Source organism: Pantherophis guttatus, chromosome 1, assembly GCF_059756535.1.
Source record: "Pantherophis guttatus breed Tessera chromosome 1, ASM5975653v1, whole genome shotgun sequence".
Lineage (NCBI taxonomy): Eukaryota > Metazoa > Chordata > Lepidosauria > Squamata > Colubridae > Pantherophis > Pantherophis guttatus.
In genome coordinates, this window is record NC_142063.1 from 277,481,191 (window position 1) to 277,703,103 (window position 221,913).

General features: G+C 37.9%; 4 protein-coding genes across 13 annotated transcripts; 1 reads left to right on the forward strand and 3 right to left on the reverse strand.

Moving 5' to 3' along the window:
* The first annotated feature begins 3,750 nt into the window (after positions 1 to 3,750).
* TBCE (tubulin folding cofactor E) lies at positions 3,751 to 33,888 on the forward strand. Of its 4 annotated transcripts, none has more exons than XM_087882964.1 (17): positions 3,751 to 4,478; positions 5,881 to 6,019; positions 13,674 to 13,758; positions 15,990 to 16,181; positions 16,793 to 16,881; positions 17,832 to 17,931; positions 18,747 to 18,849; positions 19,765 to 19,841; positions 22,765 to 22,860; positions 23,765 to 23,829; positions 23,912 to 23,976; positions 24,510 to 24,662; positions 25,319 to 25,472; positions 30,353 to 30,421; positions 31,471 to 31,540; positions 32,644 to 32,735; positions 32,989 to 33,888. In XM_087882964.1, exons 2-16 carry the CDS (start codon positions 5,920 to 5,922, stop codon positions 32,690 to 32,692), a joined length of 1,467 nt encoding a protein of 488 aa, XP_087739090.1. In that variant the 5' UTR covers positions 3,751 to 4,478; positions 5,881 to 5,919; the 3' UTR covers positions 32,693 to 32,735; positions 32,989 to 33,888. The 4 variants fall into 4 exon arrangements, with proteins under 4 accessions (XP_087739090.1, XP_060548349.2, XP_087739089.1 ...); XM_060692366.2 differs by having other exon boundaries at positions 31,471 to 31,530; positions 32,989 to 33,315; XM_087882963.1 differs by having other exon boundaries at positions 4,117 to 4,601.
* B3GALNT2 (beta-1,3-N-acetylgalactosaminyltransferase 2) lies at positions 31,992 to 63,190 on the reverse strand. Of its 4 annotated transcripts, none has more exons than XM_034428309.2 (12): positions 62,840 to 63,190; positions 57,320 to 57,467; positions 56,886 to 56,986; positions 56,113 to 56,306; positions 53,188 to 53,283; positions 44,429 to 44,539; positions 40,615 to 40,693; positions 39,258 to 39,441; positions 38,557 to 38,682; positions 37,796 to 37,955; positions 36,247 to 36,303; positions 31,992 to 34,364 (listed from the first exon to the last, which is right to left on the reverse strand). In XM_034428309.2, exons 1-12 carry the CDS (start codon positions 62,949 to 62,951, stop codon positions 34,230 to 34,232), a joined length of 1,503 nt encoding a protein of 500 aa, XP_034284200.1. In that variant the 5' UTR covers positions 62,952 to 63,190; the 3' UTR covers positions 31,992 to 34,229. The 4 variants fall into 4 exon arrangements, with proteins under 4 accessions (XP_034284200.1, XP_034284198.1, XP_087739091.1 ...); XM_034428307.3 differs by having other exon boundaries at positions 37,796 to 37,949; positions 62,840 to 63,183; XM_087882965.1 differs by lacking the exon at positions 53,188 to 53,283 and having other exon boundaries at positions 37,796 to 37,949; positions 62,840 to 63,183.
* Positions 63,191 to 73,281: 10,091 nt separating this feature from the next.
* On the reverse strand, positions 73,282 to 92,201 carry GNG4 (G protein subunit gamma 4). 4 transcript variants are annotated; one of them, XM_087882969.1, is made up of 5 exons: positions 91,665 to 91,974; positions 89,531 to 89,600; positions 86,184 to 86,271; positions 78,793 to 78,901; positions 73,282 to 74,748 (listed from the first exon to the last, which is right to left on the reverse strand). In XM_087882969.1, coding segments are annotated over exons 3-5 (240 nt in total). In that variant the 5' UTR covers positions 86,186 to 86,271; positions 89,531 to 89,600; positions 91,665 to 91,974; the 3' UTR covers positions 73,282 to 74,619. The 4 variants fall into 4 exon arrangements, with proteins under 4 accessions (XP_087739095.1, XP_034284195.1, XP_034284196.1 ...); XM_034428304.3 differs by lacking the exon at positions 86,184 to 86,271 and having other exon boundaries at positions 91,665 to 91,949; XM_034428305.2 differs by lacking the exons at positions 86,184 to 86,271; positions 89,531 to 89,600; positions 91,665 to 91,974 and adding an exon at positions 92,080 to 92,201.
* A 4,137-nt stretch (positions 92,202 to 96,338) lies between these two features.
* LYST (lysosomal trafficking regulator) lies at positions 96,339 to 193,659 on the reverse strand. Its single transcript, XM_034428301.3, has 53 exons — positions 193,350 to 193,659; positions 180,616 to 180,696; positions 179,040 to 179,238; positions 177,164 to 177,254; positions 174,342 to 176,412; positions 172,412 to 173,384; positions 171,375 to 171,536; positions 170,274 to 170,430; positions 167,610 to 167,836; positions 164,910 to 164,976; positions 163,223 to 163,332; positions 161,947 to 162,370; positions 160,788 to 160,929; positions 160,133 to 160,306; positions 158,899 to 159,059; positions 156,346 to 156,536; positions 155,622 to 155,867; positions 154,188 to 154,361; positions 153,403 to 153,552; positions 152,120 to 152,257; positions 151,073 to 151,271; positions 149,133 to 149,261; positions 146,795 to 147,422; positions 145,730 to 145,907; positions 143,124 to 143,293; positions 142,035 to 142,265; positions 141,180 to 141,346; positions 140,923 to 141,075; positions 140,348 to 140,539; positions 139,435 to 139,610; positions 138,414 to 138,620; positions 136,321 to 136,497; positions 135,517 to 135,593; positions 134,739 to 134,927; positions 133,803 to 133,948; positions 133,623 to 133,719; positions 132,869 to 132,930; positions 130,915 to 130,970; positions 130,322 to 130,474; positions 128,049 to 128,293; positions 127,829 to 127,895; positions 126,592 to 126,748; positions 126,165 to 126,305; positions 124,182 to 124,399; positions 122,327 to 122,548; positions 120,445 to 120,634; positions 119,628 to 119,764; positions 118,446 to 118,544; positions 112,160 to 112,299; positions 111,785 to 111,882; positions 102,143 to 102,299; positions 98,429 to 98,500; positions 96,339 to 96,885 (listed from the first exon to the last, which is right to left on the reverse strand). Exons 3-53 carry the CDS (start codon positions 179,229 to 179,231, stop codon positions 96,747 to 96,749), a joined length of 11,319 nt encoding a protein of 3,772 aa, XP_034284192.2. The 5' UTR covers positions 179,232 to 179,238; positions 180,616 to 180,696; positions 193,350 to 193,659; the 3' UTR covers positions 96,339 to 96,746.
* Between the last annotated feature and the right edge of the window lie 28,254 nt (positions 193,660 to 221,913).

Consider the following 221,913-nt stretch of genomic DNA (forward strand, 5'->3'; position numbering starts at 1 on the left):
CCAGCTTCCAACAAGCAAATGTGGGGGGGGATCAGAGTTGCTGGTCATGGTCATTTGATATTAACTTATTGATTGTGGGTAATTCATTTAATGACTGCAGCTGGAACCGATGTCATAAGTTGGCACAATCACATGACATTTCATTTTACAACCATGTTTTTTAGTGATGGAGTTGCCAGTCTCAATTGTAGGAGGACTATCTGTAATACCATTGGCAAATGAAATAAGTGGATACTAATTTTCCCTCTGCACTCTGAAAACCCATGTATGTATTATCTTTTAAGGTAGCTATATTCTGATTTCATGTACTGTACATATTAGAAAATGCAGAAAACAAGGTCTAGTAAGGAATCAAATTGGTGCCATCCTTTTATTACCTACTGAAAAAAGGAGTGTTTATAAATGAGGTACTGCTTTTCTTCAAGAAGTACATTCTCAAACTGCTGGAAATTATCTTACTCTGAGTGAATACACTAATTCATTCCCCAAACTCTATTTTCTGCAACTTTATCAATCTGACCTAGAATCACTTCCAGGGGAAAAATAATAACTGCAAAAAAAAAAAGGTAACTAATCAATTATGCCGCCCCAGACAAGATAGTTTCACCTGGTAAATCTGACTTAAGAGGTTCTGTAGGATAGCTTTATAGTATAAATAATGTAGGCAGATAATATGTATTAAAACACATGATTCCATTAGCTGGAGGACTATGCCAAATAATATTTTACTACCATCTTTGGTAATTTTTGTGGGTTTATCAATATAACATATTACATTTATGCTACCTCTATTTGTAGTCCCATTTGCCTCACTTCAGATTAGCTAGGTTTGGATTTTGCTCATTAATACTACAAATTGGCTGATACTGCCACACATATGTAAAAAATATACTTGATACAAATGTTTAAATAAACACTACGTATTTTAAAAATAAAAGCTAATATAAAAGCCAGCTATTTATACAAATCAACAAAAATTGTTAAATAGCAGCTACTTTTGCAGAATGCAACCACTTTTTATAAATTAACACAGCCAGTGATATAATTACAGATTCAGTTCCAAAATTCAGAGCAGAAACAGCATTATTCTATAATTCTTTAAAATAGATGCATTGCCTCCCAATATCATGCTTTTACTATATGATCCTGGGAAAAGATGTAGCCACAGACAGATGTATGTTCACACCCAAAGGACCTTTTGGAAATTCAAAGCATTGCAGAGCCTTCGTAATTAGCATCTATTTCAGGGTGAAAATTGAATAATTTTATACCTCTCTCCCTCTCTCCTCCTTAGGTAGAAATGTTGATGTGGGCAACTTAGAACTATCCTTCCTCTTCAATAACATTGCAGAATTGCAGTAGTTTAGTAATTTATTACCAAATAAAATGTTATTTACCAAAAAGCTTGGGAAAATTTCAAACAAAACCATCCTTCCTACCCAAATATTGACAATAATGAAGTGATTCCTGGCTGGAAAAAATGCCCATTGTCCTTACCATTCTGTGACATTCCTAAACCGATACCAAGATCAAATAGCTAAACATCCATTACTGGAATCCTAAAATTCAAATGGTCTCTATCCCTAAAGATAGTTCCTACATTTAATGGAATGTTGCTCCTTTTCAGCTCATCAATCTTCATAACTCAATTCCAGAAATATAGCTGGCCAATATTCCTGAGAGAGAGAGTCAAAGATAAGCTCAAGAGTGACTGGTTTCTTGAAATTCTCGTCTACTATACTGTGGAAAGAAGAAACAGTATTTCATGAGCTGAGGAGTAACTTAACTCATAAAGACATGTGTTATTTCCATAAATAGATGTCCTCCTTTTTCAATTAACAGAAAAAGTAAAAAACACTTCAAGTGCAAAAGTGTTGGTCCTAATTAAGCCAGCTGAGATCTGCAGTAGGGCAGGTATCAAGTTTTGTTTGTCCCCTTTATTAATTGCATTGAGTTTGGTGGTTTGCCAGTACCTAACTTAAAATAATTCCTCACTGAATGCCTCCCAAATTTGCTCTGAAGGACTGCCATTTGTCAGAAATGGTGTAGGGTCTTTTGCTTGAGGGAGGGGGGGGGGGTTAGATGACCTATAAAGTCCCTTCCAACTCTCTTAATTTTATGGCTTTATGTATCATTTACTGATTCTAGATTTTTTAAAAGAAAGATCTTCTCAACATTTTATTAAGCAGTAAGCACATTAAATATAATAATCAGTGCAGCATGTCATTGGAAAGCATCCAGAATATTTAAATGTAAGCTGTAACATTTGTTGGAAATGATCTTAAGAGCATGATGATTTTACAAATTGTACATTCTCAAAATATTTGGTGGGTGAAGTAACACATACTGTGAAAATCATAAATTGGTAACTATTATATATAAAAGTTACAGCTTTCAAGTGTTCAATATTTATCAGCTTTTAAAAGTTTTTATGTTTTGGAATATGTCCCCCAGGATAATAAAATCTATCTAGAAAAGCCCTTTCTGTTAAGGTCATGCTGATTTTAATTGTTAGCCAAATGAACACTTTTCTGGACAGAAATGCAAAAGCTTGTTTTATGGACACAAGAATTTCCCCATAAAGTACCTTATTATTTAAAACTTCTATTAGTTGTTTTTGTTCAATACATTGCATAACATTCTGGTCTTGATAATTATTTTCTCATCTTGAAATTACTTGAAATTGTAATCATTTTGAAATTAGATCCTAAAGTCTTAGTAAACTGCTACGGTACAGCAGTTTAGTTCTTGACTTACAACCACATTGAGCCCAAAATTTCTGTTGCTGCAGTTGTTAAGTTAGTAACATGGTTGTTAAGTGAATCTGGCTTCCCCATTGACTTTGCTTGTCAGAAGGCAGCAAAAGATGGATTACATGACCCCCAGGCCACTGCATAATGTGAACCAGTTGCCAAGCACCTGAATTTTAATCACTTGATCACAGAGAGTTTGCAACAGTGGTGTGAAACAGTCATAAATCACTTTTCCAGTGCTGTTGTAACTTCAAATGGTCACTAAATGAATGGTTGTAAGTCAAATATAAAAGAGTTTACCAAAATGATTTTGACTAAATATAAATACATTTTTGGACATAATAAATTCTTGCATACATCTTATGCAGTCATCCTAGGAATCTGTCAGAAATACTGCATATATTTCAAGTCAGTTCTGAATCGTTCGGCACGTACAGAATATTCATTTGCGTACAGGCGAAACCTAATAGTACGGTCACATCAACAAAATAAAGCCCAAAAGGAATCCTATTAGCCGTCGCAGCAGAGATGGGTTTTCAGCTCTTTCCATCCCTGCAAACTGGCCCCTCTTCGCTCTCCCCACAGATTCGCTCCCCTCCCCCCCCCCGGGCTGACTCCGCGGTCGGAGTTTCAGCAACAGCCGCAGCTCCGGGCTCCAGCCGAGAGAAGCGACGCTCGGGGGCGGCGATGGGGAGCGCCTCCCTCCCAAGCCGGCCGCGGGACTCCCCGCTTCCTCCTCCCAGACTCCGAGGTCCCGCTTCCCGGCAAGCTGAAGCGACCAGCGCAGCCGCCGCCGCCGCCTCAACCAGCAGAAAAACAACCATCCCGAAAGCGAGTCGCTCGTTCGCTTCTCCTCCGATCCCCCCGCCGAAGGGCTTCGGCCTTCCCCGGGGAGCTCGGCGAAACGCCCAGGGCCGGGGCCCGCAGCCTCTTCCCCGGGGCAACGTTACCTTTTGTTCCACGGCTGTCGCCCGCTCGCTGGTCCCCCCAAACCTGCCGCGGGAGGGGGGGGAGCGAGGAGGACGGAGCCTCCTCTCGACGCCGGGCCCAATCGCCCGGCCCCCGCTCCCGCCTCCGTCCCTCCAGCGATCGCCGGCCTGGCTCTGGGGCAGGGAGGGCTCGCCAAGAGGACGCTTCTCCCTCCCGTCCGAACCCCGGTGGCGACGGCGACAGCAGCGGCTCAGCTCCAAGCTGTTCCGTCCCCTCCCCCGATCCGATGCCTGATTGACGCATCGACGCCCGCCCTCTGACCGCCTTGCCCGCTTCGCATTGGCGCGTCACCCGAGCGGCCCGCCCACACGCCATCGCCATTAGCCGCTGCCTCAGAAACGCTGATGTAATTCCCACTCCAGTTCTATGGAAACAGAGACTCGGCTTCGTAGCGCCTTCTGGGTAGCATGGTTTTGTCCCGCCCATTTGCCGCAGTCTATGAGGGAATTTTGCTTCGCCGCTACTACAGCTCCCGAGATGCCTCGCGAGGACGAAGAGGAGAATGAGAAAATGGAGGGGGAGAGAGAGAGAGAGAGAGAAACGAAGAGGGCTTTCTCGAAACGGGAGGAGGAGGGGAGGAGCTCGCGCCTGCGCCAACAGGCCCCGGTGGCGCATTTTCCCTCCATCAGGCGGAGGAGCGATCTAGGCGGGAGGGGAGGGGTTTGCGCTTCTCGCTACTAGAGTGAGGCGGGCTGAGGAGTGGCTGAGGCCGGTGAGGAAGCCGAGGAGGCCGCGGTAGGTTGAAGCCGCCGCGCCGCTGAATCTCGCTCTACTTGTTTTCTCCGTTCGCTTCCAGGGGCTCTTCTAGTCGAGCGGCGGGTCTTTTCCGTGCCGCCCTTCAGCCTTCGCCTTGTTGCTGTGAGTCCCGTAGTCTCCTGCTCCCCACTCTGTTGCCTTACAGCCCGACGTGCCTACGAGCTCTGGAAGTTTGGCGCTGTCAGCGGTGTGCAGCTGAGCTCTTTCTCCCGGTGGCCGTAAACTCGGATGGGATGCAAGATCCAATCTGGGTCGGTCACCGGGATCGGAGGTTTTGTCTTGCGATCTTTCGGAGTCGTGCTGGAGCCCATTTCGTTTAAGTGTATTTAAGTACAACACAGAGAACAGCACCTGCTCTGCGAGAGAGAAATTCCCTGAAAATGGTCTCCAGCACGACTCCGAAAGCCTGGAAGAGAAAACCTCTCTGGTCCCGGTAACTGACTCAGATTGGATCCTGCAACGTTATCCTGGGACACCTATATTCGCCTTCAATCGGATGGGAAGCTTGGGTTTTTTCCCTCCTTAAAAGTGTTCGGATTTCTAGAAACGGGATGTGTGATTTTCATGGAAAACAGGCACTCAAACAACATAGACTTTTAGTTCTCTATGTATGAAAAACTTCAGATAATTTCTTTTTTCCACAGAATGCAAGATTCAAAATTGAAGTAGTCGTTCGGAGGGGAGAAAAATTAGCCTTAGACAAGTTATTTTTGGCATTGCACACCCACAAAATCCTTCTTTTTGGCTCTTGGCATCAGAAGTGCTAATACTGTATTTGACAAATTTCTTGCAGTTCAAGACATTGGGGGAGTAAACCTTCAGCAAAATCAGTGCCAGTCTTGCTGTGGTGTTATTCATAGTAAAATTGCATTTTAGCTTAATTTTAGCAAACTCATCTTGGTCCTTATTATAGGGACAGTAAACTGCCTGGGTTGAATAAGTATCCAATAAAGATGCAAATATTGATAGAGGCATTACTACACAGTTTCAAAAAATTACTGCATTGTAAATTACTGTACGATTATTTGATAACTGTACGATTATTTGATCATATTTTTAATATGCTCTTTAGCCACCTTCAGTTTAATTCCTTAAGGTAGATGGTGTAAAGTACCGGTATATGTACTATTGTCTCACTAGGTGGCAGTACATTGATGACCTTTCTTCGGTTTAGAAAAGAAACAGATCTTTTAAATGGAAAACCATAACATCCCAGAATAATGTAATATCACTCCATTTTTATATTGATGCCCTAAAACTGCATGGCTAGTGATTTATATAGTCACTAGGTGTTTTGCTCAGTCTGAACCTAGATATTATGTACTGTATGTGATTAATTTCATGAATGACATATCAAAAGTATTGTTAATTCTTTCCCTAGATCCTTAAAGAAATATCCTGAACTCATCTCTTTTTCTTGATGAGTGATACCATTCCTTCTGATGCAGTTGGTCGAAGAATTCTCTGTAATGGAGAATATGGAACAGTACTTTATGTTGGTAAAGTTCCTCCTACAACAGGTAGAAAAAATATTTTTATATTGTATGTATTTTGTAAAATAAAAGGGTGACATCATTTACTGTTTATTTGTTTTGTAATATTTATCAGTTGCTTCAAGACTCTGAGCCACAAGGAGAAAATGACACTAATAATCAAATTCCACAAGACATAATATAATCAATTTTTTAAAATCATATTGATGTTCATTAACAATCACATTAGTAGCCAAAAGCTTGTTGAAAGCTACTCTAGCTGAGAGCCCAGGAAGACCCTCTGCAAGGACGAGCTGAGGATTTTGCACAATATCTGCACGATAAAATCGCTCAGATTCGGGAAGGTTTGGACTCTAACTGGGTTAATTCGGATGAAATGACGAGGGCAGATCTTGAGTACGTTATTTGGGATGAGTTTGATACTGTGACTCCTGAGGACGTGGACAGGTTACTGGGAAGCTGAATGCAACCACATATTTATTGGACTCGTGCCCTTCCTGGCTAGTGCTGGCTACCCGGGAAGTTACACATAGCTGGCTCCAGAGAATTATTAACACTTCTCTGAGCGAGGGATTCTTACCTCCCGCCTTGAAAGAGGCGGTGGTGAGACCCCTCCTTAAGAAGCCCTCTCTGGATCAGGCTGTTTTAGCAAATTACCGTCCAGTCTCCAACCTTCGCTTTTTAGCGAAGATTGTCGAAAGTGTGGTGGCACAACAGCTCCCACAGTATCTGGATGAAGCTGTCTATCTAGACTCGTTCCAGTCTGGCTTCAGGCCTGGATACAGCACAGAAACAGCATTGGTCGCATTGGTTGATGATCTCTGGAGGGCTCGGGATAAGGGATGTTCCTCTGTCCTGGTCCTATTAGATCTCTCAGCAGCTTTTGATACCATTGATCATGGTATCATGCTGCACCAGTTGGAGGGGCTGGAAGTGGGAGGCACCGTATTATGGTGGTTCTCGTCCTACCTCTCCGACAGGTCGCAGTCAGTGTTGACAGGTGTACAGAGATCGACCTCGAGGCCTCTTACTTGCGAGGTGCCACAGTGGTCGGTCCTCTCGCCTCTCCTGTTCAACTTTTATGTGAAGCCGTTGGGGGAGATCATCCGTGGTTTTGGGGTGCGATGTCATCTGTACGCTGATGACACTCAGCTGTACATCTCCACCACAAGCCACCCCAATGATGCCCTTGAAGTGATGTCCCGGTGCCTTGAGGCCATACAGGTCTGGATGGGGAGAAACAGGCTTCGACAACCCTTCCAAGACTGAGTGGCTGTGACTGCCGGCGTCCCGGTACAGCCAGTTAGTCCCATCACTAACTATTGGGGACGAGTCATTGACCCCCGCAGAGAAAGCTCGCAATTTAGGCATCCTCCTGGATGCACGACTGTCTTTAGAAGATCATATAACAGCCATGGCCAGAGGAGCTTTCTATCAGGTTCGCCTGATTCGCCAATTGCGTCCCTTTCTAGACCGGGACTCATTACACACAGTCACTCAAGCCCTCGTCATTTCCCAACTTGACTACTGCAATGCTCTCTACATGGGGCTCCCCTTGAAGTGCACCCGGAAGCTCCAACTGGTCCAGAATGCGGCCGCGCAAGTAATTATGGGAGCAACATGGCGCTCACATGTAACACTCTTCTACGCGAGCTACACTGGCTTCCGGTGGCCTTCCGAGTACGCTTCAAGGTGTTGGTTCTTACCTTTAAAGTGCTCCATGGCTTAGGACCTGAGTACTTACGAGACCACCTGCTGCAACCGATAACCTCCCACCAACCAATACGCTCTCACAGAGTAGGCCTACTCATAGTACCATCATTAAAACAATGTTGTCTAGTAGTTCCAAGGGAAAGAGCCTTCTCTGTGGGGGCACTTACTCTTTGGAACAAAATACCCCCTGGAATACAAATAATCCCAGATCTTCGCACTTTCCAATGTGCCCTGAAGACCTTTCTGTTTCAACAAGCAGGGCTAGCATAAACATCTAAATTCTATACCAAGGTCTTAGCAGATACACCAAGTTGACTCAATTTATTATATACTGTTTATAAAAAAAAAAAAAAAAATTATATGTATATGAAATCTTAATCTGTTCACCGCCCTGAGTCCTTCGGGAGAAGGGCGGTATAGAAATTCAATAAATAAATAAATAAATAAGATAATGTGGTTTTAGGACTCTCCCAGAATGCAGGGACATGTAAAGCCAGGTGAATGTGTAGAGACAGCATGTTCCGTAGTTTGAGGGCTACTAATAAAATAGTTACTTTGAATTCTTTTTAGGATTTATTATTTAGTAATCAAATTTATATAATCGCCCGTCTCACCAACAGCACCTTTGGGCAACGCACAACAATCAGATGAAAACAACAAATGTTAAAAATAGATATATTAAAATTCATTTTAGTACACATCGCAAAAGCCAAAAATAAACGCTAAGGGAGGATAAAAATAGCCACTTTAACAATGGAGCTATCTAAGCAAGACTTTCTCCCTGGGAAATATAGGCCTAATAACATAGGCAGGTCTTGAGGGCTCTTCAGAATATCAAAAGAGTTGGAGCTGATCTAAATGGAGGGGGGGGAGGTTTGATAAGACAGAAGTCATGGGAGGGAAGACATGTCTCTTGTGACCCACCAAATATAGCTCTCTAGTCAATGAAGCCCTCAGCATGACTACTGTGCCAGAGGTTGACTTACATAAGTGGGAAGAGGTAGTCCCTCAGATAGTCCTCTCTTATGCATGAAGGTCTTTAAAGGTTAAAACCAGCAGCTTGAATTGAACTCGCATGCATACTGGCAACCAATGCAGCTCATGGAGCAGAGGTATAGCGTGCACTGTTCTAGGAGCACACATAACTGCCCGCACTACTGTGTTCTATACTAGCTGAACCTTCCGGATACTCTTCAAGGGCATCCTCATGTGGAGCACATTGCAATCGTCCAGTCTGAAGGTGATCAGGGCATGAGTGGCTGTAAGCAGGACCTGTCCATCCAGGAACAGGTATAACTGGTGCATAAGACAAAGCTGTGCAAAGACCCTCATAGTTTTAATTTCCACCTGTTCATCAAGCAGGAGTTATGACTTTAGAAGGGCTCTCAGATTGTGCACTGGGTCTGTCTGGAGTAGTGTGACTCCATCCAAAGATAGTATAGTCTTGGAATCAGTGGACCCCAAAATACAAATCTATTCATCTTGCCAGGGTTCAGCTAAAGCCTCTTGTTGCCCACCCAGACCCTCACTGCTTCCAGATGCCAGGATAAGATATTCACAGCATTGCATAACTCACCAGGGATGGAGATATATAATCGGGTTATATGGGCGACAGATAAGATCTCCCAGCAACTTCTTGTAGATGTTAAGAGTAGAGAAAGCACGAAACCCTGTAGCACCCCACATAGTAGAGGTCGAAGGCAGAACATCTCCTTGATGCTTATAACCCATCCTTCCCAGGCCAGAGGTCATCTAAACATGCGACCGATGCCATTTCTGTCCCATGCCCAGGTCTGACTCCTGATTGAAAAGGATCAAGATAATCTGCTTCCTCCAAGGTCCTCTAAATCTGTTGCATGACCACCTTCCCTAACAACTTCACCAAGAAGGGGAGGTGAGAATACTGGACAAAAAGTGTCTAGTATAATAGGATTCTGCAATGTCTTTTGGCGGTGGGGGACAAGCCACAACCTCTTTAAGAGATAATGGAACAAAGAAAAATTAACTACTGTCAGAACCCATTCACACAAAACACTCCCCGGGCCACTGTGACAAGCCAGGAGGAACCTGGATCTAAAGAACAGGTAGTTGAGCTCATAGTCCTGATGATTCTATCCATTTCCTCAAGTCCCACAAGTCTGAACCATTCCCAAATAACCAGGCAAGACTCCTCCCTAGGAATCTCCTCTAGACCTGTGACAAGGCCAGTATTCTATTGGGTACAAATTTAAGCAACTTTATCTGACAGGTACTATGCAAGTTCCTGTGCCTGCCCCTGTAAGAGATTTTCTAAGCTCTCTTGTCCAGGAGGGTCCATGCCAGCCAAAACAAAGCTGCAGGTTTGCAATCTCCAGATGCAATAACGGCAGAGAAATACTGGTGCTTCATCATTCTTACCACCACAACATAGACTCTAACCAATGTTCACTTGAGTTCATCCTTTATTGAGCACCCGTAATACTCTAGTCATCTCTCTTTTCATTTCTCTCACCCATCTGTAAACCACAGGGAGCGTTGGGATCCCACACTGGGCAGAGATCACATAGGCGGGATCCAATCCAAGGCCTCAGCCGTTCCCTTATTCTAATTGGCAGCCAAGACTTCAAATGGTCCATGTAGCAGACCAATAGGGATAACCTCCAATTTGTTCTGAAACTGTTCTGGATCCAATAATCTCTAGGACTGGACTAATCTAACGGTCCAACCTCCCTGTGGTACCTGATTGTGCTAGCGAATCACTTAGAAATCAGGGCATGATCCAGCCGTGATAAAGGAGAGACCTCCCAATTTCAGATCACGTTGCCCCTGCTTCAACAGGAACACCAAATCCAGAGAGTGACCACTATCCCGAGTCAGGTTCTGGATGACCTGGGATAGGCCATCGCTGTTTTGGAAGCCAAAGCCATCTCAGTGTATTCCTATAGAAGGAAGATTAAAGTCACCCCGAAGCATAAATCTGGGGAAATCCACTGCCAACCCAGAAACAGAGTCAAGGAACTCAAGCAGGGAGGTTGCCATGCAGCAGGAGATTAGTACAACAGCAGCATTCCCAGATGATCCCTAGAGCCCAACTTAATGATCAGGATTCTACAAGTGGGGATGAGTGGAACAATGTCCCTGAAAACTGTAAGAGATTCCCTGGTGACAATCATCACACAACCCTGTCCCTGCTGTAGAGGCTTGGTTGATGTCACTCAAGTGTGAGTGACAAATTTCAGGAAGGGAAACTCCCTCTTCTGGACCCAGCTAGGTCTTGGTAATAGTGCCATCTAATCCACAGTCAAATCAAGGACAAGTGGGCTTATTATAAACTGACACAGCATTTAGCAGTAGCAACCAGAGAGTAAGGTCATTGAAGGTCCATTGACAGGGCATTGGGGCTGAGATTAAGAAGATGGAACTTGGAGCTGTTAACAAAACAATGGATCCATGGTTTCTGAAAGTGACCCCCTCAATGTCTCCCACCTTATCTCTCCATGCCCATCACCACTATAGTACTTTGGTCTGCCTCCATCCCCCAAATAGTAACTCCATCCCCTTATCCAAGCCCTTTAGATCCCAGACCTGGGAACCCACCTACTGTCCTTGCCAAGTATCCTTGGGAGGCAAAGCCAGGCACCCCGAGGCACTTAACTTCACCAGGTCTCAGTGCAGAGTACCCAGTAGTCACTCCTCCACAAGCTCACAGTGCACACATCGCGCACACACACACACACACACACTTACTTTATGCAAGACACCTTCCCTTGCTACTTCCACCAGAGGACAGGAGCTCACTTCCTCCTTCACCTTTATCAAATCTTCCTCCGACTCTCACCAAGAGGAAGGAATCAACAATCTCATACCCACTAGTATCCAAGGACACCCCTCCCCTTCTGCTTCCATTAGCTGTGAGAGGTTTTCCTCCCATTCACTACCACCAGATCCACTTCTGATTCATAGGAAAGAGAGAAAGGGAGAGTTACTCAGACAACAGTGGGAAACTCCAAGTCCAGCTGTTAAACATTTTTCTATTAACTCTCCCCCAATCCTGGGGCCCTTCAACACCACTATACTCCATAGAAGCAGCCAGGCAGTCCAAAAAATCCCGCCACCGGGCTGCATAATAGACATTTTCCTCCTCTGGGAAATAGCCTGAGTGGTTGTCCAGCCCAAATACATCCCTGCAGTAGTGGATGCCTCAGGAATAGTCAGGCCAGTCTGAGAATGTGAGAAATGCCACGGCCTAATTTTGAAAAGTCACCCAGTTCCCAAGCATGGCAAATGTAGTTGGCATGGCAGGCATGGTTAGTGTTTCAAGACAGCAGGTACTTCTGACCTCTCCCAGTTCTCCCACTGAGAAAATCTAGATTGGGCCAGGTAGTCTAATCCAGCAGTCTAACCTCCCTGCCTCCTTGAGTATCAATCCAACATCCCACATGCACACAGCAAACAGAAAACAAAGCTAGCATAAAATCACAAGGATAGAAGTTCTGATGCTTCTGCTCCGTCTACCATCTTAACTAGAAGCTGCATAAACTAAATCAGTCTTCTTTTGACATGTTTGACTGCCAGCGGTTTCCTTTCCAACTTTTTCCTACTTTGAATTCAGATATAGATGTGTTAGTGTAAATACTTCTTTTGTTTGCTTACAGGTTGGTATATTTGAATTAATAGCTCAAAAATAGAGCCTTCGCCATAAACTGTTCTTTTAAAATGGCTTATCCTTGTGCTCTTCAAAGTAGATGCCAGAATTATGAATCACGCAACCTGTTAACACTTTGAAAAACAGCTTTGAGTCTTCATATCATGTTTTTAATGAAAAGAAGTCCTCAATGAATCTGGAAGTGTATTTCAATTTGATAAATACTATAGAAATGCAGCAATATGACAGCAGATAATAAAGTAATCTGAAGTAAAATAAATGTTAGAGATATTTTCAGTACAGATTACTCAGAAGGAAGACCTCTCTCTCTCTCTCTCCCACTCTCTCTCATATTTTGGCAATTCAAGTGTCAAAAAGAAATTGGTATCTCTTTAAAATGAATATATTACCATCTTTTTTGGAGTATAAGACGCACCAGAGTATAAGACGCATCTACCTTTTTTGGTGAGGAAAAGAAGAAAAAGAAATCTCCCTCTGCCTAATTTTGCCTCCTTACAGCAAACAGCCTACTTTACTTTCATTTTTGTTTTCAGCATAGCTTGATTAGCACAAGGAAAAAAAAATCTGTTCTAGCAATTTACCTCTTTGCAGCGATCAGCAGAGCCCTGCCCAAAACAGCTGAGAGCAAATCAGCTGAGAGTCGGGAGGCTGATCCAATCAACTTGTGCTAATTAGCCTGTGCTGAAGCTGAAAGGAGCTATTTTTTCTTGCTGTTTGCTTGCAAGGAGATAACTGCTGCGAGGCAGAGGCCAAAGGGTGGGGGCCAGTGGGTGGGCGGGGCTACATTTGGTGTATAAGACGCACCTAAATTTTCACCCCCTTTTAGGGGGGAAAAAGGTGTGTTTTATACTCCAAAAAATACGGTAATTCATAGGCCTTATTGTTACAACCTAAACATGCTGAAACTTTGTTAAATTTTATGTACTATTAGGAAATTCAGTTCTTCTGTTAAGTGTGCAGTTGAATTACTAATTCGGGATTGAAGTCCTTGATACAGAGCTTCAGACAAACCCTGCTGCAATACAAGAACTATCTCTGAAGCACTTGCTCTAGAATATTCTTTTTCCAAATCTGGAATATTCTTTTTCCATTGTGAATGTTATGATACGTTTTATACATTTGTGATAGTGTAGCTTTTTAAAAATTAGAAATAGCCCTTCTGTCAATATAAAAGTAATTTCATAAGGAAGAGGCAAGACTAGGCAATTTTGAGCACAGAGAGAACAGATCAGATCACCTGAGTAGCTATTAAGACTTTAAATAGTTTTATTGCTGAACCATTTTGAAAGTTGCATTATAAATCATTGATTTTTATAATATTAGGAATTTGGCTTGGAGTTGAATGGGACAACCATGAAAGAGGAAAACATAATGGTAGCCACGAAGGAATACAGTATTTCAAATGCCGGTGAGTTAATTCTGAAACGCAATTAAGATTAATTGATTTATGATTAATTATGATTCTTATGAACTTATGATTCTTGACGAATGTATCTTTTATGTACACTGAGAGCATATGCACCAAGTCAAATTCCTTGTGTGTCCAATCACACTTGGCCAATAAAGAATTCTGTTCTATTCTATTCTATTCTAATTTCCCTTTTCAACAAATAAATAGCATGTGCAAATTATAAATGAATCAGGCAATAAAATTAATATTTTCCTTTGACTCTTAATAGATTGTAGAAAGGTGGGGGGGGAAGTAAAGTTTGAAGGAAAAATTCCTCAGAGAAATGGAATAACAGTCTCTATAGCCTGACTGAGTGAAAGGAACTGAGCCCAGCCAGTCACTGGAGGTGGAGTCAACAATAATTTAAAAACATATTCACTCAGTATTTGCCTAACTGACTGGAAACTACCCACGCTCTTGGATTTTCCAAGCAGCTCGCTGGAGAAAATATCAATCAACTGCCTGATTTATTTGAATTATTGGGGATCAAACAATGTATTTAAGTAAAGTATCTGTAATTTGTTTTTGATTGCCCCCCCCCGTGCCAAATATTTCAAGCTTAATTTTGCTTTTTGCTTTTTGATTATGGGGCTTTTAGAGTTTTGAAAATTATTTTATAAAATAATGCTGAATATCACCCAAGCACATGCACAGAATACCCAAACACATACTACTACTAAGCAGCAGATTAATTATACAAATAAGTACATATTTACAAATTCTCCTATTCACAAAAAATATTTGTAATCTCAAATCAATATTTATGAAGTGTTCCTCGTTATTTGTGTATATATGGAGAACAGCAAAAATTTTGAGTTACCATTCTGTGCATGTCTTTTTTATATTGGTAATCTTGCTAGTTAAAATGACCCCTGAGTTTAATGTTCTGAAATGCGAGGAGACTGTGGTGAGCCTTAAGAGAAAATATGCATGCTAGATAGGCTTTCTTCAAGTATGACTTACATTGTTATTGGCTGTGAGTTCAGTATTAATGATTTAGCAATGCAGTATATTCAGAAAAAGGAGGAGCAAATTTGGCAATCTGTATATGAAACCACAACAGAAACTGCCCATTCACTTCTGTAGTGTGAGGAAAGGATGGAAAGGTAGTTAAATTTGTAGATTCATGAGAAGATGATCAAATAAAAAAAAAAGCAGGGTAGGCTGCAAAATTGTGAAGCTTAAAGCCAAAGATGTTTACAGCCACATTACACACTTCAAGGACAATGTTCTTACCCTTCTTGGCTAGTGCTAGCTGGTTTGCACATTTCAAAAGGTGATACAGGTAGTCCTCAACTTACAACCACAACTGAGTCCAGAATTTTGGTCATAAGTCTTTGATGTCATTAAAAGGTTAACCATATAATGACTCAGTTTTACAGTTGCATCATGGCTTTCTAAGACATCGTTGTTAAGTAGTCACGTGGGTCATTATGCAGAGAGTGGAGTGCCTCAGGTGGGGGAGTCCCTGGGAGTCCTAGTGCAGGCCAAGTGCAAGTTAGAGAAAAGGGAAAGAAGCTGTAGCTACCCCAGACTGATCCAGTAGTGCAGTGAAAAGGTGTCATACCCAGGAAGCACAAAACTCTTGGGAAAACATAAAACACAGTGGGATAAGAAATCAGCTCCCCCAACCGAGGGCTGAAAACCAGGAAGTCTCCACACAGAGAACAAAGCAGTTGCCGTGCTAGAAGCTCCAAGTGCCAGGGAGGCTCCAAGCCACAAACCCCCACGAAGTCCCAAATGGTTGGGAAGTTCCAACTCATCTGCCCTGCCCTGCACCACACTAGCTGACCTTCACCATTTTCTTCCTCCCATTAAACTGCCCAGCCTGATCCTTTACAAGGAAGAAGATTATTGGTATGCGCTTACTCAGAATTCATGATTTCACAGAACAATACTACTGTAAGCAATATGAATTTATTGTACTAGTGTTTTTGTGTTTAACCACTCTGGCCCAGATTGGAAAATGCAAATATGGCAGCTAAAATAGAACTTTAAAAACATTTGTATTCCTCCCAACTATTTCAAGAGTATATCGGAAACAAAGTAGCCCTGATTTGGTCTATATCTGGAACATCAACTAAAACACATGCATTTTTTATTCAGGAACAGGTCATCTGGAGCCATCTGTTTCTTGAACAAGATGTTTTAAAACTGCTTTTAAACAACTGTTGTCACTTTCCTTCCAGGCATCCTACAGGTGGATCCTTTATCCGCCCAAACAAGGCAAATTTTGGAGTAGATTTCCTTTCCGCTGTTAAGGAGAAGTATGGATTGAATGAAAATGAGCACAATCCGGAGAGTGAAACAGGACTGTCATTAGTAATTGGAAGGAAAACTGTAGAAACAGTTGGATTTGATTCCATTAAGGAAAAACAAAAGCAAGTACAGTTCCTCTGAAAATGAGCAGCATCAGAATGTTGAATGCATTTCTGTACTCTTGGAATGTTATTGATGTATTCATATGTTTATATCACATTCCCTATTACAATTCTTGCCCTTGTGCAACTTTTCTACAATCTTACTGTATTATTTCTTAGATTTATCCTGTAGCTGTTTATTTGTTATATGCATTGTAGCATGTTCTCTCTCAGAATATACTTTGTTATAGTGATGCTGTGTCTTTAGTGCTGCAGAACGTAGCATAAAAGACTCATCTGAGAAGGGCTCCTATTGCTCCTGCTGCTTTGGCAGTATGCAGCATTTCAGCAGGCCTTTGATTAGAACAAACTCAATAATTGATCTTTTAATATTAATATATTTATCTTAAGTAAAGTAAGGCAATGAAGCTTGGAGGGAAAGCATATAACTTTTTCATTGGGTTTCATTTTCTTTTTGCCTAAATATTTTCTACCTCAACAGCATTTTGCGGTGCTTTGTATCACCTTGCCTAGCTTTCTTTTCTGTCTGTCAAAAAAATACCCTGATACTTCACTCTTATTAAGGACAAAAAAAAAGGACAATGCTCTTCTAATGAGACACTTTTTTGTAGGCAATTGAATATCTTAAGTAACATTTCAGTAGATGAGTGTGCCGTGAGTCTTGCAGGTCAAGAAGAAGAAATCAGAAAATCATGCCCTAGTATCCTTTTTATATTGTCAAACTGCTTATACAGTATGTGGTCTGAAGCATAGTGTTGATTTAGAGAATTAGATAAGGTTATAACTACAGATAACGTCCTTAGGCAAAATTATTAGTAGTCTAAAATTAAAGCCTTTTGAGAAACACTGTGAAATATAGTAGCATTTTCCATGACCAGAAACAGTATCCTAAACAGCATATGGAAATTATGTTCCATTAGTGAGAAAATAGATGAGGATGTTTTGGGAAAATACATCACAAATAAATTGTAAAAGTCACAAATTTTAAAACAGCTGATTTTAAATAAAATACATTTCTGGGAATGCGGAATAAAATTAAACTATTCGAAAATAATAAGATGAAAAATGTTTAATATAAAAAGATTATACAAATGGAACCCTATATAAAAATGAATGGAAAGTAATAATCTTAATTTCAATTGAAATAAACATATTAAAAATAATCCTGATTTTCATGGCTGAAATTACAAAAAAATGACAAAACCATAATATCAAAAAGTACAAGTTCTCTGTGGGAATATTAGAATGAATGTATAATCTAAATTCTCTTGAGTTCATGGATATATCCTGGAGTCCTTTATATAGTTCTTCTGACCAGAAATGGATAGTGCAGTTTCCTTGCCATTTTGTACATAAACTGTGCAATAGGAAATTGTCTTTCCTCCCTGTTTTAAATCAATCTCTTCTCAGGAAAAAATGGAAAGAACATTAGGCATGCCTGGTGTTGCCATGTGCATGAAATGGCCTAACCCATAGCTCTGCTTGCCATGAGACCTGTCCCCATATGGTCCCTGGTCAATAAGGTATTGTCTTCTCCCTACTTAAGCTTCAGTATTTCTTGAGTCATGGAGTCCTTAAGCTAGCATATAGTGCAAGGTCATATTTCTTAAACTCAATCTTGCAAAAATTTTCTTAAATATATTTGCTCAGATATTCGACTGATAAACTTATCAAGAAATCTTTTGTCATCTTGGAAAGAAGTATTAGCGATTGCCTGCCAAGTTGAAAAGTTAGAAACACTTAATCTCAGGTATTCACATATAATTTCATAATGTGTAGATGGGCTTAGATTTATGTTTTTGGCAAAAAAAATTCTTAGACTAAATGAGGAAGACATTTTTTGCTGATTCCTCTTTTTCCACTGTGCCCAAAGAAAAGCTGCTCCAGCTTTTCCCTTGATTAGAGTCTCCTTGAACAGTACAAGGTTCTACAAGGGAACCGTGGAAAAATAGCATTTTCCTCTTCCACTCTTCCAATGATAGTCTCTACTGGATTTCTGCCCCTCTGGAAAATGAAAGAGCCTTTTCACTTGTGAAAGAGAACTCTAAACCCAATCCTTTGTTTGTGTTAAATATTGTCGAAGCATTTTAAATGTTTATGTTAATGGTACCAATACTCACTTCACACTGTGGTCCCTGCTAGTTTTTAGTATCCTCCTCAAATTGTTATTTTTTTCTTTAATTCCCTTAAATGCCATCCTTATATGGCAAAGGATGAACTCCTTTTCTGAATATATGTGTACCACTAATGTGTGGCTTTTTCTTTATTTTAGAAACAAGGCTTCTGCCTATAATTTGATTCTGGATTTAGGATCTTACGCCTTAAACTAATACCATAGATTTGATATGACTTGAAAGTTACATTACATCTCTGACATCTCAGTGTCTAACTCTGCAGGTGTTTCTGACATGAAATATGGGAGACCAACGTAAAGCAAAAATGATAAATTAACAGAAATGTAAAAGAAGACCTAATATAACTTTGTCTTAAATTGCAACAGAAAGATTGATGTGCTATATTTGTTCTATTTTCTAATGTGCTATTTTTTCTTCAATTTTGGAATAGTGAAAACAAAATGAAATTTCCATCTGTTCTACCACCTGCTTCACAAACATTTTGTAAACTCAGGGTTTTGGCACTTAATCAGACTGGAGTGACATGGACTGAGGTAATATAATTTAGATCTTTTGAAAGTTTATGGTTAGTTCCTAATCATATCATTTATAATTCTAATAAAACACTCGAAGATATATAAGCCAACATCCTTATAAAATACGCAATCTTTGCAAAAGTTTATACATTAATTTTTTCTTAGTTAAAAAAACAGGTAAGGAATCTGGCTACCGTCACAATTTATTTTTCCTATAGTTCCTGTAGGACATTACTTATTAAAACTGAGGAAAAAATATATCCATATTTTGCCTCATCAATTTTGTTATCAATTGTATTGAAGCTACATAAACTTTGCTTAAATTGCATCCTGGAAAAATCAAAAGAACAGTAGATTTTTCCAATAAAATTCTACTAGCTTTGCATGTCATGATAGCAGATATGCAGCTATGCACATGATTTTTTTTTCAGCTGTTGAAATGTTTTCCAGCTTTTCTAAGTCAGAGCTTTTTAAAAGTTTAATTATTTATTTAATATCTGTAGATGCCCATCTCAAGCCAGTGACTCTAATCGGTGAACACCTGGCTTCAAAGATTTCCCATCTTGCTCATGAAGTGCCCAGTAAAGTTTCCTATTCAATTTTCCTCCCTTCCAACTCTTGAAGCTTCCATTTCAAAATATGGGGAATACCATGAAATGTCATAACTTTTTCTGTTATGACATGAATGGGTTTGATTCCAAGTTCTTTGCATTTATCTCTAGTAAGATGACTCTCCCCATGGCTGAACTCAACATCCCTTCCAAGAATGAAACTCTTGTTTTTTTAAAAAAATGAAAGTAGGTCCCCTAACCATGAAATACATTTCAAGGTAGCTCTATTATTGAAATAAGTTTGTAAAGTTGGTATTATTTGATTTTTCCTACAAAGACAAGTGAAGTTTGCTGTTTGGACTAAATGGTGTTTTCCCATTAGGTTCTTTTATGTGCTACAGGGTGGCCGGCTCTTGAAGAACTGTACCTTGCTTCCAATAGCATTTCTCTTTTAAAAAGGTATGAGAGTAAATATTCATACAGCCATTGGTTTGCAGATATGATTCAGGTAGTTCCCACTTACCAGCCAAATTAGGACTGGCAACTCCGTTGTTAAGTAATGCAGTTATAAAGCGAAAGCTCACATGAACGGGCTAATTTACAACATCAGTTTGTCAGTTCCAGCTGCAATCATTAAATGACAGTTATCAAGCATGACATCACATGACTACGATCTGCAACTTTCTGACTGCTTCCCCATTGGCGTTGCTTGTCAGAGGCCGGCTGTGATGGTCACAAATGGCAATCATTTGACTGTAGGTCACTACAACTCATTAATGTGTTTTGATTGGCAAGTGCCCAAATTGCAATCGTGACCACAGGGACGCTACGATGCCCACAGCCCTAAGGACCCATCATAAATCTCCCTTTTCATCATCATAATTTCAAAGAATTGCTGAACAAGTAGTTAGTAAGCAAGGACTCTATATTGCATATTTTCAGAATGGCCTGAAATTTCTAATTATGAACCATACTGATTGGTGTGACTGTAAGCATTAAACTCCTTGTATGTGTATAGATATAATCCTACGTGTGTGTGTGTGTGTGTGTGTACCTGTTTTTATATATAAAAACAACTTGCAGTAAGAGAATATTTGCTCTGTTTAAAACATTATTACAAACATGACGACTATCCATTAATTAATATGTAAATTAAGGGTAGTTTGATAACATTCAAGATTCAATATCCTTTCATTATGATATCCCCACCTTCCATCCTGATTTGAGAAAAGCCACAAACCAAGATCAGAAGCAGGAAATTGCCTTTGAGTAGAGTAGGGGTAGTAAATGGTGACAAAAGGAATGTGTAGTTCAGGGTAGGTCCACTGCTTTATCTGTCCACCTTGCTGTTAAACTGTGGGTTGTGAGATAACAGCTCTTCCAGGTATAGTAGAGTCTGTAAAAACTATTGTACATATCCGTGACGGCGAAACTATGGCATGCGGGCCACAGGTGGCACGCATAGCCATATCAGTGGGCAAGCGAGCTCAGCTCTGGTGTGCATGTGCGCGCCAACCAGCTGATTTTCGGGCCTTCTGGGGCCACCAGAAGTAGGGAAACAGGTTGTTTCCTGCCTCCGGAGGGCCTCGGGGGTGGTGGGTAAGGCCCGTTTTTCTTTCTCACCTGGCTCTAGAGCCTCACTCAGAGTCTGGGGAGGGTGAAAACAGCTCCCCCCCCCCCCGGAGGCCCTCCAGAGGCCAGAAACAGCCCGTTTGCCAACTTACGTCAAACATTCATTTAAGTTCTTTAATTATCTTCAAATACATCAGTGAGGTTTTATTAGTAGAAACAGTAAAAAATGTATAACACTTTCCTTTAAGGTTGTCTTTTTCACTTGTAATTACTGTTTGGTTTTATATTTGATTTTCTCCTGATGCTCTGTTTATATTAGTAAAGAAAAAAAGAATTGTTGAGATAACTGAAACTTATGGATGAAAAAGCATTTATTTAAATGAAAATTATATTCCACTTCTTTAGAGAGTATATATTATTTAGAGTACTCAACCACAATGCATTTTCAAAATTGCATGAAACAATTACAGAGAAGGGATAAATAAAACAAGCAAACATGCATACTATCTAAACCATTATTTCAGATTAAATTTACAATTCCTGAGATACAGCAACCAGCAGGCCTTATTTTTTCTCTCAACTAAACTTCCATTATGGGATACAAAGAAGGTAATCTCATCAGATGTTAGGCTGAAACAAAGCTGGTATGGCAATTAAAAAATCTTCCAGTAAAAGCTATGTAGGTTATTTAAGCAGGGACTATATATTTTTGGTATGGAACTTTTGTAGTTCAGAAGAATTACCATATTTTTTGGTCTATAAGACCCCAAAGTGTGTGGAAATGTCTATCTTATAGAGTGAATGTTGCTGAAGCCCCGCTCACTCGCTGGTTCCCACACACTGGCCTCTGTCTCCCAGCAATTTGCCTCCTTACAGCAAACAGCCTGGTCAGCTTCAGCACAGCCTTGATTTAGCACGAGCAGCTGATTGACGGTTGGATCGGCCTCCTGGAATACCACTGATCAGCTGTTCCAGGCTGCAGGGATCGCTGCCACCACCACTGCGCACCCCATTTTTGGCCTCTGTGCATCTCATTTTCGGCCTCCATGCGCCCCATTTTTGACCCGTTCCAGGCTGCGGGAATTGCTGCTGCCTCCATTTGGTGGTAATAAGTGGTGGCCGTAATCCCTGCCACCTGGAACGGGCCAAAAATGGGGCACGCGGAGGTCGAAAACGGGGCAAGTAGAGGTCAAAAATGGGACGGGGGAGGCTGAAAATGGGGCATGCAGAGGCCAAAAATGGGGTGCACAGAGGCGGCGATAGGTGGCGGCAATCAGCGGCAGCAATCCCCGCACCCTGGAACAGCTGATTGGCGGTATTGCAGGAGGCCAGTCCAACCACCAAGCAGCTGCTCGTGTTAAATCAGGTTGTGCTGAAGCTGGTTGTGTTTGCTGCAAGGAGGCAAATTATATATGGTTTAACAGAGATAATCTTGGATATATTATGATCTGTGATCATTAAACTCCAGTGTAGAATAACAAGAAAACAATACAAAGTTTGGGAGATGCGAAATTATTGCTATTAAATCTCAGTCATTCTGGACAGCTCTCAACAGTCAGACAAAGAAATTGCAATAAAATTAATAAAGGAGAAAGAGAAAAGATGGCAAGAGGACTCAGTCTCCCTCAGCAAAGCCAAGTCTTCCCAGCTCTTCTAAACAATTGAAATTAAAAAGTAGTCAAGGTGGAAAATGATTTCTATATGATATAGGGTAGCAAACAGGTAAAATAAGAATGGAATTTGTATTTTCTAATTTTTTATTGTAAAGTTATAATATCATAAAGTTTTAAATAAGGAGTTTTCCTTGCAGACCTATTGATGTCCTCCAGAATCTGAAATGGCTAGATCTTTCTAACAATCAGTTAACTGATGAAAATCAACTTCATCTCATTGCAGATCTTCCCAGGTAACTGTTGTACAGCACTATTGTTAATCTCAGCGTCAACGTAACTTTCTTGGTTTTATCCAGCAAAATACATTTTTCTTCAGAGCGGAATATGACCCTGCTGTTTTCCTAATCTCTTACTTATGATACGTTACATACTGTACCTCTGTATTGAACCAAGCCTATATAGTGGTGCAGCTGGTGTTTTAGTTTTCTGCCAAACTATTTTCATCAGAGCTCCAAAAATTGTTACATGGCTATACTTATTAGGAATCCTCAAATACAGTGCCTGCAGACTATGATGACATATTTACCTTAAATTTAGTTTCTGCTTTTATTTATTCAAAAAAAAAAATGATTTTTTTTCATTTATTCTATTTTATTTGATTTATTTTTTATTTCATTATAAAGGTAAAGGTTCCCCTTTGCACATATGTGCTAGTCATTCCCGACTCTAGGGGGCGGTGCTCATCTCCATTTTAAAGCCGAAGAGCCAGCACTGTCCGAAGACATCTCCGTGGTCATGTGGCCGGCATGACTAAACACCAATGGTGCACGGAACGCTATTACCTTCCCACCAAAGATGGTCCCTATTTTTCTACTTGCATTTTTTACGTGCTTTCAAACTGTTAGGTTGGCAGAAGCTGGAACAAGTAATGGGAGCTCATCCCGTTACGCGGCACTAGGGATTCAAACCGCTGAACTGCTGACCTTTTCATTGACAAGCTCAGCATCTTAGCCACTGAGCCACCACATCCCTTCATTTCATTATACCCTTACAATAAAGGATCTTAATTACAACCTGTGTCTTGATTCTAATTTGACTTAACATAACAAAATTCTAATTTCAAATTTACGACAATTTATTGGATATGAAATCCAGATTATTGGCTTGTATTTTAATGGTTTGTCTTCTAAATTTCAGGTTAGAAAGTTTAATACTTTCAAACAATGGAATTTATTCTATGCACTTTCCTGATGCAGCATTTGGTACGTAAATTAAATGCTGTTATATATGCCTGTAATTTAATTTTTCACTATTATTTCACCAATTTATTCTTCTCTTTTACAGGTTACAAGACTAGAATGTTTCCTTCATTAACTCATCTTGTATTAAAAGACAATAGAATAGCAAAAGTAAGATGCCTGTGTCATGATTGTGTTCTGAATTCAATTATTTTCACTTACTACAGCTTTTCACTGTTTAAATATCAGTCATTTGTAAAAATGCACAGTAAGGTGGCATAATTTCATGTCAGACTATTTGGGTTTTATATTTGTCTGGCAATTAGTATACAAAGATATAACCATTGCTATATCCACCATGTAACTTACTACTATTCCCTAAGCCAACTGAAGTGAATGGGAAATTACTGACCAATACAAGCATTGCCAGACTGAAATTGTAATAGATGGCAGTTTTAAATATAATCAAAATATTTAACACATTTTGTTTTTTTTATTTGTACCATGAAGTTAATTTTTTAATTTATAATTTTATCATAATGTCTTAAGTACTATATTATTTTATTAAGTGGGTAAGATTGATATCTCTAAATCATTGCACTAAAGAGATTTGGCTTAACTTTATGTAAGCGGTAGCAAAATGTATTTTGGTTTCAGACTCGGTGTTTCAAAATTGCTGTGTTTTCTTATTCTCTGTGTTTCAGTGGTCTGTTATCAATGAACTTGACAAGCTACAAAAACTTGAATCATTTGATTGTCGGAATAATCCTTTGATGGATTCAGAGAAAAATGCAGAGACTTTGAAACAATTTATTATTGCCAAAATAGGCCAATTAAAGTTTTTGAACAAATCACAGGTATATTTTTGTGTTCCATTAGCAATATTAAGAAAGCACATATAGTAGTGTTTTTTGAAAGCTGGCGACTAGTCATGGATTCTAAAACTTGGTTGGTGCATTAGGAATACGCAACAATAATAAATGAATGTGTGACTTTCTCTTCCTGAATTAAAACTTGGACCCATTCTGACAGGATGTTTCCTGTCAGATAGAATAGGGTGCAATCTGACAATGATCATATTGTCTGCACTACTGCACTATATTTGCAGAAGCCAGCCTGACACACCAAAGATGAATTGTTGCCAGATCTCATATTTCCAAGGCCAGGGCTCTCCTTCAGCAGTGGCAATATGAATGCCACTCAAGATGATCTAACTGCTTGGATCCTTCAACCTGTTTGAATCACTGTATGGCCCTTAGGATTAGAATAGGGCTCCTGCAGATACCATTTCTGTGAACACAAGGACCTTTAGAGTTTAGAGAAAAGCCTTGATACTTGGATCCTGGAGAGGACAGAGAGGGAGAGATTGCCATCTTCTCCCATTTGCTCACAACTGTTTAAGAAGTTCTGGCCCACAGTTTAAGAAACCTTAAACATATGATGATAAATATGAAATGATACTATATACATGGATTTGGCTGTTCTGATATAATACACTCTTGTTTTGACCCAGATCTTTCCTGACATTAGGAGGGGAGCAGAACTTGACTATAGAAAAAAATTTGGAATTGATTGGCTAAAAGCTGGTGGTAATCAAGATCCAGAGAAAAATAAACCAAGTGAGGAATTCCTTGCTGCTCATCCAAGATTTCAACTACTCTGTGACCGTAAGTATAGCAGGAAGTTTTGTTTCTGTCTTCTGGCATCTTCTGTTTAAGTTTCCAGCTGTCTGCCTGCCTTAATTCTATTTTTTTTGACAGATGAATAGGAAGAAGGAAATTTTGGATGCTTGCTATGTTGGTTGAGTGAATCTCTTCGTTGTGGTTCTCACTGGTCTTATTGTCTTTCTCTAGCTTAAAAATTCTTGGAGTAGCCAATCTGCTCCATCCAAGCTACTTGCTATCTTAATTTTCTTAGTTTGAACATCAGCCACTACAATGTGTTGTGGAATGCTGTAGTGAATATTGACTCTTGTGTAGCTGTCATTCCCATGTTTACTTACTTCATTTGAGACCCCTGGATTGCAGATCTTCTAGATATCTGCCCTAAAATTCAGTTCCAAAGGCAGCCATAGTTCTAAGTTTACATTCGCATTCTGAAAGGAAGGACAGGCAGAGAGTTCTCTTCAATCTTAACATTCTCACTTCCGACAGTAAAGTATTTTGCCAAGAAGTAAATGTATCCAGAAATGAGTTTTTGTTTCAGTTTAATAATATGAATTATATCTGATGGGAGAGATCATGATAATTAAAAAACTTTAGAGAAGAATGAGAGGAATTGAATAGATGATTTGAATTTCCCTTCATAAAGGACTGCAGATACCAGTCCCCAAATTTAAAAGATGGTAATAGGCACTCATCAGAATTGATTTTTTGCACTCATGTCAGAAGCACCGAGATGCTTCCAGGTTGAATGAATTAACTGGTGACATCACTATAGACCAGGAGATGCTCAGTTGGGGACTCTTTTCATGTCCCTGGCAGGAGCTGGAGCAAAGGATGAGAATTCATTTCACCCCACGGCAGCATTCGGGTCTTGAACGTTGTCTTGCTAACTTCCAACCCAGCATCCTAACTGTGAGAGCTCCTATCAGAATTGATAACAGAAGATGTTGTTACTGGCAGTTTGAACATTTTTTTAAAAAAGATCATTGATCCAGATGGCATCTATTTTCTACATATTTTTAAACAAACTAAATGTTGTTCTAAAAAAACAGTGTCTCTATGAGATTTACATGCAGTCAATGTACTATTAAGTTTCAAGAAGGGATTCTGAACTGCTGGTTAGTTTTAATTAAGAATGTACAAAATGTTCCATGCCTGAATCTTTCCATACGCTGAGCAGCTGGTCTTGAATAGCTGATGCCGAGTCTGAACGTGTAGACAAAAGTATTTCAGGGGAGTGAAACTGGGCAAAAGCCAAGAATGAGAGTTATCTTTGATGACACCATTGCAAACAAGTAATCATGGCAGTGGAGAGAAAGATGAGAAGGTGCTGATAGGACTACGAAGCTGGATTGCCCAGTGGATATACTGTTCTGGAACGTCAGTGCTGGCTGAGAAAAGAAGTTAAGACCATGTGGAGGAAGAAGGTAGCTGAGCACTAGCCTTGCCCTACTTATGCTGTAAAAATCACTCTGCCATCCCTCCAGATCTAATTTTGGCCGAAAGCTAGAACCATCAAACCATTTCAGGTTTTGTTTCTAATGAAGAAAAATATTTGTAGCTCAGGGTTGAGCTCAGGGGTTGTTGGTGCTCTCGAGCTTAGTTGATTTCTTGCAGATGTTTCAATACCAATTTTAGGGTTACAGAGGACCATTGATTTGAAAGAGGGGTAAAAGAATCCATGTAGGCTAGAATTGAACACCCCTCACTCAACAGAGGGGGATAAGACACCACTTATCTCCAGTTTACAACACAGTCTTTGCAGCAGTTCCAAAGATTCCACAGCCAATTGCACCCTGATTCAGATATCTGACACAGATAAACCCCCAAGTGGCCTCAACAGCTCTCAGAAAGTGCTAAAGACCAGATGACTGCAAATAAATACAGTTCTTCCACCACCACCTATCCTATCATTCCCCCCCCCATCAAATTGATGAAGGTTCTTGGATGAGAAATAAAGCATTTTCTTCTTCCTCAAAGAAAAAACAGACCAGTTGCCTTTTGAAGAAAACAAAAGTGCCTTTAGGACAACTATGACCTGGAAAACAATCCAGACAATCATCAGTGCTAGGTTTTGTTTCTGCCACTCCAAGACCGACCTAAAATGGTTCAAGAGAGCTTTTAGAAAACTATGTTCATTTCTGGTTTGAAACAAAGACCTTTCCATTTTGCATACTGTATAACTTTAGTCTTAACATCTATTCTGGGTGAATTGGAGGAATGTGTTAAATTACTAACCATCTCGAAGGACATGTCTTCTGATTTAAAATCAGTAAGTCTCCTACAAGCAAATATTGAAAAATGTAAATTACAGTATGTAACATCCTTCATTTTCTGAGACATTTGTGCTGGCTGGTTTAATTGAAAAGAAATATGTAGTTGGATTTCCTGAATGTTTCTAACAATTTTTTTTTTATTGAAAAGTTTTTTAAAAAGTTTACACATATTTTCCCCCCCTCTCCTCTTGCCCCAACCCTCCCACCCCACCCCCACCCCCAGACTTCCCAGAGCAAATACAGGGTATAGCATTTAACAAACATAAAAAAAACATAAGCTAACTATCTATAGATTTATCTCCCTCTTGCACTTTAACTCCCCTTGTTCATATCTAAATATAACTATTTAAACCAATTATTGCTTGAAAGTAATCAATCTACCTTCGTTCTTGTCCGTTCTTCAATAATAAGCAAGTCTTCTTTCTTCCAGCATTACACAGTCAAAGCCCAGTTACAGTTAACCATCAGATCTCCAACCCTTACATATATTAACACCTTAACAAAATATTTTAACCAATCGCAAATAAAATATATTGTAAAAACCTTATTTTTACTTTTTACCCCATAAACTTATATTAATTCTTCCTGAAAACATTCCTTGCTTAATAGCTTTACATAACTTATTCATCTTATTCTCTACAAATCCACTACGTATAATCAAATAACATCTTCACTATTTAATATCTATATAAAATATTGTCAAAAACCTTCCCTCAACCCTTGCACCACTTATATTTTCCTTATACCCCACAAGTTTATATTTATTCTTCAACAAAGCATTCTTTAATATAATATTAATGTAATTTAAAACAAAGTATAAAGGTTTAAGTAATATCCTTCTTCTAACCCATAAACTTATATTGAATGATCTACACTGTCCATAATTTTTACATCCACAATATTTTTCTTTTAACCCATAAACTTATATAAATTCTTCACTAATTCATAACAATTCAACCATAACATTATTTAATATAACTTTTCAAAACAAATCATGTCCCTACATATAGGTAAATCATTCATTTTCACTATAATATAACTTTTCAGAACAAATCATATCTCTAAATACAGGTATAATCATTCATTTTCACTATTACTATCCTCCCCAAGAAAGAGGATTGTAATTTTTCCTTCTCCATTTTTTCCTGACTTTTTTGCGAACCTTCTGCTTCAGTCTTTTTCCTCCACCTTCTTTTATTTTTATAAGTTCTTGGATTTTTAACTGAAGTTGCTGAACCTTACAATCCTGTTCTCTTCGCAAAGTAATTCCTTTCAGTAAAAACACCTCTTTAACTGCGATTGGAAATCCATTTTTGTAAAAAAATTGTAAAGTTCCACTTCGAATCTTCCTTCCTATATAAGAAATCCCAATGCCTCCTGACAATTTTCCAGTTGTCTGTATCAAAGCCTCTGAAGAAATGTCTCTCAATATTTCCTGGTTAACACTCCTTCAAGCCTCTCTGCCTTTCCTTCTTAATTTGAAAAGCCTCCATTTCATTTTCCAAAGGCACATTAAACTGGATTGTTTCGTCCGCCTCTTCATTCAGCAACTCATTATTGTTTGGCAACTGAAACGATACAGTATCTTCACTTGTATCTTTGTTTTGAATTTGTGTAAAGTCCTTCTTGAAAAACCCTTCCATTCTTTCCACTAACGCGGAGGTAAATGATTCTAAAATTTCTTCAAAAAAATCCACAGTCAGTATTTGTGTATTTACTGATGTATGTAATGGTGAGCCTTCATCACTTTCAGAAAAACCAGCCATTTTTTTCCCCCAATAAAACTTTCACTTTATACTTTTCCAGCAACTAGATCAACTATTCCAATCCTTAAGTAGTATAAGTCTTTTTTTTTTTTTTAGAAATGATTTTTAAATCCTTCTCCTTTTAAAATAAATCCTCTTTTAAACAGGGGCTTTCAGCACCACATAATACTTTGTATCTAACTTTCACTTCTCCACGCCCCATTAGAATCAAACGCCATCTTACTTTCCGTTTCTCCCATAGAAATTCAGAGGGAAGTGATAGACTTTTCGGAGTTAAAGTTTAGTACTTGCCATTTTAGTTTCTCCTGTATTTGCTCTGCCAGCTTTCAAGTCCCAAATTTTTTTCTTTAAAGTTGAGTTGCTGGGGTGGTCGCGACGTCTAATTCTGCTTAAAGCAGAAATGTCCCAGGTCCGGAGCAATGATGGGCTTCCCGGGGATCTCTCACCCTTTACGCCCCAGATTTAAAAAGAAACCTGGGGCTCTTGGGGAGCTCTACCCACACCCGTCGGCTCTCTTTCCCCCCTTCTCCCAGAGGGAAAGTTTTCAAGCCGCTAAACAGCTGATTTTCGCTGTTCTAGTGGCTCTAATGGAGTCCTGGGGCTGGTGCTCACAAAGGAGCGTCTTTCAGAGTCGGCGGAGCCACCGGAAGTCCTGACAAATTTTTTAAAGCAGAATTCAAAACTAGAAGTAGGTATTTTCTTCTTTGTGACTCTTAAGCAGACATGTACTTGCTCCAATAGGAAAACATTGAAAAATTTGACAACCTATAGGCATTTTGCTCTTTATACTATAAAATTCTGGCTCAGTATATATTTTTGTTATTGTTTTCCCTCTTAACAGTCTATGGTGCCCCAGAAGATGGAGAGCTGGAAAGAGAACAACCTTTTTCTCTAAAGAATCAGTTGTTGAGTAAGATACAAATGTATACTAATTTATCTATATAATACTATGCTGAGAAATCTGCAAACTGTGCTAGTTAAGTTTTCCCACCAATGCAAATTATGACTCCAATGTCTACAATGTATTCCCACAGCTATTATTTGTATCTAGTTTGCATTCTGCATATATACTTGCAATTCCTTCTGAGCAGACATGCCTTAATTAGCAGTGATGTGATTGTATAGACCAGTGGCTCTTAAACTGTTTGACCTAATTATCCCTTTTCCTGGTCTTGAATGTCATTACTCCCCAAACATAAAAAAAAAACTTGTTTTACATAAGTGTTTCAGCAGTGGCAGTCCTAAACTAGAGCCTCACCTCAGGAACAAGCAATTAAAAATTGCTTCATTACACCAGGATATGCCCAAATTATCCCTTGAAGGTAATTACCCAGTTTCACCCCTGTAATTGACAAAGATTAGCCTTTGAAACCACCCCAATTCTTCTGGAAAATGTAATGGTTTCAGTGCTTGATAAAGAATCCTTTGCCAGCTCCCATGCATGTTGCAAAGTATCTTTTTCAGATGTTTTGTACAGTTGTACTCTTTGTAAGCTAGGAATGGCTGGGGGGGAAATGCATTAATTTTGTAACCTAATCAGTATTTTGATTCCTGCTTTTGTATAAAGGTAAGTGTGTTGCAACTATCATGTATGAGTAACTTTAACTGTGAAATGGCCACTTGCATAAGAATTAAGGGTGAGATTCCCTAATACCCTAACATTTGTTGTTTTAAATGTTCTAAATGTTATCAGCCAACCAGTGTGTGAATGTTACCTTAACTTACTCCAGTTTTTGTAGTCAATACAGCAGAATTTGAATGGAAATGGATGTGTGCTTTCCCCGTTAGGTAGGGAGTGGTGTGTGTGTGTATGTGTGTGGTGATAATTGGAATAAATTCATTAAACCGTGAGAAATTTTACTCTTGACTAATTTCTGCAATTGGCTTCACTAAGTATACTTTGACTGTAAGAAATCCTAGATTGAACTCTGTTTATGCAGATTTTTCTTCTTTCTTAAGCTTTAACTTTTAAATGCCCGGACAAAGCTGACCAGAAGCCCATAGAGAAGAAACTTCCAGGTAAGGGAAAGTATGTTTGTATTTCATATTTCCTGCATGTTACAATTATTTTGGTCGTTGTGTGCATATTGCAGTAAGATAGGTAGTAACACTTTTAAAGATATTTTCCCTATCTGAAGTCATTGCAAATGTTGGAGCCTTCAAAAACAATGCAAACCAATATCTGTTTTGAAGCAGAACAAGAGAAATCAATATATCAAAAATAGATTATTGTAATTTAATCCACAGTATTCTAATTAGATTTCTTTTCTACATCAATAAGGATGGTTTCTTTGTACGCCATGTAGATTCTTAGTATAATATAATAGAAAATTAACATCTGCCATGATTGTTTTTTTTTAATGTCAATGGAAATGTGCATCTTGTTTAGAAATGTAAAGGTCATTTCAGTAAAATGCCTAGTAAAAATGTATAATGGATTATTATAACTAAAAGATGAGATACTCATAAACCCTTTGATGTTTGTATTTTGAAAAGTATTTATTCAAAATAAAAATCACATTTATCACAAGTTGCATAAAATGATACAGCTTTTTCAAAAAGTTAATAGAAAAATACTTTAAAGTACATTTTTGACAATAGAGGACTATTGCTGTGCCTTCAGATAAAGCTTTAAATGAAATAAGGGGGAAATTACCCAGCATAGCCAATCTCTAGATGGGTCAAATTTTTAATATTTTTATTCCTTTAAATCTTACTATAAAAATACACTTTCACGTTCACATTGTTAATTTGAAATACAAGTGCATAAGGTTAATGGTAATCTGGACAAATTAGCACATAGATATTTGGGGGCCTCATACCATGCAGTAGAGGAAAAGGCTTCACTCATAGTGTTAAGGTACAAAAGAGCTAATGCCATAAATAGTATTTTGAAGGTCACTTAGGTCAGTCAGTGTGTTGTAGATATAAAGTAGACAGTATAATTTGGTAAACTTTTGCTTAGGAGGAGTACAGTTTTAATGTCAAATTAAATTATTCTAATTGGTTCCTGGGAACTGCAGGAGCTCAACTCCCACAAATCTATTTCAGTATCAACTTTTGCTAGAATTTCAGTTGCTGTGGCGTCAAGTATTATCTATCTAGAGTTAAACAATTCTCTCTTTAATGTAGATTCTATGACTATCCAGAAGGTCAAAGGATTGCTGTATCGTCTACTTAAAATTCCAGGCTCAGAACTGAAACTATCATATGAAAGTTCTAAAGTAAGCTCAAATTCAGTAATGCAACAGTACATGAATTGAGACATTCCAGAATAATACAACTCATTACCCTGGTAAAATCAATACATTGCACTCTATAATGTTGGATGATTGATTTCTTTATAAAAAAAGCAGTACTATTGTTTTGAAATCAATTAGCTTCCTTTCCTTTATATTCCATCTTAGTCTTTTAAGGTATACTAGATTAAAATGTGCAAATCTAATATCTATCTGAATCATTTTCTTTAAATCCTAGATGAAAGGCAAAGAATTTGAATTGGACAATGACCTAAAGCCCTTGCAATTCTACTCTATTGAAAATGAAGATTGCATTCTAGTACGATGGTAAAAGCTGCTTTTGATACATTTTAAGATAACTTGCACACTGCTTACAAACTTTAGGCTGATTTTTAATTGTATTGTGGGGAAAGCTTTTATAAAAATGTATCACTGTTTGGTAGAGCTTTTGTATTCTTGTTTTTTTTAAAAAAAAAAAAAGAAAAGAAAAAAAGAAATATCATGCCTGTAAGAGAAAAATGAAAGCTTTTGCCAGCTTCAAATAAAAAGTAATTCATTTGTGCTACACTAGTAACTTACGGAAATCAGTGGGACTCTCAACAAACCTTCCACTCACTACTATACAAATAACATATTTGAGAGAATTAAAAGCTGAGGTATTTCTTTACCAACCCATCCCAATAGCCACAGAATACCAGAAAGCATAAAAATCACTCAACAGGGGGGACGGGGATGGGGACCCTAGTATTTAATATGCATGTTGGCTGAAAGTACACAGAGGATAAATATATTACTACAGCATCTAACTTCCTTCTTTACAGAAGTTACATGATAATATATCAGTATTCCCAGCAAGAGGCATTGTTTCCCTCATATTTGAAATACAGACTGAAATTAAAACTTCAGTCTGATCCCCAATTCATTAGAAGCCAACACATGTGTGCAGTCTGCCTCGGTTAAGGGTCTTCTCTAGCAAGGCATATGGGCAGAGAAGTGCAAGTTTAATATGTAATATGTACAGTATTGTATCTGCCTTTCTCAGTTTATCCTCAGTCCCTTGCTCTTGTATACATACATAAATGCATGAAAAGTCAATTTATCTACTTCTGTAATATATTAATAAAAGAATTCACATTCATATTTGGCTTCGTAAAAGAGTATGTTCAAAAATGAAATGTATCCATTTATTAAAAAGGGGATATGTGTGCAAATATAGCCCTAAGGGCCATTTCACACTAGACAAATTATCTACACGAAAATACTTCTTTAAAGAATGTGTGAAGCTTGTCTGTAATTTACCGCCATACTGAAATGAACATACACTGTATGTAACCAGTGAAGTAGAAGCATAAATTGGCTAGCGACATACTCTTACATTTGTCACCAGTAACAGACTACATAGGAGACTGATGGAACATCTGTTTTGAGGCTGTCCCTTCCTTTCCTCTCTAAAGTTTTCCTTAGAGTGTTTGCCACCCTTCATTTTTCTCCACATTTGCAGGGGTCTCCACAGCGTTCCTTTATTCTCCAAAGCTCTGCAAGCTCCTGAGCAGAATACTGAGGAGAGGACAGCATACCACTCTCACAAGTCTTCTCACACAACCAGAGATCGTCCTATTTTAAAATAAAGCAATATACTATTAATGTTGCTACACTAATACAGGCATAGCTTCAAAACCAGTTTTAGGGGACTTGGTTTAGATACATGTTCCCTTGGGATATGTAATTTATAGACATTAAGAAAATAACAGGTAGGCAAAAATCCAAATTTATATACGTTGCTCTTTCCTAATTTAGACAAGTACTGACAAGTTGAGCAAACAATTCAAAGAAAGGAAAGAAGGGAAGGGCAGAGGCAATATTTTATTTAAAATTGATTTTTGTGCTGTCCTTCCATAAACTTAAAAAACATATGAATTCCTTAGGATGTGGGCATTACGTTAAAGAATAAATCTAGTTTTATTAGATTATATGATGTTGCCTGAATAAATATAAACTTCTTGAGATACAAGTCCTAATTTGGGTAGTATACGTGAATTTTATGTATGTACTGTATTTAATCATTCAAGAGCTTCAGGCAATAATTTGCTTAGGCTGAAAGAAACTGACTGGCCTAAAGCCACCTAGGGAGCTTCCAAGTTGAAATAGCTGAATATCATAGAGTGGAAGGTCTACCTAATCAATATACATCTTTAAATCCCTTTCTGAAACCAATATATATTACTTTATAGCTTTATTGTCAAATTCAAATTTATTTAATTTATTTAATAAATCAAATAATCTGGAACACGCTTTTTCTTGACAAATTAACAATTTCTGCTAATCACTGCACTGTTTTCAATTAATGTCATTATATTTCTGCAATCTTTTGATGCATAAATTTATACTGTCCCTCAATTGGAGATAACATCTGTAAATTACTTTATCCTTTCTCAAAGATAATACTTAAAAGTTTTGCCACACATCAACTAGTCTCTTCAATATTCTAGGAATATATATTCTTGTTGGAAAAGACCAGGTCAATTAATGAATACTGATATAAAAATTAAGTAGTTTGAAGTATGCCTTCACTGAGCAGCTGTTACACTGATTCTACTAATAATTAATCATTTAAATGTGGAATTATGGACATTGGAAAACTTGGTTCATTTGGTACAAACTTGGTACAGTTTTCCATATTAAGAACAATACTAGGTGTTAAATACTTTTCTTCTCTTTGGTATTTTCATGGAATACCTTTTCTTTTAGCATGCAGGAAGCTGGATCTAGTTCACAGTTAAGACACTGAATTATAACAATTTCTCTCATCTGCATTCTTAATATAAATTTAGCAAACAGAATTTGCCCACATACTGTTAAGGGTATTTCCAACATGGAATATAACTAAATGGACTATTATAAAACATTTGACAGACAAATCTACGCTTATTTCCAACAGCAAATTAACAGAGGTAAGGAAGAAACCAAGTAATTTAATTGTTTAATGGTCTTTAATCATTTTATAATATGAACTTATTTGTATGTTTCTTTATTTTTTAATTGCCTTAAAAAAGCAAAGGAATTAGGCAGATTTCTTTCTTTTGTTTCTTCATTACTGTATTACAAATTGTTGAATCCACTCACATTTCAAAGCAATTTGCCATGAGAGGGGAGGGAAAAACAACTGGTTTGGAAAGAGCTGAATTCTGCCTTAAATCTATATTTTTATTTGATTAATCACTGGGAGTCACTTCTAGGTAGTAAGACAAAATTATCCGAAGTATTTATCAATGCCTAGTTGATAAAACTTACAAATTTTATAAGCATAGGTCAGTAGCTCTGAAAAATCACTTCTTGGGGCTTTTATGATTCCTCCTCATCCTTGAATATATATTTCAGAAGTCCACAAAATTGATTTCAGGATAATTTTTAAATCTTGGAGTGCACTAGGGGCCTGTAAAAGTTACTATTATTCATACAGAATTATTCAGAAATTTCATCTGACAGTAACACATACCTGGTATCTTTTTGGCCCAATGGCTGCCATCCAAATACCCATGCTCACATCTTCACCCTAAGTGTATAAATTAAGTCAGAACCAAAACAAGGAGTGTAGTAAATAACCAAATTCAGAATACTGAAACTTGCTGTAGAAGGCGCATGCCTCACAAAATAAAGTTTGCCTTGTCTTAAACACTTATGTTGGCAATGTTTGTTTAGGTTACAGATGCCTCACAACTTTATACCAAAACAAGCATAATGAAGAACTTAAGCACTTTCATAAAGACATGGGCTTCCACAAGTCATAGCAGGTTTCCAATTTACCTCTGGTTTTTTGTTTTGGCAACAAAATGGAACTGGTTTGCCATTGTCATCTTCTGGGTTTTTTCAATTCTCCAGCCCTTCCTATGATCTCATATCTGTATTAATCAGGCCTGATCTTGCATAGCTTTTTGCAAGGGGGTAAGTCAAGATTGTCTATTGCAATATTTCTCAACCTCAGCAACTTTCATGAAGGGAGGACTTCAACTTCCAGAATCTCTCCAGCCATCCTGCTGCCTGGGGTAATTCTGGAAGTTGAAGTCCAAACATCCAAAAGTTAGTGAGGTTGATAAAACACTGGTCTAATGCAGTATGAAAATTCTGTCCAATCAGAATTCTATGTATAGCAATCATTCATCTATCTACCAATGTGCAAATGTTTCCATTACGTATAGTTTATAAAAGAGAGAAAGTACAGGTAATCCTCGAGTTATGACAGTTCACTTAGTGACTGCTCGAAGCGATGCGATAACCCCAAGTATTTATGACACAGTCCCAAAATTACACATGTTGCAGCACCATGGCAGTTGTTCACCCATACCACAGAAGCACTGCAACATTCACCCTATTCCTCCTGACTCCTCACAACTGCTTCCCCCTCCCACGCTGGACAAGAGTGAAAGGTTCTGGGGGCTGTGATCTTGCGTGCCTTCAGGCACCCATTCTCTGCAAAAGCAGATGAGTGCCTGAAGCCGCATGAGATCACGACCCCCAGAACCTTTCACTGTTGGCATAAAAAGCATTTGCAAGCTGACTGGACGCAGGAAGGGAAATCGTCCTGTTCTCCTCTCCCTTAGAGACAAAGAAACCGCGACAGAAAGGAGAGAGATCTTTGCAAGGCGAGTCCAGTGCAGCAGGATGGGAGGGGGGAAGCATAAGGTATCTCAGTGGGTGGGGGAGGCCTTGGGTAGCCTGTCCCATCACTAGCCCCCCATGGCCTTCCCCACCCTGAGATACCTCATGCAGTTAATGACCCTCGCATTTGATTAGCAAATGAATGGGCAAAAGCAGGGAGTGATCACGTTCAGGTAACGAGATTCACTCCTAGAAATCATCGACTTACAAATGTAATTGGCAGGCTCCATTACATTTGCAACTTGAGAATTACCTGTATATGAATTTGCACAAATAATCTTGAAGGACTATTTATTTTCAGTATCAGTTTTTTATTAGTGATCCAATTTCTTCAAGGTAGAATCCCACTTTGCTCTAATCATGCCCTCCCCTCCTATCAAAAGACTTACCTGATATATTTTGAGTCTTTCAGAATTGCTTGCTAGCCATTCTACAACATCTTTGGAAATAACATAACCAGACCCACAAGCAAAGGCTGGGTATGCAGGACTTGGGTACTCTAATTCTTGCCACTTCCCAGTCCGATCAACTGCCCAATTTAATCTGAAACTTAAGCCAAAATGTTGTAATTTTGATACAAAAATTAATAAATACTTCTCTAACTTATCTGAGCAATTGCTTTCCTAAGCTCTCTCTCTCTCTAGCACTGTCTAACAGACATTTTAATTTTCTTGTCCATTTCCTTAGAAGTAACATGCTTATTCCCCAGCTTGTCTTTTGGTCTCTTATTATAGGGTGGATAAGTAGATCCCTTTAAAAATTCATCAAGAGGCTTAAAGTAACAGAAGAACCCAAACTCATTTCATGGCTTTGAGAGGTTGCATACTTCTTGCTATCTTAAGGACTTGACTCTACAGATGGACACGCAGAACCAATGAAAATAACTCAATTTTGGTCAATGAAGCAAGACATTTTGAAACAAGTTTCTTAGATCCGTTTTAATCATTGTTTGATGTCTTCTCAATAGTGTTTTACAGAAAAGAACATTAACAAAAAACCAGTTTTTAAAATGTTTTTTCTATTAAAAAGATCTTTTCTTCTTTCTTTTAACAGTCAACTCACGTTAACTGCAGCAAATCTATTTTGATTACTATGAAATTATTTACACTAACTGTATAAATAACACAATATATTAGAAAACAATACTCACTTTCCCCACCAGATATTTGGTCTGCCCAGGTTTTTAAGCTTTATTCTGTTAAATATTGCCTCTAAATCTATGTAGCAGTCATCATCTGTCTTCAGCAGGACATCAAAACTTGCAGCTTCTACAGTCCTATATCAAAATTATCAGGGTTATCATCATCTGGAAAAGTATTTGTCAATATGCACCTTTATCTGTCATGAATGGCAAGTACTCTAATCAAGTTTTAATTAAACCATAATAGCAAATAAAACAATAATCTTATTCTAAGAATATATTAAACGGTGACCCAGCACATCGTAGAATATCTCATTCTTACCCTTGAAGGCTACATTAAATAAAGGTGCAAAGAAAAGGAATCTGATTTACAACATTTTTGCCAGAAAATGGCATTTATTAGTTTCCAGCGAAAAAAAGCACCCCATAGTGAACAATGGGTTCATTTAATAGCAGTTGTCTTTGTTGAACAACAACTGCTGTGTTTGCTTTATGACCATCACATTTGCTTAATGACAACTGCAAAAAAGGTGATAAATCAGTCACGGTCATGTGATGACCCATTGAACCATCACAACCTACAATCAAACTTGCAGGCTCAATTATGCTCCTAAGTCAAGGACTATCTGTATTCAGTGTCCTCGTGTTAATTTTATAACAAATCAACAAGCAAAACCCATATGATATCACCATCTCACATTCCAGCTTACCATCGATAGAAATTCAGTAATTTGGCTGGAACGTTTCTGTAAGTATCAATAACATCAACAAAAACTATATCGTCATAAATGTTGCTTTCTTCCTTCAGTAAGACATCCTCCTTTTCTAGTTTGTTCATATGGTTTAGGAATCTTTCAGAGCGACTCTGCAGGGTTTGTAAAAGTATCTCACCTTCTGAAATAGAAGCAAGAAAAGGTTATCTCACATTACAATCTTCTACTGTCCTTACACTGAAGGGTTTTTAATATGCTTACTTTGAGCTACATCCGATGTTACATATATCCTTGTGCAATGAGGTTTCTTATTCTTCTCCCAAACCCAACCAAATGTGGTGCAACAGACTCCCTCAACCCTCCATATCTTATTTGAAATCTGCAAACAGAAAAGGAATTCCTTTTGCTATCAGACTTTGATCAACAAATGCATTCAATAAAAGACAAAACTGTGCAACTATAGTCAATTTATTATTTCAATAAACTTGTGCAGTCTTCTAAAGTAAAAAGCCAGTGAAGAATTAAGCAGCAATAAAATATTAGGCACACTGAAAAATGATTGGGCAAAATACCGAACCACACAAATTGATTTCCATGAGTGCAAAATGCCTTTTCCTATCACTTCTCCCTCTGACTTCCTGAGATAACAATTAACTAGTGGAATGATTTGCTTTCAGAGGTTGTGAGTACTCCTCTTTATAAGAAGAGATTGGACCACCATTTGTCTGAAATGGTATAAGGTTTCCTGCTTGAGTAGCGGGTTGGAATAGAAGACCTCCAAGGTTCCTTCCAACTCTTACTCTGTTATTCTGAATACATGGTCAAAATCTCCAACTAGTAATCAAACAATCCCAAGTACATGTTGAGAGAAAATGGCTACAGCAGAGAGGTGGAATTATCTCTTCCCCATGCCTCCGATGGAAGTCCTTATGTCAGAAGCAAGACTATTTCTTTACATTCATACCATTTTGCATAATAGTAAGAAAAAAACTGCAAGATAAGAAAACTCAAGTTCACGCATATTCGACTGAAGATATATTAAAAACAACTTCCTTCACAAAGTGAACCACAACCCACAGAATATTCTTCCCCTCCAGTGGTGCAAAATGGTAGAAAGACAAAACTTCTACACAAGAGTCAGAGTTTGGACACTTCATATCACAATAGCTCTATATTTTTCACCATCCACATTTTAAGCAGTCAGACAAGTGCAACAATTCTCAGACAGGATGGTCAAAGACTGAGGTAGCTGATCAGAAAAAGCACATCCACTAAGCCACCTGGACTTGAGGTGCATTTCATCTACTTGCTTATCATTAACAGAAGGAAGCATCAGCATTTTTTTGCTGCTTACCTTGAATAGTATAAATAAAGCCACCTGCGATCCCCTCCACACCCTGTGTAAATTCATGTGGTAGTGATCCTTCTCCCGCCTATTGTGGATAATTTAAAAAGATAATTAATTAAAATTTATACCACAATATACTGCACTTATTCTATTTAGCCCAATTAATATGATAGAAATATAAATTTGATTGCACTGTCAGAATTCATTTTTAACAATAATTTCTTCCCCCAGAGAGGAGGTGACCCCCACTCTTCCAGTTTTCCAGAATAGCCTTAAGACCTGGCTTTGCCAATTAGCATGGGTATCTAAAAGTATGAGGTAACCCTGGGGATGGCTAGTGCCCATCTGAGGACAACTTCCTAGCTTTTGAATTTTAACCTTGTTAAATTTTACTTGTAAATTTTAACTTGTTTTTAATCCAGTTTCTAAGCTATGCTTTTATCCATGTACTTATATGGCTTTATTATGGTGGTATAAACCACTTAGATGAGGTACATAGTATAGAAATTTAATAAATCGATAAGCACATTTCTTAGTGTTCTGATCATTTATAATTCACGGTTTCTGCCACTAGTATTCCCAAAATTCCTAAAACTTTTAACGGGAGAGGGACATAGGCCACAAGCCAAGGAAATGTCAGGAAAGTTCTATTCTGCAAACAAAACTTGTCAGCTCCCGAGATCCAACATTTTCTCTCTAAAAATGTATGTACCTGCAAACATGTGCATATGTAGGTATACAATGTCACAAAAGATGCATTCTATGATCCTGAAAGCATCATCAAGTAATATGTCAGACACAAGGTATCGTTAAATACTTACATAATGTGTTCATTATAGATTAGCATTATGTGATTTTTACTCCAGCATTAAGACATCCAGAAGTTTTGTCTTATTTTCAATGCTGCTGAAGCAATTTGCTGGAGCAAACAGCAATAATATTGCAATAATGTACAAAATTTATTGTTTATTTTAAATGTTTTGTAACACCTGACATATTTGTAGGGCTTTTAAGCAAACATAGTTTTCTGTTTTGTTCAGAGTCTATGATTCCAACAGCATTTGTGGGCTCCCTGGTTTCCTTATCCCTTTTCCTTAAAATTAGCAGCTGGTGTCCCAATCCCTGAAACTGGTTGTTTCCATGTTCCACGAGGCTAAAATATCCATGTGGACACAATGGTAAAAAGTGGAAGAAGAGAAAAGTTAGAATGTAACACCAGTTCATCAGTAGTATGTTGAAAATAGCTACTGTCACCAGACAGAAGAGATTATATGGGACAAGATGCAGGACTCAAGAGTACTGAAGTACATGGTACCTTAAGATCATCCTGGAAACTATAAAGTCAATTGTACCTGTAACAAACCTAAATGGTTAATATTTGATTAACAGCCCTTAATAATGGAAAAGAATATAAATGAAGACACTTCCTTTGAGGCAACTCCTTGGGGTGGTAAATGAGTTTTGCCAGAACACCGTATTGTTTGCAAGGTCATCTTAGTTCATTGCAGTTCACATAAAACAGAAGCATAGAGAGAACTGCCACTCCCCTGATGTGAAATAATACGCCATAAATTGCATGAGGAAATAAGCAATGTATATAAAATACCCTGTGCACAAAGCACGCCCATGCAGAAATAATTATTTTCAAGTGCTCCATGTTTGAATCAAAACATGTATGTTTCAGATGTTTTTGTCTGTATGCTGGATTCTTTTTTTTTTCTTGAGACAGACCAAAACACAATTGTTTCAGACAGTAGTGGTGAAAGATAATAGAAGAAAAATCTCAAGACCGCAGGGTTTTCTTGGTGGTAGCATATATACTGACATTGACAACAGAGGAAGGCGCTGGGAAGCTCAGGAAGCAAGTCGGCCAACGGAATAGTTCTCATTGGGACATCAGGGGCAGAAATTGGGGGGGGGAGGTAGGCCAGCTGGTGGAATGTGCCATGTTCGGAATCTGTCCTTTCCTGCTGTGACCACTGCAGTAAGGGGCAAGTGCGCCGTAAATGCACTGATGGCAGCAGCTGAAAAGGGGCAAGGAAGGAAGGTTCTGGGAAGATGGCAGGCTAGCAGTCTGGTGGAATATGTTGAGATGGGGGAGGAAGGAGGAATGTATTGGGAAGATAGGGGATGGCCCATAAGCTGCATGGAATGGATGATGCATAATAGGCTCGGCTTCTCAACCTCATAAAATCATACTGAACCAGTCTGGTTTTTGTTTCAGCCAAAATCTGGGACAACTAAAACACTCCAGCTTTTGTTTCAGTTACACTGTGTCCGAGCCCAAATGGTTTGGCAGATTTTCTAGATTACATTGGCTAGTGTCAGAGTTAGAACAAAAGATGTTTTCTATTTTGTACATAGCCTTCGTGGAATTCAAACTTGCAAAGTCTAAACAAAGTTAACTCTGGGTAAAAGAATGATTTTGGATACATAGTTTATATCTATGATTTGTAAAGTACAACTCAAGAGGATCACTGCCTTCTGGTATACAGTGAATTGCAATCTAACTGAAGATATTTTAGGTGATAACTCATGGGTCAACCCAATTATGTTTGTAATTGAGTAAGCATGAATAACAGCGTTCCAAGAACTCCTGCAAACAAAAAGTTGAGGGGGGTGTAATCCACTTTTTTGGATGACATCCAACACTCCAGTAAAGGAGAAACAGCACATGCAGCTGTTTCTCACAGAAGTCATACATGGAGTTTTGAATGGTTACTTTGGTCTCAAATTAGCTGTAGTTATGTAGGGCATCTACATTTGAAAAATAATTTCTTTGTTATTAGTCTCTGCCTTGGGAATGCTTGCAGTCTTTCAAGCATCATGTTCTGGGTTTATGGGAGAAGTCCAATCCCAATAATGGCATTCACTGAATATTTTCATGTACATTTTAGAAATAAAGAATAAAAGGGAATGCATAAAGTGGTGGATAAATGTGGCAAAAACAAGGAAGCCTTGCAAGTTCAAAAGATTGGAGAAGCCAGTAAATAGGGTTGCTGAAACTAGATCCAGCTAGGTTTCTGTTCATTTACTGTATCTCGTGCCTTTAATTTCTTCGGTTTATTATTTCTTATACCTTTTCTATAGTTGGCATACATTGCTTTCCACAAAAGACAACAGCATAATAGTGTATACTATGTATTTTAACAACCTAAAATCCCTACATTCCCCTATTCTACTACATACATATTTATAGAGAACATCTATGTGGTTGCTAGGAGTCCAAAACAACTTGATAGCACATTATCAATCAATTAAATGCATATTTTATATACCAGTATACTGAAATGCATTCTTGCACTTTTATAATGCACTGAAGATGTTACCTAGTTGGGTAATGAAACATCTGCAAGAAAATAACCAAGCTGAGAGCACCAAGAATTCAAAAATGTTACTTTTTTAATGAACATTAACATTCAAAGTGAATAGTAACATATAAAGGAATTACGGTATTTTATTACTATTTTACACTTCATCAAGTTCTAATTTTCTTAAAACCGTTTTGGTCTAATTGTTCAAAAATAGTTCCTGGCTAAAGTATGTCTTGTCCTTCTTAAATTAAGAAAATTTACGTGATTAGTGGCTTTAAATAAAGTACTTGGAGAAAAGCTACAAGTGTTGGCAACATTAGCATTTAATTTCTGGATATATATGTCAACTGTGAATAATCATAACTAACACTGAAAGAGGAATACACATAAAACAATATGGACAGAAGGGAAAATAAAATATTTAAAAATCTGAAACATTTACAAATTTGTTCATTCGAAGAAAAGTTATTTGTTTGTTTAAAAGAAATGGGAATAAAAAGACAGACCGTAATAATTCTGAAGACACCACCGCCATCATTCACCATCACTTTATGAAGATTTCTAGAAACAAGACCTTGCAGATCCTGGCTTTCCCATACAATGGTGCCTTCAAAACTCTGTCAAAACAGCCATCATATACTATTAACGGTGTATCAATATGTGAACACACAAGATAAATGTATTTCAAAAATCTTTTTAAATGCTTTGAAGACAGAATAAATCTAAAGCATTATAATTTAACTTTGATACAGACACAGATATAGACTTGAGCTGTGCAAAGCATTCAAAAGAAATACTTTGCAATGGGTGGGCAGAGTGTGCCAAGCACCTGTCTTCAAAGCAGTGAAGAATCCATGTGTTTTGGAAGGCTTCCGCAGCTGCTTTCCTGACTGTATGTATGTAGCCCAGCTGCTTAACTAGCAACCCCCAAAGAAAGTCTTCAAAGCAATTGAGCAAGAATTCCAAACAATATGGCTTCTACAGTGCTTTGCCCAGATTAAGACTCTTTGCAAAGCACCTGTTCTGAATGCTTTCAATAGCCCAAAATATATGCCTAACTAAGCTGGCAGCTGCACATTATATTTTGTAATGAAAAATCAGTGATAAGACAAAGCTTATCATTTGTCCATCATGGTGAATAATTCTTAAGTGGTTAAATAGAATCCTTAAAAAAAAAAAGTACTACCAACTAGTAAAACACCAGAGTTCTTTTACATGTCTGTCAAAGATACAGACCACTGATCTCTGTGGTTCCTGAAATATTGCAATCTTCAAAAATCAACAAAGAAATCTAGCCACTTTTAGTATGAAAAGGTGACAAATGTTTTGTAAGTACAGTACAAGGCAAAGGATGTAGGCACTTTGAGATGTCAGCAAGTGCCTAAAACATTTTAAAATTACAGTTAACTAACCAGGATATGGTAGCCTGATTCATTTAATGCTATGCTTGCGTGATCAGCCCATTAGCAATTAGAGTAATTCCTACTGGAAATGCTAAAATTTCCTTTTGACAAAGCATACATAGAATTTTATCTACACTGGTAAATTTTCATCTGAAACCAGGATATCCTTAATCTTGTAAAGTATAGCTATTTTTTATATAGGCACAAGTTGGTAACCTCATCTATTAGTGCAGAAAAACTATATTGCTATTTTTCTTTATAATAGTTTCAATTTACATTATTCTATATGATACTATTCTATGAATTCTAGGCAGATTATTATAATACATAGTCACCATAAATCCATAAACATATTGGTCCATTCATTAACTAAATGCTGACAACTGTATATGAGATTTTCCTCTAAAAAGACTGTGTAGAAAATCAGAGGTTTTTTCCTAAATGACAGAAGGGAATGAACTATTATAACCTCAAAAGCAAGCTAGTCCACAAAGAAGACTATCCTCCAGGCCCTAACTTCTAATCTCCAGTGAGAATGGAAACCAGAGCATTCTCCTTGGCTTGCATATATTGGGCAAAAAAATTCTACCTGGAGTAGACAGTCACAAAGGTAACAAGGACCCAAATCATAAAAGGTTTTGTAAGTAATAACTAATACTTTGAATTAAATTTGGAAGCCAATTAACAACATAGCTCCTATAAAATCAGTGTCATTCTGATGTATCAGATCAACCAGCTGCTGGGAAGGGACTTGCATTCTCCCCAATCTTGGTGTTGAAGCTGATGCAAAATGCAAAACCACTCCATCGTCACTCAATCAGATATTAGTAATGTATGTTATGTCTATTCTCTCTTCCATCACTAAGGGGCAAGATCTAACCACTCAGAGATCTGTAAGTGTTATGCCAAATTGAGGCCATGGCTTCTAGAAATCCAGTATCTTAAGGCCCCAGAAAGAAATTTGAAAAGAACTTGGTAAAGAACTTTGTAAGCTGAGAAGCTCATGGCTTCTGCTATGTTCTTGCTTGGTAATGTGTTCCCAAGGTTTTTTTTTTTTAAAGAGACACAGTATTCCATTATAAAGTACAGTAGCAAAAAGAAAAAAAAAGAGAAACAAACCATCTATCATGTTCCCAAGTGCATGGCACACTAGTCTCATTCATAATATATGCATTCATGGCATGGTTACTTGTACCATGGCTTATACAATTAACTTGATTTTTCCAGGTATTCGCACAACACTGAAAATGCAGCGAGCCAAATTGATTCCATTGTTGCTAGGATTTAAGGCAATTAATGCACATTAAAGAGGAACAGCTGACAGAAATGACCCCAAACTAATTTATAGCTAGATTTAGTTAGATAACTCTCTTTCATTTCATAATAGATACCTCTCTTCTGATCTGCAGCTTGATCAACAAAATAAAATGCTGAGCATTTTCACAGGGGCAACTGCTACTAATTTATGTTTTAACTAGAAGCAGTGAGACTGACACCTTCACATTAATAAATGAATTACATCATAGGCTTTTGCAGAGTTGAACATATTCCACAAGATTCATATATCAATTGTATATACATTACTAGGAAATAGGTACTAAATAGAAAATGCAGAAAGATAATGCAGTAAGCATTAATGATAACAATGTATGACAGTCATAGTTAGAGCCCGAATATATTCAGAATAGTATTCAGACCCCCAGAATAGCAGTAACATTTTACAATAATCAATGTATCAGTATTAGAAATGCTGACTCAGCTCTAGGTTCCAATGAATTAAGTGGATGTACTTTCAGATAAATATGCAGAAAAAGTGCAGCTTTATTTGACTACTATCCAACTAGGATAGTAGTCAAATACTACTGGATAGATAGGTACTATCCAACTAGGCCTGTCTTCTGATAACTGAAAGAACAAATGCCCTTCATTTTGACATGTCTTTAGAAACATATACTTTAAAAGATGGTTCTCACACTAATAATGCAGCTAACATCTATGGTGTAAATTAGAGTTCCCCAACCTTTCCAGCTTTGTGGACTGACGGGGGTGAGGGTGGTGAAGGAGAGGAGATGTTTCCATACGAGCGGCGCACATGCATGTGCAAATGCACATATGCGTGTACATCCTCGCCCGCCACTTCTGGTTCCAAATGGCTCAAGGCTAGGTAGTGGGCCAGGGCCCGGAGTTGGGGACCCCTGATGTAAACAACACCAAGGGGCAAACTACTTTAGTTTATCAAAAAGTGCAGGAGAAATAAAGCCAGAATCTTAAGACTATGAACTGTCTGTATATACCATATTTTCGGAGTATAAGACGCACGGGAGTATAAAACACACTTTAATTTTTGGGGAGGAAAATAAGAAAAAAGCTGGTTGGCGGGTGGATCAGCCTCCCAGAATATCCCCAATCAGCTGTTCCCAGAGGTGAATTTTAGCAACAGGTTGGTTGGTTGTGAACTCTGTGCCTTGCTTTTTTTTTTGCTTTTTTTTCTGCCTTTGAAACTTCTGAAACTTTCAGAAAGAACTTTTGTTTTGGCCTCTGAAAGCCTCCAAAACAGAGCTTCAGAAAAAAAGCCTCTAAAGCTCTGTTTCTGAGGCTTTTTTTCTGAAGCTTTGTTTGGAGGCTTTTTTTCTGAAGCTTCGTTTCTGATGCTTTTTTCAGCCTCTGAAACCTCCATTTGAGAAGCTGGGCAGGCTACATTCGGAGTATAAGATGCACCTAGATTTTCACCCTCTTTTTTGGGGGGGAAAGGTGCATCTCATACTCTGAAAAATATGGTAATTGAATTCAACCTTTTTAAAATGTGAAGATAATTACTTCTTCTCTGATTCTGTATTTAGGGAGATCTGCCAGTCTTTCACTGACTTTCCAATGATAGCTCTGACTATGTATATCCATCCTGCCTGCCCAGCCGCCTACTTCCTCTTTTTCTTTCCTCCACCTGGCTAAGGATATTTTCCCTAGTCCACCTTATACTCGCATCATAATCGTAAAGCATATGAGTTTCTTCTTGATCATCATTTTAAATTAATCAGCCTTATTTTTTGCAGTTCATGACTCTTGCAGTTCAATGGACTCTTTAAGTCCATTAATTCAAAGACATTTATCTTCTTTCTTTCACTTGAGTCCATATTTCTTCACACTCAGCTCTCACATTAGTTTCTAGTTCATTGTAAAGAATCTTGAAAAGACTAATCCAGTGTTCTGGCATACCATTATCTCATTGCTCATTTTGGCATAATTGATACAATCTAAGGCCTTGTTATAGTCAATAAAGCAAAGTTAAACCACCTTATCAAAGGACCAACTTATGTATATACTTCAAAAAGGCATACTTCAATAATATGACTTTTAAAAATGTCCAGCAGCACAATATCTGTTCTTGTTCCATTTATAAACACATTAAAGCCCAAAGAGTCACAAACAAATCAATATGTCTTTAAACTACTCTCTTATGGGATCTATTTCTACAATTATTTCTTTTGGCAGTAATATAAATCAATCTGAAGTTTCCAAACACTGAAGCTTATTAATCTTCCTTTCAGTGACACCTTTAAAAGCATGAAAAAAATCAGTAGATGGACAAACCTCACCTTTATTTTCAACAAACTATTGTTGAAATAGCTGTCCACATTATATACTATTATCATATTATCCAGGAACTAACAGGTTCAAAGGGATAAATCAATATCTAATCCAATACAAATAATATTAATAATGTAAAGTCAATATTTTAGAACATTTTTAGAAAATCCATATTTTGATTCAGGAAAGGGTTCTAATTTATATAATGGAATGGGCCAGTTTTTAGAGGCAGGTGAACCTAGGAGATGGGGGGGGTGGAGAATGTCAGGGATGCTGATGAGAACTCTAGTATGTCTCTTCTTAAGAAGGCCCAGACAATTATTGTATCGACCAGTCTTCAACCTCCACTTTTGTAAGAAATTTATTGAAAAGGTGTTGGGGTTCAACTACACAAAACTATAGAAAAGATTATCTGGATTCTTTTCAATCAGAGTTTAGATCCAGGCAGGGGGTGGAACCAATCACTCTTGTCAATTAATATTGATGAGACTTAGACAGATAATGCAATGTTCCTCATCCTGCTGGTTTTCTCAGTAGCTTTTATTATTGTCAACCATGATATCCTTTTAAACCAGGGGTGTCAAACTCGCGGCGTCACGCTGTCATCACTTGATGTATCGTGATTTTTTTCCCCTTTGCTAAACTGGGGCTGGGCGTGGCCAGCACATGACGCATCTAGCCCGCAGGCCGCAAGTTTGACACCCCTGTTCTAAACCGTCTGCAAGGGTTGGGGTTGCAGGCACCATTCTGCAGAATGTTGTTTGTCCTTTTATGAGAGGGCCATTCCATTCGATGCATGAGGGAGATGAGCGATCAAGCCCTTTGGCACTGTAGTATGAAATGCCCCAGAGCTTTGACCCCACCCCCCACCCCCGTCCCTTTATTTTATTTAATACCTACATGAAAACTCTTGGAGAGTATATTATTTGAATGTTTGATGTATACAATAAATTATCTTCCATAATCAGATGATATCCAACACTGCAACTCTACCCTAGGCTGAATAGCAAATAGTGAAAGTCTTGACCCAGTGTATGGAGGTTATAAGGGTATAGATTGGAAGAACAGGTTAAGATTTAACTCAAATAAGGCAAGGAAGCTATTAATATAGAAACCAAGATGCTGCAGTTCCAACATTAACTCTTAATGGAGCTAGGCTTCCCAAAAAGGATCTGATACATAATCTGAGGATTCTTCTGAGCTCACAACTCCTGCTATGTCAGCAGATAGAAGCTATGAGCAGGAGACTCACTGCCCACCTTTGGCTGGTGTACCAGTTATGTGTGTCCCTGAAACAGGAGGCACTGACAATAAGTCATTCATTTCCTCACCACCTCCCGACCAGACTATTTATAAGTCAATCTACATAAGTCTTCCTTGAAGAGCACCTAGAAGCCACTGTTAGCACAGAATGCACATTAATGCTCCCATACAATACCTATATTGAGATAGCTACAGTAGCTGCCAGTTTGATACTAGGTGCATTTCCAGGTGTGGTAGTAATTTATAAAACTGTGCATGGCTTGGGTATTCATTTGCTTTAAATAGAGTCTGCCTGCCCAAGATCTGCAAGTAGATAGTAGTAGATGTTAAGAGCCCCCAGAGGTGTTATGGGAAGGGGCCTTGGAGGTGAGCAATTTTTTTTTCCTGTGATACCAACTATCCTCTTTGCACAGCATCCTTCTATTAACATCTGGAAAGCTGCTGAAAACCAGGTTGTTTAAGCAGGCATAGAGTGGCTGTTGAGTCCCAAAGGTGCTTTTTTCAAGAGGCAACTAGACTTTTTGGATGACTGAGAACCTCCATAAAGGTAAAGGTTCCCCTTGCACGTATGTACTAGTCGTTTCCGACTCTAGCGGGCGGTGCTCATCTCCGTTTCAAAGCTGAAGAGCCAGCGCTGTCCGAAGACGTCTCCGTGGTCATGTGGCCGGCATGACTAAATGCCAAAGGTGCACAGAACACTGTTACCTTCCCACCAAAGATGTTCCCTATTTTTCTACTTGCATTTTTTTACATGCTTTTGAACTGCTAGGTTGGCAGAAGTTGGGACAAGTAACGGGAGCTTATCCCATTATGCGGCATTAGGGATTTGAACTGCTGAACTGCCGACTGCTGAGAACCTCCATAGACAGCGACTATGAACAAAGTCTTACCTAGAATATGCATGAGTGCTGCTTTTTATAGTTTTGTGTTTTTTATAGTTGTGGTTATATTATGATAGTTATAGTTGTTGTTTTTTTATATTTTTCTCAGTTGTTAGATCATATTATTTGCTTAGACTCACTTGAAGTATAATAGAGGGAGCATCTATAAAATAAGAATAAAATGGGCATTTAAATGTTTTTGCTAAAACTATTAAGTGTCTGAAAATTATGGCAAATGTAACTTTTGTATTATTGTATTTAAAAACAATAATGTCACTAACGTCTAATTAATGGACAAGCATTTAATTAGCATTCATTGTGCCCCTAAATTAACAACTTAGAAATGTCTTAATCCAACAACATTGCTGTCTGAAGCCACAATCCTCTCTTCCATCCCTAATCTCAGAATTTGAATAGCTGCCTGGCAGTAAGTGCTATAGCACAAACTGAACAGAAACATTCTCTTCCAAACAAAGCTCTTTGTGTTTGTAGTTAATGATATTCAGTCGGCAGCATTTTCTCAACATATGAAAACCTAATTTCACTAAAAATAATGTTGCCATTCTCTGAAACCAGGACAAATGTTTTAAAGTTCACTTTTGCTAAAGTAAATACTTCAAATGTCCTGGAGTATAATTCTTACTAAATTCCAAACAGACACGCCTAATCAGAGATTATAGGATTTATAACCTATAATGGAAAACCCTTCATTGCTTATTCTTGTGGCCTGATCTTACTTTTCTCCTCTGGTAAATCTGCAAGGACAACAGAGTTTTTAATTCCACTTTTACATTAACAAAACAAAACCCATTAAGTCTAAGCCCAGTGGCATGTATTTACCTTAAACTATTACTTATTAAAGTAAGCCAGATAAAACAATGGTTCATGCTGGATAATTCTGTCTTGTTCACTGGTCATAGCTTAAATCAGGTGGGGTCAATTTGTCATTTCTAAGTGCTATCTAGCGTCATGCCACTTAAATTTGGAGGGAAAAAGTACTGCCAGCAGCATTTTTGTTCTTTTTTTATTATTTCAACTTTAAAATAAATGTAATCAGTCTCTGGGAGATCTCAGCACCTAGTCAAACTTGTTAGATCTCAGATCAACATACTTTTTCTACACACATTTTTGTTCACTGTTAATGATTTATATACCCCTTAGCAGAATGTTTTTTTTAAAAAAAAAAGAAATCAGCCTCAGAATTAGAGACATGAACTGTTGAAGAGCAACCATCCCAATCGGGAGAAGGGCTGAAGCAGGGAATTGGACTCACTACATAAATGCAAGAGGGAAAGGTATGACCTCTCCGAAATGCCTTTGAGCTTTATCTAGTTTTTCCCAGGTGAAAGCTGCCCGTTTGGGGAGATTCCTGTTTTATGGGCAGGGAACAATAAAGCAGCTAGTTTGAACTCCAAACGTATGGGAATGGTTGTTCATGCCTGAATGAATAAAGTTGGCCAGCTTTACAGAAATCAGGCTTTGAAACAGAATTTTATTCCAGAATTCACAAGTTGTACTCATTGATCTCGATTCCAAATCTAAACCCATCCGGTTATTTTTCCTGATCTAGTCACTATCTACTGCTTTAAACTTTATAATTCCAGAATGCAATATAATACCTTTTGTTTTCACCTCATGACCAAAACTTATGTAATATTATGCTTCTATACAGGGCCGGATTTAGATGAAAAGAAGCCCTAGGCTATTCCACTTATGAGGCCCTTTCACCTATAGTGAAAGTGTAATTTTAATTTTGCTAACAATTTGAATGTAGGCCCCTCTTGATCTTGAGGCCCTAGGCAGAAGGCTAGTTAGCCTATAGGAAAATCCGGCCCTGCTTCTATACTACATGTGGAAACAAATTCAGGAAATCTTGTATTTAATTTCTATGATGTTATTAAGCTCTTAATAAGTTACTCTTCGAGAGAGATGGTTCAGAAATGTGAAAAATAAATGAATAGTATCAAGAACTTTACATTTCAAAACAAAAAGATGACTAGCAGGTCCTATGCGAGTCCTAAATCCATTTTTTTTAAATTAATTACAACAAAATGCTGAGCAAATATGAATAAATGAAAAAAGAATTGAGAAAGAATCAATGTACAGTATGCCCCATAAATACACTGCACATACCTCTGGCAGAATGAACTGTTCTACAGGTTTGTACCAAAGTCTGCTCACTTGTACTCCACAACTAGGTGGACTAAAACGAGCGCTGAAGAGTGCCTCCTATGGAAATAATAAGTAACCCATTTGTGAGCCAGGAAAATCATTCATGAAAAGTCACATCTTCTTGGCCAGTTCATGAAGAAAAAAAAAAACCATAACTGGATCTTAAAACAAAGTAAAACATGTAAATCACTTTTATGTATGATGATGCAATTTTGATAAATTCAAGCTTTTTAGTATCCTACTCTTAACAGATACAAAAACGCTACTATGTTGTTGAAAACAGAGATGTTTGAACAACTTGCTTCCAGAAGTTGTAAATGCTCCAACACTGGAAGTTTTTAAGAGATTGGGCAACCATTTGTCTGAGTAGGGGATTGGACTAGAACAGTGGTTCTCAATCTTCCTAATGCCGTGACCCTTTAATACAGTTTCTCATGTTGTGGTGACCCCCAACCATAAAATTATTCCTAAAACCATTGAAAATATGTGTTTTCCGATGGTCTTAGGCGACCCCTGTGAAAGGGTCATTCGACCCCCAAAGGGGTCGCGACCCACAGGTTGAGAACCACTGGACTAGAAGATCTCCAAGGTCCCTTCCAACTCTGTTATTCTGTTAATACATGCTTTAAGAAGTTTCATATGTTTTGGAGACTGTGGCAAAACTTTATTGTCATAGTCAATTTCTCTCACACTGAAATGAACCACAGTCAAAACAAAAATAATTTTGATATTTTAATCTACCTAACAATCATAAACATAACTTTTGGAGGTTTATATGTCTATATAAAAATGCATTAATCCACCCCTGCATTAAAGTAAATTTTTATTACCAGTAGTAATTCAATGTTATTATTTACCAACCTAAATATTAACTTTATCATAATCCATCTTTAATCTCTTTAAAACTAGCACATTCTAGTATATGCAGAAGATTCCTCTACTATTTGTTCTGGAGAAAAAACTGCTCACGCAGCCCAGAAGACTACCACTTCTTACCATATCCAAGTTACAACATAAATAAAAACTCTCTAGAGCAGAGTTCCCCAACCTTTCCACGTTGATGGCCCAGAGCAGGGCGAGGGGGGATAGTGGGGATGATTTTGTGGGAGGGACAAGCACATGTGCGCATGCATGCATACACAAGCACCTGTGACATTCGTGCAAGTGGAGTCGCAAGCACCGGCAACAACAATCATGAGAGTGGGGCCGCAAGTACCTACGATGGAGCTCACGTGAGTGGGGCCATAAGCGCCTTCAATGAGGCTCGCACGAGTGGGGCCATGTGCACGACCGGCCCTTTACGCAACCCAGTGGTGATTGACCCGCAGCCTAGTAGTGGACCGCAGTTCATAGGTTGAGGACCCCTGCTCTAGAGGGTGATATGCAATGCACTTCTCTGCAAATGCCAGGCATTCACTCCAAGAAAGGAAACATGTTAATCTGTGGACACCTGGTGATAGTGAATTAACATTTCATAGCCATAGAGAAAAAATGTACCAGTGATTAAACCAATTTTCATGTCACACATATCCCTTGGCCATGTTACACAGTAAACATTATTTAGCATTCAAATACAATACTCTTCCCTGTATTAAATCAAAGTTGAATTGCCTCTGAATGCTCAATAATGTTTACTGTGTAACACGGCCAAGGGATAGGTCTGAAATACTTAAAATCTTATCACGCAGTCAGACAGATTACTCATGAACCTCTAAGTATAAACCTACCTATAATGCCCTCTCAAGCTGCTAATTGCAACACTGGTCTATTTTGAAAGCAATTCTGAGATTAAATTCTATGAGAACCTTCCTTAAACCTAAAGTTTCAAATAATTGTGTTAAAAATGTATTATGGTAGCAGAATGCTGACCACAAGATTGAACTTTGATTCACAATGGACTTCTGAAAAGCCATGTAGCAGAATTCATCTGCTACAGCAATGCATTGACAGAACCAGAGCTGAGAAAAAGGTAAAGAATTTCTGCCTTTAATAAGTACTGCAAGGCAAAGGAGTTTATTTAGTATTCATATTGTGGCTGCAATGCTTTACATATCTACTTAGTGGTAAGCCCCACTGAGCTTTGTTGGATTTACTTCTGAAGAAGCTACAAGATCACATTGCTGCTTCATTTAGATTCCATTTTACAATGTGCAAATTTTTGAGATGCAGTTTACAAAAATCCAATAAACAAAGCCATCCATTCAAAAGGACACTCGGAAAATAACAACACTCTTCTATACTTAGTGCAGATGTAAAACAGGGTGACTGAAACCCATGCAGTCTCCAGTTTCCCCTTCACATTGTTTTGGTTAGAAATTGTTGACAAACTGTGGCTCAAGACCTGGAAACTACATTTTATTATTTGCTTTAAAGTTTAAATGTTTTTTTGTTTTTTCAGGTCTGTGTTCTTTCCTTAAAGTGCCATGAGTACTACAGTACAGAATGAAGACTTCAAAAAATTTGGACATAACTACCATATGCTATTTTCAGACTTCTAAATAGCAATAGCACTTAGACTTATATACCGCTTCACAGTGCTTTACAGCCCTCTCTAAGCGGTTTAGAGTCAGCATATCGCCCGACAATCTGGTCCTCAAATGCTCACACACTGTATATAACACACATTACTGATTACTTATCCTTCACTTCACCCCCATTATTCCCACTTATTCTGTTTTAGTAGCTACTTCTGATAGCCCCAATTAAAACAATGATTAAGAAACACACTAGTCAAATGAATTGCAGATAACAGCACCACAAGTCATGTTGCCTGTTCATTCTTCATGAATATCTACTATCTCTTTAATAATCCCTGCTTAGTTCCACACCTAAAGAGACTATGGATTTGGTCTATTCTATTAAAACAATTGCCGGAACATGGCATACCTCTTGTTCTGCTTGGTATAGTTTCACTGTAATGTTTCTCTGGAATCCAACACCCTTAGCATCGTAGAATACCCCAAGACTGGTGATGACAATCGGATAAAGGACTTTGAAATGCACACTGACAACTCTGTCTTCTGAGAGCACCGAAGTATCATCCTCTGGCAAAGTGAAGGCTTCAATTTCTTGATTCAAAACTAATGAAAAAAATTAAGAAAGAGGGCAAACCAAGCTCATCTAAAATAAGAAGAAAGCAATCAAGACTCAGTAACTCTTTCAGACATTCTTATTTTACCATAAAAGGAAACTTTCTATATTTCTATACCATCTAGAGCAGGCACAGTGCATGAACAGCATTTACACCTTAATCCTTAACATAGAACATAGTTTAGAACAGGGGTGTCAAACTTGCAGCCCGCAGGCCAGATGCGTCACACGCTAGCCACACCCACCCATTTTAATGAAGGGGGGAAGTTGCAATACGTCACATGACGATAACGTGTTGTCACGAGTTTGACACCCCTCGTTTAGAACAATATCACATATACTTCAAATATTATTAAAATTAACATGGATAGGTGAGATTGTAGCTTATTTTCTGGCTCATTACAATGAAAAAGTTGTTAATTATCACAACTACTTGAAAATATCAGAGCTCCTATTTAAATGCATTTAACAATACTTCTGTGGATAGGAGCAGCTACAATATTTTCTATGACTGATTATAGGAATGTCATACAATGTATCTTTTTCTCCAAAAAACCTTCAGTTCTTACCTGGATTAGAGATATTTAGAAGTTTGCATGAATAAGGATCTTCTCTATCTTCTACTGGCACATCACATCCATGTATACCGATTATAAACTTCACAAGGACACTAAAATAAGATTAACAACATTTATTTTTTCTTCTATTAGCCCGGTTCTGTTACCTTTTTTTTCAAACAGTAAAACACATGTATGCATGTAAAATTCTAATTATACAGGCTAATTCTGAGAATTTCATCGAAACTATTAAGAAAAACAAGATTTTTCTTGATAAGGCATGTAAGGAAAGGAAAGGAAAGGCCATGTAAGCATTCTGTTTAATATAAGTTTTGGGCTCTTATTCAAATGTGCTAAGAATTTCTTAAAATAATTCATTTAAATGAGAACCTATAAATGTTAGATTTGCATCTTCTTGAATGAAGGCAGTAAGATTGATGAATTACCGATGACTTAAAGTTGGATGCTGCTTCAAATGCCTAAACCAAGTATTCCTTATAGCATTCCGCAATCCATCATTGTGTCGTGCAGAGAGTATCCCTACAATAACATCATAATGTTTTGGTTTCCAGTGAGGAAAGAAAGCCAGTAGACCTAAGAAGTATAAATTAAAAATATTTTAGCAGAGAAATAAGGAAACAAGTATGCAGATCAATGTTATAAAAAAAGACATTTTTCAATTATTTGTAAACATTTTAGCCAAATCCATATAAAATGAGAAAAAAGATTTTAGAAGAAAATATTTACTAAAATTTAGAATAAGATACTGGAAATAGTTTCACATATCCTGATAACTGAAACATTAATACAAAGAATTGAATATAAATATATAAGAATACAGAATATGATTATATTGTGTGTGTGTGTATTTCCTATATTAAAAAATACTATATTCTCTTCCTTAAAAGATTAATATTTATTTGCTGTATTTTAACCCAAATAGATAAAAAAATTAGATCAGGGATGTCAAACTTGGGGATGTGTCACATGCTGGCCACGCCCATGCCCAGTTTAGCGAAGGGGGGAAAAGTTGTGATATGTCACGTGACGCTGCCGTGAGGACACGAGTTTGACACCACTGAATTAGATGGTAAAACAGATACAGCTTAGATATAATGAAATGATTCTAAAAATGAGAAGCTAAGTTGTTAATACAGTCATATGAGCGATATCCATGCATCATAAATATTACAGGAACATAGGAAACAAGGCTTCCCAGATATTACTGAATTACATTTCCCTTACAGTAGCTTTATCTGGCAATAACAATGGTGAGAAATGCTAGGAAATGTACTTCAGAAGCATCTAGTGAGCCACAGGTTCCCAACCTGCAGATACATACTATATTTAGATATACATAACTATACCCGACTATCATTAAGTACAGTGATTTAGTTTTAACTGTTATGGTTTCATAAATCCAATAAACAAGACAAGTAATTTACATTCCATCATGGATGACAGCATGTATTCATGGTTTATTTTTAATAAATTATTGTATAATGGATATATTCAGATTTATATTTAGCCCTGGCAAAAGATCAGTTTCATCTCATTCTGCTTAATTTGAGAATAAAAAGAATTAAGTGTCAAATCAACTAAATGCCAACTCTGTTTAGAAAAATGACTGCACATAATGTACAAGATATAATTTCAGTTTTAATTTTAGTATGAACTCCAAAAAAAAAAAAATCAACAAATTTTGTGTTTCAGATCTAGTATGGATCTTGATGATCTTCCAACTATGTCTTTTAATAGTACATTTATGAAGATTATCAGTGCTGCCCTCTTTTTAATTCAGAAAAATTGGTGGAAAACACAATTGGATTCCTTTCAACTAATATTTTATCATTCGAAGAAAAAGAAATTATTTGCTGATAAGCTGAAAACCAATGTACAATATGAATAAGAAGATATGTAGTCTGAATTAGTGTTATACACATTTATGTGTTTTCCTTGGAAGCAGCTATGTTAATGGAAACTGCCCGCATTTTATAATTTTTCTTTGTTCTTCAGTGAGAATTCCATCATCTCCAGAAAGACTGATCAATTACTTTATCATCATAATACATTTCTATGGGTGTATTTCATAAAAAGAAAGCAAGCATAACAGAGTTCAATAAAATCAGTATGAAGAATATAAAATGCATAAAAATAGCATTTACTTAGGTTTAATTACCTAAGACAAAGGATTTCGTTTTTCTCTAAATCAATTAAATTAAATCAACAACATGTGAAGTGACGGAAATATCTCAATTTTGCATTCAAAACCATGTGGGGGACCAGACAAGCCTTTCTGAACAGAACATTTCATGGACAAAATGAAACGATCACCCATTCTCTTATAGTCACTCATTTAACTTCAGTCAACAGAGGTATCTAAAGAAGAAATCCCCGAGATGGTCAAAGTATACATGGGGAAATAATTCCTCCAGACACTGTACACTGCCCCCTAATTATTTGGGGCTTTAATAGCAAGAGTCATGCTTTGAAATGCACTCAGAAAGAGAATGGAAAGTAGTGTAGCTTATGAAGAGAAAAACTTGGCAGACGAATTTCTCACTAAATGCACATCTAACTTTCTGGACTGAACTTTGGTCTCTGTCCAGTCATTACTCAATTGGACACTGATTCAGGACATTCACTGTCTCCATTTGAATGAGATGAAATTACAAAAATAACTGAACTTCAGCTATATGCTGAGGATCTCTCAGCCTACATCCTCTGATACCATAATCTCTGCAGAAGTTACATGCAGAATAAAACATGTGAGATAAAACAGAGATCTAGAAAACCCTCAAATATTACCTTCTTACAATTGGTAATTCTTCAGCATAATTATATCAAATTAGACACCTGAACAGAAGCAGAATCACCAAAAAATTATATCTGTAACTTAGATGCCCATTTCAGAAATACACTGTGATTGATGATAAGAATGCTACTGAGAGATTCAGGAGAAGCTAAAAGAGTTTTGTTTCTTTATTGGTAAATGCCGTCCCTGGGGAAATCATGGCTGTTTCTGTCTCAAAACTGCACTTAAATCTGGGCTGAAATGGATCCTGAGAATCAACGTCATCCAAAAATGCCTGGAGTTGAATGTTAATTACTTGAGCATCTTGCTTATGCACCTGCTATTGGAAGAAAGGAGACAGATATTGTTGCTGTAGCTTTGAGAACATTAAATGGAAAATCCCTAAATCCCTGAGAAACTCATTACCAAAAGAGGGCTGTTTTCCTCTCCCCATTCCTAGTCTACAATTGGGGAGAAAATCACAGATTTTCATGATTCTATGTGTGGTCAAGAGAAAGGAATAGGATCCAGTAACTTGCCAAAATCCACAGATGGTAATATATAGCTATTTTTATGTAAGAATTTGTCTTTGGTTCTTTTTTATAGAAATTAATCTAAATAATGAAATGGAACTGGATTCAAATATCACACACTATAGTTTATTCACTATGATTTAAAACACTGATCAGATGAATTTGCACAGCTGCCAAACTATAAACCATAGCTAGTTCACACAACTTCTTAAATCAAAATTGAATGAAATGTATTATTGACACATAATGAGCAAGTCTAGCTGCAAATGCTATACCTGTGTTTTAGCACTGAAACACAAGGGGTTGTTTTTTATGAACAATATGTTTTTATTTCATCATCTGGGATATTTGAAAAAATGTCTGAGAAGACTTTAAACAGATGTGGCAAGTAATAGCGCATGATGCTCAATCACAGAAGCTCTGTCTGTAAATCTTAGTTCCTTAGATTATCTATTTTTCTAGAGACACTTTAAAAAAGAGAGAGAACTTAATTATTCATTATATCTGCTTCATAAGTGGTTTGAGGAATTTGATTTCAATTCCCTAATGCTTCTATTTAATAATCTGTAACAGAAAACTTCAACATGTTTGTGGAGGTCTGTATTTTTTATTAGCTTTCTGCCTTCTACCATTACTCTGGAAGGAGAAATAATAATACTTGACTACAACTCAAGATCTTGAAAAGAAAAGTTGTTTGGCCAAAATAAGAGGAAGATGATATAAACAGATGGTATTTACCCAACAGGAAAATGAAGTTTTCTCCCACATAATACCTGTGAATTGGGGGAGGGGGGAATATAATCTTAAAACTGATAAAAATAAAACAACTATTTTCTATTTCCCCTCTTCTTTTACGAATAACCCTTTGTTATTCTTTTTCTTTGGCTGTTTCTCCCAAAGAAGATAATACTTTGAGAAATTTGTGGGTGCAAAAAAGAATGATTGGTATATATTGATAAGGATAGTTTAGTTTTTTAAATGCAGCTTTTCATTTTATAGCTAATTAAAGTTATTAATTTAAACAATTTATTTTTTTTGTTCTGGCCTTGCCCTTTTTTGGGAGTGAAGCTTCTCGCTAATACACACCCACACACAAGAGATTTGCAAACTTCAAAGTGATTTGAAAGGACAGTTAGGGGACTGCAAACCCAACCACTTTTTAAAACTGCTATATCTTTTTTTCAGGCTTGCGTGAGATCCTAACAGTTGAAATTGTTGAGAAACGCTGCTTGGTAGATATTATGCTTTTTAATTTTAAATTATCTTTGATTTTAAAGACAAGGTCATTCATGTATCATTGAAAAAAATTGCAAAAAATTAAATTCAGGCAAAAAGAATGCCCTAACCTTCTCAAAACCTGACTAATTATAACTGCTAGGATTGACAGAAGTCACCCATCACAACACTTAATACATAAGACTCTTAGTGTGACATTTACTAGCTCTTCTTTACCCCAGATAACCACAAGTTTCTCATATATAAGAACACCAGAACTATAGGTTACTCTGGGAAGTGGAAATAATATCCCAGAAAGCAGTAAACATCTCCTTCCCTACAGCTGTCAACAAAACCCTGCCTGAAGGTACCCATGAAATCACCAGAAGTTAAGGTCTGACTTGAAGGAAAGTCTCTATGGAAAGCAATCTAATTTCTTTTCTTTTCTTCTATTTCTCAACTCCTGCTCCATATTTTACTCCACAACAGGAATGAGCAAAAATTATTCATATCTACTGGCAGCTGTATCTAATTTGCAGTAGATTAGCAAGGATTTTTGACCTTAACTGTTTGAAGAATTGCAGCTATGCAAACATATGCCTCCAGCTGGTGGAACTAGTCAAAAAAAGCAACAACAACAAAATTCAAATTTTATCAAGCCCACTCCGTTCTTCAGCATCTGCCATTTCCCCCCCTTACTTTTATCAAGCCTCTCTCCAAACGTTGGGGGACTGCATATCCCAATCCTGCACTTTTTCTCCTACCTGGTGAAAGGGTATCTCCCCCTGATCCAAACCCTCCAAGCTCTTTCCTCCATGAAAGACACCAACATACCCAAAGGTGCTTTTTTTTTTCCCAAGAGGCAACTGGACTTTCTGGTTTTTCTTCGAAGACGTTTCACTTACCATCCAAAAAGCTTCTCCAGCTCTGAAGAAGAAGCTTCTTGGATGAGAAGCGAAACGTCTTCAAAGAAAAACCAAAAAGTCCAGTTGCCTCTTGGGGGAAAAAAAAGCACCTTTGGGACAACCACGACCTGGATGAATGAGAATCTCCCAAGACACGCAACATACCTCGCGCTTATTCCTCCAAAGCAACCTCGGTTCGCCTGAGAAGGGCTGCTGGCCATTCCCTTCTTCTCGACCGAGATTGAGGAGCTGCCCCACCTCTTCTCGGCTTGCCCTCCAGAGCCCGGGCGACCCTGCCCCACCGCTCGGCTGCAAGGAGGAGGAAACAGCGCTGCCCGCCTCCTCCTCTTATCTCCTGCCCGGTCTTTCCGAAACCGTGAGCAGAACGGACGGCACAACGGCGCCGTGCAAAGGAGGCCCTCCCGCAAGATGCCTCTGCCTGACCCCCTCGCCTCCCCTGCGGGAGGACGGCAAACGGGCAGGCTTGGGTGCGATGCCCGCCCTCCCTCCGCCACTTACCTGCCGGGTGTTGCTTCCCGGGGCCGCTGGCCGGGCAGCTGAGGAGGAGAAGCCAAAGGTGCAGCACGACCCCGACCGCACACGGGCAGAGAAGTACCAACCAATTTCGCATTGGCCGCCGGCCGCTGCCCAGCCGTCGCGGCCTCTCTCGGAGCAGAGACGGGACGGACCCGCAGAGACAGGCAAGGTCTCCTTCGCCTTCCCTCGCTCCGGCACCAGAGACCCTCGCCGGCCCCTCCCGCGCCCGGCCCAAAGCCAGAGTCCCGCCCCGGACCAGGAAAGCGTGTGCGCAAAGCCGGGCCTCCGCACTACAATCCCCACAATGCCTCGCCGCTGAGCGGAAGCGGCTTGACCTTGGCGCGATCCGACAGCGCCTCTCTCTCTCTCTCTCTCTCTCTCTCTCTCTCTGTGCCCACCTCGCAAGAGGCGAAGGCTGGAGGTGAGCAAAGGAGATCGCCTTCTAGGTGATTTTTTTTTAAAACTCCTGGTGACTCCGTGGAAAGGAGAGAAGAAAGAGGAGGTAGGAAAAGGCCCGCACGGTGTTTATAAAACTGCAGGTTATTTTTGTACCTTCCCTCCCCCCTCCACCTTAAATAATAAGAGAGAGAATGAGAGTTCTTCGACGTGAAGGTTAAAAATAGGCACCTAATGGGAAAACTTTTATTTCACACATCTGGCCTTTCCATTTTTACAAAAACACCCTCCCACACACACACACACACACTTCAATTGCTGAACAAATCTTTTTAAAACAAAATTTTGCAACTGAGTAGCATTTGATAAACGAGGTGGGATTCGCCCAATCTTTTGGGAAATGTGAAGTTTGTAAAGGGAACTGTCATTTTTGTTGGAACAGGAAGAAATCAAAAACTTGTTCTCAAGTCCCAGTAAACATGCATGAAGATGCCCTGCTTACCATTTTAAAGGAAATATCCTCCGGGTATGGCTTTCATCGTGTAACCAGTCCACTAAAAAGGAAACCTGAATGTGCCTGTAGTTGTTCCAGTGTTAAAATAGCATCTTCCTTCTTCTGATAAGGAGCCAAGCCATAAGAACAATCTATTGTCATTGACAGTGTGGATGATGACAAAATCAGGGATGGGATCTGCTCAGATCCTATCAGTCACTTGAGGCTTCTCCCTTCAGTCCATGGCATGGCTCTCCATGGCCATTTTGGCTTCGATTGTTGGGAAAACTGAACATCCAGCTTTTGCAAGAGGTTTAGTCTAGGTCAGGATTGTCAAACTCAAGTCATGGCGGTGTCCCATGACGTATTGGGATTTTTTTTCCCCTTCACTAAACCGGGCGTGGGCATGGCTAGCACATGATACATCTGGCCCACGGGCTGGGAGTTTGACAGCCCTGGTCTAGGTAATGCCTGACCAACACTTTGCAAATGTTCCTTATGTACATAGACATAGCATTTCTTTTGAAGAACGCAAGACCACTTTTTAAAAAAATGTGTTCAGAAATTGTTTGATAGAGTTTTAGAACTGACTTTTGGGGGAAAAAAACATGGTCAGTTTAAGCTAGGAAAAGTCAAGCTCTGTCATTGTTAATTTTGGCTCAAATTCTAAGTTTTCTGCTGCTTCAGAAATACAAGGAATATTTTTATTACTTTTGTGAGGAGCAGTGCCACCATGTTGTGTACTACTTGACCTACTTCTGAGTACTATTAGCCATGGCATTTCACTGCCAGCGCTGCCATTGAAGTGGAAGGAAGCATACCCATGCTACTTGCAAACCTCAGGCTGTCACATATCAACTTGAAATATGTAAAAGCTGGGATGTGGTTTATTTATTTATTATTTATTATTGCGATTTATATGCCGCCTTTCTCCCTGGGGACTCAAGGCGGCTTACAAAATGACAATTTCCAATACAAATCACAATGAAATAAAAATTAAAATCAGCAACCCTATTAAAACAATTAAAAATTATAACAGTGTACCCCCAAACGGATCAGTTGAGTTGACGGAAGAGCCACGTCTTCAGCTTGCAACGGAAGGAAAGAAGGTCGGGGGCTGCCCTGAGCTCAGTGGGCAATCCATTTCAGAGGGTCGGGGCTCCCACAGAGAACGCTTTCCTCCTGGGGGCCGTCAGCCGACATTGTTTGGCCGATGGTACCCTGAGGAGGCCCACTCTGTGAGAGCGCACAGGACAATGGGAGAGCGGCTGAAGATGGTCCTGCAAGTACCCCGGGCCTAAGCCATGAAGTGCTTTATAGGTAAGCACCAGCACCTTGAAATGAATCCGGAACGCCACCGACAGCCAGTGCAGCTCATGCAGGAGAGGTGTTACACGGGAGTATCTCGACACCCCCATAACTACCCGCGCGGCTGCATTCTGGACTAGCTGGAGCCTCCGGATGCATCCCAAGGGCAGCCCCATGTAGAGGGTATTACAGTAGTCCAACCTAGAGGTAACGAGGGCATGAGTGAGCATGGCGAGGGCATCCCGGTCTAGAAAAGGGCGCAACTGGCGCACAAGACACACCTGTGTGAAGGCCCCCCTAGTTACGGCCGTCAGATGGTCATCCAAGGACAGCTGAGAATCCAGGAGGACACCCAAGTTGCGGACCCTGTTGGAGGAAGCAAGAGTCTCTCCCCCAATCACTAAAGATGGAACCTCCAGATCCCGGGATGCCGGCATCCACAGCCACTCAGTCTTGGAAGGGTTGAGTCTAAGTCTCTTCCTCCCCATCCAAACCCGCACCGCTTCCAGGCAGTGGGACATCACGGAAAGGGCATCCCTAGAGTGGTCAGGGGTGGAGATGTAAAGCTGGGTATCATCAGCATATTGATGATACCTCACCCCAAAACCACGAATGATCTCACCCAGCGGTTTCATGTAGATGTTAAAGAGCAGAGGGGAGAGAACCGATCCCTGAGGCACCCCACAATTGAGAGGCCTCTAGGAGGATCCCTGACCCCCCGCCCAAACAGACTGCAGACGACCAGAGAGATAGGAAGAGAACCACTGTAAAACAGTGCCTCCTAACCGAATCCCCCTGAGCTGTTGCAGCAGGATACCATGGTCTATGGTATCGAAAGCCGCTGAGAGGTCAAGAAGGACCAGAATGGAGGAACAACCCCCATCCCTGGCCCGCCAGAGATCATTTACTAGGGCGACCAATGCCATTTCCGTGCTGTGACCACACCTGAAACCGGATTGGTAAGGATCGAGGTAGTCCGTTTCCTCCAGGAATTGAGGGAATTGTTGCGCCACCACGGACTCAACAACCTTCGCTAAAAAGCGAAGGTTGGAGACTGGACAGTAGTTGTTAAGAACGTCAGGATCCAGGCTGGCTTCTTAAGGAGGGGTCGAACCACCGCCTCTTTGAGTGCAGCGGGGAAGACCCCTTCCTTTAACGAAGTATTGACAACAGCCTGGATCCAGTCTCCAGTCGCCTCTCTGGCTGCCGAAACTAGCCAGGAGGGACAAGTGTCCAATAAACACGTGGAGGACCCCAGCCTACCCATAATCCTGTCCACGTCATCCAACGAAACAGGCTCAAACTCAACCCAGATGTCTCCATCAAGACTAGCCCCTGTCACCTCAACGGACTCTGTCCAATCAGAGTCCAACCCGGTCTGAATCTGAGTGATTTTATCTTGCAGAAACTGTGCAAAATCCTCAGCACGGCCCTACAAGGGGTCCTCCCTCACTCCCTGATTAAGGAGGGAGCGGGTTACTCTAAACAGGGCTGCTGGGCGGTTTTCTGCAGATGCAATGAGAGTGGCGAAATAGTTACGTTTCGCCACTTCCATCGCCACAAGATAAGACCTAATATGGGTTCTTAGTTGTGTTCGGTCGGATCTCCAACCACCCTCCAGGCGTCTTTTCTGATGCTTCATTTCCCTGAGCTCAGCGGTGAACCAAGGAGCCGCCCAGGATCTGCGTCGGATCAGAGGCCGTGAAGGCACGATTTGATCCAGGCCCCCACCGCATCCCGTTCCCAGGCTGCGACAAGGGCCTCGGATGAATCATGGTTAATGACAAGTCTGCATTCTCTTTTAGCCCAAAGGGGGACACAAAGTAAAATGGGAGAGAAATCACCTGTGTTCCTCTCAAACTTTCTATCACAAGTGACCTGTCACTAAAACTATTTCTAGACATAGGTCTAGTTCTCTTCTGGGAGACTGTTAAATTGATGTCATAAATAGCTGATATGTTTGTAGAATAGAGGAGGGCCATGGGACCAGGGGTGGGTTCTATTACCTTTACTACCAGTTCGCAACGGGGCCGCATGTGTTGCATGAACAGAAGCTTCCTGATGGCATGCGGGGTCGGTGGGAGGAGCCTCGCGCCAGTTTTACTACTGTTTCTTGTGAACCGGTCCAAACCGGGGGCAACCCACCACTGCATGGGACCCAATGACCCAACAGTCATTTAAACACAGGTTTAGTAGTCTTCCAAGGGAACATTAACCCCATGTCTGGAAATAGCTTTTAGGTCACCCATGCAAAGAACTGAAAGATTATGGCTCAATAAGAAAATGCATCTGCTCAATGCAAAAGAAAGTAATCCAGATGGACTGATAATAAATCTTTACAGGGGAGGAAGAATTGAAATTATCCTTTTATTTGTCAAATATTTATGAGTAGGTATATTTATTTATTTATTATTGCGATTTATATGCCGCCATTCTCCCGAGGGACTCAGAGTGGCTTACAAAAACAATATCCAATACAAATCACAATGAAATTAAAATCAACAACCCAATTAAAACAGTTTAAAATTATAGCAATGTACACCCATGGCGGATCAGCTAAGTTGACGAAAGAGCCACGTCTTCAATTGACGATGGAAGGAAAGGAGGTCGGGGGCTGTCCTGAGCTCAGTGGGCAAATCATTCCAGAGGGTCGGGGCTCCCACAAAGAACGCTCTCCTCCTGGGGGCCGTCAGCCGACATTGTTTGGCTGAAGGCACCCTGAGGAGGCCCACTCTGTGAGAGCGCACGGGACGGTGGGAGAGCGGTTGGAGGTGGTCCTGCAAGTACCATATGAGGATTTTTGTGCTCGAAAACCGCTGTTTAGAACTTGTTAATTTTTTTGCATGTAAGTGGCATTTATTTTATTGTGATGAATTTGCATTTTATTCTTTTAGAATAATTTCTAAAAGTTTTCCATGATGCGATTAAGAAGAAATAAATTAATCTAAACATTTGAATTAGGGCTGGTACCAGTTGTTTTGATAGCCTGATATTGTTGCTATCTTTCTACCTCTACTACCCTACCAGATGTTATTTCCAACGTCTGCAGAAAATAAACTCTTTTTTCTTGATATCAAACTCATATTCATGGGGATTTATTTACATGAGGTATTCCTCTATAATTTATTATTACGGAATAAAACATAACATCAGAGGTGGGTTTCAGCAGGTTCTGACCAGTTCTGGAGAACCGGTAGTGGAAATTTTGAATAGTTCAGCAAACCGGTAGTAAAAATTCTGACTGGCCCCGCCCCCATCTATTCTCTGCCTCCCAAGTCCCAGCTGATCAGGAGGAAATGGGGATTTTGCAGTAACCTTCCCCTGCATTGGGGAGGGAATGGAGATTTTGCAGCATCCTTCCCCCGGAGTGGGGTGGGAATGGAGATTTTACAGTATCTTTCCCCTGCCATGCCCACCAAGCGACGCCCACCAAGCCACACCCACCGAACCGGTAGTAAAAAAATTTGAAACCCACCACTGCATAACATCTATGGTCAGCTGCATATTGACTTAGTCAATAATGTTCCTCACTATATTCATCCACATCCACATTTAACACATCTGTTGTCCTCATGAGCATACACATTTTCTTCAGTTGATGTATATAAAGAGTAAAATATAACAAGAATAACATTTCACAAGGAGTTATTAGTGACTCCTGAGGTCCTAATGGAATTACCTAATGAAATTTGGAGATCATATGCATGATTATAATTTCTTTATCCAGCAGATGGCAGCAATAGTTCAGTTTGCAAATCATCCAAGAAAGATTTTGATAGCTGTAGAATCCTTATTTTGGATAATATTCCTCACCAAATATTCCTCTACTAATAAATCACCAAATAAGAAGTAAATACATATTATATTATGCAGCAGATATTTTAACTTGCATTTTTATGTAGCTACTGAGGCTAGACAATTATATCATCATCATCATTCCTTTCATATGAAGCACATAGGGCAACAAGCTTCTTCCAATTGTATACTTCAGCCTAAAATAAATTAGCTTTTAAAATGACAATTCCACATATAACTAGACATACTTGATATCCTGTCCCAAATTCTTGCTTTTTATCTGCAAATCGACTGTTACTTTAATACTGGAAACTATTTAAAGCCCAGCCCAGCTTCTCCAGACAGTACATGGCCTTCTCTATCAAAAATCAGACAGCAAAAGTAGATAGCAAAAAAGTCTTAAAAGCTGTTTGCTAAGCTTTTTGAGAATCAAATTTCAGGTCTGCAGAATTTCTGATGCCAATTTAGATACCCTCATGGGGACTGGATTAAGAACACAGCTGAACTAGATTTAGAGGGGAAAATCAGTTGCAGAGAGCCATGGGTGTTAACAAAATGCTTAAAAGTACTACTTGCCAGTTTTCTGCTTTCTGTCCCTTTACAGCGATCAGAATAAAACTGGTTGGTTAAATGCAGGTACTTTTAAATGAATGAGTATGTACTTAATTATCCAGTTGTGTGGCAGGGAGTCAAATACCTTCCTGTAATCAATCCAAGCTACATTCAAGTTGCTCTTTTATAGTTTTCCAAAATCATCTTGTCAATTAGGGGCTGATCTTATGGCCTTCTGCTGTCTCCTTTCAGCTCGGATGGAAAGATCTTGTTTTCAACTAGATGTTGTTGTATTGCATCAAATACAATGCCAGTTAGTACCGTAATTTGAAAGTTCATACTAAACAGATTATTATTATTATCAGTGTTTTTCTTACTTATCTTCTAAAATTATCTCATAACTAAGTCAATATATTGGAATGCTATTAAAAATAAATGCACTTTTAATCTTATAGTTTCTTACTTACATTGGGTAGCAAAGAATAAACACTGTGCTTATAATTTCGAAGGATAAACACTCTGCTTATATTTTCAGTGTTCACTATGCCAGTTAGACTGCTATCATTTGGAAAAGCAGAAGTAAATATGTTGCCATGGGAACTGATGCAGCCTTGTTAAAATTAAATCAGTTATGATGTTGAAAGGGTTCCCTAGTTCCCGAGTGTCATAAGCAACTAATATTTTTTTTGCTTTCCAAAACCATATTTAAGTATTGCCTTTTTCCCTTAAATACAAATATAGATTGAATAAATAGTGGATGTAAAGAGATAGCTCTTCCAAATGCATACAGTTCTAGAAACTAAAGCTACTAGTAAAATAAGATTTTACTGTGGTGCAGAAATTTACATTAAGAAGTAGTGTGGTTTTAGTGTTATGCTAGGATTGATGATGAAAGAATGAATATGATGAAATACTAATAGTATAGTATAGCCCAGTGATGGCTAACCTTTTCTGGACTGAGTGCCCAAAGTGTGCGCTAATCCTAACCTGAACCCCCAAAATGCAATGTGTGCGCCCCCCGCACATGCGCCCCGCCCATGCGCGGCAGAGACCTGACAATCAGCTGGCTGGCAGGAAGCACATGTGCGGCGGAGCTGAACTGGGGTGACCGCTCGCGTGCCCACAGAGAGGGCGCTGCTTGCCACCTGTAGCACGTGTGCCATAAGTTCGCCATCACGGTTATAGCCATTCTGCTTCTCTTTGGAGGTCTTCGTATTTTGTTATTTTCTCCAGTTCTTTCTCTCCTATTCTGCTGTCTCCAAGTTCTGCCATGTCTACTCTCCAGAATCTTTTGTCTTTCTTATCATCAATTGTTAAGTCTGGAATGTTATGTGGCAAGTGCTTGTCTGAATTCTGAAGTTCCAGAGTTCTTTAGCTTCTTCATTTTCATTTGTCAAATTTGTGATCCCACCAAGTTCTTGCTTGCAGATCTTCCAATGCACCATTGTTGCTACATTGTCATGCCATTCTTTGCAATCTGTCGGTGCAATTTTCTTGCAGAATGAATCTTCTTAAAAGATCTCTCTCTTGACATTAACTTCTCCCAGTCTATCACCATTGACCAGCAAGTGTATCTTCCATTGAGTCATTGATCTTTGCACAAACCTTCTGGTGTTTCTATTGACTCTTGTTATTTCTAGGCACTTGATTATCCAATCTTGGCAGGGAGTTAATGCTGTTGTTTGTGGTCAGTCTGTGCAATCTTCTTGCAGTAACTTATAATTCTGCCTTCAAGGCAGTGTTGACTCCTGGAAACTCTCTGGACAAGTCCTTTCAGTTTTCTTGGCAATATTTCGGAAGTCTCCACAATGGCTAGCCAGACCAATAGGAAGCCTAGTAACATGTTTACTTTTAAATGGTTTTCCATTGGTCTGGCTGGCCATTGTGGGAACAAAATAGCAAAAGTAATCCTCTAGATTTGTTTGTTTATTCATAAGCATAACAATTAAAATAAGATATAATCCATGACATAACATTTAAAATATAAAATACAAGATTAAAATATGTACATATTAAACAGATCTTGCCCAGATCTTAATCTCTAAGTGACTTTGCATTATGGCTTGTTTATACACACTCCATACCCATAATTTTGGAACAGCTTTCACTTTGTATCACTCAAATTTAGTTGTCTCCCTCCAACTTAATCTTAATCCAGTTTCTTTCTCACTAAAGGAGCTATCAGTCAACCCCTCTGTTTGTCTCCAACCTTCCTTTTCCTACTGTAAATTGTTGAGGAGGTAGTTGACTCCTGGTTGTCCCTGATCTCTCCATGGCTTTCAGTGCCATTGAACATACTGTTGTTCTGGACATTTTAATTGGGGACAAAACTTTGCTTTGGTTCTCTTCCTTCCTTTGGGATCAGTTCTAATTGATGTTAACAAAGGGGGGGAATTAAGCCCACATCCCCTTTTTCATGAAGATCTTCTGGATTCAACAACACTCTCCCCACTCTTATTTAACCTACGCATGAACCCATTGGATAAGGTCATATGTCAGAATAGGTAGTTCTGCCTTGGGTTGTGGAGATTCTGCTTCTATGTCTGTGTGGGCTCCAACTCAATCAAGCAGGACTGAATGGTTTTGGATTTTAGGGTGTCCAGAGGTCTGGACTGTAGATCTTCTGTGTATAGTTCTGGATGGAGTTGTGTTGCCTCACACAGAACCAATGTACGATTTGGGGGTTCTCCTAGACTCATGGAGTTGGTGGTGGCCACGGCCAGATGGGCTTTTCTACAATTTCATGTTGTGCACTAATTGTCTCCTTTCCTGGATCAAGAGGAACTGTGTATGGTCACTCATTCTTCTTTCATCTCCCAACTAGATTGGAATGCAACATATTCTAAATGGAGCTCTCCTTTCTTCAAAGGAAAGCTACAATTGGCAGCATGAGCTACATTATCTGTATCTGCCTTTTAAACTGCACTAGTTCCCAACAGGTTTTGAGGTGTATTCAGGGTGCTGTTAGTACCTATAAAGCTCTTCATGGCATAGAGTCAGGATATTTCAATGACCACCTTCCTCCAATTGACTCTACCTGCCCCATCACATCTGGCAAAATATGCATACTCTGGGTCTTGTTGATCAGGAAACATGTCTTTTCTATCACAGTGTCAGCCAGGGGTGAAATCCAGCAGGTTCTGATAGGTTCTGGAGAACCAGTAGCGGAAATTTTGAGTAGTTCGGAGAACCGGCAAATACTACCTCTGGCTGGCCCCAGAGTGGGGTGGGAATGGAGATTTTGCAGTATCCTTCCCCTGCCATACCCACCAAGCCACGCCCACAGAACCGGCAGTAAAAAAAATTGGAATTCACCACTGGTGTCAGCCCTTTGGAACACCATTCCTCCTGAGATTAGGTCCCTAAACTTGCTGCACTTCTGGATTGACTTTTCTTTCAGACATAGGATTTCGGAAATGGTGGAGCTTGTGAATTTATGAATTTGTTGTTTGCCCAATTATCTTTGCTGCCCATTTTTTTTTCTTTTTGATATGTTTCTATTTTTTTTGTTTTGGTGTTTTATTGTGTTAGTTGCCCAGAGATGGCAGCCATACAAATCCAATAAATCCAATAAATAAATGAATAAATCCAATCGAGTGCTCAATTTTGAGCTGAGGTTTTAAGCATAAATTTATATGCAAATTAGTTGCCTTTTAAAATGTTTCAAAACAAAAAAAACCCGTGTGCTTAATATACAAATAAGATTGCCCATATTTAGAGTATTAAAATACAGCATACCTACTTGGGATCAGAAACAGATTGAAAAATAACTATTTCACGAAGTCATTTAGTGAATGTATGGCATTAGTGGAATTTTAACCCCAGGTTACAAATAGTTTGTATTACTCCAATAGACAAATAAATTACTAGAAATACAATCCCAAATTAAAAGTAACTTTTATTAAAATATTCAAGTAAGGAGAATGATCAACAGTACATTTTATCATACAACATATATCAAATGAACTATATAATTGATTTTAGACAAAGAAGTTTTTACCAGCATAGACTTGAGATTTTTTTTTAAAGATAAGAGCCAATATAAAGACTATAGAAATCTATGTTACTTAATACACACTCAACTGTACTAGAAATCTGTATTTAGCATATTACAAAGGGTAGAGGTATATAATTTGAAATATTAAGGAACATATCAAGATGACATCCTTTGCTGCAGGCTGCATAGTTTATAGTATGAAATGGGAATCTACCCAGAGGAACGATAATGTGTTAAATTTTAAGAAATGATTTTTTATTTGAACTGGACTCCACACTATGCCAGTTTGACCTATGGAATGAAATCAGTATGGTCTTTATTTGGCCTGCAGGTTTTTCATGTGCTGGTACTATTATTAGAATGATTATTAGTAGTGCTAGTACCTGCTGCAATTAGCATACTGCAGTACAAAAAAGAAGAAGAGTAACATCTTAATGGTAAAGAACACGTTTTAGATTTTAAAAGTGCTAAATTAAATCCTTGGCATCTCAGTTGGGCCTAAGTAGGCTCCTGTTCAAAACCTGAAAGTGCTGCCCATCAGTACAGATAATTCCAAGTAAGTTGACTAATTGTTTGACTTGGTATAAGGCAGCTAATTGGGAAGCTTTGATTTAACTTTAATATTCATAATTCAAACATTCATCAAGCACATTCTCTTCTGAAATTCCACTTTTTACATGGAAATAAAATAGTTAAGAAATTGGTGGTGCGTATTGCTCATCATAGTTTTTCAGTCCCTCTGAAAGACAGCCTGGGTTGGCACACAACACACCAGACTAAAAGACAATTGGCCAATTTGTGACTCAGTGTGTTGTGCAAATCTAACCTGTATGGTTGATTTATGATTCACTGTGTGTTCCGTCAGGCAATTTGGTTAATTCATAAGCCATTATTATATAAGCTATGGCTAGTCTACTGTGCAAACAAGCCAAAGACAGTTCATGAAATTTAACCAACAAAATCTAATTATCACACATTTAACAACAAATAGGATTCTTTTATTACAAAACACAAATAGAGAACAATAGAAATGTTGAACACATACCACTGATAGAAAAATTGACATTAAAAACCTTCACTTAAAATGTATTAACTTAGAATATATTGTGTTCTAGAAAGGATTACTTTTAGACTAAATTACTACATGGGAGAAAACTTGAGGAAAAGCATGCACCATCAGTAATGTATTTTCACAGATAACATTTTTAATTGCAGAGTGAATCATAGGATAGTACATAAGAGCTTCTTCTCCCGGAAGGGATTTTCAGATGCAGGCACCGGTATAATAAGGGGATCTTCTCCCATATGAGCATCACAATATGCCAATAAATCAGCAGCTGCCTTGGATACCTAGGAGCATTTTAAAAAGAAGAAAAAGAACAAAAGAAAAATGGGGGAAGGGTTATCTAAGTATTATTACCATTGCAACAGTGTTAATAGATTGATCCAAGCAGTTAGAATATTTTCTGTGTAGTAGTCCTTTATACCAGGGGTCTCCAACCTTGGCAACTTTAAGACTTGTGGACTTCAATTCCCAGAATTCCTCAGCCAGCAAAATCTTAAAGTTGCCAAGGTTGGAGACCCCTGCTTTATACCATAGCTGGGGAAACAGTTGACCCAGACTTGCACGTGAGTTTTGAAAGCTTTGTGTGTATCGCCCAGCCTTTCAACAAAATTCTCTGTATTATAATTTTGAATAAGGCAGAAACACAAAAGTATTAGGTATATAAGCAGTAATCATATAATTAAACAATTTAATGTTAAATTATTTTAAAGCTTTTGCCTTGCCACATCAGATTTTTTTTGAGGATATGATTTTCACACCATGCATACATATCAGACTATAGTTCAGTATGTAATTTATTAATCTCTCTGAAATTATATTAAATTCCTAAAAATAGTACATATATGTGACAGACCTGCATCATGCAGAAACGTTATCACAAGTTGTATTGTCCAAACAGGGCAGATTGTTCTATCACCAACCATAAGTCATTCCAAAGAACGAAGTCAATGCTATAAGGAAGCCATGTGAAATGTTGCAGCAGAGCTGGCCAGCAAAATGCACCAAAACCAAGCATTTTTTTTAATTATTATTCATATGTAGCTCCTATACATGTTTTGTTTTTAGTCTATGATAATGTACCAAATGGTACATTCTGGCACAAGTACAAACGTGCAGGAAAAAAGGAAAAGCTCAATTAGATTTGTCAGTTATTTTTGTGCTAACGGATTGTAAAATAGTAACAGAAAGGAAAACAAGGAAAAATTAGATTAGAAATTTATGTAAGGAAACTAAATGTTGGAATATGTGTCCTTCCCCAAGCAATGTAACTTGGAATCAACAATTTCTGATAAATTGGTTTCCAGATCACAATCCAAACAAGGTAACTACATTAAACCAATAGTTGATTGAATCTCCTTTTGTTTATTATAGATGAATATTACCACAAATTCTACCTCGGAAGGTTGTTACCAGATATTTATGATTTAAGACAAAGTTAGCAATCTCTGAAAGAACTAGAGAATGTTATCATTACATTTCAGAGTAAAGAAGGTGATTAAAAACAGCCCAAGTTAGAATATAATCCTGTTAGATACCCTATAATTATAAGATTCAGTGACAAGACAAAATGCTGCAATTACTACAGTCACCTTCCATGAAAAGACAGACATAATTACTGTTCATGCAATGACACCCACTCTGCTTTTGCTTTGTATCTAAAATGAGCACATCCACAAACATCTCGCTAATGCCAGTGTTGATTTCACAACACTATTTTAGAAATAATTAACAATTCCATCTTTAAAGGAGAATGGGAAAAGCACAATAGCTGCTGTATGCAATTGTTCACAGTGCTACTTATGTTAAAAAATCAGTGTTTCTTGACTGGACGTCAGCAGCATAGTTTCGTTATTCTAAAAGGTATCTGCAAACTTTAGTTATACCATACAAATTTCTTCTACCAATATTGTCTCTAACTTTTTCAATTTCACTGTTTTATTTTTAAAAAAGGAATTTTCTTTAATTAAAGTCTAATTTTTTAGTATATTTCATTCGCTATTCTGAATATTTTAAGAGTTTAATTTATCAGTTCCTATTTGGATAATCGGGTCTTTGCATATTAATTTCAAATATACACAAGTCTCTTGTTAATATAAATATTGATTACATCAAGAAGCCTCTCACGTTTTTTTTTATTTTTGCTGAATTGAAAAACTATTATCACACGCTGAGAATAAACCAAAATATTAAACTTTACAATATTTTGAAATCATTGTAATAGCTTCTTAAAGTTATTAGCTGTTCAAAACAAAGGATACAATAGTTAAATTAGAGGCATTATGGTTTACTTATTAGTTTGGTATACATATTAGCTATGTAAATAAGCTCTATATACTAAGAAACATCTATATATTTCTCAGCTTAGTAATCAAAATCTTATTATCTGAACATACCATGAGCATGCATATGGTTTCCAGATGTGTGATCATCCAAGTAGTATATAAAATTGAACCTGTTTAGCTTTAAGAATAAAACTAGATTAGATAACGTTCAACTTCTGGAAGAGAAGAAATGGTGGCCAATAAACAGAATTAAAACCCCAATCTCTCTGTTTTCTTTTCCAGTTGTTAGATCTAATCTCTCTGCTCTTTGCATGCATGTTCTTCATATATCTTCACTGAATACAAAGAGCTATGCTTGGCTACTAGCCTAAAATGTAGAAAACTAAGTTTTGTGGTTTTTTATGTCAACAGTAATGGTTTAGAATATTATACAAAGCCAGCCAATGGGGTCTTTTCAGTAAACAATGGTTATATAAACCATAGCTAAATACATGGACTTGAGTATGAACTCAATTTTATAAGGCAGTAACAGTGTTTACCAATGGCATAAAAGATTGTATATAACATCATAAAGCAATATAATTAATTGTCCCTATCCTCAGCATCAGCTTTTTCAAAATGTCAATTTAAATGTATCATTCAGAATGTTTTGTATTTATGGAAATGAGTCCTCTCTGTTTATGCATGTGCAAAAATATATTAATGTTTATGTGGGAATGTTATTTGAGAAAATAATAAAAGTTAATTATTTTACAATGTATGTGTTTCATTTCCAAAGAGAAGTAAATGTGTATAAATTTGTTTTACTTATTCATGAATGTAAAAAATCACAATCTAAAATATTCAAGCCAAAAATTTTCATGTGCAGTAATTTCAAATTTCAAACCAGAGAAAAATCTGCTTAGGCAGTGTTTTCAGAGAATGAGGTCTTTGAGAAACAACTTTAGTACTGTAATTGACAGTGTTGTCAATTACATAGTGTTGTCCTCTGTCCCCAGGTGTTCTGGGGAGAGTTTAAACTTCACAGAATTGTCACTGAGCCAACTTGTAACAACATTTAATTAATTTTATAAGCCAAGATGTTCTCTGTTCTGTATTGTGGACAGAAAATTTAAGAAATGTCAATAGCTTTAAAACACTTCTAAATACTGCTGTGTTCACTCAAGTACAACAAAATTGCACTCTGTTAGGATGTATCACATCTAACATTCCACAAATCTTCAAACTCCAGTTACAATGGATATAATCCACTTTTTCCCTAAGTTAAAATGAGAGAGAGTCTTTTCTCAAGAGAAAAAAAATGTATCAACAAACTAAGTTACAAAGCTGCTCAGGAAATAATTCAAGGTTAATCTGATCCTTCACGTGCAATTAACTTTTAAGCATAAATGCTGTACCCTACAAGTAATAGCAATATGCCCTAATTTCAGCATAACCTAAACATGTATATTTAGGCAACTTGAGTAAATTCCAACATTATCCAAATGAATTTACATTTGAACAGTAGGACTTTTCTCTCTTTAATTCCACAGTACTGACCTTAGCCTCATTCTATCATGAGAATACTCCAAGGTTTCTGCATCAGATTTTGAGAATCCAGTGGGTTCTAGGAGAAAAAATATCTACCCCTTTTTTCTGCAATAGACACTGATCCATAAACAGTTACGGCTTCCTAATAACAAATATCACAGGATAATATCTGTAGGAGTTACACTGAGAACCAGAGAGTACCAAGGAAGGAATAATCCTTGTTGTGTCCATTGCCACCCAACTCCCTGCCTGAGACATGCAAAGCAGTTGTCCCTTAAGCTATGAGAAAACTGGTGATGATGGGAAAGCTACAGATTTAAACTGCGCTGGACAAAAGGGGAAATTGCACTCTCATATTAACAGATGGCAAACAACTAGCTTCAGCCTAATATGGATGCCAGTGTGCCATGAAAATTCTTATCTAGCTACGCTGTGTTGAAAATCTGAGTAGCTTCTGTAGAGTTCTAACCAGTGGGTGGTTAGAATTTGTAAATATGGTTACACGTTCAAATTTACCTTTATCCTATCCAGATATGCTTCCATTTTTAACTGCTCCACTGCTTTTCTTGCTTGAGATATACTTGTTGTACTGTTATTAGGCATTATCTCCTTCATTCTGATTTTCCTAGATCAATAAAAATGAGAGCATTACAAATTGTTTATTTTCAAAAGATAAACCATTCTAAGAATAGATATATTTTTCTAGCTCCAATTTTTTCGTAGATATTTCTTTCATTTCACTGATCAATCCTAATTCAATTGCCAGTATGGAATTTTATCTCTACAATCTTGCCCAAGGCTTTTCAATATATTCAGTATCAAGTTACCTAATAATAACCTGTCATATTTAATACATAATTAAATCATTTATTATAGCAGGAGAGATCAGTTTTGGGCAACTCCCTAAATTGAGAATGAGTAAAGGCTGCATTGGCAGAGCAGAATCATAAGGGACAGGAAAATCAGGGGTTTCCCTCCCTAATTATATGGACAAGGGAGGTTGGGTTTTTTATTTTGCTTTGTTTTCTTTAATTGGCCTATTTCTGCGTTTCCTGCTTAAAAATATCAGGAAACTTCATATCCTCAGTGATAATAATACCACTGATTTTCATCTGTCAGTTTTAGGGCTTCTAGGATTTCAAAAATGCTTATGGGGGGCCACAAGTTACCCATTGCTGCATAATAGCTTTGGAGAGAAAGGAAAAAAGAGAAAAACTAATCGTGTATCTTAGTTACTCAAAACCTGGATTGGTTTTACAAATCAGGGAACTCTGCATTTGTCTGTCAAGTGAAATTTCAGCCTTTGAAAAACACTGATATTTGTTTCTTTATTTTAAAGAATTGCAGGCCAGATTTAAGGGTAAAAGAGTGCCTAAGGTGGCTTCTTTCCTATCAAAATACAAATAAAAATATAAGACATAAATCACACCACAAAATTTCATTTATTCTCTGTTTCATATTTTCAATTCCAAATCCAGTAATGTAATTTTTAGAGCATAAACTAATAATGTTGAGCTAAAACAGTTTAACATCTTGTATATGTTTTTCTTGGTTATTTAGTTTTAGATTCTCTGTACATTTCTTCTTTCATATTAAAACACTGAATGTTTCCTATTCTCCTCTGCTTTATCTGCTAATTTATCTTACCTATTTTATAAAACAACTATAATTTAAAAATCATAGTTTAGAATAGAATACAATAGAATTCTTTATTGGCCAAGTGTGATTGGACACACAAGGAATTTGTCTTTGGTGCATATGCTCTCAGTGTACATAAAAGGACAAGATACATTCATCAAGAATCATAAGGTACAACAGTTAATGATAGTCATAGGGTACAAATAAGCAATCAGGAAACAGTATCAATATAAATCGTAAGGATACAAGCAATAAAGTTACAGTTATGCAATCATAAGTGGGAGGAGATGGGTGATAGGAACGATGAGAAGATTAATAGTAATAGTAATGCAGACTTAGTGAATAGTTTGACAGTGTTGAGGGAATTATTTGTTTAGCAGAATGATGGCGTTTGGGAAAAAACTATTCTTGTGTCTAGTTGTTTTGGTATGCAGTACTCTATAGTGTCATTTTGAGGATAGGAGTTGAAACAATTTATGTCCAGGATGTGAGGGGTTTGTAAATATTTTCACAGCCCTCTTTTTGACTCGTGCAGTATACAGGTCCTCAATGGAAGGCAGGTTGGTAGCAATTATTTTTTCTAATTATCCTCTGAAGTCTGTGTCTGTCTTGTTGGGTTGCAGAACCGAACTAGACAGTTATAGAGGTGCAGATGACAAACTCAATCATTCCTCTGTAGAAATGTATCAGCAGCTCCTTGGGCAGTTTGAGCTTCCTGAGTTGGCACAGAAAGAACATTCTTTGTTGTGCTTTTTTGGTGACGTTTTTGATACTAGCTGTCCATTTTAGATCTTGAGATATGACCTAGAAATGTGAAGGTCTCTACTGTTGATAGTGTGTTGTCTAGTATTGTAAGAGGTGGTAGTATGGGGGGGTTTCTCCTAAAGTCTACCACCAGTTTTGAGTGTGTTCAGTTCCAGGTTGTTCCGGTCAACGATGAGGCTAGCTGTTCAACCTCCCGTCTGTATGCGGATTCATCGTTGTTTTGAATGAGACCAATCACTGTTGTATCATCTGCAAACTTCGGTAGTTTAACAGATGGATCGTCTGAGATACAGTCATTGGTATATAGAGAGAAGTGGAGAGAGCACATAGTCCTGGGGAGCTCCTGTGCTAATTGTACAGGTATCTGATGTGATTTTGCCTAGCTTCACCTGCTGCTTCCTGTCTGTTAGGAAGCTTGTGATCCACTTACAAGTGTGTTCAGGTACCACTAGCTGATTTAGTTTAGTTAGAAGAATGTCCGGTATGATGGTATTGAATGCTGAACTAAAGTCTACAAAGAGGACCCTTGCATAGGTCTTTGGAGATTCAAGATGTTGTAGGATGTAGTGCAGCGTCATATTAACAGCATCATCTGTCGATCTATTTGCTCAGTATGCAAATTGCAGGGGGTCTAAAGCGGATCCGTGATGGTTTTCAGGGGACATCACTAGCCTTTCAAAGGTTTTCATAACTACAGTTGTTAGAGCAACTGGTCTGTAGTCATTCAGTTCCTTGAGGAAGGGCTTCTTCGGCACTGGGATGATAGTGGAGCATTTGAAGCAAGAAGGAACATAGCACATCTCTAGCAATTTATTGAAGATATTGGGTCAGCACAGACTTTTAAGCAAGGAGGAGTTATCTTGTCTGGGCCTGGTGCTTTTCCTGACTTCTGTCTGTGAAATACATCTTGCACTTCCTTTTCTGTGATCACCAGGGGTTGTGAACCCAATGGGATGGGATCAGTTGTAGGGGGTTTGGCTGTTGTTGGTGTGTCTGGGATGGGGGTTGTGGAGATAGGTGTCTGCAGTTTCCTTTCAAACCTGCAGTAAAACACGTTCAGGTCATCTGCCAGTTGTTGATTTCCTTCAGCCTGGGAAGGAGGTTTGCTGTAACTGGTGATATTTTTAACAGTTTTCCACATGTTTGCTGGTTTGTTTGTTGAGAACTGATTTCTTAGCTTTTCAGAGTAGCTTCTTTTTGCTGCTCTGATCTCCCTTGTTAATACGTTTCTGGCCTGATTGTACAGCATTCTATCACCTTTTCTGTAGGCTTCCTCTTTGGTACGACGTGGCTGCTTAAGTTTAGCTGTGAACCAAGGTTTATTGTTATTGCAAATTCGCAAATTCCTGGTCGGTACACATAGGTCTTCACAGAAGCTGACATATGATGTTACAGTATCTGTGAGTTCATCTAAGTCTGCAGAGGTATTTTCGAAAACATTCCAATCACTGCAGTCAAGGCAGGCTTGTAGCTTTAGCTTTGCCTCCTCAGTCCAGGTCCTCACTGATTTAATTGTTGGTTTCGTGGTTTTAAGTCTTTGTCTGTAAGCAGGTACAAGATGAATCATGCAATGATCAGTGTATCCCACAGCTGCTTGTGGTAAAGACCGATTATGGCTTAACATATGCCAATTCATCCTATGGCAATTTATTCAATCAGTAATAGTTAAGCAGAGAGCCAGTTTTGTCCAATGGTTAAGATGATAGGCTAGAAACTGGGAGACTGAATTCTAGTTCTGCTTTAGGCATGAAAGCACGCTGGGTGACTTTGGCCAGTTATTCTCTCTCAGCCCAACCCATCTCACAGAAAACAGAGGACAAAAGGAGTATTAGGTATGTTGGGTTTATAAAGTAATAAAGGCAAGATTTTTTTTAAAAAACCTCCCTTTACACAATATGTGAAGTCCCACTAAAGTAGTACGGAAATACTTATAAATGGTTAAAATGTCTGCATGTGTACATCATTAACATATAAAAGGTTGTATCTAGAGTTAATACAGTACCAGAAACAAAATCACTACAAAGGGAGAACTGAAAATGAGAATCAGTTGATTTATTTGTACCTTAAAAGAACCCATTTATTTGTGTAGTAAAAGAAATCTTATGACCAGATTTTGAAAGAGGTCATCGGTAAAAACCAGGCAATCAGTGAGAAGCAATGGCAACCTGTAATATGAACTTCCCTATAATTTGCCTGTCTATCTCTCCTGCTGTTATTGATAGTTAGAAAGGTTTGGTTTTGATATTAAGATGTTTTATGTATTATTTGTATTCTGTACTATTCTGATGCAGACTTGATTGCAGCATTACAGTTTTACCTGAGATATGCTAATTTGAGGGAGGTGGAAATGTTTTTATTACAATGAATAGCAATGGAATAAATAGCAAATCTAGCTTAGAATCTCAATTTAAATTCCTGGGCTATGTGATCTAAAAATCAAATGGATGGTTGAAGAAAAACTTGATATGAAAGATGTACTGCTCTCCTCTGTCTTTCTAGTTCTACAGAATATGAGAAGGCTAACAGATAAGACAACTGGCTATTGTGCAGACATACAGCCCAGGGGGAAGAGAAGCGCTACAAGAGAGCTGAATATCTGTGAGTGACAGGATTTTTTAAAAAACACAGGGTAAAATCTCTGCATACTCTTTTACTAAATAAGGTACCAGAAGGTTATTTCAGAGTCAGATTAAAACAAATATACGCAAAGGCATACTGCAAATAAAGGAAAATTACTCCTGAACCCTCACATCTAATTTACTATTTTTAAAGAGGAGGGGGAAAACCAACTCTTTTAGTATATTGCAATTAGTTCTGAGAATCAGTGGCTTCTTAAGAGGTTTGGAAAAAAGTAAAACCAAAAGTAAACTTGTGCTTTGCTTGCTTCTACTCAATATGAATATGAAACAGAAACAATAAGAATGTAATCTTTGTCACAAATTTTTATTTCTCTCTCTCTCTCTGTTTTTCAAGCAAGATTTCCTTTCCATAATCTATTTTATTTGATTCATGTTAAAGTTTTGCAAAGAAGCTACATTACGTATCTATATCTCTTGAGAAAGAATTCCAAGGCCATAGTGCCCATCAGGTTTTTTCCCTTTGAGGAAGCTTTTATTTCATTTTATTTATTTAGTTTGTTTCCCACCCATCTCGTTGCAAGGCGACTCTGGGCAACGTACAACATTTAGTTTTAGATTTGCCCTTCTGGACTCTGAGACCAGCAATTCCTGAAGAGAGAAACAGAGATATGAAAAAGAATGAAAATGGATATGGTGTGGCTGAGGCAAAGAGGGACCTTGGATTTGAAAGGATTTTCTAAACCAGTAAAATATTTGGATGAACAAGCCTACTCTGATTAATCAGTTTCTCGTAATTACTCTCAAAGAATAGTTCAAATGCCATTAAAGAACTTCAAGCAGATATGAAAATTGTTGTGTGGATTTTTTGTTCCTTTTTGGCCTCTACTCTCGTTTTAAAAAGGTTTTGCCTGCTGTAGACATAAGTAATTGATGTAATATACTTGCTGTGATTACAGCATGGGTACATACATCTGCAGATATACAGTAGAACCTCTGGTCACGAACATTTCTGACGATGAGCAAATTGGGTTCCGACAAAAAAATTCACAATATTTTTTTTTCATGGCCGATTTCCCCTTCCACGCCATTTTTTTTTTGTAAGCGCCAAATTTCCAAAATTAGGTTCGGGTCACAACCAAATCAGTTTGCGACCAGTTATGGAACAAATTATGGTTGTGACCAGAGATTCTACTGTAGTTATAAACAATGAATCAATAACCTTAACCTATCTGGTGGGAAGAAAGCAAAGGACAGCCAAAACAAGCAGACATAATCTCTGTACTTTCACTTGGGGGACAAAAACAAACCATTTTGCAAAAAATATTAACCCCCTTTTTCCTGCATATTTTTGCCAATGAATATTGTAAAAGTGACATATAAAGTGAGAAAAGTGCATGAGCAAATAGCAATCAAAGTTTGGTGCTTGATTCACTTATTTCATAAACAAAGATATCTACTATCTGATGCCCCAGTGAATTGCCCTCCCCTTCCCTTAGAGGCAGTAACTAGTTACTAGTAACTAACTCCTATCATTGGTGGTCAATCTGTCATACAACTGGATAGAAATTCTGGCCTATTTCTCCATGGCAATCTGCTTCAGCTCAATAATGCTTGAAATGAATTTACTAGCATGAATTGCTCATTTCGGACTCTACCCCCTTTCTCTTAAAGTTGATCTTTCCAAAACATCAAATATGTTCTTCTGCAGTCATTCTCTCCCAGACTTCTTTGTATGTTTGGAATCAGTATCTTTTGATCTAATGCTTGAGAAGTGGCATGAGTCACTCCTGGTGAAATAGGAAGCTATATAAATTAGACAGATGATAGGTAGGTAGGAAGGTAGATAGGTAGGTAGGTAGATGGATGGACGGATGGACGGACAGGCGGATGGATGGACAGACATGAATGGACGGACAAGGGAGGGGGGAGGAAGAGAGAGAGATTTTCATACTATTGAATGCAATGTTTGTTTTCTGCCAAACATAACAATTCCATGTAATTGCAAAATGTTCATATTTGATTCATCTGTCCATAAAATGTTCCTTCAGAAATCTGGAAAGCTGTCCAGGTGCCTTTGGTAAATTTGAGACAAGCATTACTATTCTTAGCAGTGGCTTCTACCTTGCTTACCAAACTCCCAATAATGCCTTTTTAATCAGTTTTTTTTCAGATGGGTAAATTGTGTAGACTGTTTGGTCAAGACAAAAAAAAAATCCTTCAGATCCCTACATGCTGTCCTGGGTTTTAATTTCTTGTATGCTGTGCTCTTAGAATGGTTTTAAGAGGATGGCTGCTGTTTGCAGTGTTTACTGATCTCCAAGCCTTCTCCATTTCAAGAGAGTCTGACCATGGATTAATGGAGAAGTAGTTTTTCACTGTTTTCACACTGAACATGTTTGAACATCTAGAATTGATATGGTAAGATTTTCACATTGATGAGCCAAGGTTTGCAAGATTTACATAGGGTAGGGTTGTTGGCACAGATTAGCCCTGATTGTTTAATGAAGCACTCACATATCTAGCCCTAGTTACATCAGTAATGCACCTGATTGAATTAAGGGGAAACTACAATTTTTCACACTTGCATATCATATGGATGACCTTTGTTTATGGAATGAATAAGACAAAAATGAAACTTTATTTTTTCATTCAAATTCCATATATACAGTATGTATTAGTCGGACCATGTGAAGCTCTGATTGATAGAAAATTATGCAGAAATTCAGAAAATCTTCACACTTTTTCATTGAACTGAAATTATTCTCTTGCCTATTTCACACAATAACATCCTTATTTTCTTACAAGGGAGAGGCAGGGAAAGGACACCTCTACTAGATGAAAAGTCCACTGGTATATTGCTAGATGAATCTAAAGTAAATATAATTAACTGTTCTGAAAGCTGTAATTCCTACTTAAAGGACTTACATTTATATCTGTTTAAAACACAACTACAGCAACAAATAGGCTTCTAATGAAGTTCATCCCAAGCATGGGCCTCTGCATCGGTTAATTTCTGAGCACAACACAGGATTATAAAATGAAGGGTTAGTTCCATGAATATAGATATATGTCTGTTTTTTTGACATCAGTTCACAATAATTACTATATCTTCCCCAGTACAGACTCTCAGATCACGTATTTCCTCAGGTTCTAAATTTCTTATACCTTCAAATCTCCACCTGGCCCAGAAAAATACTCTCTGCTTTTGGTTTAAATCCCATTTTTGCTTTTATCATATTTTCTGCTAAAAAAAAGAATCCAATTTTTATTTTCTATATCCATGTATCACAAGTTAATAGATGTAGTACTAAAAATGACAGAATTCAAAGTGTTCAGTATAAATTTATTTAAATTACAACAAGGCAAAGTGATTTTGTTTGCTTGCTTTCTGCTATTTCCATCCAAATTATACTTGGGATTATAAAACAAAATGGGAAATATGCCAGTTTTGATTTAGAACAGGGGTACCCAACCCCCTGGGCCGTGGCCTTTTTAGAATTGGGCCATGTGAGTGGCTGGCCGGTGTATGTGCATGTGCACGTAGCTCAACATGTGTGAGCAGCGGTCCTGCAGGCACTTGCACGCAGCAACCCATTGGTCACACAAGTCAAGCTGCGCGCCAGCCTGCCACCCATGCAAGGGCTGCATGCGCACATGTGTACCAGCCCACTACTTGTACAGCCCAGTTCCCCTCTCCCCCCAGCCGGGCCGCGAAGCTGCAAAGGTTGGGGACCACTGATTTAGAACACAAACCAAATTTCCCTAATTCTTTGTGGCATTTCATGAGGATGATGATGGTGATATCCATTTGGTTGTGTCTGACAATTGGCGATTGTATGGGCCAGGTCTCTCCATATCTTCTGATCTTGCACTACTTTTCTGAGTTGTTCTATGCTCTGCCTGGTGTCATTTTTGATGGAGTCCTGCCACCATGGGGGCAATTCCTACTAAGTATTTTCCCAAACGTCATTTTTTGATGAATTCTTGTCTAAAAGTTAAGTATCTACACAGCCTTTGATTTCTAAAATGTCTTGCCACTGGATGAAAATTTAAAATTTCAATTTGGTCATGTATTCAAAACATTTCTCCTTTAGGACCTGCTCACAGAACCATATCTCACTAGTTAAACTAAGGTTATTAAACTAAAGTTGTCCTCAGACAGAACCTACAAAGAAAAATACTACCCGATAGCATTAACCCTATAAATAACAATCAGAATTGAAAATTTATTTATTATTTTATTTATTTATTTATTTATTAGTTCAATTTATATGCCGCCCTTCTCCGAAGACTCAGGGCGTCTTACAATGCACTTATAGCAATAGCCTTCATTCTTTTGTATATACCTGCTTATTAGGGCTTTTGGCCCCCCATAAGTGGTGTTTCTACAAAGTCAGCTTATTGCCCCCACAATCCGGGTCCTCAATTTACCTACCTCGGAAGGATGGAAGGCTGAATCAACCTTGAGCCTGGTGAGATTTGAACTCGCACTAATTGCAGGCAGCTGGCAGCAAAGTGCTGCATAACAGCACTTACTCCACTGCACCACCAAGGCTCTTGGTGCACCAAGAAAACTCTGTAATGCTGCTCTGATTTTTTTATTAGATCATGATTTTAGGTTTTAATGGGTATAGAAACAGAAAAATTATAATCAGATGCAGGCCCTATAACTGTTAATAACTGTAAAGCTATTTTTTTAAATTTTAATTATTGACTATCCGGTATTTAATGTAAATCAAATAAATGAACCATTAATATAGACCAACAGCACCATCTAGAGAAAGAACAGCAACATGCAATGGTTTGTGACCCTTTTTAATTGTACCACTAAATTCTGGCATAATGGCCAGAAATTAGATATATGATTTGCCACAGTTCCTCAGTGAAAAGTTATCACATGCACTGCAAATGACATTCCAACCTTTGCTTGAAAACCTCCAGTGATATGGAGTATTTATAACCCAAGGAGGCAGACTGTTCCACTGCTTGACTGCTCTCATAATTAGGAAATTCCTTAAGTTTGACTCTCGTCTATAAAGCTTCCACCCATTGGTTTTTGTCCTCCTAGAATCATTGGATGTCAGGCAGCATATACATTTAATATATAATTATGTTATGGTTGGTCGTACAGCCAGATGCTTAGATTGGATTTGGCATTTTTATCCACCTATCCTTCCCAAGGACCTGGAACAGGCAGATATTGTTGTTGTTCCAGGTAAAGCTGCCTTTTGCCATTGACTGATGGTGATTTTATCAATGCCAATGCTGTTAATGCTCCAACTGTTTGGAGATTGCATCCAAGGTGCTTATTATTATTAGTACTACCACCAGTATCTGTGTTTTCTTTTGCCACAGTTGTTCTATTTCTATTTGCAGATCTTTGTATTTTGTAATTCTATCCAGTTTTCTATTCTGTTGTCACCATGTATTGACATGTTACTATTATTATTACAGTGGCTCTAAAAGAGAATAACCCATAATATGTCAGTTCTTTTAATCGATTTCCATAGGATTTAGCCTCCAAGTCTGTTTCAACCTGCACTTTTCTTCTGTGCTCCTCTCCTATGTCCCTCAAGCAGAGCTTCTGACAGACTGGATCTCTTTCTCATTTTACAAAAATAGAAAATTAAAATAGGAATTAAATATTTCAGCATTCTCCTTTATGTCCATCACCATCTTGCTATCTTCTCTGACTAACAAACTGATCATTTTTCTCTTGTTCTACACATAACTCCAAACCACTTTTTATTTTTGGCATTCACAGCAAGACTCAGCTCATTCTGAGCCTTAGTCTACCTGTTCCTTTCCTTATAAATTCAGGCTATTTCTTGAAATTTTGCTTTTGTTACATGTCCCTCTTTTCATTTTTTAAAATTTGTCTTTATTGTTATTATTTTCAGTTTATTACAGAACTGTATTTTTAATTCCAGAAGCCTCTATTCCTCTATTCCTTCCTCAGGCCTTGATCTTGGAAGTGTGTAAAAAAATACTACTTGTGGTCCAACCATTTTTGCTTTCCTGCCTAAGCCCTGATAGTCCCTTGATAACTCTTCCAGGTGTTTCTGGCAGTGTCTTTGTTCCAGTATGAAATAGGAGAAAAGGACTATGATCAATACAGTAGGATTGATTAATCAGATTAGTGTCTCTCCATCACTCCTGTATATACACACTTGGGAAACAGCATATTTCCCTTGATAAATATATATATATAAGGTCTGTAGACTGCCAACTTGAGTTCTCTCAGGATCAGGTCACCCATCATCACCACATACCTTTGGGACAGTGGTTGGATTTCTCACCTCCATGGAAATTCAAGCTTCTCTTTTCCCTGTCCCTGGAACGCTGAGAGAAAAGTCTTTTCCATAAGTTAAAAAGTCTGTTTCTGCACCAATGAATACTTGCATTTTCAATCTCTTTCTAACTCATACCTTCCCATCATCTCCCTTTATCTCAATGCCCCAAGCAGGGATATCCCAATCAGTCATCTGTTCATCATGCTTACAGTCCCCCTTTCTATGGTTTGGAGTTCAGCTCTTCCCTTTCTATCATCTGGTTTGTTATTTATTTTTGTTCCAGCCAAAAACATTTTTCAAAAATCTGTACTGCAGAGCAAGGGCTATTCTCATTCCATCCATTGAGTGGCACCTGGGGGGGGGGAAGGAAGTGAAAACTGAAAAAATTATGCAGTAGGTAGAAAGGATCCATTTTCTGAGCCTTCTAGCACTTCAATTCCAATCACAGAAAAGGAGTCAATTAACCTCCACTGACTCTTCAGATAACAGATAATCCCAAATAACACAGTTGATCAGGACCACTTACTTTAGTCTAGAACAGATCCAGAAGCGTTTGGGGCAAACAGTTACCTCTCAGAATTATTCGACTAAATCAGAGGGCCAGAGCATGATCTTTTTGTTGTTGTTATTTTGCTTTGTTTTGTTCATCATCTACCCAACAATAAGATATTGTAAACAATAAGATATATGTTTATTTCCAATTTTTAGTATTAGATTATATGGTGAACAGTATTTGTTATTTATATGCTGTGCTCTTATACAAATGGATTTGTGTGTGGATAGATACATTTACGCACACACATAATACGTGAGGATTTTTTTCCTATTCGTTTTGGTGTCTTTGATTGAAGGATTATATGCCCTCAAATCATTTTCAATTCCTGGTGACCGCATAGATAAATTTTCTCCATGACCGATATCTTTAAACAGCTATTTGGTTCTGTATACTTGCCACTAAATTTTGAACATTCTGAAACATGTCCATAATTTTTTAAAGGATATATAACTGCATGTTCCTCATCTCTTGCCTGAAAACAGTTTAAAATCTCTCTGATCTTTTTTTTTTGTATCTAATGCTAGCGCCCTGCTTTCATCACTGTAGTACAACTGGAACGGTCTGTCTGTTTTGCACTAAAATCTGTTCTGGCACTCTTTCATCCGAACAATTGAAATTCCTCAATGTTGCCTATCTATCAGCTCCCAAGTAGAGAAAAAGGAGAAGAGAGAGAAAAGCAACATTTATTAAAATGCTGCTTTGAAGGTTTGAGGCTTGTAACACTTTTCTTTCTTTTTCCTTTCAGGACTACCCTAACCTTCTGCACATTACATTCAGTGGCTAATCATACAGTTAAAATATTCTTCAGAAACAATAATAAACAAGCATCTTCTAACAAGGCTCTTTTATCCCCAAAAGGCACAAACAATGGTGCCAGTTTGTAATCTCTCCCACTTCCTAAGAATATTTGCCTTCTGCCCACAACCTTCATTCTCTGACGGATGCACTGCTACTGCCTCCCTAATATGTGTGTTATGGACACACATACCATCTTCTGCCTTCTCAGATTTTCTAAATCAGGTGCCACATGGCCTGGAATACTGTACCCAGCAGCTCAAGAGACTAAATTCAGACACACATATACACACACACACAACGCATACATAGAGCTTCTGTTCATTAGAAAGAATCACCCATGCCAGTTCTTGCCATACTCTTGATTTTATATGGTTGAAGTCAGATGAAAGGCTTAATAATTATGTGAGAAGTCTGTCTGTGCAGTGCAGAAAGTAGCAAAAATGAAAAGCAGAAAATGGGCCTCTTTACCGAAATACAGCCTTACTGGACTGTTTCTGGCAATCCCAGGGACAACTTCTTTAAACCCATTATTTTCGACTAAGACCAAGAATGCAACACGCACGCTTTGAAAACACTTGTGACACACCCCAACTCTTACTAGCTGAGAATCTGCCACCGGCTCAAAGTCTTCCCCCCCCCCCCCCCACAACCTCTTCTCAACCAAACCATTGGGTTTGAGACCATTGCCAGCAACCGGGAGCGGGGCTTTCCCTATAAATTCCCCATCCGCGCCCGCCTTCGCCCAGTGCTAAGACTTACCTTGCAGCAAGAAATGGAGGCTTTTGGCAGTCGGAGAGATTCGAACAGCGAAGCCACCAACCACACTCACGCCTCGAGTGCAAGCAGGGACGTCTTGAGGTTGCACATGCCCGGGAGAGGGGGGGAGGGGGGGAGGGGGGGGCTCTGACCCGCCTTGAGGCGAAGATATCGACTATACGACTGGCGTGTGGTTTTATTTTGTTTTGGTTTTGAAAAAGAACGCTACCTGTCCGTCACGCCCCCTGCCTAGCGGAGCAGCCGATAGCCGACTCGCTCGCTTGCTGTGGCTGTGGAGTCTCTGGAGGCGCGCGTGCGCGTCTCCGCTTTTGCCGCGAGGAGGAATTCCAGCTAGTGACGTCAATCGGGGCGAGGGAAAGCGCGCGTCCTCGGGGCGGCCCTGGACTTCTTCCCCTACCTCTTGGAAGATGTCGGCTGTCGGCGTGAGCGTCATCTGTTCCGTCCTCGGCTGCCTGAAGAAGGCACGTATGCTTCGTGGCTGGAAACGGCGGCAGAGAGGATGAGTTTAGCGGGAGAGAGGCGCGCGACTACAAGCACGGGAAGAAAAAGAAAGGGGGGGGGGGAGCCGGGAATTCCGAGCCGCAGAGAGCAACGGCTTTTTTTTCCTCCCGATCTCCGGAGAGTCCCTGAAAGGAAAGCGCTGGGGGACGAGTGTTTTATCTCTGCTCGTCAGCGGTACGGCGAAGGCCAGCAGCCAAGGACCTTCAGCCGCAGATTTCGGGGCCAAATGGCCCGGGAGTTTCCAAGGAGCCGCTGGGAGCCTGGCTGTTGATGACGGCCGGGTAAATGGACGGACACAATTAAGACTCGGCTTTATAGCTGGGAGGAGATTTATGCCTCCATTTTTCGTGACAATAACTGCCGTGTAAAACGAAACGAAAGAGTTTGTTTCTAAATAAATGTGTTCGGTGTCAGGGGAAGCAGAAACAAAAGAGTTTAAAATAGTGTAGTTTGTTCGTTATGTTGCCTTCTTAGGGCCGCCTTCAAATGAAGGCAATATAGGAGTGCAGAAACGGGTATAAAGCTCGGAGGAGGACGGAGAGGAATGGAGGCAGAAGGGAATGAGGGCTTGTAAGAGACACAATGCAACAACTATACTAAAAAGAAATCAGCTGTCTCCCATGCCAAAGCAATCTAAAGCTGCAAAAAGAGTGTGACTCCAGTTATTATTTCCCCCATTGAACCTAACTATAAATACAGTTCATACATATCACAGACATCAGATGTTCGTTACACCTTGAAAGACAATTTTGATTTGGAGCTGATGTTATTTTTTTACAAGGAAAATGTGAATGGATTTTAAAAATTTAGTATGTAAAGTTTTCCAATAGATTATCCTGCAGTAAGCAACAGAATCAAATGTGTTTAAAAGTAAAAAGGTCATCCAATTCCCCAGTCTATAATTTAAGAAGACAAGTGAGGGGTGAGTAAGAGCCTGTTTCACACTTTGGGTAGGAATCATGTTCGCAAAAGATATACAGATGGTTCCCATATTAAATACAAAAAAAGTGTGAAGGACAAGTGTTCCTCAACACTTCAAAACGCAGGGCATCCTGGTGCATTTTGAAGTGTGTGTGTGAGTGAGAGAGAGAATATCTACTTTTCACATACCCTACAGAAAACACTAGTTAAATACTAACTTTGCAAGAAACAGACTCCAATTCAAAGCATGCTGAACTGAACGTTATGTGGGCAACCCTTCAGTTATTTCTTGTGAGAAAGACAAATCTAGACAGAATATTAAAATGGAAAGCATTCACATTGACAATAATGACACTATTATCATGGCAATCATCTTCCCAGTTTTAATACGGTTGTGAAAGCCAGACATCAGAAAAGCTGAATTAAGAAAAATTAATGCTTTGAATTGAGGTCCAGGCTGAAAAAAAATGGAGAATATCTTGGGCCACAAGAACAAAATTATCTAAACCTAGATTAAGTAGATGCAAAATGATCATTGAAACATTAATTATAAAGTTAAACTTTATCTATTTTCGATATGATAGGCAGAGAGTCCTTGAAGAAAGCTTGATAGTTGGTGAAATGGAAGCCAACTGGTCCTGGTGGCTCAGCAGACTGATAGCATTGTGATTAACACCAGCTGTCTGCAATTACTGTAAGTTCGAATCTTGCCAGGCTCAAGGTTGACTCAGCCTTCCATCCTTTCTAAAGTAGGTAAATTGAGGACCCAGCTTGTGGGGGCAATAAGCTGACTTTGTATAAGTATACAAAAGTATGAAGGCTATTGCTTAACACATTGTAAGCCACCCTGAGTCTCCGGAGAAGGGCGGCATATAAATCAATTTTTTTTAAAAATTAAAAAAATTGAAAAATAAGCTGGCAGAAAACAAGATGGCTAGATACTATTACTGATACCATGAGTATGAGTTTACAAAAATTGCTTACAGTCCTGGTGAACTGTTGTCTATCATGTCATGAAGAGTCAGAAGTAACAATAATAGAATCCCCCCTCCCCTTGTGTACTTTTCTGCATAACACTACTGAATAAAATTTAGCTTACCACAATTTAAATAGAATTTAATTTTAGTTCTACTTCATTCCAATAAGCCAATAATAGTACACTCTGTTCTAATAGCCCAGCATGATTCCACCCATGGTCACTGTCCTTTTATTTGAAGTCCCTAAGTACCCATGTGTTAGGCGCCCAGCACCTAGTAAGCCAGCCTGCAAGCATTGGTAAGTAGTACCTCATCCAAATTTCACAAGCCCAAGATCCTTGGTGTTTTATGTGCCCAGATAGAGTTTCATTCTCTGTCATGCTCCAGAGTGTTCACAATATTTGTAACACAGGTAGCCTTCTGAAATTGGAAGTCCAAGACAAGGGAAACTCCTGTAGGCATTTTGCTTTATCATAAAGCTATAAACCTGAGCAGCCTCCCATATTGGAAGGAAATCATAAGATAATTCATCACAGTCCTTAAAATTCTTTTGATGTTCAAACACGGAATTTAAGGTGATTCATACAGAATCTTTCATGATTCTGAGACAAGCTTAGTCATTTTTATACATGTATTCCTAAATAAATTTGCAGATACCTACCTCATTAAAACATTCATTCTGAAAAAAGAAGACTCCAGTACTATAGGAGCCTTAGAAAGAAACATGATTTTCTAAGAACAAGAGGAATGCCTGCATGATAGTGTTTGCCATGGCAGGCATTTTAATAAATACTTGTTTTCAAATTTATTTTTAAAAGATCTGGTGCCCATCATGTTTTAATTCATTGAAAGTTTCTACAATATAGTACTTATTTTTAGAAAACATTTCTCTGTTATTTGGGTTCTGCTGCTAACCTGCAGGAATCATTTCTTGAGTTCAAGTCATGGAGAAGAATGTATAATACAGCCCATGGTGAAACCATAGTGCATACTACTTTTATTTTTATTTTTAAAAGTTTATTTTTATTTATTTTTATTTTATTTTATTTTTAAAACGTTTTTAAAAGTGTTATCAGAATTCTAAAAGTTATTCTGATATAACAAATAATATTCCATTTATTCTTGGCATATTTTCTGAGTGCTAATTATGCTAAAGGCAAGTCACTGGTGCATCAGTTAAGGAATAAAAATGCATGATAGAGAAACAATGCATTTTTTCTGTTTTACCTTAAATCCTTGTAAGGGTTTGTGTTATCAAATTTCAGCAACTTCATTTTAAGCCCTTATAGGAGTGATTATCTGCAGAACTTTAGGTTTGAAATTGCTACAAAAGGCTATTTTTATATGTTATAAAAGGCCAAAAAAAAACCTCTTACAAAGCATCTTGTAAACTATTGCTTACATGGAGGTTTGTGCAAGCATTAAAGATCCTTATTTATTTAAAAAAAAGTGGGGGGAGCTAAATAAACAGTTTTTATGAGAACAAGGTCATCTGCAAACTTTCAGATACATTTCAAAAACCATGTCTGGAATTCAGGAGTTGAAATCTGGGGTTACTAAGGCTGTCAAAGTAAAAAGCCATAATTATTTAAATTATATGCAAGGGCAAAAACTAGCAGAATGAAATGCCAGATCTGATTCACAAATAATGTCAGGCAAGACATTTTCAAACAATTGTTTCTTAGACTGTAGATTATGGCCTGACCATATAAATCATTAAATAATAATGGATTGTACATCACACTAATGAACAAATCACCTTTTTGACTGACATCATTTATGAACTAGGCTAGTGTACTAGTTATATCATTTCTCAGTTCCTGCATGATAAATCTAGTAAAAAAGTGAACTAACAATTAATTAAAAGGCACACATGTTCATGAAGTACAGTTTGCTTTATCCAAATTTAATCTATAGCTAATGAAAACTTGTGTCTTTTTTTAAAAAAACTATTGGTCTAGCAAGATGGGTAAAGATAATGTTTATAGTTTTAATAGATATATGCATTATGCTTTTTTATTGCTGTTTTATTGTTAATTGAGTTTGATACAAGATGGGAGGCTATTTAAATTTTTAAATAAATAAAATTAAATGCATAAATTCAAATAATTTTGGTGGAGAGCACCTACTAAATTTATCAAATTCTCCCAAAAAAATTAAGCATTTAAAACTCTAGTTTTAAAAAATTTGAGATGGTTATATGTATAGAAGAACAAGGTGGATTATAATCTAATAATGAATTAAACACAAACACTGGTTTTTATATAAACCTTTGAAATATTTTAATTATATTTTTACATAACAGATGAGCAAAAGTTATCACTAGTGCTTGAAGATTTAGAATATGTATGTCCAGGAAAGTATCCATAAAAATATGTTTATGTTACATAACATATTGCAGCATATATACTTCTGAATTAGCGCCCTTAGTGTCCTTTTGGTACCCAAAAAGGCAAGCCAGAATTTTCTTATCACTGTGATATGGTTCATAAATTTGGTGCATGAGCATACGTAGCAGCCATTCGTTGACGTCATCAAAGGTCTACTTGCTGATGATAAAGTCATACATGTACTTCAAAATCTAGCAAAACCAAAGAGGCTTCACAGTCCACTCTGTACTGAAAGTGCTTCATAATTTACCAAAGCTGAGAAGCCGACAGAGCTGTCAACCAGCTGCATAACTGCTGAGGAATGAGTAGAACATAGGAAGCTTCAAGCGCTGTTGGTCCTTGCGACACCAAGAGATCACCGTTCCTTCGTTATTTGCGGTGTACAAATGATGGCCATCACACGAAAAGGTAAGGCTATAAAGTTTTCAAAAAGACACAAATAAAAACAAGTCTGTCAGATAGCCTATATCCTAAGGTATATATCATTAAATGGGGAGAGGAACAAAAAGAAAAAGAGAAAGATATAGCCTATAAATGGGCTAAAATTTCACTAAGTCTAGCCCGTCCTACTTGGGCCAGCAGGGAGGACTTACTGTGGATCCCTTTGGTCAAAAAATTCTGACTGTCAGGATCTAGAAGAAGAGCCATCTATTACATTGTGTAAGAGCCTGAAGACCTGGCTCTGCAAATTGGCCTGGGGACTCAATGGGGAAGTTCAATTCTGAGGTGATGGCTATACTGATAGCAGAGTCCACTCCCAGCTCCCTGCACTCTACTCCCCACTCATCCATTTTTTTTTTAATTAATCATATTGATGTTTTTTCTTTGTTTTCCTTTCCCTTGGTTTTTTATTGTTCTATTTCACTTTCACTTTGTTTAAACTTCCTTTTTATTTCTTCAGGGTTTTTTTTTGGTTATATGCTGTCTAGAGTAGTCCCATGGTGAGATAGGTGGCAAATTAATTTAATAATAAGGACAATACAAATGCTAATCTTACTCATTTTCTGCATTGAATATATATATTTCTGCTTACATTGAATTTTATTGTTTACAAAAAATATCTCTCTACAGCAAACTGGCATGTAAGCAATCACATATGCACCATCTAGTGTAGCCTGTCAAACCTTACTGATGTGATCTGGAACCCCATGGAATAGATGTGCAAAAATTTACTTGAGGAAATATAAAGCATACAGGTAGTCCTCACTTATTGATTGTCTCATTTAACAGCCTTTTATATTGGGGAGGCCAAAGATAAATTTAATTTCGTTTTAAAGTATTTTAAGATTTGTATTGTGTGTTTTTAATTTTGGCTGTTTACTGCCCCGAGTCCTTCGGGAGAGGGGGCGGTATAAAAATTTTAAAAATAAATAAATAAATACTGTGGTATAAAAAGATAGCTTTGCAACCATTCCTCACTTTCATAACCATTGCAACATGCCACAGTCATGGGATCCCTATTCGGGCATTTGGCAACTGGTTTGTCACAAGCAGAATTAATACAGAAGGTGGGAGTAAAATCATAAGTCACAATCATGCGATGTCTTGCGTAATAACTGCGATAATTCACTTAACAACCAAAGAGGAAATGAGATAAGCCCACCATGGTCATTTGATATTTGGCTTAGCAACCGTGACAGTTAGCGATGGAGTTGCTGATCCTAATTGCCATTACCAAGCAAGGACTTATTAGTGCAAGATGTTATATTAACAATTTTCTAACCTTTCCCCCTTTGATTAATTCTTCATTTTAACAAGGAACACATTATGGGGATAGTTTAATGTCATATTAGGCAGTGGGCACTTTCATTAAAACCAAAAGTTATTAAGTGCTACTTCCGAAAGAGAAACCTTAAGGGGACTCTAAAGATACGCAAAGCACTCCAACAATTATATTAACTTTTTGGAAAAGGCATAAAAATAATTGCTAAATGCTACCAAACGATCATTTTTTTACCTGACAATTGGTTTATTTGATTTAGAAAATGTAATTTCTCGGACAGGTTTCAAATCCCATGTGCTCCACAATCTATAGAAAAAAGACAGAATGAATGCTACTTTGTGCAACTTAAATGACAGAAATTGCTTTTATATCCTGCCATGATTTTGGCTCATGTTGCAGATTTGCATAATCTGTTGAATTAAAATTGAAGAAAACCGAATGTAATATTGAAAAACATGATTCTGATGCACTAATGCATACAATACATACATTTTGTTACGATTTTTACATTTTATTGTGACAGAAATCAATTTGAGAGAAGGCCTGCTGTGCTGGAAGAGATCAAAACCCTTTTATTATATCATCTTATTTCCAAATGTGTCAGTTTTACCATTGGTAAAGGTTTGCCATCACTACCTCCATGATGGCAAACCTATAGCACATGTGCCAGAGGTGGCATGCAGAGCCCTCTCTGTGGGCACGTGCACTGTCGCCAGTTGCTCTTCCGGGTTCCGTCGCATGCATGTGTGCCAGCCAGCTGGCTTTTGCACAAAGACCAGCTGGCCGGCGTACATGCACGCGACAGAACCCGGAAGAGAGCAGCTGGCCAGTACGCATGCGTGCCAGACCAGCTGGCATATGCATGTGACGGAACCCAGACGTGCAGCTGGCAGCCATGCGCATGCGCATGGGCCAGCTGCTCTCTTCTGGGTTCTGGCACTCCAGTGTGCACGTGCACTCCAGTTTCAGCACTCGGTGCCAAAAAGGTTAACCATCACTGGTCTACCCTGAACAAAAACATTTTTCTAGTTGTTTATAGATAGGATCCATCATTATAATCAAGCAAATTCCCTTTCACCAAAGTTCTGTTTTATCTTCTGAAACTTTATTGTAATAAATTATTCCTGGATACAAAGTCTGATTTAAATCTTTTCATTAAGCGAAACAGTCCCCATATTTGATCTCACAAAATTACTACAAGACATCCACAGCATTCAGAAGTTCATTAGGTTGCTCATCTTTCATTACAATATAATGATTCATGATAGACATCATCCCACATTGCACAAACGAACCAGTCACTAAGCATAATCATTTATGGGCATAAATCAATTACGAAAACACCCAAAACTAAAATAGAGAAATTTCAACCATCCAGATATATTTTTAATATTTGGCTGGCTCTATAAATGCTTGCCTTTCCTGCCCTGGAATTATTGATTTAGAAGTCAGGGCTGATACTAGCTGATAGATGTTAGACACAGCTAGCTACTTCACAATTCCTTGACTGGGATGCTAGCTAGTTCACTGGAGCGGACGCTGCCTTGTGCTCTGCCTACGCCTTATTTCTGAAAAAAAGACCACATTCTGAGGTCCATGCTAGCATCTAAAAGGACTGCCTTGGCACAACTTCACAATTCTTTGGAGGCATTGACTATGAGGCTGCTGGGATAATCTCCTGCATCTTCTCCTCTTATTCGTTTGAAGGTCTTATTTTCTTTCCTGCATAAGTACAAGGAGAATCAACAATAGGTGAAGAATGAGGAATAGGAGGATTTATTTGATGGGCTTCTGGTCCACCTCTCTTCTTCAAACAAAAATCTCGGTTATCCATGAGCTAAATTATTACAGTTTATCACTGTCAGGCTTCATACCAGAGTCCATAGCAAATCTGGACCCTACGGATATTTTAACCCCTTAGTTAAGAATAGGCTTACTCAGCAGAAGACTCTCAGACATCATTCAACAAAATTAAAGTTTTTATTATACACAGGAATTAAGTTATGTATGCACATTACATTTTGCCCATTGCAGGGCAATGTATGTATTACGTATGCACATAATTATGTACGCACATTACATTTTGCCCATTGCAGGGCAAAAGAAGTCAAAGACATTATATTCATCTATTCTCCAGAGTTCTTAGGCTCATAGTTTTCCAGGTTAACATATGATGGTTTACTTAGTGATCTTGTATATTCAAACATATTTTCATAGTGTTTCTCTGCTTCATCTGGTTGCTACCTCATCAGATTCACTTACAAATGCCTTAATCCAGGAGTCTCCAATCCCCAGGCTGCGGCCCACTACAGGGCCAAGGGCTATTCAGAACTGAGCTGCGCAAGAAGCATGCCGGCGTGCATGTGTGCAGCTCAACTCGTGCATGCGTAGAGCTCAACTCGCTTGAGCGGTGGGCTGGCGCACACATTCATGGGTATGCAGCTCCACTTTGCAGTCGAGCAGCGTGCACTGGCCCGCCGTTTGCATGAGTTGAGCTGTAGCATGTAATATCACTGTGCTTGCACAGCCCAGTTCCCCTCCCCATCAGCCGGGCCAACAAGCCACAATGGTTGGTGACCACTGCTTTAATCTATGTCAATATAGTGCATATACAAGAAGCCCTTGATTACTAATCACTCAGTTAGCAACCATTCAAAGTTACAACAGTGCTAGAAAAAAAAACAAGTGGTCCTCAAAGTTGCAGCCACGGCAGTCTCCCCTTAGTCATGTAATAGCAATTTTGGTACTTGGCAACTAGCACACATTTGCAACAGTTAGGGCATCCTGCAATCACCATTTGTGATCTTCACAACTGACTTCCAACAAGCAAAGTCAATGGGGAAGGTGGCAAGAAGCGACAAGTCACAGTCATGTAATGTGTTTAATGATCCACTGTGATTTGCTTAACAACCATAGCTGGAACTGACAAACTTACATAAGTTGAGTGACAAACTTACGCAAGTCAAACTTACATATGACATTGCACTTTACGATTGCTTCAGTGAGTTGCCAGTCCCAATTATAGTTAGTAAGTGAGGACTACCTAAACCTCTTGGTGGAATGCAAGCAATATTATGTTTGCCTGTGATGTAGCCTTTAGATTAGAGACCCAACTTTACTTAAAATAGCATGAGCATATTGCTTTAATTATGAATGAAACACTAAAATGTATGTCAGGAGAATTATGTTAATATTTCCTTTTATAAAGAGAAAGATAGTAATATTGAATGTACAAACTAAAGAGATTTATAGTGCTTGGTAAAGCATTTGCCAATATTCTGAATGGAAAGGTCAAGAGGTGAAAATAAGCAAAATTTGGGAAACAAAGTATGGTTTTATGCAAAGATTTTTGCTTTTCAACGAACTACAGAAATGTACAAATGTGAGAAAATAAGTTTAGTGAACATTGTTGCTTTGAAGAAAGTATGGTAAAGTGAATAGATTTGAATTACAAAATCTCTATGTATATGGAATTGAAGGTTGGTTGCTGAATGTAGTAAGAGTGATAAATGATGGAGGTAAAACTTCGACAAGTATAAATGCTATTTTGTGTAAATGAATCAGCTCCAAGCAGGAAGTAAAATAAGAATGTGTAATGTTCCCCAATGTGTTTACAGTCCTCAGGATGCCCATACATCTGAGGAAATGAGCTACAGTGCGTGAAAGTCATGCCATTTAAGGGCCACAATTATTAGCCTTTAAGATTTTCAAAGGTTCTTTGTTCTTTGTACTGAAATTAAACTATAAAAATAGAATCTTTGTAGAACAATGAAGGAAAAAGTTTTCACTACACCATAGAACAAAACCAGAAAGCAGCCACATATACCTTAAAATCAGATACTTTGGGGTGAAAACAATGCACACCTTAAATAGTATCCAAAAATGCATTATAGTTTTATAAGTGACATATATCTCTAAAAACAAAAATACCCTATTAAAATCACTCACCTCACAACTCCATTTTCTAGCCCTCCAGCAATCACATTGATAGAGATTCCTTCAGGCTGGTTGGAGAAAGCAACAGAGCATATGATTTCTCTGCAATGCACATGTCCCACCAGGTCACCATTGACTGTCCAGAGTCTGAGGTCACTACCACCACCAACTGAAATATAGTCAAATTATTGAGTAAGCGAAATAAAATCTACAACACGATTAAACAAAGTAACATATAGGATCCAAATAATTCTACTAAAACAAAGAAAAGTTTATAGTCATATGGAAGCAATGAACTGTATACCACCATCTGATAGTAACTATGTCTACAAGATGCAATGAAAATGGTTATAATTGGTTGATATAAAGGTAAAAGTTTCTCCTGTCCACTCGTTTCTGACTCTAAGGGTGGTGCTCATCTCCATTTTTTAGCTGAGGATGCCAGGGTTGTCTAAGACATTTCCGTGGTCATGTGACCAGCATGACTATATGCCAAGGCACATGGAATGCTGTTATCTTCCCACTGAAGTGGTACCTATTTATCTACTCACATTTGCATTATTTCGAACTGCTATGTGAGCAGAGCTGGGGCAAGTAATAAGAATTCCCCCCATTGCATGGCACTCAGGTCTTGAACACGGGCTGTCAGTTTTCCAGCTGACAAGCTCAGTGTCTTTAACAGCTGAGCCATCACACCCTCAATTGAGTAATATAATCATCACTAAAAGACAAAAGATGTCACTGGATTTTGCGAAGACTTTTTGTCAATGGAAAAATAAAAACTTTCATTTGAGGATATAAGAAACACTTGAGAAATTATACTCATGTGAAAAAATAAATATACCCCATTTAATTTTTTTTACTTTTTCCACATATTTCAACATACAGAAATCTGAACTTCATTTCAACAATACTAATTGATACATGGGATATAATATAACAAATATCATGCACCATTTACATTTTGTAGTCTATTATATAATGGTAAGTAAACATAAATAAAATTTCCCATGTGGAAAAACCTAAGTACATTCCTACATTATCACTTCTTCAGATATCTAAAATTAGAATCCATTGCACCACATCAGGTGCAAATAATTAGAACACTGTTAGAGAGGATCTGGGAGGAACCTGTCTTATTTAAAATTCAAGTATTTAGTCTGATTTGTTCTTTGTTCTTTTAGTGTGTGTTATTATCATGCCTAGATTGAAACAGCTCTTTGTGGTCTTCAGAAAAAAGATTATAAATCTCTAAGAAACTGCAAAAGAATTTTAAAAGATCACAAAACAATAGGATATCAAACATTCCACTGCCTAGAAGATCATCTACAAGTGGAGAACTACCAACTTTTCACATCAGGCCAGGCCAAGTAACTCTCACACCACTGATCTGCATGACTCTACCATTAGAAAGAAACTACACAAATTAGGTCTACATAACAGTATGCCAAGAAGAAACTTCTGTTGCCCAGAAAGAACATCAAAGCAAGGGTAAAGTTTAATCATGAACATCTAAGCCAGGACTTCTGGTGCCAGGACTTCTGGTACAATGTACTCTGACCAGATAAAGCAAACAGATATTTGACCATAGTACCAAAAGACATGTTGGCAAAATCCAAAGATATTTCAGGAAAAGAACCTGATATTAGCAGTAAAGCATGTGGCAGAAATGTTATGATATGTGACTGCTTTGCTGCATCAGGGCCTAGGTAATTAACCATCATAAAATCCATTATGAATTCTTTATTCTACTACAGAGTCTGAGGGTAATATGAGACCATCTATCAAAATATTGATGCTCAATTGAAAGTGGACTATGCAATATGAAAATGACCTTAAACATTCCACTGTATCCACCATGAAATGGCTGAAAGAAAACAAAGAAAAAGAAATTGAAATCTGGAATAACCAAGTAAAAGTATAGATCAAAATTCCATGGGGTGCTTTATAGAGATTTGAAAAGGGCTCTGCTTGCAAGGAGCATCTCAAATATCACACAACTGAAACAAATTCTCCTCTCAGGATGCTGCTATAGAGCACTGCATGCCAAAACAACCAGACATAAAGATATTTTCCCCTGTGCCATCACTCTGCTGAACACTTAATTCCCAGAGCACTGCCTCATATCTCTTATTTTCTCATCTTCTCATCTTTCCTACTATCTTCTATTTGTTTCTTATAATTTATCAATTGTTGTTTGTAATTTATGATTAATGATTATAATTTATGATTATGATTTATGACCTATTACTTGCTGTTTATATTTACACTGTGAGCTTATGCACCGGAGACAAATTCTTTGTGCATCCGATTTCCTTGGTCAATAAAGAATTCTATTCTATTCTATTCTATTCTATTCTATTCTATTCTATTCTATTCTATTCTAATCTAATCTAATCTAATCTAATCTGCTCTACATCTTTAATGTTGTTTCAATGATATATATCCACATATGTTAAAAAGATTAAATAATTACATGGGGTATACTTTCTTTGTCATATTATTGTATTTATATGTGGAAAACCACAGAAATGTTCAGAATGAGTTTCCTCAAAACACTCTGAAAGAAATAGTTATATTGGTGGTGTGCAGACCTTCAACATAATTTACTGGGCTATTATTCTACAGAATTAACACAGCCAATTGAACCTCTTTGTTCAAGCATCACTTGAAGTTCATTTAGCTTCCTGTGTTTTTTAGGAAATAGAGAGATTGGGAATCTCTTACTGCTACTCTAGCAGTGGTTAAGGCTCCAGGCCAGAAAGCAGTCAGTTTCAACTCCTGCCAAAGCCATGAAAGCTGGCTGGATGACCTTGGGTCAGTCACTCTCTCTCCATCCAACTCACCTCACAGGGTTGCTGTTGTGAGGATAATAGGAGGAGGAAGGTGCGTTGGATAGGTTTTTTCAACTTGAGTTATTTGTAAAAATAATAAAGGCAGGATACAAATAAATAAAAATACTACTTTTGGACTAGGACTCAAAAATATCTTTCCAGTTTTGTGCCACCACATGCACAATATGTCACCATTCCCTAAGTTTGTATACTTATTTATTCATCATGTTTTATAATACAATTTTTATTCTCTTTTATTATCTGTACTTTTATTTTTCTTTAGATCTTATTATACTCATTTTTCTGTATATATGTGCACATACGTGTGTGTGTGTGTATACTCAATTTACAACAATTCATTTAATGACCAAAGTTACAACGGCACTGAAAAAAGTGATTTATGACAATTTTTCACACTTACAACCATTGTAGCATCCCCATAGTCATGTGATCAAAATTCAGATGCTTGGCAACTGACTCATATTTATGACAGTTGAAGTGTCCCAGGGTCATGTGATGAATTTTTGTGACCTTCTGACAAACAAATCAATGGGGGACCCAGATTTACCTAACAACTATGTTACTACCATAACAACTGCAGTGATTTACTTAACAACTGTGGCAGAAAGGATGTACTGTAATATGGGGCAAAAATTCACTTAACTGTCTCACTTAGCAACATTCATTTTGGGCTCAATTGTGGCCATAAGTTGAGGACTACATATGTGTGTGTGTGTGTGTAGAGAGAGAGAGAGAGAGAAATAAATAAATAGATATATGTTACAGTTCTATTATTGCATATTTTACTTTATCTGGCTTTATAGCTGTAATAAATGATTTGATCTGATCTGATCTGATCTGATCTGATCTTAATCTTTGAAAATAGTGATGCAACAAAGTTACCATAACAATTTATTATTATGGTAGAGAAAAGATATCCTATACTTGAAAAGTCCTCTACCTTGCTCTGGTAAGAAGGTTGAAGATTTTAACCTTGATTAAGTAGAAAGCAGCTAATGTCCAATTTCAGATTACAGGTGAAGAGAGTGCCAACAAAAATTTAACGGAAAAAGAGAAAGAAAACATATAGCATTGCTGTAAATTGTCTATGGTAGATATCCCCACCATAGATATGAGGTCTTCACATTCCAATCCAAGAAAAGCATTTGAGAAAATCAGATATAATGGTATAAATGATGGCTATTAAGAAAAATTTCAAAAAAATTGGTAAGAGTTGGGAAGCTATAGTAACTTCCAAAACACTCCCCGCAAGAATGAAAAGAATAAATACTTGCCTCTTAAGCATTATTAAGGTTGAGATCACGAAGAACATTAATATCTACCTGGAGCTAACTTGAGCTCAGTCAGCACTGGTTCTGTTAGCATTTAGAAAAATTGCCATGAGTTGGCTATTTAAAAAGCCTTTGGATATGATAAGTGATTTCCTCTCTGAACTATGGGATTGCTATGCTTTCAAGAGTGACATTCCTCAGTACAGTGGAGGTAAGACCTGTTATTATTATTGCGGGATTTTTATTGCATTATTATTATATACTGTTTTAATCCTTCCATTGTATGTACCTAAAAAACCCAAATAAATAAATAAACAAACACCTTCAGATATCTCACAAGCAGAAAATCTCTTCTTCTAACTCTAGCAACACAAGCCTCCTGAATCAACTTGCAAATACATATTATAAATCCACAGCAAAATGGAATAATAGAATTAATATTGCGCAAAAGGCCAAAACCTCTACTTTAATAAACTTCTTCCAGCAAAAGTATGTCAAGAAAAGGCAAGCAGTGCAGCTCAGCTAAAAATTCATTTGCAGTCCAGTGAGCGTTAAAATCCTTATCCATCTTATCAGAGCAAAGAAGAGCAATCAAGTATGAGATTCTCTGCTCTCCGCAATTTGGAAAAAAAAAATCAGAATGTTGTTTACAGCTTTAGGAACCAAAATGAATTGGATGAAATAATTTGACAATTTTGGCCCCAATAAACAGGTCACTGCAGAAGATAAGATTTTAAGAACATAAGCATAAACTTTTTTAAAAAATAAAAACTTTGACTCAATAGAGGAAACCGGTTAAAAATAATATTTACAAGTCTCATATTGCATTCTGTGGGTCCTTCTCCCTTGACTTATGTTTAATTTATGATCAAAACTATCTTGCAAGCAGGATAAATGAATAAGTATCATGGTTCTATTAATATTAATATTCCAATCAAAGGAACAGATTAATAATTTTTGATCTGGCGGTCACATATAGAGTCCTTGAATGAGTCATGTTAAGGACAAGAGTACGGAAGCTTCTCTTTGGCTTCTATACTGTTTGCAACCATGCAGATGGGTGAGATAAAAGGCCGCTGCTGGAATGTGCTTGTATAGGAAAGTATGGGATGACTCTTTTATAATATTAAAAGGTTGCAATAAATATTTTCAGATGCTAGGGACTTTCAGATAAGTCTGGGTAAATTCACACTATCTGCTGGATCCTTCTATTTTTAGAGACATCTATTCTGCTCATTTTGAGAGAGGGAGAGAACACAACATTTATTTGCTTCATTTTTTTCATCCACAGTTAATGAACATTTTAATGTAATCCCTATGCTGCCAATTATTTCGCATCTGGAGGCCAGAAGAAGATATAATTTCAACAAAAGCAATTTGGTTTTTATTTTCCCCATGCTGTATCTTAGTTAACAAATGTAATGTCATAGCCAGAAAAATGAAACTTTTAAAACATAATTTTGAAGCCACAATATCACCTAAATGTGACTCGGTACATCTACAAAACATTCTCATAAGAATGCAGTAATCATCTTGCTAAAATTCAGAAACATTACAGGGTGTTTGGTGAAGATTCCAAATGAAGATTCCAAAATCTCAGATCTAGACAGAATGTCAAAGCCATAGAGTGCCACTACATAAGATATAGCATGCAAACTATGACAAGATGGACGATCAGTCTGAATTAATATAAGATCGTTTCCTATTCTTGCCAGACCTAAAATGGAATTTATTTATTTATTTATTTATTATTCAAATTTCTATACCGCCCTTCTCCTTTCGGACTCAGGGCGGTGAACAGCCAAGATAAAAACATCTATACATAACATCACAGTTAAAAATAAAGTTAAAATAATTTATAAATTTGGCCCATAATTTAAAACTTGTCAATTAAAATCAATATTCTTCAAAATATTTGTTTTATTAATTTATTTACTAGAGATATATTTCTGAATTCAACTGAATTTATTCAATTGAATCACTGAGCAAGCGTTTAGATCATTCTAATTTCAACTACAATAGTGAGATCATTTACTGGATTTCTATCACTGTGGAAAACTCTGTGGATCAATGTCAAACTCAATACTCTTGATTCCAGATGTACAAGTTCTTGAAAAATTCCCTACTCTGCTAAAAAACATAGTGATGGATGAAATAAATTCAAACCAGAGAGCTTGGAAAGCAGCTGTCAGTACTGAATTGATATATGTTTATAGAAAGAATTTGCTGTCTTAATATAATAAAAACAATTTTACATGTTGGTGCAATTACAGGATGGTCTTGGTTTGGGAGCATTAACTCAAAAACTAGACATTTTACAGTTTTAAGGTAAAGGAGAGGAGAGTTCCATAAAACTGAAACTGGAAGGTGTTCTTTTTCTTTCCGATAAAGCACGTTTGCATATTCTTAGAAGTGTGGTTATGCTTCTTCAAATAGCTATGCTATATAGGACGGATGTCAAACTCGCAACGTCACATTGCCTTCAAGTGACATATCGCTACGCGGAGCTGGGGTGAGCATGGACTGCGCATGACGCATCCAGCCTGCGGGCCGCCAATTTGACACCCCTGCATATAGCTTTGAAGCAGCACCAAAGGTATGCAAAAATATAACTCCACTACCATGTAGTGGTAAACTGGATTTTTGCAGCCCAGATATCATATGCTTATCTATAGAAGACTCCTTCATAGAGAATATAGTAAAAGGCGTAATGAATTCAGACTTGATCCATTGAGAGAGTGTCAACCCTGAGTCGAAATCAAACAGAGAATTCAAAACTTTAAGAAGCTCTAGGATCCAGATCCAATAAGTCAGTATATAAATAAAGAACAGGCTTTTTCAGAACAGGAAAGAGTATTTCTAAAGGGAATACCAATAGCAGCTTGATCATGGTAGACTTGCTTTGATTAGCTTTACAGTAATTTATGACCAACTACTGTTGGGAAAAGAGATTAGGTTAACACATTGTGCTAAGCTGTTGTTTATTTTAATAACACTGTACTTCACTGAATAAATCATACAGTTCTGGTTCAGACATAATACTATAAGATGTGGTTTACAAATCGTAACCAAACAAATACCACTCTGGCTTAGCACATTGTTTCCAAAGTGCAAATTATGACCTTCAATGGAATCACTTAGAGGACAGAAGGCCTACCAGTTTGATGCAAATATATGCGAAGCAAGGAAACTGCTTCAGGCCCTTTATGAAGCCCGAATGTTTTTTCATGTTTTTTCAATGCTTTGCTTTTGTCTTTTTAAGGGACAGCAATTATACCTGGAGAGCATGAGGCTTCAGTAAAAACTCTGACCATCTGACCTGATCCTTAGCCTGAAGAGGAAATTACAATGGAGAGGATACTGCCCATTATGCTGCAGGGAGGAGGAAATTATAAAAGGGGACCAGCAGTTTACAAGCACAGATCAGCGAGCTAGAAGTGACAGAGGAGAAAATGGACTGAGGCTGTTATCTCTGGGCAGGATCAACTGGGAGAAAAGAGCAAAAGCGACTTGAAGCTTGCAAGGGATCAACATTTGAAGAAAAGGTATGCAGAAAGAGAAGGTAATGCAGGAAAATACTTTTTGCTCTTCCTTCTCTGGATCTTGGTGAATGAGCTTTGATAGCTGTCTTAATGAAACCCAGATTTCAGGAACTACGCATAAGTAAACATTAAACAGCTTGTCCCCAATAAAAATATATTGGGGCTATGTTTGTTTTCAATAAAAGAATGTTACAAGTTATATGGCTCTATCATTGTTTTATTTAATATGTACATTAAAATTTAAGTATTAAAAGCACCATATATTGTATATGTATTTCTTGCACAAACCTAACTCCAAAAAATGTTTATTTGGAGAGAAATAATTGCATAAATCCATGCATCATTTAAGGAAGTCACAGGTCAGTGACTGAATCCAGACAGCATCTGGTTCTAAGCTCCTATCTTAATCTTGTTACTGATAACCTAAATTGAACTGACATATGATGAATCTAAATTTATCTGTTTGTCAAGGAAGCCCTTAGCTTTTAGTATGAAATGGTGCCTCCTAAAGGTTTGGGTAAATTGATTCTACACTGACATGACTGAATTCAGATTTTGCTTCCCCTCAAAAGTCTGCCCCATATAACCCATTTATATAGTGGCACAATTGGGGAAATTAGATTGTATTTTACAATTTCACCAAGGATCATTAAGAAAGTAGGTTTAGCTCCTGAATCAGTTCTGATTTGCTGGCTAAACCCAGGATATCAAGTATAAAAGCATTTTTATGTTTGGGCATAGCAGCAGACAATCTGCTCAAAGGGACTGGCTTTCCATAATCCCCCTTATTATTTGAAACTGAGGGTTGTGCTTGAGAAAAAGAAATTTCTGAGCAGAAAGCTGAGAGAAACTTCTTCAGTAATCTTTTGTGTAACAAGTGCGGAATGTGCACTGAAAGCCACCAAGTTATTGAAGCAGATAAAATTTAATTTCTTTGGCTAGATTGTTTGTAGTGATTTTAGCTGGAATTTCTTTGTATGTTTATTTCCCTATTGTTTTTCCCTGAATTTTTCTTTTCCCAACAAATCCCATTTTAGAGTTGTGGTTTCATTGGTTTAATAAGTAAGTCTCCTATTAAAACTACACGAGACTGCATGGCTGCACCTTGCATTTAAGGACTCGTACATGGTTTGTTAAGTTATATATTTTTGGGCTTTCGGGTCAAAGCATCTTTCTTTCTATTCTTTTAGGACTGTTAGGAAAGTCCTTGACAGGCTAAGAACTCCCTTGTTTCATCAACTAAGTGGTGCCAGAAAGTTCAGTCTGATATATATTGGCTTTTCATAAGTATTCATTTGTCAAAGCCCAAGAATCTATTACAAGAAGAAGTCCTCCAGTGATATTTAAATATAATTCCCTTCTCAATTTGTAATAATAGCAACCTGCTTGAACAATGTGCTGGACTTTAAACTATTTTCTGATTCTCTTGTATGCCAGTGACTTTCTGATATGTTAACTAGTTAGCCAGTCACCCAGGCCCTACAGCTGGGGTGAGAAACTATGACAACTTTATAACCTATGGACTTCAACTCCAAGAGCACGGTTGACTCAGGAATTCTGTGAGTTGAAGTCTACAGGTTGTAAAGTTGCCATTGTTATTCACCTCTGCCATAGATTGAAGACAAGCACAGCAACCATATTCCCAATTCTAAACCATCTTTCTTGGTGATTTACTCTACACTTTTAAGACAAATGAGGGGCTAACGGGTATGCCAGTTTCATTTATAACACTCATCCACCTGAAGTTAATACTGGAAATTAAGTTATTTAGTTAACTTCGTCTCAGTATAGTTGGAAATCAGTTACATTTAATCTGATCAATGGAGACTTCTGCAAAATTCAGAAGCTTGCATATCTTGACCAAAGTTAAGATAAAGATTTAACTTCTTACTATTTCCTTTGCAATTCTATGAAAAGCTGTATAAAATTAACTTCATAGGCTTAACATTGCTAGTTTGCATTGCTTCCACTTGATAAGACACCTACCTGAATCACAAACAGTTGCAATGTCCCCTGTTGTTTCACTAGCAGACACTGCCGTAACAGGACTTTTGTGCCCAGCAAGACTTTGCACATAGCAGAGCCTGTAACAATGATTTGATTGTTCAAAGAATAACTCTCATCATTAATAGCAGTTGTAACATTTTAAAGTAACGCTTTAAATCCTTATTTATATTGGAATATAATTGTTCTCTAGCATTTAGTGTAGTTTTGCCCCATCTCTAGTGTAGATGGGGCAAAATACACAGGTTAAGCAATCCTACTGTTAATTTTATAAAATGGAGCAAATCAACCTTCATTATAATTCAGAAACTGGGGATATTCGATACAGTAAGGAGTGTGATTTAAAAATGCATATACCTGTTCAAATCCCATATGATACAGGTTCCATCTTTGCTCACACTTATCATGATGCTATAGGGTTTGCAGACGAACAAGCTGGTGATCTCTGCAGTGTGTCCATATAGATGCATCTGAGACTCCATGTCGATTTCAGAAGGCTGCAAAGGAAAACAGACAACCATAAATTTAGCAGATGGCGGGAACAAAAGTAGTATATTACAAGTCAAACTTGAGTCTAAATTACCTGCTTCATTCATTATATTACTGATTAACAAGTGCCATTTTATAATTTTTTTCCCTGAAAGGAAGGTTTCCCCTGTCCAGTTGTTGTTCTGTCCCCATGCACACACACCAACAGACATTCAGGAGTTAAAGACCAAACCAGCCGGCAAAATCCTTTTCCTTATGATAACGGAACTTGACAACAACCTAGTGGCTGCCTGCCAAGAGTTTATTATTTACAAAGAGGAGAGATAACTTCTCCCCTCTTCTGATACATCAAAGGAAAGCAGCTCAATAATTACAATCAAGTCCAGAGATAATCCAGTCTTAAAGCAAAAGTTCGGCAATGCAGAATGGCATGGAAGCTTTCAGCTTTGTTTGTCACAAGGTTTGACTGGCCACCACGCTCCCTTTTATATCCTGTGGGGTGTGGTCCAGTGACTCAGCCTAATCTCGGGCACGTCCTTTCTTCTGTTGTGCGCGCTTATCTCTGCAACACTGGCGTGGGTCCAGCCAAGACTCATTACCCTCATCACTGTCCATCTGTGGCTGCGTGGACGTGCTTGGCCCTGGCCCTATCTCTTGCCCTTCGGCAGACACCGAAGGCATTGCCAGAGAGGAGGGTCCTGGAGAGGGAGGCCTTGCCAACTCCTCCCCTTCACTCTCGGAGTCCTCTCCTGACGATGACACAGGCTCCGGTAACGGAGCCACAACAGTTGTGTCCAATTCTAGGGGCGGTACTCATTTCTGTTTCTTAGCTGAGGGAGCCAGCATTATCTGAATATGTTACCGTGAACATGTGGTCAGCATGACTATGTGCCAAGGTGCACAGAAGGCTGATACCTTCCCACCGAAGGGGTACCTATTTATCTACTTGCATTTGCATGTTTTTGAACTGCTAGGTTTGCAGGAGCTGGGCCAAGGAACAAGAGTTCACTCCGTCACGGGGTGCTTGGGTCCCGAACTGCCAGCCTTCCAGTTGATAAGCCCAATGTCGTAACCATTTTTATCCTATATACCTGTTTTTCTCAATTTCAGTTACAAAAACAGTAAGCCAAGACTGCTTATGTCTTAGTTCAAGCTTTTCTTTAAAACTGAATGCTTGATTGACAAACAATTGCTACTTTGGCATTAACTGTGAAAAGTAGCTCATTTAGATCTTTCACATAGCTATTAGCACAGAGGAAAGCTCTAAATAGCTGCCTATTTTACAGCACATATTGTTGCTAGAGTAATTCATGAGCGGATATATACAATATACTTTTATAGTTGTAACCAAATGGTGTGCAAAATCAGAAACTTTTAGCCCATGCTGTTTTTTTATTTCTGCTGTTTCCTCTCTTAAACGTGAGAGAGCTAATTAAGATGCAGGAATGTAATAAAATAAGCTGATAATGACTGAAAACAGAGGCGATAGACAATAGCTTTGATATGCCAGGTACAGCATTGCCTTGTTGGAATCCCAGAAGGAAGGCTGCTAGACTTCAACAATCCATTAATATACCAAATCCCAAGATTTATTACACTGCAAAATAATTTTGGGCGAATAATGCATATTCAAATTGTACACTGAAAATAGTGTTTCAGCATCTGACCTATCTTTTATAGATAAGAAGGCCACTGAGAGGTATTTAGACCATGTTCACGAGTTAGTGCATGTAACTGACATGCTTTTTCTTATTTATTGCTCTGTGCAAAATCTCATTGTTTCTTAATTAATATTCATTTTAGAAGAAAAACCTAAACAGACCTTAGCGAACATATTGTCATATCATATGGCCTCTTCTCATGCTACTAACTACACTATGTATCAGGGGTCCCCAACCCCAAGTCCATGGCCCAATACCAGACCACAGCCTGTTGGGAACCGGGCCCCACAAATGACAGGCGAGCACGTGAGCACACGAAGCTGCATTTGCACAAGTGGCATATATGTGAAACCATCCCCTCTCCTCCCCTGCCATCCCCATCCTCACCGGTCCACAGAGCCAGAAAAGTTGGGGACCGCTGCTCTATATGTGTTGTGGTCCGCCAGCAGCCTGCAGAGCTGGCAGCAGAGTCGGACAGTGAGGAGGCTGGGGAGGAACATGGGCCAGTCCAGGAGTCTGGGGAAGGCTCAGACGAGGGCTCTGCATCGGAGGCAGAGATGGGGCCAGGGCCATCTGGGAGTTATGTGCAGACTTCGGAGCTTCCAGAGTCGGACATCAGAGAGGCAGAGGAACAGGGGGAGCCTGTTCCTAGTGCACGCATGCCCAGAGCTGCCAGAAGGCAAGAACAGTTAAAACAAAAGGGATGACTCAGGAGTAAGGTTTGGAGGTGATTGGCCCCTCCCATAAGACATAAAGGAAGAGCACAGGCATGTGGGCCTTTGCAGGAAGCAACGTTGTGGATGGTGTCGGTTTGTACTTTGAAGCTCCGTTTTTGACTCTGTGTTTCCGTGTGGCCTTGCCAAGATAATTGCCAATTAGGTCTTTGGCAGCATGTCAAAGAAGATAAACGTGGGTGTTTATCAGCCTTATCCGAAGGACTGTGGCAGACCTCTGTTGGATTATTTATAAACTCTTGCTTCATTCAGCACTTGCTATGAATGAAAGGAATTCACAGCCGTTAAAATAAAAAAAAGGGGGTTTTGGGACTAATTCTGTGCTTTTTACTATATCAGGAAGCCTAGATCAGAACAATATGCTCTCTACATGGGGCTGCCCCTGAAGACCACTCGGAGGCTTCAGCTGGTGCAGAATGCGGCCGCGCGGGTAGTGATGGGAGTGTCCCGACACTCTCATGTTACACCCCTCCTGCGGGACCTGCATTGGCTACCAGTTGCCCTCCGGGTGAGATTCAAGGTGCTGGTAATCACCTATATAGCCCTACATGGCTTAGGCCCGGGGTATTTGGTGGACCATTTGCGGCCAGCGACAGCTCCCCATCGCCCGGTGCGTTCCCATAGGGAGGGCCTCCTTGGGGTGCCGTCGGCCAGACAATGTCGGCTGGCGACCCCTAGGGAGCAGGCCTTCTCTGTGGGTGCACCTACCCTGTGGAATCAGCTCCCCCGGGGCACCGGGTGGCCCCTGACCTTTGTTCTTTCCGCCGTGGCCTTAAAACATGGCTATTTCGCCTGGCCGGCTTGGACTGAAGGGGTTCTAGAGGGGATTTTAATGGTTTTTATAGTTTTATTGGGTATTTTTTAAAAAATTGGACTTTGTGTGTTTTATTGTTGTGAGCCGCTCTGAGTCCTTTCGGAGATAGGGCGGCATATAGGTCAAATAAATAAATAAATAAAGTCCAGAGTGTGAGGATCCTGAGAAAGGCAATCCAAGGTTCTACAACTGAACAGCAGTGACACAAATGTTCTCATTTATCTCACTGACCGACTGAACATGTTTACAAACAAAAGCAAAGTCTGTGTTGCAATAATTTATTTTGAAAAAGTACTGCTGTCACGAACGTACTATTTTCAAATTGCAGAATCACCCAACAAATTGCTTAACCAGAGGAATAAGGAGACTTTTTTAAAAATTAAAACATGGAAAGATTATTTTCCATTTTAAAATCACTTAATAACAGCATATTTTGGGTACAAATTCATATAAGGATCATTCTCTTTTATAAATCAGAGAACAATTACTTAAACTGACAAAATCCCTTTGATATGTGTAACCCAAAACCTGGTTGGAGAATTTCCCCCCAAGATGAAAATCTAAAGTGTGACTTAGAGAATTTTATGGCTTTCAGTGCAATAATCAAAAGTGAAACTGCATTTATTAAAATGGACTTAGATGTACCATAGAAGAGATCTATGTAGCTCAGGACTGAACTGCTTGAGTTTTGGTATCCTCTGAGCTTAGTTGCTTTCTTATAGATGTTTCATTACCAGGCTAGATAACATAATTAGTGCAAGAGAAAGTGGGATTTGCTGGCTGTTTATATATAATACCTTGCTATGCCAGTCTTGACAGGGATTGCGTTTCTTCCTTGATTAGAATATTGTCTCTTCCCTGATGGCTTATCTAGTGTTGGTCCCTGCTTATCGGTGTTATCTGCTACAAAAGATACATTCTAGCTTTTTGTTTCCTTCCTGGAAGCTTGCTATTCGAACAGATCAGCTATCAACAGGCATCAACATAGCGATAAACTCCATTTACGATAAACTCCATTTACGTACCATTTAAAAGATACAATCAAGAGCTCAGAAAGGAAATATACATAAAGTTTCTCCTCCACTGCCTGAATGGAGTGAAAGAGGTCAATCCTGACAAGACTGTGTTGCTATAGGTATTTAGGACTATCCCCTGCCCACCCTCAGCCCTAAGATGAGAATTTACCACCTTTGGCTTTGAATGTGGTAATACTGATGCACAACTCAGGGCTGTTCCTAGATTCCTGGCTCCTGCAGATGGTAGCCATGAGTAGAGGATCTTTGCACAAATGCATCTTGTATGACAATTGAGCCTAGACCAGGAGGCCCTATTCACTGCTTTGATCACACCCTGTTTGGATTACTGCAACATACTCTAGATCAGGAGTGTCAAACTAACGGCGTCATGTGATGTATCGGAACTTTTTTCCCCTTCGCTAAACTGGGCGTAGCCAGCGCATGAAGCATCCAGCCCATAGGCCATGAGTTTGACACCCTGTTCTAGATGGTGCTGCTCTTGAAGATCATCTGAAAATTGCAGCTACCCTGTTTCCCCCAAAATAAGACATCCCCTGATAATAAGCCCAATCATGCTTTTGAGTGCATGGCAATAAGGCCAAGCACTTATTTCAGTTCAAAAAAATATAAGACAGGGTCTTATTTTCGGGGAAACATGGTAGTCTAAAATGCAGTGACATGGATGCCTCAGTTCACCTAGATACTGTAATACCTCTCCTCAAGGAATTTCACTAAATTTCCACTAGACCTCCAGGTACAGTTCAAGGTGTTGATTATCACCTAGTAAGCCTTTCATGTTTTTGTGCACTGCCCGTCTCCAATTACACAGGGTAGTATGCTGCTAGTACCCTCTATTTAAACAGTGCCATCTACTGCAATCCAGAAAGCAGGACTTCTCTGTCATGATACCTGCTCTTTGGAACAACATACCCTTGAGCTTTGGATGGCCTTAATCTTGCCAACCAGCCTTTTTAAGGCAGTAAAAACCAGTCTCTTCAATCTAGCACTGGGTGTCAGCATTGGCATAACCACATTGTGGTGTAATGACTATTTTGCTAAATTTTGCTATGGGCAAAACTTGATTCTAATTGTTTATAATGATTGCTGTGTTTATTTTATTATTGTTAGCCATTCTGGGTCATATACTGATACTACAGCCATATAAATCTAGATAATAAATATAGAAAAATGAACAAACATAATCCTGAAAGATTTTGGGGTCCTGCAAAATGGAACTGAGTGCCATGTAGCCCATAGGCTTGCTTATTTTTAGGGTAATAGATGAATACCAAAATACTTGAAAGTTAAGAGATTCCTAACTAGATTATAAATTATACATTTATATTTCAAGCTAATATTTGAAAGGAGCAAAAATATTTGGTGGTTTTACATATATACTTTATACGGTATGTAGGTAAAATGATAGGTGCAGCATATATATATATATATATATATATATATATATATATATATATATATATATACATATATATATATATATATGTATGTATGTATATGTGTGTGTATATATATATATATATATGTATGTATGTATATGTGTGTGTATATATGTATATGTATATATATGTATATATATATATATATATATATATATATATATATATATATATATATATGTATGTATGTATGTATGAAAACATTTGTTTTTATAACTATTAGCAAAATGGCAGAGGTAAAAGTTAAACATTTCTTTTATAGATGTCCAAACTTTAATCTAGCTGTTCAAATCAAACTGGTATGTTTGGCAAAATAAAAAAGTGAAATCAAGTTATTTAATAATTTAACTGAGGGATGGGCAAGAAAGACACTAGATCTAAGATTAGGAAAGTAGGACTATATTAGCGAAACTAATTCAACTAAACTACAGCCAGATTTTAAGCAGTTATAGCCTCAATTTTTTATACTTACAGTGCTACTAGTAAATCTGTTGATATACGCTGTGATAACTCCACATTTACTTCCAGTAAAAAGTTGGCAGCTGTCTGGCACCCAAGCACAACTTGTTACCTTAGATACAAAAAAAGGTGAGACATTTAAACATTTTTTGCTTTATCTGCTGTTCATCTCAAAGACTGCCAAAGGGGATTATATTAAAAACAGATACATTTGAAGAAAAACACTTGGTTTTGTCTTCAGCTGTTTTGCTCCTGAACTCATTCCACTCCGCCACTGAAAAAAAGCCACAGCTACACTTACAATAATCAGGTTGCAAATCTACAAGCACTGACTCACATATACAACTAAACTTTCTCCTACTGTAGTTACTCTGCATCATATAGCGAACTACACAAGAAAGTTATAAGGGTGCTGGAAATAAGCTTTCTAAGTAACAGACGGAAAACCGCAACTCTAAACTCTGTAGCTGAAGCTTTTGATATAATGTGTGTATCATGTACAATACATGTAACTGGAATCTAGTTTTGCCCAGTTAATTCAGACGAAGAATCATTTTCTGCTGACTACTGAAGTGAGCAATGAAGTCTGATAGTATAATAACCATAAAGTAGCAACTTTATCTATTTGGATAGGATCAAAAGCAAACACAGATTTAAGAAAGTCAGAGAGTAGCATCGATGTAAGAGCAGTTTATTGTGGTATTAATTTGCCTGGACCAGAGGCCATACACACCTACATTCTACAATTGTGTGGACAGGGTAACAAAAACACTTATGAATAGTGTGATCGATGAGAAGCATGAAAAACAGCAGCTGGCTCTTTGTTTGCAACTAGGAACATTTATCCTTTAATGTATTTGATTAAACAAGCTCAAAATCATAAAAGCTCACATCCTACTGATGACTAATTGTAACTGTATGGATTGCCTTCTGTTTTCTGTGTTGTACTACACTAACACTAGAATAGACTTAAATCATTTCCATTATTAAGAAATTAAATTATGGATTATGACATTACAAGTGTTTAGGAGGGAGCTTGTAGCAAAGTTATAAGGTTCATTCTCAGTTTGATAAACAGTGATTTATTAGACTAGGATCAATGCATCTAAAGCCAACTTTATTTGTTAAGGATTCCTCCCCCCACACCCCCAAAATGCTAAGTTAGTTAAGCAGAAAAAGAATTAACAAGTCTTACCTGGTGAAACTGTGAACTCTGTATAAAATTTACTGGAGGTTCACTTTGCTTGCTTTTTAATCTTAAAATATTATCTGCATATCCCCAACTCAGGATGGCTGACCACTGGATATCTGTGCTATGCATGCTTCTAACACCTGCAACAGAACTGGAATTCAGTTGACATTTCAAGATATTCTATCATGTATCTTTTTTTTTATAAACAAACACTGGAATCTCTTCTTTTACTGTTAAAATCACTATTATTTTAACAACGTCTTGTTTTACAAACCTATTAAAGCCTTAAATAATGTGGTCTTCATAAAAAGATAAGCTTTCCATATTCCCTATGTTAAAATCTGAACCAATGAACTTGTCATAACAAGAAAAAATGTTGGAGTCCTTACGTTTCCTCAAAAGGTTTTTTTTTTTTTTGCCTAATGAATCTATAATAAAACAGAATTACATTACTTATACAGTAACTGATTCCTGTGGGATCCAAAACATATGTGAGCCATCTCTACAGGAAGCTACCTAAGGGCAATAATTTCAACATGGAGCAGAGAGAACCTTGTTACATCTGCTGAGCCACTTCATTGTGGATGTTTCTACAGCTGACATCAGAATTGCTATAGCTCATGTGGGAGCCATTTCACAAACTTTCTACCCAATTTAAGATCTCTACAGCAATTACGCCACCCAGTAATATACAGCGTGAGCCTCAATAACTCATTTGTCATCTTTGGATGACTGAACCAAGGGATAAAGAGGATAATTTGACCTTTTTTGAACTCTGGTTTCCAATGTTTCTGTGAGGGCTGCATACTAGAGTCCTTACCTTGCTCTTTGCTATAGATCATCAGAAGGCAGAACTTTCGGGACAAACCACAAATTGCTCTAGTTGGTAAAGCCTGCAAGGAGCCAAATCTTTCTCCATGTGGCTGGCTAAAGCAGACAAGTGGATCAGGGGCACTGGGAGAACCTACGTACTCCCCCCATTTTAAGCCTCTGATCCAAGGTAAAGGACTCTAAAACAAAACAAAACAACAGTCAGTGGCACCATTTTGAAACAATTTTTAAACACCAGGTTTAATGTGTTTTTATTTCTAATGAAATTGTTAGAGAACGTATTTACCCATCCAATTTTTCTCCCAAACACTTACTTGTGAACTAGAGGGGTGGTTATTAGGATTTCTCATTAGAAAGCACAAAATGTGCTCCAGAGCGTATGAGGGGCTAATGCAGCACCTGCGCCTGACTCTTTACCAAACACGCTTTTCCCTGGCACAGAGCCCAAATGCCAATGGCAGCCATGTGATCCCAGAGAAAAGGTTAGAGACAGTTGCGGCAACTGTGTGTGTCCCCATCCATTCCAAAGTCTCTTTTTACCTTTCATTTTGACTAGCTGCACAGACCTAGTAGTCAACTTAAATTGGCCAATTTGCATAAAAGAAGCCATTGACTGACAAAATAATTGGTGCAGATAACTACACCATCATTATTACAAATGATATCAGCCTTTGAAAATAAGCTGTTATTTAGGAAAAGTTGTTTGATGAATTTAAATCTATAGTCTTTTAATAATACTTAAATACAGTTTCTCTCTTTTCTTTGCTGTCCAATTGTCTTTGCCTCTCATTTCTCTCCAGTTTTATTTCTCCACTTTCTCTTTTCTGCCCTTTCCAGTTCAGTTATCTCCTACTCTAACTCCATCCTCCCTCCCCCTCCCATCTCTGCTGGAAAGAAGGAAGGATGTTCATAGGTTTGTGCAAGTCAGAATCAGAATCTAACTCTGCATATGGGTAAAAATGGCTGCCATGTGCAATTGGGGACCCACTGATTACCTGTATATTTTAATTAATTTAGTTGAATTAGTTTAACTTAATTTATCCAATTAATATATTGCTTTTATCTTGATGCTTTTGGTCAGGTATTTATGTCATTTGTTGTGCAGTGGACAGGGAATCTTCTTGACTGGTTCAGAATTGACTGGTTCAGTCTATTAAACCATTATTTAGTGATTTGGGAAAGGTCACCCACATCCAAATGTGAAGAAGCCATGGTATCAGACTGGGACTATTACATCTAACCCAGGTCTAAAGGTTTAATAAAGCTGGATCACAATGCTATCTTTATTTTCTGAGTTTTAAAAATGTGGTTGGGTCTTTTGATTAAACTTATCTCGAAGGAAATTGAGTAACAGTATTTGAAGAACAATGCTACTTTTAAAGCATTATTTTATATGTATATTTTTTTTTTAAAAAATAGCAGCTCTTGACTTCTCCATTGGGAGACACAGACAATTGCTCTTGTGGAAATATATATGAGCATAAAATGAACAAGGAATCTAAAGCAGGAAGAATTACTTCATGCGCTTCCAATCCAGAAAAAAAAAGGCCTATTGAAAGAAAAGAGGTACTTAGGTAACACACAACCTTGACAGACACTTTAACAAAAGCTTTAAAAACAATATCGATTTCTCTACAGATATTCTCCACCCAAGATCCTCCCACCATTAAAAAAAGCAATAAGAGATAAATGGATAGATAAATAGTGTGAGTGTCTCTCTCTCTCTCTCTCTCTCTCTCTCTCTCTCTCTCTCTCTGTGTGTGTGTGTGTGTGTGTGTGTGTGTGTGTGTGTGTGTGTGTGTGTTACATTGCAATATGTTGAAGGAAGAAGTTATGTTATATAATGAACACGGTAGCATTATGAAACATACTGGATAGACAATCTCTTTCGTATGCTCCCTTGTTTCTCTGAACGCAAACTGCACTAATAATCCCATTGCAGCAGGGAGTTCTCCTTCCATAGGTTTCGATCTGCTGACGTGGGCAGTGTGGAACAGCTGTCGAGGAGTCTGTCCATATGTTTTTATCATGGTCTCCAGAGCTCTTCTTTGGACTGGATCTTCAACAGCTGACACGTCCATTCCAAAATATGTCTAAAATGTAAATCAGAAACAAACAAATTATATCTATGTACATGTATAATAAGCATGTGTGTTCATTAAAGGATAAGATAAGAATTCATTCTTAGGGCATGGATATATTCCTGTTATTAGATTTATGTTTTTTCTTATTGTTTTACAAGTCACGGTAGTGTAAGTAATGCCTTCTCTTCCTATTTTCCCCACAACACGCACCCTTTGAAGTGGGTTGGGCTGAGAGAGAATAACTGGAGTAAAGGCACTCCATTTATTTCTCTGCCTAAGGGAGGACTAGAACTCCCTATTTCTAGTCCAAAACTTTAATCATTACATCGAACTGGCAGACATAAAACTTTTTAAATAAAAAAGGTTTATGGCCTTGGAAGCCATATTAGGCTGGAAGCTTCAATGCTGCCATAAACAGCCAAGAAGTATACTATACAGCTGAGGCAAAACAGTAGCACCAAAGTTCCAAGCTAACTAAAGTTCTTCTGACTTCCTCTTGGTTCAGGTATCATCAAAATAAAAAGATCCAGAAAGCAGAAGGAAAGAATGGTAAGTTCCACATATAAAGCATTAACACAAGAGGCACCCTGTATCTCCCAGCTTCTGAACCTCTGCAAATTTACCTTTGATCGTTCTATAATTTAGTCACTCTAAAATGTTTTAATTTTTATCACCACAGAAGCCATCTACACCTTAATGTGAGCCTCTTTCACCTGATTTTAGAACTGATACTGCTATGGATGCTTTAGGGTAGTATTTCTCAACTTTGGCAACTTTTAAGACATGTGGACTTTTGGGATTGAAGTCCACACATCTTAAAACTGCTAAGGTTAAAAAAACACTGCCTTAGAGGATGACATTTATTAGGAACTGGACCAAGATGGTTTCTGTTGATTCTGTCTGACTTCTTCACAATCTTCAATTCTACCATCTTTAGTATCCTGTTGGATTCTGAAACAGAAACTGACACAATAATTCCAATTCTATCTAACACATCATAAAAAGAGATGCTGGAAGATTGCTATTCGTTTTTTTTTTTGTTTTGTTTTGTTTTTAATTTGATTTATATGCCGCCCTTCTCCGGAGACTCAGGGCGGCTTACAATGCGTTAAGCAATAGCCTTCATTCTTTTGTATATTTTATACAAAGTCAGCTTATTGCCCCCACAAACTGGGTCCTCATTTCACCTACCTTAGAAAGGATGGAAGGCTGAGTCAACCTTGAGCCTTGGAGAGATTCGAACCAGCAGAAATTGCAGGCAGCTGTGTTAATAACAGGGTGCACTAAACCACTGTACTATCAAGGCTATTGAGGACCAAGAAACAGCTGAAGAGATCATTCAGAAAATTCAGCGACATATGGCTAACACCCAGTTTTCTTTCTTTTCTTTTTTTTTAATGCAAAGAAAGCAGTGATAGTTTTGAACTAACCACTGCATATAGTAATAGGTTGGTTGCAAGCCTAATAAAGTACCTTAACACATAGAAGACAGATGTGCTGTTCTTTAGTCGGAATGACCAAACAAGAATGGGAATATGCTACATTTTAGATGAGCTTGGATCCCCCGTACATGCTGGGTCTAATACTGTCACTGAATGAAAGGCAAATGTTTTATTATTATTTTTTTAAAAAGGATACTTACAGCAGGATGAAAGACATTAATAGCTTGAACGGAGGCCTTGCCTTTTTGTTTATACCCAAATACTAAATCAATCCAATGGCAGATGGTTTGGGAAACATGGTCAGACTCTAAAGCTTGACGATGGATCAGGATAAATAATCTTGGATCATTTCGAGCCCAGGGTGGGAGGTTCACGTGGTTTACTCTTTCACCATTCTGACGTACCCCAAAATCAAAACCTATAAATAGAAATAATTCATATTAGTTGGCTCAAATCTAAATAGCTAATATAAAAAATCATTTTCATGTTCACACCATATTTCTTAAAAACCAACTTAGAGCTTAGAGTTGCAAAATTCTGTTCTCCAAAATTTTACATTAACAACTGATTAAATTAATTGCATAGTTTGCATATAGCTTTAAATCTGAAAGTGAATTTTGGACTTGTGCACTTCTCCTGTTCCTCTCCTCCTCCAGGAAAGCTTCTTTTTTCAACCAACCTGCAGTTTATTATGAATGAACCATCTGAATGAACCAAACATTTTGAATCTATTACAGACCCATTTTTTAAAACAATGTTTTTCAGTAATAATAATGGTGCTGTTGACCTATGACTAGATGTAAATTTTAACACAACCGTTGAGATCTATGTTTTGTTTGCCAATAGTTGAAGGTCTATTGTTTTATTGTTTTTTTTGATTTCTGGATCACAGCAATTATATGACTCCCAGCAGTATACAGAAAACAAAATAAACAATAATGGCATAATAACAATATTATTTTAAAAAAAGAAAACTTACTATCTAACTGGAGCAATATAAATATTGGCATTTCACCAAAGGAATTTAGTCTTAACTTGTTTCCAGGAGGGGAGCAACACTGGAACCATTTTTATTCAGGGGGGAACTAATATGGGGACCATTTTAGAGAAGCCCCTCCTTCTGGCCTCAACCTCCGATTTCATGGTAGGGGGGAACTATGAGTGAATGTTTCACTTCAGGTAGAACAGTAATAGGTACACTAGTTGGAACTGGGTAAAAGCTTTTTGCGTCATAAACCTCACTTTTCCTTTCAGCAGTAGTTCTAAGTCCAGAAGTACTCCTGAATCATGGAATTGCTTCCCTGGAGGGTAGTACCCGCTTCTTGAGAGATAAGACCAGATCTAGCAGAGAGCCTTGTGAATAAACAACACTTCATCTTGCTTTGATTCAACTTCAGATTGTTACTTCCCAATCATACCCAATAGCCTCCGGGCTCGGAAACAAGATGCTAACTACATTGTGTGGGTGGCAATATACAAGATATAGCACCCTAAACTAATTAATGACTTGTTCCAGTAGCTAAGATTAAAAAGTAGGGTGGAGAGAATCAAGTTCTGCGACACTCTGTATAGTACGCCATTGGGCTAATCTTGTTACCTACAACCACTGATTAGAAACACCTACTGAAGGAATGGAAGGAAGGAAGGAATGGAAGGAAGGAATGGAGCACACTATCCCAATCCCTAGCCCACGCAGATGATCCAAAAGGATAGCATGGTCAACAAAGGGTCTAGTGGTTAAGGCACCAGGCCAGAAAGCAGGAGACCATGAGCTCTAGTCCTGTCTTAGCCATGAAAACCAGCTGGGTGATTTTAGGCTGGTCTCTCTCTCTCTCTGAGACCAACAGAGTTGTTGTTGGGGGGGGGGAGAGAAAAAAAGAGGTGTTCTGGATATGTTTGTCACCTTGAGTTATTTGTAAAAATAACAAGGACGGGAAATAAACAAACAAACTAATGCAACCAGTATAGCTTCCATCCTGTACCCCGACCTGATGCCTGAATGAAATGTGTCCATCTCCACTTTTTCTTTTCACCACCCTCACATGAGTCAAGTATTTTTTTTCTTTCCCATTACATCTTGCAATCTACCAAATGAGCCCAAAAGTTCAACAATTCTGGCATTCAGTGTGTTTGAATGCTGGACGGATTATAAAAAATTATGGCAATGTCTTTTTGAAGCATACCTTCCCTGTTAACTAAAAATTCAGGAAGATAAAAAAATTCTGGGATGAGTTCCTTTACATCAGTCATGGATTCGTATGATGAAAGGCGCCAGGTTGTGTTAGTAGAATGGAAAGTTCTGTCTGGAATATCAAAACTCTGATCTGAAAATGATGAAACCATATTAAATTAATTAGAAATTAATATATCACACTTAAATATTTGGTGATCAACAAGGAATACATTTAATTCTCTGTATATTATCTATGTGTATGCACTTTTACTGGTGCAGACACACGATATATTTCAGCACTTCTATTTCTAAGGATTGTAAAAAAAAGAATTAAAATAAATATTTGTAATGGTTTCTTGGTTCTGTATTGCAACTATCCAAATACTGCCTATTCAAAGCTAGTAAATTAAAATTATTTACATCATAGGAAAATGTACCTTGATAAGCTAAAAACATCTTTGTGAAAGGAGGCATTCTAACCAGAAAGTGAAGAACTGTTCCACTATTTGAATAATGAGAACCATAATGATATGGTTGTACAGGAGGCATTGGATCATCTTCTCTAGCTCCTTTACGATATTCTTCTTCTAGGTACTGCAGCAGAAAAAAACAGAATAAAGAACATGCATTTTTTGGGTATTTTTAAAAAAAATTATTTCCAAAGTTAAAATGCAAAATTAAAAAAAACGACATGCATTTCCGGCTAATACAATTAGTGCTTGATTTACAACTGTAATTCAGCCCAAAATTATGGTTGTAAGTCATGCTAGTTTTTAAGTGGATCACCATAGACCATGCCCGATTTTACAAGCTTTTTTTGTTGCGGTCATTTAGTGAACGTTGTGGTTGTTAAGCGAATCCATTCTCTGTCAGAGGTATTTTTTGCTGCAAACTGAAAGTAGACGGAGATTTCTGGCAAGAAAAACATGGTAAACTGTGGTCATGTGATTGTAGGATGCTGCAAAGTGCCGTAAATGGAGGCCGGTTGCCAAGTGCCCCAAATGCAACCAGGTCAGAGGTGGTATTCAGCTGGTTCAGACCAGTTATTTAAACCTGCTATTTAAATTAGCAATATAGTGAACTGATTACTTAATCTTATCTTCGGACTGATAATTTAAAAGTCAATTTATCAATCACCATGATAAAAATGAAAATTTAAAAATGTAATTGCCTTTGTATAAAAAAGATTAAAACTTCAGATATTAAAATTGGATGTCATCAGGACTAAAGAGACCATCAGCAGTGTCAGTGAAGACATCATGCAATGAACATTTCATTCAAGACAGTCACAAAGAGGAAATCTGAAAAGGTTTTCTTCAGCTGCTAAGTACATAAATCATTTATATTCTCATAGATTACTTAGTAATATTACTACCAAAGCAGCAATTAATTGAAACTAACTCATCAGCCTCAAAATTGGCTGGACTCTAAGCTGTAGCAACAAAGAAAAGTGGCTCCCACAACAAGCTTGTGATCACTTGAGAAGACAATTATCTCTTATCAAAACTAGAATGAGGAGAAATATTGAATATTTTATTTCCTTTTTCTCATTTGAATAATCAGGCAGGCAGTTAGCAGAACACAAGAAAAACTTCAAGATTTAATACTGTTCTCTCTTTCTCTCTCATACCTGTTTGATTCTAAATATGAATATGAACTGAAATATTTCAGTACCTTGTAAGTGTCCACATAACGATCTTCCTTTTCTTTTGACTGTACAGCTATTGGCTTGATCAAATTTCTGAAATTACACCAATATTACAATTTGTCAATTCCAGAATTTAAGGAACACAATAATGCAATCTAATCATTTTTTTTCACTACCATATGTGAATTTTACAGACAGTGATATAGCTAGTAAATCATTTTAAAAGGCAAACCATTATATTTTTACCTATAAACAGATGGGTCATTTAAGTCCAATGTTTCACTAGTATAGTCGGAAAGTATAAAGGGAAATACTGGATACTGCATGAGATCGTTGAAGGAACGGCCAGCATGTTTATTTAAATGAGTGAGGTATTCAAAATTAGTGATCTGTCCAGTATACCACAGATGGGTTAATGCAGTAATGTTGCCATACTCCAAGAGATTAGGAAGATTGTTTGTTAGGATATTGTGGTACACATCATCCCGCACCTAAAAAGAAACAAAGAAAATTTGTACCAAGCCTTAAATCATTTTTTTGAAATATACATTTTCAATATATTTGACCAGTCATGTGTTTATATTTATTTATGTATGTATGTATGTATGTATTTATGTATGTATTTATTGGAATTTGTCAAACAAAAACGAGAATAAGAATAAGAGAATAAAAATACAATGACAGGGACGACAGGCATGTTAGTGCACTTATGCACACCCCCTCTACTGACCATTTAAGTATGAAGTAAGGTCCACGGAAGTCAATTTGTGATTGAAACTGTGAAAATTTGTAGCTGAGACAACTGAATCAGGTAGGGCATTCCAGACTTTGACAACTCTATTACAGAAATCATATTTTTTACAATCAAGTTTAGAACGATTTACATTGAGTTTAAAGCGGTTGTTCACACACGTATTATTGCAATTAAAACAGAAAAAGTCATTTACAGGTAAAACATTACTATGTATAATTTTGTATGCATCACCTAGGTCTGATAGCAAGCGATGCAAACCGTTATCCAAACCAAGAATTTCAAGCCTAGTTTTAGAACTGTAGCCAGAGTAATACATTCATATCTTCATGCTTCATTCACCTCTTGATATGTAGTCTCATGAATAGATACTTGTCTTCTTTCCAAAATAAGTTGCACACAGGTAAGTCCTGTACTTACAATGGCAATTGGGAACAGAATTTCTGTCACTAAGCAATGCAGCTGTAAAAGGGAAGGAAGGTGTGGCACGACTTGAGGACGATGCACAAGACTGCACAATGATGTGTGAGCGACCAGTGTGGCACAAACACAAAGGGGTCAGGGAAGGGTGCGCAGGTGGGGGAGACTGATCTCAGCGACTTGCAACCTTCTCTGTCAGCTTCCCTACTGACGTTCTGGGAAGGCTGCAAATGACAATTCTGATTGTGGAGAACTGCAAACAGTTCTAAGTGTGAGTTGGTTGTCAAGTGCCCAGATCATGATCACATGACTATGGGGTTGCTAGGGTGGCTGGAAGGTTGAGGACGTGTCATAACCACCATCTGTTTAGTCCTGTTGTTATTTATGTACAGTTGCTGAATGAATGGTTATAGGTTGGGGACTACCTATACATGCACACTTGCCCACAAACCTGTTCATGCTATATGTCTATGGAGATTCTCAGTCATCCAGGTCATGGTTGTCCCAAAGGTGCTTTTTCAAAAGGCAACTGAATTTTCTGGTTTTTCTTTGAAGACATTTCACTTCTCATTCAAGAAGTTTCTTCAGCTCTGACTGGAAGGTGGGAAATGGAAGGATTTATAATCCTTGCAGACAGCTGATCATTTGCATTCTTTTAGCGAGGCATTGAGGCATTTAGTGACTCGCTAAAAGAATGCAAATGACCAGCTGTCTGCAAGGAATATAAATCCTTCCACTCCCCACCATCTAGTCAGAGCTGAAGAAGCTTCTTGGATGAGAAGTGAAACGTCTTCGAATAAAAAACAGAAAGTCCAGTTTCCTCTTGAAAAAGCACCTTTGGGATTGTTCATGCTATCAAATAAAATGCCATCACTATGACATCTATGGAACTTTTTCACTCTAATCTCTCAATATACAGAATCTCTCTCAAGAGAGAGAGATTCTGATCAATTATCTGAATTTAACCGTGATTATTTCTTTATACTTCTTTAAATACTTCTTGCTATAATTGGGATGGATAACCTTGGGGGCAGAATATAACCTCCTAACTTTCTGGAGGTAGACAGGGGAGATCTTCTATGATACACAGTATATCTATGATCAAAAATGAAACTTTCCATCTACTGGATTCCAGTACCTCCTTCAGGATGCCTGGGTTTTAGCAAAGAATTGTTCCTTTCCAGACATACATGGAAACCAGCAAAGCTTGGAATTCAGAGATGGCTCTACTGCTCAGTTTTTCTCTGCCTGGACTCCTTTTGATTTCCTTTGTAAATGTTCATGCATATGAAACAAAATTACACAAAGTTCCATCCAACATTCATGTATACTCATCCACCATACCTACCTTTGTGTTGTCAAATGCTAATAGTAACGTTCTGCCATTTGTTAAAAATATTTCTACAGCATTATCTCTTAACTGCCACCAACGCTTGTGCACTTCTTTGATTTCTTCAAATATCCAAGAAAATGATGCCGGCTCAGTTTCTCCCTGAAAACTCTAGAGAAAATTCAGCATGTTAAAGCAATTAGCTTCTTCACAATAATAATAATAGGACCCAGAATGTACTTCTTTGACATGGACATATTTTAATGCTTTTGATATTTTTCTTACAGGATGCATAAATTCTTATTCTTATTGTTTTATTTTGACATTTTATGGCAAATGTCGGTGTTAATAAATATATCTATTCAATGTGTTTTAAATAATAAACACAAACATTTCTAACTAATTTAAATACTTTCAGATGCCAGAGAAAGTCTACTTATGAAATTTACCTAACTAATGTTTTAAATTTTCTTTCAACAAATCACATAAAAATGGATGTCTAAATTCCTAGGATTCTTACATATTATAGATTTTACTTGAATTATAATAACTAAATTTACATAAACATATTTAAAAGTATGATTTAAAAACAATTCAAAACTTTTACTTACTGAATTTTCAATAATTTCAGAAGCATTGTCTTCCACAAAATACATTCCACATTTGCCTGCAAAGTGAAAAGTATTTAAAAAATATTTTTAATTTATACATTGAGGGTTATCATGGTTTATATTTAACCTATGTCTGATATCAAAAGACTTACATAAAAATAAGTTTAATTTAATTTATTAAACTTAGGTATTGCCCATTTCCAAACTGACCCTGGGCTGTGTACAACAATAAAAGCTAATAATATAGAAAATACAATATATAAAAGGGAACAAGAACCAATGGCAAATGGCTAACAACCCAACATGTTTTTAACGTTTTAATTTGTTTAGTTTTATAGTTTCAATATTTTATAGTTTAATTTTTGATTAAGAGCTCCTAGATTTGGTTAGTAGATGGGCAGCAATATAAATATTTTGAATGAATGAATGAATGAATCAATCAATCAATCAATCAATCAATCAATCAATCAATCAATCCAAAAGCTGCTCCAACCACCTTAACCCAAGGCTTGGGAGAAAAGTCATATTTTTAAGGCTCTCTGGAATGCTAGCAGGGTAGGAGTCACACAGATATTTTGGGGGTGGGGGGTGGGGGATCTTATTCAAAGTGGAAGGGGACAAGTCACCACAGCCAACTTGATGCAGCCCACTCACCATGGCCAACTTGCCATGGTCAACATGTCACAGGACAATTTAACAATTTAATTTAATTATTTAAAATAAATAAAAAGTTATTTTAATTTTTGTCATTCACATTTCATTCTGTCCCTCCTTTTGCTTCCTTTCTTTAATGATTCTATTCCACCATTTCTCGTGTAACTCTTGTCCTCTAGCAAGTTGTCCCATCGCGAGCTGGCCACAGCAAGTTGTCCTGCAGCGAGTTGGCTGTGCAAGTTGGCTGTGGCGAGTTGGACATGGTGAGTTGGCTGCGGCAAGTTGGCCACAGCGAATTGTCATAGACCCGTCCTACTTTGTAAGCTGCACTAGTTTACCAAAGCAGGAATGTCACATTGGCATACTCACTACCACTGCATTTTGGACTAATGGATGACAAAACCACTGTTAGCAGTTTTTTAATACTGTGTATATTGTCTTTTCTTTTGTAAGCTGCCAAGAGTTATTAAGGAGTCAGTCAGCCTTGAAGTATGATAAATAAAAATGAAATATAGTGATAACAAGTTTAAAACTGATATTTATAATTGATAAAATATAATTTATAACTGATAAAATATAATTCTGCTATAGCAGAATTCAAAAATGAAAAGAAGGAATTAACTCTACCAGAAATGGAGTTTTATCCTTTAGCTTTTGGACAGAGAATCTAGTTCAGTTACTGTTACCCATAAGCAAAGACACAGGCAACAAACAAGATAAAACAGCCTAGCCTTAGGTAGTAAAAGAGTGGAAAATAAAAAGAAAATGATCACCCAAATCTAATCTAAAAACAAGTCTCACTTAAGCAGTTTGTACTTATTCCTTTGCCAACTATTCTCAGCCTCAATGACAAGTCTGAAGTTTCAAAGTTGCTCATGTATAAGAAAAAGCATTGGTTAGCATCTAGAAATAAAGTTATTCGGTAAGTGCCAAATATGCCCCAACATTAAAAGCATTTTCCCTTCTGATCAACAGCAACCCAATCAGAAGTGAGACTATAGCTCACCTTGAAAAGGTCATCATCATCCCACTTTGATCCTATTAATATTCCTTTCTTCTAAAACTGCTTTTAAGACGTTTTTTGAAAGTATGGAAAAATTCCTACAGGTTAAATTATATCTTTGGACTAAATCACCTTTCCCATGCACTGCAGTATGTATCCCCTGGCTGTTATTCAGAATAAAACAACTAGTTTTGCTATTTTTTGCAGCTATCAAAAGTACTCATCTCAAAATTGCTGCCTGTATATAAGAACCAAATTGCTTAGTCAAATACAGAGTTAAGGGGAAAAAAGATTTACCCAGTAACAATTCACCAGGGGTCTCTCTAGATGGGGCCACATTTATACATCTTCGATTAACTCTGCAAAGAGATACAGTAAAAAATGACAAATTCAAATATTATGGTAATATAAAATCAAGAATGGTAGATCCTAGTTATCACATGGGAAATTTACAGGCAGAATATATGTCTTTCTTCCCCCTTCTTCTACCACCTCCTTTCTTCTGAGATGTAGAGACTGGCTGATGGGAGCCATGTATCCCATAGTTTGGGCTCAAACCTAATAGATTTATTATGGTAAATGGTCTTTTGCATTATAATCTATTCCGTGGATTTTAGCAGGATATTCATACACACACACACACACACACACACACACACACACACACACACACACAGAGGGAGGGAGAAGGAGAGGGAGAGTACACACACAGTGCATACCTACATGAATACAGGTGGAGGGACTTAAATAGTTAAATCCAATGAATTGCATTACTAACACAGGCTAAATACATAAAAAATATTTGTATGTGGTAATAACTGAGCCCTCCTCTTGTTAATTAAGTTAGCCTGACCTCCCCCCTACTTGCTTCTCCATTTACTTGTTCAACATGCACTCATATTTCTATAACTCAGGCCTAATTTGTGAGAAGCTTTCTAGTTAAACAGATGATTCTTAAGCATCCTGTGTATAAATAATGACCCTGCTTTATGTTACTTTTTTCACAACCCCTCTGACCCTTTTAAGCTTTTGACCTTTCCGGAGAACTGACCTTATATGCTCACTGGCAGCTTTGTCTTTCACTGTAGAAGAGTGAGATGAATGTGTTTTGTCTTCAAACAGATAGGCCAGAGGGGGCTTAAGAACCTCTATTAAGAAACAAAAACAAAACTTTACGTTTTAAATTTTTTTAGAGAAAGTAACTGGACTCATAAAGAATACTATAACCTACCTTCCGATTTTTGCCTGTCTTTGAGGAGGTATTTATTTGGAATTGTTAAGTAGCACCTCTGCAAGCGGCGTCTCTCTCTGTTAGGTCCTTCGGTTGGGTCCAGCTGCCAAGATGTTGGGTAGGAGGCAGGGTCATACCAAAGAGCCCTGCAGAAATCAACCCATAAAGTGTGGCTGTAGTATTATTATTTATTAATTATCTTCTTTAATTTTTATTGGTATTATTATTATTTTCTCTTTTATTGGTATTATTATTATTTTCTCTGTTGTCTTGCAAGTACACTTCTGTACCGGAAAGAAATTCCTTCTGTGTCTAATCACATTTGGCCAAATAAAGTATTCAATTCAATCCCACTCAAGTAGAAGCACTGGAGTAAGGCTGCTACCCTATCCTGTGGCAGGTGCAGTATGCAGAGGGTCTGTACCTTCCCAATTTCACTTTAGACATCAACTATTCCATTCTGATGAGCTTCAAAATATTACATATATAATATGCAATTTTGTTAAGCAGAGATAAGAAACAGCCAATCCCTCAGGAGAGAGAAAACTGGAGATTATAATTTTGAAGGCCAAATAAATCAACTTGATCGGCTGCTTCAGTGATACACTAATTTGGAATGTAAATAGATTAGATCCCCCCACCACCACATTTTACATTACTATAACTTGACCAGATTTTTAGGTTGTAACAGAGAAAAGGTTATTTGATTCATAGCAGTCTCACCCTATTCTGATTCTGAAGAATTGCAGTTTGCTTCTTTTAAGGGAAATAAAGGCAGCATTTCAAGGGAATGTTTGCAATTGCCCTTCCAAAATACAAATCTGAATATGAATCAAATTCTATTTCACAAATGGGAACAGCTATCTCAGATTTTTTTCTCATTAAGCAATAACAGCAGCCATTAATTTTTTGAAAAGTAGAAAGGTAGCTGCTTACCTATCATGTGTAAACTGCTGAATGAGCTCCTGCCAGTGTCTGCTGGCACTTAAGTCTGTTTTATACATCCCCCTGATGTGCTGAATCACCTTCTTTCTTTCCATTCCCTGGGACAGAGAGGCAGCCTGAGTGATGTCCCCTGCAATTTTAGAAATCTCCTTTGACTTTGCATCCAAGCGCTGAAATAGACTAAATGGAAATAACCAATTTAAAAGGACAGCATCATTTACATTAAGGAACAAACAAAGCAAGCACTGTATCAATTTGTAGCTGGGATTTTCCATTTATTTTCTGTTCCTCTCTTGTAGTTTAACCAATCCCCTTCCCCCAAAATGTCTCCTCTAAAGTTAAAAGATTTTTTTTCCAAATTAGGATTCAATATGAGTTGTAGGATTCAGAAGAAACTTCTCAAATCACTAACTTCTAAGATAATGCTGGCTATAACCATATTTTAATTCCATAGCATGACACTGAAGCTACCCTACTGTGAAAAGACATGGATAAAAAGAGAAGACCTTTGATGCCAGAAAGAGCAATTTTATGCTGTTTTGACTCTCCCATGCCACATTGTACAATAATGAAGCATATGGCATTTTGTATGCTTTTTTTTCTATTCCATGCTTTTGCCAAGATGCACATAGATAATAATAATAATAGAAAAAAAGCACAGTGCAACAATATCTTCAGAGGGAAGTAAACTAGACTGGTGCCTGTCTAGAAGGCTCAATGGTTGAGACAACATCTATTTTTATTCTTAGTAAAAGCAATAGCAACTTACGTTTGCCAGTTGTTGGCCATTATCTTTTCCCAAGCAGCTTTATTCACCTCTTCTTCGCCCAGGTATTTCTTATGGTCCTGATAAGCAGTTTAAAAAAAGTTATTCACTTTTTCATCTATTTTCTTAATATTACTGCAATATCAAGTACAGTGGTTTGGTACAGCAACCAACTAGGGCAGGTACAGACTTCAACAGATAGTTAAGACTGCTGAAAGAAAAATTGCAGCCAGCCTGCCTTCCTTGGAAGATCTGTATATTGTGTGGGTCAGAAAGGAAGGCTGACCTCTCACATCCTGGACATAAACTGTTCCAACTCCTTTCCGTGGGACACTGCTATAGGGCATTGCATGCCAAAACAACTAAACAGATAGTTTTTTCCCTCAAGAAATATATTTACTGAGACAAAGAAGCTCCAAATTACAGTGACGACATTACACACATATACATTTATCTTCATTTTTGCATATCTGCATATACAGTAGTATATGTACTTTTTGCAAACAATTTTCTTCAATTAATTTCCCTCCCTTATTTTTCCAAAACTATGGGGTTTTCTTCAAATCTTTTCCTAGTATGTTCATTTTTACAAATATTTCTTTTTGAGACAACTGTACCACATAATTTGGAGAAAAGCGTGTCTTTGAATGAAACGTGTCTCGCTGTTCATATTGATTTGAAAATGCAGAATTGTTTAACTTTCCATTGAAATGGGAATTTCAATAGATGCCCCATATCTAATTTTGCAAGTATGTTAATGGTATAAATGTAATAAAGTGATACGGTATACTTTATAGATTTACATACCTCTTCCATTGCTTTTATGAGGTCAGGTTTCGGTGGAGCATTGAGAGGAATGTATTTGTACCCACAAAGCTTTAATGTGTTCATGAATGCTCCGACCGATAGCTGTTCTTCTTTGGTTAATTCATCTTTATGATCATGCATTAATTCAAATAAATACAGTGACAACTTAGGCCCATGCTGCAATAATAATAATAATAATATATAATAATAGAACAGTTACAAATTAAGGACTATAGAAAAAAAATCAGATAAAAATACTCATTTACATATTTTATAATTATTCAAAGCATATTCAACATGTTTATGCACACAAATAGATTTTAGAGTTTGTGCCGTTTGAATAACAGTTCCTTGTGTAATATGGTTAAAGCCTTTTAAAGTTGAAGGAACATAGATGGCTGATTTATTATATACTGTACCTTAATACAGGTAGTCCTCGATTTACGACCACACTTGAACCTAACATTTCTGTTGCTCAGGGAGACAGTTAAGTGAGTTTTGCCCCATTTTATGACCTTTCTTGCCACAATTAAGTGAATCACTGCAGTTGTTAACAACATGGTGGTTGAGTGAATCTGGTTTCCTCATTGACTTTGCTTGTCAGAAGGTCACAAAAGGTGATCACATCCCTGTCCCTTTTGTGTCGGAGGCACCATTTAAGGCACTTCCGGGTTGAAAGGATTGGCCAGGAACATCACTCTTGCCTGGGGAACGCCCATGGGGCCTCTTTTCATGTCCCCATCAAGGAACTGAAGTGACACACCCTGCCACGCTGCAGCACTCGGGTCTTGAACCCGAGCTTGCTAACCTCTGATCCAGCATCCTACCCACCTGAGTCACTGTGCTCTGGGTGATCACATGATCCTGTCATCAATCTGAGTCACTTGACAAGTGTTTGAATTTTGATCATGTGACCATGGAGATGCTGCAATTATTGTGTGGAAAGTGGTCATAAGTCACTTTTTAGAGTACCATTGTAACTTTGGACGGTCACTAAACAAACTGTTGTAAATCAAGGATTACCTGTATCTACTATTCATAAAACCAGTATCAAAAATTCCATTGAGAATGCATAACTCTTTGGCATACCTAAATGTCTTTACAAGCTATTATATAAAGATACTTTCAAGAGGTCCATATCACCATTGATGCAAGATGACAAAAAAACATGGGCCAGGGCCTTTTCTTAACATGAATTGGTTCCTTTACCAAATGTAACTACTAAAACACTTACTAAACAAAAGACCAAAGCTCAATAGCACAGCACTGCTTTACAACCAACTTCAGATACAGAAAAAGAGCTTCCAGTGCACTTCAGGGTCAACAAAAATGAGCTAAATGGATCTGCAGTCTAACAGAGTGACGCTCTCTATTTCTATTGAAAGCTGAAGTGCTCTCAATTTACCTTGATTTTCCATATCATATTCCCATTGACAATCCTGTTAAGAACGACTTAAAGGCATGTCATGGAGACTTGGTAGGGGGGGAAATGCCATAATTAGTTGTAAGAGGGGAAAAGCCCTCATAGGTGCCTCAGCTATACCACATTTTGATCTGAAAAATAAGTAGCTGATATAGAACACTGTTACTTATTTACTGATAACACAGTATAGATCAAAAAGAATACTTTTTGATTTTTGTTTGCCTCCAGGTACAATCCAAGGCACAATCCAAGGCAATAATTTCAACCACAAATGAACTTCATATTTTAAACCCTATTTTCTCAGGCAATAATTTATCCCATGTGACTTCCTACTTCTCCCAAATTTTGACAATGTGGCTTTGGTTCAAAGTCTGTCTGTTCACAGGATAAAACTATCATCTATTAAGACCACATTTTTTCCATATAAATTCCTCTTATCATGTTGAATAAATAAAAACCTAAAGAAAGGTAGGACTAGAAATCTAAAATATCATGTCTCATACATACAACAGGCTATTAACAAATGGTACCTCTCTCTATGGAGCTTGGACATTTTAACCATTTTAACCTCTCTATGGAGCTTGGACATTTTAGAGCTTAAATATCTGAATTCTTCAAAAAGCATTAGAACAATCTCCCTTCAAGCTTTTAAAGGCACTACAATTCTTACCTGCAAAGTTGTGCTTAAACACTCTCGCAAAATCTCCTGGTGGTTAATTTCATGTAAGAATTCCAAAGTGTGCTTTCGTTCTTGCAAAGAGCGTGTTGGAGACAAAGCATGCACAAGCAGTCGCCCAAGCTGCACTCGAAAAGTATCCTTACAAGACAAGAGAATTTTCTTCCACTGTTGCTTGGGGGTGCTTAATCTGGAAGTGCCCTAGGCATGAGAAAAGTCAAGTTATCTCCCAATATTCTTCTTTCTCATCTAAGAACAAAACACATGACTAATACAATATAAGCATTTGACTAAAATGAAGTACTCTTAAAGGTTTTTTTTTTTTTTACAAAGATACATATCACACCTTTGTTGGTAGACATAAACCATAAACTTTACTAAAACATCCAGAAGGACTCCAATCAACAAAACATTGATTCTAGTTAGATTGAAAACTTAGAAAGTTGTAATTCTGTACAGTCTGTACTGAAATAATGTGCAACATGTAAACTGTTATTTACCTGCTTATTCCCATTCAAAGTCTACTGCACTTTAGGCAGATATACTGACACATTCTAACAGGTACTCTGTAGCAGAGGTCCCCAATGCCAAGATCATGAACCAGTACCGGTCCATGGCCTGTTGGGAACGGGGTGCACAAGCAGCAGGCGAGCATGCAAAGCTTTATTTGCACATGTGCGGGATTAGGTTGCACGCATGAAACCATCCCCCCCCCCCCCCCCGCTGCCAGTCCATGGAGCCTAAAAGGATGGGTACCATTGTTTGGTTAAAAGTGATGTGGGGAAATCAAAAAGGAAGAAATGTCTGTCTACAAAGGGGATGAGGAATTAATTTTCCCAAGTAACTTGGACTTTTGTGGAGAGGTGCTGTCACCCTCTCAACCACCATTTCCTGCCACCGTGGACCAGACAAGGATAGTCAAAGGGTTGAATGTGGCCTGGGCTACAATAAGCAGTAAGATTGGATCAGAGGCATTGATGAACTTTAAGAGGTAATACATAGCACAACCACTTACAATAGATAATCCGATTCCTTCAATCATTATTTTAAACATTTCTCTCAAGAAAGTGTTTCTTGGGATAAGTTCTTTCTGTTCATCCTCCTTTTCAGTCTTGTCCTGTTGGGAAACTATTCTGGAAGATCTATTCTGGAATGGGATCTCAATCATTTCAGGACAATTTTCAGAAAGGTCTGCAAATGTGAAAAAGGATTATATGGTCAATGTTAACCCAGATTGTCTTGATCCAAGGCCATAGTCATTCCACTGTCCAAGCTGCAAGACCAAGGTGTAATTGGGATCCCCAAAACCATTTCTTCTAGACCTCTCCCATATAAATGCTCATTCTCCCTCCCTCCCTTCCTCAAGCAAGACATGGCATAGTCTACCACATTTTGCCATTGATCTTTCCAATTGAGTCTTAATGTTTCTAGTTTCCTCCTACTCTGAGGCCTGTATTCTCCACCATTATCCAAATATCTCCTTCATTCATTCTCAGTCTTTCCTTAGTTGCTCCAAATCTTACTAAATTATAAAAGTGGAATTTGATCTACCTTTTATTCCCTAAGAATGAATCCATATGGGATGTGGAGATATGCTGAAAAATTTAATGATAGGCAATTCAAAAGCCGACACTTTAAATCACTTTTGCCTCTATTATTATTTTTTTAATTAAAAGCAATAGCCAGGACATGCAAAATACTCTGTCACACAACTTCCAACATTATAGGGGACCATAATCTGCATAATCCTTCTTTAGGGCTACTTTTAATATATTATTTAGTAGATAATTACAATATATAATTCTTTCTGCTGTAGTTTGACATATTGCTCAAGTGATGTGCCTTAATGGATTCTAAAAATTTCTTAAGAAAGCTGATATTAGCACTGTGGATTAATTTTCATAAAAATGTTGGAAAAATATTATTACCTTGATACATGAATCTATTGGTGGTTAGTACAGTAATCCTCTGTAACCTCTGTATAAGCTCTGCTTCAGTGGCACAAAGAGAACTGTCTTGATTCATTCTACGCAGCATCATAAAATCCAGTGCCTCGTTTGCAATTGTATGCATTTTCATTAGGAATGTCTCAGGCTGAGCAATAGAAAATTTTCTTGGTGCTTCAAAAATGAAAAGGAAATGCCAATAAAACTTCACTGATAAAATTCCTTGATGAAATTTTAAATTGTAAATAACAAGTGTCCACAGTATTAATGGTGATAGCAGGGGGAAAAGTTTTTTTTTTCTTTTGACAAGGATCTTTATATAAGGCAGAATGATATAGCAAAATGAATTAAAGGTTAAAAACAGGTAATGAAATTCTGCTCATAAACCTAACTAACATAATAACAAACATTTTGATAATACTTTGTTATAGAGATATATCTTCTTTTAATGTCTACTCATTTTCAATAAGTAAAACTTTAAAAAAACACTGTACACTTTACCACAGAACAGTGAGTAACCAAATTATAGTTGAAGATTGTTCAGTTAAAAATCTTACCAGCGATGCTTTTATGTTTTTGAAATATAGCATGATGATCTTCAAATGATAAAGGGAGTGAATGGCTTAAATGCTCTGAATCTGGATTTCCTACAGTTTTTATATACTTTACAGCTGATTGCAAGACTGTGAATTGCAAATTAACTGCCATTTCTGAAAGCAATAGAGATTAAATGAACAAGCAGTCATTTCTTCTGATTATTTCAAAGATTAAATAATTCAAACAGGTTATTCACACAAAGGAATCTGGAGCTTACTCTGTGTTCTGTCATTCTTGCTCATTTGCAGATGTCCAAGTAACACCATAAGATCTTCAATAATCCGAAAATATTGTGTTCCTGAACAGCTGCAAGCATGGATTGTCACTGCTGCAAGTAACTGCTGAATATCATACACAAGTAATCTGGAGTCATTTGAGAGAATGCTATGGAAAAGATGAAATCAGTTAATTAAATCCCATATTTTAGTCCCACATCCAAGTTTAACTGATCCAGCTCCACTTCATTCCAATGGCTTACTGGGCAATTCTGAATATTTTGTTTAAAACTACATATGTCGTCAAAGTTGTAAATTTTCTGAAAAGGGTGCATGAACCTGCCTAACTTCAAGCTATTTTTAGTGACCGCATTCAAAATCACATAATATGTAACATGGTAATCAATGCCCCCATGTTCATACTTGTGATTCAAAGTCGAAAGTTATTTCTTTATATATTTATATAAAATATATAAGAAATGTATATATTTCTTTTTCCTTTACTATATTTTTTTCCTCTTTTTCTTTTCTATTTTTTTCTTTATATTCTTTTATTTTTTTGGTTTCTATAAGTTTTTATTGTTGTAATTGTAATATCTAATTTACAATTAGAATTAACTCTAAGTTTCTATTAAAAAGATGACATTTAATTGATGGGACTTGGAGTACACCTATTCTGCCTGGACATACCTAAGACAGACAGCCCCTCAAATAACCAGAGTCTATGACATAAATGTCTTTATGTCTTCTTCCAATTCATGCTATTCCATGCAAGCCTGTATCTTACATGAATATCTCAAAAGTAATCTAAATCATCTCATGTTCTACAACAGAAGAAAAGTAACACTGCCACTTACTTGGCTTCAAGTCCATTAAGTGTTGCTAAAGTATTACAGAGCACATACAACAAGCCATTATCCAACAGCATGTCTGCCATTTTAGGACAAGAATTTATGATTTGCAGCAGGAAACAAAAGGAGTTATGTAACAGGATGCAATCATGGAGGGAATTCTCAATAAGGCCCAGAACAGGAATGACACACCACTTTTGAAAATGCCCAGCATTTTTCACATCTTCTAGATCAAAGCTATAAAAACAATAATAATGCAATCTTAAACTCAAAGCAGCAAGAAGGCTTACATTTTTAAAAAATAGAAATATTACGTATTGCTATTGGCAGTAAGAAATAGAAATATAATATGAATTTAACAATTTACATGTAACAACTTTAATTCAGTGATAAATTGTATGGATAAGCGGAACTTTTAGCGGTGAATAACTACACAACAAGAGTCACTACATTACCTTTAATTACTTATTTAGCTACCACAGCAAATGTTAGGATTTAATTCAGCTTCCATATTATTATAAGCAATACAATGACTACTAGCCTGACATGGCTAATGAAAGTGCTATTAGCATAATAATGAAATAAAGCTTTGCTATCAATAAAATGTATTGGCCATGAACAAAGGTTACATTGAACAAAACTGAAATAATACAATTATGAATGATAAACTTCCTTCCTTCCTTCCTTCCTTTCAGTGCTTTAAAAGCCATGATAGTCTAATGACATTCTGTGAGTTTAATCTGGAATATGTCCTAATTTTCCTGGATTCTTCCTTTAGAGTACAAAACCAAGAATGTTACATATTTTCATATTATTTGCAAGATCTCAAAGATTACTTCTCTGTCTCTTAATATGAAAGCCACTAAGGAAAAGTATCACCTCTCAATCACCTTCAAAAAGGAATTTGAAGAAGAGTAAGGGTAGCACACTAAGTCTTTATAATAACTGTACTAATTAGTTTAACTAATCATTAAATTACTCAGAATCTCTAGAAATAGAGTGGCATAAACATAATATGCCCACAACAATTTACCAAATCTTTATTTTTCCTGAAAATGCATTATTGATCAAAAGAGGGGAAAAGGCTATAGTTACTCTTCATCCAGGCCAACCGATTGACCAAAAAGCATTTCTAGAAAGCATTCCATAACTTCCTGTGTTCCTTGGTGAAGATACAGCTGATTAGCTAACAAGGAGAAACCTCGGTTCTTCAAAAACTTCTCTTTTTGTTCTCTAGTTGCTCTGCTGAAATAGGTGTTCAAAAGCTAGAGAGAAAAAAATAAATAAGTACATTGTTACTATACATTATTTGTAAAGCTCTCAAGCATTACTTAGCTTTCATAAAATAAATTAATAAAATGAAATGCTCGAATGGGGGGGGGGGGAAATCCCATCCTAAACTGTTTTATATTTCATTAGTAATAGGAGAGCTTATCATGGACCCTATCTTGTTAGATTAACTTGCAGTCTGATCTTTTAAAATATTGTACATTGTCTTCCCCAGATACGAAATGGATACAACACTGTGAAAACTGTAACTTTATAAAAGAAAAATTTCTCTCAAGTATTTTTAAACAATAGTAGGTAATTGTGGAGAAGTAATTAGTAGAATAGTTTCAGGAAATTAAGTTTAATTTGTTCTTAGCAAACAAGTACCTACTTTCAATTAGAGTAACATACATGGGTTTTTTCAGTCTATGTCAAATTAAGGCTAGTCCAGTGTGACAATATCCCATTTCCACATAACAAATACAACTTTTTTTGCTTATTAACTTTCCCCAATGAAAAATAATATAGTAATTCCAAAGCACAAGATGGTTATTTAAGATTATGAAGAATTAAATCTAAAATCAAAAAACTGAAAAGGTTCACAAAGCAGATCATTGCTGTAAGAGAAACAAATTAACAGTAGTATTCACTCGTATTCACTCTCACCAAAAGGAATGTTCTACTAATTAAAGGAATATAAACGCCACAGAAAGAGATGTTTGGAAAGATACATAATTCAGTTCATGTCGGATGCTATTTTGATATTTCAAAATACAGGCAGTCCTTGTTTACCAATGGTAATTGTGACTGAAATTTTCATTGCTAAGCTATGTAGTTCTAAAGCACAATGTCATATGACTTAGGGCTGCTTAGGGATGGCAGTTTCAGCAGTCCCCAATTACTGTTAAGCAAGGACTATGCAAGTCATTAAACGAGAACTTCACATGATTGCAAATTCTGACGTCCTGCTAGCTTCCCCATTCACTTTGCTAGGTGGGAAGCAGCAGTGAAATCCACTTACCTTCGCTACCAGTTCGGAAACAGGAGCACACGAGAGGGTGCGCATGTGCTACGCTCACATGCACTTCTTCTGCATATGCACAGAGGATAAAAAACGGGATGTAATGACGTCCCAGCAGGTGGGCGGAGCCAGTTCGTGTGAGCCAGATAGATCTGGCTGGATTTCACCACTGGTGGGAAGCTGACAGGGAAGGTTGCAAATTGTGATCTTGTGACCATGGGATGCTGCAATGGTTGGAAAACAGGGCCAGGTGCCAAGCACATGAATCACATGTGCTACAATGGACACAACTTCAAAGACTGATCTTAACTACCACTTATTCAAACAGTTGCTGAATAATAGTTGTTAAAGAAGTGTGACTTGTAATCTAATTCAAATAAAGTTGTTTTATTGAATGAAACATATAACATATTTCAGGCTCTGCTTATTGTAAACAGTTTTGGTGAAGCAGACAATCCCTGCTGTAAAGATCCTGTCCTCTCATTTCGAGGCTGTAAGGATCAGACAAACAGATTCTGGCTCCACCCTACCAAGATTCAGTGGTTGTGGATATTTAGCTACCCGATCCCAAGGAATCTTCACCTTTAGTTCTGGATGAGATAGCACTCAGAACTGGTGTACAATCTGGACATAGCTCCTAATTGAAGAGAAAGTGGCAGTTGTGGCTCAAAAGGTCATTGCACAACACAAAAACTTCAGCTGATCCAATTTGTGATTCCAGTTACACCTATAAAGACTTTCATGATTTAGGAACTGGATATCTGAGGTAGCTTCTGCCTATCTTATTCAATCAGACATAGTTGGCATTCTGTACGTTCCATCAAACAAACATTATTATTTGATAGGACTCAAAAAGCAGGCCTTCTCTATCACTGTGTCTGCCCTCTGAAAGAGCACTTTACCCAGAGATTCATATGTCTCTTACCCCGTTTTCCTTTAAAAAGTTTATAGAAATATGGCTTTTCCCCAGATCCTGCTTAATGTGGATAGTGAGGCTCTCATAGGATTTTCTCTGTTGTGTTGGATGGCTATCTCTTATGGATCTTTCGTATGTTTTCTGCTTCATTTATGGTTTTTGCATTATTTTTATTGTTGTTGGACACCCAGATTCATCATGGTGGTCTTCTCAATCTTAGAAAGGGGGGAAGAGGGGAAGGACATATTTTCTGGACCAAGGCATTTTATAAATATTTCTCTCTCTCTATATATATATATATATATGATTAACTTCAGTGGATATATATATATATATATATATATATATGATTAACTTCAGTGGATGTTTTTAATTTCTATTTCAGTGGGATATCCTTGCTTCTTAATTATTTTAACACATAATTTTTTCTCTCTAGCCATTTCTCTCATTCATACGCTCACTCACACACACACACACACACACACAGGTCCTTACTTTAATGACTCCTTGCTGAATGAGAGTAGATGGATGGTTCACAAGAACTATGAGAATGTCTGGCTGAATCAGCTTGTCCAATACATCTGGGAGCATCACATCTGGCAAAATTAAAAGAATTCTTCGCAGAAGATGATAAAGACCATGGCATATGAGTACGAGACAATCTTCTGTTGATCTGATGAAAATAAAACCCTGTATTTTTATGATATCCTATACTGGTATATAATGAAAGGAGATTGCATCTACCAGACAGATTTGGGAAAGGGGAGAATGCTACAGTCTGAACCAGGCCATTTCCTCCATATTTTTACCATAACACAAGTTTTTAATAACACATGGCATGCCAATGATTACATTATAGTCCATCAGTCAGCCTTTATTACCATCAACAATTAGCAAAAATTAAATAACAGATGTACAGTAAAACACTAAACACTGATGCCATTTTAAAGAAGAGTTATTGTACTGCTTAATCAAATTAAATAGTTACTGAACAAAAGTAAGAATTCAATTTGAAGTATATTCTAACACTGTCTCACAATATACAGTAATTGCACAGTATGATACATTACAATCCTAATTGTAACTAGGCAAGATACTAGAAATATTCTTACTAGGTAAATATTTTTTTTTACTGGCTTATGTAGAGAAGAATAATTCAGGCTCCATTTGCTTTAACATAGGTAGCATTTGTTATTAATATATAATTTATATTTCTGTACCACTCCCAATAGGAACCAGTTTGGTGCAGTAGTTATGGCATTAGGCTAGAAACCAGGAGATAGAGTTTTATTCCTGCCTAATGCACAAAAACAGCTCAGTGACCTAGTCATTCTCTTTCAGCCCTAGGATGCAGGTAATGGCATATCACTTCCAAAATCTTGCCAAGAAAACTGCAGGGACTTGTTCAGGCAGTTGCCAAGAGTCAAGACTGACTCCAAGACACATAACACACACACACCCAAAAAAACCACTGTGCTCCCAATGCAATTTTCACCAGGTAGCTAAAATTAAATAGCATGAACGAACAGATTATTCCAAAACATACCAGTCACCACTTACCTATTAGACATGCTTTCAAATTTTTGTGGAACCCATTCGTTAGCTGAAGACAAGGTGAGATGTTCCCAATCTTCTGAAGGAACATTCTTATAGCTTGGCCAGCGATGTACAGTAGCTCCAGTGTGAATGGAGAAGGCTAACCCCAAGCCTGCAAAATTGCCATGGCTTTTCTGTATAGGAGACAACCCCTTCAGATTATCAGGCCGCTTCAGAGATAACTCAGGAATAACATTATATTCACTGGGTTTCACTCCTGGGACTGTTTCATGATTCTCAGAGGTTTTATCTAATGATTCTATCTCTTCTCTTGAAATACCCAGTGTTTCCGCAGGGGTTACTTCTCCCAATCCTACAATTGTTTTTGCAGATTCACAACTACTAATGAAATGTTCTTCCTCATTCCTTTTGAAGGCTTCTGTATGCTTTATCAAATTGTTTTTCTGGAGTGGCTCAACTCTTTTAAGCTGTGTAACTGCATGAAGATTCTCAACACTCCAGCCTATATTCCTAAAAAAACCCCGATGCATTCCTGGGGACGATATAGGAGATGATGGTAAGCTTTTGCAGAGCCTTTCGGGTGCTTGATGAACTGTGTTTTGAGAGTTGCTTGCTTCGGAATAATCATTTCCTGAGAAAACAGATATGCCTAATATCATTCATATGTCTTCCAATGGTCCATAACAAAAATTATTGTAATGAAACCAGTACATTTAATAATTCTGTTCTTGCATTTAATCTGTAAAGCAGTCCTGGGGAAACTTTATTTATTTATTTATTTATTTATTATAATTTTTTTTATTTGAAAATACAAACTAAACTAAACAAATCACGACAAAACATACAAAACATGTAAACATATAAACAAAACTTCAAATATATATCAAGTTTATCATAACTGTACTGTATGTTCATATTTGTGCTTTTGACTCCTTAATATTATTAGTCTATCTCTTATGTCTATTTTGGTGGTTCATTGTTAACCTATATTTGTCCTAATTTTCCTTTCTCTGCCTTCCAACCAGGTGTACTACTTTTCCCATACTAAATAGTAATCATGCTCTTCTCTATTTTGTAATTCCTTTGTGAGTCTGTCCATTTCTGCACATTCCATGATTTTATTGATTACTTTTCCTTCAATTGGTATGTCGCTGCTTTTCCATTGTTGTGCAAAAACTATTCGCACTGCTGTCGTTATGTGAATAATTAAGTATTTGATTTCCTTTTCATATTGTCCATTGATTATACCTAATAGAAAGGTTTTTGGCCTCTTCTCTATTCTTTGCTGGGTTATTTCTTCTATTTGTTTTCTGATCATTAGCCAATATTGTTTTCCCATTGGGCAGGTCCACCACATATGATAATACATCCCTTTGTGGAGTTTACATTTCCAGCATGTTGAGGGAGTGTTGGGGAACATTCTTGCCAATCTAGCAGGTGGGAGGTCCCACCTATAAAACATTTTGTATAAATTTTCTTTATAGGGACTCCTGGGGAAACTTTAAACACACTTTGATAGTCTTCTTTGTCAAGAAATATTTCCAAATGGTTCATTCATCACCTTGCTTTCAATTTATTAAAAGCAGAGTGATGAATCCAGCCCTTACAAGGGCAAAATACCACAAGACAATAAAAAACAATGCCCTAATCTAGTTATTTATTAGGAGCTTCATGTCACCATGTTCCCAAGTGAAGCCAGTTCTGACCCTACGTAATTTACGCTCCAATTATGACCCTGTTTCTCTCCTCCTCCCAGGGTGTGTCATCAATCACATTCCCAACGGAGCAATTTCAGGGGTTGTAGAGGTCACTCCCCTCCGGCTGCTGTAGGTAACCCTTAGATACAGCCTTGAGAGAGACAAACGTAGAATGTGCATCTGTCTTTGGCTGCTGTGCCATTTTGCTGGTTTCCCATCCCCCTTGGCCTATGGCAACTCAAGAGCAGGCTAGGGATGCTTTGCGAGTTGACACAATGTACATCTCTGATTTGATGACAAGAGTTCCTATGACTCCTGAAGTCTACTTCCCGTTTTTTCTGCTGCCAGTTTCCACAAAGAGCCTAGATACTATTTTTGACAACAGTAGAGCTATATCCTGTAAAGAGCTAAGATGTACTGTCAACTACAGCCCTTGATAGATGCTTTCTGCTCTATACTTGCTTCATAACATACAGTAAATCAGGAGGGTAAATGTATTGATTTCACCAATACAAACTGGATCAATGTGCATGTCACCTTTCAAATCTGTATTTAGTTTTAACAACTCTAATACAAATAATGTTCCAACAATTAATATATCTGCAGCCTTTTTAGGAATGCATATTATTATTTTGATTACTTACCTTGCTGGGCAGCAGAAAATCTAGCTGGGCTCATCATAGCTAAAACTGGACTGTCAACAGATTTTCCACCACTACTGGAATTTCTCATATACATGATGGATTGAACCTTCTCTTGAAAAATATTGCCATCTAGAAAAAGTACACACAGTGAGTTAACACCTCAAGATGATTTCACTCTTAAAGATAAAATTAAAAACTTAGAAGCTTAGACTATGAACTACACTGTACATCTACTATGATCTTAAGTCAACATTGTTATCCATCAAAGCCCTCCTGAACAAACATTCAATATTTCTTTACTTCTGTTGACACTAATCCTAAAAAGGAACAAAACATATGTGTCCTTTGCTCTAAGAGATGGGAAGAAGCCAGAAATGTGCAAGGCAACCATATGCATATTTGCTCAGAAGTACGAGTTCAGCGATGCATATTAGCTATGGAAAGAATTGCATCACAATATCTGTTTGCATAGTAAAGAGCTTTAATTTTCAAAATTGAATTTTCAAAATTCAAAAGATGAACGCTACAAATAAACTACTGGTCTCACTGAGCTTTTTAATAAATATGTTTAGCTATTTAAGGCTGTAAAAAAGAGGAGCTATGTGCAGTGGTTCGTTATTTTTCCACTTGAAATTAAAGGTAAAACACTGAGGATAGAAAAAGACACCCATTGGCATTTTACTATTTATTTCAAGAGCAAAAACAAGTTGCCACCTGCAATATATAATATAAATGTACATGGGGGCTATGATGTTTCTGTTTAATCAGAAAGCTTTGCAAATTCCTTCTATACACTGAAGACCTAACAAGACTCTTTTGAGTTAATGGTTAAGTAAACGTTTTTGAGAAGATGAAAATGAGCAACTTTCTAGCAGAATTTCACATGAACATAAGTGCTCTCACACAATAATCTATCAAAAAGCTTTATGGTCATATTAAGGCTACAAGAAGGTCATTCTTTATAGAAAATTGCAGCTCATATCAGCTAGGTGTGACATTAACACAAACTTTTACTGAAAAGATTCTTGGTGATAAAATGTCATGTCACAGCTACTCTTCACATTTACACTGCAATGTTGCATTTTCACTAAATCACTCCTTTTAGCTTTTTCAAATTAAGTACCTTTTTTCCTAATACAATGAATTCAATATTGTAAGATAGAGACCACTAACATTTAACATAACAGAACTAATTATAGATACAATGAAGTTTGGGAGGAATAAATCAAATCAGAGGTTATAGAATGACTGAGATGGGGGAGTGGAATAAAATATTATTGGTAATAGTTCTACTACTTAGAATGGGAACGTACTAGTGTCTTCCTCAATGGAACGGCATGCTTTTATACAATAGATTCTCGCAGACCTTTCTATTTCAAAAATGCCTTGCAGCAGTGGTGACATGTAAAATTTGTTACTACCGGTTCTGTGGGCATGGCTTGCTGGGGGGGTAATGTGACCGGGTGGGCATAGCCAACTTTTTTTTTTCTTTTTTTACTTTTAAAAGCATTTTTTTTCTACAACCTCTTCGGTAGAAAAAATGCTTTTAAAAGGCTCTGACAATCCCAGCTGAGCCACGCGATCATCAGAGGCTTTTTTTTTTACTTTTAAAAGCATTTTTTCGGCCGAAGAGGTTGCAGAAAAAATGCTTTTAAAAGTAAAAAAAAACAGCCTCTGATGATTGTGCGGCTCAGCTGGGCATTGGCGGGGGGGGCGCAGGGATTTTTGCTACTGGTTCTCCGAACCACCCGCCACCATCACTACTGGTTCGGCCGATCCGGTCCAAACCAGGAGCATTTCATCCCTGCCTTGCAGGGCTAGAAGACTTGACAGATCAGATCTTGTAAAGGAAGGAGGGCAAAAGTTATGTTGGGTGTCTAAAAGCCTCTACTGCAAAATTGTCATTTCCTGACTCATATCAAATGTAATATTTCATCTACCTATATGCAAGGAAAAATAGAAATCTCTGGGATTGTGACAAACATATGTATTAGTAGCAGGGTGAACTGCTACAAGGAAATTGAAGATCAGGGTCAGCAGTTCCAGATCTGGTGGAGATCCAAGCACTTCTTCAATTATTTTCACAAATGAAGTAGAAACTTCTGAAGGAATAGATGTGAAATGTTCTTCTTTGTGCTCCTGAGAAAGAGAGAAATATAGGGACAAAACTGAAAATAGTTTCCTACAAAATTAGTATTGCATTTTATAGTTTATCCAAGGGTAAACTCAGAGTAAAATATTGTAGCTGATGACAGTGTTTTCCTTAACTTTATGTTTTACTCATATTCCTTGAAAATATGTAGGTAGAGAACAAGAGAGATTACATCATGCCCAGCTATTGTTACAATACATTTTTCCTTGAAAAGGATGCAAAACTTTAAAGTTTTCTCTCTAGTATATTGGATTAGATCCTTATGTCAATTAAAAATCCAGATATATAAGGTAATTTATAAGTAATTTGATAGTAATCCCAATTCTCAACAATTATGGTCAATATTACCTGCACAAGTGTAGCAATAAACTCTATCTAAATCTTTTCTTTTCTTTTTCCCTGTTCCAAAGAATTGGATATAAATGTCAACTAGTATTAGTGGGCTCTTTTGAGGCTGATTCCAAGATCTGAGGGACCAAAGGACTTGCAAAACTAACAGCCTTTCATGATTCTTGCCCTCCATCCTCATGAAGATGTGCCAGTGGCAAAGCAACAGCATACAAGGTATTTGCCACATAGACTAGCAGTAATAAAGTGAGTTGGAAAATAAGGATATATTTCAATAGTCAACAACTTCTGCTTATAATGGCATTCTAGCTACTTGTCATTTGTAATATAGTTATGAAAAGGACAGAAAGAGATTTGGGGGTAAAAAATAGAAAAGCATTATCAAAAGCTGGGAGAGAGAGGGAGAGAGAGAGGGAGGGAGAGGAAGAGAGAGAGAGAGAAATTTCAGAGTTTATAAATTATATTCAAATTAAAAATGGCACGGTACCTGCAGAACTTGACATGTCCTCAAGAAATGATGCACAACTCGAGCTTTAAGAAGTTGTTTAATGTTAAATTGCTGTTGCCAGTGATTATCTTGGATAAGTGTTTCTAAAGCTGATAACAGTGTTTTCCACACACCTTGCTAAACAAAGCAAAAGAGCAATAATATAAGCAGACAGACAAATCAATTAAGTTAAAAGCAAGTTACCATAAAAACTGTATTGAAAATGGAGATTTCACTTTGTTGCAAAAAAAAAACCCTATATACAACTGTATGCAATTTTATGATCATGGAACTGCTTTTCATAATTTGATGTGCTGGAATTAGGACAATATTTAGAAATATCCTTATTGCCATTTGGCAACAATTTTTGGAGAGGCTGCATACAAGGCCTCAAGGGATGCCTGCATTCTACACACAAAGAACTTTTTCTCTTTGTCATTTGTCTACTATTAATGAAGAAACAGATAATGCATTTCTCCCATCTCCTGACAAATGCACAATTTACTATTGCAACATTTATAAAAGGATGAAAAACCTCAGCCAATTATGTCTATAGATATTCTCAATCATCCATGTCATAATTGTCCCATATGTGCTTTTCCAAAAGGCAACTGGACTCTCTTGGGTTTTTTTTCCTTTGAAAACGTTTTGCTTCTCATCCTTCAGTTCTTCATGGACTCTTCATGGACTTTGAAATGTTTTTCAAAAAAAAAAAAAACAAGAAAGTCCAGTTGCCTTTTGGAAAAGCACCTTTGGCTCAGCCAATTACTTCTGGTTTTTTGATGTTTAAGCTGTGGACTCCCAATATGCTTATCTGCCCTGCAAAACTGAATTTGGTTCCTAGCAGGTTAAGGGTGTAAATGGGGCCTGATACATGGGTTGTTTCAGGAAGCCAAACCCTTGAAGTACTGGGGTATCAAGTGATGGATACCTTTACAAAAAGCTTTTCCATTCCATTACAAAATTGCATCCTGTGACTCTAAAGGCAGATGGCACTGAAATAGCTAACGTAGCCAAGGAGTAGCAGAGGGAAACAAATACACCATAGAAGTGTTTTCTCAACTGGAATTTATGTCTACTTCTGTATAAATTAAGTTTCCATGGGCAATTATAGTTTTAAGAGATTGATTAAATATTGGCAACAAGAGGAATAACCAACAGAAAGTCATCTTTCTTTCTAAAAATTATTTTCTGTGGACAGAGTAAAGAGATATTTTATCTTAGGCACAGTAATATTTTACCATTAGTTACAAAGCAGTTGTTTTCTGATTAGTGCAACCTACCTGGGCTTTAGACCATATCTTCCAATCAAACAGTAGCTCTTCCAACAATTTTACATCCTGGATTATTGCTCTGGATTCCACATCAAGCATGAATTGTCCATTGTCATCTTGATGAATCATTTTCTCATTACAGCATCCTTCGAGAAGAGTCTTTCAAAGTATAAAAACATTTTAAATTGAAAACATTTTAAAAACACCTTTCAAAATTTGTGCATACCCTATACTGCATCGCTAGCACTCGAGATATTTCTTTTCAAAGAATACAAGCTCAAAACACAAATTATAGTAATTGTTGGCTATTGAACTTATATTATAGTTTTAGCTCTAAACCTAATATGATGTTTGTCTGGCTGAATAATTTATTTTAGTGATAAAACAGATTGATATAATATACTATAAGTTTAATATAATATATTATATGTCTTTGCTGATACAAATCCCAAGAGTTCAAAAGTCAAGAGTTTTGAAGAGTTCAAAAATCAAAAAACATAGTTTATGAAAACTGTATTATTATTACTGGTTTAACTAGCTGACTCTATCTCCCCCTCCCCCGCGCTTCCTGCTCCTCCTCTGCCCGTCTTTTTAATTTCATATTATTGTACTTCTGCTCTTTTTTAATTGTTTTGTTCCCTTGCTATTGTTATGTTTACATTTTTTTATCATTTTATTGTTTTAAGATGCCCAGAATAGCCCCAAAGCAAGATGGCCAACAAATAAATTTAACAAATAAATAAATAAACTATCTTGCTAACTGGAAAAGGGAATGTTTCAGTATCAATTCTTACCTGCAAAATGTGAAATCCAACAATACACTTTGACTTTATCAACACCTGATGAATCATTGAATAACCATTGCAGTTTTCTAACTCGTGTATTCTCTGCTGATTGTGTTTTGTTAAAACAAGGATAATTTTCAGAGCTAAAGCTTGTGTTTCTTCACAAGTGCTGATCTCTACAACCTAAAAATAAACCAGTGTGTCATTGAAGAAAAGAAGTGTTTTTGAGAAACTGCGATTTGCCGTACCAGTTGCAGCTAATTTTATTGACTAAAAATTTATGCTAGATCTTTTATTTGCAAACATTCATTTTGTCAAAAGAAGTGATGCATGAATAACTTCATCAGATGGATTGTTTTGTAATGAAACCTGCACAATGCACTCTTGAAATGGGGCATTTAACATAAGAAATAATACTTAAATAGCCATCATTTACAGAGCTGTTCAGAGAATTCTGAGAGCTTCAAATAAATTACAAAGACTTTAAAACAGGTACTCCAGGGGTGAAATGCTCCCGGTTCGGACAGGATCACCCGATGGTGGTTCAGAGAACCGGTAGCAAAAATCCCTTGCCTGATCGGCAATCAGGCAACTCAGCTGGGATCATCAGAGCCATTTAAAAGAAAAAAAGTTTTTTTCTTTTAAATGCCTCTGACGATCCAAGCTGGGTTGCCTGATCGGCAGAGGGTTTTAAAAAGCTGGGATCATCAGAGCCTTTTGAAAGCATTTTTTACAACCTCTTCGCTGAAGAGGTTGTAGAAAAAATGGTTTTAAAAGTAAAAAAAAAAATTGGCCACGCCCACCGTCACATTACCCCCCACACACACCAAGCCACGCCCACAGAACCGGTAGTAACAAATTTTAGATTTCACCACTGAGGTACTCCTATTAACAACTTTATTATGGTTACTGACTAACATGTCTAGGAACAGAGAGACCCAATTTCAAGTCCACTCTCAGTGCTGCAAACTCGGTGGGTTATTTTGGGTTGTCTCAGTCTCGTAGCCCAAGTCTAATGTTCTAAGGGGGTAAAAAAAGGAGGAAGTACTATGTGTACCATTGCAATGCTTACAAGAAAGGTGGGATAAAAATCTAACATGTACATAATACTGCTTTATTTTTTAAAGGGTTGCTTGGTGTTTTTTTGTTTAAATTAATGCTCTGACAAATTAGTCATTCCTCTTCCATACTTATTACAGTGATGTCACACCCATTATGATAGATCACAGCAGGATAAATACACAAAAGTGGAACCCACAATGTGAAGATTCAACGTCACTTTTACCTTACGGCAAAAGAGCAATGTTAAGCATAATTTCTGGAAGTCACTCTTCTTATGGAATACTCTTTTTATACTGATTCCCATACCCTAGTTACAACAATAATAGCAAAAACCCTGAAAGCCTACCATAAATATACTATACAATGTTTTTAACATCTTACTCTGGCAAAAAGGAAGACAAATGACCCAATTCCACCAATCTCATGAAGAATGCCTTGGAGACCTTTGTATTTGGCAGGCTGCAGCATTTTCAGATAATGAGGATCTGATAAATTGCTTTGTACTTCTTTTGAACTGAAAGGTCGTTGAGAAGGAATGGTTTTCGCTTGACCTTTAAGTCTGATTACTGGCTCATAGATTGTGTAGTAACCAGGGCAGCAAGTGGTGTATACTGTAGCAAGGTTTTCCTGAAATATAATAGACAACATTTAAGAAGGAGAGAACCTGTGGGAGATTAATAGGATTAAGTTGTCAGAAAAATGCATGCAATATTTCATTTTACCACCCTTTTTCATTTACACAGGTTTTTGGTTCTTCAGATCTGGGACCAGAGTAGGTAATGTCCAAGATGGGAAATCAGGACTTCTTCTGAAATATAGACCTTCTCACAACCAGATTGCTTGATGACAGTTAAGAGATTTAAGGAGTTCTTTTTTCTCTACGCTATCTAAAATTTCATTCTGACACATATTCTAAATTGAGGTATTTAGATGTCTGAAATCAAGTAAAATAAACTAATCCAAAACAGTAATAAAGTGTATTTGCTGTTTCATAAATACATATTCCATTTGATTCAACTTCATTTCTCATGATGGATCTTTTGTGGTGGTACCTTAACCTAAATTGCCGTAAGAAAGATAACAAGTACCAGGATTACAAACTTACAATTAAAGGCCCAGTGTCTACTTCTTTTTTTGTCAACAGAAGTTCTTTGATTTGTTCACACTGTAGAATCTCTTTATCTATATATTTGGAGTAATTAGGTATTGACTTGCCATATTTACATGGCATTACAGACGTGAAATCTGGCCCACAAGCATACAGATAAAATGCCTCTTCAGGACCCACTGTTGCACCTACAGAAAGACAAACACATCACACATTGTGTTTTAATACATGTTGCTTCATATACATAAATTATATTTATATTAATGTGGAATTAATACTACTGAAAATTTAACTGAGTTACTGAGTTAATTCAGCATAAAAGATTATATAAACTTCCTACATAGGCAATATAATTCAATATAAGATGAATTTAGGCAATATAATTCAATATAAGATGAATTTAAGAAAGTAAAGTGGCTTAGCCACAGCACACTCCCAAGGCATGCAGTGTTCAAAATAAGTGTATTCGTAAGACATACAGGGGTTGAAATCCATCTGTTACAGGCTAATAATTACGTTGCTTCTTATATTATTCCAGCTGAATAAATATAATGCATAATGTAATATGAACACGAGCCTGAATTATAATTGAAGTTTTTTATCAACGATGTAAAAGTACAAGTTCAAGCTTCATTGAAGAAAGATAATGAGGAATTAAACACTGAGTAGAAGCAGCTCTCAAATGCTTGCAAAACTCCCTATAGTAAAATTATAAGAACAAAAACATTACATTTACTCTCTAATGCCATGGTGACCCTGGGAGAAATTCATGACCTCCCCCTGAAGCTTTCCCTGATGATTTTCTTTGGTATCACTGTTTGTCTGCCATTTTCTTAAGAAAACTCATATCTTGCTGCTTTTCTATTTCTAGGATGAATAAAAGCTTTTGAGGTGGTTCATTAAAATATATAAGTTTTTTTTAAAAAAACCTAAATGAACTGCAGCTAATTCTTTACAGATATATGCAGGAGCATAATATGTTAAGCACTCATGAGGCTAAATGCTGAAAAGTTTTAATAAAGTAATAGAAAATCTTCACAGAACAGGAAGGATGACTCCCATTTAAAAAATGTCATAGCCTAAGCAAATTATGTAGTTATCTTGCATGCTGTAATAAATCTTATACCTGACACTGGGGCCTGGAGGAGAGCTGATCTTAGTACTTTTTCAGGTTGAGAAGCAGTTCTTCAAATATTTTCTTACAAGCAGAGTTCTGCCTTGTACCTTTTGGGAAATTTCCAAGAGCTTTTCAAAGGGCTATATTACAATGCTAAATTTCCTTTCTCTAGAAATAAAGTGTAGTTGCTGACATAACCAGTGCTGGATAAAACATTTCAGATGACCTGAATATCCGAAAGTGTTTTCTTACACTGAAAACCTGAGTCTCAATATGGGGTGTTATTCTGTCTTGCAAAGATGCTTTTATATTTTTCTTATACATATTTCTACCCACTTTGACTTAACTTAAACTTTCATTGGTTGATTCCCATTCATTGCAACACCTATCTTAAGTATTAATTCCAAACAGCTCCCCTGGATTGTAAGAAAGTGTTACGCTGACTGTGTATGGATGATACCATCGTTCAGATCCTCGAAAGACTTCTCCCAGCAATATCAGGTAGATATTCACAAGTATTGGGAACTCCACAGTCCTATACTGCTGCTTAAATGCTGCTTAGTACCACTTTCTACAACTATTGCTCCAGGAAAATCAGAACATGAAAACACTGTATGCCTACAGTTTCTTCCCATCAAGTGGTGCAGAACATTTCCATGGGTGATATATTTAAAGATGTCTAAGGAAAGGGAATAGGATTGAGAAGCTTGAACATTCTTGGACAAGGGATGAGAAGTCAAAACATTCAAGGGAGCCCTGTTTTCTTGCCAAAGAAAACAGAGTTCTAAATGAATAGCTATAAATTTATTTCCTTAACATTTGCTGCTATAAAAGGCTATTCTACTTTTTTTTTAAACCATGGCTAAAATTAACTGGTCTGCATTTATAACTTCTTGTATCTTTATTATGACTATTTGATAAATCAAGTTCTTAAGATTTCTAGGACATCTAATAGTAACAGAATCACAGAACAGAATAACAGAGTTGGAAGGGACCGTGGAGGTCTTCTAGACCAACCCTCTGCTCAGACAGGAAACCCTATACCAGGGGTAGGCAAATGTGGCCCTTTTACAACCTGTGGACTTCAATTCCCAGAATTCCTGAGACAGCTTGGCTGTCTCAGGAATTCTGGGAATTGAAGTCCACAGGTTGTAAAAGGGCCACATTTGCCCACCCCTGCCGTATACCATTGCAGATAAACTATTGTCCAATCTCTTCTTAAAAACTTCCGATGGTGGAGCCCTAATCATCTTTGTTGCTCTTCTCTGTATTCTTTCTTTCTTTTAATGGCTTGCCTGACTTTATACAATCTAAATTTATAATAAAGCAAGATATAAGTACTTGTAAATAAGCCTTAAAACCAATTCCAATATAAGGCAGAAATTCAGGACAAGATAAGAAGCAGTTTATAAAGAGCAAAAATTATAACATACCATTGAAGAGAAGCAAATTTCCAAGGCTCCACCTCCCAGTCAATTGCAAAAAATCATCTTGGGATGATGTATAATGGCCTGTCATGCAGAAGGTCTTATTAGAGTCGGATGACAAACTCATTTTTCTTGGAAGTGTATAATCTAAACAAATGTCAGGTTTTCTAAAAGCAATAAAGAGATAAATAAATAAATAAATAAATGTAGCTTTTAACATGTCCTAAACATTTTTACTGAGGAAAAAAGGTAGTAAGAGCTTTATGTTATTTGTTCTCTATCATGTGACATTATGTCCAATTTCTTTTTTTCTTTCCTTTTTTGGTTTTGTTCCAATACACACAAAGGGAATAAACATGTGTATAGCAAAACATGTGTTACTGCAGTACTTTTCTGTGAGAAATACTTCATTTTCTGAAAAAATTTCAGGGGTGCAACATTTACGGCCATGACTGTATACTGAAGACCTGTAAAATTATAAACCATTTAAAAAGTTGTCCATGGAGATCCTCAATCATCCAGGTCATGGTTGTCCCAAAGGTGCTTTTCCCAAAAGGCCACTAGACTTTCTTGGTGTTTCTTTGAAAACATTTTGCTTCTCATCCATGAAGCTTCTTCAGTTCTTTTCTTTTCTTTTTTAATTTGATTTATATGCCGCCCTTCTCCGGAGACTCAGGACGGCTTACAGTGCGTTAAGCAATAGCCTAATAGTTCTTCAAAGCTTTTTGAATGACAAGCAAAACCTTTTCAAAGAAAATGTTATTTTTTAAATCAGATCTTAAAAGAATAGACAAGGCTTACCATGACCTCTTTAGTTATATGTATACAGGTAGTCCTTGACTTACAATAGTTCATTTAGTGACAGTTCTAAGATACAACTTCACTGGAAAAAGTGACTTATGACCATTTTTCACACTTACGACCATTGAAGCACCCCCATAGTTACATGATTTACATTGCTTGGCAATTGGTTCATACTTATGATAGTTGCAGTGTCCCGGAGTCATGTGATCTCCTTTTGTGACCTTCTGACAAGCAAAGTCAATGGGGAAGCCAGATTCGCTTAATAACCGTGTTACTAATTTAAGAACTACAGTGATTCACTTAACAAATGTGGCAAAAAGTCATGGGGCAAAACTGACTTCACAAATTTTTCACTTAGCAACATAAATTTTGGGCTCAATTGTAGTCGTAAAGTGAGGACTACCTGTATATTATTTATAATCTTGGAAAAGCATACCTCTGACCACAAATCCATAAAGAGAGAGTTCCATGGATATTTTTCTTGTTTTCTGGTTGTTCAGTGTAGGTTAGGGCCAAATGCTGCCATTTGCCTACAAGGAAGGTATTCTCTGGTGTTTCAGCTTGTGCTAATAATCCAGCTTTCATTTCATCATTTGGATCCATACACATACTATGAAAATAAAAAAGAGGAAAATCACTAAAAAGTTATCAAAATATCTTTCAAAATATATATTACCCCTTTCCCAGTACTACTTTGCTTATGTTATTCTATCATGTGCTTTATTGATCCAAGGCGTAACACAGGAATCTGATATACACTTTTAACAATGGACCAACTTATTTTTCTAGAAGCTGCAACTCTATTGTATATGCCACTTTATTAATGTTATAAAGCACTATTTTCATCCAACTGGTTTCTAGGGTTAGTAAAACACAAATGCAACCAGTTAAATTGATTAAGCAGAAATATCATTTTACCCATTGTGCTTGACTCATTGTTTGAACTCGATGCAATATGATAAAATCAGGGTATATAAAAGTACAGAACATGGCATCGTATCATTGGATGTTATAGCAAATCCCTGATGATAAATGGCATAAATAAACTGTTCAAATGCATGTTTTTCATCTCTAAAATAAGATAATGGTACCGAAATGTGAAAGCTCCTGAGTTCACATTAGCCCAGACTTGTATCATCAATGCTTTGGAGCCCAGTGAAAATATATGAAGGTTGCCATCTTCAAGAAGTTTGTCTCCCAAATTGAGGTAATCAAGTCCAGGTTTGCTTTCTTCTGTAACACATAACAATTATAAAACCAGCATATCATTAATCAGAATATTATTCCAGAAAAGAGAAGAATCTGGAACTTTGGTTTATTTTGAAATTTAACATATAGACATGCAGAAGTATTATGCACAGGAGCATTTCATTTCGTATTTCTCATAATTTGGAAAAAATTAAGCCAAGTTTAGAACAGCTGTATAAGTAACAAAGTAACAATTGTATAAATAACAAAGAATGAAATTGTTGCAGTGGGTTTTTTTTTTACTAAGGATTAAAAACAATATTAACATAAATATTAATATAGGAGCCAATTAAAAGAAAAATGAGAATGCCTCCAAAGCAAGGTGATTATGCTTCTACATCCTCATCCAAACTGATTTAGAAAGAGTACATAAAATTAAAATTGTGAAAAGTATTAAAGACCATGCAGATCAAACTGCAGTCATATATGAAGTATTAACTTAAAGCTACGATTAACAGGTTTCAAGCAAAAATGCAATGTTTTGTTTTCTGTACCAATAATTTAAATCTTTATAGCACTAAGTACAAATATATCAAAAAAACTGATAAAAAAGACGAACCATGCCAAAATTAGCTTCCTCAAAGCTAATAATATTAAGTAACAGAACTTAATCTCAGCCCTCATCAAAATTAATAAGCAATATATAAAATTAAGCAAAAGTCTGTTATTTTGTGGGACCCAGAAAATGTGCCCTTTTGTATGGTACCTGCCCTATGAAATACCTTATCACCTGAGAATGGATTGATACCATGCCTGTTGGCCTTCCAGAAGGTGCTTAAGATCTGACTGTCTGCCCAAGGATGAGATCAGGAAGTATGGAAGGTGTAGATACTTGTCACTGTTTTGAATTTTTTCATATTTGGTGCTGTTTCTTTTTCTTTTAGTACATGTTGTGTTTTTTGCAGTTTATAATCGTTTTAATGTTTAATTCTCTTCAACACTCAGAGGAACAGTCATATAGATATTTTTAATAATTTCCACAGCTTTACATGTGTGACTTACCTGCTTCATCAAAACTGCTTTCATGTGATATTAGTGACTTGCTCCTTCTTTTCATTTTTTTGCCTTTCTCCAAGGAACTGCTTCCTCTGAGAATACATTCAGCACTAAACCACAACGAGATACTGAATCCTTCAGACATATGTGGCCAGCAGTTTTGTCCCACCAGAGGTAAATGGATTGGAGCCACATGCCATGGAGAGAGAAGATGGTGTGGCAAACTCTCACCCTCTGGTTCTTTCTTTGACTGGACTAATTTTGCTCGCCTTAGTAATGCTACAGTTTTGCTGCCGAATGTAGGGGCTGATTTTTGGCAAGGGCTGCTTCCTAAACTTGGAATTTGGCGCAAAGGAAATACGATATGCTGTAAAGGCCTCATCCTGGTATTTGCCTCCAAAATCTTTAGGATTCCTTTAAGGAGAATACCCTAAAAGAAATGAACAAAATAATTAACAAATGGTCATTATACCACATATTTGGCTCCCTAACGCAACACTTATAAGTGTCAATGTGTCTGCTGAATAAAGCAGGATAAACAGAGGATATCCTGGAAATCTAGAAAGTATAGTAAGAAGTGAGCCAGTTTGCTGTCCAATGAATGGATGTTTGGGATTTACCCATGTGCTATCTTCCCATCATTGCTATCTACCCATCTTATCACCACCAAAAACCCCTCCATCAATGCACAAACATAAGATTAGGGCATGATCTTATATCTGAAATTTATATTGTTGAAACTATTTTTAACCAGAAGTGTTATTTCCCCCTATGATGAAAGAAACAAACATAAACTATAATAATAATCTTTAAAAAGCACTATTTTCAAGCCATCAAATTACCTTCCCTGGCTACTTTTCCCTAAATTTCTAACAAAAAAAAATTACTCAAATCTATACAAACATATTTCAGTTACAGCAGCGGTTTCCAACCTTTCTCGCTTGGCAAACTGATGGTGGGGGGAGAGAGGGTATGGTTTGTGCGAGTGGCAGGTGTGATGTGCAGCTCCATTTGTGCAAGTGGCAAGCACATGTACAAATGGAGCTGTGCACGCAAGCATGCTGCTTGCACAAGTAGAGCTGCGCACACATGTACTTGCCTGCCGCTGCGCGGTTTGGTTCCGAATGGGCAGCGGCCTGGCACCAGGCCATGGCCCAGCGGTTAGGGACTCCCGAATTAAAGGATAAAATGTTAATTTGACAATCTTAGTAATAAAACACAAATATTAAATCAATAATTAACTTCAATTCAAAATACTTCTCTTTTACTGTTATAATCTTACTGTAGCAGGTGTTTTTTCTAAAAAGATCCTTAGAAGAAGTGTGAGCTCTTCTGAAGATGTGCTTGAGCTCATCAGAGAAACCAGCAGATCCACTAATATTTTCTGACATTCTGAAAAGCAGAATCATGGTTTTAAAATTATTCCCTATTAAACTCTGTTAAATCTGTTAAAAATAGGATGCAATCCAACGAATTTAATCTAATAAACCACTCAGTATGGCTTCTAGGCTTCTTTTCTTATTTGTCCCAGAAGCAATCTCTACATTGCTGGATTTTTTTTTCTTACATCAGAGGAAATAACTGAAAACAACTACATAGACTTGTGATTAGGAAGAAGTATCTTGCTTCATATCCATCTGCTCTTTGTTCACTGCTACAATTTCTGGTGTGTAATCAAGAGCACAAAGACTTGCTGCTCTAGAACAGGGGTGGGCAAATGTGGCCCTTTTACAACCTGTGGACTTCAACTCCCAGAATTCCTGAGACAGCCAAGCCAACCGTCTCAGGAATTCTGAGAGTTGAAGTCCACAGGTTGTAAAAGGGGCACATTTGCCCACCCCTGCTCTAGAAGATATTTTTCCCCCACTTAATAACAATGTACAAATGTAAATAAATATGGTGTCATAGTGATGACAATATGCACAAGAAAGGGCAAGTGTATTTTAAACCCTTTGGGTTACATTAGGAATAACAAAGGCAAAGCAACTTCCAATAGCTACAAATAATACTATATATTATATTCAGCATCTTTTGCTTGTGGGAACTCTATAACTGATATTAGTTTTCACCTCAAATGTGATATAGATTGAGATATAGATTCCCCCCTGAGGGAGATACTAGACCCTCTATCTTAAACAACATTGTGAGGAAAGCCAGACTGCTTTCATACCTATACTCTACCCAAACCTATGGTAAAATAAGTAGAACTGAAGCAAAATCAAAACTTTACAGAGAATAAGTAAAATAATCTATACAAAATGTAATTTCCCAGTCAAGACAGGCAACTGAAGCCACATGATTATACAGTAAATAATATATTATGAAGACAATATATATGAACATCATTTTTTCTTGAATTAATGTCATTTATTTCATTGTCCTTATATGAGTTTTAAAATATCTACCTATTTATCTGAAGAGATTTATCAAACCAGAAAAAAAATCAATACAGAATGTTATCGATTCTGTATCTAATATAATAGAGGCTATTACCTAAGAGTGATGATTCCCCTCCCATGGTTATATATCTTTCTTAAAATTGAAGATTAAAACTGGTTCTCTTCTGAAACCCATTAGAATATGAAATAGGACGGAGAGAGTTTGAACAAATAGTTTACGAATTGAGTAATTTCTTTCACACCTAATCGAATCATTATCCTGGAGCAAATATGAAGTTAAATGCTCATTTACAGACAACAGCTGTATATAATCCAACAGAAGAAAGCACATTTAAATCTCAGTATTTCATTAGGAATTTACCTTATTACTGTAATGCTCTCTCACATAACCCAATAAAATGCTTAGCTTTGCTAGACTGTTGCTCATATTAGAAGAATATACTGAAAATATGTAACTGAGTAAGAACATCTAGCATTTCAAAATGCAGGTCTATTCATTTGTATCAGAAGCGTAGCTGCCAAGTGTTAAAGCAAATCAAAAGGAAATATCCATTTTTATATACAACTCACCATGAAAACAGGAATCTGTTTGTGTCAATACATGGAGGAATCCTCCCAGAAGGCTCTTTACAGCTCCCTATAAACCAACCAAGATAAAAAAGAATTATACTCATCATGAATTAATAAAATATCCAGCAGTGATGGGGAAGTACTGTCCAGCAATATTTTACAGTTAAATGAGTAACAACCCCAGCCCCAATGTTCCAATGTATTTTTAACTAAACCCTTGTATTGCCCTCTTTTTCCTCAAATTCATAATTATGTTTTCACATTATCAAGCTCATTGCCAAGTTATAAGATGCATAGACTGTAATCTAGATATATAAACATCTAACATGTGAAACAATTTGCTCTTGTTCACACCTCTTCTCTAAATTCTAAATTTTCCATCAACACAGTGTTTTCATAGCAAATGGTCTCATCCATTATTCCCACATTTATTCCCAATCTTTTATTTCCATGCCTGTTAAGAATGTCTGTGTCTCTATTTAATGTAAGGTTGATGGGTATATGAATAGACATGAGATAAGCCTGGACAGTGACCTCCCAAAGGTACTTTTTCAAAGGGCAACTGGACTTTCTTTGTTTTTCCTTGAAGATGTTTTGAAAAAGCACCTTTGGAAACCATGACCTGGATAACTGAGAATCTCCATATAGACATGCAGTGACTTCGTTTACCCAACATAATAAAGCCATCCAAATGAACAATAGGACAATGTGCATTGTCATTTGACTCCTTATGCAACAAAGTCCTTTAAATGTGCTTTAAGTCCTCCCTAAGGTCAGGTGTGTCAGTTAAACTAGGAGTAGCAATCATTTCTAGTTAGCAGGAGGAGGAATTTGAAACCAAATATTAACCTGGTATTTGAATGACATTCCACTGTTTGATGGAATATTTCAGTTCTGGAACAGCCTGATTTCAGAGATGGTTTCTCTATTTTTGGAAGTGAACTCTCTACAAAAAAGAGTCATCTGTGATCCAGAACCCAATGGATTAACATTATGAACATTTAGAACACAATGGATTACTTAGTGTTCCAGAAGACTCACTTCCAGAAACAAACCATTCTTGGAATGCTTTGATTAGCACATTCCTTCCTTGTCATAGGAACATGTTTACTAATTATTCTCCTAACGCAGAAAATGACAATTGCATGAGATATGGGAGCCTTAGGATAAGGATTCCTTGAAGGCTGAAATGCTGAAGGTTTCTCAAATTGTCAATTGATTCCCCTTTTTTCTAGGCTTTGTAGAAATATCTCTCTTGCATCTTCTGTCCAAGCAATTCATGAACAACAGAAATATGAATATAAAAGCAATATATGGGTCATCTTCTATTCTAACAGTGTCCACAACTTTACACAACATAACCCACAACTAAAATCATGTATAAAATAATAAACAAAAATTATCCACATCATCTGGTAAAACAGGAGATACAATGGAAAACAGAACCTCAACTCAAATTTATATTCCCTGTGAAGTGAACATCTTTTGCAAATAGAAAGTCAGACAATGAAAACCAATGTCTGATATCCCAAGGCAGAACATTTTTATAGCTTAAATATGGTTACTGAAGGGCTATTTTTTGTTCCCATCAACACAAGAATATTTCTCCATCAACTCTTACAGCATGAACAACCTAGTGCCAGTCAAGTTTTAAGCTCTTCATCACTAACATGTTGAATTATGTCCTCAAATGAACCAAAATGTATGCTAGATAAAAACCTTAATTCATTGGCTAGGTTGGCATGACACCATATATGGATTAAAATGGATTGAACAGTTTCTGATCAGAATGTTGTGAGAAGCCAATCATTGTTTTAATAGTGGGCTTCTGAAATTTTGCAATGAGGTGACCCCTTTAATTAGTAAATTTGTGTGACTTCCCAAAATAAAACTCTAGGCTTAGAGTTGGGCAAGAAATATACTTTTAATAATTAAATTTTAATTTAGCAAACAAAACAATGATAGGATCTTCCCACTTCATAAAATAAAACAATTCATTGGAAATAAACAATAAAAGAACCAAATTTTAAACCATATTTCTAATAGGAAAAATGTTGAGTTTTACATTATTTCTAAAATCTATTGATGGTTGAGATAGCCACTCATATTTTTAATTCTAGTATTTTGGAATGGTGCCTGCTCTTTACAGCAGCATGAGAAAGTACTCCCAGTGATCCAGCTTAGCATCTGTAAACCAATGCTCCAGATTCACCCCTTGATTTGTTTGGACAAGCCAAGCAAAATGGGAACAAACGTGACAGTGATTCAGCTTTGGCTGTCCAAATCATAAAGGGTAAACCTATAAAATCAGAACTCACTTGGCAGCTGGCTTATTCAAACAAAGTAGAGAGAAAAACCAGAGCCCTGCCAGACAACAGCAGAAGCTTTCCTTCCCATTTTGCTTGGACAAGCCAACAGACAGCTTGTCTAGGGAAAATAGGTGCAAGTTATGACAGCAATGCTGAATTTCAAACACAAATCCCCCAAATTTGCATTGTAGCACGCTGTGAGAACTAGGACATAATATTCAGTCATTACACTTTTTCTTTGGGCAACTAGATTTTGTAAAGTTGATTTTAATGCTTAAGAGACTCTGAACCAGAGGACCATAATGTGGTTTCTTTGATTGGGACAGATGGATTTTGTCAAGCTGTATCTGTGCCTAGTAGGTTGTGTGAATCCAGACACAAGGACATATACCTGTTCCATTAGTAATGTTGCATTTTTTTCTTTCAGCCTGACTACTTTCAAGAAGCTGTGGAAAACATGAGTGAGCACATCTAGGCTCGGACTGCCAACGGAAAGTAAATGTAATTCCAGCATACATAGTTCAGGATATATCAATTCTCCTTGAATAATATTTTCAGCAAGATCACTAGGAACACTGCAATAGCCAAAACATACTTGCTCTCTTTTAATGTCTGTTCCTGGGGGGAGAAAAAGAGACACATCATTATATATGGAAATTCCATTATTCAGAGGCTGTTTGCCCTACCCACCTTTTCGTGTGTGTGTGTGTGTGAGTCTTATCCTGCTACCCAACAATAAAGTTCATTACTTGACAATAGAATGGATGACTAGAAATCAAATTGAGGAGTTTGATCTGGTGGCTCCCGAGGACGTGGACAGGATTCTGGGCAGGCTTAGCATGGCCACATGTTTATTGGACCCATGTCCCTCCTGATTGGTGCTGGCCTCCCGGGAGGTTACACGAGACTGGCTCCAGGGGATTATTAACACTTCTTTGAGTGAGTGTTACTTCCCCGCCGCCTTGAAGGAGGCGGTGGTGAGGCCCCTCCTTAAGAAGCCTTCCCTGGACCCGGCTGTATTAGCAAATTATCGTCCAGTCTCCAACCTTCGCTTTGTGGCGAAGGTTGTTGAGAGTATGGTGGCATGACAGCTCCCCCGGTACCTGGAGGAAATGATCTATCTAGATCCGTTCCAGTGGGGCTTCAGGCCTGAGTACAGCACGGAAACGGCATTGGTCACGTTGGTTGATGATCTCTGGAGGGCTTGGGACAGGGGCTGTTCCCTCTGTCCTGGTCCTATTAGATCTCTCAGCGGCTTTTGATACCATCGACCATGGTATCATGCTGCGCCGATTGGAGGGGTTGGGGGTAGGGGGCACCGTGTTGCGGTGGTTCTCCTCCTTCCTCTCTGACCGGTCACAGTTCGTGTTGACAGGGAGACAGAGATCAACCTCGAGGCGCCTTGTGTGTGGGGTGCCGCAAGGGTGAGTTCTCTCGCCCCTTTTGTTCAACATTTATGAGAAGCCGCTGGGTGAGATCATCCGTGGTTTCAGGGTGAAGTGCCATCTGTACACTGATGACATTCAGCTGTACATCTCCACCCCGGACCACCCCAACGATGCCCTTGATGTGATGTCCCGGTGCCTGGAGGCCATGCGGATCTGGATGGGGAGAAACAGGCTCAGGCTCAACCCGTCCAATACCGAGTGGCTGTGGCTTCCGGCATCCCGATATAGTCAGTTGGTCATCACTGACTATTGGGGGCGAGTCATCGGCCCCCCCAGAGAGGGCTCGCAACTTGGGCGTCCTCCTGGATACACGGCTGTCTTTAGAAGAGCATATGACGGCTGTGGCCTGGGGGCTTTTTATCAGGTTCGCCTAATTCGCCAGTTGCGTCCCTTTCTGGATGAGGATGCCTTATGCACGGTCACTCATGCTTTCGTCCCGTCCCGTCTGGACTACTGTAATGTTCTCTACATGGGGCTCCCCTTGAAGAGCACCCGGAGGCTCCAACTGGTCCAGAATGCGGCCGCGCAGCTGGTTATGGGGGCGACTCGGCACTCCCATGTAACACCTCTCCTACGCGATCTGCACTGGTTCCTGGTGGTCTTCCGGGTGCGCTTCAAGGTATTGGTTACCACCTTTAGAGCGCTCCATGGCTTAGGACCCGGGTATTTACGAGACCGCCTTCTGCCATCGATTGCCTCCCACCAACCAGTACGCTCCCACAGAGAGGGGCTCCTCAGGGTGCCGTCAGTCAAACAATGCCGACTGGCAGCCCCCGGGGAAGAGTCTTCTCTGTGGGGGCACTTACCCTCTGGAATGAGCTGCCCCCGGAGATACGGCGGATCTACGCACGTTTCGCCATGCCCTAAAGACGTTTTTATTCCAACAAGCCAGGTTGGCCTAACTCTTTTAAATTGTTTTAATTTTTAAACTGTTTAATTATGGGTTTTAATACAGGGGTGCTTTTAATTGTGGGCCAAATTAATTTAATCGGATTTTAATACTGTTTTTAAATTTTGTGTTTTTTGTGTTTTATCTGTTGGCTGTTCACCGTCCCGAGTCCTTCGGGAGAAGGACGGTATATAAATATAAACAAACAAACAAACAAACAAACAAACAAACAAACAATAAATAAATAAATAAATAAATAAATAAATAAATAAATAAATAAATATTCTACACAGTCCCAAGTCCCAAATCAACTGGAAAGCTTGGGGACCACTGGTTTATAAGATGGAGCTCCCATAAACAAAAAATAAAAACTCAAGTTGTATTCTTGAATGACAAAATTATGAAGCAAACAAGAACGGAAGAAATAATGTAGCTGCTTCTGTTTTTTCATAATAATGCTATTACAGAATTTTCCAGGACTCTGGTATAGTTGCCTTTATATTCCTCTCAATTTCTGACTCAGAGAGCAAACTATAATGATGAACTAGGGTGGTGGTGGGGGGGGGGGTTTGAAAGTCTAATATGGTCAGTTTTAAAAAAACTATTACACAAGGCTTGAACAGGTCTGTATCCTAAAGGACTTTAGGATTATCAACTATGGAAAAATACAATTTGCTATTTCAGTGCAAAAGGGATTACTCAGAGCTCAAGTACTTGCCTTCATCCTTGCTTTCATTGTCATCTGAATTACTTTCACTATCAGCATCATAGCCTTTTTCTTCAGCAAAAAATTTAAAGCAATAGCATTGTGATTCATCAGCTTCTTCAGATATTTCATCAGGCCGAGACACAGGCTCCTTTTCAGACTGATGGGTCTGACATGATATTACAGAAGTTTAAAATGTGCAATTAGAAATTCGACTATCATCTATTTTCATAGATTCTAGACTTCATAGCGCTGAGAACTATGCTGAAACATTGACAGGTAAAATAGGATAGAAAATATCTGTCTAAATATACTAACCCCCACTTCCAATTAGGTACCTACCCTATTTCCCCAAAAATAAGACAATCTTAATAAGCTCAATTGGGCTTTTGAGCGCATGCGCTAAAATAAGCCTCCCCCTGAAAATAAGCCCTCCCGAAAATATTTAAATGCAGATCTGAAAATCAGGTAAGATGGTAAGAGGAGCCCCATCTTACGTGCCTCAAAATAATAAGACCTCCCTGAAAATAAAGCCAAGCACTTATTTTTAGGTTCAAAAAAATATATGACAGGGTCTTATTTTCAGGGAAACACAGTACATTCATTAATATTTTAAATTCAATGTATGCAGAACATAGCAGACAAAACAGAAATACAGGGGACTCTGAATTCATACTAGGCAGAACAAGTACATGAGAAGGCAGCATTTAGACTAGTATATTTTTGAAATTCACATTCACATTCTGGCTTAGTCTTTCAGTTCACCATGCATCCTACCTTGCCCAGTTGTTTTGCACACTTAACCAAAAAAAAAAAAAAAAAACCATTCTAGATCAGACTAAAAATCCTATCTAGTCCAGTATTCTGGTCCAGCTACTGGTATTTACAAAACTTCTGAAAAATGAGATTGTATTTAAAAAGAACACAAAAGAGGAATCAAATTGTTGCAGAAATCTTGGAAGTTACTCAAAGTTACCACAATAGTAACTCAGCTAGAATATGTATGCTACCCATTTCAAGAGGATGCCAACATGCCTAAGAGCAACTCCATAACTGTAGGGTTTGGGACAAGTAAGCGAACAATGAGAAACGTGCAATTTGAGCCAGTTATACCTTTTCTTTCTTTTCTTCTGAACGATCCAGATCAGTAAAATATGTTCCCAATGCAATTCGAAGCAAAGAATCAAATAAAGGCTTCACCAACTCTGTTTCCATTACTCTAGCTTTAGTAAGCTGTTCCCTCATTTCAAGTAATATATCTTCCACACAAATGTTCTAAATTTAAGCACAAATAATTATTCGCTTTTAATTCATGGAAATGCTATCAAAACCAACTATAGTTTCTGCTCTCATTTGTATTCTACGGTAAACTGTTGCTGAAAACAAGAATCAACATTCATTTCTCAAAGGGCTTTTTTTGTGTGCTGTGCTCCAACTAAATGTATCTATTGCATTCTAATATAATATGCATGGTTTAATTTTTTAAAAAAACCTATGAAGTTAGTAAAAACACTCTTGCATTACTTTGGGGTAAGGGATACTACAATTTCCACTACATCAGAAATTGAAAAGTACACTGTGAGTAAGAATTCGTGCTGATTATCCCTTGGCAGTTTTTATTTTGCTCTCATAGACTTCTTTATGGAAATACATTTCTATCTATTTTCAATGCAGTTATTTGTATTAGTCCTATTTTATATTATTATTTGCTTTCTCCTCAGAATTACCTTATTAAAAGGAATTACACTCCCTTTTAAATGCTGGTTCTCAGCTGTCCATTTGCAATTATATTCTTGCAAAGGGCTCATCCAAATTACTTGCATTTATTATTCACACAGGATTTCCCATTGGTTTTATCTTTGCCACAAACTCTGCACTATACTCAGCCCACCCCCCACAAAGCTGTTCAAGAATATGGAGAACTCACAGCACAATAGATGGCATGGGTTGAGGGTTTTTTGGGGGTGGGGGGGTTGACAAATGCCATTCTGATACATTTGGTAAACTTCATTAAACTTATAAATTCTGCTTGTCATGAGATACTTGTTTCAACATGCCAAACAACTGGCTTTTTTGATCTACTTTCTAAAGCATCTGTCAATTAGAACCGGGAATATCAATATTTGATGAGGTTTTAAATGGCACAATACCTGAAGAGACTCCATTTCAGCCTTCTGCTGGAAATTAGTTGCACTGTGTAAACAAATTGCCAGCAGAGCTTCCAAGAGTCTTATACCTTGCAGCGACCAGTCATTTTCTTGCATTAAGACATGTTTTGATTTTGCAGTGCCATCAGTCAAAGCTTGCTCTGCATCTGAATGCTGATAAGAGATTGATTTCTGTTGATCTATATTGTTAAGATTTCCATCAGTATTATTGTCCGACTGCCCTTTCCCATTGTTTATTATCAACTGCGATGAGCCATTTTTGAAAAGAAATTCAGTAGGTTTCTCCTGCATACCTTCTTCCTTTTCTTCTTTCACGCCAAGTTTCTCAATAATCATGGCTATTAATCTGTGACATACCTCAAAACCGCCAAGTCTATGGAATTGTCTTTGGAATATTGAATTACACAAATAGATCGAACGACACATTGACCAAGTATCTGCTGCCCTGTGTATATGTTCCAAGGATGGTAGAGTCAAACTTTCAAATGACAGACATGGAAGCTTATGGCTGAAAGGTTCACTAGCAGTACTATCATAACCTGAAGTATCTTCAGAATCATTTGTTGAATCTCGGTCAGCCTCTGCTTCCTTACTTACGCATAAAAAAGTAACACAGAGAAATAGATTTATCATATTGAGGTGAACATCTTGACTGACTGATTTCTTCCTTTTCGGATTCACTTCTTTGAGCCCGGCATAAAATTTACTTAGGCTCTGAGGCACATCGGAAACCATTTGCTGTCTGTGAACAGAAACATCCAAGTCTAAGGCAGGCACTTTTTCTTCACTGTCCAAACCATCCACATCTGGCATCAATTGATCTGTCTGCTGATCTCCAAGGGAAAATATTAATGTTTCAAATACTTTCAATGAGTATGCTCTCACACTGTCCAAGTAATTTAATTCAGTTATTTGATTTATTCCATTACAGCTTAAAAATAATTCTTGTATTATTCTGTGGAGAAAAAAATATTTTAAACTGTTATCAGCTAAATGAAAGAGAGAGAGAGAGAGAGAGAGAAAGAAAGAAAGAAAGAAAGAAAGAAAGAAAGAAAGAAAAAGAGAGAAATAATTTACTATAATGCCATATGTTATTGGGGGTTGGCTTATTAACACTAAACTTCTAAATTACTTTACAAACTTTTTTTCATTAATAAATAGTTTATTGTAGCTAGTACAGGATGATCTAGTGGGAAGAAGAAGAGGATTCAGTCAGCAGCTTTCTCACATTTGGAGATGACAAGAATTGAATTTGGATCTTCTAATCCAAAGCACGTGCTATGCTGCCAAATTATGCTATGCTATGCTATGCTATGCTATGCATATTTCAAAGCACAGCTTCAGTAACTAATTGCTACATTTACATAAATGAAGAAAGCAACTGCATACAAGCTTTTATCAGAATACTAGACTTTGGCCTTGAACATATACTATGGGAATTATGGAATATGAGCTTATATATTTCCAAACAATACAAGAGCTGAGTTTTCTATGAAGCAATAGTTTTTCAGAGCATTCAGGAGGTCTTTTGGACCTTAACCGTCTGGAAATATATTTATTTTTAAAGATGCAAGATTTGTCAAGAGAGAAGAAAATAAATGTGGCCTCATATAGATTTAGTATAAAAATAAATTCCAAAATTGGGCATTTATGTAAATCTAGTATGGAATATAATCTTGTTAATACTACACCAATATAATTTGCTTAGTAAGACCATAAAGAAGTTTAATCCAAGGCCAATTTGAAATGGGAGCTGGTCCAGGAGTAGGAATTTATGACTTTGGTGATCTTTACTCATCTTCCTTTACTATCACCAGTGACATTCTTAGCTTCCAATTTTATTATGCCAAGAAGAGGTATGGAAGAAACTGGCAAATATATTTGTTCCCCCCAGTGAACAAAATGAACAAACCTGGATTTAAACAGTATTGGTAGAGTCTGTAAATAGATCTGAAGGACTTCCTGAGGCAGACATCTTTTTTGATAGCCACTTGTTTGACTAAAAGCAGTAGTTGCACCAGCTTGCTGGGAGTAATGAGCCAACTCAACACCTCTCTGGAGCACTGGGCTGAATATATAATTGTATAGTTTCCACTGAATAATCTCATTGCCTTTTTGGATCAAGCTGCAAATATGACTAGCAATCTGCATGCAACGCAGTTTGTCATCATCCTCAAAAACAAGGCTCTGATATGCCTCCAAGGCATCCCATTTCAGAAACATATTTTCAGATCCTCTGTTAGGCAAAATTCCTTGAAACCTGTATGGAGCTGATGAACTTGACACTGATACTTCAGCAGCATTCCCATGTAGGAAGTCATCAAGTTCTGCAAGTTGATCACAGTCAATGCTACAGATGTTGCAAGAGGCATGTGTCACTCTCTGAGAAATTTGTAATCCTCCAAGTTGTTCTAAAATAAACTTATTAAGGATGCTTAATATATGTGGCTGAAAATTCTTGAATGTTTGAGATCTGAAGGAATGAAGCAAGGGGCTAATTACTGATTTAGGATCCATGCAACAACATATGCCTACATTATGGATTCCAGTTAAGATCTGAAAACATGTACTGTTCAGAGAAAGTTTTTGCAGCAACCTCAGACACTGGTGAGCACAAACAGCAACGCAGCAACACCGGTCAGGATAATGAACTTCCCCATCAGCTGTTTCTTCAAAAGGACTCTTAGAAGCTTGATTTTTAAAAGTAGAAACTGGCAATCCTGAGAGATCTCTGTGGTGATGCATGAAGTGAGAATACTCACATCGCCTGTGCCGTTTTCTCGTACATACAGACTGATGAAGTTGTTCCGATTTCACTTTTTTGATAGTGCTGATTATTTTCATAATGCTGTTGATGAGGGCTTTGAGATACTCTGACGCTTCTATGTTGACCTCTGGGCCTCTGGCGCATAATCCTTCCATCTGGAGTGCTGTGATTTCAAACAGTTTGAAACCCTGCTGCTGTATGAATTCGTGAACCAGATCCATTGCTTGGCTAAAATAAATTGGATTAGAGGCTGCACTCTGAAGGCAGCAGATTAGAATTTGCAGAACTCCTTCTATGAACTCGGGCAAAAGAAGGAATCTGTGGCGATTCTGTGAGAAAAGATTAACCTGCAATACGTTTTGTAAAGTTCCTTGTGATCTTGAAGAAAAAGGACTAAATAGTGCATCTAGAATACATTTCACTTTTAAGGCTGCTTTAAGTAAATCAATAAGATTTTTTCTCAAATTTCCGGGCATAGTATCAGCATTATTAACATCCACTGCCATAAGATGCAGCACCGTCCTAAAGAGCATTCTCTGAACCAGAGCAACTGATTCTTCTGTCCAACTTGATGAAACAGCTTCATTTTCAGCAGCACTATTTATATTGTAACAATCTCCAAGTTTAGACAAGAATTCAGTTAGAGTGCCTATCACACTGGCTGCCAATGCAGACTTGTGGTTCAATGCAATGTCAAACTTACATATTTTTTCCAGCAAGGACAGTAAGACATGACACAAATCAAAAGGAGAGTTGTCTAGATAACTGGCAGATGGTGTAACTGACTCATCTGAAGCCTGAACAATATTTTCTTGAGCTGGAATGAACTGTTGAGAGTTCTCCCTTCCATAATTACAGCTCTGGACCATTTCAGATTCTAGAAAGTTACATCCACTTGTTACAGATTGCTCTTTAGACTGGTTTGCTGGAAAAGGCTGCAGAAGCTGCGGTCTCCTGTGCCTTATCATAGCGCTAGTCTTCTCATCTGAATTGCCTTCTGAATCAGAGGTGGAGATTTGGGATTTCCTTGCATCCCTCACAGAATATCGATGAGTAGTTTTGCGCTGGCGTCTGTTCTTCCAAGAAGAATTTAGCTTTCCAGAAGCCTGAGCAGGCAGATGAACATTTTCTCCTATATTTTGTTTTTCCTGAGTAGGTTTCAGAGAACTTGTCTCTTTGGTCAAACATATTTCAACAGAGAAGGGCAGATTAAAATCTGTTGGAAAACAGGAAGATTATTTCAATTGATACTATAATCTCACAGCTTGAGATACAAATGTGTCATCATACATATCTAGATGCAAATTTATATGGCCAACCTATTACTTAAAAGATCTTTAAAGGCTTGTCACGCAGAGGGCAAGACCTAACTGTGTAATATATGCACCTAAATGATTTTAGTATGATCTAAATGTATGTTATTAAGTTTCACCTTGTAATAAATATAATCTATCTAGTAAATTCAAATGTGTCCTGACCAAATCCATTTTCTTTTTTTCTCTTTGGTTACATATAACAGGAACTATAGTTTTTAAATATGAAGTGCTACAGATTATTTGTTTTGGGGAAAGGATTTAATGAAATTAGCTGTAATACACAAATTAGCCCTTGAACACAAAAACCAATACCAAACTTTGAATAGGAACTCTTTAAATCAAAGCTAAAAAAACCCTCAGTTTAATTTCAGACACAACTCAGTTCTGTACCTTGCCTACAATATATGACTCTTCATTTTTCCAAGTTGTCATGAATATTTATGAAGCACTTTAAAAAGTACATTTTATAAGGTAATTGAAAGATGTAGAATACAATTGTAAAAAAGCTCTACGATACCTATTAAACAACCTTGCTTTTATACAGTTATATGCACAGAAATTTTAGATGTTCACTTAGCTGGAAAAATGTATTTCAACTTATAATTATAAAATATATTTTAAATTTATGCATCAAGATTACAGAGAACTTACCTATGGCCTTTTCTTTCTCCACAGGTATTTTCCATACTAGCGGCAGAAGTGATAGGAGGAGAGTAAGGAGGTCTTCTCGACAGGTAAGCTCCTATTAAAGAAACAAAAACTCATGTTTTTATGATAATTCAGAAAAATAATTTACCATACATTCATAATCAAACCTGGGTTAAAGATTTATTATTGTTATTTCTTTTCAAAGCTTCTAATACCAATTTACAGCATTCTGTATTAACATTTTAACCATTTAACCTGAAGTGAAAAAAGTTACAGGTAATCCTCAAAGTAATGACTGTAATGGAGCCTCATCAGTCCCCTTTTTCAGGTCACAGTAACTTGAAACAGTTATTAAGTGACAAATCATAAATTGAGGACTACCTGTAATTCAATTGAGCTCTAATCCTGAGAAATTTTCTTTTTTCCATCTGTCAAGATTTTCTCTAGTTCTTTCAATTTAACCTAAGGTTTGGTTTAAAGACTGGAAATGCCTTACATAATCGGTGCGTTCCTAAGACTTCCCCTTAGATTTCAACACAGCTAAATTTACAATAACATTTTAGAACAGCTGGCAGAAGTTTAGAGTACTGTTTCATAACATTTTTAAGACTACCGTATTTTACTATGGCAATTGCTTCACAGAATTCAGTTTTATTGCACATTCTTTTTAACCTGTACATTAGTAATTTGGGGGTGCCCTCCTTTAACTTTCTATTTAATCCAGGTGAGACAACAGATACTGTGATCATTTTTACCAGTTATTTTTAGATGATACTGAAGCCTACATCAATTTCAATCAGGTTTTTCTTTGAGCTCTAGATAGGTTGGCCCCCGGATAGATTTTTCTTTTTACTAGCTTGATCGATTCCAGAAAATACTAGGAGTATAAAGGGTTCTTGCCTTGTCTCCAAATACTGTTTAATATTCACATTAAAATGGTAAATGAAATAACTGATTTGGAAAAGAAATACCATTAGTGTGACAACAACCAGGTTGCAGACATACAACTGCAAAAAATATTGTATAGCCACAAAAATAAAACAATAAAAAATAGAAGTAATATTGTCTAAGACAGTAATGGCTTAATCGGACTATTAAATTTGTACTGGCTGCATTTCCACACCAGGTTAACTTGATAAATTGCAACTCTGGTTTATTTTTAAATAGCAATATATTTAAACCTACCTATTTACTTAATTTATGATTCAATGTATTATGAATACTTCGAAAATATTACCAAGTTTAGTTAACCTACGAGTGAACTGGCTGGAAAGAGATCCTGTCCTTCAAGTCATTCATATCTGATTACTTCATGTAAAAAACCCCACCATGTCCTACATTGTTAGTACAGTGACTAAAAGCTACAGCACTGGCTCCCATCTTACAATATTGGCCTAATGATGATTCTTGATGAATGTATCTTTCTTTTATATACACTAAGAGCATATGTACCAAGACCAATTCCTTGTGTGTCCAATCACACCTGGCCAATAAAAAAAAAATTCTAATGCAGGGGAGTCAAACTCACGTTGTCACGGCGTCATCATGTGTCGGGACTTTAATCCCCTTTGCTAAACTGGGCATGGGCATGGCCAGCCTGTGACGCATCCGGCCAATGGGCCGGGAGTTTGACAGCCCTGGCCTAATGGAAAGCTTTTGTGTGAACCCTACAATGCAACCAATAAAGCTGATTGTCAAATGCATCTGTCATCCTGATCCTGGCTGATGTAAAAATCCAATTTCCAAACAGAATATGAAAGTGATCCCAATTAGTTAGTCTTCTTTAGTTAGTCTAAGCACAATGAAGGCTATGCATCATATTTTTTCATTCAAATATTGTTCCAGCTAAATACAATACAAATGTGAAAACAACATTTACCTGGTCAATGATGGAATTAAGTTTAGTAAGCAAAATGAATCCATGACCTTGAATAAGATATTGTGCAAGGGCAGCTATATGTGTTTTCTCTTCCTCTTCCTCCCTGGCTTCCACCCTTTGGTCCACTGCATTGCAAAGATGGCTGACATCGGACAAAAACTCTCGTGCCAGAGAGTTACTCGCACTGCTCATGTCTGAGCTGTCACAAATAAACAAAGGATTTTCAACATTCATAAAAAACATGATTTCCAAAGATGTAAGGAAGTTAGAATAGTTTATATAGTTTGTAGAGGTATCATTTTTTAAAATTTGTCCCTTTGAGTCAGTTTTTGACTCCTGGTAACTGCCTCGGCTAGTCCTTGCAAATTTCTTGGCAAGGTTTCATTGGAAGTTGTTTGCCACTGTATCCTTTCTATTGTATAATTTAGCAACCTAAAATAGCGACAAGATTTGTCAGCTAACTGGCTGCTACTATAATCTATATTATAGTACTAAATATTTTGTTTCCTAGATTTGAATACTTTTCCCATATATAAGAAAATATAAGTGAGAAATCACCTTACATTACAAGCCTATCAGTATTTAATCATGTTTATAATTAACAATATGCATATTATTGGCATACATGCAGGACAGATACTGATTTTTTAAAAATAAATAATTTATACAATAAGCTAACATTTCTTTAAAAAATGACAGAAACATTCTCGACTCTTTAAATCTTTGCAAAACTTCAGTTTCAAATAAATGGACATTAAAACATTTTAAAAAGCTATTAAGAGAATTGGCTTTGAAAAAGCTACAGCATAATACATTCTGTTTTCATCTGAGCTGAGGAAAAGAGGAGAATAAAAAGATTAAAACAGGAGTACCTTAGAGAAAATATGAAAGCATGTATTAAAATTTATGCACAAATTTAAAATTTTTAATAAGCTACATAAAAATTAGGATGGTTTTCATATCCATTCCCTGATAAGAAAGCAAAATAAGAATTTATGTAAGGATTGCTACATTTAGCTGTTTATAACAGTTTTCCAAAATCTTTTCTAGGAAATTATTTCTAATGCATTACACACAACGAAAAATAAGTGGAGAGGAAAAAAAGAATCTCTTATATCTCTTCAAATTTACGTGATGGACAGGAGTAAGTGTCCATACATGGAAACACTGTAAACGTTGGAAGCTATCTTGAAGTTTCATTATCCATTTTATTCACAAATTATGGTACTAATGAAATATGATGTAAGGTACACACATATTTATTTTTTCTTAAAGGTCAAGTGGGGTTCATGTCAGCAATACTCCAAACTATTTATTAACTAATATTAGTCTGTAAAGTATCCCAAGTTTACTTAAGACACATGAAAACCTATACAAGATTTAGGATCATACAAACCATCCTGCATCACAGGAAGACCTATTATTTAACTTCTAAATTTATAATTTCTTTGTTATCGCAGCCAGTAGAATTGTAATGGAATTATCCTGTTTTCTACAATCTTCAACATGATCTTGATTCAGTTCACTTTCATGCTTATTTAAATATCTTAAAATACGCTCAGTCCCCAAAACTCACCAGATTATACTTCCTCTCTCATTGATAGTAATTATCAAGCGTTAAATGGATATGTTCTCAGTATGTCTGCTAGCAACTGACCTGTAAAACAAGGCATATATGAAATAAATAAAATGCATACTATGGCTAATAAAAAATGTGCCTAAAAATAATTGTTAGAATCCTTCACAAATTAAAGGCTTGATTAAAAAACACAAACTAATTCCTAATGGCTGCATACTGCATGCTATATGTTTAATCTATGCTGCTCCCATTTTCCTCCAAATGGGATCTGTATGCCAGAAATCAGCAGAATACAGAACATAATTAATTACTAAAGACAGGCTGTGTTCAAAGTGAATAAGTGAAAAGGTAATGAGAAAATGACTCAAAATGAACATTACAACTATTCAAGACTCGTGCGTTTTTTAAAGCAATTTCTATTGAAAATTTTAATTATAATAGTTAAAGCAAATACAAACTAAACAGTTTAGTTCCCATGAAAATCTTCTTATTTATATAATTATTTCCTGGACTCATGTGTTTTTGACCTTAAGACTTTTACTTAATTTATTAAGAAATAGAAAAGGAAATTAATAAAGGTTATGTTTAAAAATGTGCTCTAATTTCTTGAAAATTTAAATATTCTTTCAAAGAAAACTGATTTAGAATGAAACAGTTTGAACAGACTGGTAGAAAGTAGCTTCCTGCTACAGCATCTCTCCCAAATTATCTCTTCCAAATTCACCTTTGCAAAATATTCAATGTGACCAAAACCTTTAAAGTGCTATATAAACTAAATAGTGTAATAAAAAGATGTAATAAAAATCACTTAAATATGAGCCAGCAGTATGCAGCAGCTGCCAAAAAAAAAAATAATACAGTTCTAGGCTGCATCAACAAAGGGATAGAATCAAGCTCACGTGAAGTGCTAATACCACTTTATAATGCCTTGGTAAGGCCACACTTGGAAAACTGCATCCAGTTTTGGTTGCCATGATGTAAAAAAGATCGAGACTCTAGAAAGAGTGCAACAAAGATGATTAGGGGACTGGAGGCTAAAACATATAAAGATCGGTTGCTGGAATTGGGCATGTCTAGTTTAATGAAAAGAAGGACTAGGGGTGACATGATAGTAGTGTTCCAATATCTCAGGGGCTGCCACAAAGAAGAGGGAGTCAAGCTATTCTCCAAAGCACCGAAGGTGGGACAAAAAGCAATGGATGGAAACTAATCAAGGAGCAAAGCAACCTAGAACTAGGGAGAAATTTCCCGATAGTTAGAGCAATTAATTAGTGGAACAACTTGCCTCCAGAAGCTGTGAATGCTCCAACAGTGGAAGTTTTTAAGAAGAGATTGGACAACCATTTATCTGAAATTGCATAGGGCGGTGATGGTAAACCTTGTTGGCACTGAGTGCCCAAACTGGAACATGTGTGCGTGCACGCGCTGGAAACCCAAATACCAGCTGGCCAATGTGCATGCCTGTTTTTTGGGCATTTTTGGCCGTTTTTTGGGCTGTTTTCAGGCTGTTTTTTGGGCCGTTTTTGGCCTGGAAAGGGCCTGAAAATGGCTTGGAAAACGGCCTATTTTTTGGGCATTTTTTTGGCCGTTTTCTGGCGCTCCAGCACCCGTGAAGAGCAGCTGAGAAAAGCAGAAGAGCAGCTGGCGATGGCGCATGTGCCTACAGGGAGGGCTGTACAGGCTCTACAGGGAGGTTCGCCATCATGGGTATAGGGTTTCCTGCCTGAGAAGGGGGTTGGACTAGAAGACTCCAAGGTCCCTTCCAACTCTGTTATTCTGTTATGTAACAAATGTTTATTGTACAAGGATTTTTCTGAACAAAATTTAATTAATAAGCCAAGAACACACATTATGAAGTAGTATGAATGGAAAGTGTACATTAACTAATTACTGTGTTTTGTTTATATTCTTATCTCACATCTGAGGACTAAAAATAATCCATTTATATCTAACTAAAATGGCATAGGAGCTATTTTTTCCTTCCTTCAATTCAAACATTGAGATGGCATAAGAAGCACAGAAGTAATTGTACAAAACAAATTGCATGAATTATTTTAATTGGGTATCAATCTGGAAAGCCAAGCACTTTGTCCACTGATATGATTGCAACCTTCTTTATAAGAGCAATAATAACATTGGAAGAATCCACAACAATTGAACTGTTTGCCAGAAATGCTTTTCTCTAATTGATGCATGCATTTCTATGGACAGTCAATTCGAGGTGTGTGACTAATAATAAACCTTCTTGGCTGCACTGCTTGTACAACAGTGGACCTGACTAGTGCCCCAAGGCATCACATGCTAATGAGAGCTGTCCTCCAGAATTCTGGATCTGCACTTGCAATTGATTGTGGTCATTGTTTTTGGGAACTTAGAGCAAAGGGGCAATGAACAAGCAAGGCTTAACCAGCTTTGATGGTGGCATGGCAACCATGGGTTTAATAACAACAACTTAGCAAAGCTTGTCTTTTTTGCCTCATAGTGAACTTGGAACAATAATAATTCTATATCAGAATGTGTGCACACACAGAGTGTAAAAGAGAGGAAGAGAGAGGAAGAAAAAAAAATAACCCAAACTGGAATCAGTACCTCTTGAACCAATTCATACTTCTATAATTAGAATGCCTTCACATAACAAAGCATTTCTGGACTAAGTTGGTTTTACATTTGTTTGAAAAATCACCAGCCTCTAGCTAGAAAAGCAATATTTCTTTGATTCATACCCCATGTTCTACAGCTTATCTGTATCCCTTTAACCTTGCATTTAAGAATTCTTACTCTTGGTTTTTGTATCTGTCTCTCTGGAAATTCAGATGCACAAGATTCCATGAGATAGCACTGATTTGCAAATAACTGAATTTTTTTTTTTAAGAAACCTGTGCTTATATCAGAACTACAATGTTCAATCAAAAATATTTAATGAATTAAAAAGATGCCTTAATGAACTTGACAGCAGATTTTGAATTTGTAATAGAAGTCCTTAGAAAATGCATATAGTAATCATTTTAAAGAAGGCAAAAAGGGAAGACCTTTCCTACGATAGTTCTGCGTTTCTTTAGCCTATTTTTTTTCTTCAGATCTATTCATATTTTGGAGAAGTTGGAAATCTGGAGACAGGTGAGTTTCGTAACTCACCTGTCATTTAACTCACCTGTCACCTCATTTAAGAATTCCTTAACCTTATCTAAGTTCTGCTTCTTTTTCTAATATATAAATTATAATTATAATATTATTATATAATATTATATATAATACAACTTCAAATATATGCTTTTGGAATATGTATACTCCAAAAGCATATATTTGGGGTTATATTATAGCAGACAGCAATATACTCATATTTCTATTAATTAAAAAGAAGTCTCCTGCCTTCTATTCCATTTACCTAATTAAATACTTATTCAACAAAACTAATATTTAGGGACCATTTTAAAAAATATTTAAATTACTGACACATTTAATTATACATATCACAGAAGTATGTGCAAAAATAATTCTATCATCTATTTTCTTAATAGCTTCAAATATCTACTAAATTTAATTTGCACATATCATTTTTTAAATCATTATAAATCCAAGGTTGTAATGTTGGCCAGGGATGGAAAATGTATCCATAGTCTCTTCAAATGTTATATATAATCCACCAGCCTGATATGCAAATATTGAGAAATGGTTATTTGTTTAGAAAGTGTTTAATACATTTTCATGATAACATCTGCTTATCTCTACCAGAACTCAGATAAGAAAACGAAGAACTATTTTAAATTTGAATTTGCTGAGAAGATATGTTTCCCACTGAACTACTAGAAGTACAGGTTAAAAGGATTCTAGCCCAACTTTGATAGAAATATAGCGAACATTTACTGTCTTTGAATAAATTCACTTCTCCTGGGCAGGACTGAGTACATCCCAACTAATAAAGAAACTTGTGATAAGATTCTGAACTATTTTTTCTGAAAAATCTTGAAGAATGTGTGAAGAAAGTTTCAAAATGAAGAATAGTGAATTTGGGTTGTCAGTCTGATAACAAAAAGCAGATTGTAAAATTGCTAATCCATAAGCATTTTGAAAATAATGTAGTAGTATTTCATTGTAAAATTAATTATATTTTAAAAATTGGATAACAATGTACCGAGATTGTAGAAATGTTGTGGACAGAATTATTTTGACTTCAACAAATATGACATGCCAATACATATATATAAACCCAATAATTAAGGGGTTAAATTTGGGCAAGGTGGATGGCGGATCTTTTTATGGCAAAGTAATAAATCTAGTAGACCAAGGGAATGCTGGGAATGACATATATCTTGATTTCACTGAATTGTGTTATAGATTCTTTCATGATATCCTTGTGGACAGATGGATAAATGTGAAGTAGAAGATACAGCAACACAGTATATTTCAAACTAAATGAATAAGCGCACTCAGATGATGTTTTGCATCATCCTGAAAAGAAGTAACTGTGGGGCTTTCCCAGAATTTTCTCTGTCCTTGACCCAGGATTATTCAACATCTTTACAAATGACTTAAAAGAACACTTATCAAATTTGTTAAGATATTTGTTTTTGTGCTTTTATACTTTTGCTTTTTGATGATGGCTTTAGCTTGCTGTTAGAGTATTATGTATGTTACCATGCATGTGTTCATGTACAACATAGGGAACCATACTCTAAAAAATTAATATCCATAAGTACAGTCACCCAGAAATCAGAATAAATGAGTTTCGGGATATAAAAATCAAGCAGCACAATGTAAAAATGGGACTAAAATTAAATATAAAGAAATCTAGTTAATGACAATAGGTACAACAACTAGACTTAGAACTGACAATTAGATATTGAAGTGGTAGGTAACTTCTGTCTTTTAGGATCAACAGGTAAGGAACAAGCAATCAAGAAATAATTGCAGACTATTATTTCACAGAATAGTAATCAAGGCCATGGACATGATATATTCAGATGCTATAATATGTCTACCTACAAAGATCAGACTCATGCAGGCAATGGTTTTCCCAATGAGAGTCTATAGCCGTGATGGCGAACCTATGGCACGCGTGCCACAGGTGGCACGCGGAGCCATATTAGTGGGCACGTCAGCTCAGCTCTGGGGCGCATGCGCGCACCGGCCAGCTGATTTTCGGGCCTTCTGGGCCCACCAGAAGTAGGGAAACAGGCTGTTTCCTGCCTCTGGAGGGCCTGGGGGCGGGGTGGAGAAGGCCCGTTTTTCTTTCTTACCTGGCTCCAGATCCTCTCTGTGTATCTGGGAAGGGCGAAAGCAGCCTTTCCCACTCCCTTGGAGGCCCTACAGAGGCTGAAAGGGCCCATTTCCCGACTCCCGGTGGGACAGGAAGTGATGTTTTTTCCTGTCCCCAGCCTCCAGAGACTCCTAGAGAGGCTCCTAGAGACTCCTAGAGAGGCTCCTAGAGACTCCTAGAGAGGTTCTGAAGGCTGGGGACAGCAAAAAATGTCACTTCCTGTCCCACCGAGAGGTGGGAAATGGGCCCTTTCAGCCTCCGTAGGGCCTCCAAGGGAGTGGGAAAGGCTGTTTTCGCCCTTCCCAGATACACAGAGAGGATCTGGAACCAGGTAAGAAAGAAAAACGGGCCTATCAGGCCATCATGGGCCAGGAGCAAGGGGGGAGGGGGTTGCGCACGCATGCGCGTGGGCACGTGCATGCGTGACCCTCCCCCGCCCCCCTCTCCTGGCATGCGATGGCAAAAAGGTCAGCCATCACTGGTCTATAGAAATGAAAGTTGACCGTTTAGGAAGCAAGATAGAAATTATATTGATGCTTTTGAACTTTGGTGTTGGAGAAGACTCTTGAGAATACCATGGGCAGCTAAGAAAAGAAATGGATTATTCAATAGATCAACCCAGAATTCGCATATGCAAATGACCAGGCTCAAGTTTTCCAACTTTGCTCACAATACACAAAGACTCTCTGTAGAAGACTGTAATCCTGGGAAAGATGGAAGGAAAGAGAAGAAGAGGATGATCAGCAGCAAGGTGGATGATCCAAGCTACAGTGGCCATGGATGCATCACTGGAAGATCTGAAATACCAGATTAGGGATAGGTTGCATTGGAGAAAATCTACCCATGTGGCCACTGTCGACAGTGACTTGGTGACATATAATCAATAGGAATGAATAATAGAAAGCAAAGCACAAGCCCAGTTCCAGTAAATTGCTTGGTAAATATGTCTAGCTCATGGTAATTAACACCATTTGCTCAGACCATTTAAAACATTTGGTCCTTCCATGAATACACCATTGTACTGCTTTAGAGAAAGCTACAAATATTTTGTGGTTGTTTCATTTGTTAAGTATAAAGTGATTCTTCAACTGGCTTATCACTTGACTTCTTAAAATTTTAAAATACAATGGATACATATCTATTTGAAAAGCTAATGTATCATTAATCTTGTTTTGAAAGTAATAATACAATACTGATACATTGGCTTTTCAAATAGATATTTAAGAGTACATTTCAAATATCCTTAAACAAAAAAAACTGTATTAGCCCATGAAACTACCACTACTACTGTATTATTAGTCAATAATTTCTCATAACAGTCTCTGTTCTAAAGATAAGCTTGAAGCTTTCTCAAAGACAAGCTTTTGTCTTTGTTTTTCTATGTCAACTCTAAACCAAGTCAAAATCAGCATTGCAAGATACCCATTATTAAGTTACACAACATGTACCATATTTCACTGCTTTTCACTTTAGACTTTCAGTGAAAATAACAATTTACTTCCACTTTTAGAACTCTTCGTGAGAAAGGATTAGATGAGCTACATTCCACTACACATGTGATACATGGCATTAAAAGCAAATTTTATTTCTGCAAAAAGTGGAAATGTTCTTCCAGAGAGTGAATTCAGAGTAAATTGATTTTGTACACTGTAGTACTAGAACAGCATTCCTGAATCCAAAACAAGGCAGTCCCAATAGGAGCAATAATGACAAACTACAATTCTCTACACCAAACCAGAGAAGCCAAAATTATCTTGCATTCATCTCGCATTATCATACAAAAAACAATATGACACATAAATGGAAGGAGGGGAAACGATTTTAAGTCAGCAGATAGACATATTGCAGAGCTTCTGACTCAGCCTCACAACAAACAGCTCCACCCAAAGCAATTGGGTGTACAGAAGCGGTATACAGAAGCGAAGGTCAGAAAAGTTCTAGGGCAGCTGTTCTTTAATTAAAAGGACCAATCTAATAATAATCTAATGTTAGCAAAGACTTATCTAACAAACTTTCCTGAAGGATATTACTATCAAATTTTTCCAGTAATATCTAGTTAGTGTTGTGCATTCAGCTCAAGCAGAATAGCAACCATTGTAATTATCGTATCTCACACAAAATTAGAATGGTGTATCTTCTGGTATGCAAATCTGAGTGAAGAGGCACTGTGTGACAATTAAAATGTTGAACACAGGTTCAAATCCAGCCTCAGCCATGGAAGCTCATGAGGTGACTTTGGATCAGCCATCTCTTAAAGGGTGTACTATGTATGCCATCTTGTGCTTCCAAAGGAAAGGAAAGACATATAGCTAATCAACAAGCAAATGAATAAAAATCCTTAATAACACAAACAACATAAAAGAAACTAGTTGAAAGCAAAAGATTTGCAAAGAATCTTTCAATACTGTATTGAGAGATCAGGAAAAGACTTTTCTGAAAAGGAAGTAGGCACATCCTAAAACTGTGGGTTAACTGACCACAATACCAACAAGAAATGAAACTTAACACCATAAAAACTGGCTCATCAGGCTAAAATATAAACAAACTACAAATTCCACCATCATGTTTCAGAAATAGACATTCCAGATATTTAAGATTAGCCACCCTAAGATAACAATATTTTTATCTTAGGGTGGCTAATCTTAAACATCTAGAATACTCAGTACTTGGTTTGGGCCCCTTCTGCATCAATTACTGCCTCAATGCGGCGTGGCATGGATGCTATCAACCCGTGGCACTGCTGAGGTGTTATGGAAGACTAGGATGCTTCAATAGTGGCCTTCAGCTCTTCTGCATTGTTCAGTCTCATGTCTCTCATCTTTCTCTTGGCAATGCCCCATAGATTCTCTATGGGGTTCAGGTCAGGCGTGTTTGCTGGCCAATCAAGCACAGTAATCCCATGGTCATTGTACCAGGTTTTGGTACTTTTGGCAGTATGGGCAGGTGCCAAGTCCGGCTGGAAAATGAAGTCAGCATCTCCATAAAGCTCGTCTGCGGAAGGAAGCATGAAGTGCTCCAAATTCTCCTGGTAGACAGCTGCGTTGACCCAGGACTTAATGAAGCACAGTGGACCAACACCAGCAGATGACATGGCTCCCCAAATCAACAGAGACTGTGGAAACTTCACACTGGATTTCAAGCATCTTGCAGTGTGTGCCTCTCCATTCTTCCTCCAGACTCTGGGTCCTTGGTTTCCAAATGAGATGCAAAAATTGCTCTCATCAGAAAAGAGGATTTTGGACCACTGAGCAAGACCAGTTATTTTTTTCTTTAGCCCAGGTAAGACGTTTCTGACGTTGTTTGTTGTTCAGGAGCGGCTTGACAAGAGGAATACGACATTTGAAGCCATGTCCAGGATCCGTCTGTGTGTGGTGGCTCTTGATGCACTGACTCCAACCTCAGTCCACTCCTTGTGACAGTCCCCAACACTTTTGAATGGACTTTTCCTGACAATCCTCTCCAGGCTGCGGTCATCCCTGCTGCTTGTGCACCTTTTTCTTCCACACTTTTCCCTTCCACATAACTTTCTATTAATGTGCTTTGATACAGCACTTTGGGAACATCCAACTTCTTTTGCAATTACCTGTTGAGGCTTTCCCTCCTTATGGAGGGTGTCAATGATGGTTTTCTGCACAACTGTCAGGTCAGCAGTCTTTCCCATGATTGTGATTCCTACTGAACCAGACTGAGAGACCATTTAAAGGCTCAGGAACCCTTTGCAGGTGTTATGGCTTAATTAGCTGATTAGAGTGGGACACTTTGAGCCTAGAATATTGAACCTTTTCACAATATTCTAATTTTCTGAGATTGTGAATTTGGGGTTTTCATGAGCTATAAGCCATAATCATCAAAAGTATGACAAATCAAGGCTAGAACTATCTCGCTTTGCATGTAATGAGTCTATCTCATATATTAGTTTCACCTTTTAAGTTGCATTAATGAAATAAATGAACTTTTGCACGAATTTCTAATTTTTCGAGTTTCACCTGTAGTCATGTTTTAGCAGCTAATATCTATCCAGCTAAGCTTTTCCAGCATAAAACATTAGGGCGTTAACTGACTTTTTTTGTTTTGTTTAGTACAAAACAAAGCCTGATGAAGGCAAATATATTTCTATATCAAAAAAGCTTTATTTGACATATATATAGTATCACTTGATTACAGCCTGTGTAGCTTTACTTTAAAAGAGGACCAATTGTAACCATATCTTCTGTAACTGCAGGTGATCAAAGTTTAGACAAAACAGCCAGTGGCAATCTGTTATGACAATATGAGTGCTTTCTTTGCATAATATCTCATTTCAATCCCATACATCTTTCTATAAAAGCTCTTGGTAACAGAGAATGAGAATGGTCTTTGCTTGACATTCTATTTGTTTTATTCTAACATAAATAATAAATAAAGTATAGCTGCCAGTTATAGTTATATTGAATCAGATAGGCCAATGATCCAACTCAATAGAAAGCTATTCTAAGTGCTAATTTCTTCATTCACAACTACATTACAAGCACAGATATTTAGCCTTAGGCATTTTGCTACATTAAAAAACTGAATTAAATCCATAATATGCAGGCATCAGCTAGTTCTAGAAGACAGAGAAGAGTGTCCCAATGCCGTGAAACTTCAGATTAGAGGTTTTACTTCCACATACATAAAAATAACAATATATTAATACTATCACTATGATCACAGGAGTACATAATGTAATTTGAGCTGGCAAATGAGCTGGGATTATATCTGTTTTTCTAGAATTATGTGAGTTTGAATTATTTCATTCCTTCATTTCAATATTAAATTGTGTTCTAAAATAGTTTTGCAAGTAAATCTATAGAACGATAGCCTAAATAGATGATTATACCCTTTCACACACTGATATCATGAGCCAATTATCCTTTCGGAAGACTGAACTTTATAATTCTTTTCTTGCCTTGTTGACATATTGTTGATTTGTCACAGGGAATGAAGCAAATGATTATTTACTCTTCATATTTGTATGTATTAAATTTACATGCTGCCCATCTCAATGTTAAGCAACTCTGGGTGGTTTACACATCATGAAACAATATAAAACAATTTAAATGTTTAAAACGTTAAACCTTAAAAATTAAAAAGGTGGATAAAAAAGGACCAGTATGCAAACAGGCTGGAGATGGGATCTTCTCCTAATCTACTAGCTTCCTCCAAAGTAGGAGACACACCCCCATCAGAGCCAGGTTTTCAGAAGGCCATGTGAACAAAAGTTCTTGCTTACAATAAACAATCTACACGTTTCAGTTGCACATTTATTTGGCTGGTATATGTGTGTGTGTCATTCTTTCAATATCCAGAATTATATGTTACCATCCATTATCCAGCTAGAAAGGCGTTTGACTGGACTTCCAGCATTTGTTGAATGATCTAACAACTTTTACATCAAGGAAGAGAGAGAGAAGGAATAATAAAGCATATATTTGTTACATAATTACTATTAGGAATAAGAAATTTACTTTAGGAGTATAATTATTCTTTTGTAAATTCATAATGTATTTAATGTGTTAACATACTGATTTGCACTTCTAGCCATTAGCTTTTATTCCAAATTTGAATCTACGTTCCAGATCTTTCATAAATTTTCTAGATGTGAATGTAATGTAAATTCTTGAAGTTAGTTTGCAATCATGTTTGTATCTTATTCAGTTAACTTCCTCCAGAGTTCAACACTAACTTACTAAAGGATAACTTTGTAATTAGTATTCACATAGAATCCATAAGGCTTCTGATAGCACACATTAGGGGTTTTATTTTTAAACTCTGTTTTATATTTATGAATTGGCTCATTTTCATCATGGCACTGAAATGTCATGTGTGAAATGTAACAATAAAATATACACATCCGCATTTGGTTGGAATTGCTGCAGGGCCCTCAAATAATGAAGATTTTTCTTCTTTTTTGGAGATTCTGATGTGAGTAAAGCATTCTTTAACTCTTGTGTTTCCTTCCCTTTATTCCAAATTTGCTGTTACTCTTAAAGCAGCAGTCATAGAACATGTTTAACCAGATCAGATAATAGATGCATCTGAACAAAACATTAAGCCTGATTAGTGCTAACATTAGTTTGGTTATTTAAGTTGATTTTTAAAATTGTCCAACTCTGAAGAGAGTCTGGGCAGCTTTCAATATTTGAAACACATAATTTACGTCTTACATTTTGTATTAACCCAATCTATTTTGACAGTTTATAGGTCAATGGGTCGTGCAAATCCCCCCCCCAATTGTCCATAACCAAGTTATGTGTTTACACAAATTGGCCCAAGTCTATTATGTGACCTGCCCGACTCTTGGGTTTTCTACAGCACAAAACAAAACACTGGGGAATCATAAATTTAACCAAGGCAATTAGAGACAATCTGCGGAAATTATCCAAGGCCGTACAGGAAAGGAAAAGCCCTAAGTGTATTTCATATTCAAGATTTCCAGCAAGGCTTGTGGTTTATCCTCTGCTATAACGAAGTTCTCACCTTCACCTGGCAACAGCACTGTGCTGCTGCTGAGTTAATGAGAACTGGTGCCCAGGATTAACAGTGCATTGTTTTCCTTCTACATCCAACTCCAGGGCTGCTACAGCTAATTAACCATCCCTGCTTCCCTACCATTTTCTTGCAGCCAGTCTGATGATCACAGACAGACATGGGGGGGGGGAGTTAAGCGGGGGGGGGGGTGTTAAACCGAGTATCGGCCTCCTGACAAGAACAAGTCCTGCATTCTCGTCAAAGCTGCTAATGTATCAGAGATGGTGGTGATGATGATGATGATGATGATGCAGAGGCAGCAGCAGGGAGCCCAAGAGGCAGAAAGGAGAGGCAAGAACCTATTCTCACCCCCATGAAACAGCAATCTGCACTTGACAGGATGGAGGCAGGACCCTCTTCAGGGACAGCAAACTCCATTTGATTGTTGGTTTAAAAACAAACAAACAAACGCAAAAGTTACTAACTGTCCCAAAAGGTTGCCAAATCTGAACGTGCCCCTCCTTTCCTCTACCGGCGGATAAAAGGTAGAGCAAAAGGGTGGTCGGTGGAATGATGATCCTCATTCATGAAGAAATGCCCATGGGAGCAGAAAAGACTGGGGGGGGGGTGGAAGGGGAAAGAAAGTGCCTGCAAGTTTTAAGCCCACCCTTCTTCCCTCCCTTTTGCCCCCCCCTGCCCCCCGCCCCCTAGCAGCCCCGACAGTGTCCCGCGAACCCAAAGGAAAGCGGCCCAACGGGAAGGTTGGCAAAGCCCGGCAGGATGCAACTGCCCGGAGCAAGTGCGGCATCGAGAGCCGCTCTTTAAGGGGCGGAGAGAGGCAGCTCAAGAAGCGAGGCGGTGCAAGCCTGTCCGTGCCAACCAAGCAGCCGAGGAGAGATGCCCCGTTCGCTCGCTCCTTTTTGCTTTGCCTTTTAGGCCCCGGCTCCGACTTCGAATTCCCTTCACTTCCTTCGCGGCCGCTTACCTGCTCCCGCCGCCCGCGGAAAAACCGCCTTGCTCAGCCCGGCCTTCCGCCAGCCTCGTCCTCCTCCTCCTCCCTTTGACAGCGGAGCCGGCGGCGGCCAACTACCGCTGCCCATGGCAGAGCAGAATCCGGCCTCCTCAAAGCCCTCCCTTTCCCTCACTTCCCGTCGCCAGGGAAACCCCAGAGCCCGCCCACTCCAGCAGTTGCAACAGCGACAGAGGCAGCAGCAGCAACTCCCTGAACCTAAACCACCCGCCAGGCCACGCAAGGAAGGTTCCCGCCCCCTCCCGTCCGAAACGCCGCCCCCCCCCCGCCACCTCAGGCCTCACGTGCAGCCGAAGGGCCAATAGGAAAGTAGCTCTAAATCTTGACCTCATTGAATGAACGCCCGTTTCTTACGCAGCGGCTGGAAAAGCCTGCGTTCTTTTGTGGGGGGGGGGGAGCTTGGATTCTCTTTCTCGGCTTCTTGAATTCGTGGCTTCCGAGATCTCGATTTCGTGTGACCTCGTTTTGGGATTTTTTTTTTTTTTTTTACTATTCCGGTGTTATTTCGGTCTGGGATCTCTCAGCTTTAATCTGATTTCCCGGTGTCTTTTTTTTTTCCCCTTCTCAAAGATTTCAAATGCAGGTCCCATACTCAGATTCGGTAGCCAAGCACGCTATAGATTCAGAATCAGAATAGAGCTGGAAGGGACCTTGGAGGTCTTCTAGTCCAACCCTCTGTTCAAGCAGGAGATCCTATACCATTTCACACAAGTGACTCTCCAGCCTCTCCTTAAAAACCTCCAGTGATGAAGCACCCACAACTTCTGAAGGCAACCTATTCCACTGGTTAATTGTCCTCACTGTTAGGAAATTTCTCCTCGATTCCAGGTTGTTTCTCCTGATTAGTTTCCATCCATTCTTGTCCTGCCTTCAGGTGCTTTGGAGAATAAGTTGACCTCCTCTGCTTTGTGGCAGCCTCTCAAATACTGTAATAGTGCTGTCATGTCCCCCCTAGTCCTTCTTTTCTCTAGGCTAAAGTAAAGGTAAAGGTTCCCCTTGCACATATGTGCTAGTCGTTCCCAACTCTAGGGGGCGGTGCTCATCTCCGTTTCAAAGCCGAAGAGCCAGTGCTGTCCAAAGACATCTCCGTGGTCATGTGGCCGGCATGACTAAACACCAAAGGCGCATGGAATACTTACCTTCCCACCCAAGATGGTCCCTATTTTTCTACTTGCATTTTTTATGTGCTTTTGAACTGCTAGGTTGGCAGAAGCTGAGACAAGTAACGGGAGCTCACCCCGTTACGTGACACTAGGGATTCGAACCACTGAACTGCCAACCTTTCGATCGACAAGCTCAGCGTCTTAGCCAATGAGCCACCGCGTCCCATGACTAGGCTAGCCAAACCCAAATCCTGCAACTGTCCTTCAACTGTTCCAGGCTTTTAATCATCTTATTTGTTCTTCTTTGGACTTGTTCCAAAGTCTCAACATCTTTTTTGCAATGTGACCAAAACTGGATGTGGTATTCTACGTGTGGTCTTACTAAGGCTTTATAAAGCAGTACTATAGCTTAGGATATTTTCAGAACACTGCTGTGGTTCAAGGTGTTATGCAAACTCGGACAATTGGTTTGAGTAAATCGTGGATCAGTTAATAATAGGAAAACAGTGAGAATCCATTCAGTAATACTTGAGATTGGACAACCATTTGTCTGAAATAGTATGGGGTTTCCTGCTTGAGCAGGTGGTTGGACTGGAAGTCCTCCAAGGTCCCTTCTCCACTCTGTTACTCTGTTACTCTGTCATACTTAATTTATAATGCAGTATATTGTTCAAGAAGTTAGAGTCATTCAGTAAAACAGTCATCCACAGCAGGGGTCTCCAACCATGGCAACTTTAAGACTTGTGGACTTCAACTCTGGGAGTTGCCAAGGTTGGAGACCCCTGATCCACAGGATCACAAGCTCTGTCAAAATGATGAAAACTGAAGAGTTTGCTTTGATGCAAACACTGCCCCTTTGGCAGACATAGATTATACAGTGTTGCAGATATAAACGCAGTGGAGCTTGTCTTGCAATACTCTTTCATCAATAGTAAGCAGTAAGCTCTGCAGTAAGCAGGAGGGGCAAATGACGAATCGTTCGTTGTGATATTATGATGCAAACTATGTGCCTTCCCAAGCTGTTAAGATACAAATAAGAAAGGCTCGGATTTGTATTTTGATACTGCAGTACACAGTTCGTCAGTTTTTATCACAATTTGTATCAGATGCCTTTGTGTTGCCAATTATGAAATATATGGTTTATAAAAAATACTAGCAATTCTATAGTACTATTGTCAGGTGCAGACTTGCATCATCACCTTGTAAATTAGTGTAGCTGTATAAAGAACAGCATTTATACTATTAAAGTGGTATAATTATCCGTGGTGGCCCCCTCTCTCTGGAACATCATCCCCCCAGAAATTAGAATGGCCCTCACTCTAGCACTCTTCCGGAAGGCGCTGAAGACCTGGTTCTGCCAGCGGGCCTGGTGAACCCAGAACGGGATGGAACCCATTAAATGGCTCGTGTGAGGTGTTGTCGCCAGGGCAGGGGATGGGGGTGATTTTATTATATTAATTTATTACATGACTCTTTTTAAATTAGTTTTATTGTTTTTATGTGAAGTTTTATATTCTGTAAGCCGCAGGATTCATAGGATTTAGTTACTTTCTAATCTGACCAAGACGATCTTATGAAGATTAAACAGTGTGAATTAGTTAAATTCTACTGTAGTAAAGGAGAAGTTTCACCTTTGACTTCAAGTAAAATACAAACATCTGTATACACAGAACTGTTGCAGATAAGACACACATTTTATGAACTTGCAGTTAAGAAAAGGGATCGATGTTCTGAGTTACATTACTAATAGGCTTAACAATTGGAACATGTCAGTGTCAATTTCTTAATAGCCCAATACAAACCTAAACTTAAACATTGAAAGTCCTCTCTAAATAGTTGAGTAATAATAAATATACTTATTTGCAGTCTAGAGCTAAAATCCTAAGCACAATTACCAGGAAATAAGTTCTTTTGAACTAAGTGGAACATTTTATTAATAAATGTGCATATAACTGCTATAAATGTAGTCATTTATAAGTATGCGCAAAATGTAAGAATTTACAATTTTCTGAAATACTTAATTCCATCTTAAAGATTACATTTGTATCTGTATGCATTTAATAAACATTCTGGCCACCAGCACTCTTCAAATAATGTGCTTCTTGTTTTCTACTTAAGGCAGATTTTTCAGGACAAACTCTAAATTTAAAATTTAAAACTCTAAATATAAAATATAATCATTGTGCAGTATAATTGCATACTGTACTAATTTACTGAGAAGGTCCACTTTTTTTAGCTTTCACTAAGTGTATGTAGGACTGTATCCCTGAAAAAAAAATTCTGCCCCTTTAAATTACTTTTCCCCCCTCATGCACATTAACCATGGATAAAACATATAATACAAAGGGAGGAGGTTCAGCTCAGTATATAACAAAATAGCCGTAATACCTGTATAAACATATTTTAAATATTCTTCACCATGTGACAAGTGAGCAACTAGCTACTCAGTGCACAAACTAGTCTGTTCACTAATTTATATAACCACACGTGTGAGCAAAACTTTATTTTCATTTTTAAAACAATGTTATGTAAAACATAGAACAAATGTGCACTGAATTAAGATGCATACTGATGGATGAGCCTAAAATGCCCTACCCTTTAAAGTTATTATTCGTTGCAGAGCAGGAGTGTCAAATTCAATTTAATTGAAGGCCACATCAGGGTTGTGTTTGACCTCGGGGGGGGGCTGGAGTGGGTGTGGCCAGGGTGGGTGTGGCCATCTGGACGTCACTTGTGTCGGGGGCTCCCAAGTTGTGTTTCTGGCTGTGACGGCCTCATGCAACCCTTTGCCAGCAAAAATGGAGCTCAGGAGGGCTGCATGTGGGCCCTCGTGAGCTCCGTTTCTGGCTGCAACAGCCTCCCGCAAACCTCTGCCAGTGAAAACGGAGCTCGGGAGGGCCGCGCGTGGTCTTCCGGAGCTCAATTTTTGTGGACATAGGGAGGCACCATGGGCCAGTCCTTCACTGTTTCTACGATGGCCCTGCGGGCCAGATATAGTAACTTGTGGAGCGGATCTGGCCTGCGGGCCTTGAATTTGACACTCCTGTTGCAGAGAATTAAAAGATTATAGTATTATACCTGTCTCTTTATTTGGTAAAACTGTGTATATAACTGTAACTTAACCTGATTGTATGAGTTTATATGAAAAATAGAACCATAAGCTGATTATTTGGGCTGATTGTCTCGAACAGCGGTCTCCAAACTTTGTGGCTTGGCTGCCCGGCTTGGGGGAGGAGGGAGAGTGGAATTGGACCGCATGAGCGGTGGTCCGGCTTGCATGTGTTTGTGTGCCGGCCCACCACTTGCATGAGTAGAGCTGCTTGGACTCAGGCACGCTGGCCCACCTCTCACATGGCCTGGTTTCAAATAGGCCACAGTCTGATACTGGGCCACAGCCAGGGGTTGGGGAACCCTAGTCTAGAATATGATAGCCTAAAGTGCATTTTCAAGCTGCTTTGCTGCCTTTTCTCCCTTGTATTTCCCCCACTGCAGCTAGTTCTAGAGTTTCCATCATAGGGTAAGGAGAAGAGAAGAAGATAGATTGTCATTAAACCCATCCAACTTTTCCACCACAATATGGCTGTCACAGGAGAGATCAGCCATTACTATTGCTCTTTTTCCTATATTCTTGTGCTGCTTTTCTTAGAATGTGTGTTTTTCCACATTTGCAAGAACAAACCATTTACCTTGCCTATCTTGTATGACTGAGCAAGGTTACCCATCTTCTTTAGATAATCTGTGACGTTATTCCACTGCAATGATAAGCAATCTTGTTTACCTTTAAATCGGAATAATCCATGACTTTTACACAGATGTCACCTCTGAAACATAGGTCCTTATGACTCAGCAGTTTCAGTCAAGATTCAGAAAACATACATTTTAAGGTTTATATTTCTTTCACATCTCAACCAACAAAATCTGAATTATTGCAAGTGAACCAAAAGCATAGATTTTATAGAGAAATAGAGTCTTACAATCTTACTACGATTGATTAACTATTATACCAATAGCCTTGGTATTTTGAGTAGATAAATTATATGCATGCTTAATTTTTCTATCCCTTAGAATTTCTGTCTAATCTCTCTCCATTTTATGTTTTCTATATATGTAGTACTTATTTTTGAGATTTGTTGTCATTGTATCTAGACATTGCCTTCCATAATCAGAGTATCCTCTCTACAATGGATCAGTAATTCCCCTCTCTTCATTTTCTCTTTTACTTCCTTGAATTAGGAGTTTAATGTAGCAAATTTTGCTCCAGGCCATCTTGTATGAAAGACATACATTAGCTGAGATTTTACAACATACTCGTCTAAATTATATTGTGGATGGTGGCTAATTTATGGTTCAATGAACTAAGGAAACACAATCACTTTGATTCATTTTTGCTTTGATGCATTAAAGGTAGTCCTCGATTTACAACAGTTCATTTAGTGACTTTTCGTAGTTACAAGGGCACTGAAAAAAGTGAGTTATGACCGTTTTTCACACTTAACGACCTTTGCAGCATCCCCATGGTCACATGATCAAAATTCAGGTGCTTGGCAAGTGCTGCATATGATGGTTGCAGTATCCCAGGACCATGTGATCACCTTTTGAGATTTTCTGGGAAGCGGAATCAATGGGGAATCCAGATTCACTTAACAACCATGTTACTAATTTAATAAATGAAAGTATTCGCTTAACAATAGTGGCAAGAAAAGTCATAAAGTGGGGCAAACTCACTTAACCAATGTTTCCCTTAGCAACATAAATTTTGGGATCAATTATGGCTGCAACTCGAGGACTACCTGTATAGAAGTCCAAGAAATGGGCTTAGTTGAGATAACTATAAGTAAGCCAATAATAATTCAACACACTAAACTACAGTGAGACAGAGTAATTTCATCCAGGGTGTCATGTCTACATAGCCAGAAATATGCAGCAACTGGATTCATGCATTATGCTCTTAAGCCATAATTTGCTGAATTAAGTACAATTGTTAAATTCATACTTTAACCAAAATCTTGGTTGATACCCCACAAAGGCTTGGTTCACACAGCACACTAAGGCAGCGGTCACCAACTGGTGATCCGTGGATCACTGGTGGTCTGCGAGAAAATTTTGGTGGTCCACAGAAAAATTATTTGCATTTTTTGTATTCCACTAAATCAGGGGTCCTCAAACTACAGCCCCTGGGACAGATACATGCAATTAATGTTTGTGTTGCTGCAGAATCTCCCCCTTTGGGGTCTTTTTGTGTAGGTTGGAGGGGGACAGAAATTCCAACTTGGGGTCTGCTTCGGCCTCCTGGTGCAGAGCTTTGGGCGAAGGCTGGAGGGAAGGCTAGAGGGAAGCCTTGTTCCAGTGGGACTGCATCATGGCCAGGAACTGGCTGACCATCTCAACCCGCTGAGTCTCCAGGTGCCAGTACCTGGTCTTGAACTCCTGCAGGTCTTTTCTCTGCTTGGAAAGCCTATGCTTGTAGTCCTCAGTGAGGTGCTTCTGCTGGGCCTCCTTCTTGGTCAGATCCAATTTGAACTGAGCCAGCTGTTTGCCAACTCTTTCTTGTGGTGGCTGCTTAATTCCAACAACTGCTTCCTGTTGGGGCCTTAAGGAGCCCGGGCGGGCAGGCGAGGAGTGGCTGGGAGGGGAGGGGCAAGTAGAGGCCGGCGAAACGCCCCTCGATCTGAGTGACATCAAGTTGGCCACGCCCACCCAGTCACATGACCACCTAGCCACGCCCACCCAGCCGGTCATTAGGCAGATCATATTATTAGTGGTCCACAAGGATGTTGGAAATTATGAATTTAGTGGTCCCCGAGGTCCGAAAGGTTGGGGACCCCTGCACTAAGGCATAGTGCAAAAGAAGAGAAGACTGGAAGAGAGATGATTCATTTGAATTTGATTTGATTCAGTTCTTTCCATCTAAGATACAAGAAGCATACGCTAGAAAAGCTGCATTACACGTTCTTGGCTTTGTTTATTAGAACAACGATAGGCTGTTGTAGAACAGTTTATTTACGGCAAAAGCTTTCAGCAGCAATTGTTTCATGATGACCCAGAATCTGCCAACTTACATCTTCTTCATTTTGGGAGGTAATCCCAGCTATATTGTTCCATGCTTAATGGAGCAAATACTGGTATTTATTAAACTCAAAAAATAACAAGTTTTAAGAAGAGTATACAAAAACAATAATTCAAGTAAAATGAAAGAAGGTTATTACTGAAATCAGCTCTACTCATGAGAATTTATTTAAGGCAAGGTTCTTCAAACTTGGCAACTTTAAGATGTGTGGACTTCAATTCCCAGAATTCTCCAGCCAGCACTGAATTATATCATGTAGACCCAGTTAATTACAAAGAAAGCTCCATAATCAGAACCACTCTATTACATCTTTCAAAAATCCTGGAGCACCGGAGAACTACCAGCGAACTGGAAAAGAGCTGATGTGGTTCCCATCTTCAAAAAAGGGGGGAAAAAAAAAGACCAATCAGCCTAACATCAATACCTGGGAAGATACTGGAAAAGATAATGAAAAAAAAAAAACAGATCTGCCAACATCTAGAAATGAGTAAAGTAATAACTAGCAATCAGCATGAGTTTATTAAAAACAGATCATGCCAAACCAGGGTGTCAAGCCTGGCCCCGTGGGCCAGATTTGACCCACGGGGCCATCCTGAAAACAGTGAAGGATTGGCCTGCAGTGCCTCTGCCAGCAAAAACAGGCTCCCAATCTCCATTTTTGGATGGGACAGCCTCCTGCAACCCTCTGCCAGCGAAAATGGATTACTGGTGTAGGGTCTCCTGCTTGGGCGGGGGGTTGGACTAGATGACCCACAAGGTCCCTTCCAACTCTGGTAATCTGTAATCGTAGAATGAAATGATCCCAAGCAGCTCAAGGGTTTTGTCTATCCTAAAAGCATTACAGCTCTTATTCTTTCATTTCCCCCCCCCCTTCTTCCCTCTAAGTACTGCAGCATTGGTACTCTTCAGAGGGTTTAATCATGTCATTGATACAACCCTGCAACATCTGATTTATTTGGAACCTTTTATACAAAAATTTAGGAACTGATAAACTTTAGCAAGCTGTGTGACAGTAGCATTATATGGTACCTTTCCTTTTTTCCCCCTTTGTTACATGTTGGATTTCTGCAGTAGCATTTCCCTCCCATTATACACAATTTGCTTTTCAGTGTCTCCTACCTCTTGTGTAATTTTTTGCAAAACCATGAAAGCTTCAAGCAATTTGCACATCTGGAGGGTGGAGTAGGGTTTTGGTTTTTGTTTGCTAAAAAGCAACTCATCCCTTTATTCGTACTATGACTCTCCAAATTTGGAAGCTGCTCAATGACTATTTGAAGGGTGAAAGAGAGCAAATCTGAAGAGGCCAAATATATATGCTTAAGGAAAGAACTAGTATATCTGTTTACCTAGAAGTATCATGTTACAGAATCCATAATCTATTAGCCATGTGATTTTATTTTCAAGAAGAATATTGACAGACTCTACTTTGGGTGGGAGAAGATGCAAAGATTAAAAAAAGGACAAGGCAAAGCCATAAAACTGTATCAAATTCACAGGAACTATTAAGCAGTTCTACAGTACAAACATTGCATATATTTTTATTGATAGGTCCTGTATATATTTGTGGGTGTGAAACCTTTACTGTAAAATACGCACACAAATGTGTACCCGTACTGTCCAATGTTTCCCTAGCAACAAGTAAAGTGTTTTGAGCCCTTGTGTTTGGGAAAGGAGGCCCACAAAGTGGATGCTGTTGTAGCCCACCAGCGACCAGCAGAGCTAGCAGCAGATTCGGACAGTGAGGAGGTTGGGGAGGAACGTGGGCCAGTCCTGGAGTCTGGGGAAGGCTCAGACGAGGCTCTGAGTCGGAGGCAGAGAGTGGGCCAAGGCCATCTGGTAGTTCTTTGCTGCCTTTGGAGGCTGACATCAGCAAGGCAGAAGAACAGCGGGAGCCTGTTCCCAGTGTGTGCATGCACAGAGCTGCCAGAAGACAGGAACAATTAAGAAAACAGCATCGACTTGGGAGTAAGTCTTGGAGATGATTGGCCCCTCCCATAAGATATAAAAGAGGAGCGAATGGGACGTGAGCTTTTTCAGGAAGCAATTAGTTCATCTGGTTGGTAAGTTCTGTTGGGAAAGTTCTGTTTGATTCTGTGCTAAGTTTGGCCTTGCCCTGCGTTTGGCAATTAATTCTCTGGCAGAGTTCCAAGGGAGATAAAGTGGGTGTTTGTAAACACTCCCCTGAAAGACTGTTTGAGAAGCCTTTTGGACTGGGAATGACAATAATTCACATCTGTAAGAATAAAAGAGGTTTGCCGGGACTAAAATTGTGCTGTATATTTTCTAAGGAAGCCTAGGTCAGAACAGATGCCACCTTTGAAATAATCCATTTGCTCATGGGGCTGTTGTGATTGTGGTTGTGTTAAAGAGCTTTCCTCCAGGCTTTCAGTCAAAATAAAAGTAGGAATTGCACTGCTCAAGCTGCCAAATAGTTGGGCTACTGGTTGTGCTCCTGTCATGAACCCGAAGAACAAGGCTGCCCTTACAGCTTTGTCACACTGGTTTTGTGTATGCACATTTAAAGAAAGCCTGAGTTTCAGTTGAATGTTATGCTGTATCCTTTGGACATGGTATAATACAGTGGTGAAATCCAATTTTTTTTTACTACCAGTTCTGTGGGCGTGGCTTGGTGGCGTGGCTTGGTGGGCATGGCAGAGGAAGGATATTGCAAAATCTCCATTCCCAAACCACCAGCTAGAGGTGGTGTTTGCCAGTTCTCTGAACTACTTAAAATTTCTGCTACCAGTTCTCCAGAACATGTCAGAATCTGCTGGATTACACCCCTGGTATAGTACCATTGAAATCCAGTTTGGTCTAGTGGTTAATGTGCTGGCCTAGGCCCAGAAGACCATGAATTAAATGGGTGATTTTGGACCAGTCACTTTCTCTCAGTCCAACCCGCCTCACAAAGTTGTTGTGGTGGTGAAAACAGGAGGAAGAAGGAGTATTAGGTATACTTGCTGTCTTGAGTTATTTATAAATGATTATAAAGGCGGGATAAAGTCAACTAAATACATTCCAAAATAGCTATCGCTGTTCTGGAAGAGTGCTAAACTCATGCATAAAAGAAAACTGATGCATGTGGGATGCTGCAGTTACGAGATGAAATGAGAATTACTGGGTATTGGGAACAGATATGAATATGTGTATGCATTAATTCATTCTTCCTGTCCATTTAAACGTAATTGGTTCTTCCTTTCCCTTTTAAAGCTAAAGGTATTCAGTATAGAATTCAGTAATGGATTTCAACTTTGGAGAGGAAATGAGCCCCAGGAAAAAAAAGAACAGACCAGCAATCAGAGAAGTGTCTTCTCTCCCACCAGCATAGACACTGCAGCTCTGGCCAATTTCTCTGCCTTATTATGGCCATTTCAGTATTAGCAATTTGTAGTGCCTTCTAGAATTATCCAACAGTCATTGCGCCAATATAACATTAATGCAAACAGGGTTTTCCCTGGCTGGGTAATCTTAAAATGCTACATGCATACATTTACTCACATCCAAGATAGCTATAATAACCCCATTGCTTAATAAGATATGTCTGCCACATTTTCAGAACAGCTATAAACCTGGTTTTATAAGGAGTCCATGTAAATACCCAACGCGTATTTCAGAAAGCAGCTGGGAAGGCATGACATGGGCAAGTGGTTCTGCAGGAGCCAGGTGTCAGGTCTCTCTTGCAGCCCAAATGGCCTTGTGGGGGACATGCTAAACAAGTTCTGGGAAATGCCTGCACCAATAGATGGTGCAGGCTTATCTAATACCTTCACCAGAGGTGGTTTTCAGCAGGTTCTGACCAGTTCTGGAGAACCGATAGCAGACATTTTGAGTAGTTCGGAGAACTGGTATTCTGACTGGTCCCGCCCCCACGTATTCTCTGCCTCCCAAGTCCCAGCTGATCGGGAGGAAATGGGGATTTTGCAGTATCCTTCCCCTGAAGTGGGGTGGGAATGGAGATTTTTACAGTATCCTTCTCCTGCCACACCAACCAAGCCACGCCCACCAAGCTACACCCATAGAACCGGTAGTAAAAATTTTTGAAACCCACCACTGCCCTTCACCTATGCATTTCTAGCACTGCTGAAGAAGCATCATAGATGACATCGCAGTGGAAATTGTGTGTGGAGAAAAAAGAAACTGGAACAGTTAAAGATAAATGTAAACTGCCTCTACGGTAGGTTGAAGATGAGATGAATGGCAGTATCATGAGGATCTATCCTTCAAAATTGCTTAAGGAATCAGTTTTAGGCTGAGTGCTAACTTTTAGGCTGTTCTTTCCAAGACGGGTTTATTGAGGGAACCACAGGGAGATCAAAAAAGTCAGAATGGCAATCCTGCAATTGAAGTTCTGCTCCTTTTTAATGTGTGTCATTGACATGTTCAGAAAGACAAGGCTTCAATTGCACGGTTGTTAGCTACTGTCTTGACTTTTTTTTTTAATTACCCTACGCACACCTCAAGGTAACAAACAGATAGAAGGAAGTAGTTTCTGACAGGAACTATTAACTCCTGAAAAACAAAACAGATTATTTGATGGTCATTGTTACTTGTGTGGTCCTTTTTTTTTTTTTTAACCTCATTTAGATGCTAAGAAGGAATAGAATCCCCAAAGCGAAGAACCAGGATAATGAAATGGGAGGCTTAAAGGATTTAGGAATACAGATATTATGCAATTTTCTTCTCACTTTGTTTATCACTTATGCTTATGGCGTTTTATACTAATTAAATTTAGGTGCGCATGTCCAGACTGAGTATAATTGGAGACAGAGTTAAATATCCAATAGCCCGTATAAAATCTCTAATGAAAAACAACCCCGTAACACAGTTATCTAATCTAACCATTTCTGATTTGCATAAGCATTGCTCTGGCTTTCTTTTCCTGTGATCCATGAAGGCACAAGAAAACAGAGGAATAAGCCCTTCAGCACTTTCTCCTTTGCATCCTGGCTGAGCATCTGCAGCACATTGACATCTGCTTACGCTCTATTGCGTCTACAGAATTCAAGGCTACAATAAAAGTGGTGCAAAAATACTTTTAGAAATTCCCATTAGGCTTGTCACTGCCAGCAAGCAAAGTTATAATACATGCCTAAGACACTACATATGGATAAATAATTAAAGTGCTCCCCAAAGTTTGTTAGGTTCTAGTGAACCCAGGTTCATAATAAACCCAAACTATAAACAAGCCTTTCAGGGGTCTCTTTTGGTTTTAAAATTTAGTAACAGATGCTTAGTCTCATTTGTTTTCACAGTATACAGGACCGGTCCTGCAACTGTGCAGCTCTTGTGCAAAATTAAAAAGCAGAAAACTTTGTGATTTGTAATTGGGTCAAATTGAAAAGGGCAGAAAAACCACACCAGGCCAGCTGACTGCAAGTTCTGAGGTTGGAGAGAATTGGACGCAGTTCCTGCAGGAAATTAGAAGGAGACAAAATTAATCACTTGATGAAGAGGCATGAGACTGGGTGTCATGTGGTAGCTAAACCTCTAAGCTCCAATCTCAGGCATTCATTGGTACAGAAGGATGTGAATAGACAGATGGCAGAAATGAGCAAGCTTTCTATGATTATGTACAAAAACAGTTTGTGTCAATTATCCATGGAATGCACAACATTCAGGCATTAATATAAACTGTTTTAACATGTTTCTGAAAATCTAAAACACTCTACAGTATAGTTCTATGTCCAAAGCTGCAGCGTTTTAAAAAGTTCCCAAAGGGTCTAATTTGAGCAGAATAACATGAAGTTTGTTGGTTTGAACTAGTTGTTCAATAACAGCTACTGATATTTGCCTTTTGGCATATATTATTTTTACTCTCCGAGCAGCCTATGAAAACTAAAAAGTCTGTTTGCAAATGGAATGTCAGTGGCATTTCTCTCCCAGTCTTCTCTTCTTTTGAACGGCATCATATGACATGGAGTTTGATTCTCAGATGCAATCCCTACTCCATTGATGGAGAACCTTTTCGGCACCGAGTGCCCAAACTGGAATGCATGTGTGTGTGCGCATGTGTGCACACGTGATGGAGCACCAGAAACCCAAAGACCAGCTGGTCGGTGCACATGCGTGCTCCGGCCACCTGGCCATCAGGTTTCCGGTGTACACATGCACGCCATCCAGCTGGTCTTCACACGCACCAGAGTGCTGGAAACCCAAAGATCAGCTAGTGATGGCACGCGTGCCCACAGAGAAGGCTGTACATGCCACCTCTGACACGCGTGCCATAGGTTTGCCATTACAGTCCTATTCTTTCCCTCCACTGCTGTTCTCTGTTTTTTTTAAAGGAGACATATCAAAAACGAAACATGATCTTTATCAAAGAACAATGGTCTCTTCCCCCAAATGAAACAGGACTTGATGTGACTGGGATCACATTAATGTCCATTCACCTTTTCAATCAATGGTAATAAGCTGCAAGATGAATCAGATCTCATTATCGAAGTAAAACCAGAGACTGAAAGATCAACAGAGGGGGATTCATGTTGCGATAAAATACCAGAGTGTTTTAATAGGCTGTGCATCCCCTTACATTAGGTCTTTGAGGTGGAGCTGATCAGGAAACCAACTCCATAGAAAGAACTACGGTATACTTTATTATTATACCGAGAGGCTGTAAGAACAAAATTTTGCAAGTCTGATTGCGCTTCTGCTTCCTTTCCTCTTATGTCCCAGTGAGTCAGAGAAGAATCATCTTGAATCTATTCATAATACTATCTTCCATTCCTGGACTTCGCTTTGCCTAATAGTTTCTGAATATTTGCTTCAGGGCCATCTGTCTGGCTCTCTACACCTTAACAGAGAAATCAATGATTCAAAAGGCAAACAGCAGCAGCAGTTGCTTCTGGATCAACGGTGAGAAGCGGCATTGAAACTGTTCATATTTTGAAAATGTTTTGGAACGTGTGCTTTGAACCACAAGTAAGCACAATGCTACTTAGTTGTGCATTAACGATGCACCTTTTTTTCTGCCTTGTGCAGAAGGTAGGAAAAAAAAAACACGACTTGCTTTACTAAAAACAAAAAGCTGCTTTACTGTAACAAGGTCTAATGGACTTCTTCTTTCACCCAAATCACTTCAAAGCAGGGACTGCCCTAATTAAAAACCTTCTTTCTAGGCTTGAGCAGCAAATGCCATTTGAAAAGGATAACTTACTTAAGGGCAGGTTTAAATGTTTCCTCCTGGTGATTTCATTGCAGTTTTCTTGGAAATGGTATGGAAGTGACTTGTTTTGCCTTCTTACAATCTTTTGATTTCCCAGCTCTAGGATTTCCTGTAGGCCTCTCATCTGAGTATTAATCAAGCTTGATTCTGCTTGATTCAAGCAGATTGATTGCCTGATAAGGTCAGCCAGGAGGCAGTCTGAGTATGAAATTTTTAAAAAACTACAGATATTGGGGGAAAAATTCTATGTGGCCTGAGTCACATTGGCAAGGCAGAGATCAAGCAGAGTCCATTTATTGCACAATTAACACAGCACCAAATGACCCACCAATGTTGCTGGTGAAGTGCCACCCCCAGTTTTCCCTCAGTCTGAATTCCCTGGTTCCACAAACTATGTCCTAGCCAATCCACAAGGCAAAGAGGGAAGTCCCAATACCCACACAAGTACCAAGTCCACAGCACAAAGTCCAGAGTTGCAAAAATCAAAGCACAGTCCAAGAGCTTGAAGTCAAAAAGCCAAGTCCAAAATCCACAAATAATGTCCAAAATTCAGGATCACGAAACATGATCCAATATTCACAATGCAGCGTCTACGTAAGCCGGGAAGATATACATCAAAGCAAACAGATATTCCTGACAAACGCTCCTTCCCCAGTGTCCAGCTAAATTACCCCATCCCAGGTGTTCCTTGTGAGGAAGGGTGGGGCTGCTTCCTCACAAGCAACCTCGCTAACCTCTGTTCATCCACCCTCTCCAGACCCACCATGGGTCTGCTTTCCATGCCCACAGATCAGGCGTGGAGCAGCAGGTGTTCCTCAATAGAGACAATCTGTGTAGCCTGTTGTCACTGCTGACCCTCCATAGCTGATCCTCTCCATGTGGATCCCCATCCACTTGGCCACCCCTCCCAATGCTGGGGCTGAATGGCCCCAGACTACATCATCCTCAGCCCCTTCAGGGGGGGACGGTTCCAACTTCTCCTCCTCCTCCAAATGAGGATTCAACAGGGAAATTACACTATCAATGTGGAATAGAATAGAACATAATATTTATTGTAGTCAATGACCAGTCAATTTGGTCACACTTAAAGAAATAAAATCATTTGAATCTAAAAAGTTTAAATAGATCTAAACAGAGTGACCAGGATAATACCAAATCTGGAATTACCAGTTCATAGAGCATGTTGGGATAAAATGAACAGTATGTTTTAGATAGTTCTTGATTTACAACCAGTTGCATAGTGACCAAAGTTCCAACGGACCTACCTTATGACCAGATTTGAACTTGTGGTTGTTCCTTCCTGCCCCCATCACGTGACTGCACTTTGGACACTCAGCGACTGGATCGTGTTCACATGACCACGTTTTACAAAACAATCATTTTGCAGTAAACTGGCATTTTTCCCTCAGTTTTTGGCAAACTCTCTCACCGATAGCAATCCATTGGTTCACTTAAAACTGGCATTTGCTTAACAACCAGCAAATGTGTTCTATAAGCTTAATGGTTCGCTTAACAACCACTGCAAAAAAGGTTGTAAAATAAAGGACTATCCTCTAGGACCGTGATGGCGAACCTATGGCACTCTTGCCAGAGGTGGCACACAGAACCCTCTCTGTGGGCATGTGCACCATCGCCAGCTGCTCTTCCGGTTTCTGGCGTGCACATGCTGGTCTTCACGGGCCCCGGAGCACCTGAAAACGGCCTGAAAACGACCCAAAAAACAGGCCATTTTTGGGTCATTTTCCAGGCTATTTCCAGGCCATTTTTGGGCTGTTTTCTGGCCTGTTTTCAGGCCGTTTTCAGGCCATTTTCTGGGCTGTTTTCAGGCCAAAAAATGGCTTGGAAATGGCCTGAAAACAGCCCAGAAAATGACCTGAAAACAGCCACACTGGCCAGCTGGACTTCGGGTTTCCGGCGCTCCGGTGCGCACACATGCACGTACATACACATGTGTTCCGGTTTGGGCACTCGGTGCCAAAAAGGTTCACCATCACTGAACTATACTATTTAGATTTATAATTATGAATGGAAAAGAGGTGAAGAAGCAAAAGAGTTGCTAAAAACCTCTCCAGGATTAAAGGTGTAAACCTCTGAATTACATAATGCAGCTATGATGGAGCTTTATGTGGAAAAGATAAACAATAATATATATGTGGAAAAGATAAACAATAATGTATCTCCTGCTCTGCTTGCTCTAATTCTGTAAGCATATCAAGAAACAAATGGTATACTAAACTAAATCTTCTGTTTGAGACAGGCATATATACCTTTAACTTGTATTAAGTGTGGCTTGATAGTTTCTTGATGTCTGTTACCCTTCGATATCTCTGAGTTGTAATTTGAACTACAGTGCGGAAATAATGATAGAATAGCTCTTCCACTAATTAGGCTTTCACTTAGTTTGGTTATCTAGATTCAGTTTCTGAACTTTCCAATGCAACCTCTGCATTGGATGTCGCAAGAATTGCATCTACTTTCAAAAGGCATTAAATAGTGAAAGTGAGAAAGAAACTCAATTGGCAAGCGAGCAGACATTAGTAATCTGATATCAGCCACACTTGAATACAGTTGATATCTACTACATTGTAAATGCTATTTGCAATAGAGTCTGACAATCATTCTAACATTACTCCAGAGGATGGTTTTAATGGCTGTGGGTTTTTTTTTAGGAAATTGCCTTAATTTGTTTTCAGATTGTATATAGATTAGTGTCCAGTATTTTTAATGAACAGGATGTAAGAGCAGCCAATTATTAATTGCAATTAATGATTCACCTTTTAGAAAAACAACTAGGTTATGTATATAGCTGAAAAGGACACATGCGAGGTACAAATACCCATTTCTTAATTGCAAATATACCTGCATTGACATATCTAATGTGTTAAGAATCCTGCACATTCCAAAGATTTTGGATTCTGGAAGTTGTTTTATCGCAAAAGAAAATGTCAAGCCATCACTGCCATCTCTTTGATCCTCCTCATCTATCAGTTCTTATTTTATGATTTTTTTAAAAGTTGTATTATTTATTGCTTAACAAGTTTACAGAAGAGATAGAAAAATTAGAAAATAGCAATAGTAATAGTAATAGCACTTAGACTTATATACTGCTTCACAGTGCTTTACAGCCCACTCTAAATAAAAGAAAGAAAGAAAGAAAGAAAGAAAGAAAGAAAGAAAGAAAGAAAGAAAGAAAGGCATTCATAAGTGCAAAAAGAAAGAACAGAGAAGGAGGAAACTATTGATATGTCCTATATTAATCAAATGTCAAATAGATTGCTAAATTTACCTTTGGAAATAAATAATTATTGATTTTTTAGTATTACAAAAGATTGTAATATCTATACCATAAAAAACAAGCTAAGTTATTTTTTGATTAGTAGCTCAAAATGTCTTTCGCCACAAGAAAGGGAGATGATCTGTACCCACAAAGAATTACAGGTAGTCCTCAACTTACAACAGTTCATTTAATGACCATTTGATGTTACAATGGCACTGAAAAAAGTGACTTATGACCATTTTTCCTACTTGTAACTGTTGCAGCATCCCACAGTCACATGATCAAAATTCGGATACTTGACAAGTGGTTACTATTTATGATGGTTGTAGGGTACCAGGGTCATGTGATCAGCATTTGCAAGCTTCTGACAAGCAAAGTCTATTAAGAACCCAGATTCGCTTAACAACTGTGTTACTAACTTAGCAGCTACAGTGATTCACTTAACATCTGTGGTAAGAAAACTCATCAAATGAGGCAAAATTCTCTTAACAAATGTCTCACTTAGTGACATAAAGTTAGGGCTCAGTTGTGGTCTACCTGTACTGAAAGTTTTGGAAATACTACAGAAATATTCTGATCATTCTGAACTGCTCTGATTGTTATGAAATAAAGCATCCTTTAACACTTCAGAACAATCTAACATCTTAATAAATGCCAGTTCATTGAAGTTAAAAGCAAGTATTTTATGGATGTATTATTCAATTGGATTATTTAAAAAAAATTATATATCAAAACAATCTGTGAAATTGAACAAATTTCATCTCTTTGTAATCCCCCAGTATTCCTGGAAATTTTATTCCAATTTATTTATTTTTTTTAAATTATAACCAAGATTACTACCAAATGAGCCTTGGTAGTACAGTGGTCTAAGGCACCCTGTTATTAAGACCAGCTGCCTGCAATTACTGCAGGTTCGAATCTCACCAAGGCTCAAGGTTGACTCAGCCTTCCATCCTTTCTAAGGTAGGTAAATTGAGGATCCAGTTGTGGGGGTAATAAGCTGACTTTGTATAAATATACAAAAGAATGAAGGCTATTGCTTAGCGCATTGTAAGCCGCCCTGAGTCTCCGGAGAAGGGCGGCATATAAATCAAATTAAATATATATATATATATATATTAGGCAATTCCCTTCACCTCCATATTATCCAATAAGAGAACAAAGTTCATGATTCATGCTTCATAATCAGGAATGAATAGGCCTAGGGCAAACCCAGGTGGGAAGGGCTGTTTCCTAAATATTAGAGCCAGCCTTGAAGCAAATTAGAGGTATCTACGCAGCCATTTTAACCAGTGTCAAAGCTCAGATAGTCCAGATAGTAAAGGCGTTTTTGACAATGCTATGATCCAGGAAGGACGCAGTTCCCAAAAGCATGTGATGAGTCTCCAAATAGTTAGTACACATCATAAGACTGCGTAAAACACAAACTAAAACAATTATGACTGATGAAATCCTGGCTGAGTCATCCAGCTGTCAACACAATGGCATACAAGTCAGAAGAATTGCAAACAATTTTGTTTGCAAAATGTAATCCAAATTGACTAGAGAATGAGAAACCCTAATGAGCCTTAAATTTCCATCTGTAAGTAATGAATATATTAATAATATATTTAATTAATAGTAAATGAAGAGTATATAAGTTTTATTTTGAATTATATTCTATCTTAATAACAGGTAAAATAGATGGTGTGTACAAAATGGGGTTGAGGAGGGCAGTGTCTCTTAGTCTACAACAAGAGTAACATCAACAATGGCACTAATAAACACACCTTTTAGAGGAAAAATTAAAGTATTTGTTGTGGGACCACCTATTACCAAAAGATTTAGGAAACTGACATTGGAAGAATAAGCAATAAAGTAAGCAGTCACCATTTTTTAACATTAATGTCAGTGGTGGGTTTCAAAATTTTTTACTACCGGTTCTGTGGGTGTGGCTTGGTGGGCGTGGCAGGGGAAGGATACTGTAAAATCTCCATTCCCTCCCCACTCCAGGGGAAGGTTACTGCAAAATCCCCATTTCCTCCCGATCAGCTGGGACTTGGGAGGCAGAGAATAGATGGGGGCGGGGCCAGTCAGAATTTTTACTACCTGTTCTCCAAACTACTCAAAATTTCCACTACCGGTTCTCCAGAACTGGTCAGAACCTGCTGAAACCCACCTCTGATTAATGTCAAACAGCTTTTGTGTATCGTATCCAAAAAATGTACTTTTTCTAACATGATATCATTTGTGGGAATACAACTCTCATTATACCCAGCCAGCATAACCATCTGAAAAATTAAAAGTTAAGTTCTAAATACAGTTCAGCAGGTAGAATAGTTGATCCAATAAGAATTCACTGCATATCTATTTTCTATTGTGTTTATAGGATTTAAGAACATGGATAAAACTTAGCAATTCTAACACAGGCTCTTTCTTTGTGTGAAAAATAGTCTAGTTAAGCCTTGTACATTAATGAGTTCTGTGCAGTTCATACAGATATTCATCTGATTTGGAATAATGCATATATATTTTAGCTGACTGAAGTTCATTCTCCCTGCTTCAACTAAGCTCAGTTTGTCATGGTCCAAAGAGACTGTCCTGATGAAGCCAAGAGAATATAGCAGACTTATGTTTGAGGTTTTACATTATTCAGTGTGCCGGCTTCCATGCTCATCATAATGAAAAGAATGCCTGTGTCAATTATTTATGGAAGACAGCTTAGTTACGATCATTCACATGGATCATAAAATTAATTCCTTCGAACAGCAAGCTTCATTATCCAAAGCTGCCTGTGGCTAACTCAAGGCATTCAAAATATGTTCCATTTTTGTGCAATGGACACAAAAAGGAAATCACAGAGGAACTTTTAAAAGAATTATAGCAATTACTGATTCCCGCAGATGCCCAGAGATTGTATTTCTAACCAGCTTTTTTTTGTTGTTGCAATTGGCATGAATAAATGGTTGTTTACTATTAACTGTACAAAAGAGATAAGGCAAGGAACTCTTCTTATTGATAGAAACAATTCAAAACAAATCAACTTTCCCTCAAGAAGGATTCTTTATAATTGATTCCAAAGTATTATTTCAAACTTACCTGATTTGAATCTAATCTGTTTATAACTTTCTAGAACTAAAATCTTAATTAGCATTTTGCTGTTTACTAAAAAAAAAATTAAGTTCTTAAGCTTGTAATTAAGGCAGACTGACCCAGTCTTTTCAGACATATGGATCCAAGGGTTTTTAACAGCTGAAAAGTAATTAATAAGCATTTTGTGAATGTAGTTAGAAAAGGAAGTATGCAAACATGGGAGTTCATTTAGATGCCAATCATGATTTGAGCAAGATTGCTATGTCTTCATCTACCAGTACTCAAATGTACTGCCTACTGTCTTGTGGTCTCCTCATGAGAAGCAGCTGTTGGAATCACTTGTGGGCAATCTCCCATCTTCTCTTTGTCCAGAGAGGTTTGCAGAGCCAGTCTACTTGCCGATTCTTTGTTTTTCACTGTGGTTTCAGTTCTGCTTTTCTCAGCACCATTTTCAGTTGCCATTTCTTCCTCTGAAAGCTGTAACACAACTTCATAACATAAATCCCCTTCAATTGTTTTAAAATCAGTACAAAAAGTGGAGAAATGTAATAGCTATCATACTGTACCTGGTTTTCATAAAATTCACAAATAATACATTTGTATCTGAATTTGCAGACTGCAGTAGTTCATGCTATGGTAGGGGTTTAGTTTAGGGATAGGGAACTTGTACACTTCCAAATATTGATAAATTCCCAATGTTGTTCTTTTACCATTACAGATAGTCCTTACTTACAGCTATTTGTTTGGTGATCAATCAATGTTACGATAGTGCTGAAAAATTATTTATGCCCTGACTTCAGATTTAAAACTGTTGCAGTGTCCCTGCAGTCATATGATCAAAATTCGGGTGCTTGGCAACCAGTATCTTTTTATGACAGAATCTTGGAGTTATATGATTCCCATTTGCAACTTCCCAGAGGGCTTCTGATGAGCAAAGACAATGGGGGAAGCTGAATTCGGTCCATAACTACTGTGTTTTGCTTAATGACAATGGCAAAAAAGATCATAAAATCAGATGCAGCTCACTGAACAACTATTTTACTTAGGGATGAAAGGTTTGGTCCCAATTGTAGTCAAAAGTCAAGAATTATCTGTAGTCATTCTGGCTGGAATTGATAGTGGTTGGAGTCCATCAGTAAGAGCCTTGGTAGTACAGGGGTTTAAGGTACCCTGTTATTAAGCTTATTAAGACCAGCTGCCTGCAATTACTGCAGGGTTCGAATCTCGCCAAGGCTCAAGGTTGACTCAGCCTTCCATCCTTTCTAAGGTAGGTGAAATGAGGACCCAGTTTGTGGGGGCAATAAGCTGACTTTGTATAAATATACAAAAGGATGAAGGCTATTGCTGAGCACATTGTAAGCCGCCCTGAGTCTTCGGAGAAGGGCGGCATATAAATCAAATAAAAATAAAAATAAAAATTGGAGGATAGTTTTTCTATCCTAGATTTATCTAGGATAGATTTTCCACCCAAGTAATTGGAAACATTCTTCTCTTCAACATATCATTTCACACAGAACAGTTACAGGTATGGGGAAGATATTTAGTGTATAATAATTTATTCATGTTATGCACATAGGATGTATTATTTCCTTGTATTGTTTTTCAGCATTCATGCCTTGTATCCATGAATGAATCACGTGCATTCTTTTGTAGATGAGAAGTCTTCAAAGAAACATGGCTGACCTGGAACCAATGAAGTACATATTAGTTTAGTCATATGGAAACTACTGAAAATTTGTCCCTGTTTGAACTTAGAGTACTGGCCATCAGTCAGCTTAGCACAGAGAAATGCAATTGTTGCATTTCCATGTCCCAAAGGATAATATTGCAGAATTTTTCACTTCAAGGGAGCAAGATGGTATGAAGGCATTAATTAAGGCTTTCCCAGAAAAATCTCTGGAAAGGTCTAGTTCCAAGTTCTAGTATACTTGAAAAGATGGTATTCCATGGAGAAATACCCCTAGATTTTGAAACATCATATACATCTGATATGGCTAGCTCCTATCTGACAGTTTTCCCAGTTTACCCAAGAATTTGTTTTCAGACAAATATGAGATATGAGTTGGATTGATATGAAGATTGGTGAAATATCAGACAATGGTTAAAAGCTTCTTTAATACTTGTTCAGTTGAACATGATGCTTCTAAGGCAACCTTGCCCAATGGTCATACTGTACTGCAACTCTCAGAAGGTACAAGAGTGCAAAGTCTGTGCTGAAAATGCCATCATCATATTATTTAGAAAAGCTCTGTCATTCAAGACAGGTAGATCAGCAACATTAATAACAACAATATTGATAATAAAAATTGACAACAATTTTTATTATCAATATTGTTGTTATTAATGTTGCTGATGGCAACATTAGTATTTGGGAATCAACAAAACATAGTAAAAATTATTCAAGAACAACTATTTACTAATTTTGAAAAAATTATAATTTCAGATTGTAAAATGAAAAAGTCAAACTTGTCCTGGTTATGAAGATAAATAAACAGTGAAAATAAATATTCTACCAGGGACCAGGTTTTTATTTCAAATGATTCCAATGACAATTGAAGAAAAACTATTGAATGAGTGGTAGAGATTAATAACTTTGTTTTGGTTTCATTTGTAGATGGGGATTAAGAATAAGATTACCATATTTGGACTACAAAAATCTGTGTTAAAGTTTTCTGCATCTCTGTATATCGTGGTCCCCCAGATTTTTGCATCCTGACTGTAGAAATTCTAATCAGGTATAACACAAAATGGATGTCTTAGGCCTAGCAGAAATTTAAGGCAGCAATTTCCCCATTAAAACTTCTGAAATCCCACTCTAAAATGGATCCTATCTCTGCCTTCAGGTCTCCACAAGTCATGTATGGCATGCCAGAGCATGCCAAGCCAAGCCCTTTGACTTTAGACTCTTATTTGGTTACAGAAAAATGACATTAGCTCTGTCATCTCTTGAGAATGGTTTGCTTTATTGTGATGGAATAGTATTTATTTCTTCATGTCAGCCTTTTGCAAAACACACCATACTCACAAGGAAGTACTTTCTTTTATTTTTTTAGAAGCAGGATTTTCTACAAGTGATTGAAAGAAAATAAATAGGTTAAGCTGAAGAGTATAAGCAATGATCTTTATTCTTAACAATATTTCCTGAAAAACTGGAAATTCCATATGAAGTTTAATGTTCCACCAGAGTGATGGGGCTGTTTTATGTCCTCACCCTTTCTTTCACACAACAAAAGCATAGAAAGAGCAGAGGGTTTTTCTTGTGCAAACTTGTATGTTAAAAGTGAAAAGGGGCAACTTATTGGTTGCCAGGTGTCCACTATTTGAGCGGACAGTCTGCTTTTTTCACATTATGTTCACTATTTTTTTTCACAAAATAGTGGACATTTTTTTTATTCAAAAGCTTTATGATGAAATGGTACGTAATCTAAAGCTGTACAGTCTAAGAGAATAAGGATAGGAGAATCGCGTTTTGTCTTTTTTTTCATAAGTTAGAATGAGACAAAGATCAAATATCAATTGAACTTAATTCTCCGAAAAAATTAATGATGAGATTAAAATAAAAATATATTATAAAATTATGTACAGTTCACATTTTTAAAATGTATTGTAGCTTGTGTCGACTGACCTAAAATGGTGTGTTAAAATGTTTGTAAGAAAATATATAATTTAATTGTAAATTTTTAAAACATTTTTTTACTACTTAACACACACACACACACCCCGCTTGTCCGCTATTTTTTTGGAAGCAGACCTGGCAACCCTAACAAATTAAGACATTATTTATATGAGAAGAGTAATTATAGAAAAAGTGGATAGAAAACAGAGGATGTTTTAATTTCTAGAACTACAGTGCCCTCTAATGGTAGATGTGATGAAGCCTCAGCAAATAATAGGCTGCAGGCAAGTTTACATTAGCTTTTGGAAATACTAGTATCACTGAAGAGCAATAGACAGGAGCAAAATAATAATAATAAAAAGAAATGCCTCATTTCTCTGCAAAAGAGATGCAGCTTATGCATGTGTGTATAAATATTTGTTTATAAATGAGACATGAAAGAGTTAGAACAAAAGTAAAATGAAAGATTAAGTGAAGAAGACTATTCAACAGCAGCAATCATTTCATCTAAGTTAATAGCTAGAAGAGCAAGTCTTAGAAACATGGGAGACAAGCAGGAAGGCTTTACATGGACTACTGCAATCTGTCTTACAAGGGGCTGGCCTTGAAGAGAACACCGAAGGTACAAATGCTATAGAATGTAGTAGTTATATGCACTCCTGCGTGTGCACCTTACATCTCTGGTCTGTGAACTGCTTTGGTTACCAGTTTGCTTCTGCATGCAGGTCAAGATCTTGGCTGTAACTTTAAAAGTCGTTCATTGCATGAGACCAGATTATTTGATTCATTGCTTCTCCCCAGCTATACTTACCCATCCCATCAAGTCTAGCAGAGTGCAGAGAAGAGCAACAAAGATGTTTAGGGGACTGGAGGCTAAAACATATAAAAAATGGTTGCTGGAATTGGGTATGTCTAGTAGTTTAATAAAAAGAAGGACTCAGGGTGACATGATAGCAGTGTTCTGATATCTCAGGAGTTACCACAAAGAAGAGGGAGTCAAGCTATTCTCCAAAGCATCTGAAGGCAGGACAAGAAGCAATGGATAAACACTAATCAAGGAGAGAAACAACCTAGAACTAAGAAGAAATTTCCTGACAGAACAATTAACCAGTGAAACAACTTGCTTCCAGAAGTTGTGAATTCTCCAACACTGGGAGTTTTTAAGAAGAGATTGGACAACTATTTGTCTGAAATGGTATAGGGTTTCCTGCCTGAGTGGGGGTGAGGGTTGAACTAGAAGACCTTCCAACTCTGCTGTTCTGTTCTGTTCTGTTCTGTTCTGTTCTATTCTATTCTATTCTATTCTATTCTATTCTATTCTATTCTATTCTATTCTATTCTATTCTATTCTATTCTATTCTATTCTATTCTATTCTATTCTATTCTATTCTAAGGAACACTCATTTTGATCCATCTGACCCAAGGTAGAGAGCTTTTTCTGTCATTGTGCCTGTCCTTTGGAACATCTACCTGGATATTAGATTTGACTGGAGACTGGAGAACCCTGGAGACATGGTTTTGTCATCGGGTTTGGGGATCTAGATATATGGCAGTGATTGTGAGAAATTGTTATTTGATTTGTTGGTGATGACTCTGTTCTATTTTTATTTTGGCTATTGATTCTGTGCAGCTTTATAGTTATGTTTTGTGATTTTTTTCCCCCATTGTTGTTAGCCATTTAGAGTTGTGAATGTGAAGTGGGTGGCTATATAAATTGAAATCATAAAGTCGTTTTATACAAAAGGGATGTTTCCTATCAAAAACATTTGTGTCTTTTTGTGTCTTACTGTCAGCGTTCCAGAAAAACCCCAACTCCAAGTAAAGAGTCTGAAGCAAGCATTTTTCAAAGTTCTATTTACTGGAATAGGTAAACTGGCACATCTGGGAAAACCCAAAACTGAGAGGTCCGGGTTTTCCCTCAGTAAATCAAAACCCTCAAAACCATTCCTTCACTCCTCAGTCGATCATATGCTCCAATCAACCGCCGTCCCATCTTGAGACATCACTCCGACAACTCCTTCTCCAGATGCAGGATCGCCCTGACCTTGACCGACAGGAAGAATGCTATTATGTCTACAGACAACCCCTCTACTAAATCCCCCCTCCTACTTTCCTACACATGAGAAGGTGGCAGCATGGAAGCTTCCGGCCTAATATGGCTTCCAAAACTGACACTTACAACACAAAATTTTAGTCTTACACTAAAGTTGAGTCTAGTTCCCTTTCTCTTTGTGCACATGTTGTACACAAATTGTAAATCTATAATGCAGGAACTTTTAAAGAAGATAAGGTATAGCAATGGAGGTTCCAGGCAGACAAAAACATTGATAATCTATTCTGGATACAAGGCAGGTTATCTTCGAATATACTACATACAATCTAGATTAAACCTGAACCTGGTTAACTATTACTGTATACTCTATTGGAAATATTTTTGGACAAACTGGCTCCCTTGGCTAAGAAATGAAGACAAGCACCGTCCCCTAGAGCCAGACACAACTGGACAGGGGAACCCTTTATCTTTAGACTCTTATTGAGAGACAATTTTATTTTTTTTATCGTTTAATAATCTCTTGTCATTCTATCAAGTTGATGTCAAATGTATTGGGGCAAAATTGTACAATCAGAGAAATCCCAAGCAAGCAGATTTCCTATGTTAGGGTAGTTCTACAAAGGAAATTGAGATTCTTCATGATCTTGAACTCTGTGACAAGATGGTTTGTACTTCTCCAATTGTAAGAGGTGTCCTGTGGTTTAGAGCAAAGGCCAGTCTACTGCACCATCATGTTCTCACTAGCCAAGTAAATGCTTCTGGAAAGCCTATAAGCAGTGGTGGGCTGCTGGTGGTTTAACAACCAGTTCACCCAGCACCAAAAATGTGAGTGGGTGCATCCTTCCGCGCAACACGGCGATATAGGACGGGATAGCACCATGGCGGGCGGGGGCAGGCCCACCCGCAGGTCGCAACTACCGGTTTGCCCGAACTAGCAGCAGCCCACTTCTGCCTATAAGTAAGATACTCAGCCCACCTCTGCCTATAAGTAAGATACTGTGCAATAGCATCGGTTGCACCTCCCACCAACTGGTAGTAAGAACTCACCTTTTCAGCTTTTTGTTATTTTATTTCCTCAGGGGATCCCATTTCAAAAACTGAGGGAGACATGAATTCTCACAGAGCTCAAGGAAACAGCTTTATTTTTACTCCCTGCTGATGAAGCAGACTTGGAACTTCTTTTCACTGTTTTACAGCTAATGCTCTCTGTCAGAGGAGCAATAGGTGCTCGCAAACCCTTTGTAAGGTTTTAATGTGATCAATAAACCTTGATGAACATCCACTATTAGGCGATTTAAGACCTTCCTTTCCCTGTGTAGAATTGCTTGGAAAGCTACTTTTTGTAGCACAACCATAATCTATAATAGCAAAGTTGTGAGAGTTTCTGAGAAATTGCCCTCCAGTAGCCTAGCTTAAAAGGCCTTGGGAAGGCCATATGGGATAGATAATGCTTTAATTCAATCCCACAGCATCTTCTGCCTGAATTATCTGCCTTATTAGACTTACCAGTAAGGCCAGATCTGCTCATAGATCAACCTTACACATGGTTTAAAAGAACAATTAAAGGCAGGAGGAATATATTTATTGCTGTTTCTCTACAGCAGGGGTGTCAAACTGGCGGCCTGCGGGCCAGATGCGTCACGCACAGGCCACGCTCCCCCCAGCTCCGTGAAGGGAAAAAACACCGCAAAATTTCATGTGATGGCAATGTGACGCCACAAGTTTGACACCCGTGCTCTACAGCTTAACTGTTTGCACGTCTTGTCAACTATATGTTAAAACCCATATTTTATGAGCAATTGATTTTTTGCCTCCATCTCTCTACTGTATATATCTGTTATACTTGATGACAAAGTAAACTACACCAAAAAGTAGCTGCCAGAAGTACCCGCAACAAATATTTTATAAACCAGGTGACACTTTCAAACAGCATACATATAGTCCTCAACTTACAACCATAATTGAGCCCAACACTCCTGTTGCTAAGTGAGATTTTGCCCATTTATGATCTTTCTTGCCACTGTTGTTAAGTGAATTGCTGCAGTTGTTAAATTAGTGACACAGCTGTTAAGTGAATTTGGCTTCCCCATTGACTTGCATGTCAGAAGGTCACAAAATGTGATCATATGACCCTGGGACACTGCAACCGTCATAAATATGAGACAGTTG

Bases quoted from the DNA above. Each gene is read 5' to 3' on its own strand.
- TBCE (XM_060692366.2), top strand. From the start codon at position 5,920: ATGAGTGATACCATTCCTTCTGATGCAGTTGGTCGAAGAATTCTCTGT. The intron at 25,473-30,352 runs GTAAGTATAGCA...CCCTCTTAACAG, and splicing joins ATTTCAACTACTCTGTGACC to TCTATGGTGCCCCAGAAGAT. The intron at 31,531-32,643 runs GTAAGGGAAAGT...TCTTTAATGTAG, and splicing joins CATAGAGAAGAAACTTCCAG to ATTCTATGACTATCCAGAAG.
- B3GALNT2 (XM_034428309.2), bottom strand. From the start codon at position 62,951: ATGCGAAATTGGTTGGTACTTCTCTGCCCGTGTGCGGTCGGGGTCGTG. The intron at 56,307-56,885 runs GTAAGAACTGAA...TTTTTTCATTAG, and splicing joins TCTAAATATCTCTAATCCAG to TTTTGAATCAAGAAATTGAA. The intron at 38,683-39,257 runs GTAAGCTGGAAT...ATTTTGATATAG, and splicing joins TTACTGAATTTCTATCGATG to GACTGTAGAAGCTGCAAGTT.
- GNG4 (XM_087882969.1), bottom strand. The intron at 74,749-78,792 runs GTAAATTTGAAC...AAATGCTCCTAG, and splicing joins CATATCTGGATAGGATAAAG to GTATCCAAGGCAGCTGCTGA.
- LYST (XM_034428301.3), bottom strand. From the start codon at position 179,231: ATGAGCAGTGCGAGTAACTCTCTGGCACGAGAGTTTTTGTCCGATGTC. The intron at 163,333-164,909 runs GTGAGTTGTATA...TCTGCTTTTCAG, and splicing joins AACAGATTCCTGTTTTCATG to AATGTCAGAAAATATTAGTG. The intron at 128,294-130,321 runs GTAGGTATGGTG...GTTTCTTTTTAG, and splicing joins TAGCATTTGACAACACAAAG to GTGCGGGATGATGTGTACCA.